This window comes from Labeo rohita, chromosome 18 (assembly GCF_022985175.1).
Source record: "Labeo rohita strain BAU-BD-2019 chromosome 18, IGBB_LRoh.1.0, whole genome shotgun sequence".
NCBI classification, from domain to species: Eukaryota; Metazoa; Chordata; class Actinopteri; order Cypriniformes; family Cyprinidae; genus Labeo; species Labeo rohita.
In genome coordinates, this window is record NC_066886.1 from 32,500,814 (window position 1) to 32,789,171 (window position 288,358).

At 37.0% G+C, this 288,358-nt stretch overlaps 7 protein-coding genes and 1 long non-coding RNA gene across 20 annotated transcripts in view; 3 read left to right on the plus strand and 5 right to left on the minus strand.

Moving 5' to 3' along the window:
• Positions 1–4,002, minus strand: part of vwa7 (von Willebrand factor A domain containing 7) — a 6,070-nt gene extending 2,068 nt beyond the window's left edge. The window contains exons 1-3 of the mRNA XM_051134692.1: positions 3,504–4,002; positions 2,671–2,955; positions 2,328–2,564 (exon numbers count right to left, since the gene is read on the minus strand). Of these exons, the coding sequence (XP_050990649.1) occupies positions 2,328–2,564; positions 2,671–2,907 (474 nt within the window). The 5' untranslated portion in view covers positions 2,908–2,955; positions 3,504–4,002. The remainder of the gene's footprint in view (positions 1–2,327; positions 2,565–2,670; positions 2,956–3,503) is intronic.
• A 2,286-nt stretch (positions 4,003–6,288) lies between these two features.
• chrna5 (cholinergic receptor, nicotinic, alpha 5) lies at positions 6,289–25,553 on the plus strand. 6 transcript variants are annotated; one of them, XM_051134626.1, is made up of 17 exons: positions 6,289–6,403; positions 6,507–6,539; positions 6,633–6,932; positions 7,117–7,431; positions 8,714–8,818; positions 8,908–8,932; positions 9,441–9,490; positions 9,623–9,674; positions 9,893–9,924; positions 14,508–14,612; positions 21,233–21,384; positions 21,707–21,751; positions 21,943–22,052; positions 22,676–22,853; positions 23,115–23,447; positions 24,782–25,138; positions 25,225–25,553. In XM_051134626.1, the coding sequence occupies exons 1-17, from the start codon at positions 6,379–6,381 to the stop codon at positions 25,381–25,383; spliced, it is 2,376 nt and encodes a 791-aa protein (XP_050990583.1). In that variant the 5' UTR covers positions 6,289–6,378; the 3' UTR covers positions 25,384–25,553. The 6 variants fall into 6 exon arrangements, with proteins under 6 accessions (XP_050990583.1, XP_050990584.1, XP_050990586.1 ...); XM_051134627.1 differs by having other exon boundaries at positions 21,233–21,345; XM_051134629.1 differs by lacking the exon at positions 6,507–6,539 and having other exon boundaries at positions 6,295–6,403; positions 6,867–6,932.
• Positions 25,554–27,210: 1,657 nt separating this feature from the next.
• On the plus strand, positions 27,211–31,598 carry zgc:101040 (Arylamine N-acetyltransferase, pineal gland isozyme NAT-10). The gene is made up of 2 exons (XM_051134655.1): positions 27,211–27,294; positions 30,484–31,598. The coding sequence occupies exon 2, from the start codon at positions 30,491–30,493 to the stop codon at positions 31,361–31,363; it is 873 nt and encodes a 290-aa protein (XP_050990612.1). The 5' UTR covers positions 27,211–27,294; positions 30,484–30,490; the 3' UTR covers positions 31,364–31,598.
• A 1,033-nt stretch (positions 31,599–32,631) lies between these two features.
• On the minus strand, positions 32,632–42,173 carry LOC127180523 (UDP-glucuronosyltransferase 2A2-like). Its single transcript, XM_051134635.1, has 2 exons — positions 42,071–42,173; positions 32,632–34,834 (listed from the first exon to the last, which is right to left on the minus strand). Exon 2 carries the CDS (start codon positions 34,827–34,829, stop codon positions 33,234–33,236), a length of 1,596 nt encoding a protein of 531 aa, XP_050990592.1. The 5' UTR covers positions 34,830–34,834; positions 42,071–42,173; the 3' UTR covers positions 32,632–33,233.
• On the minus strand, positions 36,072–42,175 carry ugt5c2 (UDP glucuronosyltransferase 5 family, polypeptide C2). 2 transcript variants are annotated; one of them, XM_051134634.1, is made up of 2 exons: positions 42,071–42,175; positions 36,072–37,772 (listed from the first exon to the last, which is right to left on the minus strand). In XM_051134634.1, the coding sequence occupies exons 1-2, from the start codon at positions 42,094–42,096 to the stop codon at positions 36,173–36,175; spliced, it is 1,626 nt and encodes a 541-aa protein (XP_050990591.1). In that variant the 5' UTR covers positions 42,097–42,175; the 3' UTR covers positions 36,072–36,172. The 2 variants fall into 2 exon arrangements, with proteins under 2 accessions (XP_050990591.1, XP_050990590.1); XM_051134633.1 differs by lacking the exon at positions 42,071–42,175 and adding an exon at positions 41,078–41,201.
• A 378-nt stretch (positions 42,176–42,553) lies between these two features.
• LOC127180524 (UDP-glucuronosyltransferase 2C1) lies at positions 42,554–45,782 on the minus strand. Its single transcript, XM_051134636.1, has 2 exons — positions 45,685–45,782; positions 42,554–44,340 (listed from the first exon to the last, which is right to left on the minus strand). The coding sequence occupies exon 2, from the start codon at positions 44,333–44,335 to the stop codon at positions 42,740–42,742; it is 1,596 nt and encodes a 531-aa protein (XP_050990593.1). The 5' UTR covers positions 44,336–44,340; positions 45,685–45,782; the 3' UTR covers positions 42,554–42,739.
• A 10,103-nt stretch (positions 45,783–55,885) lies between these two features.
• On the plus strand, positions 55,886–161,176 carry LOC127180538 (uncharacterized). The gene is made up of 4 exons (XR_007829660.1): positions 55,886–56,053; positions 58,713–58,803; positions 132,754–132,833; positions 161,143–161,176. It is a non-coding gene; the product is annotated as an uncharacterized LOC127180538 (long non-coding RNA).
• On the minus strand, positions 79,789–187,816 carry sema6dl (sema domain, transmembrane domain (TM), and cytoplasmic domain, (semaphorin) 6D, like). Of its 7 annotated transcripts, XM_051134620.1 has the most exons (21): positions 187,664–187,816; positions 154,923–155,011; positions 124,880–124,909; positions 91,778–91,943; positions 90,695–90,806; positions 90,497–90,557; positions 90,090–90,152; positions 89,887–89,988; positions 89,634–89,724; positions 88,832–88,951; positions 88,481–88,569; positions 87,748–87,965; positions 87,530–87,661; positions 87,173–87,328; positions 86,517–86,690; positions 86,018–86,158; positions 85,767–85,844; positions 85,396–85,454; positions 84,990–85,046; positions 84,321–84,491; positions 79,789–83,372 (listed from the first exon to the last, which is right to left on the minus strand). In XM_051134620.1, the coding sequence occupies exons 4-21, from the start codon at positions 91,890–91,892 to the stop codon at positions 82,081–82,083; spliced, it is 3,231 nt and encodes a 1,076-aa protein (XP_050990577.1). In that variant the 5' UTR covers positions 91,893–91,943; positions 124,880–124,909; positions 154,923–155,011; positions 187,664–187,816; the 3' UTR covers positions 79,789–82,080. The 7 variants fall into 7 exon arrangements, with proteins under 7 accessions (XP_050990577.1, XP_050990578.1, XP_050990575.1 ...); XM_051134621.1 differs by lacking the exons at positions 124,880–124,909; positions 154,923–155,011; positions 187,664–187,816 and adding an exon at positions 98,788–98,941 and having other exon boundaries at positions 84,333–84,491; XM_051134618.1 differs by lacking the exons at positions 124,880–124,909; positions 154,923–155,011; positions 187,664–187,816 and adding an exon at positions 98,788–98,941.
• Between the last annotated feature and the right edge of the window lie 100,542 nt (positions 187,817–288,358).

A 288,358-nucleotide genomic window follows, 5' to 3' on the forward strand; every position in this document is an offset into this window, starting at 1 on the left:
GTTGCGGCTGCTACCCCAGGGTCAAGCCAAGCTTCCAAGTCCGGTCAAGCAACAGAGTCAAGTCAAGCCAAAGCTGTCGTTCTCCATGAGTCAAGCCAAGACACAGCCGTCGTTCTCCATGAGTCAAGCCAGGACACAGCTGTGCCCCAAGAGTCAAGCCAAGTCACAACTGTTCCCCACGAGTCAAGTCACGTTACAGTTGTTGTTCCTGAGTCAAGCCATGTTGTTCCCGAGTCAAGTCACGTTACAGCTGATTTCCATGAACCAAGCCAAGTTACAGCTGGTCATCACAAGCCAAGTCAAGTCACCGCTGATCTCCATGAGTCAAAACAGGCCACTACTGATCTTTACGAGCCAAGTCAAGTCACTGCTGATCTCCAAGAGTCAAGTCAGTTCACTACTGGTCTTCACAAGCTAGGTCAAGTCACAGCCAATCTCCACGAACCAGGTCAAACCACAGCTGATCTTCATGAGCCAAGTGAAGTTATTGCTGCTGTTCCAGAGTCAAGTCACATCCCGCCTGACGGCCCAGAGTCAAGTCACGTTCCGCCTGACGGCCCAGAGTCAAGTCACGTCCAGCCTGACGGCCCAGAGCCTCGCCATATTTCGTCTGACCGCCCAGAGCCACGCCACGTCTCGTCTGACATCCCAAGGTCAGGGCCTATCATGATGGCCAGCGTGCTGGACCCACCACTAGTGTTAGTGAGGGCAGCAAACATCCCAGTGGCGTCAACACCTTCTAAAACCACCATTAAAGAGGGCCTGCCACCCACCACTGCTCTTCCCTTAATGGCGGTTGCCATTTGGTGTGTGTGGGCTGCACACTGTGCTTCGGAGGTCACATTCGTTCACAAATCTGCTCCCGAGGTCACATCTGTTCACAAGTCTGCTCCAGAGTTCCCGTCTGGTCTCAAGCCTGCTCCAGAGGTCCCGTCTGGTCTCAAGCCTGCTCCAGAGGTCCCGCCTGGTCTCAAGTCTGCTCCAGAGGTCCCGCCTGGTCTCAAGTCTGCTCCAGAGGTCCCGTCTGGTCTCAAGTCTGCTCCAGAGGTCCCGTCGGGTCTCAAGTCTGCTCCAGAGGCCTCTTCCTTCAGAGAAGCTGTGCCAATGCCTCCAGAGGTGTCAGCATTCCTCCTATGGCTGTAGATCCTCCTATGGAGGCGGCGTTATCCTTTGGTCTCTCTGCTTCTCTGTCCCTGCTCTCCCCAGGTCCCAGCCCATGACGCGGGTCCCTGCTCTGCCCTGGAGGGTCCCTGCGCCTCCTGTTCTGCCCTGGAGGGCTTCGGTGCCTCCTGCTCTGCCCTGGAGGGCTCCTGCCCCTCCTGCTCTTCTGTTTGTCTCCTCTATCCCTGCTCTTCCCAGGTCCCAGTCCCTGACGCGGGTGCCTGCTCTGCCCTGCAGGGCCCCTGCGCTTCCCGCTCCGCCCTGGAGGGCTTCTGCTCCACCTCCGGCTCCGCCTTGGGGGGCTCCCGCGCCTCCTGCTCCGCCTCCGTCCTGGAGGGCTCTTGCTCCGCCTCCTGCTCTGCCCTGCAGGGCTCCTGCTCCGCCTCTTGCTCCGCCCTGGAGGGCTTCTGCTCCGCCTCCGGCTCCACCCTGGAGGGCTCCTGCGCCTCCTGCTCCACCTCCGGCTCCGCCCTGGAAGGCTTCTGCCCTGCCGGTTCTGCCTCAGTCTCCTGGCCTTCCCACCGCTCCCCAGGACTGTTTTTCGGTTGGAGCGTCTGGAAGCCGCTCCTTGGGGGGGGTGGGGGGCTATGTCATGAATCTGGTCGGTGTCCTGCGGTCCGCTCACCGCCAGATGTCGCTCTCACCCTGTCACTATACTCAGACTGTTACTTTGCACCCCGGACTACTACTTCCATCACCCATCGCGCTGATTGCGTCGACTCCTGTGACCAATCAGCGGCGCTATAAAAGCCCCGGTCTTTCCCCTTGCAAACCACGGAGTATTGTGCGTTGTTGCTGTGTTATTATTGTTAGCGTTCCCTAGTTTCCTTGTTCCGAGTTCCTTGTGTTTAGTTCCCTCGCCTGGCCCTTCTCGTCTCGACTGCTCGCCGCCTGCCTACCTGACTCTCGCTCGTGTTTTTGGATTATTCTCTACGTCTTGCCTGTGATATTCCTGTTTGCTGTTGTTTGACCCTGCCTGTTCGACCATGTATCTGTCTCGTCCCTTTAATAAAAGCTCGCAAGTGGATCCGCTCGCCTCTTGCCTCTCACTCCCCGTTACAACAATGCTACAAAAGTCTAATGGCCAATGCAACATGCGACGAGTATTATGGGCAGACTAATAAATATAATGTTGGCAGAATGATAAATATAATGTGTTAGCCAACCTGTAGTGAATGGAAAAGCTGACCCAGGGTACGTCTGGCCCCCTGGTACTCTTTAGCCTGGGTCAGCAGTATCGTCTGGCCCCAAAATTCTCGCAGCATCTGGGTGGCTCCTTCCACTCTCTCAGAGTCAAAGTGGTAGACTGGATCAGAGCAGGTGGAGCTCAAAAAATCCATGGCAGCGTTAGCACTTGCTACCTCACCCACAGCATGCCAAAACCCTCGACCAAGGCCAGTATACTGAAACAAACAAATCAGTGAGACTATTCAAGTCATTACTATGTATCTCAAAGGTATTACTAGAATGAATTGCATTCAGCTGTAAAATACAACAACTGATACATACCAGCTCCTCATTATCTACATCATGTTGAGGCTCCATAATTCTGCTCAGAGTTTCCATTGTGATGTTCAGTAGAGCTTGTTCTGTCATGTACTGGTGTGTATATGAATCCCAGGACAATGTTAGCACGCGTGACCAGAAGTTGGGAAGAAAGGCTTGACATATTGGTATAAAGTGGATGAACAGCAGCAGGGCACTCTGGTGGGTTAAGGTCCAGGAGCTCATCCCTTCACACATCATTCCACACTGGTTAAAACACCTGAACTGTTTTATAAAGATGCGTCACACCTGCAAAGGGTTACATGTGGTGAAACAAGGCTTCCATAAGGCTCAAACAATGTGTTTACATCTACAGGATGTGGTGAACTGTTGTGTCATGCACACATCACTCTCAGTGTCTATTCAGTGGCAAACATAAATATGCACAAACATAGAATTTTGCTTTTTTAAATAAATAAGGTTGATTTTTCAATTTCAGTTAATTTTACTGTTAAGCATTTAAATGGCAGGCCTATATTTTCAAGATTTTCAATATATAGATTAAAATTTTGTGGCAGGCATTGTTTTATAAAAGCTATTGTTATTATTATTATTATTATTATTATTATTTTTAAAGAACAATTATCTTTCCATTCCAATAGAGTATTAGCACTATTTTATCATACAACTATATAATTTGATTGGGTGTGGCTGAGCCAGCTGCTCAGTGTTTTTAAATGCTAATTAAATTGTTATTTTTGTCATAATGCAACCGTGAATTTCTATTTTTTTCAGAGTTCTTATACCAATACACATTATATGTAATCACAAAAGAGGTATAAAAACATTTCTCTTACCTCTGCTGGCTTCTTTTCCTTTGTGGTCTCAGTCTAGCTTGTATTTTTGTGCGTTTTACCATTTGACAAATCCAAACTCCAATCAGAAATCAGAAATGCACGATGTGGTTTTTAGTCTCAGACAAATATGCTGTCAGCAGTTTGTTTCCTCACCACATTATGTGCAGTCTTTTGAATAACAGTAGCTGAATAGCAGGTTTTAAGACTTTTGTTTTTGTGAATATTTCTGAAGGTGCTTCTAAGCTAAGTTAGAGACAGAAACATGCCTGCAACCTGCTAAGATGGATGTCCACGAGACACATATCCTCATATCTTCATGACCTCTCTGTTGCATGTGCTTCCCTCCTTGTCTTATTTCTCCTGTCCTCCCACTGTTTTTCTCCCTCCTTTGCCCCATTTTAGCATGCTGCATTGACTCCACACAATAGTGCTGCATATTTTAAGGGCCAGTGTGTCCCCCTTCCCTGCTCTTCAGTTCTGTCTTTTGCTTGACATGAAAACACACACCATACTCACTTCCCCCAGTGCTTCTATTGTGACTTCATGGTGAAAGACTTCAGTCGTGTTGCTAACCAACCCCTCTCCTGGCATTAGACTTTAGACCTAAGCTTTAGAAGGATTGGAAAGAATAAGCCTGCATTGTATTGTGGATCTTTTGTAGTTTGTGGGTTCAGCCTATTGAGAATCTCTGGCTGAATGTTTACTTATAGCTTACTGTTTGTTAAATGCAGTAAAAAAGCGCTTACTATTTGTAAAATTACTATGCAAAACAGAACACATGGAACAAAAAAAGGTATTTAAGTATTTAAATCTTTAGCGTTTAGATCTAAAACATTATTTATTATTCCATGCTACATTTCAAATTTCATTAACGAGTAAACCGCTGCTTTAGGTTTTATGAAATAAAGTTTGCATTCTAGGCCTGCACTAGTGGGTATAGTAAACCCAAGGGCCACAGGAACAATTAGTATTTTTTTAAATAATCAAATCACAAACACAGAGATACAATAGCCTGGTTTCCATCCAAAGTTGTGAATTTACTTTGTGCGCAAAACTGAGATATCGCTTAAATCATTTGCGAATAAGCAACATTTCTATCCAGTGATTCATAGAGAAAAAAATCACTTCCTGATAAACAGGCAGTAAATATCACTAAGAAAAGTAGGAGAAGCCACTGAATATAATAATTTTCACATATAATAAATTACTTGCGATTCAGAGAGAGCAGGCGAAACAATACACGTGGTCATTGCTTTTGCAGGCGGATACCAAATGTTTGTGTCTTGTAATACAGTTCTTTGAGGCAATTATACAGAAATACTTTGACAAGGCATCTTAGAATGACCATAACAACATTTCAGATGCTGTGCAGTGAAATCAGTTTGCTAGTTAGTCAAGTTATCCCATCCCATAACACAGTCACATGACTTTTTTGACAAAATGCGTTTCCATCTCCCATTATTCACATTAACCCCTTTTTCACACAATTCAAAAACCACCTCAGGCGAGCGTAAAAACTTTTTTGCGAATTAAGGGATTTTTTGTCGAATTTTGGTGTTTCCAGTGATCATTTCTGATGCAATACTTCAAAATGTGCATTAACACAGAAAACTGTGTGGAAACACAGGTAATGAATATATGCATACTAAATATTCCTGAATACAACATATTAAAAGCATAAACACCATGCATTAAATGCATTAACACCAAGTCAAAGCAAACAGGTTTCCAGAAACAGCAACTTACACATACAAGTGCCTTAAGAAGTTCGTAAGAAGAGTTTTATTTTACTGTCCCTAGAAAAGGAGAGGGCCAGACTTGGGCCAAAATGCTTTTGATGTAGCTATTTGCTGCTTGTGACACTATAACCATACACTTTAAAAAATGCAACCCAAATCTAACCGGTGGTTTAATTAAGAATAAATTCTAGATTAACCTAAATTCCAGGTTAATTTAAACCAGCAGGTGGGTTTGTCCATATCTGACCCAAACATGGGTTGAAACAATCCAGCATTTTTTAGAGTGTAGATTAGGCTTGAAGCACACTTAGAATGAATAGCATGAGAGAGAGGACAGTTTAGGGTGAATAAATGTATGTATGTATGTATGTGTGTATGTATGTAACATACACTGGAATTTATTTTATTTATTCATCTATTTATTTATTTTTCTCAGCTCACTCTCTGTAGTAAAGTTGCATTCACAATACAAATGTGACATTAAAACAACATTTGATTTTGCTACATTCTGCTTATTTGCTGGAAAGTTTTGTGTGTTACTGGAAAACTACGTTTTGAAAGCAGCTGAACCACTATCACACAATTAATTTATGTGGTTGGAGTGTCACTGTGGTTTGTGTTTTTGATGTTTAAAATGTCAAACGCTGGCAAACTATATGCCTTGCTTTAATTTCACCCTGCATCAACTTTTGTGTAAAACATCACACTGTGTAAAATAATCACTTTCTAAAAATGAGGAAAAAAAACATAGGATGTAAACCTGTACAATTATCTGTAAATCAGTAGTGCTGCATTCATAGAAGAAGTAGTGGTCAAAGGGAAATTATTTATTTTGCTATAGAAAGTATTTTGAGGAATTATGATGAATCAAATGTTAGGTGTGAATAGTTATTGCACACATATGTGTTGTTCTACTACAATAATAAATTAGATATAAAATACACCAGTCAGCACTGACAGTGTTTCCACCTTCAGAACGCCTTCACAGCATGACTATTATAGATACTGTACTTTCATGAAAGCACTTCCTTCTTCTGTTCAAGCTAGTTCAGTGACAGCATACTGGTTACAAGTTTCAAGAAACTCAATTAGCTTGTGGAGTGCAGGGAAAGCAAATTAAATCTTGCTCAGCAGCCATGGTTGGCGTGTTTCTCCTTGCATGTAAGTACTGAAAATTATAAAATCTATCATTAGTGATCAATAAATTAAATTTACACAATTGCTGGTGGTGTTGGTTTGATGAATGTTGATTATTAATTTTTAGATATCTATGTGAATCTATTCCTTAAATGCCAAGGTATGTTACAGTAATGCACTAAATAAACAACTTTGCAGTAAATGTAATACTGTACTTGTGGGTGAAAATGTCCCTAATTGCTTTCCTTCACAGGTCAAAACATTCATCAAGCTAAGATTTTCAGTGAAAATACAGAAGTACCAGAAGGCGGTAGACTGGAGGTTACCTGCAGCACATTTGGTTTTACAGTAAAGCCAGTTTATTTATATTTGTGTAAAAATGGTAAAGCTATTGATATGAAAAATGCACCCACTCGACAAGACACCGCCTTTAAAATAGAGAGAATAGAAATGAACCATTCAGGCAACTACAGCTGTGTGTTTTCAGATGAGCAGTTGCAAACATCAGAAGTGATGGGATATGGTCATAATTACATCTTCATAAATGTGATCGGTAAGATGTTCTAAATTTGTGAGCGTGTTTGATTCCTGAGCACAGATACTTGCACAAATTAACCACAGTAGATTCAAAATAGCCTTTAATTAGAGAAATGCTTGATATTCTGTGTTTTTGTACTGGAATGTATCAAGGGACACACTACATTGTTTAACCGTAAATGTTCTCTTTCTCGCAACAGAATCTTTTATTTATACACAGATACATTCGCTTAAGTCTAAGGTGCCGGTGGGAGGTGATGCTGCATTTAACTGTAAAACGTCCAATCCTTTACACAAAAAACAGCTCGAGAACATGATTTTGGTTTATCTAATCAAAAATGGAAAACCTATTGAAGTTAATATTTGGGACACAGAGAAGATGATGACAACATTCACCCTCAGAGAGGTCCGGATGGAAGACGCTGGATCATACAGTTGTGTTGTATTGTTAAACATACTCCCTTACCAAGGAATGAGATTTCATCAAAATATTAAAGTCGATCTTCAGATAACTGGTAAGAATAGGAGGGGACAAACAAAACAACACGTTTTACAATTATAATTGAATCAGTTCAGTGGATGTTGTACACTTACTTTTAAAAAGAGTAATTATTTCAGAAATAATGTACTTCATTAGAATATACTTAAGTGCAAACTGAATGTTATGTTTTCAGGAACTTAACTGCATGACAGCTGCAATAACATGAAAATGTATTACAGTTTATATTAAATACAGCTATTATATTAGCTGAACTTTAGAATATTTTTACCCCTTTTAATGAAGACTTACTGTAAGTGATGTGCAATTTCATAATTCTATTGTCTGCATTATGGTTAAAGTGTGCTGCCGAATATACTGACATGCATTTATGGTAACCTAAAACGTACTTTAATGTAATTTCTATTGAAACTCAAATATCATTTATTTATAATTACCCATTTGTAATTTTGAAGTTGCATTTTAGTACATTTAAATATGTTAACTTTAAATGTAATATTTAATAACACATTACAGTTACTATTATAATAAAATATTTTACTTGCGTGCGCTTTACTATAATAGTAAACACATCAAAATGTGTCCTTCTTTAAAGTGTGTCAAAAAGATTATTAAAACAATGATTTAAAATGTACTTTAACCCTTTAACTGTCACTCCCTATCTTAAACATAGACATGAAAATGCACTGTCCAAAGTAAAATTTTTATAATTCATGAACGAAAACATTTTGTAACATGATTTTGATGTACAGTTTCCATGGTAATGCAATGTCTGATTTTAAAATGGTTTTCAAAGGACGAATTTTGATATTTTAAGTTTTCAGTTGATATATAATTTCTTAAGAGTTATATTACATGATAGGTAAAAAGGCAACAAAGAAAGTCTTTTTGTGACAAGGTCTGTTATGATGTAGATTTTTGAGGTGCACTCTTGTAACACAAAAGAGTGGTAAAATATTTATTCCTTAGACCTTCCCAACAATATATAGTTTGTCATTATTAGATTAGGATTTATTTGTAAAATGATGAAGTAAACTTAGGCGTAAACTTTTACAATGCACACTTTTTAAAAGTGTAATTAAATGTGAAACAGTAGTGAAAGTGTTGTCTTTAACTCAAGTGGCCTTTTATTCCATTCATATTATATTACCTGAAGTACATTCAATACAATTAATGCACTTTTCCCCCCATAAGACTTGTTAACTACAGTACTAAATATAAGATAGAAGTATATAAGAATTATGTAAACTGACAATTTGTGTGTGTGTGTGTGTGTGTTTCTGGATTTTCTTTGACAGCAATATCTAACAGTGGCATAAACAAAGTTACAATTGCCGTAACATGCTCTACCATAGTGTTGCTTCTCAGTCTGTTGGGAATCTGGGTACTGATCCGAAAACGAGGTAGCACTTTCTCTAAATTAACATTGACACATTTCAGTTTCTTGAATTGTCCTGTTTAAATACCAATACTCTCATTTTCTTTCTAATAGGATGCCTTGGATTACACAATAAAAGGTCTGTTTGATAATGTAGAACGAGAATTTAAAATAAAAATTAAATTAAAATATATCATGTTAGATTTAGTTTTATTTTTGTTTTTGTTTTTGTTTTTACTAGTGGGTGCAGAACAATATAGTTAATTTATGTAAGTGAGGATGGCAAAATAAAGTAAACCTCAGTGGATTATACCCCAGTGGACTGCCAGTAAAATTTATAACAATTTGGGACCAAAAATTACTTTGACACTTTGACACTTTGACCTATAGTTGTGTAAATATTGTCATACTAACAGTTGTCAGCATTTTTGTTTGATTGTAGTCCATCACATGCCTTTCTATCAAAGGTATCTGACATTATCAAGATGAATTTGCTCTGACACAGTTTAACTCTAAGTTCTTATTGTATTTTATTACTATTTTCAAAACTATAGTATAACTATTATGAAACTATACTATAACATTGTGATAATGTGAGAAATGTTGAAGGTGTCTAAATACATTTTGGTTTGGCTCTACCTCAACAGATCCTCAAAGAATGAGACAGAGCTCAGAGAAGCAGAAAAATTCTATGAAGGTATTCATTTTATGGTTCTTTTTTTTATTTTCTTTTTTATTTTATTTTCTTCTGGACTAAAACCCCTATTAATCTCCAATTTCTCTACTCTCTCCTTCTGTTTTGAGCAATTTTGTATCTTACACTTTTTAGAAATTGACAAACCTGACACATCTGGTGCTGGTAACATACAACGTGTGGACTGGTAAGCCAGTAAGTTTTGTATTAATATGTTTTGTGCTGTTTTATCTTTGTGCTGTTTCATCTGTTATTTTTTATACTTTTGACTGATTTCACTTCTCTTTTCTCTGGTCTGTTGCAATATCGGCTTTCACATAAACAATTCCTTATCCCCCCCCCCCTTTTTTTATGTCTTTGACGGTTTCCATACAAATGCTGTAAATCATGTCCATAATGGCTTAGGCCTGGTGCAGATTGGGAAGATTCTTCTGATGGTAAGTCTGCACTAAAAAAAAACCAAAAAATAAATAAATTTAATATATATATATATATATATATATTATAAATGTTGTGTAGTTTTTTTGAAGCAATTGTACAGAATTGGAAAATGCAGTATTTATAGCAAACATCTTGCATTTAAACATTGAAATTTTGTCATTTTAAGCTGTGAAATTTCAGTAACTACTGTAGTTGCTTCTGTTTTACATGATTGTCTTTTCTACAGATGAAACATATGATGAAGTGTTACACAGTACAGCACCTACACACATTACAGCATGATTAAATTATGTTGTTGCAACATGTCAGTGTTATCTGTGCTTTTGCTGTATTACAACTGTTGCTTTTTGTGGTCTCTGTTTTTATCTTTTTGATTGCCATTTATTTGTTTATTGTCACCATTGTCACTGTTATTACTTTTTTTTATTTTACAACACTGTCCAACTGTTTACCATCACTCTAGTCAAGCGCTTTTTTCATGTAAACGTTACTGTAAATTATCTTTCACTGAAAAATAAGAATTTAAAGCAAAATACAATGTACAAATAGTTAATGTCACAAAATTTTAGAACAAACTGTAGAAATATTGTTTATTTATCTGCATTGTGTTAAAGTGTATTAAGGAATGTCCTGAAAAATATCTCATAATAAAATCCTTCGAATTTAAAGATATTTAATTTCCTCATTTGTATACACTGTAAAACATCTAACTTAACGTTGTCAGACAAACTCTATTTGAAATGCTTTTAAAAACTATTTTAAAAATTGTAGATCATTTGGTATGAACACTTAAAAATACTAAAATTACTTATTAATGATCCATTTTTTTTTATTTTGTAATTTTTTTTATGTTTTGTAAAAGTAAGGTGATTGATGTTTTTTTTCTTTCATTTCACTGAGTATATACAACTTGTTTTGGTGTAAAGGAGTAACTAATTTACTGTTTGCTTAAACTGATCCAGAAGTTAGACTAAGAAAATAATTGAGAACTATACATTACATTATATAATATACACTATTATATAATGTTAATGTTCAGCTAAACTTAAAATGCAGGTTACTGAACTTGTATACAAATAAATAAATAAATAAATGATTTGTATTTAAAAAAAATAAAATATTTGTAGTTAATAAATCAGTTTATGACCACAGACCAGCTTTAATTCGGTTAATACAGCGTTTATATATATATATATATATATATATAAATTGTTATATTAGGTCTACACTGACCTAAAATCCTGCAACTTGTTGCCTGAAGTTTGTGTTGTTTCAGCTTTTGATTTGTTACAGGATAAATGATCTTTATACGTTGTATTTTATTATCATTATAATGCACTGTGAAAGGAAATATGCTCATACTGTACAAACATTCAGCTCAAATGTGTAATTCAAATGATGCTGTCTGTTATATCATACTAATTCTGACATGTCTGTACGTGTCTATTTTTACTACATAAAAGAATCAATATCTTTGCAATGCTTGTAAACTAAATGTTCAGACAGATATCACCTGAGCAGAATGGAACATCTTTAACTGCAGGAAACTACTATACGTTAGCAGTTTAGCATCCTAATCCTTTCTAGATATGCAGAAATATGTGCAACTCTTCTTGAGATACATCAAGTTTCTTTTAGATTAGATACTGAGTACTTACATTATATATCACAGGGAGATGAATTTGTCTGTACAAATGTGATCTTGTGTTCTTATGCCACTTCAGCAGTGTTTAAAATGACACCTAATGGAACATTTGCAAAAGGTTTCAGTGTTAGTGCCTTAGAGCGTCTTCGGGTGTGACCGTTAGGTCACAGTACACATTTATAATAAGTATAGTAAAGATGGTCAGGTGAAACAAACTATAAAATAACTGGTCAAACTGAGACAAAATACAGACAAGCAAACAGTTTTTGGGCTGTAATACAGGTTTTGAACTAATGGCCAGGTGCAACACATGTAAAACCACACACACACACACACACACGCACCTGACTGTATTTAACCACTTTCCATCATATGTCTCAGCAAAGGCCGCCTCACTAGAGGCAAAACTAGAAATAGAGCAAAGTTCTGCATCACACGCCTAGTGTATGTGTATATATACTCGTATAATAGCTTTAACCACAGTCAGTTGCACTGCAGTGGAAATTTACACATTGAGTTTCTGTAACTCTAATTCACTGAACTTCAGACAACAACAAGCAGGTGGGTCTCGGGCTCAGTTGTAATATAATTGTAAGTCTAAAATGTTTAATGAATAAAGAATAAAACAACAAGCAAAATTCACATATTTGCTTGACCAGCAAGAGCAGTTACTCTCTATAAACTCTGTTTGACCTTTTAGTAACTTCTTTCAAGTTTGATATTTGTATGCATTTCATGTATGCTTGGATAAAAAATGTCTTTAATCAAGACTGAAACTGAGAGAGTGTACCTGCACCCCAAACATTAGCTTAGAAAATTTAGAAATTTCACCTTGTCATGAAGAAACACATAGCTGGGTATCATCGGCATTAACACTGTAAACTACTCCCCTGCTATTTAACAGAATTTCCCAGGGGCAGCATGTGCATACATTGAAATTAGCAGAGGGCCTAAAATAGAACCTTGCAGCGCTCCTTAGGGATCTTAATGCCTGTCCCTGAATACCAGTGTAGTCCAGTAAGTGATCTAGGAGTACATCATAATTGATAGTATTGAATGCAGCACAAAGATGAACATGATAAAGAAGAGTTAATAGTTTTTGAAAGGCCCTCTCCTGGGACAGGTAAAACTTTTTTCATTTGTTTAGTCTGGTTTAGATGCTATTATGTGTTTATTTAACTCTTACTTTTCTTTAGTTATAAAGCATTGTAATTGTTTTTGATATATAGCTGGACTCACTGTATTTGTATGCATTTCTAAAGACCTCTAAATTAGTTTTTTCCCCTTCCATTTTCACTCACATGTTTTTGTTGTTGTTGTTGATTTTTTTTTTTTTTTTTTCTTTTTTTTTTTGAGAGAGAGAAACTTTGAGTATGATCATGGTGCAGTCGTTTTCTGTCTAATGTCAGTTGTTTCTATAACCAGCAAACATCTAAACAATAACTGGCGAGGAACTGAGGGAAACTGTGGACTTAGATACAAAGTAAATGTAATCAAATAGGAACTGAAACAGTAAGTGTGGGTATTAATAACTATATGAACAAACTAGGAAACTCAGAAGAGCAAATGGGAACAGAAAACCAAATCAAAGCAGAACAGAACTGAATATTTTCTGTCGCCCTACACCTAAACCTAGCCCTCACAGGAGACTTTGCACACTTTTACTTTCGCAAAAAAAAAAAAAAAAAAATTCTGCATGATTTATAAGCCTGTTTCCTCACGGGGACCTAAAAAAAAATGTCCCCACAAGGTCAAAATTTACTGGTTTTACTATCCTTGTGGGGACATTTGGTCCCCATAATGTGATAAATACCAGGTACACACACACAGACACACACACAAAGTTAAGAATCTAAAGTTCTTTTAAATGTGTCATTGTCACTCCCACATCCATAATGTGATATACAAAGTCATATGCATGACATTTTTATTTATTTATTTATTCAATCCAGGAAAATAATAATCACAAATAAATTATTAAATAAATAATTTGTGGACATTTTACAGTCTGAGCGACTTCGGCGGAAAAGCAATATTTTATTATTTTATTATATTATTTTATTTATTTTAATTAAAGATTCATAATGTTACCAGAAAGAATGTAAGAAACGCAAATGGGGTCAGTTTTCATGCTGACTTTAATATGGTACTGGACATTACATGTGTTATTTATAGTTCAGGTCATAAGTCTGTCGATTTTACACATTATGTAGTAAAGGGTGTCTGCTCAGTCTCTCTATCCAACAAAGGGTCATTATCGTAAAAGGCTGAAGACCTCTGCTGTAATCTCATTAACATGGTGTGCATATTTTCGAACAGGAGGGGGCAGACTTTACAAGATAATAGAGGATCTTGGTCTGTGATTGGTTGTTTTTCGTTGTGCGGGAAAATGCAAGGGGGGTGAGGGGGGTAGGCTTGCTTTTCTGGAGAAGAAGGAGGAGGAGCGGGAGACCGTGACGGAGTGTGCGTGTATGTGTGTGTGAGAGAGAGAGAGATAGTAAGCAGCCACACAAATGCTGGTTGGCATGGACACACGACAGCCAAATGGAAAAGAAAAATTCTAAAGATTCCGCTGTCTTCCAGTTCACAATCAGGTAAGGAAAAGAAATTTATGAAGAAAGGCAGGGAGACAAATAGAAAGAGGAACACTGATGAATGTGTGCATAATCTCAACAGACAGGTGGATAGATACATGCTTTGTGTGCTTGTGTAAAGGTCCGTTCACATGTGCATGATGCAGAACATGGTGATATTCCTATAGAATGTACATACTGTAGATATATTTGTGGTCAATTGCACATACATGAAAGATGCAAAAGATGCAGCATGCAGGTCTTATTCACTGCATATCACATGTATGTTTAATGGCCACCAAGCTTGAGAGCTCGGACTGTAATTGTACATATTAAAATGCATGTTTATGGCTGCTTGCAGGTCGTCTCTGTGGCTTTGCTGCTCCTGATGGTATCATGGTAACAGCTCAAACTGTCAGATGTCTCCTCCTGCTTGTCTGCTGTACTGTACTCTGCTCCTCTATAGGTGAGTTCCTCTGACCTTGGCTTAGTGCCCCACCTAACATCTGTGCCCGGGTGAAATCTCACGAGACCTGTCATATGCATGCCCAGGTCATAATTCAACCCAAAATTAAAAGAAAGTAACTATGTATAATTAGAGTGCAATTTTCCAATGCAGATTTCCTTGCACTGCTTTTAATGCTGCCACCACTCTTTCATGAAACCAAAAATATAATATAATACAATATAATTTTTGTATTATTTTGGGATGAAATGTGACCTGTGATTTATTCACTTGTCCATCTGTGACTCACATCTCTTTATCTAATTATTATTTCCAACAGCTCTCTTGCTCTCTGAGATAGAGGCTCTCAGTGACAGAGAGGTGTAGATAAGATCACACTCTAAAATAGATTGTCTCCTCTGTTTCAGTCAGCGAGGGGCTAGAAAATCAGGACCAGACAGAAACTGGTACCTGTGCCACAATACTGCATGTGGCATGTGAGTAGTCAAAAGTGCAAAACAATAAACCTTTAGATTTAGTTGATTTCAAAATATTGTGTTATGCAGAGAATGTAGAAATATGTAACTGGCAGCAACTGAGAATAAGTGGGGTTATTTGAGGTTCAAAAGCAAAATTGATGATTCCAACCCTTGCACACACAGTGCACCTCAGAGATGTAATATCAAACAGCCCTTTCGGGATCAAGTCACACTTTTACAGCGTGGTTCTTGAGGAAATACATTTTCTCAGCTTTTCCCTTGGGGTCAGCTTTGGTACACTGCAAAATGTGAAAATGTGCAGTTGTTAGCCTAAGAAGCTATTTTTACCTGAGCTGACCCTTATAATTCCTTTGTTGGTATAACATAACCCTTACCAAAAAGAAGTATACCTCATGTTTATTTTATTAGGTACACTTAAGTAAAGTTCAAGTATATGTTTAAGTATACTTTATATAGTAAGTATACAAATATCAGTATACTAGTAGTATACCTTTAAGTATACTGTACTATTTTAATACTCCTTGGGATTAAATTGGCCCACTTTCTAGTATATAAAAGTATACTTTAAGTATAACAGTAGTAAACTTTGAGTACACAACTAGTTTACATATATGTTTTCAGTTTGTACTGCAACTATACGTGAACTTATAGGTATACTGATAGTTTATTAATTAAATACTTTTTTATGCATTTTAGTACACTTTGAAGTATAGTGTCAGTAAACTACTAGTTTAGCAGTTTTATACTGCTAGTACACTCAGAATTTTTTTTTTTTAAGTGAGCTTTAATCATACTTCATGTATACTACTATTCCCCTATTTAGGTATTATTTTTATGTATTTTATATATTTTGTTATATGAATATCTGAACATACAAAACATTATGAATAACATTATGAATAAAGCATTTTACAAGACTAAGATATAAAGGAAATGGATATAAGTGGCTGAAAATAATCTAGGCCTCAAAACTAGATACACAACCCTCAAGAACGGTGGCAATCAGCAAATATTAAAAAGATTAGATCTTTACGTCACAGTACAACAAATAACTAACAATAATGACAAAACAACAACAAAAAAGTTTAAAGTCAGCAAAACAATAATCCTATAACAGTAACTGGATAAATTATTCATACTGCAATGCATGCTGGGAACTCACAAAGCCTTAAATTTCAACAACATGAAATTCTTTGTTCAGACAACTGTGTTTGACTAGTTGGGTCAACATTTGGGGTAATTTTGTTGGTCTGACATGGGTTTTTATATAGTTTCAAGAAAATAGCATTTTTTATTATTTGAGACTCAGAAATGGAAAATATGTATTTGCATCTATTTTGGTTTTTCTTCACTTGTTTTTTAAACTTCGTACAGAAGATGTGTAATAGCATCTCTCGCGTATAATAATGAAAACACGGATTCTCAGAGCACAAGTACAACTCAAATATATTTAGACTTTTTCTAAGTATAAGTCAAGTATACTTAAATGTCATTTTAAACATATTTCTGAGAAGTACATAAAAAGTAGACTGAAAGTATTTTCCTATTTTTTGTTTAAAAGAAGTATACTAATAGCACACTTGAATAAACTTTTTCATAAGGGAATGGGGTCTGGTTGATTTAGTCATACTGGATTCTATAACTTATTATTTAATAATATTATAATATTTTTATTAATGGGATAAACTGCATGCATTCATTTCTGTTAAAAGCTGTACTGTAGACCACCTAAAGCCTTATACTTAGCATATGCTTGTACATATGGGCTGTACCATTAGTGGCTCATTGCTGTTGCATTTGCTACTGTCGTTCTTGCATTTTAATTTGTAATTGCCACTTCAGTTCATTTATATACTGCTGCTTTTTTTTTAATTTAACAAAAATTGCTTTAATAAAAGCTAAAATATTGTGAAAAGCACAATAGTCTTCTTTGAAGATGCACGGTAACAGAGTTTAGAGCAGAAATCCTTATGCCTGGTTTGATTCAGAGCATTTTAATAAGTCACAATCTACATGTTCACCCACATTGATGGTCACGTTTTTTTCGAGTACAGGTCAGCTGAAACAGTGTGACCTGAGGATTAATGCATTTTCTAATCATTCTTTTATTGATTAAAGGAGACCACAACCACAAATATTGATCAAAGGGAAAACAAGCTGAAACTAGAATTCCATCTGCGGTTGTCTGAAAGGAACAGAACATAAAGATTTATAAGCACATAAATGGAGCCTTGGGAGATAAAATAACAAAATCCAATCAATCTGAATATGGAGCTGAATAATAGGCACAGAATGCAATCAATATATGCCATTTGGGTCGTGCCACGCTTTTTGTAGGATAAATGCAAGACCAGTGGCTAACAACCTCAATTTTAGATAGAAATGGAAAAAATGACACAGTGTTTTATAGCTTCTGGGTCAAATAATTCCCTTGAGCCTCAGTGAGTCTAGATGATTGATTCTGTCTTATATTACATCCAGCTTCAGACATCCAAAAAACGGAATTCCAGAAACAATGTTCACAGGCATTTTAGTCAAAACATTTGTGCATTGTAAAAATACATACATACACACACACACACACACACACATTTATTTTTCATGCATAATTCAACATATTTGTACTAACACAAAATTAGTGCAGAAAATGAGAAGATAAATAAATAAAAGTCCACTTCCAGAACAATTTACAAATAATCTACTCTCCCCCTTGTCATCCAAGATGTTCATGTCTTTCTTCAGTTATGGTTCAGAAATTATTTCTCACTTTAGAAATTATGTTTTTTGAGGAACACATTTCATTTTTCTCCATATAATGGACTGATATGGTGTCCTGAGTTTGAACTTCCAAAATGCAGTTTAAATGCGGCTTCAAACGATCACAAATGCGGTTGTAAACGATCCCAGCCGAGGAAGAAGGGTCTTATATAGCGAAACGTTTGGTTATTTTCATTTAAAAATATAATTTAAATACTTTTTAATCTCAAACGCTCGTCTTGTCTTTCTCTCCCTGAACTCTGTGTATTCTGGCTCAAGACAGTTAGTGTATGTCGAAAAACTCCAATCGTATTTTCTCTCTCAACTTCAAAAATCATTTCAAAATCATCCTACATCACTGCAGAAGTACCGACCCAGTTTTTGCATGCAAACATGCAAAGAAGATCAAACACCCTTAACAAAAAAGGTAAAACAGTGATGATTTTGAAGTTGAGGGAGAACATGAGAAGGAGTTTTTCGACATACCCTAACTGACATGAACCTGAAAAAAAAAACCTTAAAGAAAGAAAGACATGAACATCTTGGATGACAAGGGGGTGAGTGCATTATCTGTACATTTTTGTTCTGGAAGTGGTCTTCTCCTTTAATTCATGAATAATGAAAGTGTACATGCATATGAAACAGTACTATCACTTCAGCAACATTCTTACAACAATTCTTATGAGTTGAAATCAGTTGTGCTTCTACTATCACTTGTTGTGTTTCTGCATATGTAAAGCATTATTAATAAGACCCTTCTGAGGTTCCATTTCAGTTAGGATGCTTTCATTAGATTCAACTGCCTATGTAGGCAGCAGACAGCTCACTATGTTTTGGAACAGAGCTATAGTGTGTGACATTTCACATTAAAGAACATCCCTCCCACCGGTCATGGTAACACAACCCAGATCATCTAAACCAATTTCACACTCAGAGATTCATAAATCTCCATTCATAACTCTACCCGCCCCCGCAGAAATGAACACGTGTTCAGCAAATCATGTTGGGTTTCCCTTAGTGACTCAGACTGTGGAGACCCTGAGAGGAAAATCTGATCAACAGGATGTTGGCATGATAGCAGCAGCTGCTGGAGATCCAATAATAATGCCAAATGAGCTGTATTAGAGTTGACCGAGTATAAGCTGCACATTACAACATTACAAGCCATTTTTATGGCAGATTTGAAAGGCTCAAGCTCCGAAGTTCACTGATATTCTGTTATTCTAGAATATATTCTGTTGTTTTGAATTTGTCAATGAGTTAAGTCATCATAGTCAAGTCATCATTGTAAATATATAGCACTTTATACAATACAAATTGTTTTAAAGCAGCTTCACAGTAATAAACAGGAAATTAACAGAATCAATGATGCAAACTCCTTCACATAAGACACCAATTCAAGTTGTGCTGTAAAATAGCTCTAAAAAGATAAAAGAACACATTCTCACTCCCAGCTCATCACATTGACGCTTGGTCAGGATCCTTTGGCGTCGTTTTTGACGCTCATGGTACCCCTTTAGCGTCACTTTTGGACGTGCAGGGTCCTCCATTGATTTCAGTTGCTTGCCGTAATTTAATGGTTTGCATGCATTTGTAAAAAATCTAAATAATTTTATATAAATTTATACTTTCATTGGAGCACCTAAACCCACCCACTTCTGAACAATATAAAACACGTAACAGCCAAATATAAGTACAGTCACAGTTATTTATGGCAGAAACTGACCATAAACAAGCAGTATAAAAGGATTACAAACAAGTCGCTGCATTCAGAGTGTTCTGAAGCCATACAATATCTTTATGCAAAGTAAGAAAGTAAAACATAAGGTTTTAATCGCTGAAAATGATCCTGCTCCGTTAACGTGCTCACATCTCTTTCAGAAAGATACTCCCGAACATTAGCATGACGCAGTCGGTCATGAAACACACAAGAGCCAGTGGCATTTCACAACCAAGGCTGACGTAATGCTGCTTCAGACTGAACTTTATGGCGGACGAGACACATCGTGTCTATTCCTCTCACAAATCACTCGTTTTGCCTTGGAAGATTTGAAATATTAATACGTTTTGAATAAGTTATATCTTGTGTTTTATTGACAAATGGTAGGTTTGGCAAAAGGGCAGGGTTGGGTTACGTGCTTGTAAATGTGTAAATAATAAAATGTAAATAAAACTTATGACTGTTTACATTGGAAAATCACACCCCAACATATACGCAATAATAGCAATGTTACCCAATATATAATTTAATCATGACGATAAAATTCCCAGTGCCTTTTACGTCAGCTTTATGATGCCATGGGTTTCTTATTTAAAGCAATGAAGGACCTTGCATGTCAAAAAATGACACTAAAAGGGTACACTGTGCGTCAAAAAGTGACCCCAAGGGTCCTGACCAAGCGTCAATATGTGACGAGTTGTGAGTGAGAACGTGTTATCAGTTCAGTCTAATAACTGTGTAAAGTTCATCATGAAATGAGCTATAAGAAAGCAATAGTGTCATTACTCAAGTCAGCTCAAGTTAATTCAATGTTGATTCGATTCAATTCAATAACAGTGCAACTCTTTTATTCACATCCAGTGCAGTCAAATGGATAACATTACCTAACATTATAGGCCAGGTTTACTAAACAGCAAATTAGAATGAGACTGCAATCCCATTAAAGCTCTGATGGGAGTGTAAATTTCCGACAGTGTGCAAATTAAAGAACACAGACACAGCCAGCTCATTTCCATAAAGACCAATGCAATCTACAAAAAGCAGTGCAAATTAGCAACTATCGCTGCCATGTTGAGAGCAAACTAAATTAAGGCATGCCTTTCTGGCCATTAAATAATGGCACTTAACCAGTAAATTGGCTTAGTAAACCATCTTGTATGATTTATTTCAATACTTTCCTCCCATAAATTTTGATCAGCCGCAAAAACAACTGTTCATGCATTTTCATTGCTTATTTTTCACTATGTGTCAGTAAATGCTCACAGGTTTGCTGCTAGTAAATCTGGTCCTAAGTTTCTTTTAAACCCAAAACAAACCAAAGTTAACAGTGGCAAGAAGCCCAAAATCAAAATAACCAAAATCAGGTGAGAGGAAAAAAAAAACCCTAGGAGAAACCAGGCTCAGCTGGTGGGTCAATTCTGTTCATGCCTAAATGAAAGATTTAGAGGGGGCAGGTACAAGGTTGTTACAAAACCTATATGTGAGTTGTTCATTAGTGAAATCAATATGATCATTGATCAAGTGTCGACCAGATTGTCACACCTTCTATAAACCTGTGCGGTCCTTGTGCCTGGGACCGTTGCCATCTAATTACTGTTGTTTAGTGTCTCATTCCCTCCTGATTGAATGTGAGAGATTAACATTAAGTTGTTGTTTTGTTTAAGGGCCTCCTGTGCTGTCTTCCTATGCCAAGACAGAAGACAAGCTGTTTAAACATCTGTTCAGCAGCTACCAGAAATGGGTGAGACCAGTGGAGGATCTAAACGGAACAGTGCAGGTGAAATTTGGCCTGGCTATTTCCCAGCTGGTGGATGTGGTGAGAACTAGTGATTCTGAAACAGTATTCTTCTTGTCCAGGCAAAATCCTTACCTTACAATTACATTAAATTTTAAATAATATATATTAGGAAAATCTCTATCATGAGTAGTTTAGGAATTTCACATTTATTGTTAACCTTTATGTTCTGTTTGTGGTCAGATAGGTAAAAGAGTTAAAGTTAGAATAAATTATCAACAATATAATCATGTGCAGCACTGGCGTAAATGGGACCCCAAACATAAAGAATATATAAAATCAATTTCAGTAGAAGATGAAGGTTAACATGACTATAATATTTGTTTATTTATTTATTGGTCAGGATGAGAAGAACCAGCTGATGACAACCAATGTTTGGATGAAGCAGGTAAAGCATGACTTCATAATCCAATGAGGTTGATCTGATTAATACAAAATAAATTATTTATTTTATTATCAACATTATTTTGTTCTTTCCTGGTGGTATTTAGTCACTCACACACCACACACACATTGCTTTCTATACTGTTTTGTGTGAGAATCAGCTTTGGAAATAAAGCCATTTCTCTCTGCATTCAGGAGTGGACAGACATGAAGCTCCGATGGAATCCAGATCATTATCTGGGCATCACCTCCATCAGAGTTCCCTCAGACTCCATCTGGATTCCTGACATTGTGCTCTATGACAAGTATGTAGTGCCACTTATTGCCAACTATACGTGTCAGAAAGGAAACCAGCCAGGAAGAGATGTTTAGAATAATTTTTCTGTATATTAAGAGTGGTATTATGTAGAGTAATATATGCATATTTTGAATAGTTATATATATATATATATATATAATGTGCGTGAGTAACTTTTATCATAAAATTATTTTTTTTTAATAAGAAGAAAAAGAAAGGAGTTTGTTACTAGACAGTCTGTGAGCATTCAAATCATTAAAATCTTTAATTAACACTTAACCTTTATTTAATCTGAAGTGTAATCAAGTTTAAATAGTTTAAATAGTTCAAAAGTTTCATTTTTGTTTTTGTAATCTGACAAATAAGAAGTAAACTGTTGCACTGTAAATTTATGGTTTGACAAGTCAAATCCTTTTGTGCATGACCCCTGTGGAAATGGCAGAGGATAGAAAATGGATTACAGAACCATTATAATTTCTAAAGGCTAATATTTATTTCCTGTTTCCACCTTTCTTCCATGCTTGTAAAAGTACAAAAATCTTGACTCTTGTGGTGTGAAATGCTACTGTGAGTAAGAAAGACAGAATGATATTTTGGACAGCTAAATGACAGAGTGATTCTCACCTGCAGTGCAGATGGTAATTTCGAGGCCACGGTGACAAAAGCAGTGGTGAGATATGACGGCACTATCTCCTGGACCCCTCCTGCCAACTATAAATCTGCCTGCACCATCGATGTGACGTTCTTCCCCTTTGACCTTCAGAACTGCTCCATGAAGTTTGGTTCCTGGACCTATGACGGTTCCCAGGTATGCTGTAACTATTATTAAAGGCATTAAAACCAATGTTTACATGTAGGAAAAAAAAAAAAAAAAAGACACAAATGTACATTTTTTCCCTTACCCTTATTCATCATTTACCTAGTTATTGTCAGCCCATAGTGACCACTTTAATCAAGCACCAGAAAAGTAGCTAAAATAACTCTATATTGTAAGTCCTCTGAAGTTATAGCTTTTTGTGTTTAATATATGGAAATTTATGTAACAATTGTTTAATATTTACTTTTTAAGGTGGACATTCTCCTTGAGGATGTACACGTGGACAAACGTGACTATTTTGACAGTGGTGAATGGGAGATTGTGACAGCCACAGGTAGCCGGGGTTTGAGAAGTGATGGGACCTTTTTCTATCCATCTATTACTTACTCCTTTATTATCCGACGTCTTCCTCTTTTCTACACACTCTTCCTCATCATTCCCTGCATTGGACTGTCTTTCCTGACCGTGCTGGTGTTTTATCTCCCATCTAATGGAGGAGAAAAAATCTCCCTCTGCACGTCCGTCCTCGTCTCTCTTACTGTCTTCCTTCTTGTGATAGAAGAGATCATCCCTTCCTCCTCAAAGGTGGTACTTTTTTTTTTAAATCAAAGCTGTATTAAGTGATTATTTAACTGTTTTGTAGCACAATAAGAGTAAGTTGCAGTAGTTATTGATTTACAGCGTGATGGAGTTTTACCAAAAAGTTCATTCATGTAGGCATTGAAAGTAAGATCTTTTCTGTATTTATGCCATTGTTGTGGCAGATTCTGTCACTTAAAAAGTCAATCTGCAATGCACAATTTCTATATTAAACCATATAACACTTCTAACTGGATATATGGAATAGATATATGATATAGTACATTTTTTTTTGAAAAGTTTTGAAAGAACTAAGGTGTCATTAGGAGTTTAAAGAGTACCACAGAAAACTTGGGGAAAACAAAGGAAAAGAAAAAGATTTTGATGAATCTACTTAAAGGGATAGGTCACCCAAAAATTCTGTCTATATATACTCACCCTCATGTTCTTCCAAATACACAAGACTTTAATCTTTAACACTCAAATTCATTTAATGGGTTACTCCACCCCAAAATGAAAAAGGCATTAATCACTTACCCCATGTCGTTCCAAACCCCTAAAAGCTTTGTTCGTCTTCCAAACACAATTTATTTTGGATGAAAACCAGGAGGTTTGTAACTGTCCCGTTGACTGCCAGGTAAATACCACTTTCAAGACCTATAAAAGTATGAAAGACATCATCAAAATAGTCCATCTGCCATCAGTTGTTCAATTTTAATTTTATGAAGCGACAAGAATACTGTTTGTACACGAAGAAAAAAAACAAAACAATTTTATCTAACAATTTGTCGGATTAAACCACTGATAGCAGATGAAATATTTTGACGATGTCTTTAATACTTTTCTGGGTCTTGACAGTGGTATTTACCTGGCTTTCATCCAAAATATCTTAAATTGTGTTCTGAAGATGAACAAAGCTTTTACGTGTTTGGAACGACATGGGGGTAAGTGATTAATGCCAACATTTTTATTTTGGGGTGGAGTAACCTTTTAACTAAACAACTTTATGACATGCTTGGATTTTCTTTATAAGTTTTGCTTACCTGGAATTACAATGGAGGGACACAGGGTTTAATTAAAAATATATTAATTTGAGTTTCTAAGATTAACCAGTTTTAAATTGACTTGAGGGTAAAAGCTGACAGAATTTTCATTTTTGGGTGAACTATACCTTTAAGGTATTAAATTAACGTTTATAAAATGTTATATTATTACAGTTTCATTTTTGTTTTTTTAAACACAAATTGAAATCATTTATTTCCAATAATTATTAACATTTTTTTCATTCTCATTTTTAAATAGCATTGCAGTTGCCCACTGACCTATGTTTTCTGTCCCAGGTGATTCCTCTCATTGGAGAATATCTGGTCTTTACTATGATCTTCGTGACGCTTTCCATTGTCATCACTGTCTTTGCCATTAACATCCATCATCGCTCCTCATCTACTCATCACAGCATGGCGCCCTGGGTCCGCCGTATCTTTCTGCACCACCTGCCTAAACTGCTCTGCATGCGCAGCCATGTGGACCGCTACGCCACCACTGCTGCGAGGAACGGAAGAGAAGGGCTTGGCTATGCAAAGAGTCCAGGCCATGATACCACTCCTCTGCTCAATACAGAGCATAGTCTACGGGCAGCCTTAGAATCTATACGCTACATCACGCTTCATGTGGTGAAGGAGAATGAAGTCAGAGAGGTAAGACTTTAGACTTTCAGAGATTTATGATGTGATTTAATACATTTTGAGCCCTAATAAATTCTAATGTAATAAACCCTTTTTAGGTTGTTCAGGACTGGAAGTTTGTGGCCCAGGTTCTGGACCGGGTTTTCCTGTGGGCATTTCTCTTAGTATCACTGCTCGGCTCTGCTCTGCTTTTCATTCCAGTCATCTATAAATGGGCCAACATCATTGTTCCCAGCTATGCTGGAAGCACAAGCTAAAACACATGAATGTATACAACTAAAAAATCTTTGGCATGGATAAAGTTTTTGTATTATTATCACATGCATTTCTGTAGTCTTCAAAACATCTATGCAACTTGTGGCGATTGAGCGCTGTTATTTATGCTGTAACATGCTGCATCACATTAATCATTGTATGCTGATTTCATTACAATAAAATTTACAATTAAAAAAAAGATTGTGTTAAAGTTACTGTGCTTAATTAAGATGTTACCTATATGTGCACTGCAAAAAATGCTTTTTTTTACTTGTTTCCAGCCAAAATATCTAAACATTCTTAAATCAAGAAGTATTTTCTAGACAAGCAAAAATTATTCTTGTTTTCAGAAAAAAGACATCAAATTTAAGTGAGTTTTTGGCTTAGAACAAGACTTAAAACAAAGTACCCAATTGGCAGTTTATTTTGCTTGTTTCAAGCAAAAACTCAATTTTTACTTGTTTTTCTTCTGAAAACAAGACAATAATTTTAGCTTGTCTAGAAAATCCTTCTTGATTTTAGAATTTTTAGATATTTGGACTGGAAACAAGACAAAAACCTAAGTAAGAAAAGCATTTTTTGCAGTGTGTGTACTCCTAAAGAATATACATATCCTTAAGAATATAGATTACTCATCTGGCACTCAAGGGTGTATATATATATTTTTTTAATCCAGTGAGATGCTCTCTGAAATGAGAATGCCACTCTTCCTAATACCACCTGCAACCCACTAGCACTAACAAGCAGCTAATCATGGTTTTGCTAGGCTGTGATGTTAACTTTAGCTTGTGGCTATTTACAACTGCCTATATGCAAGGCATTATTCATAATATGTCATAATACATAATATGTCCCACTCCAAATTCCTGTTCAATAGAACATACATCAGCACAGGCCTTACGTTTCATGGGGTCAATAGAGGAGCTCTAAAGGAATAGTTCAAAATGCGCAACATTTCTGTGCAAATATGGATTTTGATGTGAGAGGACAGCAGGGGATAGACTTTTTTCACTGGAGGAAGTGTTACTATGGATTGGACCAGAAGCGACGGTTTAAAGAAAAAAAATGCCTTGATGGATTTGTTTCTTACAGACACAAGAGATTCATTTATAGACTGTAGTTGCATGAATTACTTGTGGATTATTGTAATGTTTTTATCAGCTGTTTGGACTCTCATTCTGACGGCACCCATTCACTGCAGAGGATCCATTGGTGAGCAAGCGGTGGAATGCTACATTTCTCCAAATCTGATGAAGAAACAAACTTATCTACATCTTGGGTGGGTAACATTTTCAGCAAAACTGTTTTGGGTGAACTATTCTTTTAATGTAAACAACAGTAATTGTGAGTTTTGTACACAGTTTGATCAATCAAATTACTATATGCCATTTATAAAAATATCAATATACTGTAAGCTACTCAGTGTATTTCAATGTAACTACATCTTCTACTAAGTAATAGCAGTACACCAGTACATATTTACCATACATGTCCACTGGTATACCACTGTACAAACATTCTTAAACCTACTTGTTCTCCTGTATGTAACAAAAAAAAAAAAAAAAAAAAACAAAAAAAAAAAAAAGGCTTACTTGGAAAAGTCTTTGCTCCCTTGGTGCTCCATACTGAGTCCATTCCTCGAAAAGTAAAAATTATTTTATTTTATTTTATTAACACATAATGACATAATTCTCTAATTTGAAACACGTTGGAAAATATGCTGACTCAACATATGTAGATGATTTTCTTTTCTTTAATAATTAATTTATTTAAACCTGTGACACTGCACTGTGGTTTAAGGGTTAACTCTCAGTTATCCAGCATCCAGTCCCTCATTCTGAAGACATTCACTCTTGGAGACACTTTCTTCTCACTAGCAAATTCACTTGACAACTCACTGGCTTCATCTAAGGGTAAGAACATTTTTAGTTACACAAATTAATCTTTAGATAGTTCTTTATGTATTAATTAAATCACTTATTTATTTATTTATTTTGCTCATATATCTGTTGATGTGTTACCACTCTTTAAATAGGTGCTATTTTTTTTTCTTATCATCTTATCATTGTATATTCTTTTTGTAGGTTTCTAATTATCACCAATTTATAATGTTTTTTTATAATTTTTTTTTTTTTTTTTTAAATAACTGATTATTACACATACATACATACATGCAATTTAAATACTGAAACATTTTATGTCATTTTAGTGACCACGGTATATAGGAAAATTTCATCAGGATTTTTGTATTGTTTTTCCGAATAAGAAAGAATGAACAAAAGAAAAAAAATACTGTAGAAGTAAAATTTTAAAAGAAAAAGACTTTTGTTTTATGCTGTGTGCAGAAAATTTTAAATTTCAAGTCCCAACATTTTCCCTAAATTCTCCTGAAGCCAAGCAACCAGCTTCACCAGACTGAACTGCAAACACAATAAGCTTGTTTGAGATGACAAACACCTCGCCTTGAATGTAGATGAGAGCAGATGGCTGCAGTCAGAGAAGGAACCCAATAAGAGCTGTCAATTCTCACTTCTCATAGCGCACAGACAATTTACTTGAACAAATGCAAAGAACTTTTTTTTAAATATCACATTCACATCTTTTGTTGCTAATTAAGTGGATGCATTGAAAATGTATTAGAGCTGATATTATTAACAGAATAACATTAGACAAGAACAAGACAAGAGTTGTGAGCCTCAGCCTGTCACTGATGGCATTTTAACCGGTGTGGCGAATAATCAGGTCTGCTGTTGACTGGGTCTGAGGTATAATAGTACACATTTCCAAATTATGATGTGATTTTTTGCCAATTTGCTTTAACCGATTTAGGTCTAGATTTAGGGGTGGGCCTATATAATTTTTGCAAGTCGACAAGTAATGCTTATCTTATTCTGTAGTTATTTAATTATTCTATTCTAATTCTTCTAAGAGTGCAAAGTATTGAAAACCAAAAAGGTCTGTTAAAACAATGCTTGCATGTTGTGTGTCCCATCATATAATAAAAAGTTCCACACACTTGTGTTCTTAAAACTCACTTACGCCAAAGACAGGAGATACGTATATGTAGACAAGTGGTGTTGGGGAGTATCTAGTTACATGTAACAGAATTACGTAATTTAATTACAAAATTAGTTATAGTTATTGAGAAAAAATGTACAATCAAATTCCAGTTACTTTTGAAAATGTTAAAGAGGGTAACATCTGAATTTTTTCACACACACACCCACATACAGATGTAACTGACTTCTTTCATAAATTGTATTGACTGCTCTAAAATGAGACATCAATGTTTCAGGAGTTTAGGACACAGAATAGGACACATTTATTTGATAACTGTTTTTTTACATATTTTTTTTATTTGGGTTTATGCATATGCTTTAAGATATATGTTTAAGATTAATTGTTTTTTTCCAAGGCATTGTTAAATGCCAGTGTTTCCTGTCATAACTATACAAACCTATTTCAAAACCAGTATCATAGCTATTAAACTATTTCTTGTTATGATTTTAAATCTGTATTTAATCTCAGAATGATCTCAAAGTAAATAAGAGCTGTTAAGTCTGAATTTGTGCTTTAAATTAAATTATTACACAGCTTTGGAAACACCCCTGGCAAAGTGTGGTTTTGGATGATATCAGCATAAATCCTGATCATTTTGTGGTGCAAATAAATTAAAGTAACTTGACATTATCATTGAAGACCAGCAATAATAATTTTCATTTTGATTATATAATAATGGCAATATATACATGTCAAAGTCAGACATGCCCCTTTGCCAGCTGTGACGGTGTATTTTGATGAATCAAAAATTTACGTTTTTTCTATGTATAAACTGTTTATGTAATAAAATATGTTTTCGTAGTTTGTGTTGTCCCTTATTAGTGCAAAATTATCACAAATTAAAAAGGATTCATGCCAATATTGCCCAAAACCCCACTTTTCTAGGGCGTTTCCAAACTTTTGGAGGGCAATTGTGTTATTCCCCGATAACAACTGGTAAAAGCTAATAACACAGACTCACCTGGGTAGCTTAAGTCGGCACTATACGCTTGCTACTTTTTCTTGGTGAAAGCTTTTCATTTGATTAACTAATTAAATATTAAATCTCAATTCAATACTATGTGTACAATTTTTTAATTCTGTCATCCTGGTGTTGTGGACTTGCTCTCTTGTTTAATATGAACGCAACTGCTTCCATTTTGTTTTGTACACCGTAATGAATTATAAGATAACTAACAAACTAGTACTGTAAATACTAGTACTTATTTATGTGATGAAATGTTGTGTAACAAAAGTTGTATGACTGCACTGTATCCCTTAAATGTCCGTCTAGTCCGTCTTAAACTTGCCACCTGCTAGCAACTGATTTCTTCATGGAAGCTTTGTGTTTTATTATTTCAACTCAGATCAGTGTTTCATATTTAATTGTTCACTTTCGTGGCAAGCAGCTGTGTAATAAGTGGGATAAATGTACGTCCAGCCAGTTGTTATCACAAAATAAAGATGTATATTACATCTTTCTTACTTATGATCTTAATTCAAATGATGAAGGATTTTGAAAGTCTGACAGTAATCAGTTTGTTACAGAGTGCTACTGTAAGGTTAACTCTGCCTGATTTAAATGTTTCAAATGATTAACATTTGAACATATTAGAAATGTAGAAAAGTAATTAAATGTAATGTTACATTACTTCAAAAAAGTAATTCAAAATTTACACTACTTGTTACATTTTAAATAGGGTAACTTGTAATCTGTAACCTAATACATTTCCAAAGTAACCTTCCCAACACTGCAAGTGATCAAGTGTAAAGAGCGTAAGTGTGGGCATTGGGACAGGCCCATTCCCAAAGATACAAAGGACAGGGTACACAAATGACTCACAGTTGGTAGACTAAAAACTAAAAAACAAGCCTGGTTTAGGATGATCAAACGCAGCAATGATTTGGTAGCAGCACAGAGACACAGTATTAATACTTTTCAGGAAAATGAACCTAAAAATGGTGTACATATAGTTGTCACTGCACAACAAATTGTATATTATAAGACGAAAGGGGAAATTCATATTTTAGCTTAAAAACTGTTTTTGCATTGTTTCTTGAAGGAATCTAATGGATCTACAAGGGTATTTCAACAGGATTGGGTTTACTGGCCCATACGACAAACCTGATCTGGACACTTTACGCACCATCCATAAGCTTCATGTTATGACTATTCCCTTTGAGAACCTCAGCATCCATTGTGGGGAGAAGAACACGACGGACCTGCACATCATCTATGATAAATTAGTCAAGAGCAATCGGGGTGGCTGGTGTTGTGAAAACAACCTCTTGTTCTCATGGGTCCTAAAGGAGATGGGTTACAAATACACCACACTAGGCTCCAAGGTGTTTAACAAGTTCCAAAATGATTTCTACCACGTGGACTCCCATCTCATCAATATGGTGGAGATTGATGGGAAGCATTACATTACTGATGTGAGCTATGGAGTGTCGTGCCAACTGTGGTATCCCTTAGAGATGATCTCGGGTAAAGATCAGCCGCAGCCACCAGGTGTTTTCCGCCTACTTAACAATGGGGAGACATGGGTTCTGGAGAAGACCTCAAGAAAGCAAGTGGTCAAAGATAAGGTCTATGCTAATTCTAGCCTTATTGACAAGCGCCTGACAAAGATAATGTATTGCTTCCCATTAACACCCCGTGACAAAGAACATTTTGTAGAAACCCTGGATTGCTTGCAGACCAGCCCAGATTCTCGGTTTGTGCTAAAGTCCATTTGCTCCCTTCAGACACCCAATGGCTTCAGAGCTCTGATTGGCTGGACTTACAGCGAGATCATATACAACCCAGAAGAGGACTCTGACTTGGTGGTCATGAAGGAAATCCCTGACTGTGAAATAGAGGCTGTGCTTCAGGAAAAGTTTAATGTGGTGTTAGTTAATAAGTTCACACCTAAAAACAACAAAGCTAATTATTGCATGTAATACTTAGAAGTGCTGTACTATGGCCTATAAGTTATGCATAAGTATGCATCTTGCATCTTAAGTATTGTCAAGCATCTTAATGGACAATGCTTGTCACCAGAGAGGGAAAAAATAAATGTAAAAACTCTCAAAATAAATAAATAAATATAAAATAAATTTAAATATAAATACACTGTAATGCCCTCAAAAAAAAAAAAAAAAACAGCTTTCAAAGGAGAAAGATGCTTGTGTACCAGCAGGGGTTGACAGGGGCATTAAACCTTGATCACACATGCTTTCTTGTGCTTCTCTGAAAAGCTTTTTTAGGATATCACACAACAGTAACCAACAAGAAGGGTTTCTGTGAAAGCCTGTTGTGCCCTGAATGCAGCAGTGTTTCTGTGTGTTTCAGCTTTTCTTATGATTTCACAATTCAATTCAATTCAAAATTGCTTTATATATATATGTATATATATATATATATATATATATATATATATATATATATATATATATATATAAAATATGTATATGTACTCATGATTTATGTTTGTCTCAGTGATTGTTAGAAACATGTATGCTCTAAAACGCTGCATTTAACACTTCTTTAAACTACAATCTAATAAAATGTTTATCGCTTACTAATTAAGTCTGTAAATGTTTGCCCAGCCTGCTGATGAAATAGCATGCAGATAACATTGTGAGTTACAACTTGTTACTAATAAACAGGTCAGGGTAATATTTAAATTAAGCAGATTTGAGTTTGCCGCAGTTAAGTAGTTTACAGAAAATGTGAACTTTTCTCTAAATATCACCATCTTTGATTAAAAAGTGACCAATTACAATGCATTAAGTAAATAAATTATACATGCAAAAGATTTTTAAATAGTCTCTCTCTCATTATTAACAGAAGGAACGTGGATGTACAGTATAATACTTGTACAGATGTTGATTACAAAGGTTGAGCCACTGCACAGAATATATTTGAACTGATACGAAATTACATTTATTTTCATGTCATGTCTCTTTTATCATGTCTCTTTTTTAACATTCCAAATGTTTGAGGTTGAGGTTGAATTTTACAGGGTCAAATATCAGAGTAAATAGGCTATTATTATGGCTAATTTTAACTAGTAATGTGAATATTTAGGATTATTCAAGTTTTTTTTCTGTAAAAAAATGGATCACTATTAAGACAAATTCAGATACATAAAACATTGTATTTATTATTTATTTACATTAACAAGTAATTCATCATAAAGAGAAAATCAACAGAAGAATACAAGTAATACAAAGATTCAGACAGTCTTTATAATTGTAAAGCTAGAACAGGGAGTGATTAAAGAATAGTGAAAGCATAGAGGAACAAGATTTTCTTTTCTTTGCTAAGATGCAGTGTGTTGGTAAGTGTGTTCATGTCCAGTTCTTTACTACTTATGTGATGAACAGTACACTGAACTTTGTTAAATAAAACATTTAAAACTAACAATGACATTATGTAGAGTCTGGCTCAAAAAGGTGAGGATGTTTAGTTTTCAGGCCAGATGCTACTTGTCGTTATTAATTGTTGTTCCAAGTTCAGTGTACTGCTCATTACATAAATAGTAAAGAATGAGACTTATATTATGTACAAATTATGTACAAGATTATATGTACAAATAATCTACTTCAAGGCAGTGGGACAGGGGGAGACACAACAGAATGGTCGAAAGTTTTTATTTCAAACATTAAAAAAAAAGCATAGCATAAGGATTCAATATTAATTATTCTATCAAATGTGATAAATGGGAACACGCAATTTGAATTAGTACATATTTATTTATTTATTACACATTAGACAGTCAAACTTAATTATATTTGTTGTAAATTATCTACTTCATATGCAAATGTGTCAGTCAGTTTTCTTTTTTCTGCTGCAGCACTTAACACACAGATATCTAATTGTAAAAAATATGGAGAGAGTAAATATTAGAAGAACTGTGAACAATGTAACTGCAACATCTACTGAGTAATAGGAGTACCATGGCAGTTTGTAGGAATCTGAACGAAGGTGAGCAGCACCTTTGTGTCTCATTACAAACTCAATCCAGAAGAGGGCACTGTCCAAAGGTTTAACTGGTGTGTCTCTGTGCAGATGAGAGAGTCTCTGCATGCTCAGCCTGTAGGATGGATCACTGATTACTTCCTGAATAGCCGCGTGCAATGTGTTTTTATCTAAAGTTGCGATGGTAACTATCTTGGCTCCTCCCCTCTCTTGTAAACGAAGAAGATTGTCATACTGGTCAAAAAAAAGTGGGATTCCAACCACTGGAACACCATGATACAAGGCTTCTTGAACCCCGTTGGTTCCACCATGAGCAATAAAAAGTTTGGTCTTTGGATGCCCTAGAAGATCGTTCTGTGGCATCCAGTCAACCAGTAATGTGTTGTTGCCCAAAGTAGATGGTCTTTTTCCAGTGTATCTCCAAATCACCTTTTGAGGGAGATGAGCAAGAGCAGCGGCTATTTCTTCTGTTAACTCATCTGGTAGGACACTGATAAATGACCCTAAAGACATGATAACAACTCCGTGCTCTCCAGAACTTTGCATGAAGTTTTCCAGGTCATGTGGAAGGGCATTTGCTGGTTTGCACTGGAAGCCGCCAACGTAGATGATATTTGGCATTGTTGGACGTGGAAATTCAAAAACAAAATCAACCCTCATAAGCCATATATCAGCCCCCTGGAGAAGTTCATGAAAACGTACAGGTGGATCGAAATATTTGTCACAAAGTGCTTGGTACTGTGCCAAATTAAAATAGCCATATTGAAAGTACATTAGCCAATAATAGAAAACATTTTGTACTCGTTGAAAGAAGTTCATTTTGTCTGTGTTTCTAGAACTTGTGATAGGGATGTAGGACAGTGGTGAAGGTGCGACCTCAAAATGTCCCTCTACAGTAATGATCCATCTCACATTATATACCGTGGGTAACTTCAATTTATGAGCCAGGAGAATGCCTGCACCCCATACTGGATCAGTGAGTACCAGATCATACTGCTTTTCTTTAAACATCTTCATAATTTCCACACTTTCAAACATGTTTGTTATAAGCTGACATACCATTTCATTAATTTTATAAATGTGATTAAGCGTATCCAGATACATCCAAACGTGGTCCAGCCAGTTGATTTTTCCTTTTTCATAGTCGATTGCTTTGGAAAGCATGTCATCTACAAATTCTTCATCCATTCCTTTGGTGTTAGGTATGGTTATAGAGCTGTAATAAGTTGAATTCTCCTTGATGAACCAGCTATTGGAGGTGCGTAAAACATCAACGCTGTGTCCTTGATCATGTAAAGCCTTGATGATGATGTCCATGTTCAACCAGTGACTTCCCTCCAAAGGCACCACCAAGATTTTGCCACCATCACAAAAAGAACCAAAAAGTATTGTGATTGGTATCCAGAGCGGGACAGAAAACATGTTCTTAGAAAACGGTGTCATCTTGCCTGTAAATGATAAAATAATTACTTGTCAAAGCAAGAAAAATTATCTTCATCAAATTCATTCAAATTCATTTTTTAAAAAAGTAGAAAACTACACATGATATCTGAAATAATAGAAATTCCACATATATTTTAAATAAACACCCTTTTGTTAAAAAGAAAAAAAAAACTGTTGTTTTAAGCGATGAACCTTAAATTACTTATATTGACTGGCATACGCTTCTTAGTTCAGCGCCGATATCTTTATCTTTGCATGTTACTCCATCTCTGAAACTGACTGAGCTTAGCATTAGCAGCAAGTCCAAAGTGCCAAGTTTATTAGTAACATGAACTGTATGGCACATATATGTCTTTACAGTGCACACTTTAACTCAAATGTACATTTGCTAGTAATATAAGTTTGATAGACAGGAATTTCTACTACTTTTCAACACTATGATACATTTTTGCACACTTGCTATTAATAATTGTTAGAGAGTAATTTGAGAGTAATTTGACTCAGTGTCAATTTAATTTCTCCTGCGTATTTTGGTTTAGCCATTAAACACTGTTTATATAGTAAGCTTCTGTCGTGCATGTTTTGGCTACCGTACAGAGCCCCAGACATGACATATTTGTTTAAAAAAACCCCAACAATAATTAGTTATCTCATGACCACAAATTAACAATGTGTTTGTTAAATCGTGAGCACAGTTTAATAACTCACTGCTTTGTGTTAAGCACATCATGAGCACAATTTACAAATTCATTCATTCATTTTAAGTAAATCATGAGCACCATTTAGACCTAATTTGTTACCTCATTTTTTGCAAATTCGTTCTGTTCATAGAATATTTGCTTATTGCACCCTCTGCAGGCTACATCCACATTACAGTCATGTCATAGAGGAGAGTGGGAATGGTTGCAAAAATGGGGCAGTTGCAACATGGTTTATTGGTTCAATAAGTAATGAACAAAAGCTTCAGTGATGATATTTGTACTACACATGCTCAATTTTTCTTCCCGTGTATCATGTTCGGGCCTTCGTACAACCACACCACCAATATGTCACTTACCATTTATGTGGTCAAAAAGATCACTTCACGTAAACTCAGAAAGATCAAATCATTATTCAAGGCAGTGGGAGACAATTTTTAGTCAAAATTAGACTTTTTTTTTCAAACATTTAAAAAAATGCATAAACAGCATAAAAATTGTATTATTAATTATTCCATTAAATGTGATGAATGGGAATATGCAATTTAAATTTATCCATATGTATGCATTTATTTATTTTCACACATTAGACAGTCAAAACATTATTATATTTGTTGTAAATGATCTACTTCATATGCAAATGTGTTAGTCAGTTTTCTTTTTTCTGCTGCAGCACTTAACACACAGATATCTAACTGTGAAAAATATGGAGAGACTGAATATCAGAACAACTGTGAACAATGTAACTGCAACATCTGCTGAGTAATAGGAGTACCATGGCAGTTTGTAGGATTCTGAACGAAGGTGAGCAGCACCTTTGTGTCTTATTACAAACTCAATCCAGAAGAGGGCACTGTCCAAAGGTTTAACTGGTGTGTCTCTGTGCAGATGAGAAAGTCTTTGCATGCTCAGCCTGTAGGATGGATCACTGATTACTTCCTGAATAGTCGCGTGCAATGTGTTTTTATCTAAAGTTGCAATGGTAACTATCTTGGCTCCTCCCCTACTTTGTAATCTAACAAGATTGTCGTACTGGTCAAAAAAAAGTGGGATTCCAACCACTGGAACACCATGATACAAAGCTTCTTGAACCCCGTTGGTTCCACCATGAGCAATAAAAAGTTTGGTCTTTGGATGCCCTAGAAGATCGTTCTGTGGCATCCAGTCAATCAGTAATGTGTTGTTGCCCAAAGTAGATGGTCTTTTTCCAGTGTATCTCCAAATCACCTTTTGAGGGAGACGAGCAAAGGCAGAGGCTATTTCTTCTGTTAACTCATCTGGTAGGACACTGATAAATGACCCTAAAGACATGATAACGACTCCGTGCTCTCCAGAACTTTGCATGAAGTTTTCCAGGTCATGTGGAAGGGCGCTCGCTGGTTTGCACTGGAAGCCGCCAATGTAGATGATATTTGGCATTGTTGGACGTGGAAATTCAAAAACAAAATCAACCCTCATAAGCCATATATCAGCCCCCTGGAGAAGTTCCTGAAAGCGTACAGGTGGATCGAAATATTTGTCACAAACTGCTTGGTACTGGGCCAGATTAAAACGGCTACACTGAATGTCCATTAGCAAATAGAAGAAAATATTTTCAACTCGTTGGAAGAAATTCATTTTGTCTGTGTTTTTAGATCCTGTGATAGGGATGTAAGACATTGGTGAGGGAGCGATTTCAAAGTGTCCCTCTCCATTAGAGGTCCATCTCACATTATAAACCATGGGTACCTTGAGTTTATGAGCCAGGATAATGCCTGCACCCCACCCCGGATCAGTGAGCACCAGATCGTACTGCTTTTCCATCAGTGTTTTCAGAATTTCCTCACTTTCCAATATGTTAGTTATAAACTGACATACCATTTCATGGGATTCATAAATGGCTCTAACCATATCCCAAAACAGCCATACTCCGCCTAGCCAGGAACTCTTTCCTCGTTCATAGTCAATCATGTTGTTGAGTACGTCCTTTACAAATTCTTCATTGATACCTTTGGTGTTAGGTACATTTATAGAGTTGTAGTACGTTGAGTTCTCCTTGACGAACCAGCTGTTATATGTGCGCATTACATCGACATTGTGTCCTCGACCATGTAAAGCCTTGAGGATGATGTCCATGTTCACCCAGTGACTTCCCTCCAGAGGCACCACCAAGATTTTGCCACCATCACAAAGAGAACCAAATATGATTACGATTGTTGTCCAGAGTGAGACAGAAACCATGTTCTTAGAAAATGGTGTCATCTTTCTGAAAATTATAAAATAACTGGATTACATTGGATAATATTATATGTTGTACAGTACTGTATAGTCCAGGGGTGGCGAACATCGGTCCTGGAGAGCCGCAGCCCTGCATAGTTTTGCTTCAACCCTAATCAAATGCACCTGAACAAGCTAATCAAGGTCTGAAGGGTTACTAGAAAGCTACAGGCAGGTGAGTTTTAATTAGGGTTGGAGCTGAACTCTGCAGGGCAGTGGCTCTCCAGGACCGGAGTTCGCCACCCCTGGTATAGTCAGTTAAAAGTGCAATAGGTGATTATCTTTAGAAACATTTTTTGTTATGCTGGTTAAAAGTCTCTTCAGATCCTGATAGCAATCATTACATTAAGTGGTCTACTTGTATTTCTATGTTTTGTGACGAGTCGGCTGCCTCCCCCTACTTATCAGCATCTCCCCATCCCTTAATCGCACGCTAAGTGTGCCTCTTCCTTTCCAAACACTGCCCCTCTTTCACAGAACCCCCCCGCACAACGAGGTCACGAGAATGGTATGTATTTGCATACCTCTGCGCACCCTGTTCGCACAGACAGGATACGTCATCAGCGCGTTCACATACGCTGTGTGAGAATAGAAGCCAAACATCAACAACCTGATCTTCCGTCCTGGTATTGTAATAATTTAACTAACAGTACTATAAAGTGTTCTCACGGTTAATGACATGATCTCTGCTAGAGCATTTACGGCAGTTTTGAGGCAGACTGACAACTGCGTATGTGCATAACGTGTGTCTGTACATTCTGGAAAGGTGAAGAGATGACTCGCTCTACCGACATCTGTCTCTCTTTATTTTATGTATTTCCTTTCTGGTTATGACCTGAGTTGGATGCATGCTTGTGCACATTTTTCCTCGCTCGATCCCCATGTATGTGGACGAATGTGATGACACGTGAGGCGTTTTATTAAACTCGGGGGGAAAACGCTTTCAGGGCTATCAGGCTAAAGTTAGCATTTTCCAAGATCTCCTATTGCACCTTTAAATAAAGAAATTAATAGATATAGACTAATAGCCTAGTATTCGTGTCACCCAGTTATCTGAATCCCTGGTAATCAATCAAGAAAAATAATTCACGTCTTGTCTTGTTTTCATGAGTTACTGAACCTAGACTGCTCTGAAACAGTCATTTGTCATTTGTAGATTTTATATTTTTTCTGATTTTAAAGTCCTTAATAATTATCTTCTAGATGGTGCCGCACATAGCTGCTCTTCAGTGCTTCTGGAATCATTGTTTGTTTGTCCAGTCTTTAGAGTCACTTTTTCCTGAACAGATTTGCCAGGGACGATCTTCTGAACATAAGGCAATGCACAACATTCTAACATTTTACTTGACATTTTAGTTGGAGGAGCAGTGGCCCTGCACATTAAACATCCTGATTTCCTTATGCCTCCAGCTCTTAGTATCCACTATGAAGTACAAATTCTGTTAATTCATTCTACCTGTAAATACCTTTACCTCTCTACCACACTGCATTACCCTTCACACATACAAGTGCATTTGACCTTTGTACATATATTCTGCTATATGGGGGAGGCAAGAAAAAAGCGCAAGTACTGCATTCAGTTCTTTTATATTGTCGCTATCTCAAGTCCATTTTCATGTACACAAACTATTGCGTTTTTCTGCTCATTCATATGGGAGCATAGCATCACCCTCATACGGTGGATTGTGGGATTGACAGAGGATCTTACAAAGTGTTGAAAACACCTTAGAATGTCAAGAAAAAAAAATCTGCTGTTTAGAGTTTCTGCTTCTTTTAGTGTGCAAATTATATTTGGAATCTTTACCATAGTTACACATATGCTTAAAAAAAACATTAAAGTTTGGATGCCTTCATCGTATATAGGTTCACAGGGTTTACAAAGGTTTATTAAACTGGCACTGTATCTTTATTTTGGCCATTCAAAAATGAATCTTGCATCTTTGTTAGTGTAATCCATCAGTCCATTCATTCTCCATATCACTTACATCTAGCATCCTAGCATCTCGGACCACAGGTTTTTCCTAATTTTAAACTATGGTACACTAATAACAAAAATAAAGATGTAACCTGGTGTCTATTGTTTTGTTGTCTTCTATTAAAATGGAGAAATGCAAATCCATATTTTTAAAAAGTATTTTAATGTGAAAACTAATGTATTATGGGTAAAACACCTCTGAAAACTCAATACTGTATTCATTCATAATAAAACAAGATAAAGGGGCATTATTTTTACACACTTTTTTTTAGTGTGTGAGGTTTATGGATTATTATTATTATTATTATTATTATTATTATTATTATTGTGTTGTTTAATTATTTATTTATTCATTTTTTGTAATAATAATCATATTATATTAATGAGTTAAATTGACCACATTAATAATAGTGAAAATTAATGTGCAAATAAATTAATATATATAAAAAGTATATATAAATGTTGCATTTATCCATAAATTGTGGATTACTTACAGTTATATTGACTGCTTCTGGTTTGTTCAGTGCTGTTCAGTGCTACTCTTTTTTGAATATGAGTAGATTACTCCTTTAGCATAATATATGGGAAGTTATCTTTTACAATGCGGTGAGCAGCCCACAGCAATAAAGTTAAAAGTGCATAGTTAATTAGTATCATGAGCTTTATAGCAGAACATATATAAAGTGCACACTTTTACTCATCTGCAAATTTGCTAGTGATAATTATTCTACATAGAATAATTTCTACTGCTCCAACACTATGAGTATACCTTTGCACACTTGTTTATTACAAAACAACACAAATACTGATTAAAGAATAATTTTGCTCAGTGCCCATTTAACTGTATGTTATCAGTATCTGGACTATGAACTGTGACTGTGACTGTGGGTGAAAGAGCACTGAGGGTATAAGATCACATGGTGCAATGCATAAATTCAAAATGAATACAGTCTGTTGAGTTTTGTGAACATGCTGCATACAAAGGCAAATATCTCAGTAATCAGTAGGTATGATTAGATCACACACAACTTTGCTTTCTACACCAGCCTATTGCTTTTTTCCACATTATTAAAGACAGACAAGATTGTGCAATGGTTGTGACATTTAAAATGTTCAGTGAATGTATTTTATGAACTAAGTACTTGCATAATTGTATCTACATTATCTATAGATCTATCAAATACGATAAAGAAAATGTCTCAGGTTACGCATATATCCATGGTTCCCTGAAAGGGAACGAGACATTGCATCCTAGCAATGTGAAGCACACATCTAAACACAAAATAACATTGGCCGGCAACAGCCTATGACATTACTACCTGTACGACCATAGTGTAAAAGGATGCCGGAGAAACATGTCACCCACTTCATCATCTGAAGAAGATGAAGCACATCTCCAATCCATGCCAAGGGGACACAGTGTGTCTCAGGGAATCATGTTTATATGCGTAACCTGAGATGTTCCCTTTCAAGGCACTGTGATTTTGTCCTAGCAGTTGCTATGGGGAACAAAATAGCCACTCTGCCATGCTGAGGGGGGCGCATGCCATATTCTAAGAGGCGAGCACTAAACTACAAAACTAAGACTACACATGGTCAATATACAAGATTTGATTCCTTTAAGGGAATATAGCCAGGCATCTAGGTTTCACCATTTTACCAGATACTATATTATGAATTATAAAAGCCCCAACAACTCATAATAAATATCTTACATTACACAGTTTCTTATTCTATATAAAGAAACAGAAACAACAAGGACTTTCTGAAAGAGAAAACACTTCCCGTCAGATTTCTTCCATGTCCCGCCTACAGATCACAGTTCCTAGCTGTCTCGGCAGCCGCGAGACCCGGTTGTAGGCGCTAAATTCTTATCCCTCAGAGAATCAAGCATACAAGACATTTCCCAGCCTTCCCGTTGAGAGGCTAATGTGCTCATGCACACGCGGTCTACAATCTTGAGTGAAAGTTAAAGCTTTATCTCACTTTACCCACACATACCAAAGAGTCATGCAAATCCTTGAGTATCAAGGCAAAACCCCTGACATGGAGGTACAAATGTTCTGAGTGTGTCCGGGTGTTCCCATAAACAAATGGTCTCGTATGAAGAGGATGACATGCTCCTCTGGCATCCTTTTATACTATGGTCACACTGGTAGTATAAGTCATAGGCTGTGGCTGGCCAATGTTATTTAGACGTGCTTCAAACACCGGTCAAGCCGTTCCCCGTAGTGACCGCTAGGACACATTGCAAATTCCTTTGAAAGGGAACCCAATGACCCTGCAATGTCTTTGGGTTAATTCATGATTACCTTTTCACTTCTAGAGGCCCCAACATCTACAGGCAGGATGTTGCTGCAAAGGTGCGTCACAAGGAAATAAATGTTGTCGGGGCTATTCTGGTCTTGTGTTTATTGCTCCTGAAACAACAATGGATATTATCAGAATTACTGATAAAATATAACATAGCAAACAAAATAACAAAAGAACATGGTTTCTGTTATTGAATGAATTGCTTGGTTTTCTTCACTTGCAATGCTTGTCATTTACACCCCCAAAAATGTTTTTATGAAATTTTAGACTAATGCAGGCAAAAACCTGTCCAAAGATCAATTCACTGAAATGTAAGATACTTTTGATTTTGAGATACTTTTTGATTTTGATTTGACTTGATGTGTCACAAAGACCAAACTGTGCCTCAAGGTAGTGGGATGGGGGATGTTGTGAAAAATGAAGCTAAATAGAAAACAGATTAAAATTATTTTCCTATGAATTGTATAGAGCTTAAAAAAACACACACATGCACAGACAGAGGAAGAATTCAGTATTTATTCAAGTGAATGTACCTGATGAATGCCAACACACAATTTGGATGCAGTTTCAAATTTTTTTTTTCATGTTTCCTTTTCATCACACATTAAACAGAATCAAAAGACATTAAACAGAATCAATATAAGTGATCTACTTCTTATGCAAATATGTCAGTCAGTTTTCTTTTTTCTGCTGCAGCACTTAACACACAGATATCTAACTGTGAAAAATATGGAGAGAGTAAATATTAGAACAACTGCGAACAATGTAACTGCAACATCTGCTGAGTAATAGGAGTACCATGGCAGTTTGTAGGATTCTGAACGAAGGTGAGCAGCACCTTTGTGTCTCATTACAAACTCAATCCAGAAGAGGGCACTGTCCAAAGGTTTAACTGGTGTGTCTCTGTGTAGATGAGAGAGTCTCTGCATGCTCAGCCTGTAGGATGGATCACTGATTACTTCCTGAATAGCTGCGTACAATGTGTTTTTATCTAAAGTTCCGATGGTAACTATCTTGGCTCCTCCCCTTTCTTGTAAACGAAGAAGATTGTCATACTGGTCAAAAAAGAATGGGATTCCAACTACTGGAACACCATGATACAAAGCCTCTTGAACCCCGTTGGTTCCACCATGTGCAATAAAAAGTTTGGTCTTTGGATGCCCTAGAAGATCGTTCTGTGGCATCCAGTCAACCAGTAATGTGTTGTTGCCCAAAGTAGATGGTCTTTTTCCAGTGTATCTCCAAATCACCTTTTGAGGGAGACGAGCAAAAGCAGTGGCTATTTCTGCTGTTAACTCATCTGGTAGGACACTGATAAATGACCCTAAAGACATGATTATGACTCCGTGCTCTCCAGAACTTTGCATGAAGTTTTCTAGGTCATGCGGAAGGGCGTTCGCTGGTTTGCACTGAAAGCCGCCAATGTAGATGATATTTGGCATTGTTGGACGTGGAAATTCAAAAACAAAATCAACCCTCATAAGCCATATATCAGCCCCCTGGAGAAGTTCCTGAAAGCGTACAGGTGGATCAAAATATTTGTCACAAAGTACTTGGTACTGTTGCATATTAAAGTGGGAATACAGAATGTTCATTAGAAAATAGGAATAAATATTTTTTACTCTTTGAAAAAAATTCATTTTGTCTGTGTTTCTAGATCCTGTGACAGGGATGTAGGACATTGGTGAGGGAGCGATGTCAAAGTGTCCCTCTCCAGTAGCACTCCATCTCACATTATAAACCATGGGTAACTTGAGTTTATGAGCCAGGATAATGCCTGCACCCCATACCGGATCGGTGAGCACCAGATCGTACTGCTTTTCTTTCAGCGTCTTCAGAATTTCCTCACTTTCAAATATGTTTGTTATAAGCTGACAAATCATTTCTTGGGTTTTATAAATGGCACGAATTAAATCCAATTGCAGCCACACTATACTCAACCAGTGGCTCTTTCCTTTTTCATAGTCGATTAGTTTGTTGAGCATGTCATCTATAAATTCTTCATCTATTCCTTTGGTGTTAGGTATGGTTATAGAGTTGTAATAAGTTGAGTTCTCCTTTACAAACCAGCTGTTGTAGGTGCGTATTACATCAACGCTATGCCCTTGACCATGTAAAGCCTTGATGAGGACTTCCATGTTCACCCAGTGACTTCCCTCCAAAGGCACCACCAAGATTTTGCCACCATCACAGAAAGAACCAAAACAGAATGCAATTGTAATCCAGAGTGAGACGGAAACTGTATTCTTAGAAAATGGTCTCATCTTGCCTGTAAGTGACAAAATAATTGGATGACACTTTAGGTTTTTCAGACCATATGCAAATAAATAAATAAATAAATAATAATAAAATAAAATAATATTAATAAAACCAAATAAATGGATAATTGTTATTTTGTCTTTGTAATTGTCTTTGTATTCTCTAAATTTTGACTTGATTTGAAACGATTATTTAAATAAATGACATCTAATTTGCGCTCTAAAGGGGCAATGTTGCAAGTAGTGCTCACTTCAGAGCCAAATGACATCCAACTCCCCCTCTATGGATGCAGTGGGTGGAGTTTGACCTAGTCCAGCTCCACAGGTTAGGGTTATGGTGTGGTCGGGGTGTCTAGCTCTACCCGTTACATCCAGTGAGGGGGAGCTGGACGTCAGCTCTGCCCATTGGCTCTGCAGTGAGCAGCCTTTCCAGTTTTGGGCGACTTAATTTTTATGTGAAACATGATTATTGGGTCCAAACTAACCCTTAGGACGTTGTAACAGTTCATTCAAATTCGCCACCAAATTACCATCAGAGTGTTCCAATTTGCAGATTGTTTTTGAGTTGCTGGCATTAGTGAGCTACCCAGGCAGCCCTGAAAAAGTTGTTAGGATTTATTTAGTAAGATTTTATCTTATTTGCATTATTTACTATTGAGTGCCATTATGCATATTTTTTTCCCTTTTAATATAAAATGAAATATGAAGAACAACAAGAAAAAAATACAATATTACTCCATACCAGTGACACACTGGAGCTACTAATTTATATTTTACAAAAACAAGATTTAAAAAAAGAAAAAGAAAAAGAAAAAGAAAAGGAATAACTAAATAAATCATGAAACTTGGTGAACACTACACAATCTCTGATATAATGCAAAATCTCACATTAATAATGATCCTTTTAATTAAAGTTTATTTAATCCATAAACTGTAGATTACTAACATATATTCTGCTTTCGGCAGTGCTGATATCTTTATCTTGGCATGTTACTCTCTGTAACATGAATTATTAGAATTGCACCATATTAAGCATGATTATGCAAAATGCAATCTTTACAAACGTGATCTTTAAGCACAGATGTTTTTAAAGTGCACATTTTTATTCATATATACATTATTTCAGTGATATCAGTTCTATAGAGAAGCAGGCTAGTTTTACTTTTCAAAGAAGTTTAACTTTTCAAGAACTACTTTTCAGAGAAGTAGTTTTACTTTTTTGCATTCCTTTTTACTTTTTACTGCTCATAAAATAAAACAGCATTCATTCAAGACTAATTTCTAAACACAGACTGGCTGCCACACGCACAGATAAAGGTCTCAATAACAAGCCTGTACGATTAGATCATACATACCTTCGCAGAAAGGACACCAACCCAAACCATTAAAAGACAGAGCTGCTACAATACAACTGATTTCCACTGATATGGGATAACGCGGAAGTAACAGTATATCTAAACACCGCAACGTCAGAAAGCTGAAAAAGTGCTGCCCCCGCAGGCAGCATAGGGAAGTATGAAGGCAACAATCCAATTTTAAATCGTGTAATCAAACAACTTTTCCACATACTCATTGAATTTCTAGCGAGAAATTAGTAGTGTAATAATTAACTGTAATATATGCACACACACACACACACACACACATATATATATATAGATAGATAGATAGATAGATAGATAGATATTTAGGAAAACGTTGCCATATGGCAACAATGTACCACAATGGAAAATGGCCCAAAATTACTTTTTCAATTATGATTTACTTTTCAATTCAAATGCACATTTTTAGAAATTGATGTATCCAGTCTTAATTTCCATCACAATCTGCCACACACACATACAGACACATAAACACATGCACAAACACACTCATTATTACGGTCACTGAAGGCGAACTCATCCTCATTGTCATCACATGGAAGAGGGTAACTCACCTCCGTGAAGTTGGCACCCCATAAAAAGAAATAATGACCAAAACTATGCCATTCGTTTGTGCTACGTTTGTGCTGATTTGTGCCGCAAAAACGAACGTTTGTGCTGGTTTGGTGTTTAAGATATTAAACATTATTTTTTTGACCGTGTGACGTCACTTTCCACCCCATGTTGCCCAAATCGCTCCAAACCGGCGCAGTTCGTTTGTGCTCGATTTGTGCCCGTTTGTGCCGTTAAAATAAACACTGTATCTGTTTTCCTTCCCTAGATATAACCAAAATATTTTCGGGGCTGTGACGTCACTCTCCACCCCAGTTCGTCTAAATCACACAAAACTGGTGTCATTCGTTTGTGCTCGATTTGTGCCGGTTTGTGCGGCTAAAATAAACATTGCATCTAATTCCCTTCCTTAGAAAAAAACAAATACAATATGGGGCAGTGACGTCACTCTCCACCCCATGCCTTCCAAATCTCTCTAAACCGGTGCCGTTCCTTTGTGCTCGATTTGTGCGGGTTTGTGCCGTTAAAAGAAGTCATGTAACGATGACCGCTGCCTAAATATAACGAAAACAAAACTTTTTTACGAACAGCGACGTCACTCTGCACCCCATGCAATGTAATTCATTCCAAAATGATGCCACTGGTTTGTGCTCGATTTGTGCCTGTTTGTGCTGTTAAAAGAAACCAACCATGACCTCTCTTTAAATATAACGAAATATATCACTCTCCACCCCGTTTAGCGCCACTGCAGTTTAAAAAAAGTTAGTGTTCATGCTGCCTTAAAATTTTAAATTTAGTCAGCTCCAAGTTTGCAGTAACTTCATATTTCATATTAACTAAGTTTAAAATTCAAGGCACTTCAACAAAGAAAAATCGTATAATTTGGTTGTGTTGGATTTGTGCCATTAGAATATTAAACATTGATTCCCCACGAATATTCGTTAATATTTTTAATGGCAAAGTGGCTGTATTTATTTTCGTTTCTTTAAGTTATTTTAGAAATATGTTTGGAACAATTTATGTTTGTTAAATTCTTTTTTTTTTTCTTTGCCGACCAAGCCGCCAGCAGCAGACAGTGAGCTGATCATATCTAGCCTTCTCAAAATCAACACGACTTGCCTAAAATAACATTTATAGGTATAAAACAATTAATGCATTTCACAATATTAATTTAAACATTCAACATATAAATGTGCGCTTTCAGGCGCGTTTTAATCCATGAGGAGTGTGGAAGCTACAGCGCGCAGACATGGAGGCGCCGGCAATATCGCTTGAGATTTTTTAATTAATATCTAGCCATCATTTTTGCTAATAAAGGTAAGAGTAATACATCATTCGGAACTGCAAAGAGTCTACTTTAATTTGTGTGCACTCACAACATCAACAAAACTTCCTTTACATTAAATTTAGATTTTTTTCCAACATGCATTAAAATATATACAAATACGTACGAATATAGATTTACCCCGTTGATTAGCTACAGTAGTACCTATCAACTTCTTGTAGCCTTTTTCCAATGACCGGTAATTTGTCCTGCCATGCACACATTCAGTAGTCTATAGCTTAAGCCTATTTTATCTACGAGCCCTTTTTCCACAGTCCGTTATGTCCTTTTTCGTTTTCTTATGCAGTGCGGTAAATAATGGTTTATAAGGGGGACAGAAAAACTTTACCATATTGGCTATTAAATGCAGTCATGCCATGCAATTACATTTAGGCTACATGTTTCCTATAGATAATGGCATATTAAGTGCTTAAGTTTTCTCCCTTTAAATATCCAATTTAAGACGAATTTTAGTCACAACCAGGATTTCTGGCACAAATTGAGCACAAATAAACACGCCATTTTGTGTGGGGAGCGCTTTGAATTAGGCTATATAATTATATATATATATATATATATATATATATATATATATATATATATATATATATTATATTTGTTAAAGTTATTGTTCATGCTGCCTTGAAATTTAAATTTAGTCAACTTTAAATGAAGTTAGTGAAAACTAACTTGAAAAAGTTAAAAGTGAAAAGACTACATTTTAAATTTTAAGGCGGCACGAACACTAACTTTTTTTTTTTTTTTTTTTTTTTTTTTTAACTCTGCAGTGGCGCTAAATGGAGTGGACAGTGAAATTTTCGTTATATTTAACGGCACAAACCGGCACATCGAGCACAAACGAACGGCACCGGTTTAGAGAGATTTGGAAGGCATGGGGTGGAGAGTGACGTCACTGCACCATATTGTATTTGTTTTTTTCTAAGGAAGGGAATTAGATACAATGTTTATTTTAGCGGCACAAACGGGCACAAATCGAGCACAAACGAACGGCACCGGTTTGGAGCGATTTGGGCAACATGGGGGTGGAGAGTGACGTCACTGCCTCAAATTGTTTTTGTTATTATTAAGAAGGGGAAACATATTTGACGTTCATTTCAACGGCACAAACCGGCACAAATCGAGCACAAACGAATGGCACCTTTTGGAGCGATTTCGACGATATGGGGTGGAGAGTTACGTAACAGTCCCAAACAAATATTTTACCCATTATATTTAAGAAGGGCTCGGAGATACCAGGTTTGTTTTACCGGCACAAACGGGCACAAACGGGCACAAATCGAGCACAAACGAACGGCACCGGTTTGGAGAGATTTGGACGACATGGGGTGGAGAGTGACGTCACTGCCTAAAATTGTTTTTGTTATTATTAAGAAGGGGAAACATATTTGACGTTCATTTCAACGGCACAAACCGGCACAAATCGAGCCCCAAAGAATGACACCAGTTTTGTGTGATTTAGACGAACTGGGGTGGAGAGTGACGTCACAGCCCGAAAATATTTTGGTTATATCTAGGGAAGGAAAACAGATACAGTGTTTATTTTAACGGTACAAACGGGCACAAATCGAGCACAAACGAACTGCGCCGGTTTGGAGCGATTTGGGCAACATGGGGTGGAAAGTGACGTCACACGGTCAAAAAAATAATGTTTAATATCTTAAACACCAAACCAGCACAAACGTTCGTTTTTGCGGCACAAATCAGCACAAACGTAGCACAAACGAATGGCATAGTTTTGGTCATTATTTCTTTTTAAGGGGTGCCAACTTCACGGACGTTTCCTATTGCCCTTTCCGTAAAATATTGTTGTATTCATTTTTTGCAAAGACTGAATAATTTCCTTATTTATACATAAATACACATATACTACAATAAACACTTCAAATACATAAATAATTGCAATCAAATTATTAATTTTACTATCTATAAAAAGTCCCAATGGGGAAATACATTACTTCAATTCCACTGTGGTACAGTGTTGCCATATGGCAACATACCTATTTTTCCATAGTGGTACAATGATGCCATATGGCAACAATGATATTTTATCATTTTACAGAAAAACTATGTTAGATAATATTGATTTCTGAATAAAAATATGTAATTTACTAACCAAAGATGATGCAAAAAAGCCGGCCCTTTTAATACACATTTTTTTATTTTTGTTTGTTTTTGTTTTTTTCAGAATAACAAGGAAATAAGTAGAAAGGCAACACCGTACCATAGAGGGGTATATATATATATATATATATATATTAGAGATGCACGATATTGGATTTTTGCCGATATCCGATATGCCGATATTTTGTCATCTCATTTTGGCCGATACCGATACCGATACCGATATATATCATTTTATTTGGAAAGTTAGTTTTTAACGATAACTTATTCGTTAGGATTAAATAAATAGTAATGAGTGGTTTACATTCAATCCCTTCTTTTTCATCAGTAGACTAGCATTATTTATGATCTGAATTTTGTAAATTAAGTTCACTTTTGCTATGTTATAAGCCGAACTTCGGATGCTTTCACTTTAGAATTCGCAATCTGAATACAACATTTCAAAACGAAAACAGAAAAGTAGAACTAAACTGGGTGACTGTGAGGGTGCTTTGCGGGACATGAACAGGACATAATTCATTGCTACAATTTCTTAATTCGTTCCTATGATTTATTAATTTATTAATTTGTAAAATGAGGGAACGAATTAATATGTAGTATTAATGAATTGTTAATTTATTCCCACGAAATATTTTATTTCCCACCCGCAATTTATCACAGTAAGAGATACGAAAACATGGATTAAAAGTGAATGACAAGAAAATAAACCTAAGAAATTAAAGGGTGAGACGGTGAGGATTTGGGAAAATAAAAATATTAAGTTATGTGGCAATTCGTGACCAACTGGCAAAACAGTACACTTTTTTTGCACAAGAATACCAACATGTTTACCTTCTCTGGTTTAACAAGCGGTCTTTTACCCTACTCGAAAACCAAATCCTCCGTCCGCCATCGTTTCCAGAATAGTCGCGTCCTTTTTGCCGTCACCACCTGGCTCGTGCTGACACTACAAATACAAACCAGGCTCTACACCCGAAGCGCTCACAACGAAAACTACTCTTTGCGTGATCAGTGAAATCCTGAATATGCCACGGCTTTGTAACTCTGTAACCCGCGCTGTATGGAGCAGTGCGACCACGTCAAATTTTAACTTGCACATTTAAAAAAAAAAAAAAAAAGTGACAGTTTTGATCATTCTAGAGCCCTGCAATACAAAGGCATTCAACATGGAAAGAAAGTAATAGAAATGTAGTCACTAAGTCATGTTTAATTATAATTTCTAATTATTTTATACGGTGCACTGCGCTCTGACAGGGCTGCGGGACACGAACATAATTATTTCCTACAACTTGTTAATTCGTTCCTACGTTTTATTAATTTATTAATTTGTAAAATAAGGGAACGAATTAAAAAGTCGTATTAACGAATTCTTAATTTATTGCCACGAAATCTTTTATTTCCCACACGCAGTTTACCCGCATAAATGATCCGACAACATGGATTAAAAGTAAATGACAAGAAAACAAACCTGCGAAATTAAAGGGTGAGACGGTGATGATTTGTGAAAAGAAACTATAAATATTATTAAGTTTGTGGCAATTCGTGACCAACCGGGAAAACAGGACACACAGCCGCTTATGGCTCTAAATGTATTGGCTCCAACTGCATGAATCCAAAAGTATGGTCGCTACTAACATTTGCCTGCTAACCAATTATTTAACTTATAAAGAATGCTTTGTACCTCACTTGTGTCATATTCACGAAAAATGTTTCATATGAGCAACAGTGTGTTCCCTTTCGAAAGCTTCAGTCGATGCTGCGCTGCTCAGCGCATTGGGAACGAGAATACCCACGCCGCCGTGCTTGAGCATGTCTGGACCCCCACGGCTGTGCAGGTGTGTTTCACAAGAACGCAAGAAGGCCTAGACATTAACTTGATGTCGACTCAAGGACATGAGAGCCCGGAGTGGCATGAACATCCAAACTATAAAATCTTATGAATGTGTGCGGAGAGGACCAACCTGCCGCATCACAAACCTGTTGTAGGGGGGCGCCTCTCGCCAAAGCACTAGAAGAGGCGACTCCCCTGGTGGAGTGAGCTCTAAGACCTATAGCCGGAGCTTGACTGCGCGCCTCATAGGCAAGAGCAATAGCATCCCTGACCCAATGAGACATAGTCTGCTTGGTGGCAGCTGCTCCCCTGTTATGAACACCATAACAAACAAAGAGTTGCTCTGACTTACGCCACTGGCTAGTGCGGTGGACGTAGGCCTGAAGAACACGGACTGGACACAGTCTATGAGATTTCTCCTGCTCCGGCGTTATGAACGGTGGAGGACAGAAGGCTTCTAGAATGACCGGATGTGCAGCCGAGAATGGAACTTTGGGCAGGTAATCAGGGTGAGGATGCAGAATCACTTTAACCATCCCTGGGGCAAAGTCTAAGCAGGAAGGAGAGATAGACAGGGCCTGCATATCCCCAATTCTCTTCAAGGAAGTTATTGCCATGAGAAAAACCATTTTTAGAGTCAGAAGTTTATCAGATGCTGATTCTAAAGGTTCAAAGGGGTTCCAACCAGACCCTCAAGAACTATAGCTAAGTCCCATGAAGGGATCTTGGTTTTCACTGGAGGCCTCAGTCTCCTAGCCCCACGAAGGAAGCGAGAGAGCAGAGGGTGACTCCCGAGTGGTGCCCCATCAATCAGGGCATGGCAAGCCGAAAGAGCGGCCACATAGCCCCTAAGAGTAGCAGGACACGTGCCTGTTGACAATTTCTCCTGCATGAAGTCCAGTACTGAAGCAATCTGGCAGTTAACCGGATCTACATTATGTTTAACACACCACCTTTCAAAAACACCCCATTTAGCGGCATAATTCTTCCTAGTGGAGGGAGCCCTAGCACTTAGGATGGTCTCAATAACAGCAGGCGAAAGCCCAGTGTCTCTCAGTTGGTTCCCCTCAGGGGCCAAACGTGAAGATTCCACAGATCGGGCCTGGGATGGAATATCGTTCCCTCCGCCTGAGACAGAAGGTCCCTCCTCTCCGGAATCGCCCACGGCGAGCCGTCGAGGAGAGATATTATCTCCGAGAACCATACTCTGTTCGGCCAACGCGGCGCTATCAGCAAGAGGCAAGACCCTTGTTGGCGAACCCTGGCTAGAACTCCCGGGAGCAGAGAGACTGGGGGAAACGCATACAGGCGCATATTGGGCCATGAGTGCGCCATCGCATCCAGACCCAACGGAGCTGGGTGACTCAGAGAGAAGTAGAGGGGACATTGCGCAGTCTGCTGGGAGGCGAAGAGGTCCACCTCCGCTTCGTAAAATCTGGTCCAGATCTGTTTCACTACCTCCGGGTGGAGTTTCCATTCCCCCGTCGGTAGTGTCTGTCTGGACAGTAAATCTGCTCCCACATTCCACTGCCCTGGAATGTATACTGCCCTGAGTGACAGGAACTTGTCCTGGGCCCAGAGAAAAATCTGCCTCGCTATTCTGTTCAGGTTGCGTGAGCAGCGCAGCATCTCGTTCCGCTTTCTCAGGGAACACGGTTACAGTCAAGTAACCGGGATCGTTTTGCCGTTGCGCCGCCGAAGAAAGAGAATTCACTGACCGCGCGCCGTAATTACTTTTTATTTTAAATGCAGATCATGTCATGTGCAAACACAGCCATTGGGTTTCAAAATACAACAAAGAGCACCATAAAACCATTTAAAATGTGCATTTAGCGATCTAGTGACTGGATATGAAACAGGCAACAGTAAATTATCCCAAATGGAACAACGGCGCGCTTTCTCCTATAGCCGCTGCTGCCACTGCACGTGCTATTGCTATGCATCATTCTGTATGTGTATTCTCAGTTTAAATGCAGCGATACAAAACAGTGAATCTACTCCTCATTCAGTCAAAACTTTGCTTCAAGAATGAGCCACACTGCTGACGTGATCTAATCCCTAGCACACCCTTAGCACATGTGAGTTAACATATTCATCTTATCGGCAAAACATATCGGCATAATTTTTCATATCGGGCCGATGCCGATATTTACATTTGAAGTCATTATCGGCCGATTCCGATATCAGTCCGATAATATCGTGCATCCCTAATATATATATATAAATGCCTTTTAGCATTTTCCCTGCTCAAATAAACAATAGAAACCAACACATAATTTGTTATGGTTTTACTGGTTATAATGGGAATTGTATTGCTTTTAATAAAAGCTTACCTATATAATGCCCTTTTTTTTAACAGTTTTAAACTTCACTGTGCACATGAAGAACAATTCATGGGGCTCTCTACTCCAAACACCTGGTAGATAGTAACATCATTTAAAAATAGCACTAAACTCCAGCAAGACAAAGTCTTTAAATTGACACCTTAGATTAAACCATGGCTTCAGAACAGCTTTAGAACACTTTGAATATAGTGCACAGAAACTTTATTGTCCTTTATAATGTTTTTGTGCCTTTAATGTAGCTTAACAATAAAAGCAAATAGTATACGCACAATAAAGCCAGAGTCAAATCAGGGAAATGTTTGTGAGTGCATGGAACATTGCTCCATCCTCTGCTGCCACACCAGTCTCACTTAACATAATGATTACATGTATTTCAGAAGAGGTCACAAACACACAATAATAATAATTAAAAAAAAAAAAAAAAAAAACAATATAAAATGAGAATTTTAATACGTATGCTCTGATGGCAGATGAGACACAGAAAGGCACTCTCAACAACTGGCAGTATGAGTGTGATATGTCAAACCTAAGGGCAAATTTAAGGATAATTAAGAAAATACCCAGAAGCCACCAACACCAAAGATTTGCCAGTGAGTCTTTATTCATTTTTCACCTCTAGTTAAATCATCTTGGTTTGAAATAATCCTAGACTACAATCAACTGAGCTGGTGAAGCAACTGTTGAGTATGTCAGGTTAATTCTGTCAGTGCTGTACATAGACAGTACTGTCTATATGTTGCTGATGATTCATAAACTTCTTTACAGGGTGATACTGCAGACCTGAGACAAGCAGTTCAGTACAAACCAGCAATCTATGACTCTCTCAAAGAACAATGCACAGCTCTGAAAAGTTATTTTTGAAGACCTTGTGTGGGTCAGCTTAACATTCTGAGCCTAGATCTAAGATGGAAACAGAAGACGCTGGACAATTATGTGGTGGAAAGAGTATATACGGTAGGTCCTAATGTCTTCACCACACAATCATCCAGTCCCCTTGCACATTGTAGGAAAGAAATCAATACCTCAGATGACCTCAGGTGTACATTATAGGCTTACTGCTCTTGCTTTAACCGAATGATGCACTAGATGAACAATCTTTCCTCAGGAGTAGGAGCAGATAATATTAAGGCCATTCATGCCTGCCACGCAGGAACTGACACCCTTTTTCTAGATTTTCTTTCATGGTATAGAGTTGCAGTCATAGGAGCAATAAATAAATAAATAATAAAAGTATGGGTATATAAGGTGAGCACCCAGGACAAATTAAAATGAGTAAGGAAAGATGTAATGGTGAGAGAGAGAAAAAAAAAAAAAAAAGAAGTGGTGCAGTCAAGACGACAGAGAGAGTTCAATGAAGAGGTTACAGTTCTAGACTGAATAACATGAATCTTTGTTTCTTGTAATGCATTTACACTGGTATGTCTTTATAGAGGAAGATGTGTGCAGTGCCTAATATTTGCTTCTTACATAATTTCACATTCACACATCAGTCCACATGCAATAAATCCATTCACACTCAATTCACTCAAGTTCATTGTGCATCTTGGCCATTTCCACCACTGTTCAGAATCATATACATGATCAATCACAGACAATGTATATACCTACTTGTTATCACATTTCTGTAATATTTGTCAGAAATATTTGTTTGTATTTCACATTTTACATATATTCGTGCATTTGTAGTGGTCAAAACTGTATATAGATTTCACTATGCCAAGCAAACATGGGTATAGACTTTGTGAGTTGGCTGACACATTCCCATTCAACTCAGTGATATGCAATCTGGATACTGTCATCATGTTTATTATTATTAGTAGTAGTAGTAATAGTAGTAGTGGTAGTAGTAGTAGTTTATTTATTTCTTTATTTATTTTTTGTCAAACCCTAAGGTTTAAGAGGATCCCTTCTGCCCCCACTCACATTTCCACATGTATCATGTGGCTGTCTCCCTCTGGTGGTGTGATGCTTTCCCTGGTCATTTTGGTCATGTTAGGGCATGTTCCAGCTCTTCATTTTTTTTTTGGTCAGACTTACCTTTGAGAGTCATTATGCCATGCCTTTGCCCTACATCTCATCTACAGGCTTGCAGTTTGGATGCATATGGACACAGTTTCTAGTTTAGAGATGACCAAAGACATCTGCAGGGTGAGTGCAGTCCTGCTTTTACATTGTGAAAATTGCTCATGTTTATTCCTTGATTAGTTAGTTTGTATGAACCACATTAGGCTAGGATTTTATGAATGCATTGGGTGAACACTATTTTACTACCAGTGGGCCTTTTCCTTTATCTGTCTTCACAAGAGTCTGGCTGCAATGAAATCCTTTTTATAGGCCCTTGTAAACAAATAAGGGAGGCTGGGGTTAGTAGTCACAGGGGCTATGTAACATTTTGAACCAAAACTCAGTCAATTTATCTGTTTCAATTTATCATAATTTGTCAGTTTAGACAGCATGTTAGAGCATGTTTCATGCTATTCCTTGTAATTATCAGTGTAACGTGAAAAACAATGCTCTTTTTTACATATGTGACCTTGGACCACAAAACCAGTCATACGTGTAAATTTCTCAAAATTGAGATTCATACATCATCTGAAAGCTGAATAAATAAGCTTTCCATTAATGTATTGTTTGTTAGGAACAGATAATATTGGCCAAGATACAACTACTTGAAAATCTGGAATCTGATGGTGCAAAAAAATGAAAATACTAAGGAAATCGCCTTAATTTTGTCCAAATGAAGTTCATAGCAATGCATATTACTAATCACAAATTAAGTTTTGATATAAATTTGCAAAATATCTTTATGGAACATGATCTTTACTTAATATTCTAGTGATTTTTGGCATAACAGAAAAATCGATAAATTTGAGCCATCCGATGTATTTTTAGCTATTGCTACAAATATACCCGTGCAACATAAGACTGATTTTGTGGTCCAGGATCACATATAAACTGACTATTCACAAGTACAAATGATGTGCCATTGTTTCCCCTATAGACAAAGACTGTGGGAGTGACCTGCCACAATAGATGTTTGAAACTGATGCACATGTTAAATTACATTAATTGTTGTTTTTCATAAGGGTAAAAGGAGGTATAGGCTTATTAGTTTTACAGTAATTATAATTTTAAAAAACAACTATGCACTTGGATTCAAAACATTTTTCATTTTCGAAGGAAGTCTCTTATACTCACAAAGGCTGCATTTATTTGATCAACAATACAGTAAAAAGTAATACTGTGATATTGTAATATATAGCAGTAATAAATGGAGGTAATTTCAATGACAGCAAAGCTGAATTTTCAGCAGCCATTACTCTACAGCGTCACATGATCCTTTGGAAATCAGTGTAAAAAATCTCATTATTATCAGTGCTATTATCAGTTAAAAACTGCATAATATTTTTGGTGGAATTTGTGATACTTTTTTTTTTCTCCCACAATTATTTGATGAATAAAAAGTTTAATTAAAAATTCTTGCGTAATAACAGTAGTGATAAAGTAGTTAAAGTAGTGAACTTACTACAAATATTTCAAAGATTTACACAAAAATATGAAGTAGCACCGTTATCAATATTAAATAATGATAAATGTTTCTTGAGTTTCTTTTTGTGATGATCACTAGCAGCCAAGAGACCAAACCACAAAAAACATATGTGTGACCAGCAGATGGCAGTATAGACCCACTAATAAAAAACTCCTTCAAGCACTTCATCATCTCTCTTTCCTCACATCTCTACCCTCCAGCATGTAAAGTTTTATCAGCTTAGTTTTGTTTTTATTTTATCTTTTATTCATAATGCAGAACTGTGCTTTTCTATAGTGTAATCATGCTACGATATTGTACTTACTGTAAAAAGAAGACTCAACTAATTGACTGCAATATGATCTATAAGCATATACTTTATGGAGCATATACTATATAGCAGGATGTCCTGGAGGATTTAGCAGTCAGCTCTTGTGAGCTTTGTGTGTATGTGAGAGATTGAAGTGTGCAGCGGAGCTGAAAAAGCCCAGTGTGGTTTATGAGAGTGAGGGGCCTTCTGAGGGAATACAGGAACAGACCGTTTCAAATTTCATCCTTCAACGCCACACTCTCCTCTTCCAAACACTTGTGTGTGTTCAGTGTTTAAAATGCATCATAAAGAGTTAATCCCACTCACAGATGCATGTCTATGTAAACAAAAATGTGAAGGTAGAAAAGTGCTGTTTTCTGTGTTTGGTGACTGTACAGCACTATACATGTGTGTGACACAGACGGAGTTGACGTGTTTTTGTGTGTTTGCATGAGAACACGGGCGTAATGAGTGTTCCACCTGAGCACACAGAAAGAGCGGGGCAGTAATTACCACAACACGGGGGGTCGCCGTCTTTTCACACCTACACACACTTTCTTCAGCCCTTTCTCTATTATTATGTGAGAAGGTAAGAAGTGGCAAAGATCATGGGCGGCCTATTTAAAAACAAAAAAAAAAAAAAAAAAAAAAAAGCCTCTGTAATTACCGGGAAGAGAAAACACTTCTGCCCCATCTTTGACTGACTTCCTCCTTGAGTCACCCTCAAAAGGCGCTGCATAGCTTTCTGTAATTCTGCCTGTTGATTTGGGTATTCAGTGGGAGTTTAATAATAAATCAAAATTTTGAATTACATTTTTATAGACACTTTGACCATCATTCATTAATATTCATTCAAAATTAATCATTTATTGAATATTTTTGCTACTTTGGTTATTCTTTTAGCTAACAAAAAGAGTGCAGGACTCTAAACTAAAATTACCACATTTTACCATTCTTTCATTCTCCAGTTTCAGACCCAAATCAGTGCAGAAAATGGAACAGGGAGGGGGAACAGATGAACTGCATGAAACACCAATCATGTGGAGATGTTGCATAAAGGTATGTCCAAATCCAATGATCGTGTCACAGCATGTGCACTGAGATACCTTAATTTCATCAGTTTTAAAGAGCTGCATAGATGTATCCATCTCTGCATATGACATCCCTGTCCTGTGCTTTTGATTCCATGACAGTTGAGCTAAAGTAAAAACTGGTATCTGAAAGTTGCGGTGAATGATCCAAGAAATATAATATTTAAAATCTTAAAGGAGAAGTTCACTTCCAGAACAAAAATTTACAGATAATTTACTCACCTCCTTGTCATCCAAGATGTTCATGTCTTTCTTTCTTCGGTTGTAAAGAAATTATGTTTCTTAAAGGGGTCATCGGATGCTAAGTTAACTTTTACACGTTGTTTGAACATTAGTGTGTGTTGGGAGTGTATGTACAAATCTACCCTATAATGATAAAAATCAATGCAGTGGTTTTTAATTAATCTGTAAAAATAATATCCCCTTTTTCAAATCGAGCCATTCTCAGATGCCTGTCTTTGTGGCGTCACACCGAAAGAGGCCGCTCCCACCATAGTTGATTGACATGAGCGTTTTACCTCAGATCAGCTGTAACAGTCCGACCTCTTTGTTTCGATGCCGGAGCAGGGATGTAAGTTAGACAAGAATATCTCCGATTGAGCGATTGAGGTGTTGTGTTGCTGGATGTAATAATGAACATAGTGGTCGTCATTTACTCCCGACATCTGAGCCGCTGAAGATGCAGTAGATTACATTAGTTTGTGAAGGGAATGCGCCTCCCGATCTACGTATAACCGTCTATGTTAGTGCAAATCATTCGTGATCCAGCTTCACTTACAGCAGAAGTGAGTATCAGGGTTTTTTTATGAATCTTTGCGATCGCCTTTCCAAATAATGTGCTAGTTAGCAAGTTTAGCGGCTAAACGCGGCTAAAGTAAACAGGCTCATCACTCCACAGAGAGAAGAGAGGGGCGGGGCGAGCAGAGCTCATTTGCATTTAAAGCAGCCTCGACCAGAATAAGATGACTGTTACAGAGCTGATTTTGGCAAGGTGAAAAGGGTGTTCTTTACACAACCATTGAGAATTATTAATCAAAGTAATATTATAGACTTTTCATTAAGACCCTGAAGAATCATATCAACTTGGAAAATGGGCATCCGATGACCCCTTTAAAGGAAAACATTCCAGAATTTTTCTCCATGTAGTGGACTTCTATGGTGCCCCTGAGTTTGAACTTCCAAAATGCAGTTTAAATGCAGCTTCAAGGAGCTCTACACGATCCCAGCCGAGGAAGAAGGGTCCTATGTAGTGAAACGATCGGTTATTTTCTAAAAGAATGTACAGTATATACACTTATATACTTTTATACTTATATATACTTTTTTATATATGTATATACTTTTTCACTTTAAATGCTCGTCTTGTCTATTCTCTGGGATGCGCACGGGAACTCTGTGTAATCCAGGTCAATACAGTTAGGATATGTCGAAAAACTCCCATCTCATTTTCTTCTTCAACATCAAAATCTCCCCACATCGCTGTTTTTCCTTTTTTTTTGGTAAAGGCGTTTGATCTTCTTTGCATGTTCACTTTGTAAACACTGGGTCAGTACTTCTGCAGCGATGTAGGATGATTTTGAAGTTGCAGAAGAAAATGAGATGGGAGTTTTTCGACATACCCTTAAAACCGGAATACACACAGTTTGCATGTGCATTGCAAACAATAGACAAGCGTTTGAGGTTAAAAAGAATGCAAATTGTACTTTAAAAAAAAAAAAAAAAATAACCGATCGCTTTGCTAGATAAGACCCTTATTCCTTGGCTGGGATCATTTAGAGCCCTTTGAAGCTGCATTTAATCTGCATTTTGGAAGTTCAAACTCACAGGCATCATTTGAAGAGAAATTCTGGAATGTTTTCCTCAAGAAACAATTTCTTTACAACTAAAGTTATGGCTAAAGTTATAATGGCATGATTACATACTAACCCTCTGATTAATCTGAAGTTCTTTCTGTTTGTATTATTCATCGTCAAAGCCTCCCGAGGGTCCGTTATACACACACAAACTTTTAACAACCCTTAACCACACCAAGGGGGACTGAACCTCTCAGTGCCCCTGTGTTTGGAGAGGAGACACTCAGTGTTGTTGTATTTCAGAGTGTGAGTATTTGGCGGTAGGAGGGTCTTTTGTCTCTCTGATTGTATTTAGCAAACACACAGCAGGTCTATCAGCATATGAACGGCCCAACAGCAGAGGTTACGCATAACAGAAAGGAAGAGAGCCACAAAACCACAGAGCGCACACACTGCACGCATCCACATGAATGCATGCACATCCATGGACATGAATGCAGGCACTCATACACTTACAGTGTTTACCTTGGACATCAGCCCAACCCACCAGTGCCGTTATTGAATGCATTCACTGAATCCTTACATTCATGAGCTGCACCAAGTGCACACATCTGTTGTGAAGATGCACGTTAAACAAACACTGAGCATGCTACTTACTCTTTCATCATATACTTTTGCAGCATTTCCTTACAGAGCTGTCAGACTGATTAGAAGCTGATGAGCAGGTATAAGAAAGTGGTAAAACTGTTATGTTTAGCAGCACTTTCACCTGTCACTTACACTTTCACCAGAATACCTTATTATACCTCAAAATATGACACCTTACACACACAGAAAAAAGCTGGTTTCTCATGCTCAGTTTATATAGTTGAAAACTAATACAATATACTTCTTGGAGATTTTTTTTAAAAATTTTATTCAGTTTATTTACTTGATACTTTTTTTTGACAGTGTGAAAGTAGCACTACCGAAACTGGACAGAATATGGGACTGGATAAGTAGTGTTTGTGTTTATAAGTGTTTGTTTATTTATACATTAGTAAGAAGAAAGTAATATATATTGTAATGTTTTGTAAGAGTTTTTGTTATGTTGGTATTTTAGGGGTTACCTTGTGCTAGGCTAGTGTGGCTAAAACATTCTTGAATATGGCTTTATCCATGATGCATTTCATATGAATCTATAAAGATATATTTAGCACTTTTGAACTTTTTCTAGCAAGTAGTTGACTAATGATGGGAGAAACTTTGAATCAGTTGAAGCAGTTACATGTTTTGCACTAGCAGTGGGAGATACAAAGCTATTTGAAACTTTTAATCAACAGAATCACTCAAAAGCAAAATGATTCACTGTTTCAAAGCACTTGAAAAACCACAGGCTTGGTATACAACAATGCAATTGTCAATACAACAAAAACTCGGTCTAAACATGCATCATGACATGCTTTTACAAACCAGTTGCAAATGTTTTCATGAGTAATTGAATGTAACCTACAAATAATGTTTTCTTTTATTAATGTGAAGTGCTTATTTTGTACGTTATGGGCAGGGTCTGCAAAGTAGTGACATTAGAAGCGATAAAAAATCATTCTTCTTTTAAATTATACATGCATTAATTTTAAACTAGCGGTGAACTATTTAATTTGAAATGTTAAAAAAAAAGTTGTAAATGCTTTGAAGCCTAATGTGTTTCGACATGGTTGTCATTATAATTAAACTTAATTATAAAATAATCCATGATTAGTACCATTAGCTAAATCTATATTAGACACTGGCTCATGGGTTCACCAGATCATCTTTCTAAATTTCAGTATATTGCATAACAAAGCCTTGTTTATCGAAACTGTGATTTTGCCAGTTTGATACATGCTCCATACTATTGATTTGTAAAGGTTTGGAAGCTTCATTAAGCAGTGTTTTGAAAGCATCTATCACTGTCATTAACTCTAAAAGATGTCTATTTTTATTTGGGTTTACTCAGTTGAAAGCGGTTGGGTTCTCCCTGCATTTCCAACATGTGGAACCACTGTTGTTCACTAGAAAAACCATTAACAAAACCTCACTAACACTCCACCATACTTCAGTTATTACCAAGATGGCTCATAGCATTGTATGTCCATTTGCTCTGTGAATGGAAAATGGCCTGACCAGCATGTGTGTGTGTGCTGTGCAGGGTAGCAGATCTCCTGCTAGACCTTTGACCTTCCTCTGCTGACTCTGTAGCGAAAATAACAGGTCAGACAGTAGGTTATGGAGGCCATTGCCATTGTGTGTTGTTGTGTTTGTACTAAGATTCTCATAACAATAAGGCTTGTGACCTTCGTGTTGCCTTTCCGCTGTTCTTAGCAACCCCTGACCTTACCAGTTCTGCTTCTAGCCATTGATCTATAGCCTGTATTCTGTCAGGTCCTGTAGTGCAGAGGCTGACTGCACTCTCTTTTGTAGTTATGAATATGAAACTCATGAATTTGAAGTGCAAAATCATTCAGTGTTTCTGAAACACTTTTAAAAAGTGCTTCTGACATACACAAAAGTGTGAGTGAGGCCCTTACACTGTCTGTCTGTAAACTGTCTCTCACCTTGAGGCTGAAATATTTTCTCTGCATCTGTTGCTAGTTAGAACTTTACCTTTGCTATACACATTCTCAGCATGGCTGTCTCTTGTTAATGATAATGAACCACTTTTATGGCTAAATAGGTTTTTATCAACAGCATCTGTGCCATGGTGTCTGTTATCACGGACAATAATTGTAAATTGTCCCACAGTTTCTATAAACAGCTAATTGTGTTAATTAATTGTGTTACAAGTAATGCACTTACAAAAGTCTAATGGAGCAAGCCATAAATGTTAAAGCTGCACTGAAGAACTTTTTTGTTGTTGTTAAAAATGACCAACTTTTCATTAAAAATCTGTTTTTACAACCGCGTTATTGCCTTATCCTGATTCACTATGGCCTTAATGTTGATTTAAAGAGCAGGTCATATGAGTTTTTGAAAAAAAAAATCTTTTTTTGCAGTTTGTAAGATAGCTATCCTTCAAAGCTATCTACAAAGTTGTTAATCAGAAAGGTGCACGATAAAGATATTATCTCTCAAAAGAAAGAGTCGACTCAGAGCCGATTTAACGAGTCGTTATATTTTCGAATTGTCTGCCTGTTACCGATCTACGTCACTGGGTAACACATTTGCATAATCCCCGCCTGCCCGCAGAATACGAACAGTCTGACCTGTCCACAAACACTTCCGCTAGTTAATGTGTCTTGCCTGTCAAAGCGAGTTTTGTTTTCATTGCCGAAAGATGATGATGTGAAGAATCAGTGGTTCAAATTCATTTTTCCACGATACCACAGCAATACAATTTTAAATCTTGGCTCGCTGCTTGCTAATATTATTTATTTAGACTAACAAGCATCTCCGAACCACAGCCTGTAAGTACAATTGATAGGTTGTGTGTACCTTTTTAATCGAGTGCTCAAAATATCAACTTTTTGTGCTAATATGTGATGTATACCTAGTGCAGCTTTAGCTTTCCAGTTAAAGCATGATATTACTAATACTGAAACAGTCATACTAAAACAGTTCTGATAATTCGCTGTGAACCCACTATATCGACTAATTTAGGCTGTCGTTGTTCTAATTACTTTGTGTAATAAATAAGGAATGTAGACATATTTTTTATAGTTTTTATAGTTTAGCAGGTAAACTTTAGTTGTGGGCACGATTCACTTGCAGAAATGTTCAAACGTTTTTATGTCATTCATTTAAGAATGGAAATGAGCACTATATTATTGTTTTTGTGCATGTTTTGTCAATGGTAGCCAGGGTTGCCAGGTTTTCACAACAAAAGCTGCCCAACTGCTACTCAGAACTAGCCATTTCGAGGGGGGTTCCCCCGTTAAAACTCACTATCTGGGGTGTAAAATACACGTTTTTCGTCAGGGTTCCCCTGGTAAATTCGCATTCCAGCAGCTAAATATGATGTTATTGGGGTTGCTTCAATCCACGGATCAACCCGCATCAAAAACAACCGCAGACAACTGCAGACTTGGCAACACTGATGGCAGCGCTAACTACCAATCACAACAGGCTTGGCCAGCTGACCAGTCAGAGCAGAGTAGGCTTATGGAAGAGAAGGGTTTACAGACATTACGCTTAGAACTGATCGAACAAATAATTTCTAAATAATTGAGAATGTATAAATGTATATTCTGAGAAAATTAGGTTTTCTGACCTTAGATGCATTTAAACCTGATGTAGGGGAGTCCAACACAACATTAGGACACTTTAAAATACCATATGACCTGCTCTTTAAATGTTGAGCTATTGGATCTGATTTGGTGAGAAATTTCAGGCTTAAATAATTTGTTCTTGCATGTTTGCATCCATAAGAGTGGTTGAAGCCTGTCGCTCCAGTACTTGGTGTTGTTGCCCAGAATTTGAACTAGTCAGCTAGCTAACATTTAACATGGACGTGCCATGCCGTTTGGTTCTAAACAGCAACTCTCATTGACCTCTGGAGATTCACCCACTGTCAAAACAAAGAAACCTTGAACAGCGGGTAGTCTGCAATCAGACAGGGAAAGTGACAGAGCCTGTGCCAAAAACTCCTATGACATTTTGTTCTGATATTTTTCTTTCTTTCTGTCAGTGAGCCTTGGAGCAGTATGACAGATCTGTTCTGGTTATCACCATAAATCATGTCGATTCTTCAAACTGTTAGTCTAATTCGCAAACAAAATCAGAACACAACTGCAACTTTGCAACAGACGTGCAATTTTACGGTTCAACCAGAGATGGCGATAGAGAGGCCAAAGTTCAGTAGTGCAGCTGTAAAAAAAAATAATAAAATACACACGTCGCGTTAAATTTGACCGTAAGTGCTCTGCGAAGTGGACTTCACAGGGAAATTTACCCTCCAGTCAATGCACAGTACTGCAACAAGTTTAATTATAGTATAGCATAAACACAGTGAAAATTAGTTGAGGCTTAAGCTTTTTTATTGGGTTTTATTAGTCACAGTTATGCAGTTATTCACAAGAACAAAGTGCTTGAGTAAGTGCTTCAAATCCTTTTTGTAAAATAATAATAATATAATAATACGTTTTAATATGAATAGCTTACTAAAACTGTATAACTTAGAAACGTGTGTTAAAATTCAGATGTTCATTAACTTCACTAACTAAAGATAAAATGGTGCTGAACCCAGAATATTTCTTTGACCTGCTCTCAGGTGTGCAGTATTTTAGCTGTTCTCCTGTTTTAATGTAAAATATTTATTACAACAGTCTCTGGCTCAGAAGTCTCTGCCTCTATGAACTTGAGTATGTGTGTGTGTATGTGTATGTGTGATGCTTGTGGCAACAGGATTTCATCTCAACGAGGCTGAAGGCAGGGCAGCTCATATTAGACTTTTATGTCCTGAGACAATAGTAGCCTTTGTGCAGAGAGAGAATGGCTTGTATTATACGGCTGTATAAGGTGTATTGTGTGTGTACGTATGTGTGTTTTTGTGTTTGTGGGTGTGTATGTCTTTTGTGGCTTAGGAAATGGATACATTGGCCTGAATTGCTTTCAGACACACAAAAACTGCAAGTACTGCAACACAAAGACTAGCATCCTGCTGTTTGAGGGATTTAACTTATGACTTGATGGCCGACAGACCCTCCTTCCTTGAAACCATGGCGACAACAATCAGACACACCGCGGAGTCGAAGACAGCAAAAAACAACACAAACTCAGAGCAATAGACATTTCTCTCTCTATGTCTTTGTCTTTCTCTCTTTCTCTCCCTGTCTGTCCCCAATCTGTTTCCAGTCTGCTGAGCTGAAGGTTACTGAGCTCCTCTGTGATCAAAGCGTTTACTATTCAAACCACTGACCCTTCAGCCCACAGCTAACCAGAGCACCCAAGCACTAAGGGCCCCTTTACATCTCCTGCTCACTCTCAGCCTCTGTTTTCCTGTCTATCTAATACTCGCTTGTGATATATTCACAAGTCAAACGATGTAAATGAGTATCGAGGAAGCATTGGAGTTGTCCCTCCTGTTACCATACAACATCTTCACTGCCCTGTGTTGACACTTCTGTAATGTGACATTTCTAAACAAAACAAGATATTCAGTGAGGAGAAACGAGGATTTGATCATTTGGGAAATCATACAGTTAATGTAAAATGTGTGTACATATATATACTGTGATGTACATCCAACTGAAATGGATTATCAAGAAAGAAAAGAAAAAAAGAGTTTAAGCTGAGTAAATGGCTGGAGAAATTTGTGGATGTGAAGTTTATGACATTTCAAGTAATAGTGTGGTTAAACACTGCCTCCGCAGAAGAAGATTAGCGCCTGCTTCTACATCGTTGCCTGTTTAGCCCCGCCCACCGATTCTACATAATTTTTTTAGCTAAGCCCCACCCACTGATTCTGCATCGCTGCCTTTTAGCCCCGCCCATCGTATCTGCATCACTGCTAGTTTGGCCCCGCCTACTTAATCGTGTAAATAACAAGAGGCAAACGCAGATCTACGCAGAAACCAAATGATAAAGATCATTCAGAATACAAGAAGACGCTGTGCAGTGCCAAGTTGTGGAAAAACAGATCCCAGCATTAGGAAAGAGTGGATGAACTGTTATTTTTTAAAAAGTTCCAGACTGCGTCAGTAAGAACTTGGTCCTTTGTTCACTTAATTTTACCATGGATTCATTGTGTGTCAAACACACACAACTATTAGCCGATCATAGCGTAGTGGGCGTTTATTTCTGAGTCTACAATCTGTCACGCCTATTCAAACAGAGCGTTCTGATAAGGGGGATTAAAACAGGACAAAAAAAGCTTGTTCTAAAGTATAATGTTTTTTGATGTAGAAATCTTGATAATATTATAAGGGGACCTCAGAGAACAGTGCAAAATTATACAAAAGGCAGTTCATGAGTTATTTAAAAATGAAACGTATAGTGAGTGAGCGATGCAGTTTTCATCTATAATACGTACTTAAGCATGACACACATGGTGTTTTCAGCATCTCAATATATAAGGACATGAATACATGACATGAACTTCATCTCCAGAGCTGCTCTGAGAGTTCACACCATTTCATTTTATAAAACTCAAACACAGAAACTTGAAAATCTCCACTATAACCCGCCAAAAATAAAGTTTGGTTTAATTTGAAGAAATTATGACAGATAAATATTACACAGTAATATATAATACAGTTCTATATGATACAGTTTGTTAAAATGGTGTTTTTAAAGGAATATCACACAATTTAAACAGTAATTGATTACACATTCGTACTGATTATTAAAATGTACTTAAACAATTGAAATCTGGGGAAAAATAAAATGAATTGCAGTAATTATTGTCACATAGGTTGGATGTTGATGAACCAAGATAGTGAATTTTAAATTGTGAACAAATGACACAAATGCTATTGAAATAAACAAAATGTAAGCTCTGCATTTTATGAGTTTGCTCAATCAATACAGCCTAAAGAACTAAATGGCTTAAAACCTTTTTTTTAACATTATTTTCTCCACCTGTGTGGTCATGTCAGTGGAAAGCAAAAGTCACTTATGTAAGTTACTACATTTAGATGAAAGATTTTGAATACAGACAGTGTGTCTATAATAATGTGTGTGATAAATCATTCATAGTTAGAATGTGTGTTAAAAAAAGTAAATGAGTCCGTTTTGACTGCATATTAACTTCAACAACAAAAATCAATCTGCAATCAGTCTAAAATCAATAATTAGCATTAGCATATTTGAGAATCAATAGATTGCAGTTGGACATTCAAGTGATGACGGTTTATCAGTAATCCCAGGCATGTCCAGATTTACTTTATCTAATCCTTCTACAATTGAATGTTCATTCATTCTTTATGAATATTTACATTGCTCTCTGGCTAAGAAGAAAAACAAGCATTGATTATCATTATCTTCACTGAACATCTTTATGCGTTTGCATCTGCTAAATAACTCTAACCTACTGACCGTAGTGCTCATTATTAAAATTTGCATTTATTCTTTTATTTATGTTTGTCTTGCACTCAGCAGTGTAGATGATATACAGCTGTGATGTTGCTTGTCTACACACAGCATGTTAAATGTTGTTTAATCATGCATAAATGAAGCAGGGTGTGAAGTATAGTTAACACTGTTCTTTCCTGTGTACCTTTTTTATAAATTGCATGACACAGTGTACTAGACTGACGCTCCAATGTGGATTGATGTGTGTGTGTGTTTCGATTTATAATTAACTTGTAGTTCTTTAAATTCTCCTTCTCTTCTGTTCACCACTATGGACAATCGTACACACGCTGACTGGGCTGTACAGAGACTTGTTAGGCAGCTATGCATCCTGCAGAGGCCATAAGAAAGAAAGACCCCCAGCGGGCTTTTAATAAAGCTTACCCAGGCCCCCCGCCCTAAGACACACATAACACAGAATCTGAAGTGCTTCTTCTCAGAAATGGAGAATAAACCCTTTTCCACAGTCAGAGGGAGACAGGCAGGTCACATTTTTAATAACCTTTTAGCTTTTTGCTGTTCTCTTCCTGTCCTGCAGAGTGGCAAATGCATTTATTTATTTATTCAATTTGTACAAATATACCATGTAGTCTTTTTATTATTTTGCAATAATAAAATAATAAATAATAATTATTTTTTAATGTAATATATACAGTCAACGTGCAAGTATAAAAATGACAAATGACAAAAATCTCATTTTTCACTCACCTTGTGTCGTCATGACCTTAACAAGACGTTCAATTACACATTTGTTTTTTACTTAACACGTTTTTCTTTACATCGTCACACAAATACTTATATATGAACTGCGTAACTGTGCAAACAACACAGTGACATAAAAGTTGATGAATATGTATTCAACCTTATGTCAACCCGTGACAGAGAATTTCAGTAAAGTTGTATAGCATACTTCAGTTTTTGTCTTCATCGCATCTGTTTTTAATATGTATCAATATATAGCCATGGTCCATGCATATATATATATATATATATATATATATAAGAATTAGTTTTCTATATGGAAATATATTGTTTAATATAACACATAATGTTTTTCCAATATGTTCCTATTTTGTTTCCTAATGGGGACATTGCTGTCGTTGTTTGATATGTCATGTTGACAGTTCAAATATATGATTATTAATGTATACGTTCAGTGTCTGAGCACAGTCTGCGGAGGAGGTGCTTTATTTGATGCTTTATTTGAGTTTATTGGCCTGTAGATGTAATCATACACGCAAGCCCTTTGTTCTGCAGTGAATGCGTTTTACTGCTGTGTTTGTGTGTTGGGATGGGAGGGAGTAGCGTGTTATGACAGTGATCAGGTGCTCTTGTGTTGTCTGGCTGCTTTTTTGTGGTTGGGTTTTTCCGTGACCCTCCTCCAGACAGCACGCACATGCACTAACACACACTCTGCCCCAGGGACAGGCCCAGGTGAGTGTGTGCCGTGATGACGTATGTCTTTAGAGATCCTTTTGAGTCTGTGTAAGAAGTAAAGAATAAGCATTTTTACTTGTGCAGACCGACACACACACACAATTCAGCGACACAGCCTAGCAAGAGTGAGTTTATGAAGTGTAAACTTGTGTACTTTTAACACACTATTCATTTGAATGATGTGTTATTGGTTTAAAGTGAGGGTGTCAAAGTCATCTCAGTGCCTGAATTAATTTGTGCCGCTTTTGGAAATAGAGAATATTCATTAAAACAGTACTGATGAGGAAAAACTATAACATGTCACTGAGCCTAAAAAAGCAATTTTCCATTAAAATCCCCTGTTTCTTAGTCAAACTCTGATTCTGTATTAATGTATCATTAATGTACATTTGTAAACAAGGTTTCACTTTTCCTAAAAATAAAATAATAAAATAAAATGAAATAAAAAGTTTTTTTTTTTTTTTTTTAAAATAAGGTTTTTTTTTTTAAACAAACACCTATAAATCCAGTTTCAGGTGAAAGTGAGTTCACGCATATGTGTGAGTGCTGAAATGCTACACATAATTAAGTGAAACATTCTACTTCTTGAGACATGAAATAAAACATTTAATTTGATTAGAAAATTACAAAAGTTATTATTAATTATAAAAGCTTTCTAGACTTGCCTTAGCTACAGTAGAATATGAACTAAAATCTTAACTAAACTTTAAATCATCTCAGACATGGTTAACAGCCCTGTGAAAGACATATATGTATGTGTGTGTGTATATATGTGTATATATATATTAGGGGTGTAACGGTACACAGATGTCACGGTTCGGTACGTACCTCGGTTCAGGGGTCACGGTTCTATACAATTTCAGTACAACAGAAAAAAAATCTACTATGTTAGATTTCTTTTCATTTATTTTACACATACAGTAGTACAAATTACAATTTTTTCCATCTACATGTGAAAATACTAAATATTATATCAAATTATAATGTCATATATATGCTATAAAATCTGCAGTACATGTATACATACAAGGACTAATTACTTGACACATATTTAATTTAGTTAACTGATAGACTAAGGAAAAAAACAGTGCGACACGTAACGTAGCCTATATTTGCTGAGTTTCAGTTCAGTTTTGAGACAGAAAGGAAACTCAAATGGCGAAAAGCGACATTCTGTTTGTTTTTTGTTTAAGTTGATTTTGCTGGCATGAAGAAAGTTGAAGTAATCACGCCGACGCACACAAACACAAAACATATCAGTTAAATAAAATACAGTGAACCAAACATCAGTGCGCCCGCCTCACTGTGTCACCGTTAGAGCGCGACTTAAGTACAAAGCCTATAATTTACATAATAAATAATAGTTTAGCATTTGGATACATCATGTGAAAATATTATGGAACATTTGGATTTGTGCCGAATGAGAAAGGTAGGATACAAAAACACAAAGCTCCATTTCGCAGACAGTTGAGTGTGCAGGCCTTTAAAGTATACTCCTTTGTCAGCAAAAAAAAAAAAAAAAAAAAAAAAAAAACCTCTTGTATGCTTTGGTCCACTAGAATATTCTATTAATGCAACAATATATCTCCAGTACATTAGTATCTATATCTGCCCATTTCTACCTCTAATAATTGTCTATATTGTCAAGGTTTGGCGTTCTGTTCAATTTTCTACCCATGTGGTTATGCCTGATCTCCATCATACTGTGAGATCCACAGAGTGAGAAAAATAATAGCACAAGCCAGTCATATTGCGACCACTTGAGCATCTGTGCCAAAAAGGAATAAGAAACACCTATGTACTAACTGTGATCTCAGTTTTTTTAAGCAGGTTTTACAGATATTCACACTACAGGATGGAAGTGGCCCAAATCTGAAGGTGCGGTCACAGTAGGCTTAAAACTTGTGAAATCACTTAAGGCCCTGCAGTGAATATGGGTAACAGGATATGCTGTCACCCTCTAGGGCTTCTGTTTTTCATAAATAATCAATTATAAATGAATGCTCTATTGGTCTTTTTCATTGTTTCCATTAGTGATTTACACTCTTCTGTGTTTGTATGCATATGAATGAAAGTAAATAGAACACAAAGTCATGTTTGACCGCAACTCATTTTAATGCTTTCCGACACCAGTCATGATTTTATCTGCTCAGTGTGAATGATATATGAAAACCTCCAAAAAATGTGGTCCTGTATCAGCATCACTTCCAGTCTACAGCCTCACCACACCAGTGTGAAATGCTGAGTTAATGTGTCTTCAGCACTGCACATCACTGTGCTGTTGATGTGTGATCATCATTCATAAAAAATGTTAAAGGAAAAATCTGAGATGAAAATGAACAATTCTGTCATCACTTACTCGCCCTTCGTGTTCCATAGAAAGAAGAAAGTTCTGCAAGTTTGGAACAATAACAGGCTATTTTATTAAAAAAATGGAGCTGAGCATGGTGATAGATTAAATCGAAATTACATGAGATACTTTAGTTGAGGGGGAATTTTTTTTTTTTTTTTTAATGTTGACATATAAGTCCTTTCAGGTCTATGAAAAATCAGATTTAAACAAGAACAGAGTGGAGTCTATTGTAATAATCTACCAACATGACTAAAATATGGGGCATATAATATGTGTTTGTTATTCTTTTTGCATTTTGAGTATTTAGTGAATGTTAAGAGCATTTTAAAATACTTCTCATTGAAAAAGTCTATGAAGTGTGTTGTGGACACCTTTTCCAGAGAAGAGCCCAAATGATAATGATACCTTTTCATATGAAAGACAGAGAGGAAGGAATCTGTGCAGCATGAGGTAATTGCAAGTTTCTAATCACTGAGAAAAAAACTTTGGACATTTGTCAAGACTGCAGCTTTGGGGGATGTTATATTTTATTTATTTCAGTAGAAGGGTGAATCTAATGACAAAATGGATGGGAGAAAGTTCATTCTAGAGAAGAACAGAAACTGTCATGTGAAAAACACTTATTCTCGTTACTGTAATAGAATAAAAAAAAAAAAAAAACTGTCTGGACGCAATTATCAGTGCACAAATAAAATTTAATCAGCACGCAAATTAAATGTAGTGTTTAGTGCAATAAAGGCCACCAATGCAAATATTTATTTAAATAATTACATTTAAGTAATTAAAATTCATTATTATTAAATATTTTACAAATAATTTTGTAAAATCCATTGTAAAATAAGCTTTACTTATCTTCACTGCAAAGGGTTTAAACAATGTTTTTCATGCTTGTTCAATGAACTATAAACAATTACTGCACATGCACCTGTGGAACAGTCCTAAAGACACTAACAGCTTACAGGCAGGCAATAAAGGTCACAGTTACAAGAACTTAAGACAATAAAGAGACCTTTCTAAAGAGTCTGAAAAACACTAGAAAAAAATGTTCAAGGTTCCTGATCACCTGCATGAATGTGCCATAGTCCTGCTGCAGGGAGGCAATGCAAACTGCAGTATCCACAATGTAAGACGCATAAGACAATGCTACAGGGAGAAAGGAAGACAGCAAGTTTTGGCTACCTGGACTTTCAGAGGATGAGAGAAACCTCTCAGATTAATTTGTATTTTGAAGATTAACCAATCACTTTTAGGTTTGGAACAACAAGAAGGTGAGAAAATGATGACAGAAATTTCATATCCGGGTCCCTTTAATTCATGAAAGTAATGTAATAATGTAAATTTGTCATGTCTTAAATTAGGCTTCATTTTCTTTATTTTGGCGTAAAATAGGCTTTGTGAGCTCACTCAGAGCCATTAACGGAACTAAACACCATGAAAATCATTGGTTGCAGTTTTTTCGGTTGTTGTTGTTTTTAAATGGCACAGTTTTAAGAACCGTTTATTGATTCCCAGTCTTCATGGAAACATGGGAAATGTCCCCTAGACTCACCGCCATACAGCTCAGTAATGATAATTCAGTTATTTACGGTTTTGAATAATTTGGTGACCTTGGGTTTCTCTTGAACAGCGTGTATTTGTAAAGGCAAACCCTGTCTCTTCTCTCTATCCGTCTGTTTTTCGGAATATCATATCCCAGGGATCCCAGCTGCCCTGTATAACATTATGGGGATGTTCAAACATACAAGAGCATCTGAAAGCAGCAAACACCCAGGAATGTGTGAATGCAAAGGATGTGGAACGCCTCGCTCCAAAGAGAGAGACCGTAACAGTGAAAGAGCGAGCGGGGATGGAGGCTGCATATAAATGTGGCTTTCTAGAGCTGGGCCTCTCTGGGAATTTGCCACAGCTCTGTGTGAGGAAATGTAGTGACCACAGTATGTGTATGAGAGAGTGAGATTTTTTTAAAAAGAGTGTGATTCTTCTAGAATGCCTGCTAAAAGCAAATGAAGAGCCACTTGTGCTAACAAAGACAGGAGAGCATTGCCTCACAAACAGCCATCTGATGTCTGTCTCACATCAGATGTCTCAAATTAGGCCCATTTAAACCCCCTCAGGCCTGCATTTGGCTTTTAATGCATGGAGCACTGTGTTAAACAGGACATTGATTGGTTGAGGTTTCACTCAGAGGTCATATCAGTGAAATTGCATGTCCAAACACTCCTCTCTGGATAAACTCCAGAATCGCAGAGGATGACTGCATTTATCTCTGAGGAATGTGGGATTACCCATAGCATGTATCTACCTGTGCAAAGATCAAGAAACCTTTCTTTTTTTTCAATGCACGTTGAAGACATTTGGTTTTATTAAAACCATTAAAGGAGAAGTCCACTTCCAAAACAAAGATTCACATATAATGTCCTCACCCCCTTGTCATCCAAGATGTTCATGTCTTTCTTTCTTCAGTGGTAAAGAAAATATGTTTTTTGAGGAAAACATTTCAGCATTTTTCTCCATATAATGGACTGATATGGTTTTGAACTTTTGAACTTCCAAAATTCAGTTTAAATGCAGCTTTAAAGGATCCCAAATGCAGTTGTAAACCCAGCCGAGCAAGAAGGGTCTTATCTAGCATATTGATTTTAATAAAAATAACACAATTTTTTATATACTTTTTAATGCCAAATGCTCGTCTTGTCTTACTCTGCCTGGACTGTTTTTGTTCTGGTTCACGACAGTTAGTGTTTTTCAACATACCCTAACTGTCTTCAACCAGAATACACAGAGTTCAGGCAGAGCAAGACGAGCTTTTGAGATTAAAAAGTATTTAAATTGTATTATTTTGATGAAAATAACCGATCGTTTTGCTAGATAGACACTTCTTTCTCAGCTGGGATCGTTTACTACGGCATTTGTGATCGTTTGAAGCTGCATTTAAACTGCATTTTGGAAGTTCAAAACCGGGGCACCATATCAGTCCATTATATGGAGAAAAATGCAAAAATGTAGTAAAGTAACAAAGTGTAAATACAATATAATGAAAGACACAGTATCTGTTAGCATGGTCTTTTCAATGGCAGTTGCTTGGCTGGCCCATGCAATTTCAAGCTGCAAATGCCATGCAACAAACATGGCATCGCTTTTTCACTACCCAGAGCTGCAATGTCAAAGATAGTTAATTTCATGCTGTTAACAGCCCTATAAAAAATAATTGTGCACTGGTAACTTACATATCATTAATATGTCAATATATTATAAAACTTATTTGCAAAAATATTTTATTGCATCAGCATACATGTCCAAAATATAAGATTGTAGGATATGTTTTAGTTTTTTTTTTTTTTTTTTTTTTTTTTGACTTGGAAATATATCTGAAAAACTAAACAAAACAAAAAAAGGGGTCATCTTATATTCACGGTCTAGACTTTTACATGTCAACTATACACCTGAAATAAAAGGTGATGCCAAATATTTGTAAAGCGAGTCTACCCACAAGATACGGTCTTCAAAAAGCCTTTCCCAAAAGCTACATCTTGAAAATTTGGGGGGTCCTATTATAATAAGGGTCGTTTTATTTTCGCAACAATATGGTACTCATTGCAGCCAGATGGTGTAGTTACAGCATCTACCAGCAGGAGCAAACGGGGCTATGCTAAAAACCTTGACTCTTTTTCTCCAACAGTATTAGGTTCCAAGCATTTTAACATTTATTTCAGATTTACGGTCCTCACATAGATTATTAGTGACTCAGCGAGAGGAAAGGCATGGGTTTGATGTGACAGCTGTATTATTAATAGCTCACATTTAAAGCTGTGAGATCCGGGATGTTCTGTTACTAAGCGTCTATTGTTCCCTCTTTACATCCCTGAGCTTGTTTGTGTGTGTTCAAAGTCTTAAATTTGAGTTGAAAATGATGATGAATGTCTGACTCAAGGTGCTTTTGTGTTCATGTTAAACGGTGAGAAATGACTTTTATGTGTGTATGTGTGTACATCTGGAGTGTTTGGTCAGACTCCATTAACCAATGCTTGGTCTGCAGGTACAATGACAACACCATGAATCAAAGCCCATAAGCCTGGGGACTGTGTGTGTGTGTGTGTGTGTGTGTGTGTGTAAGAGAGATGGCAGTGCTTGTTGAAATATTCCCCCGCTGGCTGATGTAATTACAGTTCACGCAAACCCCCTTTATAGAGAATAGCTGTGATTTCTTACCATTTAACCTATTATTTCATTTCCATTCAAGTGCACTCCTCTATAATCCTAAAATACTTACAAAATGCAATGCTTGGAAAACAGCTATGTGGTTGTGAAATAGGGAAGTATGTATATGTCAACCGTTTATCCAAAACCTAGTCGACTAATGATGTTGACTAGTCTCTTTGCAGTATGTACATTTTTTTCAGTGTTGCTTTCAGACCACATTGTCCACATTCACAAACATCACTTGCTCACCAATGTGTCTGTGTGTGTATGTGTGTGTATGTATATATATATATATATATATATATATAGACAAAACATATATATATATATATATATATATACCCTATTGAATTCCATGGTGTTCTGTATCAGGACATCATTAAAAAAAAAAACTGGTCCTTGGCTGGTCTTAAAATTTCGAAAATAAAACCTCAAATGAACAACAACACATGACAAATTGCACCGTGTCATTATTTACTGAACAAAAAATAAAGCCAAAATGGAAAAGCCATGTGTGACAAAGTTAGGACGCCCTTACTGTTAACACTGGAATTAAAAGGGTAAATAACAGTCAAGCACTGCTAATCAAATACCTTTGATTAACTGATCATCAGCAAGTCTGAGCGCCCCTATAAAAGCATAAGCTTTGGCAGTTTGCTGGTCTGGAGCCTTCAGGTGTGTGTTAACACAATGCCAAGGAGGTAAGACATCAGCAATCATCTTAGAGAAGCAATTGTTGCCACCATCAATCTGAGAAGAGTAATGCGGCCATTTTCAAACAATTTGAAGTTTATTCACAAGTGGAAGACAATTAAAACAGACACCTCTCTTTCCAGGAGTAGAAGTCCCAGAAAATTCACTCCAAGATCAGACCGTGTAAAAGCTCAGAGAAATGGCAGGCAACCCAAGAACTACACCTCAGACTCTACAGGCCTCAGTTAACATGTTAAATTATAAAGTTCATGACAATGCCATTAGAAAAACATGGGACAAAAATGGCATGTTTGGAAGGCTTGGCAGAAGAAAGCCTCTTTTATCTAAAAAACAAAAAGCACAGTTCAGCAGCACAGTTTAGGTCTGCAACGTTGCATCTGAACAAAACAATCTTCTAGAATAATGTCCTTTGAACAGACGAGACCGAAATTGGGTCATGCCAATGATCCCAAGCACACCAGCAAATCTACAACAGAATGGCTGAAAAGAAAAGAATCAAGGTATTGCAATAGCCCAGTCCAAGTCCAGAGCTCATCCTGACTCAAATGCTGTGGTGAGAGCTTGCATAAGCAAATGCCCACAAACCTCAATAAACTGGAGCAACGTTGAAAAGAAGCGTGGTCCAAATTTCTCCAGAACGATGTGAGAGACTGATAAAGTCACACAGAAAATGAATGCTTCAAGTTATTGCTGCTAAAAGTGGATCTACAGGCAGTTGAATATATATATATTGTCCAAAACCTAGTTGGCTAATGATGTTGACTAGTCACATTGCAGTATATACATTTTTTTCAGTGTTGGTTTCAGACAACATTGTCCACATTCACAAACATCACTTGCTTACCAATGTGTCTGTGTGTGTGTGTGTGTGTGTGTGTGTGTGTGTGTATATAGATAAAAAAAAAGATTATTGTGATTCTTTTAGCAGCTGTTTGGACAAGGGAACTTTCACAACTTTCCACTTTATTTATCTTAAGCATAACTATACACATTCAGTGGTAAATTCTTGACTATACCAGCCCAGACGTGTCTGACATAAACACTGAAAAGATTGGCCACTACTGAAATTCTAGAGAAGTCTCTCATACGATCTTGGTTACCTGATGCTATCAGTGTAATAGTGTGTGTGTGTCTGAGCTTATGTGTATGTGGCTGTAGTCTGAGCCAGTGGAGCAGATGTTGGGTGCTCAGCTTACAAATGACTTTGGAGGATTTCCCAATGAGATGTGGAATGGCTTATTCTCCACCGAGATTTCAAAACAAGGGTCTAAAAATAAAGTCTGTGCTAAGTCTCTCATCAGTGAAGACGATGAAAAAAAAAAAAAAAACATCCGTCATGCAGCTTTGAGTTTCACCCCACAGATTCAGCATGCAGGAGGATTGCCGCCATGTGCTGGGGTTCAGTGTTTATTTGCAAAATATTTGCATTGTAGAAACTTGTTTGAACTTGCTTTACATTTAACCCTCGTGCAACCTTGTTGTGCAAAACCCTGTTTTTTTTTTTTTTTTTTTTTTTTTTTTGTCTGTGTTAATGCTAACTGCATTTTTGGCTCAGGTGTATAAATCTATATTAAACTATTTTACACCAGGTACAAAAAAGTTGTTCCTCTCAGCACCTCTCAGTACTAGATCGTGCCATTTTTTCCAAGTTTGGCATATAAAGCAAATTTTCACTTTATTTAATTATAATAATTATAATTATAATAATTATTTAGCTCTAATTATGTGGGTATGTTGGTATGAATGTCAGAGTGTGGTTTGTATGCACGCCCGAAATAAAATGTTTGTGTCTTTGTGTGTGCGCACCTCTAATGTTTGAGAGAGAGAATTGATACTGTACTGTGAATCACACATCCCACCGAAAAGTTTGGTACTGCACCCAAACAAAATCTTACTGAAAGCTAATTTTTTCCGATAACAACCTCAAATTTGGAACATAACTTGTTTAGATTTATGGCTTTGATTTTCTACCAATTTTTAGTTCAAATTGTTATATAAAATATATATATTTTATATAAAAAATTGCTCATAAATTATATTCATAAAATTTAACCTGTATAATTTTTTTTGGTTTAAATTTGTTATGGGTTTTTTAACTTCAACAATAATCTGCCAAGGGTCTTCTTCAAAATAAGACCAAACATAAGTCTGTACTCCCAAGCTTCAAATATTTATTAAAGGTTTTTTTTTACATGGACATTTTTGTCCTCTATGAATCTACAGTATGTGTAACTTTTTTTAATTGGGTTAAAGGAAGAGTTCACCCAAATATGAACTTTTTTTTTTACTCATTTACTCACCCTATAAAGAGTGGAGTCTCGACAAGTTTGACATTAGGGATGGCAATGGTTCTTGGGTATCCGATTACTGCATATTATATTATCATCCGTCTTCCAAGTATGTGTTGCAGAGGTAAAGAAAGAAAACATTTTCTGTGCAGTAATATTTTATTTCAACTATACATGCCGTGTTAAAAAAAGTCAACAAAAATATTCTTAAACAATGACTGTAATTATTTACACTTTCACAGTACAGCTTTACAATATCTACACATTAAAATATTCCAGAAAAGAAAAGCTGTATTCCAACTGCCAATGTTTGCACAGTATTAAAAATAAAAGGTAGACCAGTCTCGTTTCTTTGCACATAGAGTATTGACTGAACAGTAAAGGCTTGAAGTCAGATTGCAGATTTATATTGCAATATACAAGGCAGCCCAACACAGGACAACGTGAACCAGAGCACAGGATCAACTCTCTCTCCTTTAATAAAACTGATCTTTAGCAGGTGATGATGCACCAGCCTCCGCTCAGCTGCTCTAATACAATCAGAACATGTAAACAAACATGAAGCTTTGGGCTTGAACAGGCAAGTTTCACCTCAATATACTGAAATTGCCAAGGAATTTCATACAAACTGTGAGTCTCTAATTGTACCTGATCCTCTCTAAAAACATCTCAGTTTGACCCCATTAAATGTTGTGAAATATCGTGAGCAGAGAGTCACATGATAAACATTTTAGATTCATAATACATTCATTACATGGCATCTTATCATTGCAAATTAGCACCTTCCAGAAATGCATAAGAATAAAATGGCAATAAGAAAATGGCTAAGTAATTATTATAATCTTTTCTCTAAGTCTCATTTCTCTAAAAGAAAACCATTCTGAAGGTCCAGCCATATCATGGTCTCCTCATCCAGGGCCATAACTACACAAATATTAAGGGGATGCACCTGCCCCCACTCCATATTATTAATATGCAGATTACCAATCAATCAGTATGGGTTTTGCCATCACCAGTTCCTTAAATTTTACCCTTGGGTTGCATACCTGCTCATATCCAACTAAATGAAATGTCCAAAACCAAACCGCACTCTCATTACTTTAATAAGGCACACAAATACACTGATCCAGGTAAACTTGCCTTGAAAATATCCACACTTAAATAGTTGTATATTTACAATAACGCTGTCACTGGCACAACTCTGCCAGACACACTGGTAGGTTTTGCAGTGATTGTACACTTATAGTGAGTATGCAATCGAGGCCTCTATTCTTTTAAACAAGCAGAGTGAAGTGTAATTCTCAGATAGGGTCTAGTATAAGGCTGAGGTTGGGTTTTGCCACAAAGCCGAGGGGTGGTTTATAGTAAGGAATGTGCTGTTTGCAGTTTTACGTAATACTTTGCCCAGGAACCAAATAGCAAGCTCTCTGAAATGGTGTAAACTGCAAGAAAAATTCAAGAATTTGGAAGGGGCCAAAACGGTCTTGAACTTCATGGACCCAACAGCAGTGCTAGGCATGTAGAAAAGGAGAGAGGTTGATCAATGATCTGCCTTATGACATTGCTGAAAGTTGACTTTATGGGATTACAGGATTCCCAATGTTTTTCTGAAAATAAAAATAACCAAAGAGAACATTGTACATTTGACCAGCATGATCCTGTGCTGAGCCTGTGGGTTTAAAAGCTTGATGCAGCTTGACACACAGAATCACTGTATGGAACGCCACACTGGAGTCTGTTAAACATTGTCATCGTCTACCCTTAGCAGCACAAACGTTGAGGGCACTTTTACCCTGTGAGTTTTAAAATCAGTAGTCCAAGCAGGAGCCCTGGACATTTCTTTTGCACGAAGAAATGATTAATTAATGTCTGGACCTCTGTGTCCAAAAACACAGCTGATGTTAATGCACCTTAAATGGGATTTAGTTTTATGACAACGATGACTCAAGCTTGTTCTCAGTTTACTGGAAAAAACATGGTCAATGAATGCACACTGGTTAGCCCCAGAGACTAATCAAACACAGACACACAACATGTCCCTTTCACTCTGTCTGTCTTCTGGAGAGATATTCAAGCAAGAATATCATATTTTCCAAACAGTCAAATACAGTTCACATTGACGGGGAAAACAGTGCATAGGGGAGCATACGCTGCCCGATCGCCGCAGCAACGACGCAGCTGCTTTATGCTGCACGTTAGCTGTGACCTATGACCTCAGGCGTCCCTGCCGCCTTAAAGATCAGAATCCATCGCCTGTCACTCAAGCCTGACGGGGCAACGTCATTGAGAACTAGCACAACTACCCGAAACAGAAGCTCTGGCATCCGATTAATTTCCCTTCATAGGGAACAGAGACTGGCACGCCGTATCTCTGCGGGCCAAGCGCTTTTACTCCCACTGTTCATTCATCGAGTAAGATCCTGCTAAGCATTTCAGTAGCTATACTTGTTCACTGCCCTCATTTGTGCAGTCTGTGGTGCAAAGCCATTGGGTTTGGGTGGCACATCGGGCTTTAACGATGCTGTCCGTTTGATGGATGTCCGTGGTAATGATCCATGACCACTGTAGCTGCTCTGCCGGGATACGGAAGGTGTCATAGCCATTGGCACCCCGTGAGAGTCTAGTCTAGTGGGTGGGGTAGGAGTTGGGGGCATGTACCCACCTCTGTTCATACTAGGTTGCCGGGACACTATGGCCCCACTGGGTGAGTGCAGCCCTTTGGGCGGCGAGGATATGGAGTGTCGCTGGGATGAGCTGCGGTGATACCGCTGTCTCTCCAGAGTTCCCATCTGCCCTGTGGGCGATGTTGGTGTAGTCGGCACATCCAGTCTCTTGGTCGGGCTATTCCTGGGCAAAGAGGAAGAGGGAGAGTACAAGGAGGCCTCTCGGCTTGGGACTTTGGGTGGAATCTCTGTTGGGCTTACAATGGGTTCCAGCATCAGGTGCTGGCGGGATTTGGGCATCTCCACCATGAGGGCCTTGGGGTTGCTCTCATTCAGGTGCTTCAGGAGGTCATTTAGTGTGTTCCTGGCATCCACAGTGCGTCGCTGGTCTTTGCGGCCAGATTTAGATCCATGTTGATCACTATTCTGGACCTTCTTTTCTGCTTGAGGCCCTTCAGGAGTACTGAAGGATGCCCTGTTCTCATGTGTGGCATTGGGCAGTACCACGGCACTGGGGATGTGGGGGTTGCTGATGGCGGAGTGAGGAGGGGGACTGGAGGGAAGGTACTGCGGACTTTTGGGTGGCCCATCTTTGCGGGAGCCGCTTATCTTTCCGTGAGCTCTCTCCCATTGGTTCTTAATTGGCTGAAGGCTCTTCTGTTGCAGCACAGGTGTGGACTCGGGTGTAGGCAGTGCTGCTAGTTCTGGTGGCTGTCCACTAAGGAGCATTGTCTTTGTGTCTCCAGTGGATGGCACCTCCCTCCCATTGCTCAACAGGTTGGTGTAAAGTTTGGGAGAATCCATATTGGGTTGGTATTCTTTCACAGGACTGTCGAACAGACCGTTAAGCTTGGCAAAGCTGCCAGTGGAATCAGTGCAGGACTGTGCTGACTCTGCATCTTTTTGGATTTTGCGTGGAGTGCGAAGGAAAGCGTCTCTATAGCAGTAAACAACCATGCCAGCGATGAACGCACCGAGCAGGAAGGCAGCTAACACACAGGAGATGAGGATATTCATGTGCACCATCTGGTTAGATTCACCTGCTTGTATTTCCCATACACCTGCAACACAGATAGCCAAATAGCATGTTATCACACTTGCAAAGTTGATCACTGAACAACTCTCTCTTACAGCAAAAAGTCCTTTCCCCCCCAAAGGTGCTCAACAATTTGGCGTGAATCAAAAGTGTACAAATGTTACTTTCAGCATTTTAAAGAAATCTAGCTAGCAAGAAATTCACAAAATACAATGTGGTATCCTGTGATTATATTAGCGAAGGCAGGTTAGTAAAGAGGTGTGGTGGAGCATTTTAATCGCACACGGGTTGCAGTATCAGGTGAGTTAGTATGTTGTTGTTTTACTTGAGAGTTTTCCCAAAGAGAATTAAGCCCACTGTCTTTGTATAGTACCCGGGGGTGAGTTTTGTTAGTGTCCGCAGATATTCGAAAGAGTTAGTCGGTGAATAATGTTGCTCGAGACGTGATTAAAAGTGTTGCTTAGTGGCAAGGCCTTTGGAAGATTTACTTAAACCCAAAACCATGGGCAGAGAAAGAAAAGGATGAAAGAAGATAAAGATGGAGCCATTTAAGACAGACTGAACAAAAGATGTCACAGAAAATGCTTTAAATGAAAATATACATAAAATAAAGTTACACGTGGAGAAGAAATCATAGTAACATAAAAGATTTTAAAAAGTAGGGAAAATAATAATAAAAAGCTTTACACGCTGATGGAATCTGAATATAGCTGCCTGTATTATCTTAGTACACTTCAAGACAACAAGACAGTGTGCTGACCTGAAAGTTTTCAAGAGCACTTGCACTTGGAGTCTGTATCCCTACTTTGCTAATGTTGTGTGACCGCCTGCAGAATTGCTTATCATGCCATTCTGGTAAGGAATGGGCTGCTATCAGAGATGTATGCACTCTTTCAGATGACTAGCAGCGCTAATAGCAGCTATTACCCAGAATTCCATGCAGCAGCGCAGAGCGCTCTGGTCAAGGCCTTACCCTCCAGCACACCTGGTATATGCTCAACAGAATGTGAAGTGGCTGGGTCATCGTGGAGCACAAATTTCCGTGAGCCAAAGAGTTGGGGAATCTGAGTGGGGATGGTTTGGGGTGATTGTATGGGTTCAGAGGTCGCGGGCACTGTGACTGACGATGATGGCAACTCCATGTCTGTAGCGACAAACAAACGGTTATAAAATCGGAGGCCATGATAGGCGCAACGCAACGATCGGGGTTAGTGCATACTGACAGGACTGTCATATGTCAGTTTATACAATTCATAGAGGTTAGTCTTTAGAGATTGACTCTGATGTTTTGAACCATTACAGGGAAGTAATGGCCGTGCAGAGTCTCAGGTAAGGAAAATTTCAGCCTGAGAGGAGGGAAAGGATGAAGATTATCTCTAATAGAATGAGGAGACGACAATATAGCCCAGGGAGATAAGGTGGAAGAAGTACATTTCCATGCAAGAACAAAAGAATGAATGAATGAAATGATGGACAAGCTGGTGCTGAGAGATCAGGTGCCTCTCAATGATAATGATAATGATGATGATGATGATGATGTGATGAAAAGCACAGGAATAAAGGTAGGTGCAGCAGTAGAGGAGAAAAGAAAGGGAGAAAGATGAACTCAAGGAAGGAAATCAGTGCAGTACAGGAAACTAACCAGAGGTTGGGTCGCCATATGATTTGAAATCTGGCGCTGATGTAGTGGCCAAAAATTCTAAAAGAATTAAAGGAACAGGAAATCAGCATAAAATAACAAAAATAAAAGTTTTAAATTATAAAAACGCTAAAACTGTTTTTATTAAATTACAAAAGAATCAAAAAAGTGTTTGTTTTCCTCTGGTTTACACTGTATCGCTTTTTCACTTGCAGGTGTATGTTTCTATAATATTAAGACCTACACAATGTATGTGTGAACATGTGAGTGTTTAATTGTCAGAGGAATTAGTATGATGTCTGTGTGATATGTGTTAATTTCCATCAGCTGAGAGTGTGAGGGGGTTATTGACGTCACAACTACAGTTCTAACGGATGTTTCAGAGAAGGGCACGTGTTGATGAGCTCACCATGACAATCGCCGAGGTGAGCCGTGTTGCCGTATTCAACATCTTGCTCATAACCAGTTCTGCAAAACAAGAGTGATAAGACATTACGTTTTTACGGAGGATTTAAGTTTTGTCTGCTATTAAAAAAATAAATAAAAAAATAAACTACAACTAGCATCTAGAATTTCATGCTAGTGAATTCAGGCATCAAAACATTAAATGTAGGTTTTGTAAAGAAGAACAGTGGAAATGACAACTGATAACTAAAGAGAGAATCTAGCTCAGCTTTGTAGGAAATCGGTTGCCAGTAACAATCATTCAGTTCCTAGCATTCTCAGTGATTCCCTCTTGCATTTTCTATATAAATCTGATTATTTCCACGAATTACTTACTGCACAGCTGCAGGAATACGCTCACAAGCTCCATGTGACATCCAGCCACAATATGGGTCTCTAGAAGCAATACAAGACCTGCAACACAAAAACAAATGTTTATAACTACACAATATGGAAAATCAACACACCACACAATGGTTAAGAAGGTTTCTTGTTCTTCATACAACAAAAATGAGATGTATTTGAATTGGATGTGCCAAAAAATTGATTTTGCTGCCTGTATAAACAAAGCTGCATTCAGGACTCACTTTTGACAGGAACTGTGTCGTTCACAGCGGCTGAGTGGTATTCGGACCACACAGCTGGAAAAGGCCACATAGAGTGTGTGGGTGTCTTTATCTAGGTGGAAAGACAGAATTCGCCGATCGTCCTCATTGCTGGATGAACACCTGGGAGAAAAATAGAACAGAGGGAGGGAGACGGTGAAGAACAGATAAATCACATGTTATCGGATCTATCTGTCAGTCACGGCTTTCTTCAGTTCAGCAGAAAGAGAACAAACAACCACACGCTGACGAGGAAAAGTGAAAACCTTTGCTTTCGCATTAAACAGACCTAATCTCATCTGAAAGGATCCAGAACTTTCATTCAGGTCACAAAAAGACAATTTGGGACTCGTTTCTGGGTATATAGCCAAGACTGCTTCATAAAATGACTCTGGTGTCTACAAATAAGTTTCCACAATTTAAAGACAAAGAGAATGCATCTAGAGACCGATCATAAGATAATTATAGGATAAGAACATACTTGGCTTGGTTGAAAACATCGATCTCCTCCAGCAGGACGCTGTCATTTAAAGACAGTGGGGACGTCTTGGCCAGAACTTTCAGCACAATGCCTGCCTCAGAGCCAATGAAAACCACTGTGTAATTCTTATGTGGTCCTGCAGTGTTATCAACGGCGAGTGCCGTTAGCCTGTACCTACAAAGAAGGAAAAACACTTCAGTACAGGGCTGCTTTTCAGTTACAAACGCCTGAATTCAAACAGCTTAACTTGATCTGACACAGGACAAAACATGTTGAAACGTGAAACATCTATCAAGACCTGAACTGGTAAATTAGGTGTTCCAATTGTTTAGAACGTGAAACCAACACTTTGCTGGGCGGGTTCTAAAATGTTTACCTGATACTTATTTAACAGGTGACACTGGGTCTAACTGTTCAATGTGTTGTTATGCAATTATGTCTTATGTGAAAATCTGTGCTAGTAATCTGACAGGTATCAACTTTTTTTCTGATTATGAAATGTAATCATTTCAGATAAACCAAAGAGAGCTAGTGGCTTTTTCTGTCAAAGTGGACAGACTGTGCTGTTAGTCAAAAGTCTTGGTTGCAGCAAATCTAGCGAGAGTGTCAGATCAAGGTTTTTAAGACTGGGCTAAATGATGGCACTGTGCCCGTACCTGACTCTTGTTTTGGTGAACCACGGTTCGTCTCCGATGGAGGGGACTGAGGCGTCCATGAGTGGGTGTGACTTGATGAACTGAAGGGTATCGTCTGGAAACTCGATGGAGGTTTTGTAAGACTCTGCTGAACCGTGTCCCGCGCAACAGCCGGGTCTGAAAAGACAAAACGCACACACATGCAGTTCCGGTTGAGGGAAAGAGGGCAAAAAGCCATGTGCCACATGTCTGTAAATCTATACCCGCCTCCATATGGCCACTGCACACACAGGTTAAATATGCAGCATGTCCAATTATCGCTTGTTAATTATTAATCTCGCAATGATTAGCCTGTCACGCACTAGTGCGTGCACCAACCTGGGCTTGGGCAGCTTGTCCTCAGGAAATGGCGTCCACACTGAATCTGCCGTCTTTTGCTCTTTGAAACGGCCACGGAAAGCTTTCTCAATGTCCACCATGGAGAACGCACACACCGCTGAGCCAGGGATGCTAAATATATCAGAAACGGCGGCATTAGTGCTGTTCAGTCTGTTTCCATGTGGAGATTTTGTGGAAAGGATTGTGACAAGCTTTACCTGTTCAACTGGGTGGTGAAAACTCCAACCACAGAAGGCACCCCGTTAATGTCGATGATGTCCGTAATAGCCTGAAGGACGTCAAAGTAGAAAAACGATTCTCCAGGAACGGAACAGTTCAGGCGAGCCTTAACAAAAGATGTCCAGTGTTTTTCCAGCACCCGCTGAGACCCTCCCATGTCATTTTTACAGATCCGAGCCACTCTGGAGTAAACCGCCTGCAGCGAGAGAAAAATAGCAGGAGAAACTCAGCATCCCTCTCTAAATAATAGATCTATCTCCCCGGCGGCTAAGTTGAATCTAAATATACGCAAGAAATATTTTTTTTTTCTCTTAGGTAGAACAAAACTGCAACGTGCTATAGGGCTTGAATTAGCACCATGTAACCATCTTAATAATTCACCACTGTAAAACCTGCTCTGGATGCAGGTGTTGACTGCAATATTAACTAAACTTAAATATTCATTAGTCTGTGGTACAAAGAAGTCATTATATGGGCCAATTTAAGGTAAATCCTGAGGCAACGGATGATATATTGACCCTCTGGGACAAACACTCATCTCTAAATAAAAGCCCATGAATACTACATTAACATACAAATCAGAACTGCATTATTACGGTTCAGAAACCACGGGTTGATAGCATCACTATACCATGGTACATCACATTACTTTTTATGTAACTTTAGCATCCGTAGCATTGTTAGCATTGCGCATTACATAGCAAGTCGTACCTTTCCCAAGTTGTTGTGCTCAGCTGCGATTTCTCTGAAAAAGAAGTAGACAAAATCCCCATAATCCACGGCGTGGAGAAAATGTGGCTCTGGAAAAGAAAGAGACACAAGCATTAGCATCTCCGCTGCTGACCTCAAGTTAAATTTTTATGCGTTTTTGTTGGAATGGCTGAGCGTTGACCTAGATTGTGCTACAAGAAGCTGGATTTTACATCAACACCCGCCATTTTATGTTCTCCCTCACTAACCCAATTCTTTAAGGTACAGTTACAGGTTATAGGTTAAATGTGCACTGGGTTCAACATGTACGACTAGAATGCACATGAAGCAGACAAGCAAGAACTTCAGTACCTTTTAACCACTTGGAGTCATACTTGATGGTGCGAAGTGCAGAACCATCTCCCATGCTGCGATAAATCACAGCATCGCTGGCCAAGAAATCCGCCACCGTCGCTGAGTACAGCTTACCATCTATGACATAAAAATACGCGAGTTTAAAACACACTTCAGCTGCATTTTCGCAATTACATACAACTCAAGTAATGTCTTTGGAATTCAGCACACGTTCACAGAACACTAAAGGCCTATTGACACCAGGAACGAAATGGAAAAGCGAGACGAATCTCAGAGGAAAGGTCTATTTAGACCAAACGGCAAACGTAGAAGCACTCTGGTCATTCACAATCTTAAATGCAAGATACCATAAACAAGTTATTTCATAGCACTTTTTGCTTTTTATGTCATTTTATATGTTCCAGGTACTAAAAAAAAATTCTGCTATCTAAATAATACTAATTAATACAATTTCTTGTTTTTAAGCATCTCATTAAATAGAGTGAGTTTGATCTTCAAAACAAGATATCTGAACTGGAAAACAAGACAAAAATGCTGAATAGGAGTTTTTTGCAGTGTTTGGTTGTTCAAACACATTCACACGCACATGTGACATCACACTGCACTAATTCTTGCCAGGTTGTGCCGTTCCTGTCTGTATACTAACATAGCTGGCGAGAAGACAGGACATTCTTGCGGCTTCTGATTTATGCGCAACATCAGTCTCGGCTCTCATTGGAGCGTTAATTTTATCCAAAACCTTTAAAATTCATGGCAAAGTTATTCATCATCCTCCTCATTATCCTGACAGCTCTCATACCGGCAAACAGGGCAACGTTCGTCTGCTTGGCGTCAAATGGGCATCGGGCCAAACCGCTGATCTCTTCCCCATCAAACTCCAAGTTATCCAACTAAATAAGAGAGGGAAATAGATAAAAAAAAATTATATAGAGATCCAAAGTTCTTATCTTCTTAGTACTGTAAAACTGCTCCCATATGCATTAACCAGTCACTTATTAAAAGCAAAACAACAAGCAGACAGTCACGTAGTCCTTATAAACAACGTGACCTACCCTGTAGTAACGGCACATGGGGTTGAAACCATTTGTTCCGCAGATGAACACAAGATCATCGTTTCTCGGAACCAGGACTTTAATGAAATTATGGCACTCGTCCTGAAAGGAAGACAAGATAGTGAGATTTATGTTTGCTTTAGTGCTGCAAATACGACAGAACCAGCGGCAGCTGATTTATGCTGAAAAGGTGCAGGACTGACTCTGTGCTTTCCCTTCATGGCGCACGTCTCCCTGTCGGCCTGCCCCGACCGCCACGTCAGCTTCTGTGACAACACACACCATCACCATTAGACATGTTTCCTCACTTCCTCAATGTTCTACACTGCTTTTTAAGACAGATTCCAGCAACGAGTAATGACTAATGTGTATGCATATTTTGATATTCAAGCTATAGCTTTAATACATAGCCCAATTTTGGACTAATAAGATTTCACTATGGGTGGGGACAGAAGGACAGAAACAGAAACCTAGTGATTTACAAGAAGTGCTTCATTGGAATTGGAACTTAGATTAACAAGAGATTGTTTTTATCACTTGGTGCTTTATTGTGTCACACCTCGTTGGGACAAGAGCACTGTGGTCATAAATTAATTTACTGTGAACTCACCCTGTATGGAATAATCTCGTTCCTGTAGGACTCTCTCAGACTAACTAAATACACCTGGTCCCTGTGAGAGAGAGTGAGAGAAACAGTTTACATACAAATTACTACTCATAGTTCTACTGTTCATTAACAAGCTCGTCTGAACTGTCTGAACAGATCAAACGGTCGAAGATCTCGCTTCCACATCCTGTGCTGACGTACCTGCCCGCGATAAAAAGTGTATCATGTATCTTGGTCATCAGCTGAAAGTCCAGTCTGTGCTGAGATTCGTTGCCAGAGGGGCGTCCACGAAACACTGGGTACTGTCGTGCATCTGCGGAACAAACAGATGAGCTGTTATTCAGTATTAGCGTCAACAGAGATCGATGTTCGTATTGATCGGCTGTGGCAACTGCATGTTAAACTGCCCTGAAAAAAGACTTTGCTAAAGTAATGAATATTACACCAGCAAGTCCCACATTGACGTCCAGTGACTGCACTGTCAGCATGTTGTAGTGTTTTCTCACTGCAGAGCACAGCAGCACTAATGCAATGACTATTTGCATATGTCATTTTCCAAAGAACGTGCATGGCTGTTTCTTCAAATACAGTGACTTTCATATCCCAAAGGTTGATATTAATACAAATGATTACTTCATAACATTTTACTATGCCTTACCATAATTTATATTTGCTACCTTTCAAATTTGGTTTTGTGTTTGCTTTCATTGATTTAATTTTGTCCCAAGTTATTATGTATGTTTTATTATTATAATGTTGTTTATTTCTATATTTTAATATTCTTAAAATGTTCAATATTTCTTTCATTTGTGATGTCATGTCCACCACAGAAAATTTAGCTACTAGTGTACGGATGAATCAAGTGTCAATAAAGTAAATATTTAGGATAAAATATGAGACATAAAACATAAAAATATGTGAAAAAGAAAAAAACCTTTTTAGAATGTTTTTTTTTTTTTTTAATTGTGTGCCCAAGTGTAGTTTTGTTACATTATACAAAAAGTGTGACTATGTTATTTAATTGCGTGTATTCAGAATACATGCCAATTATGAGATTCACCTTTGGAAGACAAATGAAAGGGAAACTTATTTTGAGTTGTTTATGGGAAATATGATGCACTAGTGAGAGTGTAAAAAAAAGTGCTTTACAGCAGTTTACTTTCTAAAAGCCTGCAGTGTCAAGATTGATTTTAGTTGAATAAACGCCTGTATGTTTTTTAAAGAACTTGATAAAGATCTAGGTGGGGGCAATTCAGAAACAGTATGATGTTTGCTGGTTCTTACAGTGTCGGTCCACAGCGTCTAAAGGAATATTGTCCTCAGGAAAGCTCACAGCCTCCAGATGGGACACCACCAGCAGCAGTAGCAGCAGGTCAATCGTCAGTTCTCGCCACCCCATCGCTGGCACAGAGGGCACAAACCTCCTGTACTGCACAAATGTAGATGTTACCTGCAACACACACAAACACATGCAGATGTCAACATACATCAGCCACTATTTTTAACTACTTCCTCTGGTGTTTTTGTGCATGACCTCTGTCAGGATTTGCTGTCTAGATTAGAATGACTGGTTTTTATGTGCACACATGCAGGTTCATTCCCAGCAGATCGTTTAGTGTGTGTGTGTATTTGGCAGCCAATACCATGATTGAAAATCTGTCCATGAGAGGAAGGTCAAAAAACAGACAGAGAGGGTGTGGAAAGTGAGCGCTTAAGACACCAAGCGAACGTTGTGCTATCAGCTAGCTTTGATACACACTTTAACACATACACTGTATTTCAGGATGTAATTTGTGTACTATTATGTGTGCAATTTACTTGGACTGAGTACTACAATTAGGAGTGTGTTTGCTGTGCCTGGCACAGAAGTCTCCAAATGGACATTCAAACAGGAATATTTTCAGAGGTCTGCGTGCTGCGTTTAGGGTCGTGTCCTGGAGAGACAATCATCTGTGCATATTAATGAGCAGTGTAAAGTCAAATATTTATAAAGCTACAAATTATTCATGCCAGCAAAGCCCGAACGGATATAAACAATTTACATGGAGACAACAAACAGCTTGGCAAAAAGAGAGTGAGTGAGTCAGGCCTCAATCACTTCCTGAGCCGGTCTTGCCACACATGCTCACATACAGTATTGACATTTTTGCAATTAGCGGCCCTGCACACCTGCTCCCATGCTGTAATATGCATATGCTGCTCGTACCACCCTGCTACTATTGATTAGCTGTTGACTGATCAGTTCTCAATTGATCAGCTGAATAGGGAAATTCTCCAAATGAAATGCGATCCACAGTCCTTCAAGGAAGGGCGATTCTCTGCTCATCTGTTGGCCTAATGGATCTTCATTTCTATAGACTGACTGCAAGGGATTCTGGGCTATCATGCTTTGATCTGATCAATAGAAATTACTCTCTCTGACAATTTTTTGATATGAGATGAGAAGAGAGAAAAGGTTGATGATATGAGAAGACGAAGGTATGAAAAGACAGAGAGACAAAAGACGAGCTTAAAAAAGAAGACAAGAAAAGATAAAAAATAAGTAGAAGAGACAAGGTGAGAAGAGACAAGGTTTGAGAAGAATTGAGGCTAGGAGAGGAGATGAGACCAGATGAGATGAAAGAAAATATGAAATAGAATATCTAAGACATAAAGAGAAGAAAAAAGACAAGATGAGATATTGCAAGATAAGAAGGTCAAGATGAGACAACATTAGGCAAAAAGAATAAACAAGGTTATAAGAAATAAGAGAAGATGAGGCATGAATTAAACCAAGGAGAGGAGATGAGAAAAGGATGAGAGGCTAGATGATAATGGCACATGAGACAAGTAGTAAAGAAAAGAAAGGAGAAAGCGAAGCATTGAGACAAGAGGAGATGAGACAAGACAAAAATAGTATAGATGAGAAGGACAACAGATGAGATGAGACAAGAACAAATAAGAAGAGAAGAAAGGACAGACAAGACAAGATGACGCAAGAATTAAAGAAAGGAGAGGCAAGGACATGAGACATGCATGAGACACTAAATGAAAATAGAACAGAGGACACAAGAAGACAAGAAAAGATTGCATGAGAAAAAGGAGACAACATAAGAAAAAGGAGACGCTGAGAGAAGCTGAGACAACACAAAAAATATAACCAAAAAGATAAGGACACCCCAGATTGTATGACACATGCAAGAGACAAGAAGATAAGAAAAGGAGAGACAAGATGAGACAAGAAGAGAAGACGCAAAACGAGGCAAGAATTGAAGCATGGAGACACAAGGAAAAACGATGAGACAGGGATGAGAGACAAGATGAAAACAGAACAGATGATACAAAAAAAGGAAGGCAAACTGGATGAGATGAGACAAGCATGAAAAACAATACAAGACGAAAAGAAGAATCGACACGAGACGAGAGAAAGAGAAGGAGAGACAAGAAGACGAGACAAGAATAAGGATAAAGTTTGCCCGTCTGAGCTTAAGCGATTAAAAGCTTTAATGTTTGGACACTCAGTGGAAGTCAAAGGTTAAGGGGTCAAAAAATGTGTCTATCATAACGGAGTTCCAAATGAATTTCTTTTCCCAAGTGCATCCTTGATCCGTACAGAAGTGCACACATCAGCAGAACGGCCCTCTCGGAGGGGCTGGGAAACACCGTATGGATTAAGCTATGTGTACAAGAGAAGCCCCAGTTTAATACAGCACTGAGAGTCTAATCACAGCTTCACAGCGCCGTATCATTTCCTCCGCCTGGATATTACTTCACGAAATAAAGAAGGATATTTCCAGCACCCTGGAACACATTCATTGTCAATGACAGAAATTCCTCACAAGCTCTAATCATTATTCATAGAAACACCACAGGGAGTTACGCCGACACGCTACAATACCACAACAATTCCGGCATACGAAAAACACCAGGCTTAGGCAAAGAGAGAAACCTAATGCAAAACAGAAACAAAGGACATACAAAGGTCAGCCGTCTTGAATTTCTTTTCAATATACAGCGAGCGCAACGTGTTTTCTATTCAGTGTCTTGGTTTGGTTTTCCATTCTTGCCCTCCGGTGTATGAGCCTGGACAGGCCCTGCGCAGAGAGAGGCGACTAGTCACGCAACCCGTTAAGTGTTTAGCTGCTCCCCGGCTACTCTCATTACAGCCTCTCTCCGTGCGACGCAATCGCACACTCGTTGATGTTTTTGGCTGCGTTTCCCGGGATGCTGGCACGCCGCTTGTGTTGGCAGGTCGTTCCAGTAAGATTGCCTGCAGCAGATCCACCCAACGCCCGCCCGCGAGAGTCCAGCTGCAGGAAATGCGACAGTGAAGGCCAAAAGAACAAAGCCGGTCGGTGACGTTCTGTGGCTTCAGTTAACCTTGTGAAAGAAACGCTCCCCGATGGCAGAAATCGGTGCAGCTGATGTGCCAAGGTTATGCGTCCTGATGCAGGAGAGAATTATGTCACTTAAATGAGGAGTTGCATTTCACAATCACTTTGCCCTTGTTTAACACAAACCCTGCAGGTCTGCCTGAGGCCTGACACTGAGAAAGAAGGCAAAAGAATAAATCAACAGAAGCTGTAAAATGAAGCTGGCCACTATGATGGTATATACCACACAATGGCACAAAGCATGCCAGCTGCTAGAGAATCTGTGCTATACCATGTTAGATGTATACAACCGGCTATCAGTGCTCAGGAATGTTTTACATTATTTACATACAAGAACAATGAAGAATAGGGAAATGTGACATTGCAGAGAGACGTATGCCTGACTTTGAACAAGTCTAAACCTAGTAATCGATGGTATTTATTACCACCACATTAAACAGCGTTTAATAATTTACGACAAATTGCCAAGTGTCTGTGCTAATACAATACAAAACTAATTGCATATTGATTTTTTTTTTTGTTTTTGTGGTGTTGTCACAATTTGTAGTCTGAACGATAATGTCCTAATACACTTCTATAAATTAATACATAAATAATAATTAAGTCAGTTAAGTATCTTGCTTTAAGTATCTTTATATTTATATTTAAAAAAATAATAATACTAAACTATTTAGTAATATAGTTATTTTTCTATGAAAAATTGTTAAGACTATCATAAGATATTGGTCATACTGCCCACTGGAACTGTAAAATGATCTTGCCCCGTATCTGTTTTCACAACCCAACAGTTGTGATGCGTGTGGTTTCAGAGAGACTCACGCTGAGATTAGAGCTCTCCCACACAAGAGCACTGAAATCATAAAGTTGTTTACAGTGGGATTACAGTTGAGGAGTCACAACTTGTTACTCCACAGCTGCAAGACGGGTCACCGCCCCACCTGTGAAGACTTACTCCCCACCCCCACTCTCCCAAAGCCATCTCCACCAGGTGTGTGTGTTAAGGGAACAATAGAGAGCTCAGGGTCTGTTCAGTCCAGGCCAGTGAGGAGACCTCCATGCTTTAAAGGTTAAATCAGTTACTCAAGCCTGACCGAGGCTGAACACAAGACAGCAGGACTGGCGTGGGCTTAGCGGACACAATGTGGCCAGCTGTTGTGACTGACTTTATTCACACACCCACATGAAAAGTGCTGAAGCTGCTTCACAGTGAAATTTTCAGGAGTGGTAGATCTTATCTGGCACCCTCTAAAAGAGGGTTGACAGGTTCAGCAGAGATAAGAGGAAATGCAAGGGGGCCGTGCACTCTTGTGGTTTGCATTTATAGTATTTCGAAGAGATGAATCTCTTAAACTGGATGTCACACATTCATGAAGGGCAAATTAACAAAATTAAGCATTAGGAGAACAGCGTATCTCATTAATTTCCATATGGTCAAACAGAAAGAAATGGCTGGAGAAGAGCAGGGAGTGTCATAATACGCGGTGAGTTGTAACCGGTTAACCAATTTTTAAACAAATTTTAGCTATAGGGTGAAATCACTATCGTATATGACCAGCACCCTTATGAGGTCACACTAGAAGTTATAAGACCTATACAGTATATAGTAGGCAACATCCAAAGAACCTGTTCTTCTATCCATTTTCAATTTTTTTTTCTTTTCATTTTGGAGACTATATTTTCTCTCCCTGACCCCTAAACCTAACCCCCACACACTTTTTTTTCCATTTTAATTAAGCCATTATTTAGGTTGTTTATTAAGATGTTTTCCTCATGTGAAACATTGGCTGCTTCACAAGATGTAGGTGATTTCAGATTTTACTGTCCTTGTGGGGACAAAAGCTCAGCACAAACATGCACTCAAGCCTTATGTTTTTAGCTTATGTTTGAGTTGTTAGCTCATGTTTTATGGATTTGTTCTGCATTTGTTACTTGCTGGTTTTGACTGGTTTAGCTGTTTTGCCTCAACGCGCAATATCCTGCGTGTACACAGAACAAAACGAGGTAACTGTGCAATTTATTCGCTCTAACGACTCATTCTCTCATTATTTCATTCATTCTTCTGAAGGCTGCCAGTCCGTGTAAAACTCTTTTCGTTTTATTTGCTATGTGCGGGCTCTCGGATGTCATTCAACAGTTTCTCTATGACCGATTCAGCCCAGATGAACAGCATAAAGCATCTTCAAACTAAACCTTGTCCCCTCGGAACCGGACCTGAACTCCTCTCTAAACAGAGCATGTGAATCAAAGCGTTCAGGGCTGGAGTCAAGCCGTGACGAATCTCTTGAGTTGCAGTAAATGCATAAAGACAACAGAGGAGTGTTGGGTCGGTAATGGCTTCTGCTGGGAAATTGATTGTGTTAATGCATGACCGTGGGCTCCAAAACTCACTTTACACAATAACAGCAACACTATCTCTCTCCCTCCCTCTACCTCGGACCATATTCTACAGGCAGTAGAGATTGTTTTGTTGCTCAATAGATCATATCATTTTATATTATATGATGCAACTCCCAGGCAAAGGTTAGATGAATTGAAGACTCTAAATCTTACTCGTTCTACTACTGTGGGTACTTGGATCCCTCATCACTATGGGACGGGGGGGTCTGGAGTGCATTATGGAGATACATCTGTTCCACCCAATGTCAGAAATTAACTGGCATTGATTTTCAGGGGCATTTATGACCTTCATGAGGGCGATTTTTTTGTTCCTCACACAAAACACAAACATGTCGCCCAATGTCAAATATTTTAAACGATTTAACTAATTAAAATCGACACGAAATAAAAATAGTCATGTTTTTTTTAAATAATAATTCTATTATTTACATTTCAAATGTTAGATAAAAACATGGAAATGCACTGGAACAACACGTTGCCAATATATTTTGGATATCTGTAGCATTTTAGCCCTAAGCCGGGGTTAATTTCTGACCCTTGTGCCATCTATCCCGTTTATTACATGCAATAAAAAAAAAAGAAAAAAGAAAAAAGAAAAACAATTCGGAATCAAACAGTGAATCACAGCTTCTTTTCCACGTTTGTGTGATTCCCCACAGAGTTGTTTAAATCCCGTTTTAGTAGGCTAATTTATATTTTTAATTTATATTATAATATCTAGAACAAACACTATATTTTTAACAAACAAAAAAAGTGGTTTCCCTTTAATCGAATAAACGCACTGTATCAACAGGATGCGACAGTGTGGCATTGTTTTCTTTCATTACTAATGTCAAATACAATCCGTTATTAACAGTGTAATAGCAGAAAAAAGTTGCGGTACAGCAATATACTCCATCATCTGTGTGACAAGAAAGTGTGAGAAGGAAAACAGAAATCCTACCTGAATGTTCTCCAAACGAGCATGTAGACTACGATACTCTTTCCGCGTTATATTCCAAAATGATTTACGCTATTAAATCCAGTGAATATCAGACAGCGTGTGTGCAGCTCGGTCCAGAAAGCCAGAAGATCCCCATGTGTTTGTTTTATCCGAACCACGCAAAAACAATTCCCAGAGCCCGCGGGGCTCGTCCAGCTCGTCCTCGGGATAAAGCTTTGTGATCTTCAAAAGCTCACCGATCAAATAGCACCAAGACCCTCCCTCTCCTCTAGTACCATCCCCCCGTCATTCACCAAACCAAACCAATACAACCCAAACCAAATAAAACCATCTAAGTAATTACCTCACGAGATCTACTCTTCAGAATGAAGAACTTTTAGCGCGTGCGTCACTCCGCTTATAAACAATCCGAATCGGTGTGAACGCGTAACGGGGTGAATAAAAATAGCCCCAGTTCTATTTTCTGCGCTGCACCTAGAGTACTTCTGATGTTTAGGAAGTCTTTTTTTCTGACGCTTCTTTTCCCTTTTCCCATTTTTACCGGCTCGCAACGCTGCATTTCCCCTATTAAATCAACTCACCTCATCTGAATCCGCGATTCTCTTTACGCGATTTGGATCGCAACAACTCTGAGTCAAGCTTGAAGTGTCTCTCCGTTCTGAGCGGGGAAAAACAAACTAATGCACGGCAAATGGTGTAACTCGATCCATCCCGAGTCCATCCATCAGCAGAGCCAACCACAGCATAGCCTAGAAACTGATCCCTCCCCATTCCCTCTCTCTATCCCTCTCCCTCTCTCTTTCTCTCTACTCCCTCTATCCACTCCAGCGCTAGTAGATGTGGTTTTTGGCTGCTTTCCCTTGCTCGGCTGTTTTTTTCTTTCCCCTGCCAGAGTGTGAGACCTTTATTGTCTGTGTATGTGTATCTGTTTATGCATATAAAGATATGTATTATAATATTTATTAATGCTTTTGCAGTGTAAACACTTTTTAACACGCCAATAAAACGTCTTGGATCTCTTGTGTGTATACATGTGAGAGGCCCTCACATCTTGGTGACCCTGAGGGGCCCCCCTCTCTTCCCGATCCCTTCCCCCAGCAGTAAGCTGCTTGTTAAATCTTTTCCACAGAACTGTTTTGGGAAGGGAGGACAACGAACCACACTCCTTGGAACTGCTCTTTAGAAGGAAATCTTGACTTTCAGCTCGAGGCGAAAAAGGAAAGGAGCAAATAGAATTTATTTTGACACAGTGCTCCCGTGCATTTTCACCGTCAACCTTTCAGAACCGTTTTCAATAATGAAAGCGTGCACAGAAAACTTTCTATTAATCTGTGTATTGAATGCAGCTGCGATCAAAGTTTTCAAAGTTTATTGTTTGCATATGCATGTCTGCACAAATAAAATTGAAGTTTACGGTATATATGGTCAAAGTATGTTTCGAAATTGTTTGTTGATCAATTAAATATTAACATAAGCTGCTGCAGGAATTAGTTACAGATTCACTTTACGCTGTATTGTGTATGAGTGTGAACATTAACACGTCCAAGCTGATAGTGAAACAAAGAACGTAGCAGAGTGTTAAAGGATTTGGCATCCGTGCAGAGACACTGCAGTCAACAGCATTTAGTATTGTGGCTCTTATAAGTGCATAAATGTTGCTGTGAAATGCACACAAGCATATAAAAGTCAATATTTCCCTCAGCCCTCAGCAGTCGCTAAATCCCTCATCGCTGCAATCAGAGCAGATATAATGATAAGAACATTAAATGCAAATGTAACGGTGGAAAAGCAATTCAGAATGCCAAGGTACTGGACAGACACACATTGTACGCACAGGTAATAGTTTTAGAATTTGTTCCACTGACCTAGTTGAGCCCGCTGTTAATAAACTCATCAGCACAGGTGAAGACGTGACGGGGAAATAGAGCGGGTAGAGGAAATTGAAAAGTGAAAGTTTTATGTTCTAAGACCTCCCGAAGGATTTTTTGTTATTCAGAGGTAGGTCTTTCATAAGCTCATGAGACATAATCGAGATCTCAGTTATGCTTCATTACAGTTTCAACTTTATCTCAGAAGTTTCTACTAAAATTACTTGAGAGAAATAAAATCAAGCAAATGAGTCAGTTGTTGACATATTGCAATAGTACAGAGCTAACGTGAAGCTCTGATCAGTTAGTTTTAAACAAACTTGATGTGAAATATTTCAGCTCATACTGAAATCTTTGACTTGTGATTGCAGACTGCAAATCTGAGCACAGTTTGAGAGATTATTGAGATCTCTTCAGAAACTTCAGAGGACACATTTTTCTTAGTATAAACATTAGCAAGAGACAAGGTCAAAAGGCAAAATCTTCATTTAAAAAACAATTAAACTATATATGTTTAACAAAAATGTGATTTTCCTTTCATATGGGCCAAGATTCAAATCTTTAATTTCTTAAGCTTCAGCAGCAAGACGCATGCAGAGTCTTCATAAAGTCTTCCTCGGGGTCCAGAGGTTGCAGCAGTGATAACACCTGACCCTTCCCCCACACATCCTCACAATTACATACATGCATAAACACACACTCACAAACTTGTGACACATACCTCTCCATTATCGCCCCCAGCACTGTTCGTTAACATCTGAATGTTAAGCAGGAAGAGTGAACGACTTCTAAACTACTTGCTACTGGTTTTGCCATTGACTACTGTATGTGTGAGATTGACGGCAGAGGGGCAGAGGTGGGCACTCCCAGCCTCCTGAGAGCTTTGCAGGGGGTGTAGGGTGAAGGGTTAGCCAGCAGACCCCTGCAGCCCATACACTCTCACTGCTCTGCCTGATTTAGTACCGTCCAGCCCCCACAGATGGCACAGAGAGACACACACAGAGAGACAAGGCCATGGAAGTGCAACACTTGTGTGACAAATGGAGACCAGACCAGCATCATGCCACAGACACGCTCTTAATCGGGCAGTGTGTGTGTGTGTGAGGGTCTGGAGCCTTTGAGTCCGACTGCTTGACACTCAGACTGCATAACTCGCTCTGTCATAATGTCATGCTGAATTTCTGTGCGATACTGTTTAGTATAATTCATTTGGACAGTTCATATTTTCAAGGGAAATGTCCATCAGTATAAAATTAAATACTCCAGATAAATTTGATTTGGAATAAATATTGGTATAGTTGTTTGGCAGAAAGGCGGTTTTGTTTTTTATGTCTGATCGCGATGCCACAGTGACCCATGGCGTACTCCACGCTCAATACCATCATGGGAAATAATATTTGTCACAACCTGTTGGTGAAATCGCGTGAGTAGAGGGTGTGTTATTTGCGTCTAAGATTATGATTCAGCGATTTAATGTTCATCGTTCTGAGAGACTGAGAGACTTAACCAGGCTCGGACAAGCCCGACCCCTCCTGCTACTGAGACCAACTGCTCTGGCATGTAAACCTTCAAAACACTTCACACAGCTGAACACAATAAACGGTCCATAATTACACTCCTCCGCAGACGACGAGTCCTGCTTTTTTCTTTCTTTGGATAGTTACTTCCTAGAGAGCATTTAGAGGGCAGATGTGATAGAGTTCAACTTCATAATTTATTTGAATATTTAGATATTTAGTATTATATTTAGATATATAGATAGACAGACAGACAGAGGGATAGATAGAGAGAGACAGTTGAAAAGACAGAAGAAACACATAGATGGATAGATAGATGGATAGATAGATAGATACAGTTGGATAGACAGACAGACAGGCGAATGGAGGGATATATATATATAGATAGATAGATAGATAGATATGGTTGGATAGACAGACAGACAAAGGGATAGATAGAGACAGTTGGAAAGACAGACAGAAAAAACATAGATAGATAGATAGATAGATATGGTTGGATAGACAGACAGACGAACAGAGGGAAAGATAGATAGATAGATAGATAGATAGATAGATAGATAGATAGATAGATACGGTTGAACAGACAGACAGACAGGCAAACGGAGAGATAGACAGATAGATAGATAGATAGATAGATAGATAGATAGACAGACAGAGGAATAGATAGAGACAGTTGGAAAGACAGAAGAAACAGACAGATAAATATGGTTGGATAGACAGACAGACAGGCGAATGGAGGGATAGATAGATAGATAGATAGATAGATAGATAGATAGATAGATAGATACGGTTGGATAGACAGACAGACAGAGGGACAGACAGAGACAGTTGGAAAGACAGACAGAAGAAACATAGATTGATAGATAGATAGATAGATACGGTTGGATAGACAGACGAACGGAGGGATAGATAGTTAGATAGATAGATAGATAGATAGATAGATACGGTTGGATAGACAGACAGACAGAGGGATAGATAGAGACAGATGGAAAGACAGACAGAAGAAACAGATAGATAGATAGATAGATAGATAGATAGATAGATAGATAGATACGGTTGGATAGACAGACAGACAGAGGGACAGACAGAGACAGTTGGAAAGACAGACAGAAGAAACATAGATTGATAGATAGATAGATAAGGTTGGATAGACAGACGAACGGAGGGATAGATAGATAGATAGATAGATAGATAGATAGATAGATAGATAGATAGATAGATAGATAGATAGATAGATAGATAGATACGGTTGGATAGACAGACAGACAGAGGGATAGATAGAGTCAGATGGAAAGACAGACAGAAGAAACAGATAGATAGATAGATAGATAGATAGATAGATAGATACGGTTGGATAGACAGACAGACGAACGGAGAGATAGATAGATAGATAGATACTATAGATTATGACATGCATGTCAGAGTCAGAGTCTCAGTCGGAGGTCTAGTGTTGGCAGCAGCTTTTATCTTACAACATGAATATTGCCCAATAAAAATAAGGAAGTTCTAAAGTGTGTTCTCATTCTGATTACATTCTGATTAATGTAAAGTGTCATGGTTCTGGGTCAATGAACTATAACTACGGTCAACCACCCTCTGAATGTGCCCTGTCCCTGACCTGAACACATCCTCCGAACAGTCATGACCCCCTCGTACAGTAAAAAAAAAAACAAAAAAAGAACTGTTTGTTTTATCCTGTTCTACTCAGACTACTACTATAACACAGTTCTCCTCAGACCTCGTGTTTATATCCCAACAGGAAGCTGCAGACAGGATGTGCATACGGTTTAAGACTATGGCACAAGAACTGGAGATTTTTGTTGACACTTACATTAATTATGAATGTACTGAGCTATCACCGTGGCTCAGATAGACATAATCATATTCATAGTCGCTGCCGTAGGTAATTTCCAGAGGGATATGTCAGCGTCCGTGCGAACCAACAGATTGAAGACAGGAAATGACATTCGAGCTCATTATTTATTGACTCATTGCCATGAAATTTATATGCGAAATAATTTTCATTTTTTAGAGATTCTAGGATCTCATTCTCCGAGAAAATGTCATATATTTTCTCTCATTCCATCTGTCTTTTAGACTCAGGTGACATCTTCCCGCTCACCTTAGCTGCTCTTATCTGGTTCTGATAACAGCTGTCTGTGCTGGGGATATTCTGCTCAGTGCTCATAACCTGTTGTTTGCTGAGGGACATGTGTCTGTTGTTTCTTCAGATCAGAGACTGAAACTAATTAGACATTAAGCTATTAATCCACATCAGTACACCGTTCCTGACTGACATTCATAATGTCGCTCTTACTTACATCAGTATCAGATCTTCTTCTCTTGTCAAGTCATAACAAAGTTTTTTATTAGCCTGATGTTGCAGGATCAGGAGGTTAAATGTTTAAGCTCAGCATGATGAGAATGTCAGGATGTGTCTGATTTTATAATGCCTGAATTTCTGGGACTTATTCTGTGTTGTGATAAAATGTTTAATGGAGTTGTTAAGTCTCATCTCTGCATTGACACACATCAACTTAAAGGGATAGTTCAACTAAAAATGTAAAATCTGTGGCCATTTACTCATCCTCATATTGTTCCAAATCTGTAAGAATTTCTTTCTTCAGAAGAAAATACTTGATTAGCAATGGACCTCTTTTACTTTCATTGAAACACGTCAAAAGTATGTTTCCTATTCACAAGCCTAATGCAATCCAGTTTAAGCAGGCAAAAATAGACAAGCCTAATTTCTAATGCAACTACTTTCCATGCAAATTTGATTTTGCTTCAAAAATATGGCAAAAAAAGAGAGAAAGAAGTAAAATTCTATTTTAAATATAGGCCAAATATCTGATGTAATGAGTGAAGCTGAATGAAATATACTTTTAAATAGAAATACATTTCAGGGGGCAAGAAAATACAATTCCAACCTTACAGTAGCCTACATGTAGGCTAAATGAAAATGTTGATGGAATAATGGATATATATTGTAACATTGTAATTTAAAAAAAGAGAAAATTATATCATAATTTAGTCACTCTCATGTAGTTCCAAACCTTTTTCTTCTGTGAAATAAAACAAAATATATTTTGTTTGTACAGTGGTTGACTTCCACTGTATGGGCAAAACCACTGAGACATTTCTCACAAATGTTTCTTCTCTGTTCCATAGAAGAAAGTAAGTCATACAGGTTTGTAATGACATGAGGGTGAGTAAACAATGAGAGATTTTTCATTTCATTTCTTTAAGAGGAAATGAGTTCATACATTGGCTAAAATAACAGCCAGACCAGTTCGAAATTCATTTCAAAAACAGCTCAGAAAGTAACAGTGATCAGACTTTTGAAGTGAATGTACTTTTAAATCTGTGAGTATCTCATCTATATGTTGTGTCATCACAGAGATGCTCCTGTACATCTGTTCTCTGTGTGAGAGGAAGTAGTGAGATGTTTTGTGTATTTGGTATATTATGACGTCAGTAGTTTGTGTGTCTGTGTTAAGTTCCTGTAGATGAGTGAGCATATTTTTTTGCCCTGCTTCTAACAAGCTGTAACTAGCCTCAGTTACCTTTAGTCTCAAAAACACATGCAAACACACACGTGCTGTTCTGCTCCACACACCATATTCACTCCAATCTGCAACAAGCCTCAACAAGCTTTCTCAGTACCAGTTGATGCAGCTAAAGTCTGCAGTTAGGGTGTGAGAATGTATGACAGTGTTTATGCATATGCATCTTGTGCAAGTGTTGTGTGAGTGCGTCACGGTCAGCATAGACTAAAAATGTGAGCTGGAATATATATGTGACCCTGGACGACAAAACCAGTCATAAGGGTACATTTTTGGAAATTGAGATTTCATGAATAAATAAAGCTTTCCACTGATGTATGGCTTGTTAGAACAGGACAATATTCGGCCGAGATACAACTATTTGAAATTCTGGAATCCGAGGGTGCGAAAAATCAAAATAACAAGTTGTCCAAATGAAGTTCTTAGCAATGCATATTACTAATCAAAGTTTTGATATATTTACGATAAGAAATTTACAAAATATCTTCATGGAACATGATCTTAATATCCTAATGAGTTTTGGCATAAAAGATAAAAAATGATCATTTTGACCCATACATGTATTTTTGGCTATTGCTACAAATATAACCATGCTACTTATGACTGGTTTTGTGGTCCAGGGTCACATATATGAAATCTGCCATTCACTGACACTTTAGTTTTCTTGAGGAAAACAAAAAACAAAATCTCTCCCAACTACACGGCACACAATCATTTGGTAAAATAGAGGTTAAAATCAACAATAAAGCTATAATTGCACAAGGTATTTATTAAAAAAAAAAAAAAAAAAAAAAAAAACTTTTATTCGTACATACATAAATAATTAACAGTAAATATGCTTCCTCTGGTGTTTTACTGAAAAACATTCCTGAGGCGAATACAACATTAAATTACATATTGTTCACAAGCTGTTTCATTTGATAATTATATGAGACGTGATACATCATGTTGCGTGGTTTTATGGGTGGTTCACAGGGTCCGTGTTAATGGTGCTGTGTTAATGTGTAATTATCGCTTTAACCTGGATAGCCCTAAATTCAACACAAGAAACAACCAATAAATTGCTTTTATCTGCTGATACCAATTATTGGCCGATACATTGGTGCATCCCTTCTTTAGTTATAACCATTTAAAAAATATATATGTATTTTAAATCAATATATTTATATTATACAAAATATAATATAAAATACATTTTGCATTTGCTCAAAATATTTTTTTAAGGCTATGTATTTTCTATGTAATATATGTTAAAATATATTTAACATATATTTTGCAGATATTTTGAATATATATATATATATATATATATATATATATATATATATGCTGGTCAATTCAGATGTAGTAAGGAGGAAAAAGTTGGCTTTGCTGCTTCCTGTGCAGAAGTTGCGCTGCATGTCAGAATTTAGTAAGGTATAAAGAGTTTATGTGTCCAGCAACACAAAAATGCTTTAAAATTACATTTTGTATTACCTGTTCAATTTGCAATGTGATCTATATGTTAAAATGTCCTTGTCAAAAATATATATATAGGGAAATCTTTGCGTCAGTTGAAATTATCAGCGAACATAAATCAAGTACACTGTAAAAAACAATTTGCTGAGTCAACTTAAAATAATTTGTAACCTGGCTGCCTTAAAATTTTAAGTTTAGTCAACTCAAAAAAAGTTTATTCAACTTGAAATGCTAAATTATACAAAGTGACAACTTAGATATTTGAGTTGAGTCAACTTAAAATTTTAAGGCAGCTGCATTACTTACCCATCTGTTAAGTTTAGCAAACACAAATATATAAGTTGTTACTTAGTACAACTTAACATTTCAAGTTGACTAAACTTATTTTAGTTGACTGAATTTTAAGGCAACAGGGTAACAAATTATTTTAAGCTGACTCAACAAATTGTGTTTTTTATTTTTTACAGTGAAGATATAACTTCTTCAGTATCCAGACATTTGAATGAACTGGGACATGACATCAAACAATCGGAATGTATAAGTATTGAGGAAGTTATTGGATCACAAGGAGGGAATATAAATAAAGAATTATTGAAACGAGAAGCATTTTGGATCGATAAACTCAAATCACCAGCTCAAAATGGTATGAATGAGGAGTTGGATCTTTCTGTTTTCCAAATCATAATTGTTCAAACTAATATAATCTGTGGAAGAGATTTCCACATCGTCATTAATTGGTTATTAATGGCGATGTATATCTGATGATTTTAACCATTGAATTTCCCATTGTTAAAAGTAATACTGTTGATGGTTTATGTTAACTGCCGGTTTATATAAGAGTGTAAAAATGAAATTCTATATATTTTTTATGTGAGAATAGAAGATATATTGAATCATACTTTGGTAGATGTGATAATATGTGTGATTTTGTCTGAACTGTCCAAACTGAAATGGAATATGTAAGCCTGAGTGAATGAATACTGGTGAATAAATGATGATGTCAAAATTGGTGATTTAAAAAGTGGGTGGAGGATTCCTATTGTTTAGCACACTGAAGAAGGCCTTTGAGCCGAAACGTCTGTGTCTTTGTCCCATCGGTGATTTATATAAAAATAAACGAAAAGAGAAGTCTTTAATATGTGAGTCTTTAATATCAAGTGATTTAATGGATTAATGCACCAACGAAAGATCGAGTGACGAAAGAGCGTGGTGCAAACGACTTTGTGAATATTTTTTGGAAAAAAAATCTGTATGGGTGACTGTCAAGCTCCAAAAAAGACAATAAATTACCATAAAATTGATGGCTGACTTATATGCAGTTAGGTCTTAATATATATTTATATATTGTAATTTAACTCAATTTACATTATATTGTTTCATTTTAGCCTGTTGTTCACACACAGCTATTGCATAACTTTGGAAGACATGAGTCATATGGACTATGCAAATACGTTTATGGTGCTCTTGTACAGCTTGACAGGCCTTGGTCACATACTACTTTTGTTTCATAGAAACAAGCATTTGTATTCCGCATAAGAAACACATTTGGAACAACATGAAGGTCAGTAAATCATGGCATGATTTTCTTTCAACTGCTCCTTTAAGAATTGGAGACGGCGGCAGGGGTCTTCTTGATAGACTCATCAGAAGGTTTGTACGTCCCCTGCAGGGCAGGAACAGTAACATATGTCACACATTTGCTGTGTGTATGTGAGATTAGACCTTTGTTTTAGTAGCCTGTTTGGTAACGATGAGCTATAAACCCAGATTGGAGAGAATTGTCTCTAAATGGCCGAATAAATCTGTGTTAAACAGACATTTGTGGACAGCTCGGACTTCACATAATATGTAATAGGATTTTAAAAACAAGTTCCTGGCAAGGTCATAAATCGCTTTGCGTATGGGTGCAATATGTGATAAAGAGAGAGGCTGGTTGTTCAAAGTTAATTTTCAGGTTAGCACCTCTCTGTTTGCTCTGGCATGATATTGTGGGCAAATCTGTTGTCTTGAGGTGAAGAAATTATTAACATAATGAAGGAAGCAAAGAAATAACACGGAAACAAAATAGAACCATTAAAGAAACGTTCTCAGAGGTGAAAGAGCTCATAATAGCGCCTCTCTGTCGCCTCAATGGCTGCGTCCTGCATGTTAAAGGCGGCGCTGCTCGGAGACGTGCTCTTTTGTCTTGACTTTGCTTTTGTAAATGAGGTAATGTTGAAGTGGGGATTTGTGAGGGGATTTGGGGCGGTCTGGGCGGTGGGACGCCTGTGAGGGCAGAGCTGAAGGGAAGCGATGAATATTAAACTGCTGAATGAATGAAAGAATGAGACAGAAAGATGTTCCAGGGGTCATTTACCTCTCGTAGTATTGTCAGTGTGTCATCTGTCTCTTTTACTCACATTTCCTTTGGCACAGACACAAAACAAGGAGAAAGTCAACAACTTTGGATTATTGGCGTTTTCTGAGGAAAGTATCACTAATATTAGTATCACATAGTGTAGGAAGAAGATTCATACTTAAAATGAAGGGTTTGTTCAGATCTGTAACCCTCTTTGTGCTATGAATATGAATATGGTTGGCCGGTCTTCCAACCTGGTTATAGCTGGTTTGCAGACTGGTTTTAGAGGGGTTTTGATCACTTCTTTAGCTGAACAACCAGCTAAAATCAGCTGAACACCAGTTTGGCCAGGCTGGAAGACCAGATAAAATCAGCTACTTCCAGTTTAAACCAACTAAGACCGGCCAGCCAACTTTTTTATTTATTTATTTTCCCCCAGCAGGCAAGTTTTGCAAATGGTGGACAAAAAATAAAAATAAATAAATAAATAAATAAATAAAATAAAAAAAATAAAAACTTACAGATTTATCGTAAAGGATGGGTCAACTAGTTAAAACGTTTTAGAAGCAACCAGTCAGACCACACCTAGAACCACTTAAAACATTCTAGCAACCAGCTAGAATTCTAGCAAATAGCCATCTACAAATTGCCCAGAATTTATTTGACTCAAACCCTAGCAGCCACTTAACAATATCCTAGCAACCACCAAGAACACATTAATAACCACCAATATCACCCTAGCAGCCACCTAGCTCAGTCAATGTTTGTAGAAACTGTGGCAAAATTATTTGTATCTGTATTTAAATAAAATCTTGTGTGGGTGGGTCTTACACTGTAAAAAATAAAAAACACAATTTGTTAAGTCAGCTTAAAACAATTTGTTACCCTGCTGCCTTAAAATTTTAAGTTTAGTCAACTAAAATAAGTTTAGTCAACTTGAAATGTTAAGTTGTACTAAGCAACAACTTAGATATTTGTGTTTGCTAAACTTAACAGATGGGTAAGTAACCCAGCTGCCTTAAAATTTTAAGTTGATTCAACTCAAATATCTAAGTTGTCACTTAGTATAATTTAACATTTCAAGTTGAATAAACTTTTTTTTGAGTTGACTGAACTTAAAATTTTAAGGCAGCCAGGTTACAAATTATTTTAAGTTGACTCAACAAATTGTTTTTTACAGTGTAGGAGGTTTATCTAAACAACAAGAAGGGCCCATTTTAAGGTAATTTTGTTCCCTTCATACTTTATATATAGCCAATATGTAATTTATAATTCATAAATTTATCTATTTTTACAAAATTTAATACAACAACCGTTAGCATATATTGTAATGATTAAAAATATAATACTAAATATTAAAAGAAAAAAAAAGCTCTAGAAATTAGAAATTAGAAATGACTATTGCTCAGAAACTATATTGGTATTTTAAATGTTTTAGATGTTTATCTAAAATATTAAGGTATTACAAGCAAGCTAGAACAAAGAGTGACTGCATCTAATGAATAATAAAAAGGCAGTTACTTAAAAGTAGTCACTGCTAAAAAGCAGTTACTGCGCTTGCTAGATAACTAAGCCAGGTAAAGCCTCTGTTGTCTAGCAAGGCGTGATTGCTTCTAACAATTATTAGAATTTGTTATTAGTTTACTTATTGTTTGTGCCTTTCCAAATAAAGTGTTCATCTTCACATACATCCCTACACTAACAACCATTTAGAATCCAAGCCATCTTAGCCACTAATGAGAGGGCCAGCTCCAAAATGTCATAAGGGTGTGTAAAAATCTAGACTTTTCTGGAAAGTTCAGCTCCTCCTTTTGACTGACACTAGAACGTTTTACTACAGGAACGAAAGCTTGGGTTGTCTTTTGTCACAAATGGCTTAAGTGTGTGTGTCAGGGTCTGTAAGTCACTCTCCTGCACTGAATGGGCCGTGGATCCGTAAAGCTGTGGTTTCTGCTGCCGTGGAGATGGGGACAGTTTAGATAAATACATGTATTTTCCCTTCTCGTGTCTCAGCGGCCTGGCTGACTGAAGCAAGCGGGCCAGAAAGTGTCAGACTTTGGGAGAGAGAAGATTACGCGTCTTACGAGTCTTCCCAGTGTGTGTGTTATACATCTATAAGCTGATGGGGACACGTTCACTGCTCTGACCTCATTAGCCTTTGCGTGATTAATTTTAACATTTCAACGCTGCAAACACATACACCCTCTGTAGTTGACATGTGTGATCCATATTTTGTAATCCGTTTGTAAATCAAGCTTATTATTCCATGCTATTTTGGGGTTGCTTGAATGTTTGCCAACTGCAGTTTTTATCTGGGGTTTGGAGTGAAATTCCAGAGAAAGACTCCACTTTAACACTTGTGTGTATCTGTGTTATCATGTTTTAAGATTGCGAAAATGGCTATAGACACAGCGAGAATGACAGATAGCAATGTTAGCATTAGTTATTGTGTTGCAGTGGACACTCTTTTTGCCAAAAACGCCTTTTAAAGATTAGCTCAGATTCCGTAACGCGATCATTTTGTGTGTGTGTGTACATCTGTGTGGGTGTGAGAGAGACATGTTTACACCTAAGATGATTATAACACACCTGTAGGGGAGCGGGTGGAGAAATATTAAGGGTGTTTTCACACTAGAGCTTTTTATATGATCCAAGTCCATTTAACAGCAAACTTCAGTGGTTTCGGTAAATGTGAAATCTGAATTCGAACTTTGTTGTTCACAAAGGAACTATGCGTTAATGTGCTTGGAAGTGGAAATCTGGGGTGTGGTTCATGTGTACTACAGATGCTATTTTTGTATTTAATCTCCTAATAATCAGTATGGGAAGTTTATCCAAAACAACATGTGCACTTAGCATACAATACGTGTACTACCAAACATGAATCCTTTACTCATTTGATGGTGGGCAAACAAAGGTGGTCAACTTATACGCACTAGAAAGTTTCACCCTTGCCCATCTTTGTCTGTGCTATTCCTCCAGAAATTATGACGTATTATTACTTATTTAAACTAGAGTCACATTAAATATTCTAGAGTGACAAACTAGTGGCAGGTATCTCTAAACCAGCTTGTCAATGCCGGTCTCTGGTGTACAGTAGTTTGTTGTTCCATCTCATGCGTTTCTTTTTTATTTATGAAAAAGGATCGCCTCTTGTAATTAGTGAAGTAATAAGTAATTAGTCAAGAAAAAAAAATCAAGACACATATGCAATCTGAGCCTACAGAGTGCGCAGAAAATAAGAGGCCACACACAAACAGTATGCATGTATTTTCTCAGGTGAACAATCTGAGAAGCTTAAGACATAAACACTTAAAAACAAAGGTGCTCCACAATGCCATCGAAGAACCTCTTCTGTCTAAATGGTTCCATAAAGAACCTTGAACCTTTCTGTTTCACAAAAGGTTCTTTGTGAGGAAAGAAGTTTCTTCAGATTATAAAAATGTAAGAAAGAGATGGTTCTTTAACAAACCTTTGACTAAATGATTCTTTGTGGAACCAAAAATGGTTCTTCTATGGCATTGCTGTGAAGAAACTTGAGCATACTCTAATGGAAAATTGTAACTATTTTATATTTTTGTTAATTGGTGGCCATTCTTTGTACGTTTCATACAATCTGCTTACACCTCACTGAGGTTTAGATTTAGGGGTGCACCTTCATGCTTAGTTTATTTCTAAAAATCATACATTTTTGCACAAATCAGACCATATAAATTCATAAGAGATTGCCAAACTCATAAAATAGTTGCATTATGACACTGGTTTAAAAGTCCTTGTTCTTTCTTTAATTTCAATGCTGTTTTTTTTTAACACTTGAACACTTGAAGGATGAATCGTTGTTTAGATCAAATAAAAGAAAACTTAAATGCAACCAGTTTAAATAAGTAAAACAGCCTGACTTCTGATTTTTACCTCTCACACAGAGTTTAGCATAATCTGAAAGAGCAGCAGGTGTATGTACTCGTCTGAGAGACATTCTTGACTGAATGCCCAAAGGTTAAAGAGGTTTCTCAAAAGTCCTTCAACAAACTGAACAGACAGAACTCAAATCTAACAATAATAATAAAAACCCTCCTTAACCTACAGTGAGAAGAGGGACTGCTGTATAGCAGCACAATCTGTCTGCCTTTTACACAAACCTATACTTTCTTTTATTAATTATTATATTACAATAATGATAGTTATAATAATTATACATGTTTTGACACATTGTCACCTTTATCTTGCTCACAGGGGTTTGCTGGGCACTATTCTCTATAAAACTATAGCTATAACTATGCAACACAAATTGAACTGAAATATATAACATTAACAGCTGATAACAAATGCGTTCTACTTAGTAAAATGGCAATATTTTTGGCCATAGCTTCAGTACATTGTAACAACATAAAAGCTAATTATTTAATTTAAGTCATTAAGTTATCATGCATAATATTTTTCTCACACAATTTAAATAGAGCATCATATTTGGGGCTCCTTGGCATTAAAACATTTAAAAACTTTTCATTAATTTGATTATTTATTCAGGTATCAATGAGAATGCAGTCCACACAGCTCCATTTTACCACATTTAAATCTATTCTTCAGAATTTTGCCATGAACCCGCACAGAAAATGTCAAAAAAGGGGGGGCCTGTTTTTCAGGACAGCTGATCAATACCACTTTCAGGAAATGTGTGTGTGTGAGTGAATTATGATCTCTGTACATCACACTCTGTCAGTGCCTAATGCACCCTGACACCCACACATCCATACTGATCTCTTTATCAGCGCGAGAGAGACAGAGAGAGAGCATTGTGGGTTTTTCTCGAGAGAATTGAGGCTCTATTGTGGGTTTAAATCGACGTTGTTCGGACCCCTGAGAGTTTTTTAACCCCCAAACAAAGTGGCTCCCATTAGCATATGAACGGGAGGGTGGCAGGGTCTCTTTATGGACTGTTTGCAAAGATCCCAGCCCCCCCTCCTCGCCCGTTTCTGAACACTGGCCTGCTGGCACTCACATGGCTCTGTATGGGAATGTGCCCCAGTAGCATTCACACAACCGCATTTGTTCACTAGCGTTTCCTCCCCTCAGCAGCAGCACTGTCCTTCTTCTATGTGTGTATGTGTAGGAGGTGAAGGTTAAATATGTTTTGTTTTGTAAGAGGTCAGAGTGTAACACATAAAGGTCTTCTCTTTGCCAGAGACATTGGTTGCTAGGTGAATAGACCTGGAGCTAGAAACAGTTGTCTACTGGTTCAACCTGTAATGACTGCAGAATTAGATGCAAGTTCACACATTCATGCTTCAAAAGAACTGACATTTACGTTCCCTATTCTAAACTACAATATCACTTATACACCCTAGCATTTAAAAGGGGAGAAATAGGAATTTACACCCATAACACCCTAGTATCTTTTTCAAAAGTTTTTTTTTTCTTTGTAATATTTAATCAAAAGATTCCTTCCTTTTCTGCAGACGTTACTTGGGCCGTACAAATACAATTGCATAAGTGAAACCATTATGCTGCTTATGAGGGAGTGAAAAAGGAAGCGAATGAAATGATAGGAATGGTAACAGCGATTTCAATCGTAATCTGTGTTTTGGCACAGCATAGCGTAGTTGGAATTGATTGCTTTAGTGCACTTTCTCAAAACATCCCATAAGGCTTGTGTATTAGGCAAGAAGGCCTTTTGTGGCTATTCCAATGCTATGTGCTTTCTTCTACCTCTAAAAGTGATCGAAAGTGGACAAGCTTAAAACATTTTAGACCTGTTTATACCTGCATTCACTGTCGTCCACTTATGATCAGACTGACGAAAAGCAGATGTAAACAGGGGCTTGGATGATCCTACCCAACAGCCAGATATCTATGGCATTGTTTTAGAAAACTCACATTCAAGTCTGGATCTAAGAAATACTGAATTGTAAAAAAAAATGTTTTAATAAACAGTTGATGAATTTTGAATATCAAAACATTAACACTGGGGTGTGCAATGTCTTGATTAAAATTTCTCTACGATCAGCTTTTGAAGAAAACACAGTTGATTAAAAGTGAAGAGTAAACAGTTGAGAGAAAACCGGATTTGTGCCTTATATTAAGATACATGAAGCAGACTAATTGTACTAAACATGTTGTTGCTTGTCATTAAAGGCATAGTTCACCCAAAAATTAAAATTATGTCATTATTTACTTACTCACATGTTGTCCCAACCCTGTATTATTTTATTTTTTGTGCTGAACACAAAATAAGATATTTTGAAAAATGTGGGTAACCAAACGGTTGCTGGTCCCCATTAACTTTTATAGTAGGAAAAAAATAGGGGAAAGGCACTGGGGACCAGCAACGTTTTGGATACCCACATTCTTCAAATTAACTTTTATGTTCAACAGAAGAAAGAAACTAATTCAGGTTTAAAACTACTTAAGAGTGAATAAATGATGACAGAATTTTCCTTTCTATTCATGTGATGTTAATAAAACAACAAAACACAAAAAGAAAAATCACTCACTGCTCTTGACTTTAATATGAATCAATGTGCAATTTATATACAGTGGATTGTATATAGTGTTTATTTTTATAAATATGTATTGCCCACCCCTAATTCAACACTGAATAGACAAAAATGTTCAGTGTTACCAGAGTAATAGCTTAGCAACGTGCTGACATCAAACTCTTGTGAGACATGACTGTGAGAAGTAATATTTGCGGGCCGTTGCCCAAATCAATAAATTAAGAGGTTACATTTCATGATGCTGCATTAGAAATGAGCTCACTTGGTTTTGGAACAGAGCTTATGGTTTTTAGGCAAACGCTATAGGATGTTTGACACATGCTGCATCATCTTCTGACTGTAAAATGGCTGATACAGGTATTACTCACTTAGCAGATGCTATCTTTCCCAAAGTGCCTTACAGTATACTGAGTTTTGCTGTACTTCCTGGGGGTAGTCATGTGGTGAATGATCCCGTAATGATACAGGAGTAATTTGCCTTTTCATGAATCACCCGTCTGGGATTGGAACCCGTCATGATCATTAGTGGTCCGATTCTTACCCACTGCTGATTGTCAAGAGTCTAATGTCAATAAAACCTAAAATGAACCTTTTCTCATGACTTTGTTTGTCTTTGGTAAAGTTCATACCTCATATTCTCCTGAGCTGCTGTGATATTTTCAGAGTTCTCCCTCTCTCTCGCCCACTACAGTCCCTAATATTGATCACCTGTTCAGATGGAGTAGATCCAATCTTTTTGCTCCAGAGATGAAGCAGCTATTGCGCTGAGGCCCAAAAAGAACACTTTAACAAAAAATAGAAAGCTTTCAGGGCTACATACCTTCCTGGGATAGAACGGCTTCTCATGTTATTAAAGGATTGCAAGTGTGGGTGTGTTTTTTGGGAAGTTCCCTGCGTTTTACCTCAATTCCACATCTAGAGGAAGAGTGACTCATGCATTTACACACTGACACACGGTGTGATGAAGCTGTTTTTGCCATGTGAAGTCTCGTTCTGGTTGCCTGCATATGCCTGTGTCAGCCTTAACACTGAACAGATGGAGTCAGCAAAGACAGATACTCCACCCTCTCATCCTACCACACGCCTCCTGCAAACGGGTCTGTACATGAGTTCATTGTCTCTCAGGGTAGTTCTCAGCTCCTTGAGGTAAATCATGAGTTGTCTGTTATCGCAAAGGAGGAGTGCTCCCACAGCGCTACCACAACTTGTGTGTGTGTTTAGCGCTCAGCAGTGACCTTCAGCTCTATGTCCACGATCAACACACTGGACATAATCCAGTAGTTAAATCATTTAAAGGAGTAGTTCATTTCCAGAACAAAAATTCACAGATAATTTACTCACGCCCTTGTCATCTACACTGACCAAAATTATAAATGCAACACTTTTGTTTTTGCCCCCATTTTTCATGAGCTGAACTCAAAGATCTAAGACTTTTTCTATGTACACAAAAGGCCTATTTCTCTCAAATATTGTTCACAAATCTGTCTAAATCTGTGTTAGTGAGCACTTCTCCTTTGCCGAGATAATCCATCCACCTCATATTAGCAGGAACTAGAACATGCTGTCATATACGCCAATCCAGAGCATCCCAAACGTGCTCAGTGGGTGACATGTCCGGTGAGTATGCTGGCCATGCAAGAACTGGGATGTTTTTAGCTTCCAGGAATTGTGTACAGATCCTTGCAACATGCGGCTGTGCATTATCCACAACGTTAACATCAGCAAACCGCTCACTCACACGATGCCATACACGCTGTCTGCCATCTGCCCTGTACAGTGAAAACCAGGATTCATCCATGAAGAGAACACCTCTCCAAAGTGCCAGACGCCATCGATTGTGAGCATTTGCCCACTCAAGTCGGTTATGATGACGAACTGCAGTCAGGTCGAGACCCCGATGAGGACGACAAGCATGCAGATGAGGATGCTGGATGTAGAGGTCCTGGGCTGGTGTGGTTACACGTGGTCTGCGGTTGTGAGGCCAGTTGGATGTACTGCCAAATTCTCTGAAATGCCTTTGAAGACGGCTTATGGTAGAGAAATGAACATTCAATTCACGGGCAACAGCTCTGGTGGACATTCCTGCAGTCAGCATGCCAACTGCGCGCTCCCTCAAAACTTGACACATCTGTAGCATTGTGCTGTGTGATAAAACTGCACATTTTAGAGTGACCTTTTGTTGTGGCCAGCCTAAGGCACACCTGTGCAATAATCATGCTGTCTAATCAGCATCTTGATATGTCACACCTGTAAGGTGGATGGATTATCTCGGCAAAGCAGAAGTGCTCACTAACACAGATTTAGACAGATTTGTGACCAATATTTGAGAGAAATAGGCCTTTTGTGTACATAGAAAAAGTCTTAGATCTTTGAGTTCAGCTCATGAAAAATGGGGGCAAAAACAAAAGTGTTGCGTTTATAATTTTGGTCAGTGTAAGATGTTCATGTCTTTTTTTCTTCAGTCGATAAGAAATTATGTTTCTTGAGAAAAACATTCCAGGAATTATCTCCATATAGTGGACTTCAGTGGTGCCCCCAAGTTTGAACTTCCAAAATGCAGTTTTTAAATGCAGCTTCAAAGGGCTCTAAATGATCCTAGCCAAGGAAGAAGGTTCTTATCTAGTTAAATGATCAGTAATTTTGTAAACAAATTGACCATTTATATACTTTTTAACCTCAAATGCTCGCCTTGTCTAGGTCTGCGTGAATGGTTCAAGACAGTTAGGGTATGTCGAAAAACTCCCATTTCATTTTCATCCCCAGCTTCAAAATCATCCTGCATCGCTGCGGAAGTACCAACCCAGTGTTTACAAAGTGAATATGCAAATAAGATCAAATGCCTTTTACAAAAAAGGGTAAAAAAGCAATGTAGGACAATTTTGAAGTTGAAGAAGAAAACGAGATGGGAGTTTTTTGACATACCCTAACTGTATTGACCTGGATTACACAGGCTACACATGTACATCGCAGAGACGAGACAAGACGAGTATTTGAGGTTAAAATTGTCAATTTGTTTTGAAAATGGCCGATCATTTCGCTAGATAAGACCCTTCTTCCTCTGCTGGGATTGTTTAGAGCCATTTGAAGCTGCATTGAAACTGCATTTTGGAAGTTCTAACTATATGTACATAAGAAATATAATTTCCTTATGACTGAAAAAAGAAAGACATGAACATCTTGGATGACAAAGGGGTGACTAAATTATTTGTAATTTTTTGTTCTGGAAGTGAACTAATCCTTTAATCCAGCATTTAATGTTCCAGGTTCAATACAAGTTAAGCTCTATCAACAACATTTATGGCATAATGTATTATATATATACACACACACACACACACACACACACACATAAATCTGTTTAGCCTACCCCAAACACAAGGTGACACAAAAATGTGTCCACATTCAAGAATTTCATATGACTTGATTATGATGATATGATTTTCATTTACAAAAATCATTTTCTGGCATGAGTGGTACGCACACTTTAGCTCTTAGGATTTTTTTTTTTTTTTTTTTTTTCATATTTTGAACGGAAATTAAGTTATACCCATTTTTAACTGCGGACTATTTCTGATCAGATCATTGAAACAGTGAGTTGCTGATTACAAATGACTACAATTGGATCAGTCCAATTTGTGAATTAATTAGAGTAATTTGCAAAGCAATTTAACATCAGCTTGTTCGAGAATCTTTGAGTGGGTTTTTCAGTTCCAAATTACAAGGAACAAAATGTAATGGAGTAAAAATTAAAATATATTACTTTGAATGTTGTGAAGTAAATCTTTCTCAAATTAAAATATTCTGGTAAAGTACAAAATACTTGACAATTGTACTTAAAAAATAAGATGCTTCCTGGACGTCTTTCAGTGGTTTGGGTGATTACATGAAAGATGACACATTTCAGCATGTTTACTTCATCTCCTGATGTTTATTCATGTTTTTCATGCTTTCATTGCTGAGCACTACATATTCATAATTATATGAAATATTCTGGGGGCTGTGAAAGATTTGTGAATGAGAAACTGTTGGTGCACCACATTTTTGTTTAAATTTTGTACTTTATTAGCACTAAAACACTTTTTTTTGCTTGCCTAAAATTATATTTATCTACAAACATTGCAACTTTTACCTCAAAATTATATAGGATTTCACTTATATTCACAGTAAAGCATGGGCCTAAATTACATGAGTTTTGAATTCATGGGAAAAAAAAATAAAAATAATAATAACAATAATAAAATTAGAGTGAGGTCAAAATTTTTTTGTGGCAAGTGCCATTATGCCACAAATGTTGTCGCTAGATCTCGATCCCAAAAGATTTCTGTAAGGGCATCTCTGTCACACACTGACACCGCCAAATCACACTCTTTTTTATCTCTCAGACTGAGTTTGAGTCACAGCCAGTCTGGCACTGCTCATATCCTTCTTTAAAGCCCGCTGAGAGCTGTTCTATACACATGTACGGGCGGTCTGGACTGAGCGCTTCTGTCTTTCCTCTCTGGAGTGCAGTCTAATCCCCTCCGCTCCGTCCACGATGTGTTGTCAGGCCTGCTAATAAGGAGAGAGCTGTGGCTCTACTGGGCCAGTTTGATTGCGGTGACTGAGCCCGACGAGTGGCCAGCACCACAGATGCAAGCATTAACATGCGGCCTGAGAGCTGAAGGATAGTGTTTCTACATTAGCTTAAAGCCCTCTAGAGCGCCCACTCTGTTTGTTTGGAATAACGGGGCCCGGCAGAGCGCAGGGCCAAAAAGGGGAATTATCCTGCAAACAGAGAAAGGTCATAATCACACACACACACACACACACACACAAGCAGCTGCAGTAGGTTATCATACACACATTATTTTCCTGCTAGGCTTTACTTGTGAAGCCCTAACCCAAAGAGGAGGCATTGTTGGCTAAAAATATGCAGTGATGTTTCGATCCTTTCTAAGTCAGCGAAATGGATCTAACGTCCTACTTTAGGGCAACAGTTGAAGAGTTCATGGATTTATGCACATCAAGCAGTTGCATAAATGTTTAAATATTTTAGCCCACCTTTTATCTTTTGAATTTTCCCTGCCCTAAATATGAGGTCAGGCCGAAAGAGCCTGTATTTTTAGTAGTCTGTTGTCCTTATATAACATCCCTTATATAATGTTAAAGTTTAATAGCCAGTTTTTATATGCAGATGTGTGTGTTGCTTGTATGCACTGGACTTTTTAGTTTTCCATTTGTGATCATGGTGTTTGGAAATCAATATGTTGTGATGGTAGTAGCTTAATGGTTCTGCGAAGTTCGATAACAAGGTGACATAGGAACTAGTTCTGGAGATCACAGTTATGATGCATCGCCCATCAACGACAACAACAAGAATAGTATATAATAAGAATAATTTATAAAAAAAAAAAAAAATCCCATTATTTTTTTATGACTGTTATGCACATTAAGCACACTCTTATTCACTTGAACTGATGAACTCATGTTGAGTTCCTATAACTACGCAGTGTGAAAGCCCCTAATAGGTCTGTCTTTGAATTTGGGTACTGTACGTCATAGATAAAAAAAGTTTTTTTTAAAAGATAAACAATTTGCACATGACACAATGTCAAATTAGTGCTTAACAACAGCAACCAATTTTGCTTGCTTTCAAGTCCCTCATGACTTCAGTCCTCAAACCCATCATAAAGGTCTGCTGGATTTAGGACAGCTGCCTGATCTGTTTTAAAATTAATCCTAGTTTGATAAGTCCTAAGCAAACGCTAATTGTTTTTCTGGAGACAGACGTGATACTTGATTACTTTAAGAAATGCTTGTCCTAAACCTTTTATTACGGGGAAGCTTCACTGAACTGTAGCCATGAGAAATATCCGTCACTCATTCATTCACTTATCTGAGTGCAGTTATTCAAAGCTGTTATTACTGTAGGTGATTTCTATGTTAAAGTGAGTGTATGTGTATGTGTAGTGGATGTACTTTGACAGTACTTATTGCATTGCCTCAGATAAATACCGTCTTGTAGGGAGATACACCTGTGTATGCGGGCAAATATCAGAAAGAATTGTTTGTATAATTATTACTGCTACAATATTAAGAATGTAGCAGGAAATGTGCTTAAATGTAATGAAAATTCTCATAAAATTAAAAATATTTTCATTTTTAGTGCAAAATCAGATTTTTTTTTTTTTTTTTTGCCTTTTGGTTTTAGAGCAAGTAAAAATACAGTTTGAATGAATGATTTTTTTTCCCCTTCAACAATCGAAATTGAATATCAAAGGAAAGTGAACAGATCTTTTCATCTGATCCCAATTCAACAATGGGCTTCTTTGATGAAGAATCCCTGTCTGGTCACTCCTATCAGAACAAACATTACAACAGTCAGAGACTTTAGCAAGCAGACATATTGTGCTTCTATCTGAACAAAGAAGGTCCTTTATTTCTCCCTGCCTCTCTCTCTCTCTCGCTTTCTGTGGTAAATAAGATCTGGCACCTGTGTCAGTATTGATCATTCAGCCATAACTCAATTTGATAGATGAATTATGATTAATGTTGGGCTGGGGGACACTGGCCAGTCTGTCCAATATATAATAGTAAATATTTACAGTCAATGCTGTATTATTTTGGCTCACATATTTCAGAATATTCACCCTGGAGTGTTCAGAGAGAGAGAGAGAGAGAGAGAGAGAGAGTGAGAGTGCATGCAAGAGAGTGGTCGCACATCTTGGCAGCAGGAACGGTCTGAAAAATGGAGGGGGGATTCATTATAAATTGTATCAGCACGGCTCATGAATATTAATTGGGTGACGTAACATTTTCCAGTGCTAACGTTCTTTGCTGAAAGGCAGTGACCGCTAATGTGCTTGTTTAGTCAATGTTGCTTTAAGGCATATCGGCATATGGAGGCCATTTTGGAAAAGCCCTGGGTAGCTATATTGTAGGGAATATGAACACAAGTACAGCTCCTGTCTACTTGAATGTAAAAAAAAAAATCCACATAGAGTGCTGCAGGGATGATGTATTTTTGCAGTCCAACACCCAGATTTTAGCACTTGCGCTTCCATCGTCTTGAAGTCAATGGGCTGTTTTGAATGTGTTTTTGGTTAAATGCCTGAAATAAGGTCTGTGGTTAACACATGCTAAACGTTTACTTGAAAAAGGCAATTGCTAACAAGTGGCTAAATTGGACTACAGAGGTTGTCACAGACATTAAACATCACTTGTTTTATTTTTTATTTAAATAGACTGAAAAGAGACTATCAAAAGCTTAATAGTGGTAACACTGAAACCATGCGACCATGGTGTATTTGTTTGTAGCCTATTTTGAGCTTTTTCTTATGCCGATTTTATTTATGTTTTAAAAAAATGTTGGTCACGAAAAGCAATGGAAAAATCCAGTTAGGTTTTTGTTGAGGGACCCAGGGTGACGCTAACTTCTGGGTTGAGCTACAAATATATATTGTCACTGCAGGACTTTTTACACATATTTCAAATCAACACATTTTAAAAATCTGACAAAAATTCATAAATGTTGCATCTTTGTCTCAATGCCATCTGTTATTCTGAATGCGTATGCATGTTCTAGAGCAAAATAAATGAATAAAAAAATCATAAAATACAGACAATGGAGTGAATTTAAGTTAAACTACTGTGTGGTAAAAATGTCTTCGCAGAAATTAAATAATTTTTTACCTCTACTTGCATTAGTATAGTGCTGCATTATGCATATATTAAATGAGCATATTGTGTATTTAAATGACAAAAATCAAATGTCTATGCAAATGAGGTTTATTGTTTTCAACACTAATTTTGTGCTGTTATCCAATTAGTATCTGATTTCTATTGCAAACCAGGTGTTAAAAAAATTACTGATAGCCAGTGATGGGAATAGCGGCATTAAAAATAAACTGTGTTACTAACTGCGTTATTTTTCTCAGTAACAATTAATCAAACAAATTACTGTTTCCCCCGTTACAACGCTGTTACCATTACTGATAATATAAATGTGACGTTACTATAATGTCTTATAATATTATTATAATTTTTAAGTTCATCTGAATGGATGCGCAGCATACTTGTATTTGACGAACCGTGACCTCTAATGTGAAGGCACACGACTAGCTGTCACTTTGTCTCACACAAGCAAAGAAAGATACACAGCGAGAGAGTCTTATATACTATATATGCTACATGTAAACGATATTCTTTGGTGTATTTTCCTTTCAAAATAATAAGTTCCTTTGGAATTCTTCAGCTTTTAAGAGCTGCTGGTTTCTCAGGTAGTAGGCGGAACTAATACGCAAACAGCAATCTCATCGGCTGGCGCTCACCTATTATCATCCCTGTTTTTAATTGCAGCAAATCAGTTTGAGCGAAAGCAGACAACGTGATTAATATTCATGAACCCAGCAGCTCATTAATGCTTGGTGCATTTATTGTTATTTGTAGTATAACTCGTAGTAGTTTCGAAAATGACAGATTTCGCTAGATAAGACCTTTCTTCCTCGTCTGGGATCGTTTAGAGCTATTTGAAGCTGCATTTAAACTGCATTTTGGAAAATCAAACTTAGGGGCACTATTGAAGTCTATTATATGGAGAAAAATTCAGGAATGTTTTACTCAAGAAACATAATTTCTTATCGACTGAAGAAAGAAAGACATGAACATCTTGGATGACAAGGGGGTGATGAGTATATTATCTGTAAATTTTTGTTCTGCAAGTGGACTTCTTTAACTGGTTTGGAAAAATACAATCACTGTTTCTATAGGAAATCGACACAGTAAAAGGTTTCATGGTGTCTTTAAAGTCATTGTTGCTATGCCTCTGCAGCAAATAATGTGAAAGAATGTGTGTTTGAGCCATTGGCAGTAGAAGGAGTGTGTATGTGTGTACTGGTAATTGAGAGCAATGGTTGTTAATTAGAAGAGTAGAGGACATGACGGGTTTTGGCTCGTCTGACCCAGCAGTGCTGTTTCACTGTCAGTCGTTTAGCCGTTTAGCCTGGCCAGGGTGGCGCAGCAAGAGGGACACATTACAGGGTGTTAGGGGAGATAGCAGGAGCCAACAGAAGAATAAATCATGCTAGCTGTTAGTATGAGGTGAGGCTCTCCTCCCGAGGGGGGGACGGTGAGAGGAGCAGGGCAGTGGAATCATGTGGTTTGTCTTCACGTCCCAGTAGCTTTCAGGCTAATAAACGGATTAGAGTCCACTTTGAGCGAAAGACAAAAAGGGATTTCTGCTGTTCGGGGAGAGAGAGAGAGAGAGGAAGTGGGAGCGGACTTGAATGAGGATGGTTTGGCTCTGAAAGCAGGCCAGCACTACAGGGAGAAACTGTGTGGGCTCCTGTCGAGTTTTGAAGCGACTGGAACGCTTAGCGCGTTTGATGAGACGTTAGCGGCATATTGTGGCACTTATGAAACGGCACAGAAAAAGATCTATGAATCAGTACTCACCGAAACTGCAGGCAAATGCTCTCAGCGTACCTGCAAATGAATGAACAAACGTCAGTCTCAGCATTACACAAGGTTCGCTATTAGCTTTTGGCTGCATAGGCTGTAGAAGCTTCTGCCTGAAAACATTTTGCTGAAAATAACCTAGAGACTTTTTGTTTATGTTGTAAATGACAAGGCACTTTTAAAGACTCCATGAAACAGACTTAAGTTTACTTCAAAGTCATAAATCATTATTTGCAACATACTATTGCTTGTCAGAAGCAGGTTGTATTAATAACTTATGGGGAACGCATGTTTCCATTGGGGGAAAAGATGAATCATCAATATTTTCATCAGAGTTTCCATGAAAAGCAAGTTTTAAATGCAGCCATCACATAGGCTAGCATATAGATTGGCCTCAAAGATAGAAGTAATGGACTAAAAGCCAAAAAACATCAATTTTTATTTCATCTGGTGGTGCTTAAATGTTGGAATATACTACACAACTTTTGTGCGGATTTTTTCCCTATTTACAGTCTGGGTGAACTGACGCTAGTTGCAAAAATTCAGTCTGTCTGCAGCAAGCACAGACTCAGACTTTAATGTAGGATGTCCAGATTTTCCTCTGTAACCATTTGCAAAGTCAAGTGTATGATGCCTAGTGTTTTATAATCAGTTTAAAGGTTGTAGTGTATTCCATCCTTAAAGCAGATTAAACGCCTTGTTTGTGTGTCTGTTTAGCTTTGAAATTATGACAGATGTAGATTCTCGGCTTATTTAAACATTCCAAGTCGGATCAGCTAGAAAATATAGCAGCCTGAGTCAGAACAGTCTGATCTAAGTTTGCTGGTTGTGCCTGGTGTGTACAACTAATCATTTTTAGTTTAAATGCAATGTCAGTATGTTGTCTTACTCAGCTTATTATGAAAGGCGGTGTCCCTTTCTTTGCTATACCCAACCAAGACGTAATTTAGGAAGTCCGTAGGAGTGGTTCGGCATTGTCTGTACCAGCTTTTGTGCAACTTGTTTAGCGCTACGTCTAGCGTGGCGAGGAGAGGGGGCAGTTTTGCTCCTGACCCTGTCAGACTGATCCTGGGATGGCCGCTCAGGGCCCCTCACCCACTCAATGCGTTCTTTCAGCTCTGCTCTGGGATCAGCCTCGAGGTCACAGGCAGAAAGACGAGCCTTGGGTGCCGAATTTGGAGGGGAAAAACGTTGTTTTGTGAAGGTTCTGAAGGAGCTTTACAACTTCCGAAAGTTTCTCTGACTGCCCCAATAACCCCTTCCCATGATTCTGAGTTTTGTATGTTAATACGTACCAAATGCTGCTCAAACACAATGAGGAGGCCCGGGTTCGGAAACAGCAAGAGAGTGGGCGGGAAACCGACCCAGCGTTTGCTTTTCTTTGACCTGAATATAATTCTCTGGTTAGGAGCGTCAGCTTTGATACTTTCATTGGACTTAAACAGAAAGACTTGACTCTCAATAATGTGCCAAAATGGAGATTTACCACAGCTGGGGAATATCCAAAGCCAAATAAATCCAAAAGCATTATCTTTGACCTTTTTGGCTTATTTGTTTTTCCTTTTTAAATGCTACAATTGTAATATAGGCCTAGTAGTAACTATAAATCAACTACGCACCATATCATCGAACACATGCTTGGTCCTTTTTGAGAGCAGTAAATTAAAGTAAAAACAAAGATTTTGCTAAATGAAAAGCCTGTAATTCCTCAGGGCTATAACGTTTTCTCACTCTAAAGACTTATTCATTTGTAATCCATATTAAAGTAAATTGTCATTCTCACAGGAAAAAAAAATCTTTCTTTTTCATAACTAAAGAGAATTGAGTTCTCATTTATGCTTTAAAAGGTATATGCTACTTAAAATGATTGTTAACCCAAAAATGAAAAACTCATTTCCAAAAAATAATTTACTCACCCCATGTTGTTCCAAACCTGTTTGGCTTTTCTCTTTAGAACATTTGTCCATACAACGCAAGTCAATGATCACTAAAACTGTTTGGTTTCCAACATTTTTCAAGATTGAAAAAGAAAGAAAAAAGAAAGAAAGTCAAACAGGTTTGGAATGACTTTTGGGTAGGTGAACTTTTTGGTGAACCATCCTAAGTATTATGCTTCAGACGTTCCTCCAAAAATTATTTTGGAGACTTAAAGGAGTAGTTCACTTCCAGAACAAAAATGTCTTTCATGTCTTTCGTTCTTCAGTCATAAAGAAATTCTTAAGGAATTCTTAAAGAAATCCTTAAATTTTTAAGGAAAACATTTCAGGAATTATCTCCATATAGTGGACTTCTATGGTGCCCACGAGTTTGAACTTCCAAAATGCAGTTTAAATGCAGCTTCAAAGGGCTCTAAACGATCCCAGCTTTAAAACTTCATGTTACATCGCTGTTTTACCTTGTTTTTGTAAAGGGCATTTGAACTTCTTTGCATGTTCACTTTGTAAACATTGGGTCAGTACTTTTGCAGTGATGTAAGACAATTTTGAAGTTGAAGGAGAAAATGAGATGGGAGTTTTTCGACATACCCTAACTGTATTGAACTGGAATGCACAGAGTACATGCAGAGCTGGACAAGATGAGCAACTGAGCATTAGAAAATAACTGATTGTTTGGCTAGATAAGACCCTTATTCCTCAGATGGGATCATTTTGAGCCTATGAAGCTGCATTTAAACTGCATTTTGGAAGTTCGGGGGCACCACAGAAAAAGTTTTCCCTCAAAAAAACATGATTTCATTACTACTGAAGAAAGAAAGACATGAACATCTTGGATGACAACAGGGTGAGTACATTGAGTACCAAAAAAAAAAAAAATTATTTTGAGATCTTTGATTTTTGATTTGAACATTGGTGTCTTGGTAAATCAGAGCACTGTTTGATACATTGGTCTCTCTTGGGGATTTAAAGGAGACCCTGGAATATCTTTTTTTTTTTTTTTTCAGTATAAAAATCTGAAAAGCAGGGGACCTAAGCAAATGTTTCAACATGCTCCAAGTTTACGCTGTGCTTTTTAGAGAAAATAACTAGGATACAGAAGTCAACACTCGTTCACCCTCTGACACAACACACATTTTCAGGCTAATTCCCTATTTTCAAATCACGAATCTCTATATTTTTCATAATGAATATGCAGCATTGCACGTTGACTTAAACAAGATCTCACCTGTGATTATTATGTCTTACAGGTTGTCATATGACATTTATCATGATTAATTCAAATTTTAATTAACCTTTCCATATGAATGGGATGGGGTGTACAAGTGAGCTTTATGGCTGAGTGTTTAAAATAAAACCTACCAATTTTGCCCCATTAAGATGTCTTATTCTTGATCTGGGCCTTTGACGGCCAAATTGTCATTATTCTTAATTATATTAAAGGGCTGTAAGGTTTTGTTATTCAAATTATTCTTTATATATAATTAATTTTTTTTTTTTTTTGATAGAACGTGTACACAAACCATCTGTCACTACAGTAACTCATTTACCTTTCTCTCTCTTGTCCATCTGTCTCTGGCTGGTATACTGTATAATATGAGGGTTGACCTACTGGTGTCCACTGCCTCTGGTACACACATGACCGTATAAAGGACGTCCCAACCTTCCCTCACTCGCTCTCTCTCCCACAAGATGCCAAACTCTGCTTTTTAATTATTCATTACGCAGCCCTGCCCTGAGAACGCCATCGTGCTGTGTTTCAGTCCAGACGTGGACGGCTGCCATAGCGTGAAGCAGGCTCGTTCTATCCCACTGAATGTTTGCAACCATCTGCCGGGGTTCGTCGCAGCAGCATGCACGGAGATGTTTGATTTTTTTTTAACACTCTGTTTAGTGTGTGTCCTGGCGTGTCACACCCATATTTCCTTCTGGTTGGACTCTAATGGGTGCATGCGGGTGCCTGCAGGCTGAACCTGCTTGGCTAATATTCCTCTCACACAGGTCGTAGCGCGCTCGCTGCATTGATTACGTGCGTGTGTGTCTGTCCTCTTGCATCTCATCAGTTTCTCCTTGCCAAGGCGAGGAAAACCAATATTCGCGAGCTGTATGGTACCCTATGCCCTCTTTCTCTCTCTCTGAACATCCTGTCCTATCGCTCTCTGTGTTGACTTTGTTTGAGACAATCCATTATTTTTGATAAGCTCATTTGCTCTCCGTCTTATCGAACAGCAAGCAGAAGCGAGAGAGAGATGTGGCCGAGGTTCCTGAGGACCGGCGGGGGCCGGTGCTGTAGGGCCAGTGCAAACACTAATCAGCTTAATTTCAGCATCTCATCATGAGGGGCTCTGTGTGTGTGATCTGTATTAACCGCTCAGTAATGGGTCTTACGGCACTGCAGCTGTTGAACAATAATCTTGGACCGTTCGCAGAATGCGTTCATCCGATGCATACTGCATACAAAAATGACTACATTTGCCAGCTCCAATCAATTTCCGGACGACCGAGTGCAGGTTTGGACCATAAGTCATGTTTACAAGTTCCCAGGCTGCTACAGTGAACGTTTCTAAGAACTATAGTCACTGGATTTGCCAGAGGTTTAAGGTTGGAGGATTGAATCTTTTAAAGAACATCACACTACCATATTTTTACACCTGACAATAATTCACTAGCACAAAACTGCATTGTTCAGAAATAAGGAATCTTGAGTACAAGCCACTTTTATTTCATTCAGAAATAATTTAAAATTCCTTCATTTCACAACAAATCCTTTAAATTAAGCAGTATTCAGAACAGATAATTAAAAATATTGGGGAGAGTGGGGTAAGTTGAGCCAGTGGGTAAGTATCTTGGCAACTGTACACTTTTACTGTCATGTGACCGTGCATTTTGGAATCGCACCTAATTTCTGCCAGATTGTGAAAAGGAGAAACACATGGGAGGAGTGAAAGGCACTGTTTTTGGCTTGTCAAAGTAAAATTTTAGCATAACAAATGCAATGGCTGTTACATCAAAACAAATTTATCCAGGTCTAAAAATATTTATGATGCATAAAGGTGATTTAGCAACATATGAAATCATGCAAATTATTTAGGTAAATATTAGCCTGAATTGGTAAACTAGCTAGTATTTTCTAAAATGCCAGCTATGGGGCAAAGTGAGTCAAATGTAGGGTAAGTTAAGGCAGCACTTTAACTTACCCCAACATAAGGTAAGTTAAGTTACATATCTGAAGTATAAACTGGTGTTTTAATGTGACATTACGCAACTGGTTATTTGTAGTTTATTTGATAGGGATAGTGTACAAGTGCACCAAATCCTTTTCTGAGATCCAGAAGATGCTTTTCATCATATTATAATCAAATATATCTTTCCACCTGCAGTCCCTAATGGCCAGTTCAACATTGCAGAAAAGGTACCATGCCAAGAATCTTTTGACTAAAATATTTATTAATTTCAGTGACATTTATTTCTTCATTCCAATTCAGTTTTTATCTGCTCTTGGGAAGGTTAAAACTTTGGTGTTCAACACATTATTTCAGAAATGCAAACAATAAAAGATTGATAATGAAAATTAATTTGATTGATTTGTTTAAGTTAGCTTTAAAAAAATGACTTTTTAAAATGAAATTTGATTATTAAGTTAGTTTTTAGTTTTTAAAATAGGTAAATTATCTTTAAAATAGCACATGGGTTTGAATCAGATTTAGTTTCACTCAGATGGTGCATCTTACCCCTGACTCGGGTCAGCTTACCCCTAACCTGGAGCAAATTGAGCCACAGGAACACTTTTTTATAAGAAGCCATATTTTAAGAACCCTTTAGATACATTCTGATCATTTAAAATGACAGGAAACATCCTGAAATTACTTTAGATACTTTCATTATACTTCTGCCTCATTTACCCTTATCTTGAGGACCACATAAGTAAAAAATGTCTCATCTTACGCCGCTCTCCCCTAAATACAAAACAAACATACGTTTTCATTGGAAAGTTTTATAGTCCAAGGATTATTCCTTCTTTCCTTTTTAGCACAGGAAATGCAATTGTATCATGTTATGAACTACTAAGAGTAAAGAGGTATAAAATGAATTTGAGAAAATGAGAAATGTTTGAGTTCACACTGACATCTCTCATTTTTAATTGCATCTTGGCAAATCTGAGAACATTTTTGAGAGGAGAAATGTTTTTGTAATAGTATACTTAAGCAAAAGTCTCAATTTGCTCAAGTTTAATCTCATTGCCACATCTAAATATTACATGACATATTCCTCAATTTGCACAAGAAAAACCATAAAGAACTTGACATCTGGGAAAAAAAAAAAAAAAAAAAAAAAAAACACATCACAGAAGTCATTCAAATACAGGGCATGTGATCTTAGTTTTATGCTCTGCAGCTGCAGTGTGTGAACATAAAGAAGCTGTTCCTATTGGCTGTGTTTTGTGATTGATTGCATCGTGTCACGCCCTATTTTTCCAGTTGGGACATGTTGTGAATCCTCAGCTCTCAATAGCTGACAGAATGATCACCATTGCAAGATGAAATATAAGAAATGCAGATGCTAACAATTTAGCCAGTTTTGTGTTTTTGACTAAAGCGAAATTAGTGACACATTGTTCTGCAGTTATTATCTGCGGTATTTATCTGTCACCAGTATGAACCAGACTTATGAGACTTGCAGTGTCACTCTGTACCCTTGCAATGCACCCTTCTGCCCCCTGCTAACTATTTATTGAGGAGGAACTGTGTGTGTGTGTGTGTGTGTGTGTGGATGGGGATGATTTCAGACTCTGTGTTGCTGCTCCGTTCCCCTGACACCTGTGTGCTAATTAGGGTCGTATTGGTGCATTCCACGCTAATGACTTCAGGCTGCATACAGTGGCTGTAAACATTTACTCTCGTCGTCTGCTGGATGCTGTTATCTCAATGATGGCATGTGTGTGAACAAACACAGACAGTTTTTTCGCTGTGCTTATTAACGCCTTCCATAGATTTTATCAGCTGTTTAATAGATCAAAAGTCTGTATATCCACACTAACGCACATATTAAAGTCAACATGAGCTCAAAACTGACCTTTTTACTTTCTGAATAAATGTCACTGGTCTCGTTGTGCACAATTCATCAATGCAGCCTTTTCTAAAGTTTTTCATAATCTTCCACCGCAACATACTAACTTTCTCCGCCTCTGAAATGACTTTTCTTTTGTGTCGATGTCACCAGTGCTGTCTTCGAGTCATGTTGGAATAATCGCATTTACGAGATGAGCGAACATGAACGCCACCACAATGACATAATTACCAGTGGGATTTTCTTTGAATGCTGTCTTTCAGAGTTCAAGGCATTAAGCAAATTGGAACTGGTCATAATAAGTTTTAATTGTGAATGTTGACTTCAATTTGTTTTATACGCATTTTGTGTCGCGTCGATGAAGAACAGCAACAAAGCCTGCAGTAAAGACAAGCTTGTGCGACTAAACATAAAGCATCTGTTAAACACACTAAACACATTGTTTGCTCTTCATTTTCTTGCCCAAGCATTAAAAAAGCTTCCTGTGTTTGACATTAAGTGAAAAGGGACACAAAGGAACATTAAATTGCCCACGGGGTCTGTTGTGTCCTATTAAATCAACATGCACATTACAACGTAGTTATGATTTTCAAATTCAAGTTCAAATTCAATTCCTCCTTCTCAGGAGGACTTGAATGTAGCACAAGGATGTGAGAGTAGAACAAAATAATATTATAATGATCCAGTCAAATCCTGTTTTTGTGCTATCCTACATAATTCTTCACTACATGTTCTGTTTCACACAGAAAAAACATGACATTACAGAAGCTAAACAGGTTGTGAATGTCGTTTCATGCTGCTTTTACAAATTGGATGGGTGTGTTTCAGTATCCCATCACTTATGTTGATCCAAATGTTTGTGTTTTGCAGCTGCCAGTGCTCTGGATGAAAGAGATAAACAGCACAGCCACCAGCACTTCGTTTTACTGTGATGAGCATTTGGAGGCAAGGTGACATGTTCTGCTCTGGTCTTCAATCATATGCTGCCTTCTCAGAGCGAACAGAAAAAGATTAAAAAAAAAGCTCATTATTAACTTCTACTTTTTTACCAGAAGAGATCAGATTAATCAGAGAAGTGACATTTCAATAACATTCCTTCGCAGTGTAATTAGGTAAGATTAATTGGCAAGATTAGCTTTGCACTTCTCAAATTCTGAAAATGTTATAAATAAATAGGTGTTGCCTGTTGATGTTTGTTTGAAAAAAAGAAACACCTTTAATTCTGTCTTTCCACAAAGATTTAAAAATCTTTAATATCATTTTTTTAGATTTACATTTGCTACGCCTATAGAATTGATCTCAACGTTTCAAAATGTGCTCAGAATTTCCAAGGTACCAAAATCACAATCAAATATATCAGATTTCAATATAATCTCAAAATGATGATGATAATGATGATGATTCATTCATTCATTACAAAACCATTGATAAACATCCCCCATTTGCAATGGAAAAAAAAAAAAAAAAAAAAAAAAAACTTAAAACAGAAACACTTTCTGTATATGACTTACATTTTTTTAATAACATTTTTATTTTTTATGCTGTTAAGTACACACTGCAAAGTGTTGGGAGTGATAACTGTAATTAAATGTGGGAATATGAAATTACATAGTGATCACCACTTTCGGGATGAAAAGATACAAATAAAAGTTGCATAATTTTTGTTTTCACATTTGTGTGCATCTGTGTTTCTAAGGTTGCATGTGTGTGAGAGTTTGTGCATGTTTGTAAACGAGTCTGACGTGAGAGTATGTATGTGACTCATCATGTCGTGCTTTCTGCAGTGCAACTCAGAATCACGCTATTGTTTTCCTCCAGAGCTCCACTGGAGAAACACACGATGCTTTATTCATTCAGACAAAAGCTCCAGCACTGCACTCTTAATTTAACGCCGCTGTGGTCGCTCTCACAGGCAACCATCAGATTACATGGACGCTGTATATACAGCCTAATCCACAGGAAGCACTATGATTGCCGCTCTGACACACTATGAGGGCACTGATGGTGTCTGATGGAACATCAGATGTTGTACAATGACTTTCAAAAGAGAGAAACAGTGCTATTTTTAAGTGATGATTATAATAATAATCTGTCTTCTGTTACTTTCTATGGAACACAAAATTAGGTTTTAGCTAAATATTCTTAGCTGTTCTATTCCATGTAATAAAAGTGCTGTCAAGCTTCATAAAAGTATTAAAAAAGTAGCCCAAGTAACTTTCGGAAGCCACATGATGACTCTGGGAATATCCTTTAAAATATAGTGTTACGTGGATGAAAACAAGTCATACAAGTTTGGAGTCATATGAGGGTAAATAAATGCTAACAGAATTTTCATGTTTGGGTGAATTATTTCTCTATAAATCTCTATAAAACTCTATAAAAGCTGACTTTTATAATAATTGATACACAATGTCTTTAAGTGATTAAAACTTGGCTGGAAACCCTGTTTTATGCAATCTGCTACATGCCTTCTGTTGTCTAAATGATAGTTACACTTTTTAAACAAGTAAAATGTATTTTAGTATCGTTTAAAGAATGCCATACTATGATTTGGCCGTATAAATATCAACAACTGTACCAAACTGCATATTTCTGCTCAGTTTGGACCAATAAATAAAATATAATTTAATAATTGGTGTGATGAAATGCCCGCTCATCTGCAGCAGAGTATTGTGGTATTTCCCGCGCATGACCTCTCGCTGGCTCAGCGCTTTTGCAAGGGTGAATCTCATCCCTGAGTGAATCTTATTTGAGTTGTGAGTGTAGGTGGAGCCTTTACTATGTGCTGGTCCACTAGAGACTTGAAGTGTGAGGTGAGAGAGAGAGAGAGAGAGAGAGAGAGAGAGACAGAAAGAGAGAGAGAGAAAGATCTGTTATATGACTCAGTAGGAGTTTTGAACAGGCACTTACATGCCATATGTTCACACAGGAAACACACCAACTCTGTGACACACACAGACGCACACAAAATACTCTTCATGTGATGACTTCAGATGCAAATGATTTAAAAACTGACACTCTTGTTCCCATTTTTTAGGGATTTTCATTCGATGTTCTTAATTAACCTTAAAATATGAATACGAACTAAAGTTGACCTAAGATAAATAGTTTTTAATTTAGTTTAGTTTCATCTATCTATCTATCTATCTATCTAGATAGATAAATAGATAGATGTGTGTGTATATATATATATATATATATATATATATTAGGACAGGGAGGGAGGTTTTGAGTTCTGAAAGCTGTAATGTATTTTAATTGTTCATCGAACTCTTTTATATTGAAGGATAAATGAAAAATTTAATCCAACTTAAAATTTCTCAATCTTTTGCTATTTCCTCTCCAGGTAGGTAGAGGAAGGACAGAGCTTTTCTGTTCAATGTGTGGGTGTAAATGAGAAAGTCTAAGTGCAGTTCCGGAAACAATACAAACTTTGCTGCAAGGTAGAACCGGATGGAAAATGGCCTGAAATTGCTCATGACATATTTATATATTTAGTTACAGTTAGACCTAGGCATACACATTACATAAGGCTGTGACTGAAAACTGAAGGAAAGTGTCAAATTAAAACCAAAAAATTGGAAATATTATTCATATTTTTATAAGTATTAAGCCCGGTTCATGTTTGTAATTAATGAAAAAAAAAAAAATCCTGCTAAGAAACTGGAAGAAATTAGGGAGCAGACCTCTAATCTGGCCAGATCTGAAGGACTGAGACTAATGATCTGGGATCCTTTATAGCTCACTGTGAGTCAGAGAACCTTAACCCTGGTAATGAGATTCAGTTCGTTTAAAGAGGCCGCAAGTAAGGGATGAGTTATCTTTAGCCTTATTTCTAGGTTGTTGATCTGTAAAGACAAAAGACTGCCCTTACCAAAAAGAAGTACATTTCCAGTTTATTTTATTAAGTATACTTAAGTAAAGTTCAAGTCTATGTCTAAGTATACTTTATGTAGTAAGTATACAAATATCAGTGGACTAGTAGTATACTTGTAAGTGAACTATTTCAATACTCCATGGGCCTAAATTGGCCACGTATACTTATACTTTAAAAGTATGCTTTAAGTATAACAGTAGTAAACACAGTACACAACTAGTTTACATCTATAATTTTAGTTTGTACTGCAACTATACTAAAAGTGAATTTATAGGTATACTGATTGTTTACTAATTAAATATTTGCAGCATTTTTAGTACACTTTGAATTATAGTCTCAGTAAACTACTAGTTTAGTAGTTTTATACTGTAAGCATACTCATACGTTTTGTTTAAGTGAACTTGACATCGTACTATAAGTATACTACTATGTTCCTTTTTAAGTATTAATTTGTATGTTTTATATGAATATCTGAACATACAAAACATCAAAAGAAAGAAAAGGGTGTGTAAACAAAAACATTTTATTCTGGCTTCATGCATTCTTTTTTATAAACACTTGAATGTGGGTAAGTTTTATAAATAAGAAAACAAACAAATAAATAAATAAATAAATAAACAAACAACATTTTGAACAAAAAGCTGAAAAAAGACTATACATTGGATTTAGAATGGTAATTAAAATGTAGATGAGTTGATCAACACTCCAAAGCTTGACAGTCATTATTACCTCTTCATGGGTCGACATTTTATTTCACAACGTTGCACAGTTTTGATGCTGTTTTATGTCTGATGGCCGTGTTAGATTACATGTGGAAGCATCTGTTGTTTCAATTTCTTCTTTGCTTGTGTTTTGGAAATTCTGTACAGTAGATGTGCAATAGTGCTCCCTACAGTATAACAATGAAAACATGGATTCTCGGAGCACAAGTACAGCTTAAATATATTTAGACTTTTTCTAAGTCCAGTATACTTAAATGTCATTGCATAAAAGTAAACTGTAAGTATACTTTCCTATTTTTTAGTTTAAAAGAAGTATACTAATAGCGCACATGAATAAACTTCTTTTTTCGTAAGAGTGGTCAGACTTTTTTTTGGAAGTTGCTGTGCTGCTTTTCAGTGTTAAAATACTATGTTTAACAGGCAGAGTCATGCCTACGAACAAGTTATTCATGGGCTGATTTTCTACAAAAATCTGGTAAACACTGGGACTTAAGGAAGTTTATAAGAGAACCATTTTCTTTGTTTATAAGTTAATTCTGATAATGGCCAGACCACTCAAGCATTGTTAACCCATGGAAGTGCAACAGTGAGGTAAAATGAGTTTAAAAAATTGAACGTGCTTTTACTTTCTCCTGTTTTTTTGGGGGTTTTTTTGTTTTTTTTTTTCTATGATGTAACTGAACACACCTAATGAACAGTACAGAGGTGCTTACAAACTAAAATCAGAGACTACTAAAAAACATGGCAGGCATAGATTTAAATGTATCCATTTTGCTACCTTGAAATTTACACTCGGATTCTTGTTGTGAATTCAATTGTTACATTTTAATGCATGTTGCCAAATAATATGTAGACTACTTGGTGCATGACATAACTATGAGGAAATATGTCTACCGTGGATTTTTACAAATTGTTTTAAGAAAAAAACAATGATAATATGCAGTTATGGTTTACTTTACAGTGTGTTCATAATATTTAGTTGAGTTGGTTTGGAATCATCTGGATTTAGGTGATATGCTGTAATCCATATCTGGCAACAGTACGTTTTATGGTTTCTAGCGCATGAAATGTCCCATATGCAAATCAAACAATGAAAACACAGAAGAATGTCAACGATCCATACCAATAAAGTGTAGACACCAAAGCTGTAATTGAACCGCTTGCCTGAATCCCTCTGTAAATGGAAAATATTGCAAAAATATACTAGTTTGGCAATTTAATCATTTGAGGACTGCAGGAATATTTCCAACATTATATTATTTAAATACAATATATGTTGCTTCTATAGTTACGGTTTTATGTCAATATTAATTAATGAATCCCCACACTCATTCTCTCGAAAAGCTTGGGTATGCAGAGCATTCATAGAGTATATGGATTGCATGCTGTTGGGCCACAGGTAAAATCATCTCCAGAACTGACAGGCAAGGCTGCAGCATGTTCTGATTTTTTCTCTGTCTTTCTCTGTAGGAGGAGTCTCAAAAAGTAATTGTCCTTTTTATTTATAGGAATTAATAGATTTAAATGGAATTAGTGGTCATTATTAATATTATTAGTATCATTAGTATTATTTTAAATATAAAAATGTTTTATTATAAGTAGTCTAATGCATTTAAACTATTTGCAAATAAAATGTGATTTATTATATTATTAGTATCATTATTTATTATTATTATTATTATTATTATTATTATTATCATTATTTTTCTATAAAGCTTCTTCAAGGCAAGCCATGTAACCACATTCATTAAATTAATTCACATCATGCACACATTCATTCTTAATCTTAGGCCTTAATCTTAATATGCTGAGAATGGCTCTGTTAATGTTTCTTCAATCACAAATGAACAATTTGGCCATATCTGATTATTTGGGGACCCAAGTTCAGTTAAATTTCTAGACATGGCTCATCATCTCACAAGTATAGGCACCATAATATTTAGTGTAAGAACTAGCTGTGAATTCTGCTTTGTAGGAAACGGGAGCCCTGCTTTGCCTTGGTGTACTGATAGACTCAAGTGTAAATTAGCAATAGAAGGGACTAAAGATCAGATTAATGTCTAAGCTGTGCAGTTGAAGCTCTGCAATAGATCACATATCATAAACATGTTCCTCTCAAACGTGTTCTGATTAACTCCAATCAGACCAAAGCAGATTGACCAGCTTTTAATACTTTAGAGGTCAGTGACAGACTCAGGTGTGAAGCAGTATGTCTGTATAAAGGCATTTTAGACAGGTTGCACTCCAGCAGGAAGACCATATGGCTGTTTACCCACAATTCCCTTCAATGCCACCACACTCAGCACACAGGTACAATGTTATGGGGCTTGTGCATGTGTTACTGTTTGGGAACTGGGAGAGTCTTGTTTTCCTTGGTAAGCAATTGACTGCTGTTTGGACATTTCTACAAGTTCTTTCTAACACATGAACATTTGGCTAAAAGAAATATCACGTGTGCATGTTATCATTTACTGATGTATTTCTTTGTCTGTACTTGAGTGTGTTTTGTTGATCTCAGCTCTCTATTATGTGGTGCGTTGTGCTGAGTTGCAGGTGCTGCAGACTGCACCTGACTCACTGACCTCTGACCTTGACCTGACTCACTGACCCTGTGAAATGAGGCTCCAATCACAATGATGTTATTGTATGAGTGAGTTTGAATCATTGGACTGTTAACACAGTGGCCTGCCCTGCTGAAGTTGTAGTTCTGTTTTAAAATCTTGCTATTGACTGCTTTCTGAAGCCCAAAATATACTACCATACTAAGCAAGTATACTAGTAATGTGTACTGCATATGGTTCAGTCTTTAAAAGCATACTCCAAATGATAGTTTAAGTTTTGTTTTTATTTAGTGGTCAAGTTATGACCAATAAAATATCTCTGTATTTTTTTAAACTAGTTGTGTGTATTTCTCACACAAGCACTTGTCAATGTGTGTGTCTGTCATTGCTGCAATCTCTCGTATTTTATTGTTTTTTTTTTTTTTTTTTTTCATCTTTTCCATTTCCGACTGTAAACCTTGTGGACAAAATAATTACTGCAAAAACCTACAAAAAACAAAACAAAACAAAACAAAACAAAACAAACAAACAAAAAAAAAAAACACAGTGCGAACTCTGAAAGCCATCCATAAAATACACAGGATGTAAGATTCATATTTGATTTCAATTTTTTACATTAGCATGTTACTAAACTCATTCTCTAAGCAGCAAAAAAATGAAAAATAAATAGAGGGTAAAACAGTCAAATTTGTCTTTTTTTTTTTTTTTTTTTTTTTTTTTGTATCTGTAGACAACATAATATAACGGTTGGAGCTTTGAGCATGCAGTGGCACAATATGATAGTTTTTTCTGGAAGGATAATGGTGCTCATTAAGTTATCATTAAATTTAGTCTAGGACAATTATAGTGTTGAGTGCGCTCATACACAATCATGGATTAAGTTGTTCACCGAGCTCATTGAAATGCATTCTAGGAATGCGTATATGACACATGATGTTGCCTTATAATTTGATATTTAGAAGGGAGCTAATATTGCTGCTTACTGTTTGGAACAAACTTTACAAGGGGAGTGCATAGAATGGTGCCTAGATAGGCAGCACACTATCTTTTACATAACATTGTTTTAAACTAAAAACAGAAAATCTTTCATGCATTTTGGCCATTTGTTAACACAACAATGGTGTTTTGGGGGTCTGAAAATGCAAACTTTCAAAAAACGTGTTTTAAACTGCAAGTTTTTGGAAATTATACCGTTATCATGTAAAATATAAAAACACAATTTTGTGAAAAAGGTGATGTCATGCGCGGCACATGTTCAGCCTAAAGACACTACCAAAAAGTAGTATACTTTAAGTTTATTTGATTAAGTATGCTTAAATAAAGTTCAAGTATAATTTTAAGTATACATCATGTAGAAAGTATACATATGTCAGTGTACTAGTAGTATACTTGTAAGTGTACTTTTTCAATACTCCTTGGGACTAAATTGTCCCACTTTCTAGTATACAAAACACGTTTCTAGTATTTATAAACACGTTTCATTAATTAAAAAAGTAAATAAATAAATGAACAATATTTTGAACAAAACGCTGAAAAAACACTGAAATGGATTCAGAATGGTAATCAAAACGTAGATGGAGTTGATCAACACCCCAAAGCTTGACAGTCATTATTACCTGTTCATTGGTCAACATTTTATTCCATATTCCATTACACAGTTTTGATGCTGTTTTATGTCTGATGATCGTGTTAGATTACATGTGGAAGCATCTGTTGTTTCGGTTTCTTGTTCGCTTGTGTTTCGGAAATTCTGTACAGAAGATGTGTAATAGCGCCCCCTACCACGTAACAATGAAAACATGGCTTCTCGGAGACTAGTATAGCTTAAACATATTTAGACTTTTTCTGAGTATAAGTCAAGTATACTTAAATGTCATTTTAAGTATATCTCTGAGAAGTACAAAAAGCACAAAAAGTTTTTAGTAGTTTTCACAGACTTCTGTGAATGGGGATTGTTTTGACTGTATGCAAAACTTTTCAGAAATGCAAAGGAAAAAATCTTCTATTTTGTAGTACTTTGCTGTCTTTTAAACATACCCCTAGTTAAAGTCCACCTGTTTCTTCCAACTGTCTCTGTCTAGTTGTATAAGTATGTGTGTGTATGAGCATAATAGTGTGTTTCCTTTGACAAGCAGAACGACAGGATAATGGTCTCTGTGATCATATGTGTGTCCACAGATGGACAAAAGAGTGTATGTTTGGCAGGAACAATGTGCAACTGTGTGTCTCGCTTCTGAATGAAGAGAAAGACAAGCTCCAGTTATCTTTACAAAATAATTACAAATTTGACGCCTGCTGGGACAGATTTTGATAGACTTGATTTAATTGCTAACTATTGATGTTTCTGTCATAAGGTGACTGCAGCACAAGGCAAAATGAATTTCATCCTTTAGAACAGGTGCGTTTTCCATGACAAACTCTTGAAAATCTTTCCGCATCTGTCTCTATCTGTGATCAGGCTTGTGAAACTTTAATTAAATCAGCATTGTTGTCTGTATGACACTCTCCAAATCCGGCTCCAGACATCGATGTAATTGAAAATTTGTTCTTGTCACACATTTTAGCAATCAGGGTCACTCATCCGAAATTAATAAACACCTTTTTTTAGAAGCAGAATTCTAACAAGGCTTTTCAACACAATGTTCCTGGGCGGATATGAATCATTTAACTGCGCGAGTGTATGAATAGACTAAGAAGTTGTTAATAAACACAGATCTGATGGGTTAAGCTGATATAATTGCACCGATTTCTATCCAGCAATAGAGAAAAACATGAAGCGGCCTGCGTTTAACTCAGCAGATTTATTCAGCGCTGTGTCTCTAAATGAATCTGCTGTGAAAGTGGCACCAGTTCAGGCTAGAGTATGTTAACTTCTCTATAACATATAAAGCTGTCATTACTGTTGCCCACATCTGCATGTGTGCGTGAGTGTCTGTGTGTATATGAAATGAGAGTGCTCTTTAATTCTGATTACTGTGCCAGCAGTTAGTGTTTATGGTAATATCTGAAAGACGAACGGCAATAAAGCCATCTGCTTATGGCTTCCATTAAGCTGATTGTTTGGATGGAATTATGAAACACACACACATAGACCTTTATTAGCTGCTAGATAAATAGATAGGCATTAGCTGGTGTAGAGGGCAGTTGTTAGTCATGGTGTGAGGTTACAGGGGGAAGACTCGTACTGTCTCGCAGGAAGAATGTTTATAAACTCCAGATTTATCACAGAACGGATAATAATGATGGCTGAAAATAGCGTTTGTCGCTTCAGGCGAGCGTGACTCCGTCTAAGTAGAAGATGCAGTGTGGACTGACAGGTAACTCAGGGTGCTTTCACACTAGACATCCTGATGTGGACTTGAGTCTGTTTGACATTAGAGTTTAGTTTGTTTGGTTGGTGTAAAAGCGGATAAGGAGTAAGTTAGGTACATTAAAGGGGTCATTGGATGCCCATTTTCCAGCTGATATGATTCTTTAGGGTCTTAATGAAAAGTCTATAATATACTTTGGTTAATAATTCTCAATGGTAGTGTAAAACAACACCCTTTTTACCTTGTCAAAATCAGCTCTGCAACAATCATCCTGTTCTGGTCGAGGCTGCTTTAAATGTTAACGAGCTCTGCTCGCCCCGCCCCTCTCTTCTCTCTGTGGAGTGATGAGCCTGTTTACTTTAGCTGCATTTAGCCACTAAACTTGCTAACTAGCACATTATTAGGAAAGGTGATTGCAAAGATTCATAAAAAAAAAACCTTATACTCACAAATGATTCGGGTGAACATAGACTGATATATGTAGATCGGGAGGCGCATTCCCTTCACAAACAAACGTAATCCACTGCATCTTCAGCGGCTCATGTCTAACTTACATCCCTCCTCCGGCATCGAAACAATGGAGGTCGGACTGTTACCGCTGATTTAGGCGGGTCTGAAGTAAGACGCTCATGTCAATCAACTATCGTGGGAGCACTCACACCGACAGGCATCTGAGAATGGCTTTGAAAAAGGGGATATTATTTTTACAGATTAATTAAAAAACACTGCATGGATTTTATCAGGCTAGATGTGTACATACACTGCCAACACACATTAATGATCAAACAACATATAAAAGTGAACTTTGCATCTGATGACCCCTTTAAGAAGTCTGAATATGTCTAAAAAGCATGAAATGGACTCATATTTTTTCTTCTCTTGCTGGCTTGTACATCATAGTTAGGATAATCATTATCCTGTGGCTCCTAAATAATTAATCACATGACAAATGCCACTGAGATGGGACTGGGAATACTTTTAGCTTATAATAGACCCTGTAGGTATCATAGACCTACTTGGTTCAGAGCAAACCGTCTAACCAAGTTTAAAAAGTTTCAACATTTTTCTCCCCCTCTGTTCCTGACCTCACTGCCACGGGACATTTTTATTGTTTGAGGTTTATATTGTGCTCTGGTCCACTAGTGTTTCTTCTGGCATCCACTGCCAAATCCTTCTAGAGCTTGTTTTTAGAGTCTTTCTAGCCACTTTTCACCTCTGTAAGTTGTAGGTCAGGGTCTGAAATGGATCCTTAAAACTCTGTGACTGCAGTCTCATAAGCTCAGCAGGAGCCAAGAGCCGAGCCGAGCTCTCTCACCAATCTGCACCGTCCAAAACATCTCAGAGGAGATATTTAATACCCCAGCCATCCCCCTCTGCTCTAACTCACTCTTTGGTTTAGTTTTAAAGCAAATGAAAAGGGTACACTTTAATCCTGAACAAGTTGAATACAGTCACAGAACATCACCTCAAAGTAATTATGTAATGATTTCCCTCAAACTTAATCAAGTAATCAGGTTCACTTATTTTGGTTCTCAAGTGAGCCTATTTAAAGGGGTCATATCATGAGGTTTCCTTCATCTTTTCAGATGAAAGATGTATGAAAGTATATTCTCAGAAATTAAAACTTCCTCCCCATTTCCCAAAGACCATCTTTTGAAACTCAGTTTTCAAAAACAGTTTGTCCTGAATCTCTGAAATTTGCTTAAGATGTCAAGAATGTAAATGCATTATTACATGATCAATTTTATTAGTATATTTTTGTAATAAAAATGTAGTCTTTTTTTAATGCCTTTATTTAAATAGGACAGTGTAGTTTGACAGGAAGCGAAGTGGGAGAGAGAGAGAAGCAGGCGGATCAGGAAAGGTCCACGAGCTGGGATTCGAACTTGGGTCACCTGCAGCACAAAGGCTAACCACTAGGCTATTGGTGCTGACAAAATGTAGTCTTTTTTTATCAACATTCCATATTAATCAGTTAATAGTTAATATTTTGTTATTGTCTTATTGTTAGGCTATTATTTGTTATTTTTTTCTTCTTATTATTTGGAACAATGTTTTAATTGCACATTTTTTCCTTTGCTATTTTACTTTAATAAAGGGCAATTCCATGCAAAGGTCAACCTTACCATGAAAAAGTAAAGTTATTACCAAAGGTTTTTACTATACCGATAGCACAGATGTCAACATTTGGTGGTTCAAATGTCCATGTGAGGTCTCTCTTAAAGTTTTTAAAACATTTTTATTATTTTTTTTTTTAGTGCATGATTTTCCATAGTCTGGTAAGTGCTACTTTCAGGCTTGTCACATCCATAACCGTACATATAAAATAAAGTAACAATTATATGTTCTGTGAAGAGCTATCGCTTCTCTATTTGTTGGGTGTTATTGCATGTGGTTTGTGCATTTTAATTCACAGAAATCCTACAAAGTATGTAGTCTCTCAAAAACGGTGTCCTTTTTTGTCACATCCATAATGCATACTTATTTCCTATTTTTTGTAACATAGAAAACTTGTGCATAGACTGATATTTGTCTGATGTTTAGACTCTATCAACAATGGTTTATTAAAATATCAACAAATGGTTCAGTATATTGGTAACACATACATTCTGTAAGCATTTATATGTCACATCCATAACGCAAAATGTCACATCCATAATGCTGTAATTGCCCTAAAATAATAATAATAATAAAAAAGCCTTTGTTCATGAACAAATGAGTAATTCCATTGATGAGTTTTACACTGTACATGACTGATCATATATGTATAAATTGTTTGTGATCCTGTGAAAAGTTTTTCTAGAAAGAGGAGGAAGGGAACAAGGACCTGAAGCCACTGAAGCCTGATAGATGTGTTAATGTTAGTGAAGGGCTGCTGATAGTGCTGTCCTCCAGTGGGCTGTGTAATGTTTTCTGACAGACTGATTCATGTGAGCTCTGCCTATGTTTATCTGTGTCTGATCAACTCTACAAACCTCTGCCATCCACCACATTTTCAAACACGGACACTCAAACTCACATAGAAACCAGAAACATTTATGTAAGGGAAACTCTCACTCTCCCTTTGCCTGACCACAGCACTTATAAAAGCAATGAGCTGCTCTGTGATTAAACAGCCTGAGATGATTCAGCATTGGATAAAAGCGTTTTGTTGTTTATAGCGGGAGGTCACAGCGCTGATGGATGAGAGTAAAGAGAGAGTGTGATGGAGGGCAGGAAGAAGGGATGAGCGTTTCTTTCTGCTTGTGTCTCACTGGCACTCATGCACAGGGCTCCAGCATTCGTCATCATAGTCAAAACATGCTCTGCACTGTGTCCTGCTCTAACAGAAACACTGATACAATTAGCCTTCCCATAATACCCCTCAGTGACACATGATACAGGATGTTTGTAATTACAGACGGTGGGTGTGGGGCAGGTGTTTGAGGGGAGGGGGGATTTGTGATACATGTAGACATAGGCTAACATGCAGAACTGAAAACTTCTCTGATGAAAAACAGACCATACATAGAAACTAAACTGAACAGATTTCTCATTTCGGAATGCCTCGCAATGTACTGAAATCAGGAAGATTGATACATTTGAACACAAGCAGCCAACTTCATGCATCAACAAGTTAAAACCTTCTATTCAGTCTTCAAAAACTTGGCCCACCCAGCCACAGTGAGGTAGAGAACAAATACTTTTATTCCTAAATACCAGAAGGACTAATGATTGGAGTAAAACAATATTAATAAATCTGTTAGAGCATTTAATGTAATTTTACAGTAAAATATATATGTTAAATATAATAAGTGTACAGTATTTGGAATTTAAAAAAACAAGCCATCTTATAATTTACAATGGTATATAAATTGACATTCCCAGAATCCCCTATGTAACACTTCACATTTGATGGTTTGATGTTCTTTGTGTTTTTTTTTTTAAATACACATTAGGGTGGTAAATAAATGTCTATTGCATTATTTTAGTCTTATGTGTTACCATGATGATGTTTTTTATGTGTGCATGACACTTCGCACTTTCTATATATCATTATTTACCTCAGAATGTAGCTACTTGTGATGGATTTTGATTCTTCATGTGTCTTTCTTTTTACCACTTGTGTTATTATGGTGGTTGTTAGTATATTGGTTTAGTAGCAGTGTGGCTATACTAATGCAATATAAAACTGTTCCTGTTGTTTCTGGATATCATAACAGTTTTTAAAATGTAAAGTTTGTAGTTGTTCTTTAAAATTGGTTAAAATTTTACTGTATTTTTACAGAATTATTCAGGGCACCACAGCTGACGCTTTTATTCCTTCTTTTGCAAACATTAAATGTGTTGTAAATCTTGTTTGAAGTTTAAAAAGCCCAAAAGTTTTCATGTCTTCAGGACATGGAATTTTACAAACAAACAACAACAAAAAAACACTTATAGCTAAATCAGTGTTTTGGAGCTAAACTCTGCAAGAAGATGGCCCTCCAGAAGCAGAACTGGCCATCCTGAACTAAAAAAAAAAAAAGAATCATTTTGCACAAAAAGCTTTATGGTGAAACACCCTAAAATGATACAAAACAATGGGTATGAAGCCTTTAAAGCAACAAATGGCATTTATGTGTGTGGCATGTGTTTGTGTGTGGCACAGTGATTAGTGATGGCGTATGTGTGAGGTTCAGTTCAAAGGCTGAAGTTCACCTCATTTGTCTGTGCTGTCAGGGTGATCTGATCAAAGCAACACAGGATCAGTGTTTGTGTCACTCTCCATTTATCCATGTTTGATCAGTACAGACACACCTCTCCACGTGGACATTTAATTGCTTTAAAAACATCTCAACATATGTCGAACAACAGAAGGTGTGTCTGGCTACTTGCGTCCTTTGTCAGGTCTTCCATTTCATAATTCAAATGAAGGTATGACATCACTCGACCTCAGCACACACACACACAACCACACACATATGCGTCAGCAGAATAAGGTACCACTTTAGACTCGCCTCAGCAGATGACTCATTCATTGCACGAATACATAACACATATATAAATGCATTAAGAACTCTGGTGGTGCAATCGAGAGGTTTATTATATCAGATGTAGACTCTGCTCTCTGCCTTATGAAACAAACTTGACCACGCTTGAACTGTCTATCACATTTTTCTAGAAGTTTATGTGAAAGACACATTACATTAGGAAGCAAAGTTAAAATAATACTTCAGAAATCATAACTGCAACACATTAGAGTCTTTAGGTGTGAAATAGGCCTTTAATGGAACTGTTAATGGCATTATTGATTTTTAAATCTGTTGATCATGTGCAAATATTGTAAGTCTTACGTGGTGTATAGAACATAGTGGTAGGTTTCTGCTGATTTACATATGTCACCAAGCTACATTGGGTAAAAAAATGATATACAAATAAGTAATGTTTTGCATCATAAGCTGCTGTTTTCCATACATGTCATGGACAATGTTGGGGAAAGTTACTTTTAAAAGTAATGCATTACAATTTTGCGTTACTCCCTGAAAAAGTAACTAATTACGTTACTTAGTTACTTTTTATGGAAAGTAATGTGTTACGTTACTTTTGTGTTACTTTTTAAATCTGGGCGGGGCTTGCTTCTTTGTTTTTAATATAAAACAATTTTAATGTAAAAAGCCCTTTTACCCCAAAAGTGAAATGAATTCACCTCAGGCTGAAAGAAAAGTATATTTATGCAGGAGATCACTCTTCAGCTATAAATGAAGCACAAATGTTTATCTAAAGTAATTTTTGCTTATTAGTATGATTGAATTACATCATCGAAAGTCAGCAGCAAAGACACTGGTTAATAAAATGGGATTAAATACATAAAAGATATTTATTTTATTAAACATATTTAATTATTGCAGGGTTGCGTCATATTCTGAGTTTGCATTTCACTGTTTTTATTCATTTTGAGGAATACTGAATCTGTTTTTTTTTTGTTTTTTTTTTGAGTGAGATGAATTAATTAATTTTAAGTTTAGTCAACTAAAATAAGTTTAGTCAACTTGAAATGTTAAGTTGTACTAAGTAACAACTTAGATATTTGTATTTCCTAAACTTAACATATGGGTAAGTAACCCAGTTGCTTTAAAATTTAAGTTGATTCAACTCAAATATCTAAGTTGTCACTTAGTATAATTTAACATTTCAAGTTGAATACACTTTTTTTTTGAGTTGACTGAACTTAAAATTTTAAGGCAGCCAGGTTACAAATTATTTTAATTATTTTAATTGTTTTAATTATTTTAGTCAAATTATTGACTCAATTTTTTTTTTTTTTTTTACAGTGTATAACATCATGTTTACTCCCAATTTCCCGACAGGAGACTTGTCAATCAATAAATGGGGAAAAAAGTAACTGCCAATACTTATTTGAAAAAGTAACTTAGATATTTTCGTAGAAATTCAAAAGTAATGCATTACTTTACTAGGTACTAGAAAAAAGTAATATTATTACATAACTCGCGTTACTTGTAATGTGTTTTCCCCCAGCACCGGTCATGGAGTTAAATGATAGCTTTTCTGCATGTTTAATAAAAAAAAATATGTACAACTATACTTATTGTTTATTATTACTAAAATTTTACTCAAAGATATATATATATATTTTTTTTTTGTTAGAGCTGGTAAAAAATATTGCCTTATTATCTTGGATGTCATTTATATGTCAGATATTTCCCAGTTTGTCCCTCCATTTGTAACTGATTATGTAAAATAACGACTTCCAAACCTAGCAGTTGCATTGATGAAGGGCTGAACAAACAGTAAGCGGTAATCCTGCCATGGCTAACGCCTTCTTACCAATGTCTGGCTTTGAGCAAATCAGTCAGGATTACAGGGTGAATGTCACCTCATATAATTAATATTCATGAGCCAAGCTCCCCCCATCAATTCAGAGAGTCACTTTGTATTCTAATACACACTCTATTGCCATTCACATAAAATGTTGAATGATTGCCATTCACATTAAAAATTACAATTTTAAGTACAAAAACAAATTTTAAAATACACTTTATTACAGTATTTAATAAAATAATGGTTTTAGATTTTTTTTAAATGCATAAAATGTTTTATATTTATTTATTATTTGTCCTATGATCTTTTATTACATTTTTTAAAATACATTTTCTTATATAATAATATAATATTATATAATATATAATATTGGTGTGTGTGTTTATTTTTAGTTTTTTCATTTATTGTACATAAATTATTTCAATTTTATTACTGAATTATTATTTTATTATATTTGTGTTTAAATAGTTAATAATTCTGGCAATGATATTGGTAAGCATTTGTGTGTATATAAACCCCCCTCCTCAGAGGGTCCTAATAGCTCTCCTGCTGCTGAAACGACGCCAGTGACTAACCCTAAAGAGCATTCGGAGGACTGTTTAATGCGCAGAACAGCAGCGAGGGGCTCGTCTGCAGTCACAGCCAGGAAATTTTCCCTGACCCCTGATCACCCCAACACACTCACTGCTCACACACCCACAGGGCTCTCTGTGGGGCTGCGGTCACGCTAAACTAAATTAATTTTAATGGGTAAGCGGCATAATGTGAGTTCACTAAAGGCCTTAGACAGTGAGGCGAAATTTAGGGTCATAAAAGTTTACAAATGTCTCCTAGAGAACACTGGACTCAGTGTATCAAGTTTAATTGAGTACAGAGTATGAAATTTAAATGATAACATCTCTTCCTGGTTTACTTTTTTTTTTTTTTTTTGCTTAAACGTAAATTGGATTTGTACAGTTATTGTCCTTTTGTCCTCAAGTTTAATATGGTTGTCTGGTTTGGACGCTTCCCAAAGAGCAGAACTGTAAATCTCGGTCTGAGATAGAGTTGATTGTCTCTGGATACAAAGTCTCTGTAAAACCGTTTTATCTCTTTTAGCATTTCCACCAATCACATATTTGCCACACTGCTGTTTATTACAATATTACCTGACAGGAGTTCCATAAATTGTAGACAGTTTATGGCTTCCGTCATCATTTACTCACACTATTCACTGACTAAAACTTTTATCCTGCTTTGAATTGATCAGCCATACCAACCCAACTGACCGTTATTCTTTGAGGTTCTCCAAGCCAAATAGCATTTTTGACCCTGTTGATCCTCACGACACATGGCTTCCTACTCATCCACTAAATACCTTGCGTGGTACTCAACCAAACATAGAATCTGAGAAGATGGAAAGCCACCCACCCGTTGAGACCCATCCATACGTCAAACTAAAGCAAACCACTTAAAAGGCCAACTCAGTAACACAGCAGTTCATAACTACTGCTCAGTTTTGAACCCTGTAATCTGCCCTGACCTGCCATTTTTGATTAGACCTTGCAGAAGTGATGGAGGTATTGCTGCCTTCAAGTCATATTGGAATGATCTTATTTGTGAGATGAGTGCACATGAACACTAGAGTAATAATTTCCAGTTTGGAAGAAAAAAATAAAAATAAATAAATAAAGATTCTATTTTAGCACTGACTTTTTTGAGTTGGTTGTATTTCAAGTAATGAATGATAATGGAAGCTGATCATTAAGTTTATTGGGAATACTTACTGGTTAAGTAATGGTTTTGTTTAAATATTTTTACATATTTTAATTGTAAAAAGTATCAGTTGCATTAAAAGACATTTTAAAACCTGAGTTAGCCTTCCCTTGTAATGAAAAGTTCAAAATAAGATATTTTAAAAGACTTATTGGCCTGTATGACATAAGCTTCTATTTTTCTATTTTATGCATATTTCTGCATGTTGGACACAATGTGATTTGACAACAGGTGACAACAGTAACAACAGTTTTTACATATTAATAAGTAGTGAAGCATTTTTGTTAAAATCTTCATTTATTCATTTATTTTCTAAGAAAAAAAAATGCTAAACTACTTAAAGTTCTTCCTTCAAGTTCATACTTCTTGTATGAGGATATTTGTATCACCCCAACATTTGTGACTGGTTATGTATTTTGAAAAAAAAAAAAGTTTTGATTTTGATTTTAATTTAGAAATTAAAGTGCCCCTATTATGGATTATGAAAGATTCATATTTTGATTTTGGGAGTCCAGGTTGACATGCATGCAAGGTCAAAAAACACTTTCATTGTCTTATAATATGCATTTACGACATGACGGTTCGCTCAGTGATTCATTTCCTCCTTTGTGTGAAGCTGATCTGCGGTGATTGGTTCGATGACCCAGTCTGTACTACTGCATGCAGCGCATGTCGGAAATTGAACACAATTACATTAAACACCCAAACAGCCATGGTATATGCATCACCCCATTGCAGAAACATATTGATAAAACACTGCAGCTTGTACACCAACATATTGCTCTATTCTTTATCAGAACTCCAAATAATAATGTCAACAAACATTCACTATTCGTCTACACATTTCTAGACAATTGTGAGCGAACAGATATTGCTGTTAGCCGGTTTGCCAGAGACCTACGAGCTGCACAGAGCAAACACAACACACACAACTAAATACGTATTTTGCATGCTACAGAGTACATGACAGCAACAATTTTTAAAGGATTACTCACTTTCAGAATACAAATGTCCTGATAATTTACTCACCCCCCTTTCATCCAAGATATTCATGTCTTTCTTTCTTCAGTCGTGATTTTTTTCAAGGAAAGCATTCCAGGATTTTTCTCCATATAGTGGACTTCAGTGATGCTCAATGGATTGAAGGTTAAAATGCAGTTTCAGTGTAGCTTCAACAGGCTCTTATTGATCCCAGGCAAGAAATAAGGGTCTTATCTAAAAAAAATGATTGTTCATTTTCTTAAAAAATGTAATATTTATACAATTTTTTAACCACAAATGCTCACCTTGTCTAGCTCTGTGATGTGTATGCGTACTCTGCACTCCGTTTCAACACCGTTAGGGTATGTCGAAAAACTCCCATCTCATTTTCTCCTCCAACTTTGCTGTTTTTCGCTCTTTTTTTTTTTTTGTAAAGGGTGTTTGACCCTCCTTGCATGTTCACTTTGTAAATACTGGGTCGGTACTTCTGCAGCGATGTATGATGATTTTGATGATTTACCGCCACAGTGCAGAGCACAGCATCTTCTCAACATGATGCTATCCACAGGAATCCACTACAGTGTTTGAGCAAGGGGAGGTTCAAGTTTTCCAGCAATATGCAATATGCTAATGTTTCATGTTGACGTCAATTTGAAACAGCTTCAGATTAGTTTTAAAAACGACTCATTTGCATGACTCGGAATCGACTCTTTTTTTTTAAAGACAATAACTTTATACAAGGAGCGCTTTCAGATTTACAACTTTGCAGGATATTTTAATTCACTTAGAGCTGTGTTACACACTGCATGAAATGTAATTTTCAAAAATCCATAATAGGCGCACTTTAATACATGCTTGTCATGTAAGTGGTGTATTCGATCTATTGTATTGATAAATTAATAGAATGCAAATATAAGTAAGATGAAAAAATAATATTCACACCCATTAGTAGTAGTAGTAGTATTTTGGGCAAAATCACTTTAGCACGCATTTTCAGGGACTTCAAAGCAGCACATCAGACAAAACTCACAGCTCACAAAATTTCATCATCAGAGCCAAAAGAGGACATACAGTCCAGTACTTTGTGACTGCAGAGGCAGTAAAGGTTAAAATTAGCTGCTCTTGCCACCATCTGCACTGCTTCAGTGAACTTTAGAACCTTCAAGTGCTGTCCGGTTTCACCGCCGAGTAGGTTTATGGCAGGTTTGTGCTAACCCATTTGGTTCTGCTCAGAGAACCGATAATTTGCCATTAATACTCCACTGTTACTGGCCGTAATGATGGCATCATTAATGCAGCAAGAAATGGAATATAAAATCTAAAATTTTAGCTGGTGGGTGGGGAAGTGGACAGCTGTATTCGGCAGGGCTGACTGCATATAAAACCCATCCAAGCATCAATCCAGCACTCTCACTTTCAAACTCAGCAGATTACAGAGGCTGTTCGAGAGGTTTGCCGATGACCGATAAATGTTTTCCATAATTGCTCATTCTTGATGAGTATCAACACTCTGTGAAGTGTCTCAAATGTGTCCGTGATTGCGACTGGTGCTCTGGAGCAGATGTGTTATTAAATATGAAGCTGCAGCTGTCTGACAGCTCGCTGCTGTTCTGTATTTGACAGTTCTGATCAGGGTTTGCACACAGAGGACTTCCACAATAGTGCTCTCAGTGAAAATAACTCATTTTAGTGTCGACCAACATGTCAAAGGTGTCTATATTTGGAGAATTTTTTATTTATTTATTTTTTTGGGTTTGTTTGGTCTAAACCAGACCAAAATCCACTTGAAATCCACTGCAACGTTTAACTCCAACCCTGATCAAACTCACTTGCCTGTGGCGTTGTTCTAGTAATTTTAAAGACCTTGATTAGCTTGTTCAAGTGTATTTAGAGATAAACTGTGGAGCTCGAGGGCCAGAGTTGCCCACCCCTGGTCTGAACTGAAAAAAGAAAGAAAAAAAGCTTGAAAAGTAATTTGTGATAGGGTTCATGACTCTAGAACAGTTCACAGTTGGTATGCAATGCTGCACTGCTGCTTTTCACCACACACAAAAAAAGGTGCAGGGTGAGAAATCACACTCTAGGACAATATATGAACAACCTGCACCCAGGTGCACAATGTGATTTTTTTTCTATCCTTTACAATTGTTGCTTATCATATTTTATAGTGTGACATCAGAGATATTGAGAAAAAGCCAAGACATGTGCAATGCAGATGTGAGAAAATACTTTAGCCTCTTGCTCTGCTTGTTAGCATTGCTAACAGAGGCACTTTCTCTTTACCTTTTGTAAATTGGGCAAGTTTTATCGGTCCTCCTGTATTTTAACAGTTTTTATATACAGTATTAATTCTTGACTAGTTGCTTAACCGGCAGTTCCTTGGAAAACATATTGTGTCTAGGCTGGACAGAGAGATATGGGGGAGTTGATGAGTTTTTTTTATGAGTCATAAATCTTTAATAAGTCTATCATTATGGTTGAAAGAACAGGTGACCCATCTGCTGTAGAACTGCTTCTCATTAAAAACACTAATAAATGATTCCAGGATGAATCCATGTCATGATGCTCTGACCCAGATGAGATCATGGTGCGAGCATCACCGTGATTTAGCTCATCACTGGTATTGTGGAAACAACTTTGAATCAGTAGTTTGCCCAATTACAAGCTCATAATGTAAAAGTTGTAAGAAATTGAAAATCTGAATTCGAATTTGCAACTCTACATATGAAAAAGCAAAACAGCTTTATAGAAGAGTGGAAACGAGACTACCTGGTTGCTTGCCATGCTGTCAGTGTGCCAACAATTTGTCTAATTTCTGTCTGTTTTTATTTCTCCTAAGGAATTGTAAGGTAAATATCTAAGACAAAGTTATATTTAATACCTCAATCATATAAACGAGAACTCAATTTAGTCTCATGAGCTATGACAGACCAACTGCTGAGCAATAAGATTTTCCTCTGGGTGTATTTATTCTGCAGAATGTTTCATTATTGTGTCTATCCGCATTTGAGACAATTTACTGCTGTCTTACCTTTAGAAACAGCAACATATGAGATTTCATCTCATTCAGTGGGGCATGAAGAAGGACATGGCTGTTAGATACGTCAGTTTTTCACAGTCCTGTCCAGAAAAGAGACAAGAGCTGTCAAACAATCCATCTGAAGAAAAACAGGGCTATAACTACAGTAGATACTCTGGTAATAATTGTAATTTCACAGCACAGAATTGCCAGCATCCTCTATTCCAGGCTGTAGCTCTAACGGATAACAGAAAAAGTGTGTCAGTCAGGTGTTTTTTTTTTTTTTTTTTTTTCTTTTTTTTCTCCATCATTCAGTAAGCCCAAAGGTTCCAGACTCTCTGGACAGTTTTCATCCACCCCTAGAAAATTCCCAACAGACTAATCTTTCTGAGCATGTGATTCATTTTAATCTGCAGGCATGGATGAAGAGGTTCTGTGGAGTTGCTGTACTATTAAAGATTAATGAACCCAATTTGCAAAACTGACCTTTTGCGGTCAGACTGTGTGGAGCGTAAAGCTTCTTAATGCCTTCAGCTCAAGTACAGCCCCACAGATAAGACCCGCAGAGAGAAAAACACGAGATGAACTAACTTTAAGTGTTCCGTTCCTCTGATCGGTTCAAAGACATTTAGAGGAAGGAAAAGAGCGGATGGATGCGTTTAAACAGTATCACACAAACACACACTCTGGCATTCAGAAATGCAGCTAACATTCTCTGAACCCTGAATGCTGCCCACATTCACACTAAAAATAAGTTAAGGAAGACCACAGAGTGTGTATGTGTGTGTGTTGCTAAATATGAACAGTTTAGTCTCACAACTTTCTTTCTCTCTCAATAGCACAGAAAAGGACATAATAATCAGATACGGCTTTGCACACATCACACTTTCAAAATAAAAGCCTTTAAAAGTCAAAAAGCCTTTATAAAAAAGTTCCTCCCTAATATCTTCATATCTCACATCGTGGTTGCATTTCTTAGTGTAATGATGGTTTGGGAATTTATTGGATCGTGAAAAGTGGAAGTTACGTGAAAGAAAAAAGCCAGGTGATTTTAGGGAAGGGGTTGTAAACATAAGAGGGATTTCTGATATCAGCCAAAAAGAAGTTGTTTCTGAAGTGGAGCAAGAAGAGTTTTTTTTTCTTTTTTGGCATAATGTCCACAGATTAATCATGAACAAAAACATAATGATGAATAAAAAGGGCCTACTTTGATTTCATGTTGACTTGAAATAAGGCACAGAGGCTGGTGTGCATTGATCGCAAGTGTTATTGTGGTGTTTATCTCATCAGACAGCATGAGAGTGAGTTTTAGAGGAAAGGCTTCGTGCTGGGCTGTGAAGTCAAAGCCGTAATTTAGAGTTAGCAGCGTAGCAGAAGAGCTGATCTGAGAAAGACGTCTGCTCTCACACTGGCAGCAGGATTGATTACCGCTCTGTGTGTATGACATTAGAGAGAGAGTATGTGTGTGTGGCGCAGCACATGGAGAAAGCATCAGTTTAGTTTACTTCAGAAGAGTGTTGAGTAGGGGCTCTTTTAAGGAAACTGTTGGCTAGATAATCTGTTTGCCTGAAGCCTTTTGGTATCCATTACTGAACTGCTGCTGTTTGCTGCTTTTATATTTCTGTATGTGTCATCTCTGACCGTCGGCTATATCATATCAAACTAATTGTTCAATCTGACAGCTTGTAAGTTAATATTCCATCCTTTCTGCATTTCATTGTGGTGCTTGCTAGTATCACTATTACTGTTGTTTATACTGAGGATTATGGATGTGAACAAACCCCAATTGTAGGTATCAAACTTCTGGCACATAACTAGTCCTGCACCATTTGTGCTACAGAAATGAATGATACCTCAAATTGTGCAGATTGTTCAGGAGAGGTATGCTATTACTTACAATTTTCACCTGACAGACCATAAAACAGGGTTGCCATAAAACACATGTAGAATCCCATAGATTTACAATGAAGGAAGAACCCAAGTCATATCTAGAGACCAGAATATCATATAGACTTAGGAAAATTTTGACCATGACCAGTAAGCGATCACCTGGTAACAGCCCAGAACAACCTAGCAAGCAACCTAATAATGCCTTAAGGCAAGCCTCCAAGGTTAGCCAATAAAAAAGGTACCAAAACCATCGCTGAAGGGGTTACCTTTTAAAAAGTTATGCCTTTGTACCTAAAAGGTCCATATTGGTACCTTAAAGGTACATATTAGTACCTGAAGTGTATATATTGGTACCGAATAGGAACAAAGGTGCACTTTTTGAAAAGGTATCACTCCAGTGACAGCTTTTGTACTTTTTGCAGGGAGACCATATGCAGGGAATGAATGCCCATTTTAGAGATACTTGACTGCGCTGAAGTATGAAGAAAAGTCACAGACTTTTTTTTTTTGGCAGAAAGTATTCAGTTTTTACTGTAGCACAACTCTGACAGAAATTCTATAATGTGATCATCAAGGCATGACCCAAGATGACTTTCTCCAGTGGTAGAGCTGTGGAGGTTGGTATCTCCCAATAATCCAATAATAAGACCATCTCTGTGTGTAGCCTTAAGGTAGTACTATGAACTACTTTTAGGAGTAAATGTACAAAAATGTAATTTTAAGGGTACTGTCCCAAAGGTACAATTTCTCCACATTTTTTTTCTTCTGTTTTTGTGGTGACTTTTGCCAGGACAAAACATTTTTCATGGTATCCTCTGAAATACCTTGAAGTAGGGGAGAGTGGGGTAAGTTGAGCCAGTGGGTAATTTGACCCACCCCCTGTATCTTGGCAACTGTACACGTTTACTGTCATTTAACCATTAATTTGGAATCGCATATCATTTCTGTCAGACTGTGAAAAGGAGAAACACATAGGAGGAGTGGAAGGCACCCATTTACTCTAAAAACAGTTTTGGCTTGTCAAAGTAAAATGTAAAATTTTAGCATAACAGATGCAATGCTGTTACATCAAAACAAATTTATCCAGGTCCAAAAAAATATTTATGATTCATATAGGTGATTTATCAAAAAATGAAACCATGCAAATTATTTAGCTAAATATTAGCCTGTATTGGTAAGCTACCTAGTTTTTTTTCCCCCAAAATGCCAGCTATGGGGCAAAGTGAGCCATAAGGCACTGAAGTTAAGTTAAATCTCTGAAGTATAAACCGGCATTTTAATGTGATATCACGCAACTGGTTTAGTTCTTTCACATATATTGTTTATTTGATAGGGATAGTGTACAAAATCCTTCTCTGAGAACCAGAAGATGCTTTTCACCACATTATAATCATATATATCTTTCAACCTGTAGTCCCTAATGGCTGATCCAACATTGCAGAAAAGGTACCATGCCAAGAATCTTTTGATTACAATATTTGTTAGTTTTATTGACATCTATTCCTTCATTCTAATTCAGTTTTTACTTAATTTTACTTATCAAACTCTCTGTTTAGTCTGTTTTTGAGAAGGCTAAAACTTTGGTGTTGAACACATTGCTTCAGAAATGCAAACAATTAAAGACGGAAAATTAAACTTCATTTGATCGGTTTTATTTTCTTTAGGTTAGCTTTAAGGAAAGAAATTTGACTGTTTGTAAAATGAAATTTGATTATTAAGTTATTTGAATTAGATTTGTCAGATGGTCAGTTTTCACCCAGATGGTGCATCTTACCCCCTGACTCGGGTCAACTTACTCCTAACCTGGGGCAAATTGACATTCTGAACATTTAAAATGATATAATACATCCTGAAATTACTTCAGATACTTTCATTGTACTTCCTCATTTTTCCATATCTTGAGTAAAAAATGGCTCATCTTACCCCACTCTACCATACTGTACCGTGGCACATGGATGTAGTAATCATTCAGTATCATCATAAGTGTAAATGTACCATGTAAGTGCCTTCTAATACCATCCTGGTTTGATGCATCTTTTAACTGTTAAATTGCTCGAGCAGTGTTACACTGAAAAAGTTTTATTACCATGTTTTTTGGACATCTGCAATGGCAGTACTGTGCCTTGGATTAGCATGTAAAAACCATTGTGCATAAATATGGCGCCACAGTAGAAAACCCACATTTCCCCTCGCTAATGGCACTTTCTGTAAATGCTGTTGCATGGCAACCGAAAGAGGGAACAAGTTCTTCAGGTTGATCATGAAGATGTGCAGAATAACTTAGGAAACTTGTTTGAAGCACCTGCACTAGAGGAAACCAGGATTAGGAGAGGGCTGGTCTAAATTCAGCATGCGCGTTCAGGTCGTGATGTTGTGAGCATTTTTTTCGGTGTCTTTGTGTTGGCTGTTTGGGAGAGTGATGTCATTCTCCACTGCAAAGAGCTCTGAAAAGCCTCCAGTAAGTTGGGTCGAGTCGGGTCGGGTTTGTCTCCTCTGCTCTTCTGTTTGTCCTCTGCGGCAGTTCAGAGCCGATTTCACAGTTTTCCTTTGAGCGCCACTGAAAGAGGGCAGATTCCTTCCTGCCCACAAACTCTCACACCGAACCGCATGGCAATCCTGGGAAAATCCAAACCTTTTGGCATCCCAACAACCGCACCGGGCCGGACTTGCGCATACACATAGAGCTGGATGAGGGATGGTTTGTAAGTGTGTCCGCTGCCCGGCACGGTCTATGTTTGCTTTCTCTGGTTGGATGTATGCAGCCATTGTTCTCTCTATGAGGCCTGACCCTGCCAGATGATGGAGAAGATAGAGAACCTTCTTTTCTGTTAAAAGACAAGTGGCCTCACTAGCACAGGCTGGCGTCCTGCCGGGTATGGCCCGAGAGAGAGAGAAGAGGGCAGCCGTGCCAGGCTGTTTCACCCTCTGTGCCAGCTAAAGCGAGTACCAGCCGCAAACAGCCCTAAGAGATCTGTTGTGTCCTGGACGCTGGACTCCAAGCTCTTCACAAACACACGCAGGCTCAAGCTGAACTTTATGAAAGCATGGTTTATGAAAGATGAGGCCGAGTTTAACGAAACACAGCACACACACGCCTCTGAGCTGTTGACCGTGGGGTGGTTTGGCTCCCGTCAGAGGGGTCTTTTCTCTCATTTGGAGGGTAATCTGATGAAAGGACACAGCTGTGACCCTCTACTGGACCCTGGCATCATTTCTAAACTGCGGGCATGATATTTAGAATATAAAAGACAAAAGAATGAGAGTACGGGAGTTGAGAGAGATCATGCGTTCATGTATATTACACATCGGTCCTTTTATCCATCCACACAACTTTTTTATCATTTTATTTTACTGTTTTTATCTTTATTGACTGATTGATTGATTGATTGATTGATTACGTGTACATTGTGTTTCCGCCACTGAATAAAAAGTAAAAAAGGTAATTGTGACTTTTTACTCTCACAATTCTTTTTTTCTCACAATTTCGAGTTTACATCTCGCAAGTCTGACTTTTTTTTTCTCAGAATTGTAACATATAAACTCGCACTTCTGACTTTTTTCGCAGAACTGTGAGATATAAATGCACAATTGGGAGTTATAAAGTCAGAATTGCTAGATATAAAGAACTGCGGGATAATCTCACAATTTTGACTTTTTTTCGCAATTGCAACTTTGTATCTCGCATTTCTGACTTTTTTCTCAGAATTATGATACAAACTCTCAATTGCAAGTTATACAGTCCAGTAATAAGGAGAAAAATAAAAGACAAGACAATTCAGAGAATTGCAAGTTTATATCTCACAATTCTGATTTAATAACTTGCAATTGCCTGTTTATATCAGACAATTCTGACTTCATTTCTCAGAATTGCAACTTTATAGCTCGGAATTCTGACATTATAACTTGCAATTGTGAGTTTATATCATGCAATTGCAACTTTATTTCTCAGAGTTGCGAGTTTATATCACACAATTCTGACTTTATTTCTGAGAATGGTGACTTTATATTTGAATTACCTTTTTTCTTTTTCTTTCTTTTTTTTTTTTAACTCAGTTTTTATTCTTTTTATTCAAACAAGTTTCCATAAATTTGTTTGCCTTGGAGTATTCCCTATTTCTCATTAGTTTTATCTCACAAGAACATCTGGCAACCTTAAAGCCAACTTGTGAGTTACTTGATTGGAGCTGCTCCTACTTAAATGGGCAATACACCCCAAAACAGCATCAATTTTTCACCTTCATGTCATTCCAAACTCGTGGAACACAAAACAAGATTTTTGAAGAGTATTTCAGTTTTATTTATAATAATTGTTAATACGCCTCTGTGTGTGTGTTTTTCTCAGAGAGAAGAATTGCATACAGCTGTGAAGCAACAAGAAGGTGAGTAAAGAGAATTTTAATTTTTGTGTGAACTATCCCTTTAAGCAGCTGTACCATCTTGATTAGACACAATTATTTATTTATTTATTTATTTATTTTTATTTTTTCCGTTACAGATTGCTCATAATTCAGCACTCTTCAGATAATATATATTTTTCTGTTTTGCTTCAATCATGTGTCAACTTTTTTCTTTAAACAGAAGCAAATAATTGTGTACATAAAGTACAGATTTATAACATGAATACTAATAAGAAGAAAAATAAATATTTGTTAAGAAGAGATTTGGTCTTCGAAGTCAGACAGAGGAAATTAACACTGTTAAAATCTTTTCTGAAACTCCAATAAGGATCATGTGGGATTGCTTTGGTCTTATTATCGGGAAACTTAAGCAAAAGTCTCAATTTGCTCTTAGATTAGATCTATGGGAAATAATTGAGATATTATGGAGGTGATTGGTTTTTCCTCTTGGTTCTAATGTGCCTGGAGACTCCGCAATTTACTGTTTCACATGCCAGTCATCAGACTAGCGATTCTCTCTCTTTCTCCCTCTCTCTCTCTGTTTGATTGGGTTCCAGCTCTGTTCTGAATAAAGGCTTAGAGAACTCTGTTTCCCACAAGTGAACAAAAGCGGTGACAGACAGAATGGAGCGGCTCAGAGAGGGAGGAGAACAGAGCGATGAAGAAACGCTCTCAGTCTGTAGGAACTAATCAGACTCTCGTTTAGCAAACGCAGACATTCCTGTTGATGAAAGGATAGGAGATGTAAGGCGGGACGGGGTCGGACTGAGCTCTTACAACAGCAGAACAACAGCAGGCCGACTCCATTATCCACCGTACGGCCTCATTAACCAGTGCTCCACACACACTCAACACACGTAACAAACAACAACTAGACATAGACTCAACCCTCAAATACACACAACTCACTATTGTGGCTCTGCTTGGTGCACCGCTCTCTCAAATACTTGATTCTGATTGGTCAGTAGTGGCAGAGTGCACTCAAATATTTTTGTATAAAGAGCGCTTAACTGTATAATTAACTTTTGTCCCAGTCAGTCAGCCGTTATCGCAAAATAATCCCTGCCAGGGTAATCAGGACCCCAATGAGAAGCGGTTCAACTATTTTCAATTTATTTACATTTCACTGCTTTTGTGCTACATGAGTTTATGTTTACCTTTTTTGACTTAATTTAAACATGTTTTGGACTGTTGTAATAGAAAAGCTCGTTACTTCTTTTAACCCAGGTGAACAAATAGCACTGTTCCAAATGTATGCCACTGGTTGAGCCAGAAACTGACACTTAGGGATGAACATTTTTTGAAATTCTACACATCAAGTTTAAATTTCCACAAATAGATACAGACACAGATAAGCCAACAAGCCTTCAGATAAAAAATTAAGCTATATATGGAAATATTTATACTGTGTCTTAATCGTTTTATTACCACACAAAATTCCCAAGCATCAGCTAAATGAATGCATTATTTAAAGCCAGGCTGCTAGTGTGTAAGGTGCTGTGAGCTCTTGGGGAATGGATTGAAATTGTTGACTGTAATTGGTAATTTAGCTGCGCTGAGGTACTATGTGCCAAGAAAGTGATTATTCAGGCCTGTAGGTCCCTCGCTGTTCTCACACTGCTTTCTGAAAGAGCAGAACTTCGTCCCTTTACAAATTCACACAAGAAGGTCCATAGCAACTATTATAAGTGGAAGTCATTACTCAGAATGCCTGAATATTCAAATTTCTACCTGGAAAACTACTTGAAATCAGACTTTCAGTGCTGGAACTTGATTTGAACCAGACAAAACTGACATCACATGAACATGGCAGCACCCAGCTGGATGTACACAGTTAATGATAAATATTCACTTTTGAACAAATAAAATGCATCAATGAGTAAAAGTTTATATATCATATTTGAATCAATTCAACCCTCTACATTGCGAGTAAATCACTCACATATCACTAAATCTTCACTCTGTGTGACTAAATGATGTCTAAAATTAGCCACTGGATAATAAATTCTCAGATTTTTCTTGCCAGTGTGTGAACTGTAGGCTAAGTATAAGTTTAGCACATACATATTTTCAGTCGCTGCTGAACACTCTGACCGAACGCTTCAGCGTTTTACTCTCCGTCAAGCGATTTATTTCTCAGTTCTTCTGAATGGATGCGCATCATACCCGTATTTGACATATTGTAAACTCTAGCGCAGGGATGCCCAACCCTGTTCCTGGAGATCGACTTTCCTGCAGAGTTTAGTTCCAACCCTAATCAAACACACCTGTCTGTATTATCAAGTGCTCCTTGAGATCCTAATTAGCTGGTTCAGGTGTGTTTGGTCAGAGCTGGAGCTGAACTCTGCAGGGAAGTCGATCTCCAGGACCAGGGTTGAGCACCCATGCTCTAGTGTGAAGGCACACAACTCGCCGTCGCTTTGTCTCACACACGCAAAGAGAGAGAGAGTGAGAGAGTCTTACATAACATGCAGAATTGACGTGCTACATGTAAACAATATTCTTTGTTGTATTTTCCTTTTAAAATAACAGCGTTCCTTTGGATTTCTTCAGCTTTTAAGAACCACCGGTTTCTCCAATAGTGGGAGAAGCTAATGCACAAATGAACAATCTCATTGGCTGACGGTCACCTATTATCGCCACTGTCTTGATTTTAGCAAATCAGTTCAAGTGAACGCACACAAACTGATTAATATTCATGAATCCAACAGCTCATTAATCCTTAGTGTGTTTTATATCGTTCTTATTAGAAGAATTTATATTATTATTATTATTATTATTATTATTATTATTATTATTACTATTATTATTATCATCAGTATTATTGTTAGTTTTTTTCCCCATTTTTTACAGAAAAACTGAATGACCAAAAAAGCACCACCACCAGTCCCAAGTTCAGTTAAAATGACTAATTGCATTTGTACATGGTTACCAAATTTTAAATCTAATCAATAAAGTTCTGTCATTAAATAATACTTGATTATCGTAATATATTATAATGCTTGACTGACTGAAGTTAAGAGTGTACTTTCAGATATTTAAAAAGCTGTGCCATTTTACAAACATTATATATATATATATAATTGCAATTCATGATATACCTGAAAAACAAATATTAACATAGCGCAGCATCATTTATCCTCTATAATTTGGTTGCTAGAAGACGTATTTGTTGACAAATGAACCTGCAAAGCTAATGGCAGCGTTGACATTTTATTTCCTCAGATGTCATTTTTCTTTGTCTTTATAGTTGTAAACAGGAAATTCCCCCACCCCTACACTTTTAAGGAAGTAATCATTATATTTTAGGAGCTTGTCACAGTGTGAAAATGTTTTTATCCAGTCACAAACAGCTGTCAGCCAGTTGCATTGGCAGTAGACTGAACAAATGTAGCAGTGATTTTACTATGGCTAGCACTCATTGAATTGCTTCTCAACAAGACAGATAAGACTACTGTGCAAATGTTATGTCACCAGATTAATATTCATGAGATAAGTTGATAAGGTTTGTAATGTTTCCCTAAAGAAGTCGACAATACTTGGACAGATCTATCTGTTGCTCATTATCATTACTCAGCTCGCTCATACAGCCACAACCTGCATGCTGTCATCCTTGCTCTTGGGCAGAAACAAACTTAGTTCTAGATTTTATTTTTTTCTTTGGTGGGGGCGGGGGTGGGGGGGGTGTAAGGTAGGTGAGTGAGTCATTTGAACCGTTATCAAGGAAGCCATGTGACTAATTACTGCAGATAAATGACATCATTGACACTGACTGGCTGATGGCACATTAAGAGTATGCATTATTCTACCGCCAATTAAAAAAAAAACTTGTTTTGATAGTTACATCATCTATCAAACGTTGCTAACTACTGTTTCACTAAGTAACTTTTACTTTTAGAGAGCATGGCTTTGCTGGTCCACTAGTTAATATCTCAGCACCAAACTAGTAGTAACCAACATAAACCAGGGTCAGCAGAAATTCAAGCTGCATTTCTGCAGTCTAAACTTTATACCTTCAATATGTAGCAATTTTTCTGTTATTCTCAAAGTTAATAAAGTTTTTTCTTATTGTTGAAAACTTAAAGAAAATTCTCTTTAGTATCAATTTAAAGTGTGTGTGTGTGTGTGTGTGTGTGTGTGTGTGTGTGTGTGTGTGTGTTTTTTTAATAAAAAAAAAAAAAAAAGAGAGAAGCTTTTAGTGCCTTTAAAGTAACAGTCGCAAGTTTCCACATCATTTGGTGCCATTTAAAAATAATGTTGACATTCTGTTGGCATTAACTGGATATGAAGATGGCCTGGGGCTGTTTTTTCCACTTAGTGCAAATAATTTCTGAAATGTTGTTTGAAATAAAAGCTGCACTACACCGGTTTCCTCACACTACATTTCAGTGGTGTTTGGTTTTAGAGATTAATTTTATCAAATAAGTATGCCTCAATTCATTTATTTAGCAATTTAAAGGTTGATATCGGTTCTCAGCAAACCTGATGTTTTTCATCATGGTACAGCTCTTGATTCTCAGTCTCAAAGCAGGATGTCTTGTTAGTTGGGGACAGTGTACATTTGGATCCTTTGATTTGAGTGATGAAATATGCAAACGTACTAAATGCTCCAGAGTGTTTTAGAAGCCAGATGCAAAGCACTGCAGTCAGAAAACATTCACAGATGACGTCCAGGGTTACTTAGCAGAAGCTGAGACAAGCATATGTCAAAACATGGCGTAAAGACTGACGCAGAACCTAAGAATGATGCTTCAGGAAATGAGCTGAACTGAGCTGAGTGCTCTGTAACTGGTGCATGGATTCCATGGTTCATCTTTTTTTTTTTTTACTTTTGAACCTTTTTTTCCATCATATGACTAAGATTTAAAGGATAAGTTATTTTCATTAAAAAAAATACAATTCAAATACTTTTTAATCTCAAATGCTCCTCTTGTCTTACTCTCCCTGAACTCTGTATATTGTGGTTCAAGATGGTTAGGGTATGACGAAAAACTCCAACTGTATTTTCTCCCTCAACTTCAAAAATCATCCTACATCGCTGCAGAAGTACTGACCCAGTCTTTGCAAAGTGAACATGCAAAGATTTAACACCCTTAACAAAAAAGGTAAAACAGCGATATAGGACGAGTTTGAAGTTGAGGGAGAATATGAGATGGGAATTTTCGACATACACTAACTGTTGTGAACCGAAAAAAAAAACAAACACTTCAGGCAGAGCAAGATAAGACGAGCGTTTGACATTAAAAAGTATATAAATTGTATTCATTTTCTGAAAATAAACGATTGTTTCGCTAGATAAGACCCTTCTTTCTCAGCTGGGATCGTTTACACCTGCATTTGGGATTGTTTGAAGCCGCATTTAAACTGCATTTTGGAAGTTCAAACTCGGGGCACCATATCAGTCCATTATATGGAGAAAAATCCTGAAATGTTTTCTTCAAAAAACACAATTTCTTAACGACTAAAGAAAGAAAGACATGAACATCTTGGATTAAAAGAGTAGATTATCTGTAAATTTTAGATAGAATGTGTTAACTGCTGGAGTAGGTGTTGTTCTTTCTTATCAAATGCAAAAAGTCCATCACCAAATGAATCGTTAATTTAGTAATTTGCATTTGTATGACCAGATTAAAATCAAGGCCACGGCAGAGGGGACTTGTTCTTTCACAACTGGTATATAATGTAAATTTGCAGATGTAAAATTGCATTTATTTATTTATCTATAGTACGTATGTATGTATTTATGTATTTATTTATTTATTTAAACTTTTAAGAGGAAAAGTCATACAGGTTTGTACAGGTTTGCATACATCTTGTAAAAAAAAAACAACAAAAAAAAAACAAATGGGGAATAGTGGGTGGAAGCAAGGTCATTGAAAAGGTGGATGATGACTGTTGTGAGCTATTGTCTGGCATCTTTGATGGCTTGGTTACCTTGTGTATGCTTCTTTCAGTGACGGTTGTTTTGCATTTGTAAGCTCGGATCACGGTTAGAACGCTTGTGGGTAAGGTTTGCTCATTTGTAGTTAGTTTTGTTGTGAGCTGAGCTTTCATTGTCCCTGAGAGGAACTTGTCGTTAATGTCTCCCGCTGTTCTTGGGATCCACTGTCTCATTATGCCCATATGCTACTAGCACATCCAGACACTGTGACATGCATTATACATGTGGATTAATGCAGCCCGGACCCACCCTGCCAGCCTGCTTTGATCTCCACTCTGGATTTCCAGAAATAGACAATAATGACTCATTCATACAGTTGCTTTTAGGCATCTTAACTTCATTAGATGTATGTGCATGTGCATTGGTGTGTGCATATACAGTTGTAACAAATGCTTTACACTTGCAAGTTTTTGACTGATGTCAGGTGCAGGAATATCGCCTTAAGGTTTATTTTGTGTCTATCATCCTTTTAGGTGTGTGTTGCTGATGGTCCTGTGCTTGCATGCATGCTGATAGCAAATAGCATTGCATTGCTCCCATTAGCTGAATCTAATCATTAATGTGGAAGGAAGATTATCAGCTAACAGGCTAGTAAGTATAAAATCAGTTCATTGCAAGGAGAAAATGACCAGCTGTGTATTTGTTTATTTGTTTATATGGGCATACCTACTAAATAACAATGACGAAGGTGATTAAAGGTAATTTAACTACCTGTGTTTGCACACTTATTACTTGTGCATATAAAGGCCTGTTCACCAAGATGAATGTTTGGTGTGATAAACATTTGAATGACTTGCTGTTAATGCATGTGTTCAGACTAGGGTTGGGTATCTGATTCCGATTCCAATTCTGCTTATAAATTCAAATATATATATATATATATATATATATATATATAACATTTAGTGAAACATTTAGATTTCAAGCAGCTTAAAAAATACCACAACAAAAACAACTAGAATAATAAATTTTAAACATTAAATTGCTAAAGACAAGTAAGCAGTCAGTAATAAGATAAGAACAAACAAATCAATTAGCAATATAATTTCAGGCGCAGAAATTGAAATAAAAAGTTTATAAACACTATAGTTTTCTTTTCACAAATATTATATACATTAATTGTCATAAAGTTACGAACAATATTCAGTCAAGATCAGTGAAAGATTTTTTTGTTTGTTTGTTTTGTTTTTTGATTAACGTTAATGGCAGGCAGGACGTTTATTAGGCTGCTGTCTCTTTAACACAGAAGGTTTTACTTTTTACTTTTACGTTTTCTTTCACATCTATTTATGTTCACTTAAGACAAAAAACAGCTATGTTTATGATGATATACTGACTCATTTTTGTGCATATTGGTCAGTAAATGTGAAAGAGAAGCATGTTTAGACTCGAAACAAATCTTCTGCGATGGAAATGCATGGAACTGTTTGAGAACGGATGCAGGCTGGGAACTCACACTGAGCCTGTTGTTCTCTGTGCGTGCACTTCAGATATGCACACTGAACGCAAACAGGGCTCAAGTTCTTTCCCTTCCTGCGCATAAATTGTTTAAAATCACATTAAAATGTGAACGCAGGAATGCATCTGTCTTATCAAATACCCGGTTCTTGGAAATTTGGAACCGGTTCTAAAATGGAACCGGTTCTCGAAAGCCAACACAAACATTCACATTCCAATTATTTATTTATTTATTAATTTCATGACGAACATTCATGTTGGTGTGAAAAAGCCTTAAGGTTACATTTCATTAGAACTTATCAAAGTTGCTGCCAAAAACAGTTTGCCAACATCACAATTGCTCATACTTAGAATTAGTGATTTGAGCAAACCTTGAATTGGTAGTTCACCTAAAATTTTTATTTCTGTTTTTATTTATTCAGCTTGATAGTTCCAGAGCCATAGCTGAAGTCAGAATGACAGTCCTTGTGTGAATGCCCTAACTCGTTCATGTAAGAATTGTGATACACTCTTAAAAATAAAGGTGCTTCGCAATGCCATAGAAGAACCTTTTTTGTCTAAATGGTTCCATAAAGAATCTTTAATATTTGAAGAACCTTTCTGTTTCACAAAAGTTTCTTTGTGGCGAAAGAAGGTTCTTCAGATTATAAAAAGGTAAGAAAGACTGAATGGTCTTTATATAACCTTTGACTGAACCAAGAATGGTTCTTCTATGGCATCGCTGTGAAGAACTCTTTAAAACACCTTTATTTTTAAGTGTATGACAATGGTAACACCACAGAGACACTCAAACTAAGACTATTGACTTTTAAGTAAACTATCCCATAAACTCATTGTAAAACAGTCTTGTTTCAGTCTGAAGAAAGATAAACTCATCTGGATGTGGGTTGCTGAAACACAATTTCCAAAATTAAATAATAATCCAAAAGCTTCTCAGAATGCACGGGCAGATAAACTATCAAACCTTTTCAGACAATGTGCTTCAGAGAGTTGTGTTTGTGCCATCAGCCAATGAAATGACATGATTTTGTACAGGCTTCAGAAAATCATCACACCTGGAGGCTGTACCTATGAAAGGGAAAAAAAAAATTTGTCTGGCTTTATTATATCTAAATGTTGTTCTTCAGTGTTAGAGTGTAACTATCCGAAAAAAAGACAGATTTTGAGGGCCGAGTGTGAAAACCTTCATACTGAGCTGTTGAAAGTGCTTGGGAAAGACCAAATTGGATGAGTTCACTTGCAGGAACAGAGGAAGCCCAGAGGGGAAGGGCCTTTCTGTTTAATAAAAGCATATTACAGGCTCAGAAAAAGAGTTGATTCCTCACTGTGCTCCAGTCCCTCTTGATATTACAGTCTTGATCAATCCCATCTCTTTCTTTTTGTTCCTCCAGGAAGGAAATTTTATAGAGATATTAATAATTGATGTTTATATTAACCTCCATATTTGTGCTTTGTATCATGTCCGAAAGAAGAAAGCCAGCATCACACAAACCGCAGTGTCTATCGTAAGATCCACTGTCACAAAGAGACAAAGAGCTGCCACATGCCCTCTTGATCAATGCAAAACTTGTTGGAGAAAAATTAGTGTGATTTCCTCTGTTTGTTTATTGAATATTTCATTGGTTCTGTTCCGTTAGATGGTAATCCAGAATCAGGTAATTTAATCTCTGTCTCTATCATAGCAATCCATCATAATCAGAGATTCATTAAGCATGGATTTCACACAAGATTAAAAGGCCGCTCAGCATGCTCTATTGATCAGTTTAGATTCCTTTGTGAATGTGAGGAGAAGCACCATTGCACTGCTGAAGGTCAATGAATCTGACATCTGTAGTGAAGCCACATGATGATAACGCAGCTATGTGGCCTCAATGTACTTGAAATACATTTATATAGAATTGTAATTAAGTTGGCTTGAGAAAGTCAGCTTACTGAAATGCTATTTAAACTTAAAACTATTCTTCTTCTTCTGAGTCTAAAATTTCCAAACGCTACTCCTCTTAGAGCTTTCGAGCTAGAACCACCAAACTCAGCCCAGATCTTCAGACTGAGCTGATGTGATCCTTTCTAACTGATCACACTTACGGTTTTCCTAAAAATGACTATTAAAACTTGGAAAAATCCCCTAGACTTACACTGACGGAATGTTCAAATGAGCCAAGACTATTCAAACTCCAACTGTCGAAACTCTCAGAATCCCTTGAGAATCATTCAAGCTTCCCTTCTATGTACTATATTTCTAATCCATTTAAACTCATGCAAACTCATCTATCTATCTATCTTGCTAATCATTCTAGCAACATGCTAACAACTTACAAATCATGCTAGAAACATGCTAGCAACTTGCTAATCATGCTAGAAACATACTAACAACTTGCTAATCATGCTACCCTGGTGAAAAAACCAGCATATGCTGGTAGGTATGTTTTGATGCTGGAATGCTGGTTAGGTAGGTTTTGATGCTGGTTTAAGCTGGTCCTTTGCTGGTTTTTGCTGGTCATGTTGCTGGTCAAGGACCAGCATAAACCAGCTAAGGACCAGCATAAACCAGCAAAGGACCAGCTTAAACCAGCATCAAAACCTACCTAACCAGCATTCCAGCATCAAAACATACCTACCAGCATATGCTGGCTTTTTCACCAGGGTAGCAACTTGCTAATCATGTTAAAACATGCTAGTAACTTGCTAATCATTATAATAACATGCTAGTTACATGTTAATCATATAAGTAAGATGCTAACATACTATCTATCTGTCTATCTATCTATCTATCTATCCATCTATCTGAGACTGTATTGTCTTCAAACATTCAAACATTAACCTTTTAAAACGACTTTAAACTTCTTAAACTTTTAAAACTTTCTGGTCCGTCTTTCTCAAGTCAACTTAAATTTTGTCTTAACTTTTTTTTTTAATCTAGTTTTTATTGCATTAGATATAAAATAGCAAATTCACTGTCCTAGCAATCAACATGTGCTTAATCACATTTACTATAGATAAATTCCAACAATTTTACGCTTAGATACTATGTAATTTGTGAAGACCCATGCTAACATTTTGCTAACCTGATGGATGAGGCTAACTGATCTGTAATTCCAACAGTTTTGATTGAATGTTCTGCATATCTATATATATGTAGTCATATGGCCTTGAGGAATCACGATGTGAAGGGACTAAATAGCTTCTTGTATTTCTAAAAGGTCTTCTCACAGATTACTTTAATCATTAGTTCATTTTGGCAATGCCTGCACAGAATTTCTCTACATCTTCATAAGGAGCTGAAAACAGTTTTTGGATGAACTTCACAAACGTTTAATGAATACCCTTCCTTTAAGGCTTAAAAAATACTGCCATAATCTTTATACAATCAATATTTAATGGTTTTTTTAATTCTCTGTGCCAGCATTTGTCCTCCCCCTTTGGATTGATTAGCCCTGACCAGGGCAAATTCACTTTAAGGAAACATGAATTTGATGTATGTAAACCAACAGGGGAGTTAGGGGCCACATGACTGACTCCAGTGACAGCCTTTATTTAAAGCTGAAGTGTGTTGTTAAAATACTTTCTTTTATCCTAGCTTAATGTGCAGAGATAGCTGTAACTATCTCATATCCTTATGATTATCACTACTGTGGCTGTGTACAAGTGGCTTGACCAGTGGCATGAGTTCGGGGTGGAAAAAGAAAAAAAAAGAAAGTCATATGGGTTTGGTTGGAAAAACATGAGGATGAGTAAATGGTTAATCCTTTAAATACTCTCTCTGAATATAAGAATATGCACTCAGTGTTGGTCTCAAATGGCTAATGTCTTTTCCTGGAGTTTTAACTGGCTGTGTGGGTGTCTGTATTTATGTGAGTCTACCTGTACATATGGTCCTGCAGTCAAGTATGTGGTCAGTCAGCCTTAATGGTTTGTGACAGGCAGTTAGAGAGAACATAACAGCAAGGCGCACACATTCACAGGCTGGCCGCTGCATCCTCCGGGCAGTGTGAGTACTATGGAGGTGATTAGATGTACTTACTGCACTAATGTAATTATAGCTGCTGTCATCTCCTCTGGATAACAGGGCACAGTGCGGCCTGTGTGTGGGAGTGTGTGTGTGGGTCAGCTGAGCATCAGTATTAGTCTAGGTCATGAGGATTTGCTGCAATTACTTGGAATTAAAGTCTAAGGTCACACGCATTTGTAACACCTGACAGATGTAATGTGTGTGTGCTGACATCTGTCCCTCATCCTGTTGAAGAACTGACACAGAGGCTTGTATTAGTGAGTAAAAGTGAGTAAAATACACTGGCCAAAATTATAAATGCAACACTTTTCTTTTTGCCCCCATTTTTCATGAGCTGAACTCAAAGATCTAAGACTTTTTCTGTGTACACAAAAGGCCTATTTCTCTCAAATATTGTTTACAAATCTGTCTAAATCTGTGTTAGTGAGCACTTCTCCTTTGCCGAGATAATCCATCCGCCTCACAGGTTGGGCATATCAAGATGCTGATTAGACAGCATGATTAATGCACAGGTGTACCTTAGGCTGGCCACAATAAAAGGCCACTCTAAAATGTGCAATTTTATCACACAGCACAATGCTACAGATGTCGCAAGTTTTGAGGGAGCGTGCAATTGGCATGCTGACTGCAGGAATGTCCACCAGAGCTGTTGCCCGTGAATAGAATGTTCATTTCTCTACTATAAGCTGTCTCCAAAGGCGTTTCAGAGAATTTGGGCATTTTGCAAATACTGGGATATTTTCAGCTTCCAGGAATTGTGTACAGATCCTTGCAACATGGGGCTGTGCATTATCATGCTGCAACATGAGGTGACAGTCGTGGATGAATGGAACAACAATGGGCCTCAGGATCTCGTCACGATATCTCTGTGCATTCAAAATGCCATCAATACAATGCACCTGTGTTTGTTGTCCATAACATACACCTGCCCATACCATAACCCCACCACCACCATGGGCCACTTGATCCACAACGTTGACATGAGCAAACCGCTCACCCACACAACGCCATACACGCTGTCTGCCATCTGCACTGTACAGTGAAAACCCAGATTCATCCATAAAGAGAACACCTCTCTAAAGTGCCAGACACTATCGAATGTGAGCATTTGCCCACTCAAGTCGGTTACGACAACAAACTGCAGTCAGGTCAAGACCCAGATGAGGATGACGAGCATGCAGATGAGCTTGCCTGAGGTTTCTGACAGTTTGTGCAGAAATTCTCTGGTTATGCAAACCGATTGTTGCAGCAGCTGTCCGGGTGGCTGGTCTCAGATGATCTGGGAGGTGAAGATGCTGGATGTAGAGGTCCTGGGCTGGTGTGGTTACACGTGGTCTGCGGTTGTGAGGCCGGTTGGATGTACTGCCAAATTCTCTGAAACGCCTTTGGAGATGGCTATGGTAGAGAAATGAACATTCAATTCACGGGCAACAGCTCTGGTGGACATTCCTGCAGTCAGCATGCCAATTGCACGCTCCCTTAAAACTTGCGACATCTGTAGCATTGTGCTGTGTAATAAAACTGCACATTTTAGAGTGGCCTTTTATTGTGGCCAGCCTAAGGCACACCTGTGCAATAATCATGCTGTCTAATCAGCATCTTGATATGCCACACCTGTGAGGCGGATGGATCATCTCGGCAAAGGAGAAGTGCTCCCTAACACAGATTTAGACAGATTTGTAAACAATATTTGAGAGACATAGGCCTTTTGTGTACATAAAAAAGTCTTAGATCTTTGAGTTCAGCACATGAAAAATGGGGGCAAAAACAAAAGTGTTGCGTTTATAATTTTGGTCCGGGTAAATATTGAACACATCATGATTTTTCTCAGTTAAATGTATTTCTAAAGGTACTATTGACTAAAAAAAAATTTCACCAGATGTCGGTAACAACCCAAGTAATCCATACATACAAAGAAAACAAAACAAATAAAGTCAGAAATTAAGTAATGTGTAATAAAATGGAATGACATGGGGAAAAGTATTAAATACATGAAGAAAGGGATGTGCAAAAAGGCATGGAAAGCTAAGACACCAGCTGAAATCTATTAGTAAGTAGAAATCAATCCTGCCCCTTGTCAGTGGAAATTAATATCAGCTGGTTCAGTCCCAACACCTACACTACCAGAAAGATCTAGATGAAACAAGGGTGACCATTTCAGCAAGACAATGATACTGAACACAGCCAGGAAACTCTCCACTGGTTTTAGAAAAAGAAAATAAAGCTGCTAGAATGGCCCAGCCATTCACCTGACTTGAATCCAATAGAAAATAAGAACTAAAGTTCAGCGTTCATAGAGGAGGCCCACAGAACCTTCAAGATTTGAAGACTATTTGGAAGAATGGGCTAAAAATCACACCTGAGCAATGCATGCGACTAGTTTTTCCATTCGGGAGCCGTCTTGAAGCTGTCATTACTGACAAAGGCTTTTGTACGAAGTATTAAATAGATTTCAGTAGTTCAGTACATTTTCCCCATGTCATTCCATTTTATTACACATAATTTAATTTCTGAAAATATTTGTTTTGTTTTATTTGGATTAGTATGGATTGCTTGGGTTGTTATCGACACAAGGTGAAAATTTCATGTCAACAGCCCCTTTAGAAATATATTTACCAGGAAAAATGGTGATGTGTTCAATACTCGATTTGTATATATTAATAGCATTTTTATGTTATTTACTTCTGAATGACAAATTCAAGCATAAGTGATTAATCCAAAGCAGAAAACAATGCACTGATTAGAGCAGAAGTGTTGATTTCAATTAACAAATAAATAAAAATCACTAGAGTGGCAACCTACAAATGCTCAACACCTCTCATAATCCTCTTGCCAAAGGAATGCAAATAGATTTCACACAAACACACACCTAATCTCTCACTCTCTCACATGCACAGTTATATACCAATTGTGAGTGGTAGATTTAGTAGATTAATATGTGATTTGAAACCCTGGGCATATGTCCCATCATGTTGATCTGATCTGACCTCATTTAGCCTCTCAGTATTCTGGCTGCCTCCTCTCAGAAACCAACGTGACACTTATGAAGCATGACCCAAACCCATAAGATGTAAAAACAAACAAAACTTCATATGAGTTCGATATTTTACTTTCCAAATATATTCTCAGTGGCAAAATGTTCCTGCAGAAGAATGGTGTAACCTTTGCTTGGTGTCTCCTGAAGAAATTTGGGTAAATACTTTCTGCATTTATTTATTTGCTTTTACAAATCTGCTTGTCTGATGAGTGCTAGAGCAAAAAACTATAGCTGTTTGTTCAGGTTAGTCCTCTTGGGTGTGGATTTGTGTGCGTATTTTTGTCTTTGGCTCCGAGACGCCAAAACTGACTGTGCCAGGCGGCCACATCCCGACCCTATACCCTCCCATCGGACACGCCCATAAACACTTACGTCCGCCAGCCTTTAAATAAACCAGAGCGGAAGACATGCATTCATTTTCTCTAAATCTCAAATTTACTAACATGGTTACTAGGACATTGTAAATGGGTCAAATTATTTTTCTGATTGAAATACTGCTATAAAAAGACAATAATCCCTGTGTGAGGTGAGTAATCTAGAGTAGGTGAATCTTGAAGTGAGGTTTGATTTTATAGTTGAGAGCCTGGTGTTTTGACAGTTTTGAGAGTTGAGAAATCAAGGTACTGAGGTATGAAATTTGGCCTAGCTAGATGACAAGAAAATACTGATCATAGTGTCTAGAAGGGCTGATACACGGCACACATTGATTCACATTGATAACCTGGTGATTAAATCTTGCTCATGTTACCCTAATCCTGGCTTGCCAACAACCTGTTGGAGTGTTGTGAGTATGAAGCTCTCAATCTTGGGATAAACCATTTGGAGCCTACACATTAGATAAGTGGTAACTAACCCTAGCCATTGCTCATGGATGTCTACCATCTACCATCTAGGTGTCCAGGGATACTTGAAGAGTTCAGATTCAAAACCAGCTAAACCTAGCATTGTTTGAAGTCTACAGAAAGGTGTCTATTTATTAAGTGGTGTGCCTTCAAATCATCCCAAGAGGTCCTGGTCTTTGTGTGGGTCTTTTAGGATCTAGCCTAACATCAAGGCCGGTGGTTGCACAATTTTGGATGAGAAACTGAAGTATCTCCTCTTCTAAAATATTCACAGACAGGGTTGGCAGCAGAATGGGTGACATGAACCTAGTTAGCAGAAGAGTGGGACACAGGACCAGGTGGTGGGCAGTGTCAGAGGTTTTAGAATTGCAAATCATGGCCATTTTGTTTTCAGAATGGTCTCAAGTGTGGATGGCAGAGGAGGGTGGTAAGGTCAAAAACAGTGTACTTAAATTGGAGATGGAGGTGTTGAATCTCTAATGGAAAAACTGTGTCTCTGCTAACTTTATGTCAAAGGAAATACAAACTTGCACCAGAACTGTGTGTAAGAGTGTGCAGATAGGTACTTTATTATGCCAGTGGGCAGCTGACTGGTGCTGTCCGATGGAGCTACTGTAGTTAAAAAAAAACCCAAAAAACAGCAAGGTCAGAAAAAAAGGTACAAACTGAAAGTCAACACAATTACTAACCCTACATAATCCTCCTTTCTTCCACTTTTTTCCATATTTTTTCTCTATGCTCTTGTGCTCTGGTTGAGTTGTACATATATGTACGTATATGCAGAGCTGGGTAGATTCCTTACAAATTGTAATCCGTTACTGATTCCAAATTACTTGGCAAAAATTGTAATCAGTGACACAATCCATTACATTGCACATTTTAGGTAATATAATCAGACTACTTTTAGATTACTTTTGACCTAACTCTTTTATCACATTGATTTAAACAGGATAGTCTTGTACAATAACGATTTAAAAATACAAAGAGTGAGAAAATACATTAATTTAATTGTAATTAACAACTTGAAGTGCATTAAACATTATATTATATCAAGGTTTCCCAAACGTGTTCGTAAAGGAACTGCAGGGGGTTTGTGAGTTTAATGAAAGGCTAACAAGAAATTAAATCATAAAAATGTAAAATTAAAATAAATAATTTTAAAATAACAATCAAAATAATACACTTACTAAAAAAGATTAAATATTTTATGTTTACCTGCAATCCATATAACCATTAATCAGTGTCAGAGAACCGTGAACGTGCAAATGTAATACTAAATTATTAAATATTTATTTTAAAATATTGGGGGTACTTAAAGAGGTCATTGATTATGAATTCTCTCTTTTTTTTTTTTTTTTTTTTTACTTCAATTAGTGTGCAATGTTGCTGTTTGAGCATAAACAATATCTGCAAAGTTACAACGCTCAAAGTTCAATGCAAAGGGAGTCTTTTTACAGAACTGCTGATTGACCACCCCTTTAAAGTAAATATATTAGATAAAAAAGGTTCAGATTACAAAAAGTTTGAGAATGTCTGCAAATAAAAAAAAAAAAAAAATGAGAATTTAAGCTTTTTAATAAGCTTGAAAGACAGAAGCCTTTCAATAATACATTGTAATACATGGTTAAATAACCTGTGATAACTGAAAAAAAAAAATGAATGTGTTCATCAGTAGTTGATGCAATGTTGAAACATTTCTTAAACTTAAAATGATTTTTGTAAATCCATTGATCCACCTGTCTAATGACTAGTCCAGGGATAGGCAACGTCGGTCCTGGAGTGCTGATGTCCTGCAGAGTTTAGTTCCAACCTTGGGAAAAAAAAAAAAAAAAAAACTCACCTGACTGTAGCTCTAGTGATTCTGAAGACCTTGATTAGCTTGTTCAGGTGTGTTTGATTAGAGTTGGAACTAAACTCTGCAGGTCATCGGCACTTCAGGACCAACATTGCCCCTGGACTAGTCTATGTGAGAATCCACAAAATTGGACTTTCTGAGTGTATGTAAGCAGTAGACTATTTTAGAAAGGAACGTTTGAAAGATAAAAAGAGGAATTAGAGAGAATCAATAAATGATTAATAATTTATTGCTACTGTGTGAATAATATGTAATCATGTAATCAATAAAAAAAAAAGACTGTATTCTGATTACGAGTATTTTAAAATGTAACTTAGTCTGATTACAAGTACTTAATTATTGGAATCTGATTACGTAATCCAGATTACATGTAGTCAGTCAGCACCCAGCTCTGCGTATATGTATATGTCTACTTGTGGACACACACATATATACACACACACAAAAAGGCCCGAAAACATACTCTACACAAGTACGTGAACACAGGAGCTTCTAGCTACGCAAGATCAATTTCACACATCGCTGCATTTTGAAATATGTCAAAAAGCAATTCATAACGCAAATACACGTTATATTCTCAGTGTTGCCGCCAGGAGGTCTGAAATACCTATCTGTTAGCATTCTCATTCATCTTAGTGGCACCCCCGGAAATACATGATTTTAAATCTGCCATGTGAATAATCACTCTAGAGCTGCAGGAAAATTATGTCATGATAAGCTGATTGGTTGATGGCACCTACAAAAACAAACACAGTCCCAATACCTTCAGTACAGCAGCGTCTTTAATCTGTGTGCAGTTATGGCATCTAAGTGTTAGCATGACAATACCAGCCAACCAAGTTGGCTAACCAGCCAAACATTGACCCTTCTGTTGGTGCAGGGGTGTCCATTACATTAGTGTATACTAGTGGTTCCCAAGCACGTTCCTGGAGGCCCCCTAACACTGCATGTTTTCCATGTCTCCTTAATCAAACACCTGACTCAGATCATCAGCTCATTAGCAGAGACTCCAAGACCTGAAATGGGTGTGCTAGACAAAGAAGAGATGCAAAATGTGCAGTATTGGGAGGCCTCCGGAAACATGGTTGGGAACCACTAGTATAAACTATATAGGATCTATGATAATTTTCTCTTTCAGGTCAGTTCATAGCAGAGCAAGAAGTTGAAAAGGCTCTTGCTAGCAAAGGTAGATTTTGTTAGCTAGTTTGGTTAGCTAGTTACATGAATAATAACGCTTGGTGGAATGGCACAGGTGTTTGAAGGTAACCCTATCACCCCCTTGAGTACCATTTGTTATGGACACAGTAACTCGAGGACACACTAAGTATGCATACTTGCAATATGCTGGCTAGCCATTCACATCTGCTTTTGTGCACTTGCACAAATGATATTTCTGTCCTAAGGCTGTACACTTGTGACGTCTGCAATGGAATCTTCTTCCGTAAAAGACATATTTATACTTCAAAAAGGTGTTATGTAATAGCACTTATAGCTAACAGAAGAGTACAGTGCATTATGAGTAGCCAAAACCTTCTGGTTTACAGACATTTTATCCTCTAACCCCTTAGAAAAGATGTTTATAAAGCAGAAATCCAGAGAATCCTGAAAACACACACACTTGACTCTTGCAGACAGCGGTCGATGCCCCTAAGGGTTCAGATCTTGTTAGCAGGGTAAACAGACTCCATCTTAGACAGGTTTGGACTCCACCCCATTTGGGAATCACAGAGAGACACCAAATGGGATTGGCTGGGAAAATAGGAGGTGGAATCTAATTGCCTGGGTTCGGTACGCTTATGGTTGCTTGCCACAGGTCTTTTAACATTACGCAATTATTGTTATTATTATTATTTTTACCTTTTATTTATTAGAAATCTCTTTCTCTCAGGCCACTGGTCATGCTGGTCTCTGGATTTTAATCTGTCTCTCTGAGCTCAGCATGTTTTCTCTAGAGATTAATTAGCTGATAATCAGACAGAACAAGTGTTCCACCACACCGACACTAATTAACATTATGCTTAATTAAAGCTTTGCTTTTTGTGTTGTTGAAACCTGCTTTGTTCTTTATGTTCTATAAAATGGTTTGTCATGCTGCTATTGGTATGGGTGAGATAAATTTCTAATTTTTTCCTTTTTTACTTTTATGTGAAATTCCGTTTTGGCTGTAGTTTATGCATATATCTGGTTATGAATGCTGTATTTAATGCTACATTATTTCTTGATATACTGTCTAAACCTGTCAGGGTAAATTGTCTGCGCATGTTTGTCAGTGGGTGGGGTAATGTAACTACTTCATACTGGGGAACGCTTGCCCATCTCCAGATGGTACTATGTGGCTCAGTAAATCAAATCCCCCACTGAGTTTCTTTGGAAGATTTTTTTTTTTTTTCACTAGAAGCATTTGCCCATATCCAATATTTTTGTTTACAGCTAATAAAATAGCATGCAAGAGCAATGTTCAGTGACATAAATGACAAACTGCTCAGCTCATGTTGAAATGATTAAATAAAAGGCTTTGTCCTGCAGCTACAAATGATTGGATAGTATACAGATTTAATGCTATTGTGTATGACAAAGAGATGACGCCTGCTCTATTTAATTTGTCTATGTTAAAATGTTTTTCCATTGCCAGTTAAAATTTGGCTCAACAAATGGTCAAACTGCCTATTTCTTGAACACTGGCTGACTAGAATTCGGTTTGACGTCCCTAGTGGTGCATAACCTACACATTTTGCCTTGAAATGTAAATGTTATCATGTGTTTCAGTGATTTTCTTTATATCATAAAAATATGTTTTGAGCCTGGTTTAAGCTAATTTAAGCTATACTACCTTGGTGAAATGTTATTGAAACATATGCTTGGCAAACACTGGAGATTTTTCTGTGCCCTCATTTAAGTAGATAAGAGCTGTACTTGCATGACTACAAAAAAAAAAAAAAAAAAAAACGCCCGAGGTGTTTCGAAAATGGCGGCAGAGTGAGCAGAGTTGATTAAAAATGATTTTGGCTCTACCCCTTTTGGTGCATATGTGTCATGCCTTTTATGTTTACACAATTGTGATTTTATTTATCAAGATACAGCATATGAAAATATGAGTTGAAATACTTTTTTTCTGTTAGGAAGTAAATTACACATTTAATCTCCTGCAGAATGATCTGACATAATTAGCAGCTGTTTGCTTTTAGCATGGTGAGGTGATATATCATTTTTCATTGAACTTAAAATTTAATTTAGCTGAAAATATTTAGTTATGTTGTGGGTTAATTCCATTGTGTTGAGGGCTAATTCTCTTGTGTTTTGAGGTAATTCCGTTGAGCTGTGGGCTAATACTGCTGCACTGTAGGATAATTTTTTTTTCGCTGTCAACTTTCGTTTGCTTCACAAATGCAGTTGAGGCTGAACATTCACACACATACATAGGCACACACTCAGAACCATTTTGTTGCAGTAAATAAGGTTGTATTTTATTTCGGCCCTGAGGAGTATAATGGTAAAGTGACCTCTTAGATTGGCCGTTCATCTAGCGGTTGAAATGACCGTCCTGCCTACCCTGTTCCACACCATCAGGTTTTCATGGCCTGTGAACTGCTGTGGTCCATTTTGATCCAGCACATCTGAGCAGTCTCAATACCATTTCTGAAGCTACAAATCTGATTGAACTATTTCACATTTAGGGCTTAGAAACACAACAGAACAGCCGACTTATTTGTTTCTCTTTTATGTTTTGTTGAAAATCAAGGATGATGAACTCTTATCAGCAGACGAGAAATCAGACCTGACAGAAGGAGAGAAGAAATGTCTGTATCTGTGGTAAACTTAACATCATGACTGAATTATTTAAAATGTTGTAGTATCAAAATGCATTTGTCTGTTCTATTCCCATCTCTACGTAAAGCATGTTGTACACCTGCACTAAGAAAAACTAATCTCATCAAATCACACCCACTGATGCTTAAACTAAATAAGAGAACAAGAACTGAGGGGAAAGCAGTGAGACAATGTCTATGATCTTGTACCGATTCAAATCTCTTGCCTTCTGTAATTGTTCTATAATGACGACACCTATATAAATCCAGCCTGATTAGATTAAATAGTCTCACAGATCCAGACTTTTGGCTGCTGGTATGAAATCTGGTCCACTTTTTCATTCATTCTGACTGACATGGAAAGGGACCAATCAGAGATTTTGTACAATTTAGGGTGAAATAGTTAACGCCACATTGGGGGCCCGTCTACATGAAGCCAGAGCTTTCCCTATCCAATCTTTTTTGTTTGTTTTTTTGTTTGTTCTAAAAAAAAAAAAAATCCGTAAACACATTATCTCAAGATATATCTGCATACACACAGAAACAGACTGAAAATGATGTAGTATACATGCCAGACCAGTATGTGGCACTGTAATTTGGCCACAGAGATATACTAAAAATGAAGTGTGAATGTTAGTTAAGAAAAATACAGTCGTTCATTGTTTGTTCATGATGTTCTAGCGGTGTCTGACTAAGGTTGAGACGTGGGGTGATGACATCATCGTTTCATAAAATATCCCTATGCCTGTACACACAAAAACTGTCCCAAAATGCTCATTATTTAAATATTCCTGTATGTTTCCTGCTACAACCATACAAATCAGTTGCAACCATTGAGAGCTTCAGTCACATGCAGGGCCTGTTATCAGCTCTGCACTAGAGGTACAGAGAAAACTGCCACAGCATCTGAACGCTGGCCCACGAGAGACAGAACAAACAGTCCAATCATGGTACTGGCTGATGAAAAGAGGTTCTGATTAATGTAGAGCCATAACATTGAGTAGCACTAATTACTGCAGCCTCCACGAAAGAGAGTATGGTTCTCCACATCAGCCCCATCCAGAGAACCATGGCTTACAACCACTCCAGACTCCAGCAGAACGTAGCCGAGCTCTATCGATCGATCATTAATGAGATTGGGTTAGTGGCAGAGATGGATTGAGGGAGAAAGAGAGGGAGAGAGACATAAAGCTGCCTCTAAAAAAGGTTCCTTGGGTAAACAGTGTGCTTAAGAGGTTGGTTAATCAGAGACCATCCATGTGCACTAACAGCTTTGGAAAATCATGTTGGGCTTCAGATGAAGACAATGTGTATTATCCATTTCAGCTTTATACAACCTTATATTGTGTATAAAAACAAACTTGTAGTCTGTCTGTTTACATGTCAGTCAGATGACTCTTCCTGTCTCGTATATTTGACTTATAATTTTAAAAAGTCTAAATATGTTTGTGCTATACTTGTGTTTCTAGAATCCGTGTATACATTGTTGTACGGTAGGGGGCACTAGTACACATCTTCTGTACAGATTTACCAAAAAAAACAAAACAAAACAAAACCAAAAAAAAAACAAAAACAAACACAACACACAAGTGAAGAAGAAACTGTAAGAAAAAAAACAAAAAAACTTTTGTTTACAAGCAGATACCCTGTTCTTTCTTTTGTTTAGATATAACAAAGTATACACAAATTAATACCTAAATAGGTATATAGTAGCATACTTAAAGTATGATGTAAAGTTCACTTAAAGAAAACTTCTAAACTAGTATAAAACTATTAAACTAGTAGTTTACTGAGACTGTACTTCAAAGTGTACTAAAAATGCTACAACAAATATTTAATTAGTAAACTATCAGTATACGTACAAGTTCACTTTTAGTGTAGTTGCAGTACAAGCTAAAAACATTGATGTAAACTAGTTGTGTACTTGAGTTTTACTAGTTTACTACTGTTATACTTAAAAGTATACTTTTATATACTAGAAAGTGGGCCAATTTAGTCCCAAGGAGTATTGAAATAGAACACTTACGAGTATACTACTAGTACACTGATATTTGTATACTTACTACATAAAGTATAATAAAGAATATACTTGAACTTTAATTAAGTATACTTAATAAAATAAACTTGAAGTATATTACTTTTTGGTAAGGGTAAACAACACGGACAAACATAGCAATATGTTGTTTGTTCCTATACGTCAACTGGGTGGGTTTTAAGCCAGAATCAACCTGATTTTAGACTTTGGACCTTTTTGCCATTGTTCTTGCAGTGAGTAGTCCAAAGGTCTTCAATCCAGACCTAACTGGTCTGGCACAGCCTGTCCTGGAAGTGCATGTGGGTCCACTGTCCTACAGAGTTTAACACCAACCCTATTCAAACATACTTAATCCAGCTAATAAAGTTCTTCAGGGTTACTTGAAAATCACAAAGTGGATTGAGGCAGATTGGAAAAATGGCACATTTCAAATTATATACTTCCGGGACAACCCGTGCCAGGACAGGACAGGCATTGAGATAAGTAGGAATGCTAACTGATACATTTTTCCAGGTTTTATATACTTGTGGTTCCTAAGAGGCCCCCCAACAGTACCTATTGGATGTCTTTCTCTCATCTGAAACAAAATAATTTCAGGTTTTGAATATTTTAATCAGCTAATGAGTTGAAAGATTAGGAAAATATGGTAGGGGTTCTCCTGGACCAGGGTTGAAAACAACTGTTGTAGACTAAGCTGCAAAGTTGGCCTGATGTTATGCCGATTTTCAAATGCCTGGCTCTGCAAGACTAAGTTTGATGCAATGGTCTTGTTACCTTATTTATTGAAACACCCTCGTACCTCAGGGCAGGTTTCAAGAGGAAGTGAGGGGTTGGCATGGGCTCAGTTTGGTGGTGGGTGAAGAGATATTTGGCAGTCGAAAAGAGAAAGGCCATTTGCCTAGGGTGGAGAGGTGAATCAACCCACCTCCACCAAGAGAAATTGCACATAAGGGGGGAAACGAAACATTAGAAAGTGTGAATCTGGAAGACGTACACGCAACTCCCTGCAGACAAACAAAACAAGCTGTGAAATAAAGATGAAGAGGATACGGCAGGGTGAAAAAGGCAGGAAGCATCCTCTGTTCAGAGAAAGCGTGTAGGCTTTAGAACCTACTAAAACACACATATACGGCCGTGAGCGATGGCGTATGCTAATGGCTCAGAATCGACAACGGCCCAATTTTGAGTGGGTCAGGAACTTTACCTTCCACACACAAGTAAACAGTCATTTTGTGCATTTGCAATGTAGATGAACTGTAATTTCTGCATAAATAAAACTCCTTCAAGAGAGTGCAAATATAACTATTTTGTTCCTCGGTTTGTGGCTTAAAATTCACTCAGGGAAGAATGGGAAAAAGATGTGCATGTTCCACAAATCCGCACATGCTCTCAACAATAGCGGAGAGGTAAAGAAGTAGAGCGAGAGAGAGAAAGAGAGTGATACCGAGGGAATAAACATTGACTTCCTTTGAACGTGTTCCTGCTTTATATTTCCCTGAGCTGGGGGAGTCTAGGGACCCAAGCTGGATCATTCTGGACTTGCTGATTCACTCAGCCTCTGTAGATACTGACGTGCCGCTTTTATATGGGCTTAAAGTGACCCAAATTAGTCGGAACCTGTCGGTGGCTTTCTGAAACGGGTCAACAGAGCTGCCCGGCTGCACTCAGCCCAGGCACAATCTCAATGTCATGTTTTATTCATCACATGTGAATGTGGTTGGGTGGGGTCTCCGCTCATGGGCAATATGGATGCTGCCTGCTTCAGCCAAGCCTTGGCAACAAAACAAAGACACACACACTCAACACACACATACTCACAGAATAGATCTCATATGGCACTGAATGGAGGAAACAAGAGAAAAGAACTCAGCAAACCAAGGAACAGAACAAGAATGGAGACAGAGCACCTGTGAAAGAGTTGGGAGAGTTGGGTATTGCTAACGGCTTTCAGCACATTTATGAATCCTAACCAGATTATAGGGTTGCACCGAACAACTGTGTGTGAGTGTAGATAGACGACAGATAGATAGATAGATAGATAGATAGATAGATAGATAACAAGAAGTTTTGTTTAAAGGACAAAACATACCATAGTTACATAATATACATATTAAAAGTAGTCCATGTGACTTGCAGTATATAGAAAACTTCTGAAGTCCTAAAATAATTTTTTTGTGACGAAAAGAAATATAGTTTTCAATTACTGATAACCTTCTCTTTCATGAAAGTTCTCAAATCTTTGTGTTCAAAATATTTTTTAAAAATGCACCAAATTTGACATCTTTATGTTATCTTATGACTTCAGTAGATTTAAACAAATTGACAAAATTACAGCACATGGGTTTGGAATGATAGTGTAAAGTAAGTAATGACAGAATTTGTATCAACTTTTACTTTGTTCTGTATGTTTATCCCTGTTCTTCTTGTGTTTTCCAATAATTTATTCTCTTGTTCTGGCTACATTATTTGTTTGTCAACACAAAACATAATTTGGTCAAACCAATTAAGCACATTGAATTAAATGAATAGAGGTGGAAGATACATAAGCCTCTCTGCACAGATTTACTAATGAGCAGAAATGATTTGATAGTGGAATATTTCCCACTACATTTCACCTTTAATTCAGTAATTGCTGCTGAGATGAGGGCATGGATGGCGTGCTGTGTCCAGTTTGGAGTGCTAAAGTGCATCCCTGCAGCTAGAGTCTCAAACACATGCTGGGGCTTTATGACTCTTATTAATTATTCAGCATTTAGCATTATTCGGCATTGACTATTACACACAGACATACACACACATTACAATGAAGAGGCTAAACCTCGTACAAATATATGTGGGTGCTGTATGCACCCACAAGTTACAAGCAAATTACTTGCTCTCCTATGCAGAAAGAAAGAAATCTGTCTTGAATTATTTTCTTACCACACTGTTCTTGTTTAATGAGGTTTAGACTTAAAACACGAAAAATAATGCCAATGACATAGGAACAATAACCTTACTTTAAGACATTCTTTGAAAACGAAGACTTATTGTATCATGCTATTTTGCTTCTTAAGTAAATTTATCTTCTTTCAAGAAAAAAAAGTGCAGTGTAGTCTTTTAAGCAGGCAGACTGTAACTCATATTTGCAGATTCATTAAATTCTCAGGTGTGCGTTCAGCCAGTCCTGTAAACACGTGCTTACATCACACCAGAACAAAGCACCCATGAATACAAACCTTCAGCCGATCTCATCGTTTCTCTGGATGCGACTCGCAGAGAGTCGCGGATAACTGCCACCCCCCATAGTTTTCCATAAAACCAGCCCCCCCCAAATCAAAACCTGACCCAGTCACCTTAAACATCTGCTATTATATCTCAAACACGCATCTAGACAGACTTTCAAAGAGCAGAAGGAAGAACTGCAAGGGAACAGGGACGTCTGAAGTGTCTCTCACACATGCACAGCTGAAACAAAAGCATCGAAAGACACCGGGGACTTACGTTCTGTCGGGTTTCTGCAGGACACACGCGCGGGAAGAGATGAGGAGAGAACGCTCCTCCACAAGCTGGACTGTCACAAGCTCAGACTGAGAGACAGTGGTCCACATGCACACTGCTCTCTCTGTCATCCACACAGCTGCGAGGCGGTGTGTGTGTGTGTGCAAGCTGCGAGCGCAGAGAGAGTCAGTGCCACACACACAAACACGCACCCTTGTATGTTAAACTCTTGGGAGTTGAGCTCAAAACACACACAAATACACACATGCACCCTGCAAAGCCAGACTGCAGCAGTGGTTCTGATAAAGCCAGGTTCTGGGAGCAGGTTCGGGACGACAGCCAGAGGGGAAGTTGTGTGCTTGTGGTTGATAAGACTGCTCAGCTGTGGCAGACAAAAGGAATAATGTGAGGCTAATTGATCACTTGCTCCCTCTGCGCTTTATTTGTTCCTCAGAATAACAGCCGCGTGTGGCAGGATATGAATCAATACAGTGTGCTGATATATATCGAAGCGATTAGCAGACACAGACAATTTGATTTCTTTCTCGTTTCCCCTGCACAACGCACTACCGCAAGTTTTTTTTTAATTTGAATCTTGTGGCAAAGCACAATAAGGTGTGGTGAACATTTCTGAAAAGAGTTTGTGGCAGCATAATTGGCGCTGTTGCGCTGTTCTGAATTTGGCAGTTTTAATAATGTGAGAATTTTAACAGGAACGTAATGAGTCCAGGTGTGAAATTAGCATTCAGACTTTGCCACACGGAGAGATCTGAGAGAATGAAAGCGCAGTTCAGGAGTTTTTCTCATTGTCTTCAGGCTGTTCTTGAGCTGCGAAACACAATAAGCCCACGCTGACAGTTTGAAGACAATCAGACACTCAGTCGATACTTGCGGCACAGGCAGGCGACCAGACCGAAAACGCAGACGGCCCTGAGGGTGCTGTCTCGGCTAAATGCGCACACACTCTTGCACACTCTCTGTGACCCATCCCCCTTTTTTCCCGCTGGCTTTCGAGAGCACACGTGTGCTCCTCTGCACAGTAAGATAAGCTGTCCTGAAAGGTCACTAAAGGTCAGTATGCGGCAGAAATCATTTGTGCAATACAGCATGGGTCATTAGGATATGTTGAGCCAGCGGTGTCCAATCCTGCTCCTGAAGAGCCACCATCCTGCAGAGTTTAACTCCAACACACCTGCCTGGAAGTTCCTGCTAATCCCGAAGACCTTAACCAGGTCATTCAGGTGTGTTTAATCAGGGCTGGAGCTAAATTCAGCTAGAAGGTGGCCCTCCAGGAACAGGGTTGGACACTCCTGTGTAGATTCCTGTTCAGAAGAGATGACGCTCCATTAACATCTAATGGCAAGGTCTTTAACCCTGCTCTTGGAGACCTACTGTCCTGCAGATTTTGGGTTATCAAACACACCTGGACCAGCTAATCAAGATTTTTTGGGATCAACTGATAATCACAGGCAGGTATTTTGAAGCAGGCTGGACAGAAACTTTGCGGGACAGTGGATCTCCATTAGCAGGGTTGAAGACCTCTGATCTATTTCGTCCCACAGGTCTGTGAATCAGCTTCTGCTAATTCTTGTGTGGAAGCAAAGCAAAAGAATGCAAAATAAAGTCAATCTTCAATACACAAAACCTGGTCGAAAGCTAAGTCTATATAGGTATGTAAATGCAAACCTTATAGATATTCAAGTTTAATTTCACACGCTGTTGCGTTCAGATTGATAACTCTTAATGCAAACCAAGTATGTTCTTCATCCTAAGTCCTGCCACAACTGGCCCATTAGTGGACATGATCATAAACTATTCTGGATGGCCATGACCTGCATGAAAATGTGAGATGCACACTTCAGAATAGATGTAATATGTCATCCATGTACTTGTCAACTACACTTTTATGTCAAAGCCCATCTTTATAGATCATCACATGTTTGCAGAAAGTGCCAACATGGTGTAAAGGAGGGTTGCACAGAAGTGTCTGATATGGAGATGGTTTGGGTGTGTTTTATGCAAATGACTAACCTCAGGCACATTGTCGCTTATAAAGAATACTCTAAATTCATTAAGATTACAGTGAGGTTAAGAACAAATTTATGTGTGTACACACGTGTTCTAAACTGCACAGACATTTTTATGATTAGTTTATGATTAGAAATGCACTTGCACCTCACGCACTTACTGTTTTTTTTCCGTTGTTAAACTAGGAAAAGATTCACTAGGAAAAGACACCGTAAATGCACCTGCGGCATTCGCATCAGAAATTAAAATAGGGCCCTCTTTCTAACCCGTCATAATGGCAGTGGTTAAACCAATGGTATAAGTTTGGGGTGGGGCTATTTGTGTGTGTAACCAATGGCAGAAGAAGGAGTGTTCAGGAAACATTCACTGTTTTTGAAAATGCATTTAACAACTCTAGTGGCACAGGCATTTCGGAATGGAGAAATTTAGTTTTCAAGTTTTAGAATTTTGGGCATTTTTGAGTGATGCAGATTTTATGCAAACTGAACTACGTTTCCAGGATTTTAGAAAACAGCATCCGTCAGTGTTTAGGAGATGGCATAAATAAGTATGTGAATGCAAACACTTTTAGCCACTCAAGTGTGATTTTACACGGTATTGCGTTCAAATTCATTACTCTTAATGCAAAGCAAGTATGTTCTTCATTCTAAGTCCTGCCACCACTGGCCCAGTAGCAGACATTAGCATAAACCAGGGCTATTATTAAAATCATTTTCTGGACAGCCATGACCTGCATGAGAATGCGAGATGCACACCAAAATCTCACTGGAAGTACATTGAAAGTCATCCATGTATTTTTTGACTACAGTTTTATGATTACTATTAATTCTGACATACTACCCATTTCACATACTGTTGTTAACCTACTATTTATTAAAGAGGCATATTTGGACCCAGGTCTGGAAAGTTGTTTCCATGTAATCAAGGTTGGAACTGAACTTTGTGGGTCATGGCCTCCTTGAACTGAAGAACCCTGGCATAAACTGTTGTCTTCTCTTTCAGGTCACCTATTGTCATGAAAGCAAAACAGTTTAAAGAGAATCTTGATAAGCATATTAAAGTTGGTTAAACTGTCAACATGTTTATAAGTTCTAACTGAATTATGACGTGATTTAAAGACCCATAAAAAATTATCACTTTATTGGCTTGTAGTCCATGTTTGTTTGTTTTTACAGATTTCAAATTTATAGTTTTTCTCTTATGGGAAATAACAGTAAAAATACAGATGACTCATTTTGGACTAATAGGCATATACAAATTTTTGTCCAATAAAAATGCCTCCTGGAATGAAATTGTGTCTCCCTCTAATACCACTTGCTACCGACAAGCAATAGCAAGCAATCATGGTTCACAGCTGTGCTCTAAACTGACTAATACAAAATTGACTATTAAAAAAAGAGACAAGCCCAATAAGCCTTTTGATATTGTTTGTACCACTATCCTTATTAAATATGTCAGCACAGGAAACAAAACTATACATGTCAAGCCATATCTTCTGCGGTCATTTTCAGTAACTTTAGCACCCAATGAGTACTGACATTTGCTGTGGCCAGAGTAAAGCAAGAACATACATTCGGGACATACAGCGGGACTGCACACTTGCAATGCATTCACATTTGTGTACTGTCCATGTGTAGAGTTACTGACCTAACACTCTCAGTGTCTCTCTCTCTCACAAACACTCACACTAGCACTTTTTTCCTCTTACATGGCTGCATTGTAAGCTTGCGTGTGTAAGCTGAATGCCTCAGCTAACCGTATCACTGTACTGAACCACAAACATATTCCCACCGGTCGCATAAACCCCAAGCATCCAGGTCGGATGCTTTCTGCACACGCACACTCCACCTGTATGAGATCAGTAATGTCAGGCTCTATAGCTTCCTGTCACACATGACCTGACAACACTGATAGGACACATGGTGCAGTTTACGTGTGTGTGTGTGTATATTGACAGATGAGCATGCAGTGCATTATGGGCTGTATCATCTGACCTTTACAAACCTACAGAATCTGATCAACAGTTGTTTCACTGCCATTTATGTTGTAGGTTGATTTTGCTATCAAAACATTGGGTCGTATTCACTAAGCATGTGTACGCAAAATAAATAAATACAAATCTGTGTGAAATCTTTCACAAACAAACCATGACGTACCAATAACTTACATACTACAATTTATTCTGAATTATTAAAATTAAAAAAAAAAAAAGGTAGAAACAACTGAAACCACATGGTCACAAAAATGACATACTCTGGGTGGCCTTGTAATCATGTTAAGAGCAAATTTTATACATAGATGTTTCATATACAGTAAAAGAGTAATAAAAATGGTGTTGAGCTGCAAGGTTTATATGCATATGTACAGCTGGTTAATGAGTAATCTGTAATCTGGTTCTGTATAAAAGGTGTTTATTGTTTTTGAACTAGTTTTGAGAATTACATACTTGACACTGCTTGAGGATCTTGCTACGCATGCTTCAGGCCAAAGCACCTCTTCATAGTACGTCATATGTTTGCAGAGAGTGCTGAAACTGTGTAAATGAAAGGTTGTACAGAAGTGTCTGATATGGAGATGGTTTGGGCGTGTTTTATGCAAATTGCTAACCTCAGCTAACACATTTTCGCTTATATAGAATACTATAAAATCATTAAGATTAGAGCAAGGTTAAGAACAAATTCATGCATGTACACACGTGTTCTAAATTTTTCTAGACATTTTTTCTTGAGAAGTTCTTCTGTGCATACTAATATGAAATAATCCGCACAATTACTAGCGAATGAGACCCATTGATTTGTTTGTTTGCATATTCTGACTAAAGCCTGGCTCACACTACAGGATTTGTAAAATCTGGAGGGGAAAATCGGGCTAAAAATCCTGTAGTGTGAGCCCGACTTAACCCAACATAAAATCAGTAGTTTAATCAGTGGTGTGAGTTTGGGGCGGGGCTATTTGTGTGTGCAACCAATGGCAGATGGGGGGAGTGTTCAGGAAACATGAACTGTTTTTGAAATTCCATTTAGCAAGTTCAGTGGCACAGGCATTTATTTACTGTAATATATCGGAATGGAAAAATTTAGGTTTTCATTTTTAGAATTTTGGGCATGTTTGAGTGATGCAGATTTTATGCAAACTGAACTAACAACTCATTATTTTGATAAAATGATGTTTACAAAATGTGTATAAATAAAGAGCATGAAGACAGTTTCCAGGATTTTAGAATACACCATCCGTCAGTGTTTAGGAGATGGGCATCATCTACTACTGGGGATGTTTAATCATCCACAGAAATTAAACATGCACACTGCTACTTTTTTAGGTATCCACACACACTACACATTGATAATATTTAAAACATGCTCTTCACACTTTAGGAACTTGAGAAACGTTTAATTAATGGTTGCTCCCAGGCACTGTTCATGTTTAAAAGTGTGTAAATGAGGGCACTGGGTGAAAAGGCATAATGGTTAAAGATCTAGACTCAAAAAGATGCCAGAAATGGGTGACCTACTATGCTAAAATGTTTCAATAAATAAATAAATAAATGTTGTTGTTATTGTTATTAAATATTATATTATTATTATTATTATTATTATTATTATTATTATTATTGCATTGAAAACTCCAACTCCACAGACCCTCTTTGTCTCAATCACATATATTTGCATCAAATGAGCCCCTCCTCTTTCATAGTGCAAAGCACTGTCTGAATATTAGTCCAAAAAAACACAAACTGGCATGCTATGTAATACAGATAGTATATGAAATTTTTTATATTGTGTGTAAAACATATAAAACAGAATAAACTAACATCTTCTGTTTGCCAGAGTTAAAATCTCAAACCCTTAGTGCACATAAGTCATCAGACTGACTTATTCTGCAGTTTGAAATGATTGTTACGCTTATAAGCTCATGAATTTGCATTATCATATGGCTGCGAATACAGATGCTTAGAAATAATCTATTTCTGCAGGCACTATATTTGCTGATGAAGTTTTATTCTCTGAACAGGAAATTCGCTGCTTTGCCGCTGTTGATGGCCCATAAAAGTAAACCATTTGCTTGTTTTCCTTCTACCGCCTATGAAACAACAAAACAATAAAATAGGAAAATATTTCCCAAAGTAACAGCGAAACAAGAGGCTTTGCTGTCTATCATCTAGATAGACCCCATGCTGAGTTTCTGTGTGTATGTGTGTGTGTTTGTTTGTCAGGATGTTCAGCTTTATTCAGATTTCTTCATGAATATGTAAATCAGGCAGGTCAAGTAGACATCAATGAATCTCCTCCCCCTTTTAGGTACCCTACACTACACTGGGAGGGGCTCTTCCTGCTAATACAGCCATCAAAGGTGTGAGTGTGCTTGTTAAATCAAATGATTGTTCTCTCATGACAGAGAGCGTATTTAGCATATGTGATTAATCCATTTTGGCACTCTGGCCGTGGTTCTGTGTTTTTTTGGCTGTCGGTATGAGACGAGAGCTGAATAAATCTGAAAACAATAGATTCTATGACATTTCAAATGCATGCATAATCACATTGTCTTTATCAGTATGCACACACACACACAATAAAATCTTCATAGTCTTAGAGTTAACACCCAGTGGCACTGTACCAAACCGTAGTGAGCTTCGTTGCAGTCTAGTGCCTACATAGTCAGTTGTCGTCTTGCAAAATAAGGGACTTACTTGAAGTGCACTACATAGAATGTGCATCATAATAATAATACTCTGAAATTGAAGTACACGGCTTGAATCACAATTAATTCCGATAGAGTTTGACATTGGCATGTTGCTAAGCTAATAGGACAGTCCTCCAAATGGCACAAAATACATAGCACCCAAAAAAACGTAAAAAAATTAAAGGTTCTTTACTGGCATCAGTGGTTCCATAAAGAACCTTTAACACCCATGGGAACGTTCTGCTGTGCAAAAGGATTTTTTTTTAGGATATGTTCACACTTGTAGCTTAGTTCTATAGGTTCTTTTGCCATTGATCGAAAAAAAAAAAAAAAAACAAACAAACAAACAAACAAAAAAAACATGTAGTTCTAGTTTGCTTGTTATTTTTAACACCAAACCTAGTCACAGCCTGACTGGACTGCTTTTATGGTCTATATTTTTGTGACTGAACATCTAAACACTTTGTAATGCATTAAATGTGCTTGTTGTATGCGTACACATGTGGTATTTTTACTAGGGATCTAACCACGTTTTTTAACCACGGGTTTTCGGTTCAGTTCCGATATATAGCCACTTCAGAGTGTTTTTTTTATTTTCGACAAATTAACAAAAAACTCCCTGTACGCTGATAAAAGCGTGGTTTAGTATATGTCTGCTTAACTTTTTTTTTGAGAGAGGTATTATTTATTTAGTTTTTTACGCAAAATAGAATGGGTTTCGTTCATACTGGACGCCAGAGAGCACCCTCGGGCAGAAGATCCACATATGCGTCAAAAAGAAGTAGCACTGATGACGTTCCGTTCCAACTTCTCCAATATGGATAAAGCCATCGCTATTGCTGTAACTGAATAAAAACAAGATATAACATTAAATGTTTTGAACAATGAAATGTAAAGACAATAGCACTCGCTGCAATAATACATGGTCTATCTGTGTTCTTCAAGCCATCTCGTGTATTTTCATAAGCCACTGCTAATCGACATACATAGAATATGAGTGAGTATACAATTTATCGTCTGCCTCATTCTATGATAAGAATCCACATCAGATCACATAAGTAAGTTATTTCAAAGATCTGACTGATGTTGTGAATTAAAAACAAGTTGTTTTTTATAACTTTTGTTTTTATAACTTTTGTTGGACAACAGGTTTAGAAAGGCATATCATTGCGTGTCATTAGAATGGAAGATGCTCTGCGTGTGTTGCTTTTTCAAATATAAGCGGGGGAAGCGTTTCCTCATTTCAGTACGTGAAATCGCAGGCACACACACAGAGAAATAAAACAAGGAAGTTATTTAAATGCAAAAACAAACCAAAAAAAAAAAAAAAAACAAGCGCATATTGAACCGTGGATGTTGTACCAAATGGTTTGAAATTATATTGAGAATTGTGACATCACTAATTTTTACCAGTCATTACCAGCTAATAAAATGTGTAAAGTAGTCAAAACGGTGGTAGGAATTTCTCTGCTGCAAACACAAACAGATCTGCTGCAAGGAGATGGCAGTTCTGACATCTTTATCACACTGGTAATATAGCTATATGATGAGAAGAACCAAGCACATCCTGTTTTTTGTCTGTTTACATGGCTTTGGTCTATTTTCCAGAGTTTGTTTGGAATCGGACTGAGGCCTCCTGAAAAGGTTCTTGTTCTGCTTGTTTGGTGTGCAGCAAGGTTTGGATGGTAGCGTTCACTCTTATTAAAATTAACAGCACCAACAGAGCAATCACAATCACAATCGCAATCCAACCAAGCCTGCCAAGTGTAAGGTTTGGTTCATTTGGATAATGTGAATGCTGTTTTCTGAACTCGTGTGTGAGAGTCCTAAACGACTGGTCTGGTGTCAGGTTAATGCAAACTCTGGTATGATTTGTTTCTGATGGGAATGCAATTGTAATAAATTATGGAAGTGAACCACTATTGATGACATACATTCTTTTTACCTGGAGCACATCAGTCATGCTGAAAAGACATAAATACACAGTTACAAATACGTCATCAATAGTGGTTTACTTATGTCTTTTCAGCATGACTGATGTGCTCTAGGTAAAAAGAATTGGTGTCTCAGTTTCACTTGTTTTCAATAAAATTTGGCCACCGTGTATATTTCATTACTTTCATGACAAATAGAGACGTACCATTCTGTACTGCCCTTTTGGAAACAAAACCGAGTTTTCAAAATCTGAAGTACAAAAGCAAAGTGAGCAAACAACAGTATCCATACATTTCGCCATCTTCTCCTGCATAGTTATTAACTACAGTAAGAACAGAGGTAAACAGCTGCCATACTGAGGTTTTTTTAAGAGCTGCTCACTGAAAGGTTCTTTGTGGAACCCAAAAATAATTCTTCTGTGGCATTGTTGCGAAAACCCCCTATTAAACTATTATTTGAAAGAGTGCATATTAGGTAAGATGCTTTTATTTTTTCAACATTTAATTAATTAAATGTATAATTGACATGTATTTTGCTTTGTCAGACATTTTTTTCCCACTGAGTGTGTGAAAAATCCATGCAATGCTGCCAATTTGGCGAAAGTAAGGTAAAAGGTGCCTACTTTTAGGTACAGGCTTTGTGTCAGAAGTGCATCTATGGTGCCATAAAATGTAGGATGCTCACTAAGCACACTAGGAACAGACTCAATATCTCCTTCCAGAATTCATGTCAGAAGTAGCAGTGACTGATTTCAGTGTATGTGTCTCATTCTATAAGCTCATCTGTCAGACTCAGGGAAGGGGCGTTTCTCTAGTGTCCTGTTGCATGAAGACTGAATGCTATTTGGATTTGGAGGGTTTGTTCTGCTGTTTTGGGCTCAAAGTGAATGTATATGTATTTCTCTTACTTATAATACCTATGAAGTCCCAGATGATCAGATGCATGCTGTAGAAGTGTGGAAGCAGAAAAAGATAAATGACCTTGTGTTCTCTGACTAAACCAATAATGTTTGATTATGTCGGGTCTGATTAGTGTTTTAATAATGTATACACATCAAGGAGACAAGAAGCATAATCAGGTGATGAAGGCCATCATAGCAAAGGAAACAGTATTTGTATTGATTGATGTTCAACTTTTGTGGGGGAGGTTGATATATTGATAAACAATAAAGCAGTCCATTTAAAAACAAGACTGACCTGAGTCTGCCTGTGTCCTTCCTACCTCTCCAATAAAACAGAGGTCAGGGTGAGGTCATTTTTCAGCTGTCTTTTCACACACTTATATACAGGACATCTTCAATTCCCACTGGACACTCACAGTCACAGTTTTTCAAATATGACATTCAATATGACCCTTACACTTTTTATGACCCTTTTGCTTTCTCATGTTTTATTAGGGTCAAATCGAATTAATAAAGTCTTTTAAACTCCAATTCAAATCCTATGTTCCTATGAATTTAGGAACATACATATGCACCAGTTTTTCATGATCATAAAGTCATGATGTCAAAATGTAGGCATGCATTTTCTTTTCTTTCTTTTTTTTAATTTTTTTTTTTAATATATAATTAGTATATTGGGGGGTCCAAATATACAGATCAGGGTCCAAATTTACTAAACAGGGAACATTACTGTGAGAGCACAATCATAAATGCGTCAAGGGGAGTGTAAATTTCTGCTGCTATTCTACTGACAATGCACAAAATTAAAGAACACATTAAAGAACACAGATGCAGACGGATCATTTCCATAATGACCAACGCAATCTACCAACAGCAGTGCAAATTAGCAACCATTGCAGTCTTGTCAAGCGCAGCCAAATAAGAACTCGGTTAGATACTCACGTGTTGACAGTGTTCACTGAAGTGTTCACAGAAAAAGCCACTTATTACACAGGCTTGAAATATCAAAATGCCCATCTTGGTAAGTATATTTAGGTGGTTATGTCTTAAACGTAAACATTTAAGAGATAATCTGATGTGTATTGAATCTGTGCACTCTTAAAATGACAGTAGCCTAGTATACCTGCAGCTGTTTGCGTTGTCAAAACAACTGTATATAGTTTTCTGTGTTTTTGCAGTTCTGGCCTGGTGAAGAAAACAGTATATATTGCTTAGGCATGTTTTGATGCTGGTTTAAGCTGGTCCTTAGCTGGTTTATGCTGGTCCTTGCAACATGACCAGTTAAGGACCAGCACAAACCAGCAAAGGACCAGCATAGACCAGCTAAGAACCAAGTTAAACCAGCATCAAAACATACCTAACCTGCATCCCAGCATCAAAACTTACCTACCATCATATGTTAGTTTTTTCAACAGGGGGAGCCCCCTACACTGCCGTCCAAAGACAAAGCGCAGTAACTACACATTTTGTCAAAATTGAGTTAAGGCTTAAAATAGGCTTTGTAACATCTGTTCTGTCTTGTAACAAAAGTCTCCGTGATCAATTTTGTCCCGTTTCAGAGAAACGAGAGTGTCAAAATTGCAGTAACTACAAAATCCAAACTAGCACCAAGGTAACTGCAGTAAGTGATGTTACTCCATTCTAGCTTTGTTTTCCCGTGTTTGACACCACAGATACTGTATGCGATCTGTCTTGGTAGCAGTTAAACAATATCCAAAGACAGATAAGGAAAACTAGCAAAATATTAACTCCCAGCAAGGCAAAAGACAGCTTTATAATAATTTTACATTAACTAGCCAGCCGCTAGCAAATTAAACAAACATTTTAGCTTACCTGCAATGCTCTATTTAAGGCAATATCCACTCTTCACAACATACAACGCAATGATAATCTGATTTAAAATCGCACTGATGTTTTTTGCCAAATAGCTAAGAATACATAAAAGGCCTCTATCTTAATTATTAATTATAGCTTTAAGGGTGTAGATACCATAAATAGGAATTGTACAAGTTAGTAAGAATAGCCTACAAACACTAGGCGTACTGTTCTTCCTTTGTTTAAATTGTGTGTAGATTTTTAACTTTTTGATTTTTATTTGTTTTAAAGCAACCTTGGTCTATAGTAAATTACTATTTAATAAAAATACTAATATTAAAATACTATTTAAATAAACAAAACACTCGTTGTGAAAGGAGCATTGCGATAAGATGACTCTTAATCTGGAGGCTTATTACTGAACAATTTTAACATTCACAGCATGTAAACATCAATAAAACTATTAAAGTTATTAAAAACAATCAACATGTAGTAAGAAATGCATCAAGAAAGTTGGTTGAACACATTTAGTTTGTAGATACGGCACTTTACTTTTGCAATAGTGTTTTAGTTGTTTAAGGTCAAGGGTCACATCAGTTGTCATGGTTTTTATTCTTCCTAAGAAGGAATTACATGAATGCATTACCACTAATCTACGCACAACATGTTTGACTGGCTGGTGTAAAAACTTTTTAGGCATTTTTTTAACTATTGTAAATATATCATTGTCATAATTACCATGGATAGCTATATGTAATCAGTATATTTAATCCATACAGTGAAGACTGTGCAATGCTTTATTTTATATTTGATTCAGTTTCTGTAGGATGTTGTACCTGAATACTAACCTATCTAAAAAACAAAATCAAACTTTTCTTTCCATGCCAGAATTTGATAAGCACAAAAAATAGAAAAGCTTCATACATTTTTTTTCCTGTCATGACTATTGTATATCTAGTCATATTTGTGGTATTGTCATTTAATAAAGCAAAAAGCCCCAAGAAGCCATAGAGTAATTTACAACAGCTTTGAATGCGGCTCAGCCAATCAGAATCAAGGACTGGAACTATCCGTTTTATAATAAATAACTAAACAATTAAAAAAAAAAAATAAGGTAACATGGCAAATTCCACAAAATGGAAATTACCACCACAAATTCAGTCAGTTTTGATTTGGGGGAACAGGGGGCCTTTAAAACATAATAAGAACTACAACGATGGGCATGTAGAAGTGGATGCTTGTGTTAGTTACAGTCCTTACTGAATTGTATAGCAAATTCTCCAGGGAATCCATGGCTCGATAATGCTAATTCTCTTCTGGGTTTCAAGACTATAAACCGAACATTCTCTAACATCTTTTCTGCTAACTGTTAGGTGCGGCAAATAAAATTCAACTCGTAAATTGAAAGACAATACTACTAACCCTCTCTCTCTCCCTCTCGCTCTCACTCTCAAGTCAGACTAACACAGTGTAAAACAAAAACGAATTAAAGCTCAAACACTGGAGCACTATGTAAGTTGCTGTGTCCAAATGACAGAGTCAGGGGTCATTAACAAATACAGCCAGCACAGACATTTATTTTGTCAAGCTCATGTTGCGCCAAATGTGCTAGATGTGCAGATATGTGCACGCTGTTTCTGTATGTCTCAGAGGGACATTGGAGAGAAGATGTTATTCTGGGTCAGATCAATTCTGTCATGGCTGTATCAGCACATGTTAAGACAGGTGCTGTGTCACAGGCCACCGCGACGGCGTAAATCAAATGTGTCAGGTGCAGAGGTGAACATCAATACAGCTTGTGCGCAGGTCAAGGATGATATAACACGAATGACAGTTCCTCGTATGTTTAATTCAGTTGCACACACTCACCCTGCGACCCTATTACCCCTCTATAGACTGACTATATCAGATCAGAACAGACACACCGGAAAAATAGACCAGCTGATGAAACCAGAGCAAAACATTTAGCTGCGTGTGTTTATGCGCATTCATTTTCTGTGTGTGTGTGTGTGTGTCGCCGTAGGAGAGTAACTAACTGCATGTGATGCTGCTAAGGGAACTGCATTTTTCGAAAGCATGACATTAACTCAGCAGTTTACAAAACAGTCTGTCTTTTCAGGTACAAAATGTTTTTTCTGAACAACTAGGCATATACCGTGACAAAACGCATTGATAGTTTAAGTCACATTGAATCAGCACTTAGTCTTAACTGAACAAGCTGAAAGGCAAAAGAGTGAATATATCAAGTGTGCTCTGCTACAGTGTCTTCTTAGTTCTCACCAATTAATTTTAGTATTTTAGCGCGCACACACACACACACACACACACACACAACAGTTCTTTCTGGTCCTCAAATCTAATTGGCTGAGAGGAGTGCAATATTCTAGCAATATCGGAAGTCCAACCATCTTACTGTCTGTATCAGCAACCTTTTGATCATTCACAAGCCTTCATAATTTGTATATCAAACATGATACCCCATACCGAAAAAAAAGTACTATACTTCAAGTTTATTTTATTAAGTGTACTTAAGTAAAGTTCAAGCATATTTCTAGTATAATTTATGTAGTAAGTATACAAATATCAGTGTACTAGTAGTATAAGTGTACTATTTCAATAATCATTGGGACTAAATTGGCCCACTTTCTAGTATATAAAAGTATACTTTAAGTATAACTGTAGTAAACTTTGAGTACACAACTAGTTTACATCTATGTTTTCAGTTTGTACTGCAACTACACTTAAAGTGAATTTATAGGTATACTGATAGTTTACTAATTAAATAATTGTAGTAGCATTTTTAGTAAACTTTGAAGTATAGTCTCAGTAAACTACTAGTTTAGTAGTTTTATACTGCAAGTAAGTTTTCTTTAAGTGAACTTTACATCATACTTTAAGTAAACTACTAGGTCCCTATCTAGGTGTTAGTTTGTATATATTTTGTTATATAAATATCTGAACACACAACACATCAAAATAAATGAAAAAAAAAATGTTATTCTATTTTCATGCATTCTTTTTTAAACACTTGAATGTGGGTAAGTTTTATAAATAAATAATAAAGAAATAAACAACATTTTGAACAAAAAGCTGAGACTATGAATTGGATTTAGAATGATATATTAAAAAACGTAGATGGAGTTGATCAACACCCCAAAGCTTGACAGTCATTATTACCTCTTCATTGGTCGACATTTTATTTCACAAAATTACACAGGTTTGATGCTGTTTTATGTCTGATGATCCTGTTAGATTACAAGTGGAAGCATCTGATGTTTCAGTTTCTTCTTCACTTGTGTGTTTTTTTTTTTTTTTTGGAAATTCTGTACAGACGATGTGCAATAGTGCCCCCCTATTGTATAACAATGAAAACATGGATTCTAGGAGCACAAGTACAGCTCAAATATGTTTGGACTTTTTCTAAGTATAAGTCAAGTGTACTAAATGTCAGTGACATAAAAAGTAGACTAAATGTATACTTTCCTATTTTTTAGTTCAAAAGAAGTGTACTAATAGCACACTTGAATCACACTTGAATTCACTGCGATTTTCACTATAGCACACACGTGTAAGTGTGCATGCTTGATATGTATGTCTGTGTGTTTATGAGTGTTTTTGCTTTGAGTGTGGTTTGTTGTGCAATTTCCTGACAGCTAGTTGTGATCGGACATGTGGAGGGGTTTTATTTATATAAATGGTTTAAAAAAGTCCATTCCACATAGTGGATTAAATACACAGAAAAACACACTTATCTGCAAATGCAGTCTCTCAGTCTGGATGAACAATGTTAGATTAACACAAATTATAGTCTCAAATGACCGTAATGATGAAACTGCTGAGCAGAAAAGATTGAGAGGAGAGAAACTAATGAGAAGATGGCGTCTGTGTGTGCGTGAGAGAGCGGAAACCTGTGATTGTGTTTCGGCTTTATTAGGACCAGATCAGTCTTATTATGTTTTAATGACTTTGGCCCACCTTGGTTGCTGTGAGATTCTCGTTAGTAAATTAGCAGCTGTATCCGTGTGTGTTTTTGTGCTGTGTGTATAAGTATGTGTGTCAGGGGCGCCACAGCGCTTCACTTCATCAGATGAAATAACCTCCTTTGGGTTCTCCACTGCTGGACGGCTGCTAGACGCTTCTCTCCGCCAAAGACCCATCACAGAATCTAGCTTGATGAGGCCAATGTCTGGGCTCTCTCTTGCTTTCCTTCCCTTCTTTTGCTTCAGTAGTCATTTTGTCCAGATTGTCTCCTACTCATAAGTGGGCATTTGTACAGTCCTTCATCTAGTTGGTTCAAACTGCCCTCATTAGTCCATTAGCCTCTCCAGCACGCATGCTCTCTCTCTTTCTCTCTCTCTTTCTCTCTGTCCCTTTCTTTCAGGGACATGTCAGTAACAAGGATGGATTATGAACCAATGGAGTCCTTGCCCTGGGGCCTCTGACTGCCAGGGGCCTTGAGTTTAGAGGTCAGCCTGACATACAGAAAAAAGCCACTGCAAATGTAAAATTGAGACTTAGTGTTTGAGTGCATGGCAATAATATACTACAACACAAGGAAATTGTATTAAGGCAAACTTTGATGTTGGCTTGATGAAGGCTTTTTGTCTGAAAGTTTAAAAGGCCTTGAAGTTTGAAGGTTGTATAGGCCACATGTACTTTGAATAATTTATAGTACGAAGCGTGGGATACTACAGATTGAGTATTTTGAAAACGAAAACGTAAATATAAATCAAGACTAACAGTAATATAAAAACAACAAATTACTAAAATGACTAAAACCTGAACTAAAATGAAATCTGAATACAAAATGTTAATAAATGCTAGAATGTATAAATAGTACTAAACACAAAAAAAATAATAGGGACATATTTGATCCCATTTTATTTTTTGTGATTACAAAATGTATAAAATGACTGTATTAAATTACTAAAGTGTATAAAAATAATCACACTCTATTATATCGATGACTTGTTAGTTAAGGATACACATAAAATATGAAATAACCTGAGTAAAACACCAAACCTTTGTGTTGCCAGATAGCAGCAGAAGCCTTATGAGGCCCTCAGGTCATAATCCGTCCTGGGTCAATAAGGTTGATTAATCTGTGGAACGATGTTGAATGATTAGAGTTCTGGCTATATTCTAGTGTGAGGGGGTTGTAAGTCTATTAGAGTGAATTAGAGTTTGCTCATGTGCTGTAATAATGAGATGAGGTTTAATATAATGATTAATATCTGACTCTGACATGTGTTGTATATATGAGGTGGTGAGTGTCTAGCACAAATGTTATTAGCCTGAGACTGTCCTCAGGGTAGTTGGGGCATATTTGAGGTTGACACAGGTGATGGAAAAGCCAGGAGGAAAACGGCTCTTAGTCTCAAATCAGATCATTTTATTTTCATTACACCAGATACACTAGTGTAATAGCGAGTAAACATCTTTGAATAGCAGTCATGTATTGACAGAAGAATACAATATACAGTACTTACTGAATACACGATGCTAACTATGTGCAATAGTATATAATATGTATAATAACATAACACACATCAGAGGGCTAAAATCTCAGCAAGTCACTGGTGTTTCAGCAGGGTTATTATTGTTACCTAAAACTATTAAAAACAGTTGGTAATAATTTAGTTTAGTGGCCAATGCTCACTATTAACGAGTTGCTTATTAGGATGCATATCATTGCATATTGGCTGTTTTTTTTTTTTTTTTAGTATTTAAAAAGCACATATTAATGTCTTATTCTGCATGACCGTATTTTAGATCCCTTAATCCGACACCTAAACTTAACAACTATATAAGCATCAAATTAGGAGTTTATTGAAGCAAAAGTCATAATTAATAGTTAATAGTGATAATTGGTCCTTAAACTAACGTGTGACCAAACATTTATGTTAATTGAAATAAAGCCAACGAAATTAATATTGCATTAATACTTGCTTTGGCAACTAACTGAAATAACTTTGTTGAAATGTTAAAATTACTAAATAAATATATAATGCTAAAAATGACCAAAGCTCATAGCAAAATTACTAAAATTAAAGTTACATTTCAAATGTATAAATAAAAGCTAATTCAAAACATTAATAAAACATATAATAGTATAGAAAAACTAATATACTACAATAACACTTTGTTCCAGAAGCATGAGTGGGCATCTCTGATATACAAAATACACATTCTATTCATTACAGTCATGCTGTGTTTGATACGTATACTTTATACTACATTGTGTGTACATACTCAGTGTGCAGAGTTGCGTCATATTTCAGGTTTGTCTAAATTTCACATAGCTATGTATTGTAGGTTCTGGTTAGTCAGTCTAATATCTGATTGCCACTTTCTAAGTTGGCAAGTCTTAGAAAGCTGCAGTGTGGACCACACTTTATCCCGATAATCAAAAAACTGGCTCTAGGAAACTAATCTTGTATTAGAATAATCTCTGGTTGTATTAGGTGGTGTAAGTAGCATGTCATATTGTGGTGTAAAAGGTCTCAACGTTCATCGCATTCTCTCTGGCTCATAGCTAATCATCACAGATAGTCACGCTGGGACAACTTGCCGATTATAATGGAGATTATGAATGAACAGCATGATTGAAACTGTTTAGGAGTCTGCTGATCCTTCAGAACCACACACTATCATAAGGAAACAACACTCCAGCGGCTTTCATCTCTTCCATTACTTTACCCAAGGCTACACTTAGGGTCAAAATAAAAACGGTCATCATTTAGACACTCTTGCTGTGAATTTAAGCAATGGCTTACTATCAACCAGTGAGTGTGAATTAGAATTTCTCACACACTACTGGGTGCCAAATGACAGGAAGATGAATTTACTAAAATGCAATTCAAAGATATCCTAAACAGTCACAAAACGGGATATATATAACAGCTGTAAAAAATTACTTGTTTGATTGATTGAAATACTCCTTTAGGCACACTGAAAAAAAAAATGAATAAAAAAAAAAAAAAAATACTTGTACACTGTAAAAAACAATCTGAGTCAACTTAAAAATAATTTGTTACCCGGCTGCCTTAAAATGTTAAGTTTGGTCAACTCAAAAAAAGTTTTTGTCAATTTGAAATGTTAAGTTGTAGTAAGTGACAATTTAGATATTCGAGTTGATTCAACTTAAAATTTTAAGGCAGCTGGGTAACTTACCCAGCTTTTAAGTTTAACAAACCAAATTTTTTGTTAAGTCAACTCAAATATTTAAGTTGTGACTTAGTACAACTTAACACAGCTGTAACAAAATCGCAAGTTACTAAACCTAACCACAAAACCAATGATAAAACAGTGTAAATACAGCTGGAAAACAGCAATAATAATAACAATAATAATAAAAGAAAAAGGATAATATATATATATATATATATATATATATATATATATATATATATATAGATAGATATAGATATAGATAGATATAGATATAGATAATATAGAATGGTAGCACTTTATTTTGATAGTCTGCTTTAGACATTTTACTAACAAAAATTAACTGTGCAACTTCATGTCAACTAGTCATTAGAGTATTAGTAGACTGTCTGCTTAATATCTTCTAACACTCTTCTAAACTTTACAAGTATATGTCAACTTATTCTACTAACCCTAAACCTAACCTAACAGTCTGCTCTGAGAGCTAGCAGACATGTAGTTGCAAATGAATGAGAATTAGTTGATATGTAGTTGCAAAGTTATTTATAGTTAGTAGAATGTCTAAAGTGGACTATCCTATAGAATTTACTGTTTTTAGTTTTTTCTTCTTCTTCTTTTTGAATTGCCTGCCATTTGTTTTTCTATAGTATTTACCTCACCACAGAATCATATATATATATATATATATATATTTTTTTTTTTATCAGTTTTTATATGATTAGAATGTTATATATGTTTCTAATTTAATTTTGAATTAGAAATACAATTCTGCATTCTATTTGCTCCCTTATTTCTAAATGAAAAGACGGGGATAAAAGTCACTAGCAGTTTTCCATTTATGTGACTACCCTGTTCAGCCCTGGTAGAATTTAAGATTCAAATACTTTATAATTGAATCGCACCCAATAAAACACAGCTCAGTAGAGAAGGCCATTGAACATGGGTAGTTCTTCTTTATACATTTGTTTTATATTTGCCTACCAAATCAAACACACTGTTTCACTTCTGGGGATTTGTGGATCTGCTGCATTCAAACAGCAGAGAAAATCACAATTATTCAGTCACTGCACCAGAGACATGGGGGTCTGATAACGCTTGGATCTGTAAGAAAAGCTCAGAAAATTCTAGAGGTCAAAAAAGTCACTATATGACCACTTATTCCACTTACAAGCTGTGATTTGTAAAACTTTAGTTTTCATATTTAAATCAATTTTAAATCTGAATTGTGCTTCTCACAATAAAAGTATGTCTCAGTTTCTTTCTTTCTTTCTTTATTTCTTTCTTTCTTTCTATTCTGTTCTTAATCTTGCATGTTCTTAAGACTCCAGATGTGTGTGTGTGTTTTTGTGTGTTGTATTAACTGTCTGTTGCCATTGGCACAAGGCACTATAGGATTGAAATACTTGCTGACCTGTGAAGAAACTCTCCATGCAGTCAGGCACATGTGGAGAGATATGAGTGTGTGTGTGTGTGTGTGTGTGTGTAACTAGCATGCTAATGTGTCGAGCTCTTACCACGATCCTCTGACCTGGTTTTAAAGAAGTCCTAGTGTGAGAGGTTGTATTTGTTCTCTGTGGTCCTGAGATGGAGTGAGGCGTCAGGGGCCTGAGGAAAGGGGGAGAGAGGATGTGGATGAGATTCATGTGGTGTGTAAGATGGTTTTACTCACAGTAAGAGAGAATTTCATTCGGTTCACAGGAGCACACAAATCTTACTCTGTCCCCATTTCTTGTTCTGAATTATAGTGAATCTCATGAACCTTGTCAAGAGCATATCCAGGTTATATTTTATCCCAAAATCAAACGAAGTAAACAAGAAATTATGTTTTGCTTAAGGAAAATTATGCTATTTTTAAGACCATTGAAACTTTCTGCATTGTGACATTACTTTTATGACAATTGAGTATATCAAAGAATGAAAAACATCACAGTTCAACTATATTTATTTATTTATTTCACCATATTAGAGGATTTGTATTGGAGTTTATCCTTTAAACTAAAATGCTAGCATCATTAAATATAATAAACTATATATTTTTCAAATTAATGAATTAATTAAATGAGGAAAAAACTTGGACATGATTTTATGAGAAATTTGAAATCTATATATGTATTGAAAATATACTGACAATTGTTTTAATTGTTTATTAATTGTTTATTTTATATATATATATATATATATATATATATATATATATTTATATATATATATGGACCACAAAACCAGTCTTAAGTAGCATGGGTATATTTTTAGCAATAGCCAAAATACATTGTATGGGGCAAAATTATCAAAATTATCGTTTTTTTTTTTTTTATTCCAAAAATCATTAGGACATTAAGTAAAGAACATGTTTCACAAAGATATTTTGTAAATTTCATATGCACGTTTTGTAATTTCCAATTAGTTCCATGCATTGTTAAGAACTTGATTTGGACAACTTTAAAAGCAATTTTCTCAATATTTAGATTTTTTGCACCCTCAGATTCCAGATTTTTAAGGAGTTGTATCTCGGCCAAATATTGTCCTATCTTAAAAAAATCATCACATCAATGGAAAGCTTATTTATTCAGCTTTCAGATGAAAAAAAAATGATGGTTATTACTGGTTTGTGGTCTAGAGTCACACATAGAATTTATTCATTTATTTATTTATTTATTTATTTTTGCAGATTTGCAGCATGCAAGACAGCGACTAGACAAACTAATCAAGTACGGAAATATGCCACTTGTAAATTCTGGCAAAACCTCACCAAAAGAAGTTTAAAAAAATAATGAATATAGGTGGTATATGTTAAAACGTATTGATTTCAGTTTGATGATTTAATTCAGCATCTGGAGCTTTCACATTCGGACCCACTTACAAAGCCTGTGAGCGAGGAAATGCTTCTCTCTTTCTCTCTTTCAAAAAAGTAGTTTTTCTTCTGCCCTCTGAGAGACCAGCAATAACTAATGACAGAAGTGAGGAAACACAGCTGAAAAAGAGAGATGGGGGAACGCAGAGAGCTCCAGCTGTGAAGCCCTGCATAAATGATAATGAACTCATAAAGCTCATCTGTGCTGGATAAGGAGATAAAGTGTTGTAATCTCACTCTAGCTAAACACCAGTGCAGAATTCAAACTGCCACTTTAATAACTGCATGTGTCTATGAGTGGGAGAAAGCGAGAATGAAAGAGAGATAATTGTTGAAAAGGAATTGCATAAACCACATATAACCCAAACACACATGCTCGGATGAGAGCACATACAGTACAGTACAAACACACACACATGTGGCCTTTATTCACAGGTTAGTGATGAAACATTGAGGATATATTGTAGATCCTGCGATGATGGGTTTGTCAGTGTTATGATAGCAGACTAATATCAGCCTGAAGCAATCAGCAAACTCAATATAACCACCCAGCCATCTGACAGCCATTATATCCTCCATTACAAAACATTACAGCTTAATAATACATCTGCCCCTCACTGGGGCCTGTGTGTGAGAGAGATTTGAGACGGATAGAGAGTGAATATATGGAGATATGAGCATTTGTGAGTGAGTAAATCAATGAGTATATGCTTGTGTGTATAAGGGTTAAATGTGTATTGATCAGAGTTTATCATTCCAGCAACAATATTTACGCTTAAAATAGAACAATCCATTAGCTCACAGCATTAAGCAACAGTATTATAGTGTATAAATAAAAATACACAGACCTGAGTGCAGAATCGCAATCATATTCCATCCTGTTCATTAATTCCCTGTGGTGTTCCTCAAGGCTCTGTGCTGGGACCAGTAGTTTTCCTGATTTCTGGGTAATCAGATCTGCTGACTCAGTTTATGGTAATAAGTCTCATTTTAAAATGTGTTTGTACTGCTTTCCACGCCAACGTTTATTCATTTGTTAGTAAATTATTCTTTAGTAACATCTTGATTCATGTTTTGCTATTGGATTTTATGGTCTGATTTTTTTTTTTTTTCTTTTTTTATGAAGAACGTTGTGCTATATTGCCTGAAAATACATATATAGTCAGTGTATAACAATATTCTGGAAACCATATATCTTAACATTGTGAGGTATCAGTCATCTTCATTTCAGAGGAATTCTTGACTTACTAATCCATATCAAAGTTATATTAGCAAATAGATATAGGCAAGTTTTTATAACATGAGCACCTATGAATCCACACTTTTGCTTGTGTGTTTAAAGAGAGCTAGCGGTCTGTAATGCTCTCCAGGATGTTCTCTTCCTTCTACTCTTCACACATTCCTGCAAATCACAGAGGACAAAAGCACTTTCTGGGTTCTTAAAAACTAGTTTCTTTGATCTCTCTTATATCTGTGATTTATTCCACTTTAATTGTTAATTTAGAAACATGCAGAAAGAGCAGCATTAAAATAAGAATTAACAGGGGAATTGTTTATTTCTCCTCTGATCTGAAGATTAGAGATTGAAATAGTCACCTGCAGCTTTCTTGGTGGAGTACTATGATTAAAGCGCCTGTGTTTTCCATTCTGTTAGGAGGGATAACATTGTTATTTCTTTTGTGTGTCTCTAGGTTAATGGGGTGGGGGTTAAAAAAAACACAAAACTAGAACACTCCAGAAACACATACACGCACATGGCCTCTATGTTTGTCGTTCCCTTATATGTGGTTTTTGGAAATTAAAGAGTGTATACAGACTCTTCCTGCAGAATAATTAAGCTAAACAGAAATGATCAGACCACTGGGGGGAGGAGGGAAATAACCTTCAAAGTAAAACATGAGAGAATTATTGTAATCGCTTCATGGTGTTGTTTTGTATTTAGGAAAATTAACAATGTGATGGTTTATATGCATGTGTGTATCTCTGTTTGTGAGAACCTTCACTTTGCAGAAGTTTCCTGTTCTCACTCATATAAATATTCATACACAGTAAAAGTAGATGGGTTATTTTTTTAACCCAATAGAGGGGTTACACATATTGGGTCACTATGTTGGGTTATTTTCTAAAACGTTGGGGTATTTTTTTAAACATCGTTGGGTTGTTTTCAATAATAACCCAGCGTTGGGTTTAATTGGTTCCCGCGGCGACAGTTCAAATTTTAACGGTCGACAGTGACTGACGACAGAAGAAGCTGCTGCCGCATCAGTGTGAGGTGAGTAACAGGGTTTTGATAACTCTTATTACATTATACTTATAAGAAGAACGTGAAATGCACTTCAAAACTGAACTTTTGTTGTTGTATGTTTGTTTTTTAACAAACTTGTAGTTTCCTTTAGTCAGTGTATTTTAACGTAACTGCGGAGAATGAGCTCCATTGTAAACGAATAACTTTAACGTTAACGTTAACTTAGCTGTCCCAGTTAGGCCACTAGCAGTAATAAAGTATACGTAATATTCTGACTACAGTTTGTTTGGTCGCACTAATGATTATCACATTTTACATTATGGGAAATAGCTAATGCTAAATGTTAATTTAAACCGTTCCGCACAGACCATTAAACTTCGGTCCAGTATCAGCGGCAGCTCAGAGAGATGTGCTTAAATTCTGTAATTCTCTGTTTAGAAAAGTCTAAAAATAATCTGATTTTCCCGAAAGAAAGACGTGATGGGAGAAACGAACCTTTTCAAAGTTTCGAATCAATTAAACGAATCACTTCGCAAAATGATTCACTGCTTCCAATCGTTCGTGACACAACGGCGACACCTGCTGCTCAAAACAGGGCAAGCGTCAGTTGTTTGGAAAGCGAGCAGTAATTGTAATAACACTAAATGTGTTTTTATGGTTTATTTACATTGAATATTGTTATGCATATATTAGAATCGCCTCTAACTACAGCCATTTCTCTTATAAAGCTATGACAGATTTGCATGTTTTTTAAATGTGTACTAAATGTGTTTATACTTATTTTTAGACATTGGGTTCTTCAGTGAAGGAAAAACTACAACAGTGGAATCTCATACATTAAACATCCACATGCCAATTAACTGAAATATTTCAAGGTAAGTAAACTATTTAGATCAGTGATCCATATACACTACCAGTCAAAAGTTTTTGAACAGCAAAATTTTCAATGTTTTTTAATGTGATCAAAGCTTAATTTTCATTACTCCAGTCTTCAGTGTCAAATGATCTTTAAGAAATCATTCTAATATGCTGATTTGCTGCTTAAGATTTTTTTTAAATATATTATTTTTATTATTATTATCAATATTTAAAACAGTTTAGTTTTTTTTTTTTCAGGATTCTTTGCTAAATAAAAAGATTCAAAGATCAGCATTTATCTAAAATAAAAAAGCTTTAGTAACATTCAAAAGCTTGGAGGCAGTATTTATTTATTTATTTATTTAGGTATCATTTGGATGCTTTAAATTGATCAAAAGTGATGATAAAGACATTTATGTTACAAAATATATCTATTTCAGATAATGCTGTTCTTCTGAACATTCTATTCACCAGAGAAACCTGAAAAAATTCTACTCAGGTGTTTTCAGTAATAATAATAATGTGTTATTTGAGTAGCAAATCAGTATATTAGAATGATTTCTGAAGGTTCATGTGACACTGAAATATAAGTAATGATGCTGAAAATTGAGCTTTGAAAACACTGGACAATTACTATTATTTTAAAATGTATTAAAATAGAAAGCAGTTATTTAAAATAGTAAAAATATTTTAAATTTACTGTATTTTGGATCAAATAAATGCAGGTTTAGTGAGTAGAAAAGAATTCTTTAAAAAAAATCTTACTGTTTAAAAACTTTTGATTAGTAGTGTAGGTGTTCCAACAATTATAAAAAAAAGTTTTCTAGTTTATCTGTAAAATGTGTCTTCTTCTGCTTCATCTTATCACAGAGGAAGGAGTGAATGAAGGAAGTTTTATGCTACTGGATGACACCGGATTGCTGCACTAATTCCAACAACTCCTCCCAGGTTTTGAGCATTTTCAGCGGTGAAGCAATGAAGCAGAAGACCTTACTACAAGCAGTGGATCTGTGTTTCAAACATTTCTACATGTATGACATCAACTACCCAAAGCTCCTCTGCACCCATCTGCAGCACAGTCTTTAATGTTCCAGTTCTTTCAACACATTACCTCTTCCTTTGTATTTGGAGATTAGTAAAAACTTTTTATGTTACCGATTATCAGTAAGTCCAGCAGCCAGCAGATTTGTTTTGTTTTATTATTATTGTTACTTGTATGATTTTTTTATTTTTGGTTTTATTGATAAAGGTTTGTATGTTATGTTTGCTTCATTTGTGCACATTTGTGTATGTGTTGATATAAATGAATATGAATTCATACACATTTGTTGGTTTTGAATTCAGTGTACATCTTGAAAATATGTCAGTTGTATGTGCATATTTGTGTTTTAAATGTAATATATTTAAACATTCTTGTACACTTATTTTGTAAACATTTGCAGTGTGAATTTATTGTACTTACTCTAAAACTGTATTACATTTTAAAATATATTTGTTAAAAAAATTTTATTTGCATATTTAAATAAAATATGTGTTTGAATACAGAGTAGTGTTATTGTTATGATCTGGTCAGTGAGCTGCGGACCGCTCACCACCAGACGTCGCTCTTGCGTTTTTGTAACGCACGGACTGCCACACTACACCCCGGACTACACTCCCCATCAGCCATTGCACTTCCCCCCCGTCCAATCAGAGACTGTATAAATACCCCGGTCTTCCTGTCACTCCTCGCCGAGTATTGAATTGTTTCTCATTCTTACAAAGCGTTTCTCCTAGTTTTCCCCGTGTCTAGTTTCCTTGTTTACCTCGTTGTTTTGATCTCTCGCTTGTCTGACCACTCTCTTGCCTAGCCCCTCTCGGATAACGTTCGCCGCTGATTTGACCCTCGCCTGTTTAAGGATTATTCTTGTCTCGCCGTCCATACACCTGTCTGCCATTGATTTACCCTGTCTGCCTGACCATGTCTTTGTCACGTCCCTTTAATAAAAGCTCGCATATGGATCCGCTCGCATCTCGTCTCATTCACCTCGTTACAGAATACTCGGCCAACACAGGATCCAGCAGCTTCACCCCGGACAATCAGCCGATACGGACACAGACAGAATTCTCTCCCGGATCAAACAGAAGACACACACACTCGAACAGTATATCCGTGAGTTTATTGCAATTTCGAATTATTCCACTCTCCCGGACTGTATAAAGATTGAGGTGTTTTGTGACGGCGTGAACCAGCCCCTCCGTGCGCGACTGAGACGCCAGGGTCCGCGCTCGTCGTTGGAGGCGTTCCTGAACTTTGCATTATTGTGTGTGGGTTCGCTGTGCACTGTGGGGGTCGCGGAGAGGGAACGCGACAACGCGGAAATGGCGACCGCGCGTCCCACTCGCAAACTAGCGGTCTTGCCGGATCACGACGCCACAAACAAGTTTGCCGCCTGGATCGCTCGAGAAATGGCGGCCGTGTCGGAGCGCGCTCATGCTATGGCGGCGTCAGCAGAGCCCGCGCACAAGATGGCGGCCGCGCCGGAGCGCGTTAACGCTGTAGCGGCGACAGCGGTGCCCGTTCACAAAATGGCGGCCGCGTCGGAACGCGTCCACACAATGGCGGTGACTGCAGAGCCCGTTCACAAGATGGAGGCGAAAACAGAGCTCCTTCATGTCACAGCTGCCACTCAAGAGCCATTTAAAGGTACAGTTACATTCCCTGAGTCAAGTCAAGTTTCCAAGTCAAGTCAGATTGCAACCGTGTTTCCTGCGTCATGTCAAGTTACAGCCACCTTTCCTGAGCCACTGCACAAGATGGCTGCCACGCCAGAGCCACTGCACAAAATGGCTGCCACGCCAAAGCCTCCGCCCGCTAAAGCCCCGTCAGTCAGGCCGGCGCCCGCTAACGCCACGTCAGCCAAACCACAGCCTGCTCAGGACATCTCCGTCAAGTCACAGCCTGTTCACGCCATGTCTTCTGCTCCTGAGTCTACACCCATCATGGCCGCCCTCCCTGAAGCGGTTCCCGAGTCAAGCAAAGTCACAGCCGTGGTTCCTGAGTCAAGTCACGTCCCGCCTGACATCCCAAGATCGCGGCCTATCATGATGGCACATGTGCTGGATTCACCCCTGATGGCTGTACGGGCAGCTAAAATGGCGCTCCTTCACGTCACGGCTGCTACCCCAGGGTCAAGTCAAGCTTCCAAGTCCGGTCAAACAACAGAGTCAAGTCAAACCAAAGCTCTTGTTCTCCACGAGTCAAGCCAAGTCACAGCTGTTCCTCATGAGTTAAGTCACGTTACAGCTGTCGTCCCTGAGCCAAGTCACGTCACAGCTGTCGTCCCTGAGCCAAGTCACGTTACAGCTGTTATTCCTGAAGCAAGCCAGGCCTCTGCAGATCCTCGTGAGTCAAGCCTAGTTGTCAGGTCCTGTCATAATGCAGCTTCCGTCTCCAGTCAAGCTTCAGCGCCCCCGTCAAGCTTCAGCGTCCCGTCAAGCTTCAGCGTCCCGTCAAGCTTCAGCGTCCAGTCAAGCTCCCAAGTCCAGTCAAGCTCCCAAGTCCAGTCAAGCTCCCAAGTCCAGTCAAGCTCCCAAGTCCAGTCAAGCTCCCAAGTCCAGTCAAGCTTCCAAGTCCAGTCAAGCTTCCAAGTCCAGTCAAGCTTCCAAGTCGAGCAATGTCAAGGCGGCTGTTCCAGAGTCAAGCCACGCCCCGCCTGACGGCCCAGACTCAAGCCACGCCCCGCCTGACGGCCCAGACTCAAGCCACGCCCCGCCTGACGGCCCAGACTCAAGCCACGCCCCGCCTGACGGCCCAGACTCAAGCCACGCCCCGCCTGACGGCCCAGACTCAAGCCACGCCCCGCCTGACGGCCCAGACTCAAGCCACGCCCCGCCTGACGGCCCAGACTCAAGCCACGCCCCGCCTGACGGCCCAGACTCAAGCCACGCCCCGCCTGACGGCCCAGACTCAAGCCACGTCTCGTCTGGCCACCCAGAGCCTTACCATGACCCGTCTGACGGCCCAGAGTCAGGTCATGCCCAGTCCCCAAGTCAAGTCACACCAGACCCCAAGTCAAGTCACATCTCGTCTGACATCCCAAGACCACAGCCTATCGGGATAGCCAGCGCCCTGGACCCACCACAACCTCCCGCTGCTGCTCTACCCTTAATGGCTATTGCCATCTGGTGTGTGTGGGCTGCACATTGTGCTTCTGGGGTCACGTCTGCTCCCAAGCCTGCTCCAGAACTCCTGTCCAAGCACAAGCCTACTCCAGAGCCCCCGCCAGTCGGAGAGGCCGCGCCAATGCCTCCTGAGGTGTCAGCTTCGGCTGTGGATCCTTCCGTGGAGGCGGCGTCCCCCTACAGACTCTCTGCCTCTCCCCATATTCTCTCTACCTCCCCTGTCTCTGCTGTTTCCAGGTCCCAGGCCATAACGCGGTTTCCTGCTCCGCCCCAGCTCCCGTCTGGTCACAAGCCTGCTCCAGAGCTCCCGTCCGGTCACAAGCCTGCTCCAGAGCTCCCGTCCGGTCACAAGCCTGCTCCAGAGCTCCCGTCCGGTCACAAGCCTGCTCCAGAGCTCCCGTCCGGTCACAAGCCTGCTCCAGAGCTCCCGCTGGGTCACAAGCCAGCTCCAGAGTTTTCGCCTGGTCACAAGCCTGTTCCAGAGTGCCACTTGGTCGGAGAAGCCGCGCCAATACCTCCAGAGGTGTCAGCCATGGCTGTGGATCCTCCCTTGGAGGTGGCGTCCCCCTACAAGCTCTCTGCTTCTCTCCCTTCTCTGTTTGTCTCCTCTGTCTCTGCTTTCCCCAGGTCCCAGATCGTAAAGCGGGGTCCTGTTCCGCCCCGGAGGGCCGCTGCGCCTCCTGTTCCGCCCCGGAGGGCCGCTGCGCCTCCTGTTCCGCCCTGGAGGATCGCCCCGCCTCCTGTTCCGCCTCGGAGGGCTCGGGCGTCGCCTGTCCCGCCTCCGGTTCCGCCCTGGAGGGCTCCTGCGCCTCCTGCTCTCCCTCCGGCTCCGCCCTGGAGGGCTCCTGCGCCTCCGGCTCCGCCCTGGAGGGCTCCTGCACCCCCTGCTCTGCCTCCGGCTCCGCCCTGGAGGGCTCCTGCGCCTTCTGCTCTGCTTCCTGCTCTGCCTCCGGCTCCGCCCTGGAGGGTGCCTGCGCCTCACGCTCTGCCTCCGGCTCCACCCTGGAGGGCTCTTGTGTCGCCCGTCCCGCCTCCGGCTCCACCCTGGAGGGCTCTTGTGTCGCCCGTCCCGCCTCCGGCTCCGCCCTGGAGGGTTCCTGCTCTGCCGGTCCTGCCTCAATCACCGGGTCCTCCGCAGGGACCTGGCCCTCCGGCCCTTGCTCTGTCTAACCCCCGCCCCACCGCTCCCTTGGACTGTGGTTTGTTTGGAGCGTCTGGAAGCCGCTCTTTGGGGGGGGGCTATGTTATGATCTGGTCAGTGAGCTGCGGACCGCTCACCACCAGACGTCGCTCTTGCGTTTTTGTAACGCACGGACTGCCACACTACACCCCGGACTACACTCCCCATCAGCCATTGCACTTCCCCCCCGTCCAATCAGAGACTGTATAAATACCCCGGTCTTCCTGTCACTCCTCGCCGAGTATTGAATTGTTTCTCATTCTTACAAAGCGTTTCTCCTAGTTTTCCCCGTGTCTAGTTTCCTTGTTTACCTCGTTGTTTTGATCTCTCGCTTGTCTGACCACTCTCTTGCCTAGCCCCTCTCGGATAACGTTCGCCGCTGATTTGACCCTCGCCTGTTTAAGGATTATTCTTGTCTCGCCGTCCATACACCTGTCTGCCATTGATTTACCCTGTCTGCCTGACCATGTCTTTGTCACGTCCCTTTAATAAAAGCTCGCATATGGATCCGCTCGCATCTCGTCTCATTCACCTCGTTACAGATATAATGTATTTTTATTAAGTAATTTTATTTAAAAAATAAATTAATTAATAAAAAAAGAAAGAAAAAAAAACTGATGTAAATTAATCAAAATAATTAACCCAACTGTTGGATTACTTTTAACCCAACTGGATTTTAACCCAATTCATTGGGTTAAAATAACCCATAGATGGGAAGGTGCTATACCAACCCATAGTTGGGTTACTAGTTGGGTTATTTTTAACCCAACATTTTTTAGTGAGTAGCTTACATCAGATCATATCTGACAACACAGAGTGTTTAAAACACATGAATGCTTCTGCATTATGCACATTTAGATTACTATTTTTGCATTTAGTGCCTGTAATAATCTACAGCCCTGATCAATAAATATGCATTTAAATTCTAACAAGGAGGTATGAGTCCAATATGTTCATTACTTTGTAATTGCTGATTATAGCATATCTATTATGATGTTATACCAAACATTAGTTCTTCTATAACCATTACTGACTACTCAACGGCTGCGTCCGAAAGCCTAGTCAGCTGACTTGCTGCCTCGTTGCCCTATCAGGCAGTGACTTTCGAAGGAAAGTCGTTGCTAGGTTACCTAACGGTTAAGTTGTACATTTTGTAAAAAATGATCTTCAACAGTTATGTATAAATGGTTTAATAATACATAAAGACCTCAATGTCATTGTCATTGAAGGACTGTGCGTCAGAAAAGATGGCAAAGAATGGTATTTTTTGCTTAAAAAATAAAGGCATTGTTGCAAGTATTACTGCAGAACAGGTCATTGTTATTAGTGGCTGTTTCGTTATTTTTGGTAGTATATTGTAAATATTATTCTTATTCACTACTCATTTGAACCCTTTTAACATTTTTATAAAATACTATTATTACAAACTATATTATTTATTATGTTTTTACACTATTACTATTCATAAAGTATATCATGGTTAAGATCTCATCTATTATATAAAGAAACAAGTTTAATTTCACCAGAATATCTTTATTTATATAGCCTATATGACGTACATGCACAGGATTGTGGGAAATCGAAGGCAGCAAAGGATACATCTATGCTGCCTTCAAAATTCGATCAGAAGAAGGTACCTCCGGAGACAGGAAGTGAAGTAGAATTTGGATTCAGACGTACCTTGATGCCTTCCTGCCTTGGAATGCTGCCTCCGAAGGCAGCATTTTAGAGCTTTCAGACGCAGCCAACATGATTTCATGATAATGCGTATGTATTTTATGTAAAATGTGGTTCTACAAAACGTACATTTACTTTTTTCCCAAATACTAAAATGTACAGTACTGACATTTTTACAGCATCTAAACGTACAAATACTTATGTATTTTCAGCATTTAAATGTACAATACTAACACATTGATGACACCTAAAAACTTTCTTATGAGTTCTTATGAATATTCTTGTTTTTAGTTGTTATGTCAATGGCCTTATGTTTTTAATTGCATTATTAAATTGTTTAATCATTTACTCGATATGAAATGATAACATTAAGTTCTGTTCTGAGTGATTTCTGCTGCCTGCTCATTTCCAAGAATAGGCCTACATAATGTTAAACAAGACTACACTTTAAACTCTTAAAATGAATAACATTTCTGCAATCTTTTAACCCTTTAACTGTCTAAATTGTATGTTTTAGCATCAACAAAAACATACAAAAATGTACGTTTTGTGCCTCTAAACGTTACATATAAATACCTACGTACACAGTAAAAGTAGATGGGTTATTTTTTTAACCCAATAGAGGGGTTACACATATTGGGTCACTATGTTGGGTTATTTTCTAAAACGTTGGGGTATTTTTTTAAACATCGTTGGGTTGTTTTCAATAATAACCCAGCGTTGGGTTTAATTGGTTCCCGCGGCGACAGTTCAAATTTTAACGGTCGACAGTGACTGACGACAGAAGAAGCTGCTGCCGCATCAGTGTGAGGTGAGTAACAGGGTTTTGATAACTCTTATTACATTATACTTATAAGAAGAACGTGAAATGCACTTCAAAACTGAACTTTTGTTGTTGTATGTTTGTTTTTTAACAAACTTGTAGTTTCCTTTAGTCAGTGTATTTTAACGTAACTGCGGAGAATGAGCTCCATTGTAAACGAATAACTTTAACGTTAACGTTAACTTAGCTGTCCCAGTTAGGCCACTAGCAGTAATAAAGTATACGTAATATTCTGACTACAGTTTGTTTGGTCGCACTAATGATTATCACATTTTACATTATGGGAAATAGCTAATGCTAAATGTTAATTTAAACCGTTCCGCACAGACCATTAAACTTCGGTCCAGTATCAGCGGCAGCTCAGAGAGATGTGCTTAAATTCTGTAATTCTCTGTTTAGAAAAGTCTAAAAATAATCTGATTTTCCCGAAAGAAAGACGTGATGGGAGAAACGAACCTTTTCAAAGTTTCGAATCAATTAAACGAATCACTTCGCAAAATGATTCACTGCTTCCAATCGTTCGTGACACAACGGCGACACCTGCTGCTCAAAACAGGGCAAGCGTCAGTTGTTTGGAAAGCGAGCAGTAATTGTAATAACACTAAATGTGTTTTTATGGTTTATTTACATTGAATATTGTTATGCATATATTAGAATCGCCTCTAACTACAGCCATTTCTCTTATAAAGCTATGACAGATTTGCATGTTTTTTAAATGTGTACTAAATGTGTTTATACTTATTTTTAGACATTGGGTTCTTCAGTGAAGGAAAAACTACAACAGTGGAATCTCATACATTAAACATCCACATGCCAATTAACTGAAATATTTCAAGGTAAGTAAACTATTTAGATCAGTGATCCATATACACTACCAGTCAAAAGTTTTTGAACAGCAAAATTTTCAATGTTTTTTAATGTGATCAAAGCTTAATTTTCATTACTCCAGTCTTCAGTGTCAAATGATCTTTAAGAAATCATTCTAATATGCTGATTTGCTGCTTAAGATTTTTTTTAAAATATATTATTTTTATTATTATTATCAATATTTAAAACAGTTTAGTTTTTTTTTTTAGGATTCTTTGATAAATAAAAAGATTCAAAGATCAGCATTTATCTAAAATAAAAAAGCTTTAGTAACATTCAAAAGCTTGGAGGCAGTATTTATTTATTTATTTATTTAGGTATCATTTGGATGCTTTAAATTGATCAAAAGTGATGATAAAGACATTTATGTTACAAAATATATCTATTTCAGATAATGCTGTTCTTCTGAACATTCTATTCACCAGAGAAACCTGAAAAAATTCTACTCAGGTGTTTTCAGTAATAATAATAATGTGTTATTTGAGTAGCAAATCAGTATATTAGAATGATTTCTGAAGGTTCATGTGACACTGAAATATAAGTAATGATGCTGAAAATTGAGCTTTGAAAACACTGGACAATTACTATTATTTTAAAATGTATTAAAATAGAAAGCAGTTATTTAAAATAGTAAAAATATTTTAAATTTACTGTATTTTGGATCAAATAAATGCAGGTTTAGTGAGTAGAAAAGAATTCTTTAAAAAAATCTTACTGTTTAAAAACTTTTGATTAGTAGTGTAGGTGTTCCAACAATTATAAAAAAAAAAAGTTTTCTAGTTTATCTGTAAAATGTGTCTTCTTCTGCTTCATCTTATCACAGAGGAAGGAGTGAATGAAGGAAGTTTTATGCTACTGGATGACACCGGATTGCTGCACTAATTCCAACAACTCCTCCCAGGTTTTGAGCATTTTCAGCGGTGAAGCAATGAAGCAGAAGACCTTACTACAAGCAGTGGATCTGTGTTTCAAACATTTCTACATGTATGACATCAACTACCCAAAGCTCCTCTGCACCCATCTGCAGCACAGTCTTTAATGTTCCAGTTCTTTCAACACATTACCTCTTCCTTTGTATTTGGAGATTAGTAAAAACTTTTTATGTTACCGATTATCAGTAAGTCCAGCAGCCAGCAGATTTGTTTTGTTTTATTATTATTGTTACTTGTATGATTTTTTTATTTTTGGTTTTATTGATAAAGGTTTGTATGTTATGTTTGCTTCATTTGTGCACATTTGTGTATGTGTTGATATAAATGAATATGAATTCATACACATTTGTTGGTTTTGAATTCAGTGTACATCTTGAAAATATGTCAGTTGTATGTGCATATTTGTGTTTTAAATGTAATATATTTAAACATTCTTGTACACTTATTTTGTAAACATTTGCAGTGTGAATTTATTGTACTTACTCTAAAACTGTATTACATTTTAAAATATATTTGTTAAAAAAATTTTATTTGCATATTTAAATAAAATATGTGTTTGAATACAGAGTAGTGTTATAATGTATTTTTATTAAGTAATTTTATTTAAAAAATAAATTAATTAATAAAAAAAGAAAGAAAAAAAAACTGATGTAAATTAATCAAAATAATTAACCCAACTGTTGGATTACTTTTAACCCAACTGGATTTTAACCCAATTCATTGGGTTAAAATAACCCATAGATGGGAAGGTGCTATACCAACCCATAGTTGGGTTACTAGTTGGGTTATTTTTAACCCAACATTTTTTAGTGAGTATAAACAATGAGACCAGGCTGGACTACTGTATGGACTACTGAGATGGATATTTGTGATCATTAGAGGAGAGGAGCTTCCAAGATGTAATCTCTCCTCTTGTCTTCAGAAAAGCCTTGCCAGAATGTTCCCCAATGTCTCAACTTTGACCCAATTAGCCGCTGACCTTTTGAAGCACAGCCATTAGCAGAGAATTTGCATGACATATCATTATGTAGTCTGTGCTGGGGTGAAAATCCAATCAAGATGGACAATATATCAAGCTGTATGACAAATGCCAAAAGCATATCATGACATAAAGAGAGAGAGAAACAGTTTATTGAAAATAGTGTACATTTTTCACAGTTTGCTTTCGTTATTTTACTGCTTATTGTGAACTTCTGTGACACTAATCCTTCCCTTACCAAAAAATAGTATACTTCAAGTTTATTTTATTAAGTATACTTAAGTAAAATTCAAGTCTATTTTTAAGTATACTTCATGTAGTAAGTATATAAATATCAGTGTACTTGTAAGTGTACTATTTCAATACTCCTCGGGACTAAATTGGCCCACTTTCTAGTTTATAAAAGTATACTGTTAAGTATGCTTTAAGTATAACATTAGTAAACACAACATGTTTACATCTATAATTTTAGTTTGTACTGCAGCTATACTAAAAGTGAACTTATAGGTATACTGATAGTTTACTAATTAAGTACTTGTAGCAGTTTTAGTACACTTTGAAGTATAGTCTCAGTAAACTACTAGTTTAGTAGTTTTATACTGCAAGTATGCTCATAAGTGAACTTTACAACGTTACACAGTTTTGATGCTGTTTTATGTCTGATGATTGTGTTAAATTACATGTGGGAGCATCTGTTGTTTTGTTTTTTTCTTCGCTTGTGTTTTGGAAATTCTGTACAGTAGATATGTAATAGTGATTTTTTATAAGTCCAGTATACTTAAATGTAATTTTAAGTATCTTTCTGAGAAGTACAGCACATTTCTGAGAAGCGCATGGAAGTAAACTGAAAGTATACATTTCTGTGTTTAGTTTAAAAGAAGTATACTAATAGCACACTTGAATAAACTTCTTTTTCGTAAGGGTTTCCATGATGCTGTCTGCGACACTTCAAGATCCTGTAATCAAGCAGATTTGCAACATTAAAGGAATCGTTCAATAAAAAAGGGAAATTCCGTTATCATTTACCCAGCCGCATGTCATTCCGAATGTAAATTTCCTTCTTCTGCAGAATACAAATGAGTGTATTTTGAAGAATGTTAGTGACCAAACAGTTGTGGTGCCTATGGATGTCCGCTGTATGAACCGTCTGTTGTGTTCCACAGAAGAAAGTCACAATGTTTTGGAATGACGTGAGGATTAGTAAATCATGACGAAGTTTCCATTTTTGGGTAGATTATCCCTTTAATGACCACTTTTGAAAAATTTCCAGAAAAAGTTTCCAGAACACTCACCCTGTTTGCCATTGATTAGACAAAATGATTGCCCCTCCCATCACATATGGAATTAATTTAGCCAACACAGACAGAGTTATAGTGTTTACGATCAAGGGTAGTATGCAAAGCTTACTTATAATTGTCTTTACATATGAAAGTAAAACACAGGAAAGTATTTTAACAGTAAAAATGACATCACCTTGAAGTCTTGTAGTGATGTGTAAAATCTAGGGAGAGAAAAGCGTGTGATTTGACCGTGGGTGTTCTTGACCCAGCTGTCAGTCAAAGCGCTTCCAGGCAGAGGAGCTCTTCCTGGGCACAGAGGGGCCACTGGCAGCTGCAGCTGGTGTTTTCGGTGTCGTGGGCACTGCTGTGCACCCCCCAGTCCCTCCTGTGCATTCCTCATGGTCTCTCTTGTTTTTAGTGTGTAGTGATTTCCATTTCTCGGTACTCCTGTCAGAGTGACTCACTACTGCCCACGTTTAGCCACGAAACATGCCGCTAATTACACACTGCAAACAGGAATAAGCTGCGTTGTCAGAATCTGAGGCTGTTTAAATGTTAGACAGAATCACCATCTGTGAAGCATTCCAAAAATGTTTACTACGGAAGTAAGTAATTTACTGTGGGTTTTGACTGTTACTTTATTCTTTTTTTTGAGAGAAGTAAGAGCAGACCACAAAAAGTCCTGAATGAAACCCTGTCACACTAACATATTTGGCAGATGCTTTTATCCAAAGCAGCTTCAAGGTATGTATTTTATCAATTTATGCTTTCCTTGGCAATTGAACCCGTGACCTTCTTGTTGTTCCATGCTCTAATGCTTTTATTGGAAGGGAGACCAAATTCAGTGGAAAGGTCTTTATCAGTATGACCAACACAATCTCATAACAGTTCTTAAGTATTGGTATGAATTTGTACAATCACATTTCTACGATTGTTTTCATACAATACACTTACACTTAAACTTAATGATTATGTTTAGGGTTAGGGGTGGATATTAATTTTTTTATTTTTATTTTTTATTTATTATTATTATTTATTTATTTATTTTTATTTTTTTAAATCTTTCTTTTTCATTTGAAATCTCATGTTAAAAGTTTTGTTTTGTTTTGTTTTGAAATCCGATGTAAAATCATGTCCTAGTCACATTTTCTTGGTTAAATAAACATTAATTACACAGAAAAAGAGAGAAAGAAAAGAAAGAAAGAAAGAAAGAAAGAAAGAACAATTCTATTTTACATTTTTGCATTAACAATGTAATCAATAATCTATTTATTAAGAGAGCCAATATGAATCTCATTTAGTTAGTATTTTTATTCATTTTACATTTATTCCAAAATAATAATTCAAGGCAGTAACAATTTAAATAATATATTTTATTTGTACACTTATGTTCAGCTATTCTTTTCAATTATTTTTTACATTTTTGAGTCATTAGTCATCAAATGTCAATGTACTGGTCAAAGACACAGATTTACTTTAAAATTCACCAAGCTGATTACTCACTAAAAACTCACACAGATCATGCTTTCAGGCCATTTCAAGTCTTAATTTGACATAACAAAGTGGTCATATCTAAGTGTGTGAGTTGTTTACTTACTTTGTTAAATTAGTTGTTTATTTAGACTGATTTGCGAACGCCCACGAACACAAGATTTATCATACATTTATCGCATAAACCAATTACTTTAAATTTCACCAAGCTGATTACTTACTAAAATCTCCCACAAATCACAGTCGATCATAACCAGTCATATCCCGATGAAGGATTGCCTCCTCTCATGTGACTTTCCCCCATTCATTCTCAATTACACCCCAAAAACTCATGGCACACTTTAGGGGGTTTGTTAAAACTCAGTGGGCTCAGGGAAGGCGAGAGAGACGCAGGCTCCCGCTGTAACTTTACTTGCTGGTGTCACTGTTGGACAATGTTTTTTTGGAACAATTAGTGTTTTATACAGTGTTAGATTTTGAAATATTAGCATTGTTTTATTTTTGTACTACAAACTTTTTTTATCCAATATTTTGAGGAGACAGTGCCTCCCTTGCCTCTTCAGAGAAAAATGTCCCCGGTATATATTTGAAGCATTTATAAACAGTTAGACAGTATTTTGTATACCTTAGCATGAGTCTGTATCATTGCACATTAGCACTGTTTGGACAGTTAAAACTTTCTTCAAGATATCTTATTGTATGTTTTACAAAAGAAAGAAAGTCAAAAAGGTTTGGAACAATATGAGGATGAGTAACTGATGCCTGCACTTCATTTTCTGGGGAAACTATCCTTGTGTTTTCTGTACGAACACTAAAAAAAAAAAAAAAAAAATCCCTGTCTATACTTTAGTAGTATTACTATTGCAGATTTTTTAAGGACTGTGGCTGGTCACTTAACATGTAACATGTTGGACAGACGGTCTCTTGAGACTAGAAATCAGGAATGTAAAAGTCTGACTACTTGAGACTAAGGCAGCTTACTAGCTTTTCAAACAGAGCTTGTATCTGTTTTCTTCTTCCTGTCTGTGTGCCCAGGGGTGATACAAGCAGTCATTTCCTTTTCCCTCTATGCTTCAGTGTTAAATTTAAATGTCATAATAACTGTGCCATGTGCTGCTATCTCTCTGTCACGGGCTGGTCACGCACACTGGTGGACTGTCAGAATATTCTCCTGATGGATCAGTGCTGAGACCGTGATCGCGTGACACAGAGGTTCGGTCGGAGCGGGTCACCTTAGCGGCAGGAAATGAAAGGACTTACGCTTCAGTTTGCCTGTTTATCTGTCACATAGATAGAAACTAAAGCACAACAGAGAGCACAGGAGTTGTGGAAAGTTTGACAGCTACTCAAAGTATAAAAATTAAACTACTGTACAGTCATAGTACATAGTCTTTTAAAACTATTTAGGGGTCAATATATAGAACACAAATCAGCAAGTTTCAACTGTTAAATGTGTAAATGTTTCAATTAAACTTTTATGAACTTAAAAGTTGCACTTCATGACAAAAAGTTGCTGATCACTGCCTTAGGTTTTGCATTACATTTCCCTCTCCTTCCCTAAGAAAATATGTCTAGATCAAATAATTCCCATGAATATGCATCCTTTAATTAAACTTTTATTGATTTCAAATTACACTACACAGCTAACACTCAATAACACACATATTTTCAATTATACGTTAATCGGCTGTATTATGGCAGGAGTCAGACAGAGACACTGTCCCACAACGACCAATAAAATGATAATTACTGATGAAACCTGCAGATGATAACAATGATGAATCTGTTGTCTGCAGCATAGCACTCTTTTGAGAGAAGCTGGATACGCTAACATGACCTCAAAAGTCACGTCTACTTTCTTTGAGCGTTTCGCTTTCTCCTTAACTAAAAATCTCTCTTCCAGGCTTGCTCTGGTTTTCATAAATCCAGTTTCCCAATCAGACTCAAAGTGTTCAAGGAGTAAAAGTCAATGGAGGTGTTGCTTTAATTAGGTAAAATAGGTTTGAGATAAATGCAGGGTTATTTGTCTTGGGCTGGAGCGGTGGTCGATATCTCAGGCCGTTAATTAGACCTGCTCAGGGGCTGCCATAGATTGCAGGAAACAGCATTTCCACAAATAGGTGCAATTCGCTGAGCTTTAAATGATTTTAGGTTGGTGTTTGGTTGCTTTGTTCTGCCAGAGTCTAAGCTTTGAACACCAGCATTCAAAGAAACTAGTATATAACAGATATATTGTCCCCAGCACCACTTAATCTTTTATAAGTGTTTCATTTTCGAATCTGAAAGAGTCACACATGTAGGACTGTAATTTAACAAGGTCAGCAAGTGGCCTGGTGCTTTATTCATGATTGTGTTACCAGGAAACACTCACCAAATCACCATCTGATCAGTTTTCATTTTTTTTTTTTTTTTTTTTCATGTAGTTTCCATTCCAGACATGCCCAGAGATCTTTTATTTCTGTATGTATGGGTTAGGGTTAGGTTAGGGTTGAGAACACTCAAGTACAAAAAAAAAAAAAAAAAAGATTTGACTTAAACTTGCTGGAGTCCAATGGGTATTGAACACTGGGTTTTATGTCATTTATTAGAGTGTTTGGTAACGCTTTATTTTAAGGTGTCATAATACAGAGTAATTATCTAATTAAGTACTTAGTAGTAGCCGTTGTACTTACATGAAACAAAACTTACTTGCCATGTAACTAAGTTATGGAACAGCCTGTAATTACAGTTTGTAATTATGTAGATGTAATAGGCAGCCACTGTTACACATATGTAACAGACCGAGTCTGTTACACAGCTACATATGTAACCAAAAGACTATCCAGCAGGGTGTTACAATGAGTGTTTCTAAGAAACAATAGGGGAAACTGGTGTTAGCAGTCACACCTTTTACTCAAGTAAATTTCACTGAGAAGGTGGTAAGACAAAGAACATTTCCACATGGAAAAACCACTGCCAAAAAAAACAAAAAAAAAACCACACCCTTTAATCCTAGACTTTACCCAAAAAATGCCCATTTTGTCATACTATATAATGTATATTTCAACAGTACAATGTGATATTAAATTATTACATTTATTATTCCTTTCAATTTGCAATTTAAATAGATCAATGAATGAAGACACAATGTAAAAGGCATCATACAAAAATAATAATAATAATAATAATAATAATAATAATAACAGTTGTTAATTATTATTAACAACAACAAAACAACAACAACAACAATAATAAATTATTGTTATTAATAATAATAATAATAATTATTATTAAAAACATTAAACTACTTGCAATGATCCCGACCTCTCTTACAGCTGATGTATTTAATACAATTTGCAAGAGTCATGCCATTGTGTCTTAATAAAGGAAAGTAAGCTGCAAATCTCCTGCTTAAAATGCTTAAAGTTTGTAAAAATGTCCTTAAGTCAGTCACTTATTTCTTTTGGATGGTGGAAAACTTTAACCATGAAGCCAATAACCAGGTTTAGTTCTATTGTGTCATCTGCAGAATGCTGTAGAGTAGTTTAAACAAGCCTCCACTTACGTGCAGAAACTGCAGCATATTGATAACGTCATGATGACATTGCCATGTATGTTATGGCTTTATCTTACATAACAGTAAAGACAAAGTTGACAAAGCTCAAGACCCAGAAGCTCAATCCTAGCATTGCCCATGGCTATTGCCTACAATGATCATGTGTTTAAGCAAGCTCAGCGGGACGGTCCGGGTGGTCAGTGAAACCTACTTTGATAAAAAAGGCTTAAATATTCTTAGAACATCTGTGTACATGTAAAATGCACTCAATATGAAGCACTTTATGAAAATATTATAATGTGATAAATGTCTATGTTAGTTATTTATTAGTTGCATAAAAAATGTATTACAATCCATCTGTCGATTTGGCGAGGCATGAACACTGAGCAAATGAGCTAGAGACCTTTCTTTGTCCTACTGCAGTAGAAGCACTCTTCTAGAAATCTGAAATAAAATGCTGCTTTCAGGAAGACTGAACATGTCTAACTGAATGCTAAATAAATTTAACAGGGATGTAGTGGCATATTGATTTAATCCAGAATCACATGAAATTTGATTTTACACAGTAAATAAATGGACCATATCCATACTCGTATGCTAATTAATGCAAATAAATTCCGAATGAAATTAGTTGTTTTTTATTAGTAAAGGCAAACAGAAACTCAGCAAGGATTCTATATTGCATGACAAGCTCCCACAATCGCTGTATTTTTTTGTTTTGTTTTGTTTTGTTTTACACTCTCTGTGAGTTTTTATATATTTGTGTTATAAAGATGGATTGCTATTGAAAGTTTGGGAATGTCATAAGATAAACCACCAGTGCTAAACTGCTAATAGGTGGCAGCAAGTGACTGTCTCAATGAGTGAGTCACTGATTCATTCATTTAAACGACTCATTCAGATGGATGATTCAAGATTTAAGAAAGAAGCAAGTGGGTTATTGAATTATTGACTCACTCAATTCATTCAAAACGCTGAATCATCCTGTCACGAAAAAAAAAAAAAAAAAAAAAAAAAAAGCTGTGTTGCTCCGAGATGTGCAACTGTTCTGCTGTGATCTTTGTAACTATTTTCATTAACTAAATCAGGCAAAAACAGTAAACACTGACAATATTGTGTCTAAAGTGGAAGTCACTTAATACAACACAACTAGAGCGCATTTGTGCAGGAAGCAGTGGTGACTGATTCATGAATTCATCATTGAGTTTTATTATTATTATTATTCTGAAATTATTTTAATGAATAAGTTGGTTTACTAAGAATAGTTTGTTCAGTTGGACAAGTAATTTATCAGTTGGACTAGTAATTTATCAGTTACTAGTGAGTCCAAAATGACTCAAACATACAGATGGAGTGGTGTTTGCAGTATATGCAGTGTATTTGTCATTTACATTGCCAGTAAAAATGTTGTAAGGAAGAATCCAATCACCTATGTTTTCATTTAACAGGGGCCCAAGCCACTAAAAGAAACATCTAATGCATTTAAAAACTCCCCGAGAGTCCAAATCACCATATTTATCATTTACTATAAATCCATTAAATCCCCTAAAATTCCCCTGTGAATCCTGGGCCCTGACATGTGACATTTAGATCAGGTTATGCAAATGACACAAGTCCTCTCATCTGAATATGGAGTCCTGCTATGTCCTCTGTGAGAGACCAAGGACATGCTGATTGGAAGATTGAGTCTGAATATGCAAATTCCCAAATGCACTAGTCAGCTTTAAAAGCAGAATATGTAAAAGTGGTCATGTGTTCTCTGACAGTCCGTCAATAAGATGAGTGTGTACAGATGTATATGGTGAGAGGAGGAGCTTTGAAGGGTAAAATGTCAAAGTATGTCTTTCTTTCTTTCTTACTTACTTTCTTTCTTTCTTTCTGTGTTTTATGCCTAAAAGTTATATTCTAGAATGTATTTTTATACGTCAGCAGATCAAAGTGATGTGTTCCCTCTTAGGATCCCTTGAGAAAAGCCAGTAGAACCGCAACTAAAAAGCATCTCTTGAGAAAATCCCTCTGGAGATGGACACCTTCTGAGACAGACACCTAAAACTTGCTTTACTGCCATCAGTGTCCTATATTCATGACTATTATTCAGGACACAGCATTCTATTGGATGTGTAATGAATGCATTAGAGTTTATTACAGGCCTTCAGAAATAATGATTGCATCTGACCCACATTATTAACACAAATGCAACAGCATACCTCTACGAGCGGCATATTCCCTCATTTAAAATCAAACAACACATTACTCAGAAGAATAATTACTCTGATATTTTCAAACTTGAACAGACTTAATATTACCATACATCAAGTGTGTTTAATGATAAAGCTGAATAATTAATGCATGGAGAGAGGCGAGACGAGAGTACATTACCCTGAGGACTGCGAGAGGCTTTGCATAGTATGTTATATGCCCGCTTTCATTTGAGAAAAAGGACAAACTTATATTACACCTAAACATGACTTTTCAACAGTAGTTATGTTTTTAGAACTTGCTTGTTCTCACTCATGCTTTTTTGATTAATATTTTGAAATGATGCAATGACGATCTAAATTAAAGCAATATGACATGGGAGGGTGTGCGTTACATTCTCACTCCCAACTTGTCACATATTGACGCTCGGTCAGGACCCTTTGGCGTCACTATCTGATGCACAGTGTACCCCTTTAGCGTCATTTTTCAATGTGCAGGGTCCTCCATTCTTGGCATCATAATGCTGACACAAAAGGCACTGGGAATTTTATCGTCATGATTAAATTATACATTGGGTAATAATATTACCATTATTGCATATATGTTGGGGTGTGATTCAGTGTAGTCACAAGAAAGTAACCCAACTCCTGCCTCTAAACTTACCATTTGTCAATAAAACACAATATATAACCAGCAGATACAGCTACAGTCATAATTTATTCAAAAAGTATTAATATTCCAAGTCTTCCAAGGCAAAATGATTGATTTGTGAGAGGAATAGACGCAATATGTCTGCTGTAAAGCTCAGTTTATTTACGCTCAGTTTGTGCGTAAATAAATTCAAAAAATGCTGCCCGCCAGAAGAAGCGTTACGTCAGCCTTGGTTGTGAAATGCCATTGGCTCTCGTGTGTCTCGTGACCGATTGCGTCATGCTAATGTTCAGGAGTATCTTTTTGAATGAGATGTGAGCGTTAAGCCAGGCTCACACTACAGAAGTTTTAAAATCCTAACAGATTATGAAATCTTGTTGCAGCGCACACATAAGGAGAATCTTTGCAGATTATCTTCTCTCAAATCTTAAATATGCACACAGTACAAGATTTGAAAAACGTGGCGCATCACACACTACAAGATGTTATTAGGATTATTATGCCGGAGGGAGTGCCTCACGTGATCTCACGCAGCAGATCATAATTTCAGCAACAAACGTTTACATATGTTAGCTAGCATGCTAGCAGCTTTCTACACTCATGTTGTGGTACGTTTTCGACACATTAGAGAGTGTTACCACAAAAACTCAAAAAGCATTTTCCTCCTTCTCCACTATCTAACGGGCCGTACAGCAACTGCTTTGCGATCGCGCATTGGCTGTTATGAAAGTACTTATGTAATCATATTCCCGTCATCATTTGGCTGATTTTTGCTCCGATTCTCGGGAGGGCAAAATTGGGGCAAAATCGGGCCAAAAATCCTGTAGTGTGAGCCCGGCTTTAACAGACCAGGATCCTTTTCAGTGATAAAACCTTATGTTTTACTTTCTTCTTTGCATAAAGATATCGTATGGCTTCAGTTGCAGCACAACTTCTTTGTAATGTTTTTATACTGCTTGTTTATAGTCAGTTTCTGCAATAAATATCTGTGACTGTATATATATTTGCCTGTCACATGTTTTATATTGTTCAGAAGTGGGTAAATTTAGGTTTTAGGTGCTCCAGTGAAAGTATACATTTATATAAAATTATTAATATTTTTACAAATGCATGCAAACCATTAAATTGAGGCAAACAACTGAAATCAATGGAGGACCCTGCACGTACAAAAGTTACGCTAAAGGGGTACCTTGACCGTCAAAAAGCGATACCAAAGGATCCTGATCAAGCATCAGTATGTGACGAATTGGGAGTGAGAGCGCATTGGATTCACCACCAGCACAAAGACGCAACATAACAACAACAACAAAAAGGTCTTTAGCTCAAATTAGGGGGAAAAATGCATTTTTTTTTTAAATTATTTATTTAGAAATAGATAAAGACTTCTTCTTCTTTAAATACCTATTACATTTCCTAATTATTTTTTAAGTGGTCCATCTCATCCTCCTTCTGCTCTCTGTTTCCAGTATAAATGCAGGTATTTCTGTCTTGTAGATGGCCTAACGTGAAGTATGAGCATATCTTTTCCAGGGACTTGTGTTCAGAGAAGAAAAAACAGCAGTCCCTAACCTCTGAGGTACCACTGATCTGAGAACTGCAGTAGGAATATTAGACAGGGACCCTGGCACCGTTGTACTGACTTCAATGTTCCGCATTTCAACTCCTCCACCGAATCATTACAAAATCAATGACAGAGCAAACCACTCTCCGCCATGTGACTTTCTGTCCCTGGAACGCTGCGTTACGAGAGGTGTGTGTGTATTTCAGCAGTGGTTGGGCTGTGTATCTTACGACAAACCCTTCGACAGACCTGTGGAAGATGTTATATTGACCTCTGTCAGTTCCGCCCGCTCCACTCCAGCAGAAACACTTTGTGTCCTCTGGGGTGGAACACTTTTAGTGGAACATCTTAATCACGGAACATGTGTCACTGGGAAGGAATTAACCGCAGAGAGGAAATCTCCCCTCAGGACAAACCACTGCTGGTGTCAGCTTCCTGCTCGAAGTGTTACAAAAACAACCGATATATTAAAAAAGACACGCTGTAGGGATAAATAACACACACGTTTGAAGCTCAACTGAGATTTCTGTGTATCATTTATGGATGAAGTTTAACCATAAAACATTTCTTCAGTAGCTCCGTTAAGAAAACCCAGTGAGCTGCCTACCTTGTATTGTAAGGTATAAGTCAGTGACACATAATAGTGTACACAACGATGAAAATGGAAAAATCTTTTTTTTTTTTTTTTTTTTATAAATCTGGTTTAAAACACATACTGTTTTCTTAGAAATGTGCTTCTTTTTTGCAATTGAAATACAGTAGTTAACCCTGGATCTTTGTAAACCCCAGGTAAACTGAATCCAGGGTTATCTTTATTCACATTCGCACTGCTCATAATTTACCCCAAAGTTACCTGGGTAACCACACTGTACATTCCCAAACCCCAGGTTAATGTTCTCATTTGCATATGTGCGGTGTCAGTGTAATTGATTGTATTGGCATAACATGTGACCTGTTTACATTATGCAGCATTATAGGCCTATTATATATTGCAGACTGCACGTTTTTCCTGAATGGAGCTTTCAGACGATTAAGGTAAGAATGACTCTCTTTTTCACTCCAGTTGATGGGTTTTCCATCACTATCTGACCTTCTTCCACCTCAAATGCTGAAACTACTGTTTGGATGACAGACAGTTTCCATAAAGGTCCAAAACATGTGAATATGAGTGGCATGATTGGTTGTTTATTGCTAATTATCTAGCCGTAACACTACTTCTAAATAACAATGGTGAAACAAGTTAAAGGTAGGGTATAGGCAATTTCGGAAAGGCTAGCGACAGCAAGCTAGCTTTGAAAGCAAGATCAACACCCTCCTTGCATAATCACTTTGCAAAACCACACCTCCTCCAAAATGCATGAACTCACTCAGGCAGAGCAGAGACTAACCTCATGTTTCATTTCATGTTTCAGTGAAAACTTTACAGTACAAAGCACATAATATTACAATAATAGCGCCTTGCATTCTTGCCGAAATGCACTGATGACGTATCGTGTCTGCACAGAGGTATGCAAATATATATTTTGAAAGGCAGGCAGGACAGCCTATCATAATGTTTGGAACAACATTATGTGTCTTTCTCTTATGTTAAGAAGTGCTACTGAGGTGCTTTCCCTTAAAACCACAAAAAAAACAGTTAATCTATCAAAATAAACCAAGTGATATGTTTAATAAAGGTCTATCAATACGCATTCTCCACCAGTCCTGTGTAAACTACGCCATGCAACGTTTTTTTTTATTTATTTACTTATTTTTTTAATATTGTGAGATGGCGGAGTGCAAAAACGCAGTCTGAAGTACTGTAGCTGCTCACTTGGACAATCTTACTCGCCTCAATCTGCTCAATCTTGGTGATGTCAGTGTCCTGTACGATGTTATAATGGATTATTTCACATCCAGAGATGAAGGATCGGATGATGAAGTTACTAAAGATGAGGAGTCAGATGACAGTCTGTTTTAAGCACAGTGTGCAAACAGTTGCGCTGCGCTCGCTTTTACTACAAGGTAGGCTGCATTATTCGTGCTATCTAAACATTAAAGGGGTGATCAAAATTTTTAGAGACTATGCCCATGATGAACAATGGAAAACAGACGTTAGTCCATTTGTGTAATGATGCAGTAAAGCACTTTTGACTTGACATACAACTCTCGTTAAACCCGTGAATTGAAAGTGAAACCCATCTCACTTTAAACCCGTTCTCAAAATTCCATTCCTGAAAATCATTGCTATCAGCTCTAACTTAAGATAGCCATAACTTTGGTTTCATTCAAGCTATGGACAAAAAAAAAAGGCTTAAACCAAGCAGCTTTCACCTGAAAAAGATATCATTTCACTATGTGTTGGGTTTTCCTAGATTGTATCACATTTAAATTAGACCCCTTAACTTAGTGATTGCTATTGGGATGTGAAGTGGCTTTCAACTAACATAACAAAACCTATTTTTGAACCAAATCACCAAACCTGCCTTAAAAATCCTTTTTGTCTTCATATTGCTCAAAAAATGTCATGTGGCATAACCATCATGTAAAAAGTGATCACATATTGATCACATAGTGATCACACTTTGAATGTGAGTGTACACACTCTTGATCAAAAATGCTTTAACTGTACTTTTAAAGGCAAAATAATAATAATAAAAAAATAAAATAAAATAAATACAAAAGGCAGGTTTTTTTAATACGAAAATATTAGGGAGTCACATCACATGACATCTGACAACCTGAACTAACCTTGCCTTGTCATGAAAAAGGTCAGATTATATGATATTATATTATAATGTCATTTTAGGACTTACTGACTGTCACACCCCTGTGGACTGTTTTTGTGGTTTTTCCCTATGTATGCCCTTATTTGGTCTTTCCTGTTCTGTCTTCAATTTATTACGTCATTGTTTAATCGTTCACACCTGTCCTCATCTGATTAGTCTGTGTATATAAGTTTGGTTCTGTTACCCATTGGTTTGTCGGTTGTTATAAGTCACGCCATGTATTTCAATGTCTTTGTAAGTTGTTTGCGTGTGGATTCCCTTCTGTTCCTGCTCTGTTGTATGGATTATAAAAATAAACAGTGTTTCCTGATTTCCTCGTCCCTACTCCTCATTCCCGCAAACGACGCTGTGACACTGACCTTGACATACTTTCATGACCGTTTGCATCCATTTTATTATATCATGTCCTGTTTGATTTTTTTTTTTTTACCTGTGTCTCCTGTAATTTAATTCAGAAATTGAAAATACACTCATCATTAAAAAGGTTAAAGAATATATTGAAGTCAATGTTTAAATTAGATTTTTAATGCAATAACTAATAAATAAATAGATATATAATGTATATTTTTAAATGTGTGTCTATAATCATTTGCTAGACTTTTTTGACTGTGACACATTTTCCCTCTCTCTCTTTCTTTCTTTCTCTCTCTCTGTGTGTCTGTCTTTTCTCCCTAGCACCATGAAAGTAGCATTTTAAGAACCTTTTTCACATCTTAAGACCCCTATTAAGCTCACAGGGTTTTGGAACAGAGCTAATCAATGAAAAAACTTGTCTTAAGAAGCTGAACTCTTTGTGTCTATCATCAGTCAGTCCAAATATAAATGCCTGAAAATGATCGGAAGGAAAGTGTCTGTCTGTCTTCCTCTCAGTCTTCCTCAATGGTTTGCAGTGTTGAAAGCCTCAGTGAGCTCACAGGTAAACAACACTTCTCCTTGTTACGCTGACCACCTAAAGCAAGCCATCTACCACCAGCTGCCTCAACACACTTGAATAAAAGATGAGTTTCTTTCCGTATACCTCATGACTGTCAGACACACTGGTTTCTCTCAGTTTCTCCAGTTTGCCATCAGTTTAATGGGCTCCATCTTTGCCCTCTACTGGGTGTTGGGATCCTAATAGAGCTGCATTCCAGTCACCGGATATAGGGCAGGGATCTGAGTGCTGAGACGAGGATATCTCTGAGAGAACACACACAAACACACACCGACATTCACAGAGTGGCCAGCGAGACTAACCCTGGACACCCCAAACAACAGCCACACAGAATCTTCAGCCTCTCTTGAGGTTTTCTGTCCTGCAGGTGACCCGTCCTGACCGCGTGTTTGTTATCTACACCTTGCCAGCATTGCCTGCTGATCCTGTGTCCGCCCCTTTGGCCTCCCGGGAGATTGTGTCCTGGCAAACATATCCACAACAGGACGACACTCTGACCTTGAGCCACACATTCACTCTTCTCTGATTTGTATGTCTCACACTGTTTACCTTTTCTCCCCAACCTCTTGTATGTCTCAGCTTTTTCTGCCTTTTCCACTACGTTCCCCACCCCCTTCCTTGTTGTCTTTGTTTTTGTCCTCTCTCTGGGAATGTTTGCAATGGCATAGCACATATTACTCCAGCTATATTTGCAGAATGCAATATATTGAGTACAGTATGTACATTTTCATAGAATGGATAGAATACCCAGAGGACAAGATGAAAATTGTTCAAGCACCCTGGGAGGAGTACAATTTCCCACAATGCAGTGTTCTTGACGTATATTTACAGTGTGATGAATTAGAAGTAACATCAGGTGTGATTTTTATTTTATTGGCCTGCTGAACAGGCAGCCCCAAAATAAACACAGTCTAAGAAACGTCTGTAAGATTATGGCCCAATATACTGTGTTAATATTAAGGTTTTCTTTTTGTATTATTTACAGGTGTTTTACCTGTATTTTTAATTTGGTATCAAGACAAATAGACAATTTAGATAACAATATTTAATAATTTAATAGACACAACTTCAGTAACTCAAGTATTTTACTTTATAAAACAACATACATTACTTACTAAAGGGTTAGTTCACCCAAAAATGAAAATTGGCCCATTATTTCCTCACCCTCAAGGCATCCTAGGTGTGTATGACTTCCTTCTTTCAGATGAATGCAACTGGAATTCTATTAAAAATTGTTCAGGCTCCTTCAAGCTTTATAATGCAATGGTGGGTGTTTCTATTCTTCAATCCAAAACAAGTCCAATAAGGCGCATCCACCCATAATAAAAAAAGTGCCTCACACGGCTTCAGGGGGTTAATAAAGGCCTTCTGTGGTGAATCAATGCATTTTTTGTAAGAAAAATATCCATATTTTAAATGTAACAATCATTTTAATCTAGCTCGCACTCACTGCTGTACATGGAAGCTGTTCCAGACGGATGACATAGGACGTATGCATTGTGCATGTGCTGGTAAATCTCGCAATAACCAACACTTGTTTATAGAAGCAAAGGAACAAAGTTCATCACTTCTGAGCAGCTTCCATGTATGACTGTTATCACAAGCTACAGAAAAGTGATTATTATGTTTTAAATATGGATATTTTTCTTAGAAAAAAAAATAAAATAAATAAATCATCTGTTCATTAAAGGGAGGCCTTTATTGACCCCTCAGAGCTGTGTGAGTCACTTTTTATTATGGATGGATGCAGTTTATTGGACTTGTTTTAGCCTGTTGAAAAGAAAGACCCACCCATTGCCATTATAAAGCTTGAAGGAGCCAGAATTGTAACTCTAATTGCTTTCACCTGAAAGAAGGAATTCATACACACATAGGATGCCTTGAGGGTGAGTAAATGATGGGCTAATTTTCATTTTTGGGTGTGATAATCACCTCTCTGTATGCAGTTATTTATTGTGTCCAATTTACACAAACACACACACACACACACACACACACACACAAAAAGTAAAAAAAAAAAAAAAAAAAAAGTAACAAAAATAAATACATATACATACACACACACACACACACACACATATATATATATATATATATATATATATATTTTTTTTTTTTTTTTTAATATACTTTAATATATAGAATAAATCACCTTAAAATGGATCATAAAAATAATAATAATAATAATAAAATCTGTTGCCATTTATTTTTATCCTTATTAGACTGGCATGTCATTATCTTAGAAGCATTCTAATGTCAAACTTTATTCAAATCAACTGTGAGTCATATTTGCTTCTAGTGCTATTTGTGTAGCGTGTCTATGTAGGCAGTTAACAACAACACAATGAGGTTTTAAAACAGAGCTACAGTGTGCAATGTTCACAGTATAATGTGTGATATGCTGTACAGAGTATGCTAGTATTCCATTCTGTATCTTCATTTCCTCCATTTTGTTCCCTTTTTTCTTGTGGCCACACCTCTCCTGATGTCTTGGGTCTGTTTATTCTTTTTTCCCCCTCTACTCCAGCTCCTCTCCCCCTCCCTCTTCTGGAGACTGTGTCCCGCTTGGCTGATGTTAGTGGCGTGTGTGACAGGGTTCATTCAGCATCGGGATTAGCTGTCAGACCGCATGTGTTCACTGCCACGGTAAACAAATGGACAAGTCTGTTCAGACACGGCAGCGAGTTTTAGATGCCAGCGCCTTCGTAATCAGTATATGACAGTCACTAAATACTGAACTCCAAATCATTTACGAAATGTCCCTACATGCACTTAGCGTTGTGCCATGAAGACATAAAGAAGATGTGTTGAGTTGACTAGCTATCACAACCTTTTAGTTTGACCTTTTTGACCTTTATGTTTGGAATGGAATAGTAGAGTACTGCTTATTGCACACACACACACACACACACACACACACACACACATTCTTGCATTTGTGGTTTACGGGGACTCTCCATAGGCGTAATGGTTTTTATACTGTACAAACCCTAGTTAGTTTGTAAAACATATACAATAACATGTAGAACAATGCTATAGTACATTGTTGCCGCTAATTAAACAAATCGTAGCATAATATTTATAATAATATTGCTTATGAATATTTTTTTTTACATTAATAATGAATGTTTAAGTCGAAAAAAATGCATACTGTGCTACGTGTATATATTGCACACTGCTAAAATATTGAATGTGTCCTATATGTCTTTTCACAAAAAAAAAAAAAAAAAAAAAAAATAGCGGAAATGAAGGCTCCCTGGGGCCAATACAAGTTGAGGTCTGTTTTTTGACTTCCACCTCATTATGTAAAATATTATTCATTTTATTAATTTCAGCTTGTGGACTGTCATCATGCATATGGAAATGTCTTTTCCCCAGTTAAAGCTGCATTAGCTGTGTTCACTGCAGTGGGGGAGAGAGATTGCCTCAGCACACAAATGCTTTATGAGAATTCAGCATCAGTATCTATCTCTGTCAGAGCACAAATCGCAGAGAGGAGAACACTTTATTGCTTATATCTATCACTAGGTTCAGGGGGTGGGCTGCGTTAATGTTTTGGTGCGATGGTCTCCTAGAAAACGAACCGTATTGAATCGAGGCAAACACGGCAAGTGTCCAGCACTATTCTTCCTTAATGTTGTGCTTAATTTTTGATGAATTCAGTAATAGAGTTTTACAGGATGTATCAGGTCTTCTGATGTGGACTGAGCTCACATAAAATACATTCATCTGCAGAAACGGAGATGGAAAATGAGATGGATTCTGTTAAAATGGCAAGAGGAAGATGGAGGATTTTCTCCAGCACTCTTCTGAGTAATCAAAGAAAGATATTAAAGATATACCTGTGGTTTCATGCTGTAGCCCAGAGCCACACACACAAGTTGCCCGGGGGAAGTATCTTTATACGAGACAGAGAAAGAAAGATCAAATGAAAGTGTTTCCAGGGAGGGTAGTCAGGAATCTGTAGCAGCCAACTTCATATTTGAAATACACTCCCTCAGAAACCAAGCACTGATGCTATTTTTCTAAACGGTATATATCTTAATTTACATTCAATTCAACATGAAATCAAATTTGCTTATGCTTATTCCTTTTTTATGTGAGTGCGTTGATTTGGATATTTGTATGCAAAGCGATTGTGTCAGTAAAGTATTCAAATTAAAACTTTATGAGACAAAATGAAACAAATCAGGCCATTCAAATACATGAACAATTAAAAAAAAAAAAAAAAATGCAGAAATGCTTGATTAATCTAAACATCTAATTTGGACACATGGCCTTTGGTTTATGGAGGATTACTTTCGCTCTAGTTTTAAGATGTTGTTGTCATCAAATGTTTCTACGAGAACAGTAAAACCTGAAATCATTCTTTTAGTGTGTTCTGTTACGATGTTTTGTAAGACAACTCTGATTTTCATAATCTAACAACATTCAGTGAGCCTTCACAAACATTATTGTGACCTGCTTGTCCTTCAAGTGTATAGACCAATTGACTGTTTGCAACTGTTTGATTTTTTTTTGTGGGCGGAGCCTATCTGGTTGCAGAAAATGACAGTTTTCAAGTGGCAGTCAATGGAAGCCATGGAATAAAAGAAAAGGTAAATTTGAGTTTATATACAAAATTCTGACTTTATTCTGACAATTTCGAGATTATATCTCTCAGTTCTGATAAGAAAAATAAACTCGCTTTTCTCTCTTTTGAGTTTATATCCCACACTTCTGACTTTTTTTCCCCTCAGAATGGACAAACTCGCTATTGTTGAGTTAAATCGAGTTATAAAGTCCGAAATACGAGATATAAACTTGCGTTTGCGAGAAAAAAAAGTCAGAATATGTGGAATAAAATAGGTTAATGTAAAATGTTATAGCTTTAAATAGTATTTCATGCTGTAACTGTAGGGCTACTATGATATGTCCCCTATATGTATATGTGAATATTATGTAGACCTTTTGTTTAAATCAAATATGTGACCTGGACCACAAACCGGTCATAAGTGTACATTTTTCGAAATTGAGATTTATACAGAATCTGAAAGTTGAATAAATAAGTTTTCCGTTGATGTATGGTTTGTTAGGACAATATTTGGCCAAGATACAACTATTTGAAAATTTCAATATTGAGAAAATTCCCTTTAAAGTTGTCCACATGAAGTTCATAGCAATGCACATTACTAATCAAAAATTAAGTTTTGGTATAATTACAGTAGGAAATTTACAAAATATCTTCATGGAACATGATCTTTACTTAATATCCTAATGATTTTTGGCATAAAAGAAAATCGATAAATTTGCTACAAATATACCCGTGCAACATAAGACTTGTTTTGTGGTCCAGGGTCACATATATGCTTTAAAAGTAGAGTAATCGTAGCAGGTTTTACCCATGGTCTGTCTGTTTAAAAGTCTGCATTTAGCTTCAAATGGCGGTTTTGACTAAAGCATTCAATAAAAATGATTCGCATTCCGATTCTGACATCCAAAAAGCACAACAATACATGTTATCTCTTATTCCGTGGATTTTTCCTGTTTCTCTCCACTTTTTACTAGTGTTTTTCTGCAACCTTACTATACGTGCGCAGCTGCAAGTGACGTAACTGTGACGTCTACTCCAAATTGGTCTTTTTACAGTTCATGTTTGCTATTGTATGACCTTTGCCCTAAATTATCTTCTAGTCTTCACCTAAAGGCTTTTTGACATCAGCATAAAAATTGTTTTAGGTCTGATTGTTTGTTCAGACCAATATGTAAAAAATGGCAGCCGTGCTGAGTAAAATTTGCTGTCTGACAGTAGGGGGCACTTATAACTTTTCATTTCTGACACACGCTTGTCACAGAGAAGACGCAGCTGTTCATATTTGTCAAAATATTTGTTTCAGAGTGCCGCCAAGTCTTGGTTTTATGCAACAACAGCTACTCTGGGTATGTGACCAAAGGAAACTCTAGTTGGCTTTTTTTGTTGTTTAAACGAAAAATCATCTTGACAGCATGTAAATGTTCATGTCTGTCTGAAAAGATGCATTAACCAGCAGTTTGTTCAAATTAAAACATTTATCGCACAAGTATTCACCTTAGCATGAACAGACCCTAAGAGGGCACATTCGCATATTTTACCTTGTCGTGTTTCTATTTCTCCGCCTCCGTTTGCAATGCCGCTTCTCTGCAGATCATGCTAAACAATAAGGCATGCTAATTTGAGCTCTGCTGCTAACTTCCTTCAGCAGCTAATTACAGCCAATTAAGTGGGAGACTGTCAGAGCCGACAGCTCTGCCTTCTGATTGGTATTGTTCCAGTGATTACTAAGAAAAGAGGATGTCACACTCAGAAAGAGAGAAAGCGAGAGAGAGCGTGCAGTGCTTGACTGTCTGTGCATGATCTCATTTTCAGTTCATTCCTCACTCCTTAGGACACTGACAGCATCTACTAATGAACACACGACCACCCTTTACGTGACAGAAAGAAAGAAAGAGCAAGCGAACAAGTGAAGGAGGATAATGATCTTTCTGCAGAGCCTCTCAGGATGTGCAAAGCATTTGTTTCCTGTGGAGGACAATGATGTTGTCCCCCCCCAACCCCCTCTAGTAATAAATGTGGTGGGTGTAATTCTATTTCCAGTATAATTCCCCTCCGTGTGTCTTTAATTGCGTCCTTGTGTTCGTTTCATGCCACTTGCCAGTGTCTTGCCTCTGTATAGATGAGGTTGGGCTCAGACTGCTTTTTTCTACTTGGTCACACATGATGTTTATTATGATTTCGGTCCAAAATTTAGACCAGGATCATAGACCAACAATGAGCAATGCAATTGAATGGAAAATGAGAATTAAAGTAGCTGTAAGCTATATTTTATTTTATTTTATTTTTTGGAATACCATGAATAAAATGTTCCTACTCTCTGACAGATAATCACACGCCTCTGTGACATCCCTATAAGCTCAATAAAAAACAATTAAACAAAGAATCTGAACATAGCCTGTGTGTGTGTGTGTGTGTGTGTGTGTTTGTTATTCAGACATGCTCTTTGCCTGTCAATCATTTGTGCATTCAGGTCTACTGACATGTCTTGGTGGGTGGGGCTTTAGAGAGAGTCCGTGTTGTTGAGTTTTGCAAAATGTTGTTAGTGCACAAAACATTTGAAATAATTTACACCACCTTTCAAGGGATAGCTCACCCAGAAATGTTTTTTTTTTTTTTTTTTTTTTCATCATTTACTCACTTTTGTGTTGCTTGAAACCCATAAGACTTTGTTTAATCTTTGAAATACAAATTAAGATGTTTTTAATGAAAACTACTAGTTTAGTAGTTTTATACTGCAAGTATACTCTTAAGTTTTCTTTAAGTGAACTTTACATCATACTTTAAGTATACTACTAGGTCCCTATCTAGGTATTAATTTGTATATATTTTGTTATGTAAAATATCTGAACATATAAAATATCAAAAGAAAGAACAGGATATCTGCTCGTAAACAAAAACATTTTATTTTAGGTACATGCATTCTTTTTTAAAGGGGTCATCGGATGCAAACTTCACTTTTACATGTTGTTTGAACATTAGTGTGTGTTGGCAATGTATGTACAAATCTACCCTATAATGATAAAAATCCATGCAGTGGTTTTTAATTAATCTGTAAAAATAATATCCCCTTTTTCAAATCTAACCATTCTCAGATGCCTGTGGCAGCACACCGACAGAGGCCGCTCCCACAATAGTTGATTGACATCAGCGTCTTACCTCAGATCAGCTGTAACAGTCAGACCTCCATTGTTCTGATGCCAGAGCAGGGATGTAAGTTAGACAAGAATATCTCCAATTAGTGATTGAGGTGTTGTGTTGCTGAATGTAATAATGAACATAGTGGTTGTCATTTACTCCGACATCTGAGCCACTGAAGATGCAGTGGATTACATTTGTTTGTAATGGGGATTGCACCTCCCAATCTACATAAATGCATCTATGTTCACGCAAATCATTTGTGATCCAGCTTCACTGGAAGTGAGTATAAGTTTTTTTTTTTTTTTTTTTTTTTTATGAATCTCTGCAATCACCTTTCCTAATAACGTGCTAAATGCGGCTAAAGTAAACAATCTCTCAAAGCAGCATGTCACTCCACAGAGAGTAGAGAGGGGCGGGGCGAGCAGAGCTCATTTGCATTTAAAGGAACAATCCCTCAGAATGGGATGATTTTTGCAGAGCTCATTTTGACAAGGTAAAACGGGTGTTGTTTTACACAAACATTGAGAATTTTTAACCAACATATATTATAGACTTCTCATTAAGACCCTAAAGAATCATATCAACTTAGAAATGGGCATCTGATGACCCCTTTAAATACCTGAATGTGGGTAAGTTTCATAAATTAAAAAAAAAAAAGAAAGAAATAACATTTTGAATAAAAAACTGAAAATAAGACTATGAATTGGATTCAGAATGATATAATCAAAACATAGATGGAGTTGATCAACACCCCAAAGCTTGACAGTCATTATTACCTCTTCATTGGTCAACATTTTATTCTACAACGTCATTTTTTGTAAATTCTGTATAGCAGATATGTACTAGTGCTCCCTACCGTATAACAATGAAAATACGGATTCTAGGAGCACAAGTATAGCTCAAATATATTTAAACTTTTTCTAAATATAAGTCAAGTATACTTAAATGTCATTTAAAGTATATTTCTGAGAAGTACATTTCTGATAAGTGCATAAAACGTAGACTAAAAGTATACTTTCCTATTTTCGTTTAAAAGAAGTATACTAATAGCGTACTTGAATAAACTTTTTTTGTAAGGGTTGGGATTACTAGACTGTTGCTAGGTGTTCTTGGTGTTTACTGGCCCATGTCTCTATGACCCTGTTTAAAGCAGGTATGAAAATGCATTTTCAGTTATCCGGTGGTCAGCCAAGACACATTACCATTTCCACCTGGTATTAATATTCAAATGTGTCTCTTGTGACCACATCAGATTTTGTCGAGACACCCCTGTTATTTCATCACACTCTACATTACTTTCAGAGAGGAAGCTATTGAAGCAAATGAAGCAAAGGATAATGAAGGGAGAGGCAATTTCCAGTCTAATCAAAATTTTTTGGTACAATGCAGCAATGAAGTTTGGATCACTTGTTTTGGTGCAGTTTTTCACACTACATCCCAGGATGACTGTTTTTTTGAGTAAGAGGATGGCGAGTAGTCAATACTTTACTGCAGTCAGGGACACATCAAGATGGATGAGTTTTGACGCAACACAAAGAAATGTGGTCACATGCGTTTCTAACCCTGTTTACACCTGGTATTAAAATGCATTCTCAATGGTTCGATCACAAATTGATGAGACTAAATGCAGGTGTACATAGGGGCTAAAATGTTTTAAGCTTGTCCATTTTCGACCACTTCCCAAGGTAGTTGAAAACACATTCCACCCAACTGCCTTAGTATAGACACTCATGTGGTCAAATGCAGTTGAACAGCCACAAAAGACAGTTCCAACAATTCAAACTTTCCTGCATTTTAAAACACACAGATTGCAGTTCAAATCACAGCTGCATTATTGATCCTTTTTTTATTCATTCCCTCTCCCGAATGCTCATAATATGTGTAGCATGGGTTTGTTTAGTTCCATATTTTAGTTCAATAGTGTTCATGCATCGCACTCCTGCAAGTGATGTAGAGTGTAATGAAATAAGAGGATTAATAGATGTTAATGCCAGGTGTAAATGGAGTCTGAAATAATCTGGTCTCTAGATATAACTCAGGTCAATTTGTTAATGTTTTTGCACCCGTATTATCATACACTGTGCAAGCTATTTCTTTGCTTAGAAAAGTAATACCACATTTCCTCAAAAGGTACCACTGAGGTATCATTCAAGCCTGTAGCACAAAGGATGCGGGATGAGTTACGTATTAGCAGGCGTAACAGTGATGCTTCTGTTACCAAACACCACTAATTGTTTATTGAACATTGTTGTCTTTTATTCATATACCAGCTGCAAATGTTTTAGAAAAGCGACAATCTACTCAAAGACATGCATTATATTGATTTTACCATGTTTAAGAGGGTCCGCCATCTTATCATGCAACAGATTATTCTTGTTTTAAGCATATATCTATCTAAGGTGTATGCATACAACAACAAAAGACTATTTGCCAGTTAGGTGTAACACATCTCAAGATAAATTCTCTGAAAACAAGCCTTATTGTCTATATAATTTTGTTTCTCAAATAATTTGATCTTGTTTAGATGTTTACTTGAAATCAAAATAAGGAACATTTATTTTGCACTGAACTGTAAAATCACTGTAATGAATAGTCTTGTGGCATATATCGCTTTAATGTTCTTACACGAAATAAGTGATGTATGCTCAGTGCTGATGACTGGTTCTGTCTGATAGAGTTTCTAAGTTTTTATGGGAGTTAAGCAGCTAAATTTGTCATATCAGGATCCCACAGTGTTTGTTGATCATATATCCGGGAGATCTAAGAACTTGTGTATGTGTGTGTGTGTTTCCTGTAGTTTATGCTGAAAAGGCTGCTGGCTAGAAAGAAGCGCAAACACTTTCACTCAAAATCCAACAGACCAAAATAGCTTATTTATTAAATTCAAATTCATTCTTAGATGAAAAGAAAATAATAATTGAATCTATGGTTTCTCTCTTTTAAAAGCCTGTGGCAAATCAGATTCAGTGCATCCAGGAGTAAGGGTAGTGCTGTGCTGTTGTTTACGGACTGTTTGTTGTTTATTTACAGCAGTGCACAGATGTTTGTTGATGAGAAGAATGCTCTGGAGACTTCTGGAATACGCAGCACATGCGGAACCACTTCTGCCCCCTTCATGGACTTCATGTATAATAAGAAGAAAAACAATATGTCTCTCTCTCTCTCTCTCTCTCTCTCAGAGCCTGTGGGTTATTCTCACTCCCTCTAAACTCTGCCAAGATTTTTGATGCTACAATGCTCTCCAAACACTCCAGATATGGTTGGTTACTGTGATCCTAAAATACACGCGCAGCTGATAATTTCAGATTTTGGTTTGCACTCCAACACGTACTGTCTATTCAGGCTGACATACTTTCAGCTGAATGTTCAGGAACTGGTATGAAATAATGTTCAGAAACACTTAGGTTGCTTATACAGATAAATCCATTCCAAGCTCAGTGGAAAAGCATGCTTGTGGTGATATTTCTGCAAAATTTTAGCATTTTGGTTGTTGCACATTTCGTAACACTAAAAGGTGCTAAAGGGGCATTCAGTATTATTTGAAACAGAGGAAAGTGAATCTGGCAACACTTTATTAATTAAATTAAATGCATAGTAAATGGTGCTAAAAGGTTAATGCTCTATCGTGTTTGAACCACCTACACTAAACCATACCTTTAACCTATCAGATAGTGTTAACATAAGCGTGCATGAGATAAAAATGCATTTGATGAAGTAGCATGCCATTTTAGCTTTGCATATACAAGTTTTTGAGCTGTTCGTCAAGACTCATTTTACAAGGGGCTTGTACCTGAACACTCCACATCATAAGTGTAGCGCTGTACAAGGTGAGTACTGAGCAAGTTTGCAAGAAAAGCCATACATATGAAACTGGTCATGTGATGCAAATGTCAAAATCTATTAGTTATGCTTAAATGGAAAGGCAGGCAGTTAACTGAAAGCTAACTAAAAAAACAAATTGGAGCAAATGGAAAGGGAAATTTTAAAGAGGTTATTTAGAGAATTCAACCTATAGCCTTTCACTTTACAAAGGACAAGTTTTGTCATTAAGAAATGAAAAACTAAAAGTGGCACTTTTGACAGTAGTACTGTGACTTCTGTTATAGATGACCGTTCAAGTAACAAAGTTATACGACAACTGCAACAGTGGAGTAGAAAGGAAAACATATTAGGCAAGCTGTTATATGCAACCAAGGGTCCTATAATGCTTTTGTTAAAGATAGTTTTAGCTGTACGGAGACAGTGCTGTCTAATTAGTGCTGTCAGTGCTGATATTAATGTTTCTCTTACTTTAAGTAAGCAAAAGCATATGGCAGCGGCAAGAATTGCTTTAGTGGGTGTTCTATCCTCTGTCCAATATCGTGCATGACAGGGGTTAGCAATTCAAGGACACACAGATGAGGAGTCCAATTTTTAGTTATTAAACTTGTGTGCTCAAACTGTCCCTCAGCTGAAATCATGGAGAGCAAGTGGCCTTTTTGTGATGTTTTAAATGAGATGACTAAAATGATGCCCCACGGTGCACTGTGAAACCAATCAAATAAATTAAGTGGACTGAGTGTTTTTGTGATTATGAATGGGTCAGCTGACAATACAATCTAGAAGCAGGTGGCTATGTGCATAAAGATCAGGAGCCAGAGGAGCTCTTAATTTGACTTCACAAGATCTAACACAACTACAAATTACAAGTACATTTGATAAGCTTCTCACTCCTGACTGAAAACTATAGAAGAGAATTCCAAAATGGCACAGCAAACATTTTTGGGAGTCAACGAGATCTTAAAGTTTGCATGCAAGAACAGGATCCCTAGGCTGAGTACATCCACTCCACAAGTTACAACCCAATTTGTTCATTTTATGGTGAAGGATTTCACCCAAAAACATCTCAGCATGTCGCCACCGGATTGTAAATATTCTTTACCCAATAATATACTGTAAAAATTAATGATACTTGAAGTTCTTCAGATATGATTCATATTGTGGTACCAGACCCAGAACTTGGTCGATAGAACCAGACTTATGTTTTAACAGACTTGAGAAATGGTAACATAAAGGCTTACATTTCTACAAGGTGCTCAAAAAGTAAGAGCTTGGTGACTTTAGCTAAAAAAGAAAGTCATTTCTGTCCATCAATTTTGACTGGAAGGACAGACCTTCAGCAAACCTGACTTGACGTGTTAATATTTTAGAAGAATTCAGGAGTGAAACAACTATGATATTTCTCCTTTTTCACAGTACAAAATTTCAAGACAGTATGGCCACAGCTAGGTTTGTTGGGGATAGCGAACAGAGTTTGGGAGGGAACTTGCATATGGTGGTTGCAACTAACAGCAGAGAGATGGTTGCAGAGGAATGGTTGAAACATTTTTGGCTATTTTCCCCACCAGTGGTGTCATGACAATGTAAGCTGAGGTGGAAAGCATTGTCAGAGCAAGCTATTTTGTAAAGACAAATTCTGATTTTAATATGATGTTGGCTTGCCACAGTGAAAATGTGTGCTCTGTGTAGAGCCTTTATGCTTAAACTAGGAGTGACGTTCCTGCCACACAGGATGTGTTAAAGCTGACCAGACCCCACGGTCATTGTCTGTCCATCCTTCCGCTCTTAGGCATTCATTCATCAAACCCTTTCTCACTTTGATTCTTTCCTATTCTCTCTCTTTCTTTCTTTGTTTGCAATGAAGGTGTGGTGATCCTGACCCGTGATAGCGGCCTTTGTGCTTTTCTGCTTGACTAAGACAAACGGTCCTGCTCTCTGCACACACACGCACAGACACTTGAAGGTTGACTAAGATAAATCTGTCGTGCTTTTGTGCATTCAGCAGGCACAAACATGTCCGACAGCCGGTCAATCAAATGTTGATGAGATTAAATCAGATCAATTAGCTGCCTGCCTCCTCACCCTTTCTAACGAGCAGCTTACCTGTCTGCATTTGCATTCCTGCAGATAAGGATTATTCCTCCAAACAGCAGCACTTTTGTACATCCCGCTCACTCTTATTGTATCTGTCTCTCTCTGAGGAGTACTGCATTGATCAGTCATGTTGTGGAGGAGATGTGGGAAAATTAGAACATCCACACAGGTACACATGATCCTCCCTTGCTCAAACCGTAAGCAAGTGATTCAACAAAATTAGAATGCTTCCATTATAATCAACAATGCTGTCTACATAAGCATGCAACTCTGGTGCAACAAAACTAATAAGCTGATGTTATAAAGCTATGTACACTGCAGCTGCGTAATGTCATGGAAGCCACAAAATTGTAAGGGACCAATGGGATTCATCACTCTCACATGAGGCAATAAAACTGAAACACTTGCCTTGTAATTAACTGTATGCACTACAATCATGCAAATTTGAGAAGGAAGCAAAACTAGAATGCTTATGCTAAATTATGCATGTCTCACTAGTTTACAGAATTTGTTCAGTTTCATTTTTTTTTTTAATTAAAAATTTTATTTTTATTTTATTTTGTGTATCCTATATCTACATACAATTAAATAACGTTTCCAGCTGTTTCTGCATACTTTGACTATATTAGTACTTGGGGTGAATTGACACAATAGAAATATTATGTTCACAAGTGATATTTACCTTTTTTAATCTCAAAAATTTGCTGTTACTTTCACACAGTAAGTAACAGAAATGATTGATTTTTCATATTTTACACTTTGCTGTACATTCATAGGTTTAAATGTAATAAATCATAAATGAATGATAGATTTTCATAGTTTCAAAGACAAGTCAAGAGTAAAACAATAAAAGGCATTTGTACATAAAGGCATTTTAAAAGTAGCAAACTCAGGACAAAAAGTAACAAAAAGGTCATACAGAGGTCATCAGTAAGCAACAACGCAAAGCAGATCCAGAGATTCAGCTGTGACCAACTACTGGCATTCTGTATTCACCGTTGTCTATACAGAGTTCTGTTGCCCTCTGCTTTCATTTACTGTTTTGTTGACTAATTGCTGAGTTTATTTGTTTATTCACTGTCCCTGTACAGTGAATCTTGCTATCTGTTCTCCAAAGGGTCTTTTTTATGACTATTTTCATGCAGTCCCCTGCTTTTGTGTTTAGCTCCAGACAGCACAGGCATAGTTCTGGACACTCCAACTTCTTTGACCACATATGGCAGGCCAACCCTCATATGTACAACTTACAAAACCTCCATTCGAATATTAATTAAAGTGTCCTTGTGTGTATGACTGTACAGGGCTTCCCAGCACACCAGGAGGGCACTGGTCTCTTCCATCAGCATTCCGCACACACATGGGCATCAATGCTTGCTATGCTTGCAGCAGGCTTAACAGATGGAGTTTAGTGATTGTAAAGCAGAAGAATATGATAATAAAACCCACCGACAGGCCGGATAATGCCACTGCAACACAAGAGGAAGAAAATCATCTCCAAATATTAGAACAAGCATGTGGCGTGAGAAGGGGAAGGAGCAGAAGAGAATCTTGTGCTACAGCCAAATGACAGAAGCTGGCTCTGTATGTAGTTTATCTGATATTAAATAAAACATTTTGAATACATTTGCCGTGACCTCATAAAATGTTCTGTTGTTTTTCCACAAGCTCTTGATTAGCCTATTCTGTCATGTTATGAACTAAAAATTTTTTGCCTAAATAAAGTACTATCAAACTCTTCTCTTTTTTTTTTTTTTTTTACATCTTAAACTCTTATATTTACATTTACAGTAATTTATTTGCCAGAAGCTTTTACAAACAATTCAACATAGGATAGTGACAACGTGAGAACATAAGAAAATGCACTTTTTTTAATGAAAATGCAGTTAGATGCTCACATAAGAGATGGGTGTTCAATTGTTTCTTGAAAATTGAGAGGGATTCGGATGTCCTAAAGGCAGTCTGAGATCCGTGCAAGTACCGTTGGATCATCTGGTTTAAATGAGAGGTAGAGCAGAGTGTCATCAGCACAGCAATGGTAGCAAAAACTATGCGCCTGTATGATGGGTCCCAGTGATGTAGTGTATATAGAGAAGAGAAGGAGTACAAGAACTCATCCCTGGGGAACCCCAGTGACCAATCGATGTGATTTGGATACTTCTCCTTCCCAAGCAACCTTGAAGGAACCTTGAGGTAAGACTCAAACCAGTGGAGTGCAATTCCGGTGATGCCTACCCTTATGGAAAAGAAGTTGATTCAAGTGTGCTATTAGTATACTTCTTTTAAAGTAAAATAGGAAAGTATACTTTTTATATACTTAGTACAAACTAAAAACTTGTGAACTAGTTGTGTACACAAAGTTTACTACTGTTATACTTACAGTATACTTAAAGTATACTTTTATATACTAGAAAGTGGGTCAATTCAGTCCCAAGGAGTATTGAAATAGTACACTTACAAGTATACTACTAGTACACTGATATATGTATACTTACTACATAAAGTATACTAAAAATATACTTAAACTTTACATAAGTATACTTAATGAAATAAACTTGAAGTATACTACTTTTTGGTAAGGGTAGTGATAAAAGACAGAAGGCTCTGATGGTTAACAGTGTCAAAAGCAGCAGATACATCAAGTAGAATTAGCACTAATGATTTGGACTCAGCTCTTGCCCTCTGTAGTGATTCAGTGACTGACAGCAAACAGACTATTCTGTCAAGTAATGATCTAAATAAACTGGTGATCAAACTGTTCTTTCATGTCCTGTCTATAAGAAATCATGATCAAACTTTATCCATTGAATTAACTGATCATCCGACTTTTCTTTCAAATCATAAATGAGTAATCAGACTAATGATCTCAATATCAAACTGTCTGAATGTTTAAACATTTCTGTGTGTAGAAACACTATTTTAGATCAGACTGTTCTTTTTATTAAATTGTGATCAGAACCCACGTGTGTCAGCTCAATAGATAATCATTTTAATGTTCTTGATGCCCATTAGTTAAAATTCATCTATGAACTCTATGTAAAAGCAAAATCTTCAGATGTTTCTGCACGACACAAAATACTGTACTTATTCTGCCGATTACTGTTTGGAGCTCTTCTTGCCAGGTGCATGCTCTCTAATGTCCAGAGTAAGCAAATTTTGTCTCCATTTGCAAAAGTTAATATTTGTGCAGTAAGGGCTCAGAGCAGATGTCAGATCTCGCCCTTTATATTTCTTTTCAAAGTTATTTCTCTGCTGTCTGTATAAGAGCAGAAGAATAATGAATGAATGCAGGGAACATTACTGCAGCGTGCAGCTGCGGCTGATTGATTATGGAAGTGCGGAGCTCTGCGTACAATCACTAATGACATTATAATGCCGCTTCCAGGAACAATAGAAGAGATGGAAAAATGTGACAATTATGCTGGATGAATGTGAAATATTTTTAGATATGCCGAACATTTGTAAAGCGGAAATTACATTAGCATTTTTATCTGTTTCGACTTTTGGGTTGTACATTTAGGCTAGGCTCATTTGTACAGTCCCATCATGTGCTTAATGCAGTTCTGATTTTGCAAAATGGTTTAAAGGTCAATAGAAAAGACAAGCAACACACTGATTGTATCTCACTCTTTTACTTTCCTAAGTACAGTTTTCACTGTAAACAAGTGACATTAAAATGGATTGCATTTAGGACTTTCTTAACACAAGAGAACATTAAAACTGCTCAACGTCAAACAGAACTGACAAGAAACATCTAAACCACACTTTACGTCATCCTGTACATAGACTGAGTTAAGTTAGTTATTTAGTTCATACAAAGTGGCATTTTCTACAAAATGAATCAATCCCTGGAACAAACTGATGTGTCCTAAACAAGCACACAGCGGTGATAGTTTATGGATTAGTCCTTGCAGGGTTTCAACGTGTTTTTTAATGGTCAGTTTTTTAATGGTTCTAGACACTACACTAAATCCCACTAAATTTCAGTGATAACTCTGCCCACATCACGTGTGTTTTCCAAACTGATTTCTTTAGCATTTCTTTGTGGAATAGAGTTGTCCAGTGCATCAAACTATTAACGTGGAGAGTCGTATCGATCAAAGCAAGAAAGGTAGACAGGCAGGCCAATAGATGGGCAGGAGGAGAGACGCAGGAGGCAGGCAGACAGACCGGCAGTGTGTGTGATTCTGTATGACTGTGGGCAGTCTGCTCAGAGGGTTTATGGGAGTCTCTCTATATTGTCCGTCTCTTGCTTGGTTGGTTGTGTGATTCAGCAACTGTGGGAGAGAGAAAAACGCCTCCAGCACATCAAAGATGTCTCTCTGTCTTGCTCTCTCTCTCTCTCTCTCGTCCGATCCTGTTATCTCTCTCTGTGGCAGATAAGTCAGATTGCCCTTCAGATTGGGTAATGAATCTACTTTATCAAAGCCCTTTATGGCCACTTGCCTCTCGCCAAATCTACTGCTGTAGAGAAAAAGATTTGGCTGCCACTACTCCAAACTCCATCCTTCTGTTTACAGCATTTGTTCATTTTCCACTCTCATGTACTTTTCAATCATACTGTACTGTATACTGAACACTAACAAGAGACGACCAGAATTTACCATGGTAATCCTGTGTTTTTTGGACATTTACAAAAGCTACAAATTGGGTACAATAGCAACCTTTTTTGTCCATTAATTCATTCATTCATTCATTCATTTTGATGTAAATACCATGGTGCATAAATATAGCAATCATTCATCAAATAAAAGTATTTTGACACTTCAAGCCAATTATGAATCCCCATTTGCAACCCACATTACTTAAGTGTAGGACAAAACTTGATTTTATCCATTGTGAATTGATTGAATTGTAAAATGTAGCAGTATTAGTACATACCAGAATGGATCCAGAATGGATTTCAGTTAGCTAAAAACAATGTGACCAAAATGGCTCTTTGGCTATTGGTTAATAAATGGTTCGGTTATTGGTTAATTTAAAATAAAAATGCTCTGCTCACCTTAAGTGATATGAGTGATATCATCTTTCAGAAAGCAAGATTGTTTGCTTAAAGATTATATTAAAGATTATGAAAACTTTTTTTTTTTTTTTTACTGTGATTCAATCAAGTGAATCAGTTCACAGTCTTGTAAATGCTGTCCAAATGAACCAATTCACTATAATAATAATAGTAATAATAATAATAACAACAACAACAACAACAATAAATATTATTATTATTATTATTATTATTATTATTTCACCAATTAGAGTCAAAGGTGCTCATACTTCATTTATTCAGAAATATTAGACGGTTTTTGTTTGTTTGTTTTTTAATACTGGTTGTTACATTGGTTGAAAGTCTCTTCCCATCTTGATAGCAATCAATAATTAAAGTGTTATAAATATAAAAAATATAAATATATAATAATATGCATTGCATCCAGTCTAAGTGCAATAATAGGAAGTCCTACCTGGCTGTCAACCTATGTATTTGCATATCCCTGCCGAGCCAATAGCAAAACTTTGGGACGTAGCTACTGCAGCAGGCTGGGAATGAAAGTGGAAAATGAAATTTGGATTCATTTACAGAAGTGCAAACCAAAATTCCAAGACTTGCCAAAATACACAGAGACAGACAATGGGAAGTTGGGTAAAACAAAGTAAACTTGTAGAGTATCTTCTTGACAGATATGGTAAATGTTAAATGTTGGACCTTTACTGAATTAGCATACTTTTACATTTTGAGGCACGCCCAAATATTTGCAAAGGTTGTTTTGAAAACATGCTTTATTTAGGTAGTTCTGCTAGATGACACTAGTAGGCCAGAAACTGCCGTTCCTTGTCTTAGTTTTGCCTGGATCCAAAATACAAGCCTCCGCTGACTATGCATTGTGTTGCATTCGCTGTTGTGCTTGAAACGACGGGGCCGACACAGAGTAATTGTCCTCTAACTTCACAAAGCAGTGGTGAAAGGAAGTAATCGCTCAGTACAATCAAAATTTGGTGTCCTGCGTGGAAGTGCTGAATTAATGCTGAGTGCTGAGTTAATTTTTCTATAAACTTCCTAGGTTGTAGGTCAGTTTGGAGGACACATGTGAAAATGTTTCTTTTTAGTACACACAATCCAGATTTACAAAAGAATTAAAGAATTAAAAGAAAAAAAAGGGATGAAATAACGCAGCCTGTATATAAAACTAAATTGAACAAATGCTTTTTCTAACTTCATAAAACACTTCAATTTCATTAACATTTTTATTCAGTATGGACCTTTACAATTACAATCAGCCCAGATGCTTAGTATGGAAGCCCATTTCCGCCACTGAATAAAATATAAAAAGTTAATTGCAACTTTTATCTCACAATCCTGACTTTTTTTCTCACAATTTCAAGTTTACATCTCGCAATTCTGACTTTTTTTCTCAGTGAACGTGTAAGTTTAAGACACTGATGAATGGTAAAAAAAAAAAAAACACTGCATACATCAGTTCATTGCCATTTACAGCTCCCCAATTTAGAATACTTTTTGTTTGATTATTTAAAAAAAAAAAAATTGTTTTTTTTTTTCTCTTTCTCTCTCTCTCTCTCTCTATTTCACATATGCCATATGGAGTTATGTTATAAAAAAAAAAAAAAAAGAATGCAAATGCTTTTTTTCCCATGGATTTTTAACTCTGGCCCACGAGATCCATTTTCCTGCAGAGCTTAACTCCAACCTTGATCAAACTCACGTGCCTGTAACTTTCTAGTGATCCTAAAGACCTTGATGAACTTGTTTAGGTGTGTTTGATTAGGGTTGGAACTGAACTCTGCGGGAAAATGGATCTCACGGGCCAGAGTTGAGGACCCCTGATCTAATATTTTCCTTGGTAGACAGTTTTTATGTAGTTGGACTGAAATGTTTTGTCAGCGAGGGTTAGAGTGTTATACAGTATCTTGCAGTATCTTGGAAAAAAAAAAAAGTGCAGGAGATGCACTTGGTATTTGCATATCTCCGCTGAGCCAGTAGTGATACTTTGGGGCGTGTCAACTGTAGCAGGCTGAACCAGAGGATGTTTAGTTGATGTGGAAAAGGAAATTCGGATCCATTTACAGAAGTACAAACCAAAATTCGAAGACTTGCCAAAATACACAAAGACAGACAACGGGAACGGTGTAAAAAAAAATGTTATACAGTATCTTGCAGTTCTTACATAAACAAAAAAAAACCAAAAACAAACAAACAAAACAAAACAAAAACACTGTATTAACCAAATCAACGTTTTTTCTTACATTTGGCACTAGGCAAGTGTTATTTTTACTTCAGGGGTGAGAACACATTCATTTTTAAATAGATTGCCGTTGTAATTATTATGTTATAATGTTATTATTATTCACTACCCTAACCCTTTCAGGTTCTTTCAGCTGTTAAAAACGCAGGCAGCTCAGTACTGAACTATTAATTGTGACCAATGGGGAGTACTCAACCTCATGACTGACACCTGGGGGGAGGCGGGCCATATGGCCTCTGTGCACACGGTTGTGGCACACAGGAGCCATGCAGAGCACAGCACTGGCATTGGCCGATGCCACAGAAGGGTCCTGAAGAGAAGTCTTCACACACATGCACATACACACACTGGCATATTTTTTCTGCTAATTAACCTGCTGTATTCTCTCATTAAAGTGTGCGCTCTAACGGAGGGAGGGTTGAGAGGTTTTGTGACAACTGCTGTCCCTGCGAGAACAGATTTTTGAAACACTTCCTCATTCTGCACCCTCCCTCGATCCTCCTGTCACATTTCTCCCTACGCTCCTCCATTTCCATCTCTCTCACACCCTGAAGTTGTCAAGTAATTAATTTTCTCCATATACCATATTAGCGAAGACCTGCAAATAAGCTTTAATTAAGGTTAAAAGGAAGTGACAGGAAATGATAGATTGTAAAGTGGCTCAAACATATTCAGCCTTCGAAACTGGGGTTTTCTTTCATGAAAATTACAGTACTGTCAATAGTCAGTAAAATTTAGCGATTCTCTACATCAATTTGGATACCAGATTAAAATGAAAATGCTATGGAACATGTACACGTCTTATTTAAGAAGTAAAATATTAATATAAATACTAACTAATTTAATAAAATGAATTGAATGTTGCTTTCAAGTATCTGCCTTTAACATTCAAGTAGTCAGTAATAAAGTCTGTAGATAACATTTTTTGTCTTGTCAATATTGTTGCTTGATTAGTTTTAACGACATGCCAGTAAAGTCTTGTTCACAACAGGAAAGATAACTATAAAGATAATTATAACATTAACTATTTTAGCATCCACACAACTGCAAAATAACATTTGTTGTTTATTAAACGCTCTAAATAAAGGTTCCATGAAGAATCTTTAACTATTTATAAAATGTATTGCATAAAAAGTTCTTTAGTGGAAAAACTTTTCACTGAAAGGTTCTTTGGGGAACTCAATATGTAAAATATATTATTTTTTGTGCATGGCTGATGCTTTAAATGTTCAATTTTTTAAAAGTCAGGCAGATTCTAAATTAGTTGTAAATACTTTTTTCTTGTTCATACGCTGAAGAAAAAAAAATCTGAAAGTCATTCCAAAAATATTGTTCCTCTGTGGAATTATCATTAGAATTGTGTGGCCTTCCCTATTCACGTGAAATTAGAACAGTTATTAAAACAATTTTAGTTATTGTTCTTAACCTTAAATTTGTTAGGCTGCATTTATAACTATTCGTCGCCTGTTAGCCAGACAGAACTCTGCTGAGTTGAGTCAGAACTGAGGAACTGGTGTTTTGACACCTCTTCTTCTGAACCACAAGTAGCGCATGAAAGGTTGCAGACCTCACAAAGACTAATTTTTGCTGTGAGAGGTCTGTCTGATTGGTGAGGTATTTCTATCTTCAGGGCCCCAGGAGGTCTAGACTGATGGCCGACCAGACAGAAGGAATTCCCACTCAACACATTCCCATATTCTGTTGGCTCTCATTGTCCATCTAAGTTTTACTGCCTACATAGTCTGCTGTCCTGTAAGGTAGCATAATGAAATGAAACCTCAAGCGGCTAATTTTGGAAATGCTCTGTACATGCAGCATCTCACACAAACCAGCACTACTCACACAAAACACAAAGCATGTTGATATTAGCAAATTGCTAAGCTAAGAATACAATGTAAGGAGACAGAAATGTTGAAGGTGTGCTATCATACAATAGCTGCCTCATATACCGTAGACAGTCAGTTTTTTTTTTTTTTATTTATTTTATTATTATTTTTTTTTTGCATAACTTGTACAGTACAGGCCTACTTTTAATAAATTCTAGGTAAATTCTAGATTCCCCTAACTTGTGAGCAATTGTACTTTTAAAGGGACAGTTCCCCAAAAAATTAAAATTACGAGAGCTTACACCACGCTTACGTCCTATGTGATTCACTGGAACACCACTCTCTCTTTCGTGAATGTGCATATGACAGTTAGTGGAAGCTAGAGATTATGGTTTATAATGATTAAAATATGGATATTTTTCTTACACAAACACATAACTTTGTTTCAGATCCATGTCGAAAAAACTTTTTTTATGATGGATGCACTTTTTGGAAAAATCTCAACCACCATTCACTGCCATTATAAAGCTTGGAAGAGCCAGAACATTTTTTTTTTTATTATTACTCTGATTGTATTTGTCTTAAAGAAGAAAGTCATATACACCTAGGATGGCTTGAGGGTGAATAAATGATGAGGTTTTTTTTTTTTTTTTTTTTTTTTTTTGGTGAACTATTCCTTTAAATAGTTATTTTTAAAATAATTGTTTGAACTAGTTCGCAGACGACTCTGAATAATTCATGAGCAATTTGAAAAATCCTTTTTTTAACAAAAAGTCAAAGGAAATGTCATTGAAATTTATTGGTCAAAATGTGACAACCAGCGCTCGAGGTTGGCTTAGGGGGCTGAAGCCCCGAATGTTTTCAGTAAATCCCTGAATGTTTTATTACCACGTCTTGTGTGCATCAAGGGTTTTTATGTGCATTAAAATAATTTAAATTAAACCAGAATTTAAACAGCCAAATGCAGCTGCTTCAGGTATATTACTGTATAACTTCATAACACCATCTCATCGTCTGTCAAAATTAGGTTATTGTTACCATATCAACAAATCGCAGATTTTCTAAGACACTGGCATGCATTTAGAGCGATGCATGGTTAGCATTTCTATTTCAACAATTCAATAAAAAATAAGTTATTGAGATTTAAATCGTACAGAAAATATTGTCTTTTTGCTCAAGTTCTAAGCAAAGCCATGTTTTGCCTCTCTGCACACTGCGGTGTTTTGGTACTGAATGAATTTGCGTTTTCGAACGTTTTTGAATCAATGATTCAATGGTCCATTCATAAAAATGGGTCAGTTTCTTACTTTGTTTTTGAATGAATCCACTGTTTTAAATGAATCGATTAAATAAATTATTCAGTGGCTCAGTACTCTGGCAATTTTAGTCTCATATTTAAAAGTGTCATTCTATGTTTTGTATCATTTCATATTTGTGTGTGTTTTTTTTTTTTTTTTTTTTTTTAGTTTATATTTAAAACATCAATTATGCACTTTGTAAGTGCAGTGTAAATGCATGCAGGAGCTCCTTAAAACACAGGTCCCTAACCACCGGGTCACGACCCACTACCGGGCCGTGGAGGAATTTCTACTGGTCGCGAGAAAGTTCTAGGGGAAATTTGTATAGCTATGATGCTCTATTATTTATTGTGTGTAAATGATTGTTCTAATTATTCTGTACTTTCGTTGCATGCGATTGATATGGAGTAACAATTTGATGATTTCATGTTAAATTAGAGTCAATGGATATCACACAAGAAACATGAAAAATTTGCGCATTAGTTATGCCGGTGAAGGTCTCAACTTCAGTCAATTCATTATACAGAAAGCGAAAGTAAAAAAAAACGGACAAAGTTTTCTAATGCTGCATTAACAGCGCATATTCTCTCAGCGACGACAAGAGACAAATCTACTTCAACATATGCCGATAACAGTGTAAAACTGTCTAAAATTAGAACCATAACCGATCCGTGGAGAAAAAAAGGTTGGAGGTCCCTGCCTTAAAAATATGCAGGCTATAGAGCTCTGCGAGTTTAATTATACACTGTAAAAAATAAAAAGTTGAGTTAACTTAAAAAATTAAGTTAATTTGCTGCACAGCAATTTTGAGTTTACTCAACTTTAAAGGAGGGAAGTTGTGCCAACTCATATATAAAAGTTCAGTGAACTTCAGTGAAGTTGAGTGAACTACCAGTCAGAGTTGGCACAACTTAGTTCTTGAAGTTCAGTAAACTCAAAAATGCTTTGCAGCAGATTAACTTAAATTGTTAAGTTGACTCAACTTAAAATATTAAGGTAACCAGCTGCAAAGCTTTTTTGAGTTTACTGAACTTCAAGAACTAAGTTGTGCCAGTAATTTTTTGCTTGAAGTTCAGTAACCTCAAAAAAAAGCTTTGCAGCCGGTTGCTTTAGTATTTTAAGCCAACTCAACTGCATTTTTTACTATTTAAATGTATAACTTTAAATCTTACATCCAGACTCTAAGCCACATTGCATGCTCCTCCACATCCTTTAAGAATACAAATGCATGCAGTATGAACAATACTGTAAATATAACACAAACAAGATTTTGTCATCATTACAGAAAGTATTTATTGGCATTCTGCAAAATGAACACAATTTAGCTTTTCTCCACTCAAACTATGATGTAACTAGGATGTGACTATTTACAATAAAAACACTCTTAAACAAAAAACACACACTTAAAAATTATTTTTTTAAGTGCCAGAAAAATGTAACATTAAAAATATTAAAATTCTGCAGCCTTAAGTAAAGTTTTAAATCAAAAGTCACAAAAAAACTTTTATATAATTTAAAGGAAGCTAAACTTTACCGTCATTTTAAACGTTCATCTTGCTCCATCTATTATTTTGGCGCATTCATAATGCAACAAACACACTGGATCAAGAAGCAAAATATTTCAACTATTAACACAACACTTAAAGGAATAATTCAACCAAAATTATTTTGAAAATTTATCATTTACTCACTCCCATGTTGTTCTAAACCGTTGTTCACACTCAACACAAATTAAAATATTTTAATGAAATTTGAGAGACTTCTGTATTGAAAGGCTGTTCACCCAAAACTTCAAAGCGTTCATAAAGAGATCATAAATAATTAAATAAATATATAAGTTAATATGAATTGAGCAGTTTAAGTCTCCTGAAGAGACGCAATTGTAGGGATGCATGAAATAGGATTTAGAAAATAGTTTATTTTCATGAATATTTGTATATTTATACCTTTGATACTAGTTTTACTTATTAATATTATTTACATATATTATCTATTAACATTTTTGTTTTTCCTATAATGTATTTTAGCCTGTATTAGGGTTTTACACACTCACACAAAAACTAAACAAAACAGCATTTCAGTTTCAGTTAGGTACTTTTATTTTTTTTAATTGACATGAACTTCAAGCAAAAATGAAAATGCTCTAAAAACAGTTATTGGCTAAATACAAATAATAAATGACAGTTGACAATGAACATGAAAAAAATACATCAGAAAGTAAAAATAGAAATAGAAAATAAATGACAAAATTTCCAGGAATAATGTATCTTCAGGATCCTCTGTGATGCCTTTAAGCCCATCAATGTGGTGTGATTGAGTGGCAGTTTCTCTGCAGATGATGAGGTTGTGAATATGAAGCATCTGAAATACACAGTTGAGTTTACAGTTAAAGAGTGTCCATGTGTTTATGTAAAAACAATTATGCTTATGAAGGCCATAAGCAAAAATTGACATATAAGCAGTATGCCCTTCAAAATATTAAAAAAAGAAAAAGTGATTTAAAGTGGGATCTTAGGATAGTTTTATATAGCTTTAACACTTAAGCATAGACCCAAGTAATAATTTTACATTACTTAGTGGAGAAGAGAGTATCCTTAACCGAACAGAGCTGGTCACACAAAAAAGAACCTAAAAAAAAGAAAAAGACATTATTGGCAATGGGAAACAAGTTACAATATGAAAGTTAACATTTTATAGACATTGTAAGAAAGAACTTCACCTGTTGAAACTGTGTTGATAGTCTGTGTAGCTGGATAGTTGATGTCCAGAATATGAGTAATGAGGTGTTTTGACAGTTACATTTTTTTTTTTTTTTTTTTCAAAAAAAAAGCCAGGAATAAAAAAAAAAAAAAAAAAAAACTAAACTCGGTTCTAAATAGACCTTTAAAGAACCATCTTTTTAGAATGTACTTATAATGCAGTGCTAATTGACATAGCTTTTAAGCTATCACTGTATAGAAAACTAAAATATAATACAATTTCTGGGGGGGGGTTTTAATACATGTTATATAAGGCTCAAACTCACAGCACTTGCAGAGATGGAGCAGCATTTAGTGTGAAATGCGTGATGTGTAATGTGATCATGTCTCTTCAGAAGACTTTGTTTAAACCATTCGATTCTTATGTATTTTTTTTACAATCTCTTTATGAACATTTTGAAGCATCGGAATTTTAGGTGAATAGTTTTTCAGTGAATGGACAGAAATATCTCAGGTTTCATTAAAAATATCTTCATTTGTGTATTAAAGATGAACAAATGTCTTATGGGTTTGGATCGACATGGCTGTGAGTAAATGATGACAGAATTTTCATTTTTTTGGACGATCTAAATTAAGCCAAAGAGGACAGCAACAGCAGTGGTAAGGCCATGTATATATTCCAACACAATCTGCGTCTCTAGTACTACATCCTAGGCACCTTTAGGTTTGAGTGGATGACAACATCATCTTCCAGTAATAGTTAAGATGCTCATCTTCATACCCTTGGTGTGGACATCCTCTGGCTTTGTGTCCTGCAGTAAAAAAAAAAAAAAAAAAAAAAAAAAAAAAAAAAATATATATATATTTCCTACTAAATATTGACATTAAATGTTTAAAACATAACAAAAATAATAATAATAAAATTCTGGATAAGGACTAGTTTTTACCAGTACAGAAATAAGTCAGAAATAATACAAAAAATACATGTATAAAAAAATACTGCATATCTTCACTGTATGGAATAAACTGACTCTTATTGAAGCTGCTAAATTTGTTCAGTCAAGAGGAGTGAGTGTTGTCTTAGCTTTTTATTTATTTATTTATTTATTTATTTATTTATTTATTTATTTTTTTTTTTGTAACATTAACGGAACAAATATCAGCAGGTTTATGAGGCTAACGTTAATGCACGGATCAAATTTACTGACACACAGGCGATTTTATCTCAGACGTTGACTCTCATTTCAGACTTACAAGTGATTGTTTATGTAAATAATCACATTTTGACATAACTTTATGTGTATTTTACAATTTAAGCGAACTAAGCTGCTACAGAGGGATGAATCTGTGATCGCATATTTTCTGCACGCTTCGGTTGTGTGTCAATAAACACGTTTATCATCTTACACGTCTTGCACTTTCACATATATGCACCAGTATCGCGGATTCACAAAAAAAAAAACAAAAAAACAAAACAACAACAACAACTGTGTGCCAGATAAACTAGTAAGTTATATCGCCTAGCACAACGAAATACAACACATAATTAACCTCTATCTGGTTAATTATATACTCGTTTAATCGACATTTGAACTGTATCTATAAAAATATATCTGTATACATACCTTGCAAATGCTAACGTTAGCTGATCGTGCTTTGAAAAACAAAGCTAGCTAACTAGTTAGCAGCCAGACTTCATTCAGCAATGTTTATTCTTTCTTTCAAGAACATTTACAAACCTAACAGTGTAGTTTATTTGGCTTACTTTCTATATTAAATCTGGGCAGAAAGAACTTACCTTAAAAGAAGACATCCACTCCCTTTGCCATCGTTGTTTATGTTTGAAGCAGTAAACTCTGTGTATAGTTCAGCGACGGCACTGTGCGCATGCGCAATAATGTCAAGTTGACCGCTCAAATGAAGAAATAAAAATACTGAGTTTGCTCAACTTTCTTATTTGTGTTCATTGAGAAAATTATAGTAAACATTGAGTTAACTTGTTTTTATGTGTAAACTCAACATTTTGCTTAAAAATGTGTCCACTTGACTTACATTTTTAAACTGAGTGAACAATTTGCAAGTTGGAGTTTTTACAGTGTACATGTTCTTAAAAAAAAAAGAACACTTAACTTATGCAACTTATAAACATTTTTATTTATTATATTCTAAGTCCCAGATATCCACTTACCCTAGAACCAACTCTGGTGACAATCCTAAACTTTACTAATGCTAGTGCCTATTTACCTGGCTTTCAGTGAATCTTTTAGGAGTACAGGGCATTACGCCACCTCCAACCCCATACATTTTCCGGACTGTTTCTACACACCTGATAGTAAGGTTGTCCAATGGTCTGTAAAACCATTTTTGGTTGCATTTTGGTAGCGTAGAGACCTGTGCTATTTTCAGTAGGCTGAGGTGAAGAACCCATTGAGATCTGTTTGCACAAATATTCAGAATTTTCCATTGAGCCACACAACTTCATATATCTAATTCTTCAGAACCAGAGCGGTACAGTAACTCTTTAATTCAGCTTTTTATAGAAACACTTCCTGGTGGGAATGGTTGAATGTGGCAGTTGCTCATTTTGTTGTTCACCACACTGGGAGTTATGGATGAGGAAGCTCTCTCGCAGCATATGCTAACGCCACTTTTCTTTCCATCGCACGTCAGACGCCTCAGAGACACACCAGCTTCGCTTTGCTTGGAGATGGTGCCGCTCTACGAGCTTCCTCTTTGTCTCAATGTTTCATCAAACAGACATGGTTCTGTCAGCCGAGGTTTCCATATTTCTCACCCTTTCAGATGTTTCCTTGGCTCTGGCAGAGGAACAGACAGATTGCAGAGAATGATTTGTGTTGAAAATGGATATGGTGAGGAGGAAGAGGAGGAGGGAGCAGATGGCGACGATGAGGAAGAGTGATTCATGATAACGTGGGCCTACAGTGGGGTCTTCTCCTGGCACTGCCGGTGCCTGCAGCTCCTGCTGTCTCTAGGAACACTGGCAGGGTGGCTGGGGGCATCATCTATCATAGATTTTCATCTTCTTTCATTTCGTACAGTATCTCACACATCCCCCCATTCTCACAGACTCCAGCCCTTGCCGTGATCCGTGCCCCCTCATTCATCAGCATCTTCTCTGGCTGCTCCTCTGGGCTCTGACAGATCTCCATTAGAAGAGTGAGATCTGGCACTGAGCCGAGTGGGCCCTACAGGCACTCTCTCTGTTCGTGGAGTCCACGATCCCTCTGCACGGGGAGGGGAGGAAGTTTTTCAGTGTGCACTGTTCCCCTTTCTTCTTCTTTTTTCAGCCTTGTGTGCTTTTGTGCGTGTTTTTCTTGATGAAGTTTCTATTCACCCTGTGGAAAGAAGAGAAGTTAGGTTCACATCACTCTGATCCCTCCTCATGGCGGGCTCTGTTAAATGCTTAAAGGAATAGTTCACCCAAATATGAAAATTTTGTCATGATTTAGTCACCTTCATGTTGTTCCAAACAGTGTGTGAATTATTCAATGACTTTCAGAGAGGTTGACTTTTAAATCAGATTTGTCAGTAATTTCCAGGGCACAATCTGTTGTGTTTTTATCACACAACCTTATTGTGATTTGGCACCTCTAGAACAGTGAGCCAAATGCCAACTAACTATCCTAAACCCTTTTTTAACGAATCACTTTAAATACATATGATAAACTACTATTCTACCACTACCATGACCCCAAATTTGGGGAGAGCAAGAAGTCTCACCAATGCACACCAAAGCTGCATTTTTTTACTCAAATCTACAGTAAAAATTGCAATATTATTCCTGTGATGACAAAGCAGATTTTTCAGCATCATCACTCCAGTCTTCAGTGGCACATGATCCTTTGGAAATCATTCTAATGTGCAGTTTTTTGTTGTTGTTGTTGTTGTTGTTGTTGTCAAGAACCATTTCTAATGATTATCAATGTTAAAAACAGCTGTGACGTGAGAAGCAAAAGATGACAGGCAAAAACATACAGTAAATCTAAGTGCAAGTGTTTTTAATAAGAAGAACAAAACCAAAACAAGGAATAGGAAACCAGGGCTTAAAAGGAAATAAGGCACCCCTGAAAAGCAACCCTAGAAAAGAAACTCCAGAATTACTACAAACGGGCACAGGGAAATCAGAACACATAACTTAAGAGCCCAAACATCAGGCTAAACATAGAACATAGAGCTCCCCCTTTAAAGTGAAGCCTCCAGATGCTCCAAAATCAACAATGAAGTCTAGGAGGGTGGTGGAGTGGAGGCAAACAAGGGGGAGGGATGGAGGGTCAGGTAAGAACAGACCTAGAGACCAAGACAGAGCTGGCAGATTCCGGCACTTGACAACGGCCAAAACAATCAGTCCGAGATCGCCTGAATGAGGTGGTCTCGGCTCGACTGAAAACAAATTCTGGACCAGTTTGGTTGTAGTAAGAAAGCAATCCAATGGACCAACGAACCAGGCTTTATCACAATGTATAATGGGTAATTACAGTGCCGTGAAAAGCAGTAGCTTTGTTGTTTTGCTAATAGCTCTTAAAATGAACCTGTGAATGTCTGTGTATGGGCACATCTTCGACATTCAAAATCAAAGCGTGCCTTTTCATTTTATAATGCCGTCTTATTGCTCTCTTTGTACTAGGTGCATTTTAAAAATGTTTTCCCGACAAATCCTGGACTCCTACTCAAAATTATAGATTAATGTAACGACAGTTACAAAAAAATGCAACAATAAGCCCGCAAAGCTGTTGTTGTTCCATCCTGACGGATGACAGCTGAGCGGAATCCTGGAAAATAAACTGTGTTCTTAAACTTGTTCTTAAGTTCTTGTTTAGCAATGTAAAGCTGCTTTGACACAATCAGTACTGTAAAAAGTGCTATATAAATAAAGGTGACTTGACTTGGAAGATCAGAAGGCCATGGTGGAGTCATAGAGTCGAGTGGGAGTGGAGAGACCATGATCACAGTTTTCAATCAGTCAGTCAATCAATCAATGAATCAATAATTCAAGTACCACTTTGAAAAAAAAAAAAAAGAAATCATATTTAGGCAAGCATCTAACAGGCACCTGTAACAGCTTTATACAGGTTGTTCCACTGAGGTTGCTGGCTGTTTTAGTCATTAAGTGTTGAAGGGCATTAAGACCCTCCACATCCGTGAGTGGCAGTTAATCAAGCTAGCAGAGTAAGCGTTAGTGCCTCTATTCCGACCCCCCCACCTCATACACCTGTGCTGCCTACAGCGAGACAGCATCAGCCCAGAGTGCAGAGATGCTGAGATAGAGACATAGAGTGATTTTATTTTACCCACATCAGGGATTTGTGGGTCCACCGCATTGTATCAACCTATTGAGAGAACATACATTTTGTCAGTTTTTTAGGTATCCTGAAAATTATCGTGTTGATGTGATGTTTAAAGCCTAAGACCCAATGAAATAGCTTGGTGAGCACAGCAGTCCAATAATCATACAGATAACTTGTCACAGGCAGGCTCACATTAAATCTGTGACTGCAGAAAAAATTGCAGATTTTGAATTAGAACACCTGTCATTTGAGTTCTCCCACCTCTTGTGCATTTGATTGGTAGAGTCATTATGGGTTGTCGGTTGCAAACCATTTTACTGTAACCTGTATTTTACTGTAACTAGTATTTCCAAGGAAAAGATATATAAATGGAAGACAAGATATTATTTTATTGTGGAAAGTGAGAGTTAGACATAGTATGTGACTGGAGCCGGATAGAATGCTAATTTGCTAAAATTGGCTTTTGGTTAACATTATTCAACAGCCTGCATGGGTGATGTCAGCAGAAACATAAAGTAATTTCACAATAAGAGCTATCACATATTAATTACAGATTCCGAGAACAAGCATTTTTCTTTGGAATAACATTGGGCAGGGAGTCAAAACTGATTTCCTGATTGTATATAATTTGATTCTGGTTCTATTTTGATTCATTTGGGTATGCTTCAGTTAAAAGGGTCATCGGATGCCCATTTTCCACAAGTTGATATGATTCTTTAGGGTCTTAATGAAAAGTCTATAACATACTTTGGTTAAAAATTCTCAATGGTAGTGTAAAACAACACCCTTTTTACCTTGCCAAAATCAGCTCTGCAAAAATAATCCTGTTCTGGTCGAAGTTGCTTTAAATGTTAATGAGCTGTGCTCGCCCCGCCCCTCTCTTCTCTCTGTGGAGTGACGAGCCTGTTTACTTTAGCCGCATTTAGCTGCTAAACTTGCTAACTAGCACGTTATTAGGAAAGACGATCGCAAAGATTTATAAAAAAACCCTTATACTCACTTCTGCTGTAGGTGAAGCTGGATCACGAATGATTTGTGCGAACATAGACGCATTTATGTAGATCGGAAGGCGCATTCCCTTCACAAACAAACGTAATCCACTGCATCTTCAGCGGCTCAGATGTCAGGAGTAAATGACAACCGCTATGTTCATTATTACATCCAGCAACACAACACCTCAATCGCTCAATCAGAGATATTCTTGTCTAACTTACATCCCTGCTCTGGCATCGAAACAATGGATGTCGGACTGTTACAGCTGATCTGAGGTAAGACGCTCATGTCAATCAACTATTGTGGGAGTGGCCTCCATGGGTGTGACACCACACCGACAAGCATCTGAAAAAAAAAAAAACAGCTCAAAAAAGTTTCTTCATAAATCAAACTGCAGTGGTTGTTCTATATCTTCTTGATTAACTAAAAAAGAAACAGCACATGAGAGTCATTTGTTCATGAACTGGACTACACTGATCACGCAATGTGATTTTTGCTCACTAAAAAGATCTGGCTCATGAGAGTCATTTGTTTATGATTTGAGCCACAGTGGTCACAAAGTTTGTTTTGGATTCACTGATGTATATTTAATTTTGCATGTAGCCTGTGAGATGAAGTCAATATAAAGACATATATTGCTATTATTTATTATTTACTATATATTTTGTAACATTTTATTGCACCGCATTTATTTACAGACTGCAAACTCACATTCACAACAAATAAAATTTCTTAGCTGTGGCCATAAAGATTCAGTAGCAGTGGCAAAGATTCAGCAGTGGGTGAAGCACAAATTACAAGAATACTGTGCACACACACACATATACATATATATATATATATATATATATATATATAGCTCTTGGGATAATAAAAAATAATAAAATAATAAAAAACAGGATCAATTTTGATTTCACATTGACTATATTAATTCAACCAATTACTGTGTATTCATCTCAGCTCCATTTAACACATTTACTCCTTTAGCCATGTTTACTTTACCGATTATCTCTCGAATGGCAGTGCATTATGTATTACATAAAGTTGTAGTAGTGAGCGAACTCTAACCCCGCTCTGATAAACAACATGACAGTCAGCAAGCAGACAAACCCATTAGCTCACTCCCTTCCCTGGCCTGGACACAGGACGCTAATGGCTTATTACTGAAATAAATGTGGTTATTCCCTTTTCTATTAGTGCAGTTTGAGCGTACCCCCTCTGACACACTAGATTAATGTGTGTGTTAAAGCAGCACAATTAGATAAAGGCTCCGTCCTCCAGCCACCGCTACAGAGGCAGTCAGCTAATATCTGTGCTGTGTAGCGGTATGTTTTCCTTGTTTCCTGTAAAAAAGACATATCTGGTTCCTAAATAGATTTTACCCTGCCGAATGACTCTCCCACAAAGCAATTACTGCAGGTTTGCTTCGGCTGATTATCCATGAGTCACTTTGAGCATTTTAGTGTACTATATTTAACCTGACTTTATTTTCCACTGGTCTTTACAAGCCCACAGTTGAGCCGAGAAGGGGGCAGGCAGTATGAATGGGCACCCAATTACCTATTACTTACCTGCTCTTAAAGTGACAGGAAAATTGCAGATTCTGTCCATATGCTGTATTGTAGAATAAGAGGCCCGATCCAGATGCAGCCGCTCCGGCGCCCTCAGGATCTGTCAACCAAACACGTCAAGTCTGCCTTTCCCCATGTACAGTATTTCTCCAGTGCCATTTTACTGATGAATTATGTTTTTGGATGCACTTTCAACTTCCTTAATAATTAGATTACAGAAATCTTGCATTCAAAATTATTTATAGGACACATCATCTGAGCTGTGTAATTTGATTTCATTTATTCTGGATGAGATCTGACAAAGAGTTAAATTCATTGTTTAAATAGTTTCATCCTCAAAACACTGTAACTGTAGAACATTACTGTCTTTGTTTATTTCAGTGGCCATCAGCAATTACATAGCAACACAGGCTTGACCAGTAGACCAATATGTATTCAAAATGTTGGGGGGGAAAATTAAAATATAATTTAAATAAATAAATAAATGTTCATTTGCTTGGTGCTGCTATGTGTAAAATTTGAACACGAAAAAAAAAAAAAAATGTTGCTTGCCATGTACTGCCATTGTAATGAATTCACGCAATACCCTATAAATTATCTCTGTTTGTGCTCTACACTGTAAAAAACGCTTTTTTTTTTTCTCCAGTTTATAAAACATTTTGAGTCTCAAATACTAAAAAATGCTCTTTTCTGGAAACAACATAAAAACCCTTGTCAGACAAACAAAATTGCCCCAAATGTTGTTCCGACTTGTTAAAGGGGTTCAGACAGTTCAGACACAGTTGTCTGAACAAAAAATTTTATATTGTTGAAATGTTAAGGCTTTGTGAGTTCCCAGCATGCAATTCAGCATGAATAAATTATGCAGTTACTTTAATAGGATTATTAAATTACTGTTTGCTGAATTAATTAAAACTTTTGTTGTTGTTTTGTCATTATTGTTAGATATGTGTTGCACTGTGATGTAAAGAGCTCATCTTTTTAACATTTGTTGATTGCAACCGTTTTTGAGGTTTGTGTGTCTAGTTTTGAGGTCTAGAGTATGTTCAACCACTTATGTCTGTTTGCTGAATATCTTAGTTTTGTAGGATGTTTTACAAGAAAAAGCAATAATAAAAAAAATAAATAAATATATATATATATATATATATATATATATATATATATATATATGTGTGTGTGTGTGTGTAGTTGAGAGAACTTAAAAGTCTTACTGCATCAAGTTGTTTTAAGTTTTCTTAACTATTTATTTTTTACAGTGTACAGAAGGAAGAAAGTCATACAGATGACACTAAGTAAATTGCAGAATTTCAAGTTCTGGTTTAACTACTGAAAGTTGGAAGTTTTTTAACGCAGCATTCATAAATTTTTATGCAACATACAGTATTCACTCCTAAAAAGTTATGATTGCTTGACTTCTGCAGGAAAGAAATGTAACTCTTCTGTTGATGTTTTATACATTGAACATATGTTATAAAATCTGTTTCATAAAAAAATACTTTGTACTGTATGTCTGTTCCACAGCCTTCCTGTGAAGTGTGGGAGTTTTGATTGAGGACAAATCAAACTTAGTCCTCCACATGTATTCGCACCTTTTTTCGAAAAACAGTACCTTACAACACACCGCATACCAATTAGTTCTCTCAACCTCTCTCTGATTCAGCTGTTTTCTAAAAAGGAGGGCAATATTTAATTAGCTAGCAAGCAGACAGGGTTATGTGGGTGAAATGTTGTTGGAACAATCTGACTATTCATATTTATAATTTTAATTCACTTTTGTTTTTTTTCTGATAGTTCTTGTGATTTATGGGTGTATTTAACTTCTTTATTTATAACGGCAGTCTAGGTTTTTAACAGTAGTGATTGTGACAAATTAATGAAATTCAGTGAAACTTACGGGAGCATGGGACAGTAGATACTGTACCCCCACCCCCCCGATACAAGTATGTTTATTATATTAATAATTTATAGCTCAAGTGAGTCCCCATTAGTAAAGATGTCAGCTGAGCAACTTCCAGTATGATGAATGGGAATGCATCTGACTTTCTCAAGGTTTTATTGAAAAATAATGTTGCAATTTTTGAGTCATTGAAATTTTGGAACACAAAATTAGACAAACATCCCACAAGATCCCTTTAAGACTGTAATTGAACAGCATCCTTGGGTTTTTTGTTTAAGAGGCTGAATCCACAAATACCTTAAGTGGTTAGAATGCAATATAGAGCGCTCAATGCTATTGATCCTGTGTGTGACACGTTTGCATATTCAGGTGGACGATATAATGCCCTGTTTGCATGTGCTAGTGGTTGGAGTGACAGCACCACAAGCATTAATCCAGGCTTGTTAGCACTGGCACCCTTAAGGATTTCTCTATCCATTTCTCTTCATGGAACCTTGGGGTTTTGGTTTCAAGGTCACAGCAGTATTGATCTGGGCTCAGGTCAGCTCAGTGGGCAGGTAGATATGAGGTTAGCCGAGAGGTCTCTGATGTGGTGGATTTGTGCCTCACGTGGATCGATCAGACACATGGTGGACACTCACATGAAAGTCACTGTGTTTAGCACTAAGCAGTAGCATAGCACAAGAGACATGTTCTTCTTTCTGTATAGTTTAAAGGGGTCATAGCATGAGGAATTATAGGGGTGCTATTATGCTTTTTCACTTTTTGAATTTTAGTCAGTGTGTAGTGTGTTTCTTTGGGCATAAAAAAAGATCTATAAAGTTACAAATCTCAATGTCCACTCCAAAAGGGGATATTTTAAAATCTCTTTTGAAGAACTACAACGAACGGCTAATTTGGACTACAGCGTTTTCTTCCCGCATACAATGATGTCACAGTGCGGTCCATTAGAATATCATTAAATTAAATCCCGCTATGGAAATTCAAATTGTTGGGGGTGGGTAGGGATAAGGTGGGGGATTAGCCAAACATTGGGAGAGCTAACCAATCACAACACATTTCGGTTTTTGGAAGGCGGGCCTTCATTAAACCCGGAACTAATCGAGCCATTTGTGCCACGCTGGGAGAAATGTATCGTAATAATGTAAATTATGTTAAATGTAAATTATGTTTTTTTAACCACCAAGCATGAAAGCATGTTCTAGTACACCTCCAAAACAAAATCAAGACTTTGTAAAAAAACATAATATGACCCCTTTAAAGGGGCCCAAATGTATATGCAAAGAAAGAAGGAGCTGCCGCTGTGGAGACACTGTGTGTTTTGTTACGAAAGCAAAAGTACTTTGTTTAGCCATCTAAATGATTACACAAGTTATATTTACAACACTGTTCCAGTACAGTACAATACAAATATTCAAGTGTGTGCAGCGCATTTTACAGAGGACTGTTTCCTGAACCTGGGAGAGTAGCCTACAATGCCGGCTGTGCACACTATAAAGTGTGGCAATTCCAACTTTGGAAGGACAGTCTGGCTCTAACTCACAGCCTGTAAATACGTTTTCATATGTAAAGAATTTGCTACTTATATCAGTTAGTTAACATACATTTTGGGGGGCAATGTATATGACATTTAAAGTTTTTAATAGCACTTATGCAAATGTAAGGACCTAGCAGAGATGGAGGAAACAGGGGAAACAGATTTTGGGTTGTGTTTTACAAATAAGTTACATTTTGTTTAATACAAAAAAAAAAAAAAAAAAAAAAAAAAAAAAAAAGAAGAAAAGAAAAGAAAAGAAAAGAAAAGAAAAGAAAAGAAAATGCATCTGCGTTGTTTTACCCTTTTCATAACAATAAAGGGCATAACTGACTGAAATGCAAAATATTAGCCATTACTAAAACCAAAACCATTTGTCCATTATAAATCTCAAACAGGTGCTAGTTTAGGCACAAATCATAGTGTTCCCAAACTACTTTACAAAAAATAAAAAATTCCGCTGTAACTCCACTGTCAAGGTGTTTTGGAGGGAGACAGGAAATAATAGGAGTGAGAGATCATTAAAATAGATAATATGTGTCTGAGCTGTTGGAACATTCTTGGCATTAAACTGTGAAGAGAGATAAACAAGAGAAAGAGAAATAAGAGAAATATCAGACTTCAACTGTCCACCCTTCAAATGTGTATACTAATGCCAAAGCCCCAGAGATAGAGAAAGAGATATAAAAGTTTCAGTTTGACCCCTGTACATGAGCCTTTGTGACTCTGAAAAGCATATGAGCAAGTGTCAAGTCTGTAAGACAGAATGTAGACAAAGCTGCAGGATCCTCATTGTAAAAACTCAATCTAGATTCAATGAAAATATTTCTTCACATCTATCTCTATATCTGCTGTTCTCACTTTCCTTCTGTATATATTGTCTGTTTTATGCTGTGTTTGTTTATTGTGGTTACAGGTTACATATGCCAGCACAGAATCCTGACTTGACTACACATTTACATAACAACCAACCACTTAGCCTTCATTTTATGGTCCCTGACATGCCTGTTTTTGAATTTATATTGTATTATACAACTACCGAAAAAGCTTTCCACAATGTTGTTTGCAAACTGTCACACACAAACATGATTTACTGTACAAAAGGCATATTCTATCCCCTACCCCTAAACACAACACTCTTTGTGCAAAAAAAAACAAAAAAAAACGGCTCATTCAAACACGCCCCCACATATCTACGTCACGGTGTGTAAATGTTTGCATAACACCGCCCAAATGTATACGCAAAGAAAGAAGGAGTAACTTTTATTCTGTATGGCTGTAGTATTGTTGCATCCGCCGCCATGTTGTGGAGATGCTGTGTGTTTTGTTGCGTAAGAAAAAGTAACCTGAACCTGGGAGAGTAGCCTACAATGCCGGCTGTGCACACTATAACGTGTGGCAATTCCAACTTTGGAAGGTCAGTATGGCACTTCTGACTCACAGCCTGTAAATACATTTTCATATGTAAAAAACTTGCTAATGGCTATTCAAACGTGAGTTTTGAGCAGTGTAGAGTAGTGCTTGTTTATTGTATTTACGATCACAAATTCAGACATGGTGTTATGTTTATGCAGCGTGGTGCAACGCAACATGTAGAAAGACAGTGTGAGTCATTATAATAAGTAATTATGTCCTCACTGGATGCAACAAATGTCTCATTTATAATGGGTGTTATTGTTTTTGTCTTGTATTCTTGCTACATCATATGGCCCCTTTAAAGTTTTCTCATCTTATATACTGTAAGAGCTCCTTATACCAGTTAATTTAAACAAGCTAAAAGTATCTCATTTAGATATTGTGAGATTTGTGATATCACACAAGTAAATTTATTTGTAGATGACCACCTCTAAAGTAACACATTGAGACTTTTTACGTCATCACACCATAAATTCACCAGATGTGAACACTGCGTTACGTCAAAACCAAAAAAGAACCCATTTGTAATCACTGGCACTGTGTACACTGGATACAGTATATTGGTGCCCACTCAGTTTAAGTAGTTTGAGCTATTTTTGAGAACAGGACAAATAGAGACATAAAGGATCATTCGCTTTAACTCGTCTGGATTAAACATCATGTTTGCATCTCTGTACAGACTTCAAAAGATCCCCAGCTTCAAGAAAATGTTGATGGCTTATTTTTAATGCCATCTAAGTTCATGTCAAAGGATTATATGTTTGTTTGTAACATTAGACGGCAAGGTGTTTTGAGTTCAAAACAAATTTTTGTTGAGAGATGAAGCTGCCAACTGTATTGAATCTGACAACAGCCACATTTCAGAACATAAATAAACAAACTCATAATGGTTGGTTTATATGGATAATATTTTTAAAACATTTTTCTGTGCATCTTTCAGCAAGTGGGCATATACTTTCTATTTTTCTGTGTAATGATGATAGGCAATCATAGTGGACATTTACTTACAGGAGTGGCCTTTTAAAAACAGATTCTTTCAGAAAGAGTGTCTAAAGTAATGAAAATAATTTATTTGTGAACATGTGCTTTGTTTGCTTGTTTGTTTTTCTGCAAATAAATATAAAAATATAAGTGTTATTATAATTATAATAATAATAGTAATAATATACTTTTTAAAGTCATCATGAAATTCTGTTTCTAACCCATGTTACTTTTGTAACTAGATGTATTTCAGAATGAAGTTAGTGAAACTTTGTCTGTTCAGATTTTCACCAAGCGAAAATTCATCTTTGGCAATGACATACTGATTATTAGACACCACTTACATGCGTACTGACATAAAAGGAAGAAAAGACAAGAAAACAGTAGGGTGGGCTCGATTTAATCCACTGAGAATTAATTGGGTTGTGAAAGGTGGGAAAAGAGCCAGAAATAGAGGGATTGAAAAGTAAAAGGCATTCATGAATTCAGCCAAAAAGGCTGAAGAGGAGCAAGTTACAGTTTTTCTCAATTGCTAAAACACTATAACTAGTCTTTTGAACTAAAATTTCAAAACCATAATGCCATTTTTCAAAAAGCACACCCATTTCCCTGAACTATAAACACTATTCCCCTGCTTTAACACATGAGTCAGATTTGGTGAACTGTTACTGCAAAACTCTACACACAAATCCCTACATTTCTCAGTGCTTACACCATGTGATCATTTAGAAAGCACTAGCATTCAATATTGTTCACTCGAGTCTGCAAAGTTTGAGCTCAATTAGCACACAATTACCCAAGTGGAAACACTAGGAGTCAAAATCTATCACACACCAATCAGAACCTTCGATGGAGATAAAAGTGCCAAAGTCAGCTTAGTTTGGTGCATTTCTCAGATCAGAAATGAAATTCTCAAAACTACTTGTTCAACCTCCACATCATCTAGTCACTTGTGCACATTGTGCAATTTTTTTTTTTTTTAACAAGTTGCGTTTGCTTTGGTATATTCATGCAGCTGATTATGCAACTGATTTGTCTGCGGTTTTCATGTTGCTATAGTCTTTCCCCTCAAAACATCAAGTCATTAGCTCATTGTATATGTCTTTGCAGTAAATGCTACATTTTTGATCTAGCTGTCAAGCATATTCTACACATTTCTATTAGACTTTTTGTAAATTTGCCATGAATTGTTCAAGTGAATACTGACTTTCACTAATGTAGAGACTACAGATCAACCGATGATAAAGCAGTTCTCTGTAATAGCTCAAAGGTACATCTCAACATCTCATGAACCTTCAGTTGGGAAGCATATATAGACAGAGGACAACACAAGAGTTACAAATTCTGGACTTTCTAATTTATATTTCGGCCTTTGCCCATATTTCTCTTTTCTATTTCACAATGACTTTGTAATGTATTTATATTTTATTTTTCTTTTTTTTTTTATGTTGATTTTTTTTTTGTCAGACCACTAGTAAAAGTGTAACTGTGTATCCTATCTGGTCTTTTTCAATCAATATCCCGCATACAGTAATATGCAATTTCGAAGACAAAGAATAGGAGGTGAAAGAGGAAGAGGAGGAGAAGAAGGAGGAGGACGACGACAACAACATGGAAGAGAAATAGGAAGGGCAAGGGCAAGAAAACAAGCAGTCTTCTATATTTTAGCTGATGCATGCCAGGGTTGTAACCAATTAGAGTGTGATGTTGAGGAGGTTGTTTGGCCTGTCCCAGACCAAAGACATGGATGCTGGGGTAGAATAATTATTTTTGTTGTTGTTTGCTGTTTTGTGCTGTACTCTACAGTACAATAAATTAAGGATTAAAACACTTGCAAATGCATACATTTGTTGTATTCATCATTTTTTTTTTCCAAGCAACAGTTATTACCAGTTTTCGTAGTATTGTTTTCAATTGATCTCATCAGTGTGTAAAACTGTGTTGTAATGTGTGTGTTTTTGAGGGTTTGTGTGTCATGTCTAAGAGAAAAGTTTGTTTTTTTCAGCAAGATTGAGTTGTTTTGAGTGGAGAGCTTCATTTTGACCTGAATATAGTAAGTTCGGAGAATTGAGTTAGAAGTTACGGATTTTGCAAAAGCGAGGCATAATTTCAAGAAATGTGTTTAAGCAATTGAGAAAAACTGTAATAGATTTTGATGGAAGATTTTTTTCTTTCTTTCTTTGAAATAATGTACAATGAATTGTGCACAATACAACCAGAAAATTTGTTTTGAGTTCATGTTCACTTTATACATTTTGATTTGCTGATTATCTTGGATTAAAAATCATGTATGAACATTGATCATGTTAAATGTGACGTAGTCAGACAAACATATTCTGAATATCCTGCAGACAAGTGGTTTGGAAAATGGTTGGATGGATGAATTTTAACTGAATTCTGATGCCAAATGGCCTCCACACCAAAAGCTCTGGTGTGAAAGTGTCCTGAGTAAAGAACCGTGATGTCGAATGTCTCTTCAGATTGCATTCAGCCTGTCTAAAAGGAGAATAAAGCTCTGCTCTTCAGCCTTTGTACATGCAGGCCAGCCAAAGCTCAATCCTTTATAGAGAGTGAGCAAACTCGTGCTGTGTCGACTGAACCTCTGACTGCTAAAGCGAAGAGATATTAAGTTTTCACTCTCTAAAAACCGAGAAAGGAAGATCAGTGCACAGACATCCGGGTGGGATTCTTGTCTATCACAACATTATAATAGAAATCAAAGATCTACCTGTATGTGTGTAATGTCTTTAAGCATGCATTTATTTGCAGATGTTCATCTGATAGAGCACCAGCAGTGTCAAGGTCATGGGTTCAGTTTCTGCACGTAGAGTATTCCAGAAAAAAAAAAAAAAAATGTATAGCTTGGGGGCTTAAGGCAAAAGTTCTTGGTCTTCAGTTTGCTTATCTGGATCATCTCTCTGTGTTTTGGGGTTATGTGTTTATCCTCATCTTGGGTTTATGCCAGAACTGCTCTGAATTTATGAATGTTTATTACATGAATAGTTACTTGAACTGCCATGTCCATTAAAATATGCTGATTACATTGATACAAGAATATTCTGATATTAATCAGAATCAGTATATTTAAATAAAGAGTTTAAACAGATACATAGATACAAAAAAGACTTGAGGCTGTAAAGGAGTTGCAACTAAGTACCGAGTTAAGGGAATGAATACTTATACATTTCAATGTTTTATTTTTCACAAAAATTGTGCTTTGTTGTTATGGCTTATGGAGTACAGATTTGGGGGGTTTGTTTGGGGTTAAATGTTTCTTTAACATTAAATTGTTTTATGTTAAACAATTTAAAGCTGTTTAACATAAGGCAGCAACAAAACAAAAAATGAAGGGGTATGAATACTTTTGCAAAGCATTGTATATGAACGTTCATTCATATTTGAATGAAATTAACTTTTTAGTAAATTTCTTGGTAGGTTTTACAGTGCACTGAAGACAAAAGTGCTGTGGGAATTTTGTGATTGTTAAGCATTAGTGGATCATGTTTATATCAGTTAGTTAAAATACATTTTGGGGGGCAGTGTATATGACATTTAAATTTTTTAATAGCACTTATGCAAATGTAAGGAGAGACCTAGCAGAGATGGGGAAAACAGGAGAAACAGATTTTGGGTTGTGTTTTACAAATAAGTTACATTTTGTTTAATACAAAAAAAAAAAAAAAGAAAAAGAAAAGAAAAAAAAAAAAAAAGCATCTGCATTTTTGCGTTTATTTTTTTTTTTTTTTGTTTTTTTTTTTTTTGTTTTTTGCATTTTACCTTTTCTTAACAATAGAAAGGGCATAATTGACGGAAATTCAAAATATTTGCCATTACTAAAACCAAAATCATTTGTCCATTATAAATCTCACATAGGTGCTAGTTTAGGCACAAATCATAGTGTTCCCAAACTACTTTACATAAAAAAAAAAATACAATTTAAATCCGCCGTAACTCCACTGTCAAGGTGTTTTAGAGGGAGATCATTAAAATAGGTAATATGTGTCTGAGCTGTTGGAACATTCTTGACATTAAACTGTGAGAAGAGATAAACCAGCATAAGAGAAATATCAGACTTCAACTGTCCACCCTTCAAACGTGCCAAAGCCCCAGAGATAGAGAGAGAGATATAAAAGTTTCAGTTTGACCCCTGTACATGAGCCTTTGTGACTCTGAAAAGCATATGTGCAAGTGTCAAGTCTGTAAGACAGAATGTAGACAAAGCTGCAGGATCCTCATTGTAAAAACTCAATCTAGATTCAATGAAAATATTTCTCCACATCTATCTCTATATCTGCTGTTCTCACTTTCCTTCTGTATATATTGTCTGTTTTATGCTGTGTTTGTTTATTGTGGTTACAGGTTACATATGCCAGCACAGAATCCTGACTTGACTACACATTTACATAACAACCAACCACTTAGCCTTCATTTTATGGTCCCTGACATGCCTGTTTTTGAAATTATATTGTATTATACAACTACCGAAAAAACTTTCCACAATGTTGTTTGCAAACTGTCACACACAAACATGATTTACTGTACAAAAGGCATATTCTAATATTCTATCCCCTACCCCTAAACACTCTTTGTGCCCCCCCCCAAAAAAAAAAAAAAAAAAAAAAAAGTATTTATATCCTTTTGGAGACATTTTGTCTGAACCACACAAACACATAATCTATTTCACTAGATGTAACTTAGAAAGGTTAAACCTGTATTTAGTTTTGCTGCATCCAAAAGCTGGAAAATTATATTAAGTAGAAAGGCATCAATGCATGTGTAAATACTATTTTTGCCTTCTGGTCAGTTTTTGAAGGCAATGTATCCTTTTCTGCTACTTATACACCACAATTCTGTTGCGGTTAGTGGTAAGAATAATTCCATTTAGAATTCACTTTTTTCAACACATGGTTTTATTTCAGTTATTGTATTCATTAAATATTTGCTTTGGTATGACTAAAGCCATTCTCAAATAGTTCTAGACATTACATTGTGGTGCCTTGGAAGTCTGTCTGAAATCATTTTCTTAAGAGGCGCCATCATACAAAAGCTCTGTCTGTGTAGTCATTGAATGACGGGGTAACAAGGCTCCAAGACAGCTACTGTACCATAGCTTTCAGGTGCAGCCTTTGTATTTAAAATGATTATTGTGATGGGAATAATTGCTCACATCTGGACTGACGTCTGTACATGCTCGAATAGAGCCTTACTGCACAGAGACCTTGTTCATGTAGCAGTCAATTAACATCTTGTAAAATGAAAAAGTTCGTAAGAAATCCATCGTTAAGCCCCTTTGGTGAGTACATTTTCAGCAAATTTTAAAAACACACTCTACCATTTAGTCATATAGACCTCTATTATGATACCCTTCTGATGCATTCGCACATTTTTTGAAGTTTAGGTGTTCTAGTTCCCATTCATTTTAAATGCATGGAAAAAAGATGTCCAGCATAGCCTTCAGAATTTCTTTTTTTGTTCTCCACAGAAGAAATGCAGAAAGACATACAGGTTTGGAATGACATGTGAACGAGTAAATGTGACAGAGTTGTTTTGAAGCACCTATCTGAGAGGATGAAAGCACAGAGACATCTCTGCTCATTTGGCCAGTGATATACACACAAACCCAATGCTCTTCACATCAGTAGAGGAGATGACAGACAACAGACTTTGGACAGAGAGAGATATCAGAGTGTGAATGAAAAGAGAGTTTCAGTGCACACACACACACACACCCATCACAGGTCACATTGTCTGTCTTTGTGTTAATGTCTCCTCTCTCTGTCGGCTGCAGTTGAAGCTGTGAAATTCTTCTGTCGGTTCTTCTGATTCATCAATCAATTTTTTCCTTGATCCTTTATGATAAAAGTCTTTGTGCTATGAAAACATACTGACCTCAAAGCTTCCTTCCCAGTCCAAAGAGGCAGCCTTGTGAAAAAGAAGTAAGCTTAATTGTATTGAATGAATGATTGATTTTTTTTTTTTTTTTTTTAATGAAAACTTCTTGCAGGTAATGGAATTAAACAGAATAAAAAGCCACTTAAAGAGTCTTCATGACAGTTTATACCTTGCTTAAGTACACCTAAAAAGTGCAAAAGTGTCATTTTAAAGTACATCTTACATCAACATCATGTTTCATTGACATATTAAACATACTGACATATTAAACACATCAAACCACATGCAAAATACTTTTTAACTGTAGTGTGTCATTTGATGGTACCTTTAAAGTTAATAAATATGCTAAATTGCAACTTCATCATTACAAATGTTTAATCATAAAGGTATTTATATAAATTTTAATAGAAGTTACATTTTAGTTTACCATCAATGTGCATCTGTATCTGATCCATATTTTTGGAAATGATGACCTTAAATATAAAGATGTACTTAAATCCTCAAAAATAAACAAACAAACAAACAAAAAACACTCAAAATTTCAGCTAAGTGCATTTTAAATCAAAGTAAACTAAAAAACTTTTTCATTTAATTGCATTTAACATACAATTAAGTGCCTGAAAATATTACATTTTTACTTATGTACAGTATATTTTTATTCTGTAATAAGTACTAGAGTTGGGGTACTCGGACTCGTACTCGGACTCGAGTCCGGTCTCGAGTACAATTTTTAGGCGACTCGGACTTGTCACGGACTCGGATGCATTTTTACTTGACTCGGACTCAATGGTGGCCTGTCATGATTTTAGCTAATGCAGGACACTACTGAATGATGCGCATCAGAGGGAATTTAGAAGTGGGTATACGCCAATGCCGACGGATTAAAAAATGGGTATCCGCAGGTACTGCACTACACCACTTAATATTACCCTACTCAATAGCATTAACACAGGCATAACTCCCTTCAAACTTGATGGAATGTCTATTTTTCTGTCACAACTTCTCGAACAGGTGAACACACAAACACACACACACAAATGAAATCGTTTGCCTGAAAAAAGTATTTAGAACAGGTTTATATTTTAGAAAATGTAGTTAATATTTGCCTCATCATTGATTCATCTCATCCACCCGCGACCCACCCGCAAATAATCAGAATGCATTTTTTTATTACCCGACCCGCGGATATAATTTTTCTAACATCTTTGCAGCATGAGTTTTATGGGTCCAAAACCACCTTGGGTGTACATGATTTTCTAATAATAAATGGCCCATCATCAGTTATTCCTTATATAATGTTATTTATTGTAATTAATGTAACTATAAATGCATTCAAAAACAAAACAGGTGTGAGTTTGCTGTGACTTATGGAAAGTATAGGTAGGGCTTTATACACAGTGTGTACCATTGTCAAGACTAGGTATATTCCTCACAACCTCATTTTCATTCAAGAAAAAAAAGTCATATACAACCCAAAACACACACAGCCACAATCCGAAATAAAAGAGGTGCTGCAAGAGGCTACATGTTTTCTGCTCTTAAGGTCCCATTCACCAAGATACCTTCTCCTTTACCCCCACCCTTGAATTTATACATTTACTACATCAATGAATAAAGTCAAGTCCCACCCTATAATTTTTCACATTCTAAAACCTGTTTCACTCTAAAATATGTCACAATACATAGATCAGCCATAACTTCTGTTGCATGACTTCAAGTTTGCTAAGCAGAGCATGGACACCTATGAGATGTTGTGAAATCAAAAATCAAAATAACAAGATCCACTAGAGGTTTGCTTTTCTGACATTGCGTTTTTTTAGTTGTAAAGGTTAAAAACAGGGGTGCCCAAACTCAGTCCTGGTCCTTGGTAGAGCTCCAACTTGCCTCAACACACCTGCCAGGGGGTTTCTAGTATGCCTAGTAAGAGCTTGATTAGCCGGTTCAGGTGTGTTTAATTGGGGCTGGAGCTAAAATCTGTAGGACACCTCCCTCCAGGACCGAGTTTGGGCACCCCTGGGTTAAAACAATGTTAAGATACTGACAAACAGTAGTGTTTCCTTGGACTCGGATGGACTCGACTCGGACTCGGCCCTTTGGGACTCGGACTTGAGTCCGACTCGGCCCATTTTGGACTCGGACTCGATTGGTAAAAGACTCGGATTTGACTCGGACTCGACTTAGGTGGACTCGAACCCAACACTAATAAGTACTCTTTTGTTTTTTTTTACAAGGTTATTTATTAAATATACTGCAAAAACTTTCTGATATCAGAAAGACAGATGGCATTGAAACACATGAACATGTCATGTGACCGTTCACATGTACTGTACACATCATTCACGCCTATTTGCTATCCAGGAAGTCGCAGGAAGTAGGAGAGCTGATTCTAAACACCAGACGAACTGCTGATAAATATCCACCTCAGACTAAAACAAAAGGTGACTGTGATTTTAGATCTCCCAAATGTGACATTACATCTCTCAAAGTCACGTAGCTCCTTACAGTGTGACTTTCTATAGCTGTATTTCTCATAATTGTGCCTTTGTATTTTACAGTTGCAATTTTTTTTCACAGTGTGACTTTATTTCTTATCTTAAAGTTCAAACTTTAATCTCACAGTTACCTTTTTCACTTCTTGCTTTGAGTAAAAAATGAAAATGGGTTTTTATGTGTAGTGCTTGAAAACCTGAAAACCTTAACAACTTGAGTGGCACACTTCACTGCAAAAGTTTTTTTTTGTTGTTGTTGTTGTTGAATCTGTCTTATGTAATTTAGGCTTAGCAAAGAGGCTGTTATGAAAAGATGGGGCCATTATAAACAATACTGGACTTGACAGTAAAGCTGCTGCTTGTTGTTTACATTCAGATGCCAGGAGGCACAGAGCAATGGAAAAAAATACCAATATTATACATGGAACTCAAGAAAAATACTCTTCACTGTGTCATTGTTCTCTCATTTTCTGACCAGACACTGTATTTAAACTCTCCACTCTTTGTATGACTCTGTCTTAGCTGTAAATTACAGATTTTTTTTTTTTTTTATGATGCTCATTATGTTTATTTCAGCTACATTAACAGTCAGTTACATTGCTAACACAGCATGCTAGTATGAGCAGTCATTACCAGCTGAACATATGGCTGCTAATATGATTAATCTTTGCTTCGATAGAAATGAAATTTCTACATATTTCAGAGATTAAAACAGAGAAACATATGCATTTATTTAAAAGTAGTGCCATCTGGACATTTCACGCAGCCTGCTCCACTTGTTTCTGTTACTGTTTGAATATAATAGCGTAATTTTTAAATGGCAATGAAATCTGTTTAATAATAGAATGCTACATGCGGCATTTCTCCAAATCTGTTCAAGAAACAAGCTCATCAGAACAAAAACCAAATACACATAACTCGAGGTGTCTGATTGAGAAAGGAACTACCGATACCTGCTGCAGGGGAGGGTGGCCTCCTTCAGGTCCGTTTCCCTTGGCTATGCTCTAATACCTTTTTGCTGCCATCAAACACATCCAGGAATCCGCAACCTGTTTAGAGCCACCAGTCGTAAAATACACTACACCAGGGTACAGACCCAAAGTCCCTCAAAACAAGCTAAAAACATCCATCCATCCTGTAAAATCAATTTTCAGGTGTTGTATCGTCATGGTAACTGCTCTTAGTGACATTTGCCTCACTTTCTCTTTTTTCTAATCCCCAAACTCTCTGAAAATACTTCTATTTTTACATATTGAATGCTGGATGACTCATACAACACTCTTTGTAAATGTGAAGAATATTAGGACTATTATAATAAAAGAAACTATGATATAAGTACATAATATTTAAATCTAATTTAGGCAGTGAAACACTTGGCAGCCCGTCACAAAGCAATAAATGTAAAAAGTTGAAAGATAATTAATAAATCTAAAAGTCATCCACCAAACCCCAGATCATCTTCACAAAAATACAAGCTCATTTGCTGCATTTCACACAGTTTGCATTTAAAAATCATACTTGCAAATCACAAAAACATGCAAAACAAAACATGTTCCAAACAGGGTGCTCATTTACATATTAGACCACATCCATAGCTTGAGCGTGAAGGAGGACTTCAGCTCATTATCTAAGCCACCTCATTACCCACGGAAACCTACATTTTTAGACATAGGAACAGGTAAGTAACATCTGAAGCACCTTAATCACTGCACTGTAATAGTACTGATGAGGTGGTGACAACAAAACAGACCATGGATAATTTACATTAATTCAAACTGTGGAAATACTGAGACAACACCTATTTGCATTGGGCTTTGGATTGCATTCTGACTAGACTTATGAATCTTGACAGCAAATTGACTGAATTTGCGATTCACTGGTTTTCAATTAGATTCAAAACCACTTCATGTTCTTTTGAAATGATTTTTGAAAGAATAAAAGAATAAAGCTATGAATATGTTCACTCATGCTATAGTATCGATTATGATCAATATGTATAATTTACCGTAAAGTGCTACATCTGCTCTCAGACTTCAGATTTAGTATTGTTTTATGGGTTTTGAGATTCATAAGCCAGAGACTGCAGCAGAACACAATAAATTCATTTTTACAGAAGATTTCAGATGTACTGTTTGAAAAACCTGGGGTCATTATTGGTCACTGTGCTATTGTGAATGTCCCGGGGTTGTTTTCATCAAGAACAATGTGACGTTCCACTGGGCCTGCAACTTATTAATGGACCGTGTGCAATTTATATGCGATATTATACGTGGTGACAGATCTCTTTTATTTGTATTGTATTCATTCTCTATTTTTAGTGAGCAGAGCTTATTTTCTATGGCCTATTGTATTGTGCTAGATGTGCAACTGCAGTATTTCCAAGAAGGAAATAAGA

Coding starts and splice junctions, on each gene's coding strand:
- sema6dl (XM_051134620.1), bottom strand. CDS start 91,892: ATGGGGTGGCGAGAACTGACGATTGACCTGCTGCTACTGCTGCTGGTG. Junction 86,691..87,172: donor TTCACCAAAACAAGAGTCAG/GTACGGGCACAG, acceptor CCTTCTTTGTAG/GTACAGGCTAACGGCACTCG. Junction 85,845..86,017: donor CGACACAGTTCCTGTCAAAA/GTGAGTCCTGAA, acceptor TTTGTGTTGCAG/GTCTTGTATTGCTTCTAGAG.
- LOC127180523 (XM_051134635.1), bottom strand. CDS start 34,829: ATGACACCGTTTTCTAAGAACATGTTTTCTGTCCCGCTCTGGATACCA.
- chrna5 (XM_051134626.1), top strand. CDS start 6,379: ATGGTTGGCGTGTTTCTCCTTGCAT. Junction 14,613..21,232: donor TGTACTCTGCTCCTCTATAG/GTGAGTTCCTCT, acceptor GTTTTGTTTAAG/GGCCTCCTGTGCTGTCTTCC. Junction 23,448..24,781: donor TCATCCCTTCCTCCTCAAAG/GTGGTACTTTTT, acceptor TTTCTGTCCCAG/GTGATTCCTCTCATTGGAGA.
- LOC127180524 (XM_051134636.1), bottom strand. CDS start 44,335: ATGAGACCATTTTCTAAGAATACAGTTTCCGTCTCACTCTGGATTACA.
- zgc:101040 (XM_051134655.1), top strand. CDS start 30,491: ATGGATCTACAAGGGTATTTCAACAGGATTGGGTTTACTGGCCCATAC.
- ugt5c2 (XM_051134633.1), bottom strand. CDS start 41,163: ATGGATTGGAGATGTGCTTCATCTTCTTCAGATGATGAAGTGGGTGAC. Junction 37,773..41,077: donor TTTACACTATGGTCGTACAG/GTAGTAATGTCA, acceptor TATAATTTTCAG/AAAGATGACACCATTTTCTA.